This window comes from Camponotus vicinus, unplaced genomic scaffold, assembly GCF_025532165.1.
Source record: "Camponotus vicinus isolate PSW18456_S1 unplaced genomic scaffold, iyCamVici1.0 SCAF_12, whole genome shotgun sequence".
Taxonomy (NCBI): Eukaryota; Metazoa; Arthropoda; class Insecta; order Hymenoptera; family Formicidae; genus Camponotus; species Camponotus vicinus.
This window is the reverse complement of record NW_028141948.1, coordinates 1,088,342-1,319,744: the sequence shown is the minus strand read 5'-3', so window position 1 is coordinate 1,319,744 and position 231,403 is coordinate 1,088,342. Positions and strand designations below refer to the sequence as shown.

General features: G+C 29.7%; 27 protein-coding genes, 1 long non-coding RNA gene and 1 pseudogene across 58 annotated transcripts; 11 read left to right on the top strand and 18 right to left on the bottom strand.

The window, feature by feature from the left end:
• Positions 1 to 629: 629 nt before the first annotated feature.
• On the bottom strand, positions 630 to 3,775 carry LOC145963178 (uncharacterized). The gene is made up of 6 exons (XM_083084866.1): positions 3,482 to 3,775; positions 2,340 to 2,746; positions 1,748 to 1,847; positions 1,346 to 1,447; positions 1,111 to 1,269; positions 630 to 695 (listed from the first exon to the last, which is right to left on the bottom strand). Exons 1-6 carry the CDS (start codon positions 3,773 to 3,775, stop codon positions 630 to 632), a joined length of 1,128 nt encoding a protein of 375 aa, XP_082940992.1.
• Positions 3,776 to 7,378: 3,603 nt separating this feature from the next.
• On the top strand, positions 7,379 to 8,381 carry LOC145963177 (uncharacterized). The gene is made up of 5 exons (XM_083084864.1): positions 7,379 to 7,603; positions 7,708 to 7,830; positions 7,967 to 8,171; positions 8,271 to 8,329; positions 8,373 to 8,381. Exons 1-5 carry the CDS (start codon positions 7,592 to 7,594, stop codon positions 8,379 to 8,381), a joined length of 408 nt encoding a protein of 135 aa, XP_082940990.1. The 5' UTR covers positions 7,379 to 7,591.
• Positions 8,382 to 8,393: 12 nt separating this feature from the next.
• LOC145962817 (putative 4-coumarate--CoA ligase 2) lies at positions 8,394 to 13,878 on the top strand (annotated as a pseudogene). Its single transcript, XR_014435973.1, has 11 exons — positions 8,394 to 8,869; positions 8,952 to 9,141; positions 9,228 to 9,473; positions 10,486 to 10,718; positions 10,846 to 10,930; positions 12,013 to 12,086; positions 12,176 to 12,356; positions 12,458 to 12,680; positions 13,103 to 13,332; positions 13,453 to 13,586; positions 13,751 to 13,878. The product of XR_014435973.1 is annotated as a putative 4-coumarate--CoA ligase 2 (transcript).
• Positions 13,879 to 14,714: 836 nt separating this feature from the next.
• LOC145962815 (uncharacterized) lies at positions 14,715 to 21,722 on the bottom strand. 4 transcript variants are annotated; one of them, XM_083084172.1, is made up of 3 exons: positions 21,390 to 21,722; positions 20,363 to 20,452; positions 14,715 to 18,569 (listed from the first exon to the last, which is right to left on the bottom strand). In XM_083084172.1, the coding sequence occupies exons 1-3, from the start codon at positions 21,486 to 21,488 to the stop codon at positions 18,255 to 18,257; spliced, it is 504 nt and encodes a 167-aa protein (XP_082940298.1). In that variant the 5' UTR covers positions 21,489 to 21,722; the 3' UTR covers positions 14,715 to 18,254. The 4 variants fall into 4 exon arrangements, 3 of the variants coding, with proteins under 3 accessions (XP_082940298.1, XP_082940300.1, XP_082940299.1); XM_083084174.1 differs by lacking the exon at positions 20,363 to 20,452 and having other exon boundaries at positions 21,390 to 21,715; XM_083084173.1 differs by lacking the exons at positions 20,363 to 20,452; positions 21,390 to 21,722 and adding an exon at positions 19,112 to 19,477.
• Positions 20,160 to 23,797, top strand: LOC145962818 (uncharacterized). 3 transcript variants are annotated; one of them, XR_014435975.1, is made up of 5 exons: positions 20,160 to 20,472; positions 21,405 to 21,472; positions 22,822 to 22,929; positions 23,266 to 23,342; positions 23,528 to 23,797. It is a non-coding gene; the product is annotated as an uncharacterized LOC145962818 (long non-coding RNA). The 3 variants fall into 3 exon arrangements; XR_014435974.1 differs by having other exon boundaries at positions 23,510 to 23,797; XR_014435976.1 differs by lacking the exon at positions 20,160 to 20,472 and adding an exon at positions 21,094 to 21,301 and having other exon boundaries at positions 23,510 to 23,797.
• Positions 22,752 to 24,710, bottom strand: LOC145962814 (odorant receptor 22c-like). Its single transcript, XM_083084171.1, has 5 exons — positions 24,317 to 24,710; positions 23,743 to 23,842; positions 23,534 to 23,635; positions 23,264 to 23,422; positions 22,752 to 22,932 (listed from the first exon to the last, which is right to left on the bottom strand). The coding sequence occupies exons 1-5, from the start codon at positions 24,706 to 24,708 to the stop codon at positions 22,864 to 22,866; spliced, it is 822 nt and encodes a 273-aa protein (XP_082940297.1). The 5' UTR covers positions 24,709 to 24,710; the 3' UTR covers positions 22,752 to 22,863.
• Positions 24,711 to 27,668: 2,958 nt separating this feature from the next.
• Positions 27,669 to 30,382, bottom strand: LOC145963176 (uncharacterized). The gene is made up of 5 exons (XM_083084863.1): positions 29,972 to 30,382; positions 29,105 to 29,508; positions 28,800 to 28,899; positions 27,909 to 28,010; positions 27,669 to 27,836 (listed from the first exon to the last, which is right to left on the bottom strand). The coding sequence occupies exons 1-5, from the start codon at positions 30,263 to 30,265 to the stop codon at positions 27,669 to 27,671; spliced, it is 1,068 nt and encodes a 355-aa protein (XP_082940989.1). The 5' UTR covers positions 30,266 to 30,382.
• A 4,840-nt stretch (positions 30,383 to 35,222) lies between these two features.
• Positions 35,223 to 38,455, bottom strand: LOC145962688 (odorant receptor 13a-like). The gene is made up of 6 exons (XM_083083938.1): positions 38,224 to 38,455; positions 37,538 to 37,944; positions 37,177 to 37,276; positions 36,725 to 36,826; positions 36,243 to 36,401; positions 35,223 to 35,319 (listed from the first exon to the last, which is right to left on the bottom strand). Exons 1-6 carry the CDS (start codon positions 38,377 to 38,379, stop codon positions 35,248 to 35,250), a joined length of 996 nt encoding a protein of 331 aa, XP_082940064.1. The 5' UTR covers positions 38,380 to 38,455; the 3' UTR covers positions 35,223 to 35,247.
• A 504-nt stretch (positions 38,456 to 38,959) lies between these two features.
• Positions 38,960 to 52,142, bottom strand: LOC145963175 (uncharacterized). Its single transcript, XM_083084862.1, has 17 exons — positions 51,842 to 52,142; positions 49,261 to 49,303; positions 48,975 to 49,088; positions 48,133 to 48,340; positions 47,421 to 47,896; positions 46,760 to 46,937; positions 46,417 to 46,638; positions 45,925 to 46,154; positions 45,332 to 45,492; positions 43,383 to 43,407; positions 43,071 to 43,184; positions 42,004 to 42,211; positions 41,294 to 41,769; positions 40,486 to 40,663; positions 40,165 to 40,383; positions 39,702 to 39,931; positions 38,960 to 39,347 (listed from the first exon to the last, which is right to left on the bottom strand). Exons 2-17 carry the CDS (start codon positions 49,273 to 49,275, stop codon positions 39,171 to 39,173), a joined length of 3,231 nt encoding a protein of 1,076 aa, XP_082940988.1. The 5' UTR covers positions 49,276 to 49,303; positions 51,842 to 52,142; the 3' UTR covers positions 38,960 to 39,170.
• A 951-nt stretch (positions 52,143 to 53,093) lies between these two features.
• LOC145962686 (uncharacterized) lies at positions 53,094 to 61,979 on the bottom strand. 2 transcript variants are annotated; one of them, XM_083083936.1, is made up of 10 exons: positions 61,878 to 61,979; positions 59,868 to 60,100; positions 59,419 to 59,538; positions 57,344 to 57,551; positions 56,646 to 57,121; positions 55,878 to 56,055; positions 55,533 to 55,754; positions 54,965 to 55,194; positions 54,109 to 54,277; positions 53,094 to 54,014 (listed from the first exon to the last, which is right to left on the bottom strand). In XM_083083936.1, the coding sequence occupies exons 2-9, from the start codon at positions 59,886 to 59,888 to the stop codon at positions 54,116 to 54,118; spliced, it is 1,617 nt and encodes a 538-aa protein (XP_082940062.1). In that variant the 5' UTR covers positions 59,889 to 60,100; positions 61,878 to 61,979; the 3' UTR covers positions 53,094 to 54,014; positions 54,109 to 54,115. The 2 variants fall into 2 exon arrangements, with proteins under 2 accessions (XP_082940062.1, XP_082940061.1); XM_083083935.1 differs by having other exon boundaries at positions 53,094 to 54,277.
• Positions 61,980 to 66,763: 4,784 nt separating this feature from the next.
• LOC145962687 (luciferin 4-monooxygenase-like) lies at positions 66,764 to 69,192 on the bottom strand. Its single transcript, XM_083083937.1, has 5 exons — positions 68,788 to 69,192; positions 68,518 to 68,707; positions 68,173 to 68,424; positions 67,578 to 67,807; positions 66,764 to 67,450 (listed from the first exon to the last, which is right to left on the bottom strand). The coding sequence occupies exons 1-5, from the start codon at positions 69,034 to 69,036 to the stop codon at positions 67,283 to 67,285; spliced, it is 1,089 nt and encodes a 362-aa protein (XP_082940063.1). The 5' UTR covers positions 69,037 to 69,192; the 3' UTR covers positions 66,764 to 67,282.
• Positions 69,090 to 70,114, bottom strand: LOC145963173 (uncharacterized). The gene is made up of 5 exons (XM_083084861.1): positions 70,054 to 70,114; positions 69,827 to 69,949; positions 69,486 to 69,690; positions 69,352 to 69,386; positions 69,090 to 69,095 (listed from the first exon to the last, which is right to left on the bottom strand). The coding sequence occupies exons 1-5, from the start codon at positions 70,063 to 70,065 to the stop codon at positions 69,090 to 69,092; spliced, it is 381 nt and encodes a 126-aa protein (XP_082940987.1). The 5' UTR covers positions 70,066 to 70,114.
• Positions 70,115 to 70,956: 842 nt separating this feature from the next.
• Positions 70,957 to 75,473, bottom strand: LOC145963325 (uncharacterized). The gene is made up of 9 exons (XM_083085127.1): positions 74,380 to 75,473; positions 74,136 to 74,264; positions 73,810 to 73,991; positions 73,397 to 73,639; positions 73,119 to 73,309; positions 72,849 to 73,029; positions 72,526 to 72,747; positions 71,868 to 72,097; positions 70,957 to 71,747 (listed from the first exon to the last, which is right to left on the bottom strand). The coding sequence occupies exons 4-9, from the start codon at positions 73,545 to 73,547 to the stop codon at positions 71,616 to 71,618; spliced, it is 1,107 nt and encodes a 368-aa protein (XP_082941253.1). The 5' UTR covers positions 73,548 to 73,639; positions 73,810 to 73,991; positions 74,136 to 74,264; positions 74,380 to 75,473; the 3' UTR covers positions 70,957 to 71,615.
• A 142-nt stretch (positions 75,474 to 75,615) lies between these two features.
• Positions 75,616 to 89,854, bottom strand: LOC145963323 (proton-coupled amino acid transporter 2). Of its 5 annotated transcripts, XM_083085121.1 has the most exons (11): positions 89,534 to 89,847; positions 83,409 to 83,491; positions 82,055 to 82,174; positions 80,611 to 80,761; positions 80,153 to 80,280; positions 79,803 to 79,887; positions 79,170 to 79,442; positions 78,832 to 79,010; positions 78,565 to 78,594; positions 78,098 to 78,270; positions 75,616 to 77,791 (listed from the first exon to the last, which is right to left on the bottom strand). In XM_083085121.1, the coding sequence occupies exons 2-11, from the start codon at positions 83,489 to 83,491 to the stop codon at positions 77,550 to 77,552; spliced, it is 1,464 nt and encodes a 487-aa protein (XP_082941247.1). In that variant the 5' UTR covers positions 89,534 to 89,847; the 3' UTR covers positions 75,616 to 77,549. The 5 variants fall into 5 exon arrangements, with proteins under 5 accessions (XP_082941247.1, XP_082941248.1, XP_082941249.1 ...); XM_083085122.1 differs by lacking the exon at positions 78,565 to 78,594 and having other exon boundaries at positions 89,534 to 89,846; XM_083085123.1 differs by lacking the exons at positions 83,409 to 83,491; positions 89,534 to 89,847 and adding an exon at positions 81,890 to 81,975 and having other exon boundaries at positions 82,055 to 82,169.
• Positions 89,855 to 93,793: 3,939 nt separating this feature from the next.
• Positions 93,794 to 96,262, bottom strand: Uch (Ubiquitin carboxyl-terminal hydrolase). Its single transcript, XM_083085128.1, has 7 exons — positions 96,075 to 96,262; positions 95,990 to 96,001; positions 95,681 to 95,809; positions 94,749 to 94,897; positions 94,515 to 94,656; positions 94,356 to 94,431; positions 93,794 to 94,109 (listed from the first exon to the last, which is right to left on the bottom strand). Exons 1-7 carry the CDS (start codon positions 96,105 to 96,107, stop codon positions 93,964 to 93,966), a joined length of 687 nt encoding a protein of 228 aa, XP_082941254.1. The 5' UTR covers positions 96,108 to 96,262; the 3' UTR covers positions 93,794 to 93,963.
• Positions 96,263 to 96,672: 410 nt separating this feature from the next.
• Fuca (alpha-L-fucosidase) lies at positions 96,673 to 99,687 on the top strand. The gene is made up of 7 exons (XM_083085119.1): positions 96,673 to 96,851; positions 97,570 to 97,832; positions 97,973 to 98,224; positions 98,331 to 98,693; positions 98,806 to 99,024; positions 99,129 to 99,352; positions 99,422 to 99,687. The coding sequence occupies exons 1-7, from the start codon at positions 96,769 to 96,771 to the stop codon at positions 99,509 to 99,511; spliced, it is 1,494 nt and encodes a 497-aa protein (XP_082941245.1). The 5' UTR covers positions 96,673 to 96,768; the 3' UTR covers positions 99,512 to 99,687.
• Cndp2 (Cytosolic non-specific dipeptidase 2) lies at positions 99,665 to 102,362 on the bottom strand. Its single transcript, XM_083085126.1, has 6 exons — positions 101,987 to 102,362; positions 101,632 to 101,869; positions 101,066 to 101,516; positions 100,530 to 100,958; positions 99,950 to 100,423; positions 99,665 to 99,859 (listed from the first exon to the last, which is right to left on the bottom strand). Exons 2-6 carry the CDS (start codon positions 101,664 to 101,666, stop codon positions 99,815 to 99,817), a joined length of 1,434 nt encoding a protein of 477 aa, XP_082941252.1. The 5' UTR covers positions 101,667 to 101,869; positions 101,987 to 102,362; the 3' UTR covers positions 99,665 to 99,814.
• Positions 102,308 to 107,610, top strand: LOC145963319 (BLOC-2 complex member HPS3). The gene is made up of 3 exons (XM_083085114.1): positions 102,308 to 106,052; positions 106,128 to 106,242; positions 106,307 to 107,610. The coding sequence occupies exons 1-3, from the start codon at positions 102,825 to 102,827 to the stop codon at positions 106,486 to 106,488; spliced, it is 3,525 nt and encodes a 1,174-aa protein (XP_082941240.1). The 5' UTR covers positions 102,308 to 102,824; the 3' UTR covers positions 106,489 to 107,610.
• On the bottom strand, positions 107,600 to 111,392 carry Pex5 (peroxisomal biogenesis factor 5). 5 transcript variants are annotated; one of them, XR_014436126.1, is made up of 9 exons: positions 111,033 to 111,388; positions 110,582 to 110,950; positions 110,045 to 110,489; positions 109,412 to 109,955; positions 109,180 to 109,348; positions 108,911 to 109,068; positions 108,649 to 108,816; positions 108,427 to 108,551; positions 107,600 to 107,905 (listed from the first exon to the last, which is right to left on the bottom strand). XR_014436126.1 is itself a non-coding variant. In XM_083085117.1 (9 exons), the coding sequence occupies exons 2-9, from the start codon at positions 110,921 to 110,923 to the stop codon at positions 108,512 to 108,514; spliced, it is 1,773 nt and encodes a 590-aa protein (XP_082941243.1). In that variant the 5' UTR covers positions 110,924 to 110,950; positions 111,033 to 111,388; the 3' UTR covers positions 107,600 to 108,511. The 5 variants fall into 5 exon arrangements, 4 of the variants coding, with proteins under 4 accessions (XP_082941243.1, XP_082941241.1, XP_082941242.1 ...); XM_083085117.1 differs by having other exon boundaries at positions 107,600 to 108,551; positions 110,045 to 110,258; positions 110,352 to 110,489; XM_083085115.1 differs by having other exon boundaries at positions 107,600 to 108,551.
• Positions 111,393 to 113,865: 2,473 nt separating this feature from the next.
• On the top strand, positions 113,866 to 115,142 carry LOC145963101 (allergen Tha p 1-like). Its single transcript, XM_083084760.1, has 2 exons — positions 113,866 to 114,118; positions 114,745 to 115,142. Exons 1-2 carry the CDS (start codon positions 113,926 to 113,928, stop codon positions 114,909 to 114,911), a joined length of 360 nt encoding a protein of 119 aa, XP_082940886.1. The 5' UTR covers positions 113,866 to 113,925; the 3' UTR covers positions 114,912 to 115,142.
• Positions 115,143 to 118,546: 3,404 nt separating this feature from the next.
• On the top strand, positions 118,547 to 124,558 carry LOC145963172 (uncharacterized). The gene is made up of 4 exons (XM_083084860.1): positions 118,547 to 118,806; positions 119,435 to 119,598; positions 123,292 to 123,529; positions 124,161 to 124,558. The coding sequence occupies exons 1-4, from the start codon at positions 118,614 to 118,616 to the stop codon at positions 124,325 to 124,327; spliced, it is 762 nt and encodes a 253-aa protein (XP_082940986.1). The 5' UTR covers positions 118,547 to 118,613; the 3' UTR covers positions 124,328 to 124,558.
• Positions 124,559 to 127,931: 3,373 nt separating this feature from the next.
• Mgat2 (alpha-1,6-mannosyl-glycoprotein 2-beta-N-acetylglucosaminyltransferase) lies at positions 127,932 to 150,802 on the top strand. Of its 6 annotated transcripts, none has more exons than XM_083084880.1 (10): positions 127,932 to 128,277; positions 138,648 to 138,696; positions 142,052 to 142,081; positions 144,171 to 144,251; positions 144,577 to 144,760; positions 146,484 to 146,903; positions 147,000 to 147,309; positions 147,883 to 148,146; positions 148,905 to 149,155; positions 149,294 to 150,802. In XM_083084880.1, exons 3-10 carry the CDS (start codon positions 142,075 to 142,077, stop codon positions 149,520 to 149,522), a joined length of 1,746 nt encoding a protein of 581 aa, XP_082941006.1. In that variant the 5' UTR covers positions 127,932 to 128,277; positions 138,648 to 138,696; positions 142,052 to 142,074; the 3' UTR covers positions 149,523 to 150,802. The 6 variants fall into 6 exon arrangements, with proteins under 6 accessions (XP_082941006.1, XP_082941001.1, XP_082941004.1 ...); XM_083084875.1 differs by having other exon boundaries at positions 147,805 to 148,146; XM_083084878.1 differs by having other exon boundaries at positions 144,171 to 144,345; positions 147,805 to 148,146.
• Positions 150,803 to 150,972: 170 nt separating this feature from the next.
• LOC145963188 (protein D2) lies at positions 150,973 to 153,647 on the bottom strand. The gene is made up of 5 exons (XM_083084891.1): positions 153,356 to 153,647; positions 153,117 to 153,226; positions 152,731 to 152,851; positions 151,433 to 151,646; positions 150,973 to 151,332 (listed from the first exon to the last, which is right to left on the bottom strand). Exons 1-5 carry the CDS (start codon positions 153,372 to 153,374, stop codon positions 151,194 to 151,196), a joined length of 603 nt encoding a protein of 200 aa, XP_082941017.1. The 5' UTR covers positions 153,375 to 153,647; the 3' UTR covers positions 150,973 to 151,193.
• A 291-nt stretch (positions 153,648 to 153,938) lies between these two features.
• On the bottom strand, positions 153,939 to 155,928 carry LOC145963187 (protein D2). 5 transcript variants are annotated; one of them, XM_083084890.1, is made up of 3 exons: positions 155,791 to 155,928; positions 154,899 to 155,141; positions 153,939 to 154,449 (listed from the first exon to the last, which is right to left on the bottom strand). In XM_083084890.1, exons 2-3 carry the CDS (start codon positions 155,092 to 155,094, stop codon positions 154,097 to 154,099), a joined length of 549 nt encoding a protein of 182 aa, XP_082941016.1. In that variant the 5' UTR covers positions 155,095 to 155,141; positions 155,791 to 155,928; the 3' UTR covers positions 153,939 to 154,096. The 5 variants fall into 5 exon arrangements, with proteins under 5 accessions (XP_082941016.1, XP_082941014.1, XP_082941013.1 ...); XM_083084888.1 differs by having other exon boundaries at positions 155,685 to 155,796; XM_083084887.1 differs by lacking the exon at positions 155,791 to 155,928 and adding an exon at positions 155,630 to 155,784.
• Positions 155,929 to 156,988: 1,060 nt separating this feature from the next.
• Positions 156,989 to 171,030, top strand: Loco (regulator of G protein signaling family member locomotion defects). 3 transcript variants are annotated; one of them, XM_083084870.1, is made up of 15 exons: positions 156,989 to 158,089; positions 158,220 to 158,831; positions 159,126 to 159,246; positions 159,526 to 159,938; positions 164,568 to 164,678; positions 164,927 to 165,151; positions 165,497 to 165,717; positions 165,809 to 166,001; positions 166,888 to 167,097; positions 167,515 to 167,788; positions 168,265 to 168,413; positions 168,511 to 168,594; positions 168,679 to 168,826; positions 169,061 to 169,152; positions 169,299 to 169,415. In XM_083084870.1, exons 1-15 carry the CDS (start codon positions 157,448 to 157,450, stop codon positions 169,302 to 169,304), a joined length of 3,501 nt encoding a protein of 1,166 aa, XP_082940996.1. In that variant the 5' UTR covers positions 156,989 to 157,447; the 3' UTR covers positions 169,305 to 169,415. The 3 variants fall into 3 exon arrangements, with proteins under 3 accessions (XP_082940996.1, XP_082940995.1, XP_082940994.1); XM_083084868.1 differs by having other exon boundaries at positions 156,991 to 158,089; positions 169,318 to 171,030; XM_083084869.1 differs by lacking the exon at positions 166,888 to 167,097 and having other exon boundaries at positions 156,990 to 158,089; positions 169,318 to 171,030.
• Positions 171,031 to 172,036: 1,006 nt separating this feature from the next.
• On the top strand, positions 172,037 to 222,445 carry LOC145963182 (uncharacterized). 4 transcript variants are annotated; one of them, XM_083084872.1, is made up of 5 exons: positions 172,037 to 172,392; positions 174,347 to 174,682; positions 188,131 to 188,176; positions 217,699 to 217,876; positions 219,671 to 222,399. In XM_083084872.1, the coding sequence occupies exons 2-5, from the start codon at positions 174,538 to 174,540 to the stop codon at positions 221,171 to 221,173; spliced, it is 1,872 nt and encodes a 623-aa protein (XP_082940998.1). In that variant the 5' UTR covers positions 172,037 to 172,392; positions 174,347 to 174,537; the 3' UTR covers positions 221,174 to 222,399. The 4 variants fall into 4 exon arrangements, with proteins under 4 accessions (XP_082940998.1, XP_082940997.1, XP_082940999.1 ...); XM_083084871.1 differs by having other exon boundaries at positions 172,037 to 172,520; XM_083084873.1 differs by lacking the exon at positions 172,037 to 172,392 and adding an exon at positions 173,627 to 174,122.
• A 52-nt stretch (positions 222,446 to 222,497) lies between these two features.
• LOC145963186 (uncharacterized) lies at positions 222,498 to 225,130 on the top strand. The gene is made up of 3 exons (XM_083084884.1): positions 222,498 to 223,042; positions 223,520 to 223,734; positions 224,393 to 225,130. Exons 1-3 carry the CDS (start codon positions 222,792 to 222,794, stop codon positions 224,830 to 224,832), a joined length of 906 nt encoding a protein of 301 aa, XP_082941010.1. The 5' UTR covers positions 222,498 to 222,791; the 3' UTR covers positions 224,833 to 225,130.
• A 282-nt stretch (positions 225,131 to 225,412) lies between these two features.
• LOC145963189 (uncharacterized) lies at positions 225,413 to 226,712 on the bottom strand. Its single transcript, XM_083084892.1, has 3 exons — positions 226,452 to 226,712; positions 225,696 to 226,093; positions 225,413 to 225,560 (listed from the first exon to the last, which is right to left on the bottom strand). The coding sequence occupies exons 1-3, from the start codon at positions 226,462 to 226,464 to the stop codon at positions 225,453 to 225,455; spliced, it is 519 nt and encodes a 172-aa protein (XP_082941018.1). The 5' UTR covers positions 226,465 to 226,712; the 3' UTR covers positions 225,413 to 225,452.
• Positions 226,713 to 227,345: 633 nt separating this feature from the next.
• Positions 227,346 to 230,871, bottom strand: Sou (required for meiotic nuclear division 5 protein souji). 2 transcript variants are annotated; one of them, XM_083084882.1, is made up of 7 exons: positions 230,658 to 230,871; positions 229,178 to 229,461; positions 228,773 to 228,907; positions 228,386 to 228,684; positions 228,209 to 228,311; positions 227,654 to 227,808; positions 227,346 to 227,579 (listed from the first exon to the last, which is right to left on the bottom strand). In XM_083084882.1, the coding sequence occupies exons 1-7, from the start codon at positions 230,791 to 230,793 to the stop codon at positions 227,498 to 227,500; spliced, it is 1,194 nt and encodes a 397-aa protein (XP_082941008.1). In that variant the 5' UTR covers positions 230,794 to 230,871; the 3' UTR covers positions 227,346 to 227,497. The 2 variants fall into 2 exon arrangements, with proteins under 2 accessions (XP_082941008.1, XP_082941009.1); XM_083084883.1 differs by having other exon boundaries at positions 227,346 to 227,561.
• Positions 230,872 to 231,403: the final 532 nt, after the last annotated feature.

The following is a 231,403-nucleotide window of genomic DNA, read 5'->3' as shown; positions in this document are numbered from 1 at the left end:
AAATAAAATAAAATAAAATGGAAGGATTGTTTTATGAATATATATATATATATATATATATATATATTTGATGAACAGAATAAAGATCGCGATGAATCGATAAGTCTCTCTTTCTGCTCATCGTCTTCTATATGTTACATTTCTCGTGAGTCGACAAACGACTAACGTTCGACCATCAATTTGCCCTCGGTCAATCCTTTTTGCAAGTAATCGCAAATATAAACATTCGAATATAGACGAGAATATTCTAGAGTCGGAAACCATTACACGACGAGTGACTCGTCAATATAATTTAAGCCCACATATATTATTTTCAAAATAATTTGTTTAATTTATTTTCTAATTTATTTTCTAATTTTTACATAATTTTTCCATTTTTAATATCAAATAAGGTTTGTAAGAATAAAGAGTTTTGCATAAAATTAAATTAAGAATATAAGGTTTCGCTGTATTTATAAAAAAATCTATTAAAATACAAAGCATACTGTAATATATAACAAATGGTATAATATGCAAATCTTACTTTTATTCAGAAATCCACTTTTTAATAATTGACAGATATATTTATATGAAATTTTATATGAGAACTACTCGCACTGCATATAAATAAATATATTCGCATAGTTCAATCAATCGTCATCTTCCTCAAGTATAACTTGAAATGTGGCTAGATAGGAGAAAGCAGTCGAGACGAACTAAAAATGATTTAAAAATTATGAATGTTTGATTTTGATAATTTAGGATTTAGGTAATTAATTGTGTTGTTAATGGCAGTAAAAATGATAAATATGTTATCACAAACAAACTAGTATATAAATATAGACTTATATATTTATATTATATAGATAAATATAGATTTATTTATTTTTATATTATTTTTGTTAAGAAAATAGAATATATTATTTATACAATTAACAAAAATACGTTTGAGAGCTGTCTCTAAACATTTATTTTATCTCTATTTTTAAAATAAAAGCAAATAAAAATATTTGTGCTGGGTAATTTAATACAACAATATCTAAAGCATGTATCTCATCAATAATGCAAAAATAATATATTCATAAGCACAAAAATATGATAACAAAAATTATAATAAAGTCAGTGACTCACTGAGGCATAATAATTTAACGAAACGGTCGGTAGCATGCAGGGTATGTTTACAGTTATAGGTTGTTGGCAACGTAATAAAGTGTGTACAAAATTCTTCTGAAAATCAACTTTCCCGTTATACCATATTGAATCATACGCAGCGTGTGCAATATTAGTGCTCTAAAATATTAAATTATATGCATATTATAATATCATATTTTTTTCGCGTATCTCTACATTTATAAATGTAACTTACTGCACTTAGTAGGTGGTCAGCTGGCCACGCGCATAAGTATACTTTTGCAAGAGATGATATAAAAAAGATTAAAAATGTTGATTTTACCGACATTGGTTGTCGCTAATAAAAGAGAAAATTGTAATAAACAATAGCAATAGTATGTAGCTTCTACATTATTTATGCTTCATCAAACGATATATGTTTTTTAATTTACACGATGCGTACGATACAATACGTATGAGTTATTTTATATAGAATAGTCCAGTTATAAAAGATAAACATTTTGGAATAATGTGAAATGTAATAATGGCATATTATAAGAGTTCTTTGTTTAGTGAATGAGATGAATAAAAGAATACATTTTTATAAAATTGCAACACTTTTATTTACATTTCATTAGACAAGGCTAATTTTACTCACACTAAGAAAAATGCAGCCAGTAAATATGATAATTAGTGTACTAATAGTCACCGACGTTAACATCACATATCGACTAGAAAGAGTTACTTTTTTTCCGTACCTGAAATGATATATCTATTTTAATCAAGATTTTGTAACTATGCCTATAAAAATGTTTTATATTATTAAAGCAATTATTAAAACAAATCAATAATATAATGAAATAAAAACTTAGACAATTAGCATATAGACCTATACATAAAAGTTTATGTATCTTTTTAACAAAAAAAGTATCATGTAAGTAAAATTCCAAAAAAATTTTTTTGAAGATAATCTTATTTAGTAGAAAATAATTAATTCATTAATCAACATCCGTGAAAGTTAGTCATTCGTATAAACATTATAATGTAACTTTTCTCATAAAGTTTTATTATTGTGTGTGTGCATATTATTTTATATATTTATATTCATATATTTATATTCAGTACAAAATACTACCGTATTTTTTTAATACTTGACGTGGCTATTTCTTATATTTTTAATATTAAATGAAACGAGAGATGATAGAAAAAGACAATGTATTTAATATATATTAAAAACAATATTGATTTACCAGAGTAATTTTTGATGTTCTTCTATACATGCACGTAATTCTGCAAATTCTGTGACTGCTCGAAATCTGTTGGATAAGATATCACATCTCGCTGATACGAACCACAGCAGAAGTGCGACGAAAATATTTGCACTTGCTTGCGTACAACTTTGATATACAAATAGTGTATGATGTAAATAAATAATAGTCTTCAAGGGTTGATAGTCCACAGAAAATGGATAATCTACATCGACGGGAAATGGATGCGGTTCTACAATAGGACTAAGGAGAAACAGTAGACCAGTAACAGTGAAGACGGATATTGAACATATATAAATTGATTTACAACTATCAATATATTGATGAAAAACATTCCTCTCTTTTGGTTTTGCATGCTTGCAATAATCCTCCAATTCATAAATCACATACTGCAATTGAATTATGATATTAGATAAACAACAACGTTTATGATATAAGTATGGTTGCGTTCTTTTATAATAATATAATTTAAATTTTATATTAATTAGTTTTTCTTTTGTACAAAAATATATATCTATATATGAATCAGAATTAATAATTTCAAAATGTATAATTTTTACAAAAAAGTAAAACAATGATATAAACAATCGAATAGTAAATAACATATTTTTTTAATTCAAAAGATAGTAATAAACACAGACACACACACATATATATATATATTTATTTATTTATTTATTTACTTATTTATTTACTATTATATGTCTATGATAATAAATAAATAAATAAATAAATAAATATATTGTTGCATTCTCGCCATCAAAATCTTGTCATTCGGTGTCAGCTGACGGGCCGATCGATGATATCGATCGGCCGCTTGAACAGAAGAATGTGCAATCGCGGTGGTGATTGAAAAAAATTAATATCAGCTAGTATTCAGATTTGAATTTGAATTTAATCGCTCGGGTATTTATGAATTGTGTATTCCTGTACATAATAATTGTGTTGTGTATAAAGTTATTTCTGTTCTTAAGAAAATGTACATTTTGCATGTGCACGAGCGTGAAAGAACTGCGAGTAAAAGAGAAACAGCGTCGCGAAAACGCAGCAATATATATATATATAAAATTCTATTTTTATTATTATTGTGTTTGTCAATTAAAATAATATTGTTTATTTCTTACCTGGAGACGATCATGTTGCACCCAGTAGCAAATTATTTGTATTGGAACCTGTAAAGAGGAGCATAACTCGCAGCATAATTTCAATATTAAAAATAAATCTGACCGATTAGTATAAATTGTATACATTATCGTAACTGCCAGGGTCAATCCGTGCAAGATGCAAAAACAACGGAATATTTTGTTACATATTTTTTCCCATTTTGTAGCAGTTGATGGTAATGGCCAGCAACAGGCAAATAACAAACTGGCTTTCAAAAACGCCAAGAGTTTCTCTATTGTCAGTGTATCTGTCATTATAAATGTTAGGATTATTCTCTTATTCTGTTACACGCGTACATATGATTCGAACTGATTTAATCAATAGAGAGTGCTTCGTGCATTTCGTGCAGGATATGCCAGGTTTTAATGTATGTATACCAGTCATAAGCACATAAAATTTATATAATGCACTTATATATCCCTTCTTTCTTTGATGCACATTTCCTGTTATAATTTTACTTTTGATAGAACCATGTGTAAGTTTATAAATTATACAATTAGCAAATGCTGTATCGACGCTGAGTGTAATTGTACAATTATCTTCTTACTTCCCTAGAATCTCAATTAATGTGGGAAGCAGAATGGGAAATATTAGAGGGCAACAAAGGAAAGTACAACGTCGTCACAAATAATACCGTCAGTACACCCACAATATTGGTACAAAGCTAGTATTATATATGTACATAATTTCTTTTGAAAAGATTATCTGATATATGCTTGATGTATTTTATTGTGGATATGTGAGTTTATTAATAATTGTACACAAAAGTTTGAATATTATATTTACTTAAACAAATTTCATACACTAATTATGAGATAAATTAATTAATTATAATATGTTATTATAAAAATTAGAAATAGGGATAAAGAATATCTTTTAGTTCCTTTTTTATTTAAGCTTGAAAGAAACAGAAAAAGTTATCCATATTTAATTATATATAAAATTATATATGATTATGTATAAAGACAAAAATACACTTCGATATTTTCGAGTATCGACAATACATACCATATTTAAGAGTGTTCAACGATATTATATTTTTGTGCTAACTTATTTAATACAATCGTAGAAGGAAATAACAGCGAGAAAACTTATAATTACTTTTATCGATATACGAAACTATATAATTGTTTTCATTAATATACTAAATTTCATTACCATATACAACATTAATGCTTCTCGTTTTATTTCTTGTATAATCAAAAAATCTAAAGAAATTAATTTTTTTCGTATTATCCTGTATTATCAGAAAGAATTATTCGAAATGTTGTCAGAAAAGAGAATGTTGTTGAAATGTACTGCAAAGTTATTAAAGCAACTTCTTTAAATACAAGTAAAATACACATAGCAAAATTATTATACAATACTTATAGAAAGAAAAATAAAATATAAGAAGTTTAATATTCACAGAAGAAATATGTACGAAGAATTAAATAAAATTAAATCATCAAAATCATATTAAACCAAGCTAAAAGATAACTACTGTAATACTGAAATGTTTTCTCTTACAGAAATATAATGTTGAAATGTTAAAGCTGCTAGTAAATCAAGAACTGTTATAATTATAGGTCGTTGACAGCGTAGCAAAATGTATAACATCATTTTCTGGGAATCAATTCCATGTTCATACCATAATGAATCATATGCAGCATCTCCGATATCTGAACTCTGCAAATATTTTTCAAACCTTTGAATATACTACAGTATCTTATTGATTTGTTTTGTCAAAACTTACTATGGTCATTAAATAATCAGCCGGCCAAGCGCATAAAAATACCTTCAGCAATGATGAAACACATAAAGAACTTTGCTTTCACAGACAACGGTAACCGCTATTTAAAAAAGTTAATTATTTAAAATTTAAAACTATTGATAAAACTATTGATAAAACTAATAAAAATATGTCTCCGATATAATATGTTGTTCTTAAAATATATATAGAATAAAATGTTACTATCTGAATATATTATTGTTTGAACATTTTATTGTTTCTTCTATATTTGTTTCGTTTTTACTTTTATTTAGGATTTTTTTATTTCTTTAAACATTTAATTTTCTTCCACATTTTAATTGTTCTTCATTCAAGAATATACATATGTTACAGCGAAGAATGAAATGGGAGATTTTACTACTTAAATTTGTTACTAATTTTGTTATTAAAAAAAATTATATCATAATAAAAAATATACACACACGCTGAGAATGCTAACACCGCCAAATACCAATGAATAGATGCTAATACCAAGAGACAATAATATTACGTACGAAATTGATAAACTTATTTCTTGCGCAAACCTGTAACAATATTGTATGATAGTAAATATATTGTATGATAGTATTTCTGTAAATATATTGTATGATAGTATTTCTCTGTAACTAATTAATCAAATATGACAAGTAAACATATTCTCCAATATTTTTATATAATATAAAGGTGTATAAGCATCATATAATTATATATGGTTTCATATAGCCTACTGCTATTAATTATCCTATGATTTTTCGAATTTGAAATATAATATTAGATATATATCTTTGTAGAAAAGAATTTAATAATTATATAATAACAAATTCAATAATTAATAATAAATATTAAGCATAAAATTCAATAAGCAGAATTTAATAATTATATAATAATAAACATTAAGCAAAAAATTAATAAACGTTAATAAAAAATTTTAATTGATTGGACTAATTGTTTAATTTTGATATGGACTGTCGACATACCTTAAAAGTTCTTGATGCTCACTGATACATCTTTTCCAGTCGGAATATTTCGTAGTCGTACGAAACTTGTTGGATAAGATTTCAAATCGTGCTGATGTGAACCACAGTAAAAAGGCAAGAAAAACATTAGAGCTCACTTGACAATAAATTTGATATATTCCGAACATATGATGGCAATACACAATGCAATGACAAATTGTTTAAGATTGAAGACACTTTTGCACTTTTCCTCATCACTCTTTTCATACCTGTTCTTTCTCTCAAGCAGTGAAGTAATTCTTGATTGAATGTTTTACAAATTTTCTCAATTCTCGATTTTACACGTAACAAGTAAGTAAAAATATTAAGTTACTTCACTTTATAAACTTAAAAATAAGTAAGGTGTATATCAAACTGTCTTCAATATTATCGTAATAAGGAAAAATCGATTGTTTTCGTATCGAGGATTGCCGATATACAATAAAGACATATTTATGTACATAAAATTATTTCAAATAAATATCTCATTTTAATGATAACAGTTTATTTTCTCTTTTCCTTGTTTTACAATGTTTTTAAATCTGCTTAATTTATTTCATTTTGTTCATCGACTTTATTAAAAATTTTTATGAGAATTTACACTAAAATAAATTAAAATGTGTATGCATAATTGTCGAGATTATATTGATTCTATTAAGAATCAATATATTAATCAATTAAAATGTGTATGCATAATTGTCGAGATTATATTGATTCTATCAAGAATCAATATAATCTCCAACAATCCGTTACAGTTGAAGTTAATCAAGCAAAGAGAAAAACTTGAATAAAAAGGAAAGCAACAAATAAAAAAAAAAATTAAAATAAAAGTGATTCACGCAATGCGACTGAGTCAAATCAAAATTACAGTATTATAAAATTTAATGGTCTCTTTGAACACATATGCAGAATATTCTTGGCTGAAATTCGCATGATTGCACGTTCTTTAATTTCGTTTTCAGGAAATAGACTTTTATAATAATACTTGTATACGTGTGTGTATATATCCATATCAGAGAAAGATAGAGATAGATAGATAGGTAGAGAGAGAAATTTAAATAAATATATAAAAGATGTGTGTATATATAGAATTGTAGCATAACTCGGAACAGCTAACATTTTAATCAAAATATTTTCTCTTTACTTTTGGGCTAAAGGACATGTCATATCATAACAATATTATATCGAAATCAAAAGTTAGTCGTGCTATAACCGTTGTAACGTATAAAAGTGATATTCTCTATTAAATCAAAGCACATCCACTTAAATTAAAACACTTATTACTACTACAATAAGATAAAGAGAAACACCGATATATCAGCGTCATGGCATCTAAGGTAAAAAAAAATTATATTTATATGCTATAAGATATTTCATAAAACGTAAAAAAAAATTAAAAGTATTATTCCTTGCACTAATAATATTATCGCGTATATTTTAGCTCCCCTTCAAGATAGAAAATGACATAATGATAGGAGAAGAAGAATTAATCGATGATAGTTGCGTCAATACCGGAGAATTGATTTTGGACGCATTTAAATCCAGACCGGATTTCATTGGCCAAGTATGACACATAATAATAATTAGCATTATTTCTTTAATGTATGAAGAAAAAAGATTTATTAATTATTAATGTAAAATCACATGATTCTATTTAATATAATGCATTATATTATTTCATTTTGATTGATATGTGATAGGTGGATGCAATGACGGGAGAAGAAAATACATTCCAGCAAATGAGGGAACGGAGCGTAAAATGTGCATTATGGCTGAAAAAAATGGGTATTCAACGCAATGACGGTATAGTAGTGTATACTTCTAATCATTTGGATGCTTATATACCATATTTAGCGACTCTATATATCGGCGCTATTTTACATGTATGGAATATAAATGAGCCGAGTAAGTTAATTTTTTTCAGAATTTCTGTATTTTTATTTATTTTTATAATGCATATGTGTATATAGGCCAGTTGATATATTTATTTGTTAATATTTTTAGTAAATGTACTATGTCATTTGAAGGCTCATCCAAAGGTAATTTTTGCTGATGATGACAAAGCTTCTTTTATTTCCACATTCAAAATATGCGAGTTAGATATAGCTTCAATAATTATAGTCTCGATGAAAGAAAAGGACGAAAAGATGAAAGAAAAGGAGAAAGACCAGCAGAAAGAAAGAAAGGGAAACAAGAAAGAAGAAGAGAAAAACAAAAAAGAAAAGAAAATTATTTCCCTAAAATCAATTTTAAACAGTTATTTTAAAATTGAAATTGATGAATTTTCTTGTACAGAATTGAAAAGTAGTAAGGACACCGCAGTGATACTGTTTTTTGCTAGCACAACTCATGAGATGAAACATCATGTGGCACTTCCGCATGCATTCTTCACAGATCCATCGAATCAGCAGATACCCGATATGAAATCTAATGACGTTGGCCTATGGGTCGAATCGTTGCATTGGAATATCAGTTTGCTTCTGACAGTTCGCGCTATTCTTTCATACGTGAAAGCAGTCAAGATTAATATAGTTTTAAAATTTGGCAATATAATGTTAGAGTCAGATGTTAAATACTTTTGTAATGCTATACAAGAGTATAAGGTAACGTAAGAAAAATAGTTTTAATCTTTTGTTGAAAATGTATGAATTATAAAAAGTTTTTATTTTCGCTCTTATTTTTCAGATAAATTGGATATTCTTAAAAAATTTGATGAGTAAATTGTTATTTATTGATAATTACCAAATGTTCAAGAAATGCGATATTTCTTCCTTGAAATACATAATAATTGGTGGTAGACAACTTTCTGACAATAATTATAAACCTTTTATTGACAGAATGGTAGAGAAAGGCGTTTCTGTTAGAAGAGTATACTGTATGTATATTCATAAAAATGTAATTTACGACCAACAATAATGAAGACCGCTCTTAATATTATTGATTGCTCTTGTATTGTTTAAGGTTTGCCTGAAATAGGTGTGATCGCTTATCAACGACCCAAAAAATTAATTAAAGAAGAAAACAAAATTACAAAAATTCTATCTAGCGGTTATGTGAGTAAAAATGTCTCTGTGTCAATACTTGATCCCGAAAAAACTCCGTTGGAAATAACCGAGTTGGGTATAATCTGCTGCAAATCTCCGTCTTTAGCAAACAGCTACTTGCATCCTATTAATGCAAATTTAATGACTGTTACTGATAATTATGGTAAGTTATCCTTATTTAATTGATGAATTTTAATACTATAATATAAAGGGTGTTGAAAAAAAAGGGTCACATATTTTGATAGCAGGTAGTATTGATCAAAACAAGAAGAAAAAGTCTAATTAACATGGGTCCTAAGACTAATATCTTCAAAGATACAAGCTATTTTGTTATTTGAGCTCTTTGTCATTTTCTTATTAGTCGTGTCATCTTTAGAATGTAATGAACAAAGGAGTAGGGGAGAGTGGGGTACAATGGGGATACCTTTTTTCTAGGTGCCTTAAAAAATAAAAAATAAACAAAGAGAGATAAAAAAACAATTTTTATTTTAATATGAAATGTAATCATTTATCTTCCATAAAAAAACTGAAGTATGATAACAAAATAAAAACTCTTTTTTTACAAAAAACAAAAAATTTTAATGCTGACTCAGCATTAGAGGAGGTGCTCTATGTGATTGCCATTCACTCTCACGCATCTTTCAGCCCTACATCTTAGAGAATCACGCACTTGTTCATTACATTCTAAAGATGACACGACTAATAAGAAAATGACAAAGAGCTCAAATAACAAAATAGCTTGTATCTTTGAAGATATTAGTCTTAGGACCCATGTTAATTAGACCTTTTCTTCTTGTTTTGATCAATACTACCTGCTATCAAAATATGTGACCCTTTTTTTTTCAACACCCTGTATAAGACGGTTAAAATAACACAAATAACTAATAAAAAAACCATCGTCATATACATATGAACATATAAAAAATCGCCTACATTAATTATTTACGTTAATCATTATAAAGAGTATTGGAATCATCGGGTTATTTTTTTTCTTGTAGATTATATATATTCTTATGCAATTTTTTATCATCGATAAAATTATAAGTAAAATAAAAACAAATAATTAAATGTTTTCTTCCTGTTTTCAACACATATGAGAATGTTTGTGTAATATGTTAAAACTCTTTTATGCATATTTAAATTACGCTTTTAATAAAATATTACGTATTTTTCAGGATGGTTCCATACTGATGATATAGGTCGCTTTGATTCAAACGGTTGTATCCACATTTTTGAGCGTTGTAGAAATCTTGTAATATACAAGAATCATTTTATTATACCAATGCATATTGAGAATATATTAAAGATGCATCCGGCGATAAAAGACGCTTGTGTAATATCTATAGATAATAAGTCTGATGGTCATCATCCATTTGCAGCTGTTGAACTAAAATGGACAAAATTTCAGGTTCAGAATTGATCATTTTTCGCCAAATTAAATAAATATATTGATTATTAATTGATTTATATTATTTTATTAATTGATTTATATGTAAAAAATTTATGTAAACAAATTCAAATTTGTTGTACTTTAGGTAACGGAGAAGGAATTAATAGAACACGTAGCAAACATTATAGAAGAGGATTATATGCAGCTTCGTGGGGGCGTTATGTTCACAAGTATGCCATATCTTCGCAATAAATATCCGGATCGATCAGTTATTCGTGCAAGGGTACATAATTATTTAACAAGAAATACTTAAGTCTAAAAGAACGTAATCGATTTATATTAGACAAGCTTTTCAGAAATTCAATTGATCTGAATTAGTGCTATAATTATTTTATTGTCGGTAGAAATAGATGTTTATTTAAATAACTTGACGTAAGTCTGTAATGTCGGATTATACAATATGACAAAATTTTAATGCATTTAAAATATAAATGTATGACGCAACAAGAACTTTCAGTAAGAAATATATATATTATATATTTTTTTTATATATACTATAAATATATATACTATATATATATACTAATAAGTACATATATATACTATACATATATATATATATATATATATATATATACACATATATACTATACATACATACATATATATATATATATATATATATATATATATATATATATATATATATACTTACATATTGAGAGGGATATAAATGTAGCGATGAAAGAAACGAACGTGACTGTACGAGAATTAAATTTATATGTCAGCGTTTTCAACAAAATTTATCTAATTATATATGCAATTGTAAAAAATAATTCTAGTTATAAATGAGTATTTAGATGCGAAGTAAACACGCAAAATATACTAGAAAAATCATTAATTGTTTTTTTATGAAATTTTTATTTTTTTTTCCTATTCCTGTCGATATTTCAAACATTCAATTTTATTTCTGTAGACAGTTCTTTTTAAGTAACAAGAAAAGAATATTTGCATTTTTCCTTTTATTATCAAATATATGAAATTAATGTCTCTTAATTACAACAACTTTTGATGTCAAAACTTCAATCAAAGATATTTCGCATAATAGTATTTGATTCCGTAATATCATAGTTTCTTACTAAAATTAATCGTTTTATTTAAAACATTTTGCTTTTTAAATCTCGTTTCTTGCGTCTTACTTCCTCTGCTTAATTAGAATAAATTTTTTTTAATTGTCACTTATTTAATTAATTCCTCGATATAATTTCGTCTATGCTTTTGCATATATTTTTATTTATATTTCTCATTATAGAAGTTGTCAAAATGAGTCAATTTTCAAATCCATCATTTGAACATTGCATTTGTGATACTGTACAAAAGTATAAGGTAATGCAAAAAATTTGTTTTAATTTCTCTTATATTGAAAATGTGTGTATGTAATTATAAAGTATTATATTTACAATCTTACTTATTAGGTAACTTGGGTATTTCTGAAAATTGACGTGTTACTCAACAATTTTTTTCACTACGAAATTTTTAAGAAGTATGATGTCTCTTTCTTGAAACAAATGATATTCGGCTGTAGAATTACTATAAACTTGCTTTATGAAAATTTTGTCGCTGCGCTGTCAAACGTTTCTGTTATTCAAGTATACTGTGTGTATATTCATTACAAGTTTAATTAATAATCAATGATAGTAAAAAAAATGATAGTGATGCAATTTAATATTGTATTGATGACTTTTGTATTGTTTAAGGTTTGCCTGAAACAGATATGATCTTTCATCAAAGACACACGAAGAAACTAAAATCTAGTTACATGAATAAAAATATCCATTTAATTTTTGCTGATTTCAATACTGAGTTTCTCACTGAAAGCAAATAATTATTGTGTTATCTGGTGCAAATCTCCGTCCTTGATAAATGGCTACTTTAGCATTTATAGGCCCGAATCTATAATTCCTGTTATTGATGACAATGGTTAGTTACAACTTTATTGAATTGATTTTGTTATTGTAATAAGATGGCTAAAGTAATACAAATAATTAATAAGAAAATATCGACATACATCATATAGAATCGATATACGTAATGTAAAAAATTTTTGATATTATGTAGTAATGTGTGTAGTTATATAGTTATTATGTAGTTATGTAATTATGTCAGTTTTTATAAAAGTTTTTATAAAAAGTATTGAAATCATCGGGTTATTTATTTCTTGTGTTATAAATGATGTATCCCGCAATTGTTCATTATTTAATAAAGAAGGAATAAAAAAAAATATTTCGTTCCGTTTTCAACACATATTCACAGAAATATATATATATATGTGTGTGTAATATGTCAAGGTTTTGATGATATTCAACTTAAAGATTTCTGATAAAATATTATATGTTTCACAGGATGGTTTCATACCAATGAAGTAGAATATTACCAAGCAAATGGTAATATTCAGATTCAAGATTCAAGTAGACATGTTATTAGATACAAAAATTATCGTTTTTCACCATTGGAAATTGAGAAGGTGTTACTAGATCATCCGGAGGTGAAAGGAGTTGCTGTAATACCTGTAATTAATGCTCGCGATGGCCATCATCCAATGGCGTTGATTATACCAAAGGAGGGATCAAAGGTTGAAAATATATGTATTAAATTTTGTAAAATGAAACAGATATATTAATAATAGATTGATTTATATAAATAATTTGTATTCGTTGTTGTATATAATTTGTTTTCGTTTATTGTACTTTAGGTGTCGAAGCAGGAATTCATACAATTTGTAGCAAAAAATATGGACGATTGTATGCAGCTTCGCGCAGGAGTGCAGTTTGTGAAGTCCCTAAAATTCTCTTCCAATGGATGTCTCGATCGTGATTTTTGCATTTTGTGAGCGATTGAACATAAACATTGAAAAGAAAAGGATTAATTAATTTATAGGATTACATTTATTTTATGATCTGTAAAAATATACATATTTATATAAGTTGATATTAATATGATGTTACGTGCTCATAAATTACATTAAAATGACAAAAACTATGCATTTATAGCATATTACGGGATATCAAGGGATTTCATATTGTTTTAGAGTTTAAAAAGTAAAGTCTGAAAGAATATGTATGACAAAGTAATTCACAATTATTATTTTATTATATAGAAATAATTGACAATATTTTTACCACAATTAGTTCATCATTTTTCAGAGAATCTTACTATTATCTTACATTGAAGAGAAATTTATTAAAATAATAAAATTATTAAATTCGAAATCTAATGCAATGCCAATTGCTCGCAATAGTTGCCGATCAATTGGAAATGGATACTTTATTACGAGCGGAAATGTATCAAATCCACGAAGTAGTGGATCCAAAAATAAACAGCCCTACGGTAATTAAGCCTAAGGTCGTTGCATATAAATATATGTATCTATCAATGTATTTCTGAAATACATTTCTTTCTTCTGCTTTCACCAGGCGATAATAATTTTCCATTTGAAAAATTACTACCTACACAGTTAGGAAGGCGATATTTAATTTAAATTTTACATATGCTTCGTTGAAATTAGATTTTATATAAGAGAAATACAAAAATAATTTTCAATTAATATCTCAGGAATTAATAATACACAATTTTAACGATATTTTTTGATACAACATTGACAGGATTTTTTGATTACAATGATATATGAATAAAATTGATAAACTCGGTTCCGAAATCTCGAAATGTGAAATGTCAAAAATTTTGAAAAATATTTCCATTTCACATACTTATATACATTCATATACGCAAAATGATTGTCATAAGTTGCACGATTAAATAAATTATACAACTGTCGTATACGTTTTTTCATCTCTTGTCAGTTAAACAATGAAAAATAAATCTTCAACTGCATTAAAGCTGTGACACAATATTAGTTGTGATAAATATATGTTATATTAACCATAATTCATAAGCATTATAATAATATTATTATAATATAAAAAGTTAAAATTTAACACAGTAAACATTAAAAATAAAAATACATTAATTATTTTATCTATATTCTTATTAAACTTTCGTATTTGTATTTCTATCGTCATTTGATAATAAATGTTGAATAATAGTAAAATATCATATAAGTAATTATTATTTGGAACATATAGGACATATACAACATATTCTGATGACTTTTTTAAAAATTTGCTTTTTCTTCAATTAAATTTTAATTAAACCTATTGCCATTTTTTACTATATCTCATAATTTCTAACATTAAATATTTTAATGGTAAATCCAAAATTCTTAAATACGAGAAAGACTATTAAGTAGAAAAAATATTGAAATTTGAATATTTAACAGATATATATCGCTTTCCCTATAAATTTAAATAATTATTTAATTACTAGTAACTACTAAATGATTTTCAATTTCTTACTTGCAAACGGTCGTGTTGCAGAGTAAACAACAATATTTGCAGGACTTCATATAGTATGCCCACTGCGCAGGTTGATTGCATAAGCATTTGAATACTTTCAGTCCGATAAATAATCGTATATATTAGCTCGATCATCACCAATATTGCGTGCAAGCTTGAGATTATACGAAATATTCTATCACAAACGATTTGAAATTTGGTTGCGTCTCGCGATACTGGCCAACAACAGGCAAATAATAAATCCACCTTCAGAAATGCAATAACGTTCTCTAATCCTCTTCATATTAACTGAATCTGCCTTTGACGATAGACCATCACGCGTTCCGGTTGAATTGTTTCAAACGGAAGGATATACCCTCGCAATATTCTTACGATTTTATAAAAAACTTCATATTATAGATGAAAAAGATTCAAGAGAAATATAAGAAGCTATCATTAATACACTCCCTCATGTGTATATATCAATAGTATAAAATATCTTAAAGCATATTATGACATTTGGATAATTATACTTACTGATTATTACTTATTCTTATTTTCCTATCTTCGGAGCTCATGCATGAACGTGTGAATTAATAAATTATGCGATGGCAAGAAATATACCAGCAACACGCATGTTTTACACGCAGCAGTTTTCTCTCAATCTTGAATTATTATCACAATAATGTTTCTTACTTTTATACGTTGATTGAAATAGTATAAATGGAAATACACACAAAAGAATTGTATTATGGGTAAATATGCCTTTATTTGATTTTTGACAACATCTATTGAATGATTTTAAGAGATTGAATGATGTTAGAAATATTAGATAACTTAAAATTTATAACAAACAAAAAATGTGTATTTAAAACTTGACAATTATTACATCAACCTTTTTTTTCTTTTATTATCTTTTTTTTAGCTTATTTTTTTCTTTATTTCCATTCTAATCGAAATTTATTTGATATGATATATTTTGTAGTTTTATTACTTGTCTTAATCTACTTATGATGATCATCCGATTTCATAAAACGCGCAAAAACGTGGAAAAATGTACAACAAAATCTATATCCCTAAAAGACTTTTAAAAATAAATTTAAATATTCAAATGATAAAGATAATTGGTATACGAAATAAAAAAAGCCTTTAACGGTTAAATAAAAATTAATATAGATATAAAATCCGTTAAACATATTGTTTTATTTGCTATAAACGCAAAAAAATTAAAATAGAATAATATATGTATAGTATATGTTTTAAGTTTTACAACAAAATTATCAGAATGTGAGCATTATAATTTTTTGTACCGTCAAATTCGTGATCGAAATTCTGAAAATACAGACTATACAGACATCCTTTATAGATTTTCATATTGTTATATATATATATATATATATATATATATATATATATATATATACACACACACACACACACACACACATATGGTACATACATAGACATATACATATTTGGAGTGTGCAATATTTTCTTTTTTCAGCGTAATCGAAAATAAAATCTGAATTATTTGTGGAAGGCACACTTATCGTCTTGATTTGCGTTATATTAATTAAGAATTCTTATTGTAATATTTGTTCGCAAAATTACTGGATTTTAGTCCTTTATTAACAAACAATTTCAGGGAAAAATACAAGTATCAAAAGTCATCAAAAGTAATAGAGAAGCGTGGAAATTCTTTTACTATGATCTTGTAGAACTGTTACAGTTGCTGTGATTTAAAAAATATTAATAGCAAATATTAATATTTTATTTTTCGGGCAATTTTACATATATTTGGCAGGAAAGTTTATATTATTATTAATTTTCAAATTTTTAAATATTTCTGTGTTTAAATCTGTTTACAAATACTTTGCTTATTTATATCTTGACTCAAAATTTGACAGAAATGTTATTAGACATTTTTTAAATAATTAAAATCAAATTGCACTTTTTAACATTTTTAACCACAAATATTTTTTATTATTTTTATATATTAATATAACAAATATATTATATATTAATTTTTATTATTCTTTTCGTTCTACCATAAATGTCTCTTTCAATTTGATATTACTTTCTTCTGTTTTGTTTAAGATCTGTGTTATTGGAGAAGCACGCAAAAAAAAATATATTAAATAAATGTGTTTTTTTTTTAAGAATCGATATCGAATATCGCGATATTGGTAATAAAAACCGAATAATTCGATAAATTCCAATCACAAATTTTATTGAAGTTTAAGAAGAAACGCGCTAAACAATTATCCACGATGCCTGTTGCTAGAATGATGTCGTGAGGCCAATATTCCGTTTATTATGGTCATGTACGGCTTTTTTTGTTTTTATCTTATCATTAAGCATATCAGATAAGATAATAAATAATAAAAGATAATAATTCATATAATCAAAAATATATTTAAAAGATGTAACTTAATTGTGTGTATATTTATTATTTTTATCTTTCTCTTTTTCTCTCAAAAACTATACATAAAAAAATATATAATAATCTATTAAAGTAGCTATCGGAAATATATTCTGAATCTATAGAAAAAGTAATGCGCGCGCGCACGAGCATAATACATGCTTAGTACATACATGAATTTATTAATAATGTGTGTGTGTGTGTATATATATGTATATATAAGTATGCATACGTTAACTGTCAATGAATTAAATTAATAAAAACATCTTTAAGTTTTTTTTGAAAGATGCAGAAAGTATAAGAAGGATAAAAGTATTTAAATTAAATGCTCTCCTACATGCCATCACACGAATACAAAAGTAAGAGATAACATCATAATCTTTTAGTGTATCAATTATGATGTTATAGCAAATGACATACAGTATTAGACAAACAAGTAAAATTCAAGCGTAAAAGCAATGATTGTACAAATTATGATGTTATAGCAAAAATTGGTGAAAACCAGGATTCCACCAAGTAAAATTCATGTTATTTATTTATTACAACTGCAGTATGTAGAAGATGTAAAGAGTCAAATAAGGAAATTAAGGCCCATATTCTGAATCCTTTTTTATCGATAAAAGTGCCTCTAAAAGTGACATATAAGCCTTCTGATTGGCTACAGGCCGCTTTTAGGAGCACTTTTATCGATAAAAGAGGATTCAGAATATGGGCCTAAGTATTTAATATAATGAAATATGTTCAGTCTCTCGCTGCTATGTCGAAAACATCAGCTATTCTAATTGGATGATTTCCCGTATATAATCTATTTTTTTGTACCACCAGCATTATAGAAACAAAACTTATTCCAGTTTGCCCAAATACCTCATTTCGAGATTTCAGATACTGATATATAACTTTCCGAATTTCATCAATATCCATGTTCTTTAGGATGGTTGCACCATCATTGGTAACAGTGATATCTCCATCGGAACTCATCATCAACTTATCTAGCCCCTCATAAGTCAAGGCATCTGTAATAAGACCAGCCACAGCTCTTGCCTCAGCTCGACTTAACTGCAATCAAAATATTTTTCTATTTACATTTATTTCAATTTTCTATATAAAAAAAATCATGTTATTTAATGGAACTTTAACGGAACTTCATAAATTAAAGAAAATTATTATCTTGAGAAATTAAAATATTAATTATAATGAAAATATGAAAAGTTATGTATCATAAAACGCAAATTTGTAATTCTCGCTTTCTGTAATTTCGGTGAAATCTAGATTGCCTTACATGATCACAAATCCGCCAAAGGACGGATATTATTCATGGGACATGTAAAAAATTCATTCGCATTCCCTTTACATGTGTAAATCAAAAGACAAAATCCGAAAAACAAGAAAAAAACTAGAATTTAATCGAAACTCTCTTTTATTCGTCAAGTCTAAATGCCGCCATTAATTATGTCACGTGGCCGATTCTTGAGAAGCCGCAAATCGTCAAGACATCGCGAGGAGAGGTTTAACATATCCCGTCATCCACGAGAGAAACCTCGCGAAATTATAATCGAGACGCGATACGAATCGGGGTTTCCCTCGTCCTGGTTTCTTACCTCCTTGAACTCATCTTGACTGGCGAGCCATTGCTGCTTCTCTTTCTCGTTTCGCAAGACGATATAACGCCGGCCGGATTCTTTGAACGTTATGGCTCCAGGTATCGCCGTCATTTTGACAGTTCAACGCAATTGCAAATGGATTATCGAACAACTCGTCCTCGAAATAACGATTGTCTATCAACCGCTTGTCGATCTTACGCAGCCACCTTCCTCTTTTTCGGCAATTTGAATTGTCTACGACCGGAAACCGGAAGAGCCAGCGCAGACGACGATGAAATTTCGAGATTGATTTAAGCCAGGAGCACAGGCTTTTGCATAGGCGCATAACCATAAGGATAAGGAAATTGATTGGTCCACAAGTATATGCATAAGAAAATGAACCAATCAATTTTCTTATGCTTATCCAACTTTTGTATTGGCTTAGGCTGAGTTTCCACTGAGTGCGTCACGCGTCGCGTCAACCAGCGTGAGCCAATCAAAACATCCCATTGTAATAACATGTTTTCCGTGTTATTATAATGGGATGTTTTGATTGGCTCGCGCTGGATGACGCGACGCGTGACGCGCTCAGTGGAAACTCAGCCTTACGCGTTGCCGCGTCCTGTGTGCAGTAGCCCTTAAGGGTTGTCTACAATGGCCGTAGCATAAGGTTGTAACGCCGTAGTCGTAAGAAATTGACCAATCACAATTGATTATTCTCCTGAGCTTCAACTGGGATTGGTCAATTTCTTACGACTACGGCCTTACAACCTTATGCTACGGCCATTGTAGACGACCCTTTATGGTCGATAGAAATTTACGAAAGCGCCATCTATAATCGTCTTCTCTAGTAAACTATTTAGCAAAGGTATAATTACCATTTCGATGAAACGGAATGGAATGGAACGGAACGGAACGGAACGCAACGGAACGTGGTGCGCATTTCATTCTGCGCATAAACTATCCCTTCGCGTTATTAAGATATCGCTTCGATGATTAACTTAATTTCCATCGTCGGGATCCCGGCTGCTTTATCGGTTTAAGGCGCGTACCCGAGAAACGGGAATCCACCGGCGGGAAACATCGTTAGATTCTCGATAACCGCGATGTGTAATACGCGCGAGAATAATTCGAGGAAGTGACGTGCTCCAGGAATCAAACACTCGTCGCGCGCGCGCGCGCGTTTCTATTGAGGCAGTGGCGGCGAACGCGTCGAAGAGCCGGGCCGACTTCTCGGAGCCAATTTCGCCATTGGAAAAGCGTAATTACCAGTTGGAAGCGTAAACCGTTGTCGAAAACCTGGCAGGCAGGTGAACTTGTCCAATGAACTAAGTCCGTGTATCTCGCATCTCGTTGAAGCTAATCAAGCAAGAAACAAGGTAAGATGTTTTCCGCGAAAATGCGGAATAATAATTACGCTTCGCTTCGTGCAAGTATAATCCTAATTTCAATTATGTAGAGAAAAGGAGAAAATGCTATGCGATTATATAGTTTCAATCTTCTCTCTCTCTCTCTCTCTCTCTCTCGTCTTTCTTTCTCTTTTTTACCACAAAATTTTACAATAAATTTCGCGGAAAGAACCGAAGAGAGAGAAAGGATGATTTCGTTCGTTTGATTATTAATCATGACTCTCACGAGATGATGCTGATGTGCATGATTAATCAATGAAGTGTAATATGTGTCATTATGCATGTAAATATAATATCGAGCATGAATTAATTATAATATCGTAGAATTCTGCTATTTACGTTTAATCAGTCTCGATAGAAATTTTAGAATAATCCGATAGATGGCGACGTTATGATAAAAATTGCATTAAATGTGTATGTATGTGTTATTTATATAATTTTCTAATTTTCATTTTAATTAAATATATATATATATATATATTGTCCATATTTTCTTCGAATAAAACGATTAAAAATAGACCTCCGTGATATTATGAAAATTTCGGCGAAATATAATCAGATAACAATCGTTTCTCCCAATTGTATCTTAATTTTATTACCTTTTATCACATTTTAGTTGAAGATTGTCAACATATTTCTTGGTTAATTAAGTTTCACACACACGTGTATATGCATGTTATTATAAACATGTAATAAATATTAGTTTTATTCAAATTTTTTTCTTTATTATTAAGAAAGAATCTACGAGCAAAATTAAACTTTTGGATAATTTTGGAAAACACCCTATGTATATTATGTTGTAAGAAATATCACTCTTTTAAAAATTTAGCCTTTCATATTATTTAGTAATTAATTGAATAGTAGTTAATCAAGTCTAACAATCGTACCTTTTTCTGTTGCAGAACGTTTTCATTTTCTTCCGAAAACCAGCAATATCCTTCAACACAGAAGCAAGTCCCACTTTGACCAAGTAAGTCACTCCACATCGCTTACTAAAATAGAACTGAGACATGATTAACGAGAAGCATTTAAAACGGTAATCATTGAACCAAACATCAAAAAAATTAGATAGATCAAGCAGAGCGTGAAGTTCTACGACAAAATCACAAAGTCGTGATTAAATGACAGTTTATTATCGTTCGTTCTTCAGATGACTGCAATTTATCTTATGCCAGTGAATCCTTGCTAAAGTCGATGTTTGTGTTTTCGATACTTTGACTACACTCTTATTTTGTTCCTGTTATCTAATTTTATCGAAAAGTAGCAATCCTTGAAACGCGTCTAGTCAGGAAATTTTTATGCAATTTATCGTATACAATTTTGTGCGTCACAAGAGAGCAAATATATAAGTAACATGCTTTAGAATCCAATTATTTCGCTATTTTGCGTCAGTGATTAAGAGAATAGTATTAAATATCTCAAAGCATATTATCACATTTAGATAATTATACTTACTGATTATTACTTACTCTTATTTTCCTATCTTCGGAGCTCATGCATGAATATGTGGATTAATAAAATATGCGATGGCAAGAAATATACCAGCAACATATTATTTTACACGCAGCAGTTTTTCTCTCTATTTTGAATTATTATCATAATAATGTTTCTTATTTTTATACGTTGATTGAAATGGTATAAATGGAAATACACACAAAAGAATTGTATTATGGGTAAATATGCCTTTATTTGATTTTTGACAACATCTATTGATTTTAAGAGATTGAGTGATTTTAGAGATATTAGATAGTTTAAAATTTATGATAAATAAAAAATATGTATTTGAAACTTGACAATTATTGCATCAATCTCTATTTTCTTATCTTTTTTTATTTCTTTTTTAACTTATTTTTTATTTTCTCCATTTCTAATAGAAATTTATTTGATATGATATATCTTGTAGTTTTACACACTACTTGTCTTAATCTACTTATGATGATCATCCGATTAAAACGCGCAAAACGTGGAAAAATGTAAAACAAAATCTATATCCCTAAGACTTTTAAAAATAAATTTAAATATTTAAACGATAAAGATAATTGGAATACGAAATAAAAAAAGCCTTTAACGTTCAAATAAAAATTAATATAGATATAAAATCCGTTAAACATATTGTTTTATTGCTATAAACGTAAAAAAAAATTTAAAGTAGAATATATAAAAGGATACAATAAAGTTAAACTAATGCTGGAATTTGTTATTTTTGTTCGAGATCGCGAATAAAGTTAAGAAAATGATTATCACAGTTTATTTGCATAATTATTTTAATATTTTTCATTTCTGAACGAACAATGCATTCTTTTATATTGTTAACTATAGAGAAAAAGTAGTTCTTCACGAAATCTAATGAACTCCCTTGAATTATGCCTCCTCACCTTCAGAAAGGATTATTCGAAACGTTGTTAAATACGAAAATGCCGTCGAGAGGTACTATAAAATAAATTAATTTGTAAATATATAAGTGGATCATACTTAAAATTATAATACTAATAATACTATATATATAAACTCTGAAATCATAATAAACATATACCCAAAGCAGTAAAATTCAAAAAGAAAGTATAAAATTAAATATAGAATGCAATTCATGATGCTTAATGTTCACACGCACCTTTACAATCCCATAAATAAATAATTATTAAGAAAATATTATAAATTAAATTTTTGTTTGTATGAGTAATCATGATTTTCTTATTTGTATCATGAATTATGACGCACACTCAACATGTAATTAGAATGACGTTAGAATGCATTATCTTACAGAGGCATAATGTTGAAAAGATAAGGCTTTTAACAACCCAGGAACAGATATAATTACAGCTCGTTGACATCGGAGCAAGGTGTATAACATAATCTTCTGTGAATCAATGCTTTGATTATACCATAATGAATCATAGGCTGCCTCAGCAATGTTGGAACTCTGAAATATGATTTAAATATGATTTAAATACACAAATATATATTACAGATATATTATATGTAATATGTATATTTATGTAATTTTTAGATATTTTTATCTATCTAGGCTTACTGTCCTCATTAGATGATCAGCTGGCCAGGCACATAGAAATACTTTTGTCAATGATGTCGAACATACGATTATATATTGAATCTTTATGGATGATGATAATCGCTATTTAAAAAAATAAAATATAAATATATTAGATAAAATATACAATTAAATCTTATTTAAGAGAGATTAATAATTGATTAATAATTGTAATAAAAAAAGATACATACGCTGAGAAATGTAACGCCACCGAATATTAACGCTACAGTACTAACACCGAGTGATGATAACACTATGTATGCGATGGAATCACTCATTTCTTTCGCATATCTAACATTTATTAACAATTTATTATAATATATAAGAATTCTGTGATTAATTAAATCATATTAAAAGAAACAGTAATAAAAAATTGCATTGAAAACATTTTACATTAATATAAAATTTTCATTGGGATGATTCTAAGTAAAAATATTATCAATTAAATTTCTTGATATTATGATTTCTAAGTATTATAATATTATAATATTATAATATTTAATTATTATAAATAATTGAAAAAAATTTCTAAAAATTCCATTAGATTCATTCCTTTGAAACAAGTAGTACTTTTTGCTACATATTTTTATATCATGGAAACAATGAAAATACTTATTGTTAGAATGATTATCGTAAAAAAACCTCTAATATAATTTTAATAGTCAACAGAAATAACAAATTTACAAAATACCAAATTTTTTTCTATGTATAAGATTAATCAATTTTGCACTGAAATGTCATATTTAATCAATTTTTAACATTTACCTTAAAACTTCTTGATGCTCCTGTACATATTCTTGCCATTCAGAATACTTCGTGACACTACGGAATTTGTTGCACAAAATCTCGAAACGTGCCGTCGTAAACCATAATAAAAGAGCGAGGAAAACATTAGAGCTTACTTGACAAGAGACTTGATACATACCGAGTGCTTGATGAAAATAAATCATCGCTGTCATCGGTTGATAGTCAACGCGAAATGGATATTCTATCTCTAACGGAAACATATGGGATTGAATCAATGGTACTAAAAGTGAGCCAACTAAAGATACAGCAGGAAAAGTCAGAGTAATTCCATACAATAATATATATTTATTAATATATTTTTGAAACACATCCTTTTCTTCAGCAGTTGCTCGTTTATAACAGTCTTCCATTTCGCAAATTACGTTCTGTAAATATCGAATGAGAAAGAAAAGGATACACTCATTATTTTTTTATGTGCTGGACATTACCAAAACATTGTTGGTTAGGAAACATTCAATTTATTCAATATAGATAGGATAAGATTCAATAATTTATACCATGTATATCTCATAAATTATTAGCGTAAAAATTATTATATGTATTATTATTATTATTATTATTATATATGAAAATATTCCATATCTATATTCGCATCAATAAGAGAAAATGAATAATATCAATTTTTGTCAGTTAAAATTTCATAATAGTTTTAATAATAAAAAGTATTCCAATTATAAATGTAATATTATATTAATATATAAATATAATATTAATCATTAATCTGTAGAAAATTTAATAGTCTATCATCTTAATATGATAATGTCTATAATAAATACATATGTATGTATACATATATGGAAAAATGTATATAAAGAAAATCATATACTTTGTATATATGATTATTGCACACAGATTATTGCATACACAATATTACATAAGTACATAAAATAAGGATAAAGATTCTCGTCTTAATTACTAAAGCCACTTCAATAACTATAATTTTAACAATACAACTTTGACAATAAATCTTCAAAAGATTGTAGCAGACACATTAAATATTTATTTAAAAGTTAATAACAAATAAAAGTTCAATTTTCAAACATTTCTTAGTGTATAAAAAGAAAATAACTGATAGAGATCTATTGTACAGTATTCCATATGTGGATTTGCAATTATACACGATGCGAAGTCTATTTCGTAACATCTGGTGTGTTTTCATTGCGTGCGAAACGAAAATCTATAATTATATAGTTCGACATATGTTGGTTTACGTGTGCATTTTTATTCTCATTAAATAAAAAGGTTTCTCAAAATAACATATGTCATGCGTTAACACATATCAAAGTAAAAATTAAAATAATTGAGGGTATCTCCTATATAATCTCGAAATATTTATATTTATTTGAGGTATGCAATATGGTTATTTGTGCAATGTAACATATATGCATATGTAATAATACAATGTATATATAATTAATATAATTTTTTTATTTTATTACAATGTGCATATATACAATAAAATTATGTGTGCAATATATATATATATATATATATATATATATATATATGCGCAAAAATCTGTTCTGTACGCTGTTAAAATGTTAATATGGTCCTCTTATTTTCTATACAGTGCACATTATTGATTAATATAATTAATGTAATAGATAAGAAAATTATTATTTTTTTCTTACTTGTAAACGATCATATTGTTGCGTAAATAAATATATCTGCAACGGAACCTCACAAAAGATACCTAATGCACAAGCTAATTGCATAATGAGGAATACATTATCAAGATGATTACTGATCGAATATATCAATTCGATAATTATAAATGCACCGTTTACGCCTGATAAGAATCGAAACATTTTATCACGAATTATTTGAAACTTCGTGGCAGTTGGTGGTAGAGGCCAACAGCAAGCAAACATTAAATCCACCCTAAGAAAAGCAATAATTTTATCTAACGTCGGTGCAACTTTCATATTAACTCTTATTCCATTTTCTCTTGCATGCGCGTTTAAATCGCAACTATCCTTATGCTTTTCTCACGATTTTAAAAAGAATGATATTACTAGACATAGCTTAAGGAAAGAAACTCCAAGATAATATATGTAAGATTGCTCATACATAGCACAGTATTAAATATACCTCAAGTGAGATATTACGGGGTTTATTATTTCTTTCGCATTTTCTACGTTTGCCATGTAGGTCTAAGGATTAATAAATTATAAGAATGGCAAGAGTTCTTTACCGATGTACAATCCTATGCGTTCTAACAGTTATATTTTTTCTTTGAATTATTGTGAGAACTATTATATGTAGTTTGCATTAATTTGAGATAATACTGTATAAAGAGACGCGCGTAATTATTAAAATTCGTGTTCCGAAATTCGCATTAAACGCTGCACTACTAAAAAATGTTTACTACTGTGTAATTTAAAAAGAGAGAGAGTGTTTTAACAGATATCATATCTCTCGAACGTAAAAATGGGATTGGAGGAAAAAAAGGGATTATAAACGTGGAGATATTTACAAATATTCTCCACCTATATCTGTTTATATTTTTAAGCAGAATCGAAAAACAAATAAATACATTTTAGAAATGTTACACTATCTTTTTAATTTCGTTTTTTTAATTTTTAACACGTCGCTTATAGTTGAGATAAAATGTGTGCAGTTTTTATATATGTAATATATGCAATTATTGTATGAATTTTGAAATATATTAACTTTAAAAAAAAAATAAGATCGACAAAAATATCAATCATCAACAAATTAATAAAAGACCAATTGAACAATTTTTAAAACTTTTCACAGAATAAAAAAGAGCTCATAAAAAAAAATACACTGATAGTTATATTAATATATAACGTTTATAAAGATGCAATTTTTCTTATTTTAGATTATTTTAAAATAATTTTTTGTCCAGCACTGCAAAATTTATAGTTTCTGCACATATATTATTATTTTATTAAAATAATAAACTTTATGTAAAATATTTGAATACAAGATATGTAAAGGTCGAAATTTAAATCAAATTTACAAAGTTTTAGAAGATATTTTATATATTTATTTTCTTCTATATGAAAAGTATTAGCATAATTGACGCATTTTTATTGCATAGATATTTATTTTGGAATAAAGAGTGTACATTTATTATTTTCAATTAATCCACATCATTAGAAAGCATTGCTCTAAATGACGTCAGATAAGAAAATGCCATGGATACATACTGTAAAAATATTTAAAGATATTTATAAATCTGCTATTTATTTAAATTAAAATATTTTTAGAAATAAAACTTTTTTTTTTTGTTACATATAACCATATATTATTAACAATAATTAACGTGAGACTGCAAAATGCGCTATCTTACAGATGCGTAATGTTGCAAAGATAAAGCCGTGACCAAACCGGGAACAGATACAATAACAGGCCGTTGAGTTCGAAGTAAAATATACAACATAATTTTTTGTGAAGCAATTTCATGTTCATACCACAATGAATTATATGCAGCATCTCCAGCATAACAACTCTATAATATTTTTTTAATATTTGAATGTTCCATAATATACATTTATATTTAATTTCATTTGTTGAAACTTACCATACTCATTAAATGATCAGCTGGCCAAGTGCATAAAAATACTTTTGCCAATGATGAACAACATATGATGGAATACTGCATTTTGACAAACATTGGAAATCGCTGTTTTCAAAGACAATAGAACTATAGAATATAATGTTGTACATATATATACACACTAGTATAGATATAGCACGAAATTATATATACATATATGGAAAAATCTTCTTAAATCAATATCGATTTGTGTAAAGCAAATAATTTTTTAATTAATTTGTTTTTATAAGTAGCTGTGTTATGCGACAATAACAATAAAAAAATTATAATTTTGCTTTTTAAAATGCATTTTATTATTAATATCAAGGCAAATTAAAAAGTAAATATATGAAATAAATAAATGAACTTTCTTATTTTCCCGAATAAGTTGCTGAAAATCTTAACTTCTCTAATTTATCATAACTTCAAATTTTTATATGTTCAAAGTGGTTTGTTGTTGAGAGTTGTCTAAATCGCTGCCAGATCTACTGGTGGATAGATCATTTTAAAAATAGTTCATTTATAATAATAGTCATTTTAAAAATAGATCATTTTAAAAAATAGTAAGTAAATAGTTTGTCGGATTTTTGTCATATTGTTATGAAGGAAACGTACTGCTCTCATTTTTTCTTTAGTGACAACTTTAGTTGGACAACTATTGGAAAAGTACTCATTTTAAATTGACATAAAATCATAATAAAAAGAGCTGAGTAACCACAACTCTAAACATACTTTGAAATTATGATAAATCATATATATATATATATATACAAGAATTAGTATTTGTCAGTCTGTTTAGGAAAACAGTTCCTCTACTTTTTGACTTGCTCTAGTAATTAATTAAAAAGTAAGTTAATAAAATAAATGGATACACACACCAAGAAAGGTAAGACCGCTGAATACTACCGTTATAGTGCTAACACCTAGCGATGATAACGTTATGTGTGAAATGGAAAAAGTTATTTGTCTCGTAAACCTATAATTATTTATTAAGCTACATAATAAATAATATAATTATATTTAATTATATATATATATATATATATATATATATATACATATATATACATACACATACATATACATATATAATAAGTAATACATATAAGTATACTTGATAATGCAGCATACTTTGAAATTTTGTTGAAACTAATTTATATATAATTACATATTAGATTTACTTTAAAAGCTCTTGATGCTCTTGTATACATGCTTTCCAGTCAGAGTGTTCCGTAGCTATGCGAAATTTATTGGCCAAAATTTCAAATCTAGCTGTTGAGAACCAAAGCAAAAGAGCAAGGAAAACGGTGGCACACACTTGAACATATACTTGGTACAAAGCAAATGACTGATGTAAGTAAATAATTCCCCTCATCGGTTGGTAATCAATGGAAAATGGATACTCTAATTCTAAAACGGGACGAGCCAATAACAATGGCACTAAAATCATAGCAACTAAAGCTACTGTCATCAATATCAGTGTTATGCCATAAATTACTATATGTTTATTTATATATTCCTGTATTACATTCCTTTCCGTTAAATTTGCATGTTTACTGTAATTTTCCATCTTCAAAATTATAGTCTGCAATATTATTAACAATTATTTTAATTCAATTATATTGTTTAACTTTATGCTCATAAAATAATTTTGTTTAACTGAAGAATAAGAATTATAATGAGGTATATTAAAAAATTTTTCGTAACTCTTATACTTCATTTTAAATTCAACTAATTGGATATATCTTGTTATGTCTTTGTACACCTAAAGTTTCAGACCGATTTTTCCAAAAAAGCATAGCGCACACATATCACACGTAGCATATTTTGAAAGCAACATTTTCAAAATATCTCAAATATCTATATTTATATTTTATATATCAATATAAATATTTATATTTATATTATATTGTTAAAATATCCACTTTATAATTACGCCCGTTACATTCATAATGATTACATAATGATTAATATGATTAATATTAATGATTAATACATATATAAAAATATATAGCAATATAAAGATGTATAAAGTTCACTTTTCTTACTTGCAAATTATCGTGCTGTTGCGTAAACAGATATATCTGCAATGGAACTTCACATAAAGTACCTAAGATGCAGCCTAGTTGCATTATCACCAACGTATTGTTGTACTGAGAAATAATCCTATATGCTACCGCACAGATCATCAGCATCGAATGCAAACCATTGAACAAACGAAAAAATTTATCATACGTGATTTGCATTTTAGTTGCTGTGGGTGGTAGCGGCCAACAGCAAGCGAAAGCCAAATGCATTCTTAAGAAAACGATGAGTTTTTCGAATGTTACAGAACATGCCATAATATACTTTCGGTAAGTCTCCCCGATTCATAAAATGCACGTACTATCATATACTTTGAACACAGCTCTCTCGGGATTATTTTCACCCGTACGAATAAAACTTGAGGGGGCGATAAATAAAAAAGAAAATATTACCACATTTTGCTATAGATATAATCTCTCTTTCTCAACATTATCCCAATAAATCGATCATTATATATATAAAGCGATGCACGCAATCCTATACGAATAAATACTACGAGCAGCAAATGTTCTTTCTTGCTGAAAGCACTAAATACATACTTGAATAAATAATAAAGATTCACAGGCAAAGCAGAAACAAGCTCTACAGAGACGCGTCTATAACATTTCTCTCTTATTATTTTTTATAATCTTAGAAATTGTACGGAATAGAGATGCGCAATGAATAAAGCATATTCGATACATTTGCTATTATTACTAGTTATTACTTCCGCTTAAAGATAGTAGTAATTTTGTAGAATGGTACTACATAGATACAATATTTATCTTCTCTCGATATTATCAACATGCTTATATGTAGTTACTAGAAAGAAAATGCGATATTCTACCTCTTCTTGACTATTACATTATTCTTCTTGATTAGTACAGAGAAAAAATTTATAATATATTATAAATATTTATTTTACAACATTTGAATTCGAAAGACATATCGTAATAAAGCGTAGGTATTCGAAAGTGCATGCCATAATTGTTAAAAAATGACGTCAATCTTATTGTTAGAGTAAACTTGCAAATTCTAAGAATACAATTTTAGAAAATAATGAAAAGAATTATTATGCTATGTTCCTATCAACATTATGTTAATATTTATATAATTTTATGTATATTGTTATTTATTTTTCCAATATAAGAATATTCTCTGAATTAAGTTTTAAATATTAATATTTTCAAATCAATATGTAAGCGTTAACATTTTCTAAATTTTTTTAAAAAATTAAATATATGTATACATATTACACCATAAAAATGTGTGTGTACATATGTGTAACAATAAGTAATAATAAAGTAAGAGAAAATTATTAGTTATATAATTATATTTTAAAAATTATGAATTACATAACCTTTGGTTTTGTAACTCGTATTTAATACAAACAAATATATGGTAATAAAATAAATTTAAATATCTAAATTAAATGTTTTTTTATACATAATTTATATTTATTAATTAATTAATGTAATATTTCAATATTTTTGAACTTTTATTCAACTTTTATTTGATACGTACGTATATTTAATAATTATAACTCTTTTAATATAATAAATATTAAATATAATAAATTTAATATAATAAATATTAATATAATAAAAATAAATTTTACAAAAATTTCATCTTTAGCATTGTTTTACACATATGTTAAAGATAATTACGCGCTATCAAGAAACTACGTATATAAAATATTACAAATCTATTATGCATGCAATATAGCTTGTAATGCCATAAAATATGAGAATGTAGCGTAAAGGACCTAAAAGTAAAAAGAGCAATAATTTTTCGAATGTTAATAAGAATTTCACACACTTGTGAATGTGATATTAACACTTACCGAGCCGCAAAATTTTATTGAAACTACGGGTATAAAATTAGTGCCGCTAACCGCAATTGGTTTCTGACACCTTTGAATAATCATAAAGATTGTTCGGCGTACATTTGATGATGCATTTATCCATGAAGAATCATAAATTTGCCAAGAAATATTGTAAGCCTATAAGAAAAATTATAAACATTTATCAATCCCTCAGTTGTGTGTGTGTGTTTTCCAAGTTAAATAAAGCAATATAATTAATGAATATTTGTTTTTATAAGTTAAATAAGACCAAATATATTTTAGCATTTTGGATACATAAATTTGAAAAATTATATCTTTTAAAATATTATATATATATTTAATGTATCATTTAATTAATACATAATACACAATTTATATTATACTACCTTTTTTTAAAACAAACGTCTTATATCTTTATTGTTTTTATCAAAAATATGGAAATATTTGTTTTACTAGCACGATTTATATTACATAAGATTAAAAGATTAACCATATCGGTTATTGCTTGCGCTGACCAGCAGCAGACGAAGAGCCTCCAAATTGCAGTAGAAGTAACCATCAAAAATAGACTTATGTCCACAATAGGTGCATTCTACAATTTATATAAAATTATAATAGTAGAGTTTACGATAACTAAAATTACAATTAAAATTTAAATTACAGAATAAATACAAAAAAGAACTTTAATTAAGGTCTGTATATATTACATTCAAAATTTAAAATGTACTCTTTTACAAATTGACTGGATTTTTCGCATAAATTTTTTGAATAAATTGAAAAATAATAATTTACAACAAGAGTCCTCTTGCCAATAATCTTAAATACTGACTGTTTTAATTCGGGTTTATGATATAAAAAGTCTTGAGATATAACTTTTTAATTTAATGATAAATATTAGTATAGCTTCTCTTCCTGCCCGTTCCATAATAATTTTGATGTTGATATATAGTTAAGGTCACAATTTTTAATAACCTTCAAAAAGTTTTAACCGTTCATTATTTATTAAAAAGTTATTGATAAATAAAAGTTCCGCTGCTTGATTATAAAATAATTTATATTAATTTGAGAGCACATGGAATATATACTCACATTTATAATCAGGAGACCGCAAGTGATTACGTACATAGAAGCAACAATCGTCAATTTGAAAAGTATATAACTAGCAATACAATCGATTTCTCGTATATAACTAAATTAAAAAATTATAAAATATGTATAAATTTATAAATAATAACAATTAAATTAAATGTTATTATTTAATTTAAATTCAAAAATTGTGATTTCGATTAAAAAAATTTATTGACAGTAATATATTTTTTTTCCTTATGATACCAAAAAATATTTTAAAAAATCGTTATGAAATAATCTTACTTGAATATATTTTGATACATTATGATGGAGGCTCGGAGTTTATTAATAGTAAATGGCATAGAACTCATTTGAATACCCAACAAATTAAATTTAAAGGTAGCATGCCACATTGTAGAGATTATCATCAAGTCGAGAATTATTGTAACTGATGCCTGCTTGATTGAAAATATGTGATGAACATAAGCCGCACAATAAATCCAAGGCTTGGATATCGGAAAAGAATACACGACATTGAGCGGTAAAAATCTATCCGAAATCATTGGCGAAAGAATGAGTATACACGCAGAAATAATATATATTATCGCTAAAGAAAAGTATTTCATACGTATGTGATGCATAAATTTTAACCATACAATTTTTTCATATGGCATCCATAATTTATCAGGTTGCTCTATCTCATACAACAATTTCTGCAAAACCACAAATTACAATTCACATCACGTATATTATAAATTAATATAAATTCGAATTAATATTCGGGATGTTAACCTGCAATCGTTTTCTCTGCATTTTACAATAAAGAAAATTAAATATTACTTCTGTGTTATATATCAATTCCACTAGTGTCTTCATTGTATTGATGAAATCTTTTCGATATGCAGGAAATATACTTTTAGTCACTAAATAATATTGAATTATCATATTCAATGTATAAATAAACCACAAAACATTATAAGACAAAATTTTAAATTTTCCAGCTTTAGAGTCTAATGGCCAAACAGTGGTAAACAACCCACATATATGCAACACATGTAATAATTTGTCGTATTTCATGAAGATATTTGGTTCAAGTGTTGCTTCTAATGAAAGCGTGTAGTAAATTATGCACGACACAACATGTAGCAATAATTGCGGAAATATGACAATTTTAATTTAGCAGAATTTACACAAATACTTTTTGCAAAAACAAAAATTTCACGAAGAAATGCACACAATATATGATTCACATAGCGCATTGGCAAAGTATTTGCATGTCATCTGTGTATATAGATAATATAAATCAAATTATCATTAATGCTACTAATGAAACGATTATTTTAACGAGTCTAAAAAGAAAAACGTACATTTATGATAATTACATCTCAAATGACAAAGTCATTTATTTTATGATTCGCATTAATTCTGTTTTATCATAATAGTCCTTAATTGCACATATAAAAGTAACATCATCATTTGAAACGCTTTCCATTGTTTTTTAGAAAAAAGTCAATATAAAGAAAAATAAGCAGTTTATATTATATTTTTATATATGTATATATGTATATATCAAATTATATAAAAAATACCTATAATTATATACTTATATTCATATTCAACTTCAAAGGTGGAATCTAATAAAGTCAGTGCTAGGGCTCTTCGAGTTCTTCTATTTTAATAATGCCGATATGTTTAATCCGTGATTTTAATTGTTTGCGAGAAAGAATTTCCATTATGAAACCAAGATATTAAAATCAAATAAAAAATCAAAAAATTTTCTTTCTGCATCGCGTAAAACTGTCTTTTGCAACATATTACAAGAGTAAAAAAAAAATATTGATATTGATTATATTAATGATAATTATAAGTAATAATGGAAAAAAGAATAATTATTATTATAAAGGAAAGAATAATTATATAGATTAGGTAGGAAAGTTATATTAACAGAGCAAGAGAAAAAAAAGTGTAAGTCTTGATTCATATATATACTATATATATAGTGAAAAATAAAAAATGACATTAATCATGATAAAATCATAAACAATCATAAACAAGTTTATTATCAACTTCTAATGTTGCACGTTTGTTATTTAAAAATCAATACGGATTGCATGACATGACAAAATATTCTTTTATAGCATCTTATATATAAACTTATTCATTTATATAGAATTTTTAACGATACAGAAAAATAAATATGTTTATATCTATAGAAGAATATTTTGTCGTATCATATCACAATTGCATAAGATGAATTCAATAATCCTAACAGTGTTGTACACACTCAATATTTACAGTACATCATATATTTTTTTTACATTGAAAAACCATAATACGTACAATCCATCATATTTCTAGCCCATCATCTTCGAAAATTACTCGGAAAGTTGTTAAATAGGAAAATGTAGTTGATAAATACTGTCAGATACAAATATTTAATTTCGATTATTACATATATGTCTCTCTCTCTTTAAAACTATAATTTATTAACAATTTCAAATTTAAATAAATAAATAAATATATATATATATATATATATATATATATATATATATACATATAAACCATTGATTATTTACTTTAAATGTGCGTGTGCAAATGTATATATTAATATACTCAAGAAAAGCACTAATTGTAAGTAACACTACAGGAGGAACTTTGACAATTTTGGCGATATGATATAATGTTTTCTGAAAATAATTTAAATACTGAGATTGCAATAAAAACAAAAAGTCGTTGAAACTATTTATTTTTCAATTATTAATAAAAGAGAATTATATATATATATATAATTGTCTTTTTTATTCATATTATGTACAATTAACAAAATTAAAAATTTAATGAAAATGAAATTGCGTTAAATTAAATGATGAGGAAATGTGCAGGAAAAGAAACTCACTTTCACCTACACATTTATTTTTGATTGAATATGAATTTAAGAGATACTTATTATAAATATAGATAGAATTTCAATTTGATAAAACAAAAATTCATACATATTATTTCCATAAAATTTATTATAATTAAATTTAGATTTTTATATAGTTTTTGAAAATACATAGATTAACTAATTAATTATTTTCCCCAATATATAAATAATTTTAATTTTATAATTTAAGTAACAAATATTTCTATAATAAACAGAAATTTATTTGTTTTCAAATATATAAATAATAATATTTATAATTCGAAGAGAAACTAGTATTTACTAGAAATTTTTGCATTGCGTTTTGTTGCAAAGAGAAATGGCTAGAAATATTTGTTAAATTATCGCCAAAGTTATCCCAGGATTATGTCACAATAAATTATCCATGAATGTTGTAGGATGCGATATAACTTACAGAAGCATAATAATTAAGTGAAAGAGTCGGTAGCATGCATGGTACAGTTACGGATACAGGCTGCTGACATCGCGATTCAACATATATTAAGTCTTTCTGTAAAGATACGTCTTTCTTATACCATAACGATTCGTATGCAGCATGACCAACATTATTGCTCTGAAATATTAAAATAAAGTTACATTTTAATTATAATGCTATAAGAGTGCTTTTATTTTAAATTTGAGTGAAAATAAGAATCAGTGGCATAACAATATATTTTTCTATAATAGAGCTGATCATTGTAATTTTCATTTCGGATAAAAAAAAATACGCATATTTATATATATATTATTTAAATATATTTATATATATTATTTATATATATTTTGTATGTTTTGCTGTATATTTGATGTCAATTTTATTATATACGACAATTTCTTTAAATATATATATATAAAATTTAAATTTGTATATTTTCTTTTATATTTGTCATATCTTACCGTACTCAAGACATAATCAGCTGGCCACGCGCAAACAAAAACTTCTATAAGTGAAGATGCACCAACAGACAAAAATTGGGCCTTTATAGTTAATGGTTGTCGCTATATAAAATAATATTATAATATCAATAATGCAATTCTGCTAATGCAATATAAAAGAAAATTAAAATTATTAAATTTACAATATAAGAAGGAAAGAGAGAAAATTATTTAGCGTCTATAAACAATTGTAGTCTAAAATGAGCTAATTTTTATATTCATAAATAAATTATATGTACAAATAGTATTTAAGTTGTATGTGTGTTACATGAGCAAATTTTATTATTAATTAATGTATTTATCAAATAAAAAGCTCGCATCTTGAGTTTTATATCTTCAATCAGATTTTTGCGCAATCTGTTCAATATTATGTAAACAGAATACGATAAATAAATGAAATAAACATAACTTACGCTTAAAAAGGTAAGACCGCTAAATACTACTGCTACAGTACTGAATCCTATTGTTGAAAATATTATATATCGGACTGCTTTAGTAACCTCTTTCGCATATCTGTAATCGATTTTTAGTTTCTCTATTGTAGTTATTCGTTTTAAAATTCATAATGAATAATAATGAAATAGAATAGTACGAAATTTTAATAAGATAGTACGACATTTCAAAATAAAGAGAAATTTAATCAGATAATTAATTTTTACTATTATTGACGTCATTTTTTATTTTTAAAACTTTTATTCCCTTTCATTACAATCGTATTAAATTATAACCTTAGAAAGATGATAATTTACTCTACCATGATATTTTATGTCTCACCGTAAGAGCTGTTGATGCAGTTGTATGCAGATTTTAAATTCTGAGAAACTTCTAACTTTCCGAAATTGGTGAGATAAAATTTCAAATCTTGCAGCTATAAACCAAAGTAAAACAGCTACGAAGACATTGCTACATACTTGTATATAACTTTGATATACGACCACCGCATGATGCAGGTAAATGATAGTTTTTAACGGTTGCTGGCTCACATAAAATGGGTATTGTACTTCAATTGGAAAAGGTTGAGGTAGCAAAAGTGGTCCAAAAATAATAGCGATAGCAGTTATAGCTATCCAGCTTATTGTTAATCCGTAAAATAATTTGCATTTATCAATATATTTTTGAAATACATTCTTCTCTTCTGATTTTGCTTGTTGAATATAATTTTCCATTTCGTATATTATAACCTGCATAAATGTATAAGATGAAGGAAAAAGCTAATTCGAATAGAAATTACGTATTCAATAAATTCAATATGTTAAAGTATTTTTCAAATCACTAAAAAATTCATAGAAAATTTAATAATTTAAGAATTAATTTTGAGAAATTTTATTTTGATTAAATTTTTTTTCGAGAAATTTATTTTGAATTGTTTATTTCCTCTGTCGATATAAACTTAGTAAATTAAAAGATATAAATTAAAAATACGATCAATCAAATAAAGGTATATATTTTTTGTTTCTTACTTGCAAACGATCACTCTGAAGCGTAAATAAAGTAATCTGTATCGGAATTTGTAGAAAGGCAGTCAGCGCGCAACCCCCTTTCATAAGAAGAAGCATATTATCATGTTCGAGATATAATGTATATATTAACGATATCGACATTAGCATACCATTCATGCAACAACACCATCGAAATATCTTGTATCGGATTTTTTGAGATTTTGTGGCTCTTACTGGGAGTGGCCAGCAGCAAGCAAACGTTAGATCTACTTTTAGAAAAGCAAGAACTTTTTCTAGTGTCAATATCTCTGTCATAATAAAATCTCGCAGATTATTTTATAGACAGAAAATAATGTATCTTATTACGATATGACTCAAACTCAACTATCTTTACAGTATTTTTCCGAGAATTTATGGAAAGAAAAATCGCGCAAACAGCTGAAGAAACATATATTGAACGCTTAAGTAACACCTGTATTGCATTCATTTATATTTTATAGACGTAAAATGTACAATATTTCCTCTTGTAAGAGGAATGCGCGTAAAACTATAATGTGGAAATTATGAGACGGCACAGGAAGAAATAATAAGTTACACAAGCTATATGTATATACATATGTAGATCTTGCAATTCTCCTTTTCAATATATGATCAAGTACCGAATTAAATGTAAAGAAAAATGTTTCTTTTGCAAGTTGAAATGATTAGATCTATCTAACCAGATAAAAAAAGTACATAAAGAGAAAAAATTTGAACATAGGCGTGCATATATAGATTTTATTAACTTTATTTATATGTGTATATATTTATATATACATATATTCTATTTTTGTCTTTAAATGTGTGTGTAATATTTATTAATAACTTGAAAAAAATTTCTGACAATGTATATTTAAATTTTATAGATGCCCAGTTATATGAAAAAATTAAATTATAATTCATTATTATAATAATTATGAAAAATGTAATTATAATTTATCCTTTTGTTCTGGAACTAATTTCTTAGCCATAGCTCTTATTTCTCTTTTCGCAATTTTTCCTGAATTTGTACGTGGTAATGCATTCAGAAATATCACTCCAGCACGAAGTTTGTATTGATCCATCATGTTATCTGCCACTAAGTCTATTAATTCTTGTTCTGTCACCTATATACACAATTTGATCATTGTAACATAGTACATTTGGTAAAACATTTTATACTCTGCATTAGAAAACAATCTATAAAAGTAATTATCACAGCACGTATATGTAATTAATGTTTAAATTATAATCTGTAATTTATTATTTAAAGGAAATAGAAACTTACAAGTTCAATAATAGTTTAAAGAACCGAGTAATCTTGATAGGAATATTAAAAAATTTTGTCATAAAATTTTTTAAAGTTTCACGCAACATTCTTAAAATTTCGATACAATTGATAAATAATGAATTAAAAAATTTATTATTTTATAAATATACTCGCGCTTTATATCCTTATCATGTCTGTAATAAGATTTTACCTCGGCTTCCGGTATCTTAGTGACGAAAGCAATAGGATGTTCATCGTTTGTTGCATGAGGCACCCCTATTACTGCAACTTCCAGTACTGCTGGATGTGACATTAAAACACCCTCGATTTCTCCAGGTGAAATTTGATGTCCTCTGTATTTTATAAGATCCTTTATCCTGTCTATAATAAAAAGTTCTCCATCTTCATCCATATAACCGATGTCACCTGAATGTAGCCATCCTAAAAAAAGTATGAATTTATTCTCATGATATATATTACACTATTATTATTAGATATTTTATTATTAAATACTTTATTAGATATATTACACTATATTATTATTAAATATTTTATTAGATTACTTTTTGTTAGAAATTACTCTGAATCATAACTTTGATAATATATGTCAAAATCAAAGTCATTTAGGAAAAAGGGAAAGTACACTAATATAAGAATTTAATATCATTTTTTACCTTCTTTATCAATTGTACTTTTTGTGACTTTCGGATTTCTGTAGTAACCATTCATTAAAGTCGGTGTTTTTATCCACAATTCTCCCAAGTTATTTGGACCAAGAGCTTTTCCATTTTCTACATCCACGATTTTTAATTGTACATTCTGAAGTACTATTCCACAAGATCCATTCTTATGATTCGAACACTGCATTGCGCAGTATCCGAATTCTGTCATTCCTAGATACGAAAGATGAATGATTGAATTTTCACTATATATTCTGTTGCTAAATATTGTCTTATTTTTGATATATATATATATAGAATAATTATATTTCTTACCAAACATTTGTAATATTTGAACATGTGATAAAATACATCTTATCTCTTCATGCACCTTCGGCTTAATCACTGCACCACCGAAGACTATGACTTTTAAAGTTGATAATGAAAATTTCTTTATATGACCCATTCTGAGAAGTCGGTTAATCATATTCGTACTTAGAAAAACCATAGTTATCTAAAGAGCAAGGCAAAGATGTTTTACATTATATTATTATCATATGTATATGCAAAAATATAAAATGCATACATTCATTAAATCATTTAATAAGCAATATTAACTATTAACAATGGTAACATAAAAAATATGATATTTTTTTGGTATTATAACTTGAGTTTATTTAAATTATTATAATGTAATATTTTAGTAATAATTAATCATTATAATAGATATATTCCATGAATGTAAGTTTTCAGATGATGTAAAGTTTTAACAGGAAATATGATAATATAGCAAATATTTTCCTAGGAGAGATAAATAAATTTAAATAAATTTATACAATATTGAAAACATTAAATTTTTTACTTAAATAAGAAATACATTATCTTATTAAGAAGTTCTCTCTAATAAGAATAATATCATTATTATTATTTAGAAAACATTCTTTAACAAAAACTCTAGTTATGCTGATATATCTCAATTATCATTTTTTTTTTGTTTTACCGGAAACAAATTTAAAATTATTCGCGCGTATTTATGCATAAAAAAAGTTTTTTATCCTTTATATAAAGAATTGTTCATCTTTTACGTGAAAATTCAATCTTATTGTAAACAGCGTTAATGTAATCTCATCTTCACGACTTTTACCTTATATTTTTCGATTAATGGGCATATCGCTTCTTCGTCGAATTCCGGATAAAGGATTATTTTGGCACCTTGCGCGATCGCCATCAAATTCATCATTACCCCGGTTATCCAATATAGTGATGAAAACCAAATCGCTACTGCATCGATCAAATATATATTTTTATCCTCGCTGATACGCAACAAACAGTAATTGGATAATTCAACGCCTTTCGGCATCCCCGTAGTGCCTGACGAATGCATGATGCACATTGTCTTTCTCATGTCGTTGCACTCGACATATTGAAAAGTCGCCACTTTATCATCACTGTACATGCTCAAAATATCAGAAAACGAAATTGCATTGAAGTGGTCGCCGAAAATTACAATAATAGGATTGCAATTGCTCTCTTTTATCGCGCTCAAGATAACGTTTACGGATTTCTCGCTGCAGAATATTACTTTCGGAGTAGTAAGCTGCATGAAATGCAATGTGTTTCCTAATATAACAAAAAAAATGCACAATTAAGAAAAGTTACATAAAATAAAAAAACATTGAGTAAAATAAATAATATATATAACATAGATATTATTATACAACTGAATGATAAATAAGATCAAATCTAATTAATTCAAGATAGACACTTATATTCGCTGCCATTGGAATTCTCTGATTATTAATCGAATATAATGTAACAACGTTTATTTTTAACTTTTATCGCAGCAGAACTCACGTAAGTCCATGTTTTCGTTCCACGGATTAAAGATTGCATTAACATAAATTGCTGCCAAGCAGGGCACGAAGGTATTAAAATGATTACTCGTGCATACAGTGACAACATCCCTAGATTCGATTCCTTGTTCTTGTAGCCACAACGCACATCTTATGACTTTGTTTTGTAATTCCGCATATGTAACTACTTGTTCAGTGCATACATCCAACTATGACATTATTGTTTTTGTACAAAGTGTCTTTAAATCATCAAATGTGCGTTTTATATTAAATTATTTAATCATTTAATTAAAATGACATTAAACGTATTTCAATTTCTCAAAAATGTTTACTTGTTATAAAATTTATATGTAAATTATATAACTATAATATTCAATAATATTAAAAAAATAAACTAATATTTATTATTAACTATTTTGATACTTGTGAGTTTATATGTTCTGTAAACATATTACAGAATCTCAAACAAAAATGTAAAAATTCTATAAAACCAAAGTTGCAATTATACTAACAAGTAAATTTAATCAAATTTAATAATACAAATAATGATACGTAAAATGATAAATAATACAATATAAATTAAATACAAGTATCAAATTAAAAAGCTAAGTGCAAAAACAGCAAAACATAAGTATTATTTTCAAAAAAGTTTGATTATATATAAATATATATATATAAATAAAATTTTTAAATCTATTGAATCTTTTTTGTGGCGTCATTTTCTGTAATGATCAAAATTAACAAAATAATATATGTCAAAGTAAAAATTAATTGTTTAGGAGAGCATACTTTAGTAAGATACACAATATATATCTATTACACAATATAAATCTATGGTAATAATATCTTATAAACACATTGATAAAAGATCGATTAATGATATAACATATAGATCCCCCTATTACCATAATTATTTATATATCTCTCCCCCAAGAAGTGTAATTGTATTATACTATAATACAATTTTTAAAAACATTTTGTCTGTTTTACTTTATATTAACACACTTAACTATAAAAATTGATTTTTCCTGAAACGTTCGATATTAACAACATAAGTGATTGACTTACATGTACGATTTTATCTCTATGACTTTTAATTTTATTCCACATCATTTCTCCAATACTCTTGCAGTTAGATGTAGTTATTTCTCCCTTATAAACGTTATTTTTCACAGTAAAAGTCTGAAAATAGTAGATAAATTTATATAGAAAATAATAGATAATGAACAAATAGTATAAATCTTTGCATGTCTTTATTGCAAATTTGCATTTCGTATTCTTAATCTATATCTTAACATATTAAAGTAACTTTTTGTTTAAATATTATGTAAAAATATTAATCATAATATATATGCACGATTGTGTGATTTTTGTACTTACCCTTGAGTCATTTGTAGTCATTTTACTGGAGAAATTGGAGAGTTTTAAATTTTAAATATAAAATATTTTTTGAACACAATTAAACGACGATGTAACAACTCCCTTTTTCATACACTAAAATATTCAAAGAATTAAGCTTCACTAATTTTTATTTACACAATACGATATCAATTTATTTCTTAAATTAATCGTATACTACTCACGAAAATTTCTTCATTACCGTAATGCTGTGATAAGAGAACATTAAAAAGGATTTGTACTGATATATCATGACACTGCGTGTATTCTCAATATTCTATCATTCACGGTTTGTTCGGTGTCATATCTCATGACATTATGCACTATTTCAAGTTAACAAGCAACAAAAATTTCTCTACTTTTATAAAGAAACCAGATAAGATTATTTGAACAAATATACATATATTGTGCAAGACATATTGAGCAAAAGAAAATAGTAATATGATAAGATAGTAGTAATATGACAATATGAAAAATATTTTTTAACTAATTATTTTTAATTACTTTTAATTACTTTTTAATTATTTTTATTAATCACATTTTAAATAAACTTTAATTACGCGTTTGTTTGTTGATTTAACAAGATGTCAATGTAGATTTTAACTGAAGCAATTTTTATAATTATAATTATTCTTATATTTATAATTATTCTTTTTTATAATTATTTGTATTTTTCTTTTCGTTCATATTTTATAGAGGAAAATATAATTTAATAGTTAACGATAATTTGATCGTTACTCTAAAAGAGAGAGCGAAAATTATTAAGAATTTGTGATACGTAAAATTCGCTTATCTTTTCGAAAATGATATTTCATAATGTTTTTCATCAAATGATATTCCTGTTAAATAAACAAATAAATGCATTGCAATACAGTACAATTACATATTGTGTTCAAGCATTCGATAATATTAATCGAATTCTTTTGCCCATGAATTACCTTTAGAAAAGATAGAATAAATATTATTATTTCTTTATAAAACTATACAACACAATCTTTTGAACATGATATTAACATATATTTAGATATGACGTATTACATAACTACCTCATTATGCATATATTATTATTTTCTTATAACTTTTGTAATCTTCCTATGCATAATGATTTGTTGTCACCATATTTATCTCTCTTTTAATCAATGTATGTGTGTGTATGTGCGCGTGTATTATTATGTAACGGTTATAAATATACTTCTTATTTTAGTCAAGCAAAACTTTTAAATATATGCGTATGTTGGAAAAAGAATATTGAATCATATTTATGAAACTCATTGCTGATTTATATTGTTGATCATAGCTAAAGCGGAACTTATTAGAAGAAACGCAAGCCGATTTCTCGCGGGAATGTGAATCAATCGAATACCATAGGTCTTTTTTTGAATCTCAATCGAGATTATTGTTTGAGAATGTAAAGTGAGGCAACCATTTATTTCATCTGCCGAAGTAATTATTCTTGATTGCCATTTTTCTGTTTCATTTTCTAATAATTGTTCTCTAATACGATATTGTTACTATATTGCTAAACATGTTTTCTAACTCTAATCGACTTAATGCAATAATTAATTTTACACTAATAGAAAAAGAGACGAAAATATCGTATTCATATCGTTGGAATTAAAAATATTTCACACAATAGTCTTAAATCGAATTATTATTTTATATTTTTCTCAGATGTTTATTTCTGCTTAAATATTTGTAATTTTTTTAATATAAAAATTTTTAAATACTTGTAAATTCTGCACTCCTTTGGCGAAAAAAAAGATAAAACTTTATAATTATTATAATTATATAATTGAAATAAAAATTAATATCTTATAATTACTAATACAAATTAGCAATTTAATGTAATAATTATATTAATGAATATAACAATTTTTAATTAAAAATATAATAATAGTTAAATAATTAAATATAAATATAATTCATTATTTTATTCAAATGCTAGTTTTTTTGCCATTGCTCTCAATTCTTTTCTGGCGATTTTTCCGGAACCTGTATAGGGAAAAGTATTCAAAAATATCACTCCAGCACGAAGCTTATACTGATCCATCATATTATTCGCCACTAAATCTATCAATTCTTGCTCCGTCACCTACGAATATAATAAAAAAATTGTATATTCTATTCAACAATTATTCTATTCAACAATATATATTTAAAAAATCGTCATACATCAAAGATGTAATTTGTATATGCAAATGCAAGTCGAGATGAATCGATTCTCGTTGTTAATTAAGTACGCATAAAAATCAAGTGCGCGCAAAAAATCTTTAAAATTGACTTTTTTCAAACACATGATACTTTGTAAGCAAATTTACACACATGTCTATTTCTAAAATATTTGAAGAATCAAAAGAATCAAAAATAAAAATCTTGGAAATAAGTTTATTAAAAATTATATATATGTGTGCGTAAATTTTGAAAAATTATTCGAATTTCCAAAATTATTCAACTTGCAATTATTAAATTACTATTTCATATAATTTTGTTCTGCAATTTTATTATAATTGCAATAAGATTATACCTCGGCTCCGGGCAATTTAGTGACATAAGCAATAGGGTGTTCATCATCCATTGCATGAGGTACCCCGATTACTGCAGCTTCTAGCACTGCTGGATGTGACATTAAAACAGCTTCAATTTCTCCAGGTGAGATTTGATATCCCCTATATTTTATGAGCTCTTTTATTCTATCGATAATAAAGAGTTCTCCATCGTCGTCGAAGTAACCGATGTCACCCGAATGCAACCATCCTAAAAAAATTCAAACTTACTTTTATATATATATCATATTTAATAAAATTGAAACGTTGCTTAATTTATTGACGTAAATAAAAATATGTTTTTGGCTCTTATGCTATTTTCTTTTTAATTTTTTGATTACTTGAGCCAAATCTCTAATTATTAAAAATATGTTTGTACATAAATAATATTAATTTAATTCAATTTAATTATATATTATATATATTATTAACATTATCAACATGCGTGCGCATAAGAGAAAAAGTTTTTTTACCTTCTTCATCAATGGTGCTTTTTGTCGCATTAGGATTCCTGTAGTAACCATTCGTTAAGGTCTCCGTTTTTATCCACAATTCTCCTGAATTATTCGGGCCGAGGATTTTTCCGTTTTCTGGGTTTACGACCTTTATTTGTATATTTTCGGCTACTGTCCCGCAAGACCCGTTCTTATTATTCCAAAGCTGCAAAGTTCCAATTCCACAGATTTCTGTCATTCCTACATAAAAATACAAAATAAATAATCAAATTTGTATGATAAATTTTATTTATTATATATATTATCTTGTTTCTTATATATTGATATTGTATTTATAATATTTTATTAAGATGATACTTACCGTAACCTTGTAATATTTGAACATGCGGTAAAATACATTTTATTTCTTCCTGTATTTTTGACTTCAATATTGCACCACCACAGATTATAACTTTTAAAGATGATAAGGAATACTTCTTTATGTAACCCGCTTTAAGAAACCGACCAATCATGCTCGTGCTGAAGAGAATCAATGTTATCTGCATAGTAAAATAAAAAAAATTTGTATTGCAATATGCTGGTCACGTGAAAATGTAAAGAAATGTTACATAATTTATCGAAATATATAAATATGTAAAAAAAGATGATATTTCCAATGTTTTAAAAACTCTTGTATGTAACTTAAATTGTCAAGTATTAACACACATATGTGATTTGTTGTGGAAATAGACATTTCATATACTAACACAAATCTCCAGATGATAAATAAGTTTTAACAACAATTAAAAACTTCTTTTAATAAGTTTATCTAATATTAACATTAAAAAGTATAACATTCTAATTCTGATATGTCTCATTTATTGTTCACTTATATGTTTTTAAATCATAAAAAGACAGAGATTTAAAAATATTCATTTTTAAGATTTCAGAGAAAAAAAGAATCTTATAAATGAAATTATTATCAATTTAATATTATCATTTACAAGAAATTTCCACTAATTTATCTTATGCTTAACTTTTACCTTATATTTCTCGATCAGTCGACATGTCATTTCTTCATCGAATTCCGGATATAGAATAACTTTGGCACCCTGCGTGATCGCTTTTAAATTCATTAGTATTCCGCTTAACCAATAAAGCGATGAGAACCAAAGTGACACCGCATTAGTCATATGAATATTTTTATCCTCACTGATGCGTAATAGAGAGTAATTGGACATTTCGACTCCCTTCGGCATCCCCGTGGTGCCTGACGAATGCATGATACATGCCGTTTGCTTGATGTCATCGGGCTCGATATATCGAAAATTCGCCACTTCTGTATCCATATACATATTCAAAATATCAGAAAATGAGATTGCGTCGGGATGATTGCCGAAAATCACAACAGTGGGATTGTAGTCAATTTCTTTTATCGTACTCAAGATAACGTTTACGGATTTCTCGCTGCAGAATATTATTTTCGGAGTAGTTAACCGCATGACATGCAGTGAGGTTTCTAATAATAAATAGCACATAGTTAATAAAGGCTTTCTAAAATAAAGAATACCAAAACACATAAATAATACATAAATATTATTATATAATTAAATAAATGAGACCAGATTTAATTAATTCAAGATAAATAAAATTTAATAATTTGCTTTCATAGAAATTATATAATCTTTGCTTATTAATCGAATATAGTGTAACAATTTTTAAAAAGTTTTATATACTGTCATCGTTAGAACTCACTCAAATCCATATTTTCGTCCCATGGATTAAAGATCACGTTAATATAAACTGACGCCATACAAGGCACGATAGAATTCAGCTGATTATTTGTGCACACGCTGACGACATCGCCAGATTTGATTCCTTGATTTTGAAGCCACAATGCGCATCTCACGATTTTGTCTTGTAGCTCTGCATACGTAACTGCTTTCTCAGTACATGCATCTAACTATGATATTATTGTTATTATAAGGAGTGTCTCAAATGTGTGTTTTATTGTATATTATTTAGTCGTAATTAAAATGGCATTAAATAAATCTGAAGTATCTTGTGCAGATTTTCGAAAATATTTATTTGATATGAAATTAATATACTAATTTTATTTATTCAATAATATTAAAAATAAGCGGTTTTAAATCAATATTATTTAGCTATTTTATTTTGCCTGTTTGTATAACGAAAATTATAAAATTAAACACGGATACAATTTGTATCTTCTATATTCTATCGATATTAAAATAAAATTAAATATAAAAGAATGAAAATTTTATGAAAGTGAACTTTCCAATGAAATTTTAAGCAAACTTAACAAAATTTATATTATGTTTTTTTCAGAATTAATTTTTTTTTAAATGATAAAAAGAAATATGTGATATCTTATAAACAATGATAGAAGCGCGATTAATAGTAAATAGATCCTATTATTCTCGTCATTATTTATATCTCTCAACAAGTATTATACAATCTTGAAAAATATTTTTTGTTTTAAAATTGTTTCCTAACTTCCTTAAATACTATATTCTTAAAAAAATCTTTTTTACTTAATAATTCTATATTAACGTCATGTCTAAAGGTTAACTTACGTGTGCAATTTTATCTGTATTGCTCTTAATTTTAGACCATATTATTTCTCCAAGGTTCTTATAATTAGTATAAGATATTCTGCCTTTATAAACATTATTTTCCACAGTAAAATTCTAAAAATAATAGATGTCTATTTTTTTAATTAATTACAAAATTTTTACAAATTTTTATAGTAAATTTGCATTTCATCTTTAATGCTCTGTGCATATCTCACTTCATATTGACAGTAGTTTTTTATTTAAATATTATTAAAAGATCATATTCTCTCTCTCTCATTTTACATACCTTTGAGACATCCATTTCGCCGGAAATATTTGATTTTTAGATCCTAGGTATGAAGCGTTGAATATAATTAAAAAACGATATTGTAATTCACTGCATCATAAATAATTTTTATTTTGATCGTCTCAATTAATTCAACGAAATTCGATTATTAATGAAATGAGCATAAGATAAATTTTAAATTTTTCATTAAAATGAAAAATGTCTTCTTTTAAATAAATATTGTATAGTTTAATATCAAAGCAAGAATAATTGTGATATACTACATAGATAATAGGTATAACTTTAAGCAATTTAATTACTTCAAAATTATTACGTAGAAAGAACGGTACTGAGATACTATTATATATTTCATGCTATGATAATAATTTTGTTAATAAAATTATAAAACTAAAAAAATTAAAATGTATAATTTTTACAATAGTTGTCCATAATCATACAAATTGCATATTTACCATGTAAATTTATGATCTTTAATAACATTCAAAAATATATTATGTTACTATATTATGTTATTTGAATTGCACATAAGCTCCTAAGCATATGTCCAAGTTAAAATTAAATAGCCGGATTTGTCAAATCTGAGTTACATATTTCATTTGTCTGTTCTTAACGATTTTTTAAATATTTTATATGCGCGATTTTTTATTGATTCTTTTGTAATATTCCGTAAATAAATAATAAAAAATATAGCAATAAAATTTATGTTTTATAGCGTCAAGATATAAAATTTTTTGAGTAAAAAATAGGCCGAGAAGTCTTTCTCAGACGTAATGAGATATTTCAAGCCATCTGTCTATCCCTTTAACTTAAAAAAAAAATTAAAGAAAACATATTAACATAAAAACCTATTTGAAGTTTCTGATAATAGTATTTTCATTTTTTTAATTTCCGGAAATACCGGAAATAGCGTACAATTTTGAATGGTAACATGAGGCAACATGGGTATTGTTGGATAGAACTTTTAAAAAGAAATAATTTTTACTTGAAAAAAAATTTGATATCACTTACCGTAATCCAGAAATAATCAAAAAATGCTTGTAATTGTTATGACGTTCGAACTACACAACCTCTTCTCTCAAAATATCGAGTAAGACTCGTGGTTTACGAGCCAAATATATTAAACACGAGTCAGATTCATACGGATTACAGGCCAAACATAGACACGGATGATTTGTCCCACTGTAACCTTACTCCTTATGGCATACGTATCTATCGCATAGAGTAACTGATATTTTTTTTAAGTTACAGATGATTTGATACGTTTTTGATAAGAACTATGCCTTTTTTAAATGAAGAAATACATTTGAAATGTTAATGATTTCGGGGGAGTGCTATCAAAATTATTTGACTACCGAGCGCCTTGAAAAATTCAAACGTCATAACAATTGCAAGTGTTTTCTTTTAACTTATTTCTCTATAACAATAAGTGATATTAAATCTAAAGTCACGTGAAAGAAAGGAGCGGCGTAAATATATTCATAGACAAACATCCATATACACACATATACACATGCATACACATGTGCATTTATAACATCGCAATAAATGCTTGAATCGATCGTGTGAATAATAGACTTAATCAACTCTTTGATTTATATAACAAGAATACCTTTATTGCTCTATGTGCTTTATGAACAGAGATATTACAATATGCAAAGTCCAAGGCATCTATTTGAAAAAAGTAAAAAAGTAGCTATTAAAAAATAAGAAAAAAGCTTATAATACTAAGGAAACTTGGCTCTTCTATTTATTATGAAACATTAAACGATATATTATTTTTTATTGATATTGCAATATACAATTCTCTTGCAGCAAGCTATTTTAGTTTCAATTATCTTATTACTTTTATACTTATTTTATAATTAAAAATGTAAAAATATAAAAATTGTTGTGCATATTATGCTTTTAAAAATCTATTATTTCAGTATACAGGCTATAATTGAAATATCAATGAGATTTTAACATTAGAAATAATAAAAGAAGATATATAAGCAAGACTCTAGCATCAGAGATATAAGTCCTTAGAGATTTCTTATTAAATACATCTCTCTCTCTCTCTCTCTCTCTCTCTCTCTCTTTTTCTCGTGTTTTAAGCTTTTAATATATCTATTTACAACAATCATGTAAATGTTAAATTATTTCATAAGAAAATTGCTGTTAGAATCGTGGATTATGTTATTCCCGCTCATAGTATGCAAATTATGTGGATCATTACATGCAACAGACTATATAGACGTTTGTATAAACTTTCAAGAAGAATACTCGAAATAATGAAATAAATAATTATTTATGTTACAAGTTTTATAGACAAAAATTAAAATTTTTACTTAAGGCTGTATGAATATAAATATAGATATTTTACTGTCCTACAAGTTAAAATATAATATAGATATAAATATAGAATAAATAAAAATATTTTTTGGCATATAATATAAATATTTTTTGTGCATATATGTATGTGTCAATAATTACTAAAATGGAATTAAACATTTATCTTCGATAAATCGGATTACACAGAATGCAATGATATATTAGTGAATAAGTTTATATTAGTAAAATGTCACAAAGTAGAAAAACATACCAGTCTCTGCAAAACAAAGTTATGAATAATTTTTTAGGAATCTTGAGGCATCTTAAGAAGACCGATCGTTCGTTCCTATTTACATATTAACAACAATAACTTGTTTTTCTTTTTTTATAGTATATTTTATAAGTATTTTATAAGTATTTTATAAGTATAATTTTATAAGTATATAAAATATACTCCCAAAAAAAATTTTTGTAACGAATGAATACGATTAATACGTTAAAAATTATGCTCACTAGTTGTACACTATTATATACACTGAAATGAATATTGGCTATGTCCTACTATCCGCGTCTGGAAGATTATTTATTGCATAGAATAGAAATACATCATCCCCTCTACTTTTGTTGTTGCGTAAGATCGTTAAGAAGATTATTAAAAAGATTTGAATAAATATGTCAGAGAGGGAGACAAAAAAAATTAAACCAATATGTAAATATATGTAAATATATATATGGATATTGTATTTTTTCTGTAAAACTCAAAAAGTTCTTCTCTTTCTTCTCATTTTTGCTATCTTATTTTTTATTTATTTATTATTTTTTTATTATTTTTGCTATCTTATTTTTCACTTGTGCAAAATCACAAAAGAATTAATAAAGATTCGCGAAATATACCAGGAACCGGAGGTCCATCATTACAGGAGGAACCATCAAAATAGACAAATAAAATTTCTGGCTCGATTATTTCATATTATTTAATTTTAAATGCTTCGGCAATGAAGTCTAAGCAATTCTGAAGTCTACAAAATTTTAATTTTAATTTAACACATATATGGTAAATTTTACATTTCTGATCGTTCTTATAATATATACATGTATTTTTATTCACTTGCATGTTTTAATTTTATTTTACTTATCTTATTTTATTATTTATTATAACAACAATCAGAACTAAAAAATTTAAGTATTTCCGCATTGTTCTAATTGATAACCTCCGAACTTCCTCTTACTTAAGCAATATTCGCGATAAATGATTACAAACACACAAACATACACATCACATAATATATACTGAATGTATTAAATATTTGTCTCCATTTTCGTCGCTTATAGATATCATGATTAATATTCAAACAATATCATGATTAATATTCAAACAATATCACATTAAAATTATGACATAAATAAACCGATTATCGATTATCATTATTATCAGCTCAAAAATTGATATAATAAATTACTGTTTTGTACACACAATTATGTTATAATAATAAAAGTTTTATTATTTATAATTAATTTCTCTCTCTCTCTCTCTCTCTCTCTCTCTCTCTCTCTCTCTCTCTCTCTTCCTTTTTTTCTTTCTCCTTCTCTCTCTCTCTCTCTCCTCTCTCTTTTTCTCTCTCTTTTATATTTACCTCTGCTCTATAAACAACACATATAGTCTAAACACGAAATTGATATATTACTTAAAAAGGCAATCAAATAAGAAATATTTTATCTATTAATCAACTATTTACAGTATAAGAAGAAGTTATTTTTCAAACGTGATTATCAAACACAACCTTTCATTATGTATATATGTTGCTTTACGTAAGACGCAAACTCATTCTTAAACTTACATAACTATTGTTTGTTGAACGTAAAATGCGCAGACACTTTTTTTGATATATAACACTTGTATTTTACGATTTATTAAGAATATTATTCCAAATAATTCAATATTAAAAGATACGGTTATTTTGTGACATATGTATCTCTATTAGCAAAACTAAGAGATTGCATATATGTTTTAGTAAATATCTGTTACAAGAACTTTTTGCTTATTTGATTTTTTATTCCATAAAGTATCTACAATTCAAAATTTTATATTATGTATTTTTAATAAAATAAATTTCGATGATAACTATTGAGATTGTAAATTGTATATCTTTGCAAGGATTTATCATTTTAAAAAATATGTTAAAATATTTGTATAATGTTTAAAATATTTTAAACAATATGTTTTTAAATTTTTAAAGATATCGCATAGATCGTATTGTAGATGATTTTTAGCGTAAAATCTGTCTGTTAATTTTTAATAAGGTATTATTTAAAATTTCAAGCACATTCTCTTCACTTTTCTTCGGCAAAGTTTTCAAAATTCAATTATGATACATTTGAAAAGCCTTATAACAAAAAATTAGCCCTCTTCATCATGTATGTTTTTCTAATAATTTCTGAAATGACTATAAATTTATGAATTTTGTGTAATTATCGAGAAAAAATACAATTATATAAATTATTATATATAATTATAAATATATATAAATATATATATACTGTTATTTTATTCGATAGCTAGTTTTTTAGCCATTGCTTTCAATTCTTTCCTCGCGATTTTTCCTGAACCTGTATAGGGAAAAGCGTCCAAAAATACAACACCAGCACGAAGTCTATATTGATCCATCATATTATTTGCCACCAAGTCTATTAATTCTTGCTCCGTCACCTATACATGTTAATTTATAAAGAATATTAATTATAAAAAGAACTATATTTTTTTCTAACAGCCATACATGTATAATCAATATTTAATCCCCATATATATATTAAACTTTCTAAAATTTTGCATATGCGTATTGCATAAGAGAAAGTACAAAAATGATATCACAATGACCCAAATATCAAAATTTAATTTTATGTATTTTATATAAATTAAGTATATTGAACAAATAAAGTCTAACAGAAGAAAAATATGTCTACAGATTAAATAAATCAAGGCATGTAAATTTAAAATTACCTATTTCCGAGTCAGCGCAGTTCCGTCTATTATAATTTAAAGTTCTAATAAAGTTATAAAAACAATAGTGTTTGTTTATTTTTATAATGAAACATTTTGGACATAGGTTTATATAAACCTTTTTTATCTACTTGATCGCATTAACATTTTATATAAATTTAATCTCAACATTTATAGAGATTATACACTCTGTGTATATGACAAGAAAACAATCACATATCTATCTATTGTTTAAAGAGTCACAAAATCTCGAAAGTAAATTTATTAATAATTTTATCACATGATAATATTTAAAAAGAATTTCTCGAATAATTCCCAAAACTTCTTAACTCATAATTAATAAAATATTACATAATGTCCTGTGATTTTATTAAATTTTGCAATAAGATTTTGTACCTTGGATCCGGCCGTTTTAGTGACATAAGCAATAGGGTGTTCATCGTCTGTTGCATGCGGCACTGCTAGTACTGCAACTTCCAATACTGCTGGATGTAATATTAAAACGCCTTCAATTTCTCCAGGTGAGATTTGATATCCTCTATATTTTATAAGCTCTTTTATCCTATCAATAATAAAGAGTTCTCCGTCTTCGTCAAAATAACCGATATCACCCGAATGCAGCCATCCTAAAAAAATTGAAACTTACTTTTATAATATATTTTATCATATTTAATTAAATTTAAATTACCTAATTTATTGATATAATTATTGAAAATATTTGTACATAATTATTTATGCACAAATATTTTCATTTATGTCAATAAATTAAATAATTTAAATTTGATTTAAAGCTTTAATAAAATTATAAAAACAATATTGCTTGTTTATTTTTAAAAACTTATAATTCTTTAATTAAACCTTTTGGGACATAGGTTTATATAAACCTAACATTAGTTTAATTTAATTTAATTTAATTACATATTATTATCAATATTGCATGCATGCGCATAAAAAGTTTGTTTACCTTCTTCATCAACAGTATTTTTTGTCGCTTCAGGATTCCTGTAGTAACCATTCATTATGGTAGCCGTCTTTATCCATAATTCTCCCGAGTTATTCGGGCCAAGGACATTTCCGTTTTCTGGATCTACGACCTTCATTTGCACATTTTTGGCTACTATCCCACAAGACCCATCTTTATGATGCGGAAGTTGCAGTGTCGCGATTCCACCGAGCTCCGTCATTCCTATATAATAATAAGATAAATAATCGAATTTCCGCGATAAAACTTGTTTAATTAAATATATTGTCTTGTTTATTATATATGGATATTTTATTTAATATTTTATTACATTAAAATGATACCTACCGTAACCTTGCAACACTTGAACATGCGGTAAAATAGATCTCATTTCTTTCTGTGCTTTTGGCTTGATTATTGCACCACCACAGACAATGACTTTCAAACATGATAATGAATACTTCTTTATATAACCCGCTCTAAGAAACCGGTTAATCATACTCGTACTTAAGAAAATTACTGTTACCTAGCAAGATAAGAAAAAAGATGTTTTCGTGTTTTTGTATACAATATGCTAATCATGCATAAACGTATAAAACATATCATGCAATTTACTTAATTAACATGCATTATAATAATACATAAGAAGATAAAATATTTTCGACTTTTTTAGAACTTATATGTATAACTTAGTTATTTATTTTATCATCATAAATTTTTTAGCATGTAATAATGTTTTGTCATAATAATAGACATTATTTGTTAAACATGTCTTCGGATAATAAATAATAAATGAATATTAATAGTAAGTTAATGGTATTTTTCTAGGAGTGATAAGTTTATATAATGTTTAATTTTCTTGTAAAAAAAGTACATTCAATTTTATTTTATGGAATTCATAAATATAAGAAGAATCATAGTATATTATTTACTATTTATAAAATGATCTCTAGCAAAAATTAAATTATTTTGATATATATTAATTATTATTTTTTTTTAATCAAGGGCGTAATTTTCAAATTACTATTCTTTAATGAAAGATCTCTTAAAAATAAAGTTGTAGATAAATCTCGCCCCGAACAGTGTCATTGCAATTTTTTAGTTTATGATGCTTACTTTGTATTTCTCGATTAATTGACACGTCATCTCCTCATCGAATTCCGGATATATAATCACTTTGGCGCCTTGCACAATCGATTTTAAGTTCATCAATATCCCGCTGATCCAATAAAGTGATGAGAACCAAATTGACACTGCGTTGGACATATCCAAGTTTTTATCCTCGCTGATGCGTAAGAGACAGTAATTGGACATTTCGACTCCCTTCGGCATCCCCGTGGTGCCTGATGAGTGCATGATGCACGTCGTTTTTTTAATATCACCTACTTCGGCAAATCGAAAATTCGCTACTTCTGCGTTGCTGTACATGTTTAAAATGTCAGAAAATGAGATCGCGTTGGGATGATTGCCGAAAACTACAATCATGGCATTGTAATTACTCTCTTTCATCGCGCTCAAGATAACGTTCACGGGTTTCTCGCTACAGAAGATTACTTTCGGAGTAGTCAATTGCATGACATGCAACGCAGTTTCTAATGACAAATAGCACATAATTAATAAAGGCTACATGAAATAAAAATCGTAAAAAAATAAATAATACATATATGTTATGACGTAATTAATTAATAAATAAAAAATCAAAATTCTAATTAATTCAAAATAGATAAAATTATATTCGCTGTCGTTGAACTTACATTATTTCTTATTATTAATCGAATATAATGTAACAATGTTTTTAACTCAAAGGAACTTACGCAAATCCATATCCTCGTTCCACGGATTGAAGATTGCATTGATGTAAAACACAGCCAAACAGGGTACAATGGAATTTAGATGATTGCATGTACACAGACTGACAACATCGCCAGACTTGATCCCTTGTTTTTGCAACCATAACGCGCATCTCACGACTTTGTCTTGTAACTCCGCATATGTAACCATATTTTCTGTGCGTGCATCCAACTACGATATTATTGATGTTATATACAGAGTGTTATATTTTAAATAATTGTCAAATTCTCATTATTATCAGATCATTATCAATTTTTTAATTAATATTAGAATGATACATTAAACGTTCGATTTCGATATCTATAGTTTTTCCAAAGTGTTTATATTTATTATGAAATCAATTTGCAAATGAATTAATGATTTATTAGCTAATATTAATTTTTAAATATTATGACATCTATTTGTATAATTCTATGTTTATCATATATAATATATAATCTATGTTTTGTTTATTGAGTTTAGTTATTGAGTTTGGAACAAAATTAAATTTAAAAAATTAAAATTTTTTGAAATTTAATTTTTATTTAATTTTAAGGTAATGTATTAAGATTTATTCCAATTTCTCCTCAATATTAATTCTCTTTTTAAGACGCCTATAATATTATGTCATTGCAAGTTACGTAAATGAGTAACAGTCTGAAAGTATTTATTGCTTTTTTTTAATATACTTGTTTCGAAAAATTGAGAACAAGAGATTGACAGTTTTATTATAGATATTTAAGACAAGACATAAGAAAAAAATTGCGTAGTTAGACAATTATATTGAAATTACTTTAAAATCTGTATTTTTCTTTATTTTCATTTATATAATCAGATATCTTCAATTATATAATTTTTGATAAATTTTTTGCTCTTTATGTATTGTAAATAACAAATAATGCAATTATTATATAATAGCATAAAATTTACGCTTGTTTTTCTCTGTATATTATATATGTATGGCGAAAGACACGCATATTGTTACTCTATAATACAGCTCTTATTCAGTATTTATAAGCATTATATAACATTTTCACTATTTTCTCAATAATATTTTTCATTTTTTAGCTCTGTATCAAAATATCTCTCTAAAAGACATGAAATAATAAAAAAAGACATGAATAAAAGACTCATCTTTTCTGAGATATTGATTGGTTATTTCATTTCCAGAAAGATAGAATTGCTATGTTCTATATTGTATACTCTGCGACTTGCTTTGTGTCGTTTACAGCTATCATGCTAAATTCTGATATTTATGCTGTATGCTCTTGCAATTCTTTTGTTTCTTCCAAGTAATCATTTACAATGATTATAAAAAAAGAACAAATTGTAGATGATTATTTAGAAACAGAACATAAACTGTAAACTAAACAATGTTATAGAGATAAATAAGAAACATTTTGATATAAAAAAGTACATGTTTTTATAAAAACAATTAGTTAAAAATAATTATTTAAAAAGAAAATTATATAAGTTTTTTTTAAATCTTAATTGCGCCTAGTTGGTAATAAATAAATTTTTCATTTCACATTCAATTGTATTTTCTACTTAACTGCTTACGAGAATATATGTATTAGTAAAAGATTTATATTGTCTTATTTATTTTGTGTTTATAATCACGCTAATAAAAGAGAGATCATTAATGATACTTGCTCTATTTCTATATATCATTTATATCCCTCATATTATATATATATATATATATATATATATATATATATATATATATATATATATATATATATATATATATATATATATATATATATATATATAATATGTTTTTTACCCAATTATTATTCAGTAAATAAAAAAAATCTTAGAATAAAAAAAGTTTTTTAATATTAATATATATATATATATATATATATATATATATATATATATATATTAATATTAAAAAACTTTTTTTATTCTAAGATTTTTTTTATTTACTGAATAATAATTGGGTAAAAAAAGACTTCCAAAATTTATTTCCAGTTTTATTATTAAGTAAAACTGGAAATAAATTTTGGAAGTCTTTTTTTACCCAACACTCTATATGTAAAAATTGACTTACGTATGCAATTTTATCTCCATGGCTTTTAATTTTAGTCCATATTAATTCATTAAGGCTCTTGTAATTAGAGCTATAAGATGACACTTTTCCTTTGTAAACGTTATTTTCTACAGTAAAATTCTGAAAATAATAGAAATAATAGAAATGTATTATTCTAAATAATTAGATTATGCATAAATATTTATGTTTTAAAAAATATACTTGTAAATCCTTATAGCAAATTTGCGCTCTATACAAATTAATACACCTTATAGCAATTAATACACCTTATAGCAAATTTGCGCTCTAAGTTTAATCTTTAAAATTTTAATTTAATTTGTATCTAGTGCTACATATTAACAATTGTTTCTTGTTTATATATCATATAAATAAATGATTATAATTATAATAATATAAGTTATATATATATATGTGTATATATGCGCGTGTGTGTACGTTTTTAAATTTACCTTTAAATCACTTGCCACCATTTTGCTGAAAATATCCAAATATCCCTTGAGTATAAGACACGAGTCAATAGCAGTATTACGATGATATCATTACATTACAAATAATTGCATTTAATGAAATGCATTTATTCCATGACTTTGGTCGGTTAAATTAAAATGCATGTATGTCAATGCACATAAGAGAGATAAAAGAATTTTCCTCCAATAAAAAAATATTCCAAAGTGAATATTAACTGTAATTAAAAATTAAAGTGGTTAAGAAGGCATAGAGAGCTAAAAGTACAAGGTTAAGAAGGTAACAATAATATATATTAATAGATCATAAATGGTTTACAAAACTTCAATAAGATACATATAAGCGAAAATACAGATTGGGACGCAAAATATCGATAAAACATATACGTGAAATAAGTTGGAGCGGACGTTTCAGCTTATTTTTAAGCCATCTTCAGCGCAAAAACGTATGGGTGAAATAAGGAATTCGATTTAAAAAGTTCGCAGGGAGAGTAACGGAGAGAATAAATAATTTATAATTTATATGATCAGGGGAAAGCGACTGTGAACAATACGGATTAGTTTAGGTCGGCTCACGATTATTCTCCAATTGAAGGGGTTGTCTAACTGTAATGTTAAATGAAGGCGAGATCAATATATTCTAGCAATGACCTAGTAATGACATGTAGTATCACAATTAGAAAAATAAAACAAATCTTTCTAATAGAAAAAAACGTTGAAAAATGTTTTTTCTTTGTTATTTTCTTAATATAATATTTTCTTTGTATTTTTTTGTTAAGTATTATGAGAAATCTTTCAATGCTCTAATGTTATTAATTTAGTTTATTTTAGAAATAATTTTTTAATAGATTGCCGACATGTTGGTTTAATGACGACGTACATTTAGCATTCATTAAACAATTAGCATTCATTAAACATTTAGCATTCATTAAACAATTAGCATTCATTAAACATTTAGCATTCATTAAACATTTTGATATTTCGGTATTAAAGCCAAAAAGAACCAATTTCTGCTGACATATTTATAATATTTTGTCGGAGATTATATGACTAATAAATTAATAAACGTTAATTTCTTATGATAATTGCATATTCTCTTACATATATTTCTTATATATATTTGAATATATATTCAAATCAACATAAGAATCAATCCATGTTTTGAAAATTAAAATATAATGTAAGACAATATTTTGTTTTTTCAATAATATTTAATGTTAAGTGACATTTTTCAAATAATTTTTAATATATGTAATATTTTATACATTATATATACGCGCATATGCAGAAAAATCAATCTCATATGTAAATTAATTTTTATTTTATCTTTTGCGAGCTGAAAATTTTAATGGGTTAATCAGAAAATGTCGTTAAAATAATACTAAATATAAAATAATTCGGATAATTTTCAGTTAATGTACAATAAAAATTTTTGTTACATATCTATAACTGAAAATTATTTGAATCATGTCGTGTTTGATATAGTCTACCGCAAAAATCTCATTTTAATCTATTAAAAAATTATTTCTAAAATAAACTAAATTAATAACATTAGAGCATTGAAAGATTTCTCATAATACTTAACAAAAAAATACAAAGAAAATATTATATTAAGAAAATAACAAAGAAAAAACATTTTTCAACATTTTTTTCTATTAGAAAGATTTGTTTTATTTCTCTAATTGTGATACTACATGTCATTGCTAGGTCATTGCTAGAATTATTCTATAAACGGCAATATACATGGATAGAGTCAATGCACATTAAAGTTTATTGCATTGTATATTAAGTATTATTGCCATGTATGCAGTTTAAATTGTATTTTCATTTGTAAGCGTGCCACTAAATTGTCAAAGTACCTAGTGCCAATTGTTAAAATAAAATTATCTCTTGGGAAAAGTTGCTCGAATTTGAATATAAATCAAAAACACAATTTACATTAACAAAGAACATATGTTTTGTGTTTGAAAGAGATGAGAAAAACTTTTACACTACCTCAAAATCACAACTTTTAACAATAAATGCAAAACAGATAAACGATCAACAGTCTACATCTGACCGTGGACAAATGTGAACTGTCATAATTCTTATAGTCAGTTGTACTTATAGTCGTACTTACAGTCGTACTTATAGTCAGTTGTATGTTACACGAAATATCCCTCTCTCCAATCTACTCTGTTTTCGACTTGTATAAATACACCATATACAGTTCACAAATTCTATTGTTTCATTATTAATCTTATGTTTTTGTATGTACGTGTGATCCTCGCAACAGCTATTATCAGACATTTTTGATTTTTCATATTCAATATTAGCTCTATCATCAGACTTTTGTAAAGTAATTTTGTAAAATTACTGAAGAAGAGATATGTATCCACCTATTTACTTTTACTACACAGAATATGTATCTATTTATCTACTATTATATCATTGCATCTATTTTCCATAGAATTGAAACCTAATTACATGTCATCTTTATATTGGCACGTATATTAGAATATATATATTTTAGTATTTTCTTCATTTTTTTCTTGTTTAATTTCACAAGTATATACAATTGTTCCTTTTGCGACAAAACTTTCGCAAATTCTTCCCCGTCAGACGGAAATCTTATTCAACGAGACAAATTTCTCTTTATCTCTCTCGTATATCTATATTTTGTATTATATTATATTTCATTTTTACGTATCATTGATGATTAAGTGATGTTAGAGCTGTTGTCTGATCGATAAAATTACCTAGATCGACAATCCTTCGATCTTATTTTTGATTAATGAGATTACTCACTTATGACAAGACGCGCAATGGAATCTGTTTAAAAATTGCAAGTGGATAAAGTTCTGCAAAATTATGTTATATCAATGATACTCGTTATGTTTGTTATGCGAGCGATATGGCAATTAATCAAAGATGATAAGGATTCAATTTCGTCTACCTATATTAAATCCCGCTTATCTACGTGCGAAGGTATTGCTTCGCGAATAATCGTAAGAAAATAAGAAAACTGATCATATTGCAATATTTTTTTAAATTTTACGAAAAACTTTCTTTTTCTAACTTTCACGGATAAAAGTCTATCTATACTTACATATACAGGGTGACCCATTTTAACTTAGGCAGCCAAATAACTCGAAAAATAAGCAAGATAGAGAAAAATGTTTTAGACAAAAGTTGTATGGTTTCGAGGGGGCCATAAGATGGTATCATTGGTTTGACCTTGAAGAGTCATTTGAAGGTCACGTGAAGGTCACTTCAATTTTTTTAAATGGAATACCCTATATATTTTTGTACATTCTTGTAGCTTATTTCGAGAGCTTTCCAAAACACTATAATTAAGTACCTTTCCGTTAAGTACTTTTTGAGTTATGATGCTTGAAATAATTTCTTAATTTTACATAAACCGTAAAATATCTTGTAAAATATTCATTTTTCGATTATCTTACCTTAATACTTTTATGTACAAAATAATGAGAGGAATCAATTGGTGTAAAGAAAACACATAGTTGTTTTTAAGAAAAAATATGGAATTGTTAATTGCAAATTACATATTTTTTCTTCGAAACAACTATGTGTTTTCTTTACACCAATTGATTCCTCTCATTATTTTGTACATAAAACTATTAAGGTAAGGTAATCGAAAAATGAATATTTTACAAGATATTTTACGGTTTATGTAAAATTAAGAAATTATTTCAAGCCTCATAACTCAAAAAGTACTTAACGAAAATGTACTTAATTATAGTGTTTTGGAAAGCTCTCGAGATGAGCTACAAGAATGTACAAAAATATATAGGATGTTCCATTTAAAAAAATTGAAGTGACCTTCACGTGACCTTCAAATGACTCTTCAAGGTCAAACCAATGATACCATCTTATGGCCCCCTCGAAACCATACAACTTTTGTCTAAAACATTTTTCTCTATCTTGCTTATTTTTCGAGTTATTTGGCTGCCTAAGTTAAAATGGGTCACCCTGTATATGTATGTTTATATGTACGTTTTAATGTTTGTTCTTAAAAAAGAGTCACAAAATTTGTAAACACGTATTCTATTTTTAAAATAAGTATTTTAAAATTGTATGTACATACATAGTGCCTTATAAAGATTGCTCGTGAGCCGAAAAAGAACTGGCGAATAAACGTACATTTCGCATGGCTAGACTATGAAATGTATATTCTAAGTGTGCCATCGGTGAATGTCACAGCAAAAAATTTGGCTATGAATACCTCAATTCTTTCCGACATTCACCGATGACACATCCCATGGTCCAGCCGCATGAAACATGCGCTTATTTGCTAATACTTTTTCGTTAATATCTTAATAATTATTGCAAAAGTTGCAAAAATAGTAAAAAATTTTTCTGTTCAGTTTATTGCACTCTAGCTGCTCATGAGCATTAGTACAAACTTTATGAGACACTTTATATATTCAAGACAAAATATATATTATTTAAAATCGATTATTTTTCCTGCTTTTCCAAGATTGACAAAATCGAACATTTTGCTTGACATACAAAGATTTTATTTAATAATTTTAACAAAGATTTTAGCTTTTCTTTTAGTTTCGTTTAGTTTCGAACTTTATGTTACAGATCAATTACTCAAGTTTGTGACAAACGATTAATTGCCTAATACTGATTAGTTGTTTAAATTGACACTTACGCAATAATTTACGAAGCAATAAATTTAATAATAACAAATGTTAATAATAATTAAATGTATATAATTTATATTTTATATTAATTTTTTTATTTATTTTACTTTTATTAATTTAAATCAAATTTCCGTGTAATTAAAATCCTAATCATGCATTAGCCCGCGTCCCGAGATTGTACAAGCTTCCGCGTAATAATAAAGTTCAATATAGCAAGAGATAGTGATAATAATAGCAACAGGTATTTTTTTGCATGTTTTTACATGGCAGGATGTTGCACGCACAGAAATATCCATAACATTAAATTGTCAACGTCCGCTTACGTCATGCAATAGCTATCAATTTTCTAGAAATTATTCCTTCACATCACAAACTGATTATCATCGCGTTATATAATGAGTAAATATTTAGTAAATATTAGCTTTATTAAGTAAGTTCTATAATGGGAAATATAAATAAAAATATATGCAAAAATATAAACGAAATTATATCGAGGAATTAATTAAATAAGTGACAATTAAAACAAATTTATTCAAATTAAACAGAGGAAATAAGACGCAAGAAACGAGATTTAAAAAGCAAAATGTTTTAAATAAAACAATTTATTTTAGTAAGAAATTATGATATTACAGAATCAAATACTACAGTATTATGCGAAATATCTTTGATTGAAGTTCTGACATCAAAAGTTGTTGTAATTAAAAAACATTAATTTCATATATATGATAATAAAAGGAAAAATCCAAATATTCTTTTCTTGTTACTTAAAAAAAAACTATTGTCTATAGAAATAAAATTGAATGTTTGAAATATCGACAAAAATAGGAAAAAAAATAAAAATTTCATAAAAAAACAATTAATGAATTTTCTAGTATAGTTTGCGTGTTTACTTCGCACGTAAATACTCATTTGTAACTAGAATTATTTTTTAATTGCATATATAATCAGATAAATTTTGTTGAAAACAGTGACATATAAATTTAATTTTCGTACATTCATGTTCGTTCATCGCTACATTTATATCACTCTCAATATGTAAATATATATATATATATATATATATATATATATATATATATATATATAATTTTGCAAGAGGATAAATCGTCTTAGAATTCATTCAAGAATTTGATATTTTAAAGACAAATGTTTGTTCAGAATCACCCTGTATATATATATATATATATATATATATATATATATATACAGGGTGATTCTGAACAAACATTTGTCTTTAAAATATCAAATTCTTGAATGAATTCTAAGACGATTTATCCTCTTGCAAAATTTTACTCGGAGCTTAATTTTTAAACTACAAAGGAAAATAGTTAACTAATTACGGCGATGAGTGTAGCAATCAGTGTATATGTGAGAATGTGCGCACGCGCACGCACGCACACGCACGCACGCACGCACGCACGCACGCACGCACACACACACACACACACACACACACACACACACACACACACACACGCACGCACTGGTTGTTACACTCATCGCGTATAGCAATCAGCTGATCGCGGCGAGCGCCCCACGATATCGCGCCGTCCCTGCCTACCTCTCGTACTCGTTCCATAATTAGTTAACTATTTTCCTTTATAGTTTAAAAACTAAGTTCCGGGCAAAATTTTGCAAGAGGAAAAATCGTCTTAGAATTCATTCAAGAATTTGATATTTTAAAGACAAATGTTTGTGCAGAATCACCCTGTCTCCGAAACGGTGCGTCAAATAAAGAAATGTTTCAAACAAAAGTTATATGGCTTAAAGGGGCATATTCTTGTAGCTTATCTCGAGGGCTTTCTAAAACACTATAATAAAATAGTTTTCTCTCAAGTACTTTTTGAATTATAAGGCTTGAAATCATTTATTAATTTTACATAAACCGTAAAATATCTTGTAAAATATTCATTTTTCGATTATCTTACCTTAATACTTTTATGTACAAAATAATGAGAGGATCAATTGGTGTAAAGAAAACACATAGTTGTTTCGAAGAAAAAATATGTATTTGCAATTAACTATTACATATTTTTTCTTAAAAATATGTAATAGTTGATTCCTCTCATTATTTTGTACATAAAAGTATTAAGGTAAGATAATCGAAAAATGAATATTTTACAAGATATTTTACGGTTTATGTAAAATTAAGAAATGATTTCAAGCCTTATAACTCAAAAAGTACTTGAGGGAAAACTATTTTATTATAGTGTTTTGGAAAGCCCTCGAGATAAGCTACAAGAATATGCAATAAAAAATAAGGAGTTTTGTTTAAGAAATTGACGGTGATCTTCACGTGACCTACAAATGACTCTCCAAGGTCAAACCATTGCCACCATCTGATAACCCCCTTTAAGCCATACAACTTTTATTTGAAACATTTTTTTATTTAACGCATCGTTTCGGAGATATTTGAGCGTATTATTTAAAATGGGACCCCCTGTATATATATATAGTATATATATGTACTTATTAGTATATATATAGTATATATATTTATAGTATATATAAAATATATATAGTATGTATATTTCTTACTGAAAGCTCTTGTTGGAAAATGCGTCATACATTTATATTTTAAATGCATTAAAATTTTGTCATATTGTATAATCCGATATTACAGACTTACGTCAAGTTATTTAAATAAACATCTATTTCTACCGACAATAAAATATTTATAGCACTAATTCAGATCAATTGAATTTCTGAAAAGCTTTTCTAATATAAATCGATTACGTTTTTTTAGACTTAAGTTTCTCTTGTTATATAATTATGTGCTCTTGCACGAATAACTGATCGATCCGGATATCTATTGCGAAGATATGGCATACTTGTGAACATAACGCCCCCACGAAGCTTCATAAAATCCGTGGGTGCTTCGCGTGCTACATGTTCTATTAATTCCTTCTCCGTTACCTAAAGTACAACAAACTTGAATTAATTTACATACATTTTTTACATATAAATCAATTAATAAAATAATATAAATCAATTAATGATCAATATATTTATTTAATTTGGCGAAAAATGATCAATTCTGAACCTGTAATATTTTCCATAGTTCGACGGCTGCAAATGGATGATGACCATCAGACTCATTATATATAGGTATTACACAAGCGTCTTTTACCGCCGGATGCATCTTTAATATATTCTCAATATGCATTGGTATAATAAAATGATTCTTGTATATTACAAGATTTCTACAACGCTCAAAAATGTGGATACAACCGTTTGAATCAAAGCGACCTATATCATCAGTATGGAACCATCCTGAAAAATACGTAATATTTTATTAAAAGCGTAATTTAAATATGCATAAAAGAGTTTTAACATATTACACAAACATTCTCATATGTGTTGAAAACAGGAAGAAAACATTTAATTATTTGTTTTTATTTTACTTATAATTTTATCGATGATAAAAAATTGCATAAGAATATATATAATCTACAAGAAAAAAAATAACCCGATGATTCCAATACTCTTTATAATGATTAACGTAAATAATTAATGTAGGCGATTTTTTATATGTTCATATGTATATGACGATGGTTCTTTCATTAGTTATTTGTGTTATTTTAACCGTCTTATATATTATAGTATTAAAATTCATCAATTAAATAAGGATAACTTACCATAATTATCAGTAACTGTCATTAAATTTGCATTAATAGGATACAAGTAGCTGTTTGCTAAAGACGGAGATTTGCAGCAGATTATACCCATCTCGGTTATTTTCAACGGAGTTTTTTCAGTAATAGGATCAAGTATTGACACAGAGACATTTTTACTCACATAACCGCTAGATAGCCTTTTTGTAATTAAGTTTTCTTCTTTAGTTAATTTTTTGGGTCGTTGATAAGCGATCACACCTATTTCAGGCAAACCTTAAACAATACAAGAGCAATCAATCATCAATAATATTAAGAGCGTTCTTCGTTATTGTTGGTCGTAAATTACATTTTTATGAATATACATACAGTATACTCTACTAACAGAAACGCCTTTCTTTTCCATTCTATCAAAAAAAGAGGTGACATTGCCATAAAATTGTCTACCACCAATTATTATGTGTTTCAAGGAAGAAATATCGCATTTCTTGAACATTTGGTAATTATCACGGGTAGCTAACAATTTACTCATCAAATTTTTTAAGAATATCCAATTTACCTGAAAAATAAGAGCGAAAATAAAAACTTTTTATAATTCATACATTTTCAACAAAAGATTAAAACTATTTCTTACGTTACCTTATACTCTTGTATAGCATTACAAAAGTATTTAACATCTGACTCTAACATTATATTGCCAAATTTTAAAACTATATTAATCTTGACTGCTTTCACGTATGAAAGAATAGCGCGAACTGTCAGAAGCAAACTGATATTCCAATGCAACGATTCGACCCATAGGCCAACGTCATTAGATTTCATATCGGGTATCTGCTGATTCGATGGATCTGTGAAGAATGCATGCGGAAGTGCCACATGATGTTTCATCTCATGAGTTGTGCTAGCAAAAAACAGTATCACTGCGGTGTCCTTACTACTTTTCAATTCTGTACAAGAAAATTCATCAATTTCAATTTTAAAATAACTGTTTAAAATTGATTTTAGGGAAATAATTTTCTCTTCTTCTTTGTTTTTCTCTTCTTCTTTCTTGTTTCCCTTTCTTTCTTTCTGCTGGTCTTTCTCCTTTTCTTTCATCTTTTCGTCCTTTTCTTTCATCGAGACTATAATTATTGAAGCTATATCTGACTCGCATATTTTGAATGTGGAAATAAAAGAAGCTTTGTCATCATCAGCAAAAATTACCTTTGGATGAGCCTTCAAATGACATAGTACATTTACTAAAAATATTAACAAATAAATATATCAACTGGCCTATATACACATATGCATTATAAAAATAAATAAAAATACAGAAATTCTGGAAAAAATTAACTTACTCGGCTCATTTATATTCCATACATGTAAAATAGCGCCGATATATAGAGTCGCCAAATATGGTATATAAGCATCCAAATGATTAGAAGTATACACTACTATGCCGTCATTGCGTTGAATACCCATTTTTTTCAGCCATAATGCACATTTTACGCTCCGTTCCCTCATTTGCTGGAATGTATTTTCTTCTCCCGTCATTGCATCCACCTATCACATATCAATCAAAATGAAATAATATAATGCATTATATTAAATAGAATCATGTGATTTTACATTAATAATTAATAAATCTTTTTTCTTCATGCATTAAAGAAATAATGCTAATTATTATTATGTGTCATACTTGGCCAATGAAATCCGGTCTGGATTTAAATGCGTCCAAAATCAATTCTCCGGTATTGATGCAACTATCATCGATTAATTCTTCTTCCCCTATCATTATGTCATTTTCTATCTTGAAGGGGAGCTAAAATATACGCGATAATATTATTAGTGCAAGGAATAATACTTTTAATTTTTTTTTATGTTTTATGAAATATCTTATAGCATATAAATATAATTTTCCTTTACCTTAGGTGCCATGACGCTGATATATCGGTGTTTCTCTTTATCTTATTGTAGTAGTAATAAGTGTTTTAATTTAAGTGGATGTGCTTTGATTTAATAGAGAATATCACTTTTATACGTTACAACGGTTATAGCACGACTAACTTTTGATTTCGATATAATATTGTTATGATATGACATGTCCTTTAGCCCAAAAGTAAAGAGAAAATATTTTGATTAAAATGTTAGCTGTTCTGAGTTATGCTACAATTCTATATATACACACATCTTTTATATATTTATTTAAATTTCTCTCTCTACCTATCTATCTATCTCTATCTCTCTCTGATATGGATATATACACACACGTATACAAGTATTATTATAAAAGTCTATTTCCTGAAAACGAAATTAAAGAACGTGCAATCATGCGAATTTCAGCCAAGAATATTTTGCATATGTGTTCAAAGAGACCATTAAATTTTATAATACTGTAATTTTGATTTGACTCAGTCGCATTGCGTGAATCACTTTTATTTTAATTTTTTTTTTTTATTTGTTGCTTTCCTTTTTATTCATGTTTTTCTCTTTGCTTGATTAACTTCAACTGTAACGGATTTTTGGAGATTATATTGATTCTTGATAGAATCAATATAATCTCGACAATTATGCATACACATTTTAATTGATTAATATATTGATTCTTGATAGAATCAATATAATCTCGACAATTATGCATACACATTTTAATTTATTTTAGTGTAAATTCTCATAAAAACTTTTAATAAAGTCGATGAACAAAATGAAATAAATTAAGCAGATTTAAAAACATTGTAAAACAAGAAAAAGAGAAAATAAACTGTTATCATTAAAATGAGATATTTATTTGAAATAATTTTATGTACATAAATATGTCTTTATTGTATATCGGCAATCCTCGATACGAAAACAATCGATTTTTCCTTATTACGATAATATTGAAGACAGTTTGATATACACCTTACTTATTTTTAAGTTTATAAAGTGAAGTAACTTAATATTTTTACTTACTTATTACGTGTAAAATCGAGAATTGAGAAAATTTGTAAAACATTCAACATCAAGAATTACTTCATTGCTTGAGAGAAAGAATAGGTATGAAAAGAGTGATGAGGAAAAGTGCAAAAGTGTCTTCAATCTTAAACAATTTGTCATTGCATTGTTAGATTTCGAATTTAATAATTTTATTATTTTAATAAATTTCTCTTCAATGTAAGATAATAGTAAGATTCTCTGAAAAATGATGAACTAATTGTGGTAAAAATATTGTCAATTATTTCTATATAATAAAATAATAATTGTGAATTACTTTGTCATACATATTCTTTCAGACTTTACTTTTTAAACTCTAAAACAATATGAAATCCCTTGATATCACCGTAATATGCTATAAATGCATAGTTTTTGTCATTTTAATGTAATTTATGAGCGCGTAACATCATATTAATATCAACTTATATAAATATGTATATTTTTACAGATCATAAAATAAATGTAATCCTGTAAATTAATTAATCCTTTTCTTTTCAATGTTTATGTTCAATCGCTCACAAAATACAAAAATCACGATCGAGACATCCATTGGAAGAGAATTTTAGGGACTTCTGCACTCCTGCGTGAAGCTGCATACAATCGTCCATATTTTTCGCTACAAATTGTATGAATTCCTGCTTCGACACCTAAAGTACAATAAACGAAAACAAATTATATACAACAACGAATACAAATTATTTATATAAATCAATCTATTATTAATATATCTGTTTCATTTTACAAAATTTAATACATATATTTTCAACCTTTGATCCCTCCTTTGGTATAATCAACGCCATTGGATGATGGCCATCGCGAGCATTAATTACAGGTATTACAGCAACTCCTTTCACCTCCGGATGATCTAGTAACACCTTCTCAATTTCCAATGGTGAAAAACGAGAGTTTTTGTATCTAATAATATGTCTACTTGAATTTTGAATCTGAATATTATCATTTGCTTGGTAATATCCTACTTCATTGGTATGAAACCATCCTGTGGAACATATAATATTTTATCAGAAATCTTTAAGTTGAATATCATCAAAACCTTGACATATTACACACACATATATATATATATATTTCTGTGTAATATGTGTTGAAAACGAAAACGAAATATTTTTTTCTATTCCTTCTTTATTAAATAATGAACAATTGCGGGATACATGTGATTTATGACACAAAAAGTAAATAACCCGATGATTCCGATATTTTTTATAAAAACTTTTATAAAAACTGACATAATTACATAAGTACATAATAACTATGTAACTACACACATTACTACATAATATCAAAAATTTTCTACATTACATATATCGATTCTATATGATGTATGTCGATATTTTCTTATTAATTATTTGTATTACTTTAGCCATCTTATTACAATAATAAAATCAATTCAATAAAGTTGTAACTAACCATTGTCATCAATAACAGGAATTTTAGATTCGGGCCTATAAATGCTAAAGTAGCCATTTGTCAAGGACGGAGATTTGCACCAGATAACACCATAATTATTTACTTTCAGTGGAGACTCAGTATTGAAATCAGCACACATCAAATGAATATTTTTATTCACGTAACTAGATTTTAGTTTCCCCGTGTGTCTTTGATGAATGATCATACCTGTTTCAGGTAGACCTTAAACAATACAAAAGTCATCAGTACAATATTAAATTGCATCAGCATCATTTTTTTTACTATCATTGATTATTAATTAGACTTGTAATGAATATACACACAGTGTACTGGAATAACAGAAACGTTTGGCAGCGCAGCTACAAAATTTTCATAAAGCAAGTTTACAGTAATTCTACAGCCGAATATCATTTGTTTCAAGGAAAAAACATCGTACTTCTTAAAAATTTCGTAGTGAAAAGAATTGTTGAGTAACACGTCAATTTTCAGAAATACCCAAGTTACCTGAAAAATAAGATTGCAAATATAATATTTTATAATTACATACACACATTTTCAATATAAGAGAGATTAAAATATATTTTTTGAATTACTTTATACTTTTGTATAGTATCACAAATGCACTGTTCAAATGATGGATTTGAAAATTGATTCATTTTGACAACTTTCACGTATGAAAGAATAGCGCGAACTGTTAAAAGCAAACTGATATTCCAATGTAAAGATTCGATCCACAGACCAACACCATCGGATAACATAATGGGTATCTGCTGAATTGACGGAGCTGTGAAAAATGTATGCGGAATTGCTACATGTTTGGGAGTCGCACCAGTTGTACCAGAGGAAAATAATATTACTGCGGTGTTATTACTTTTCAATTTTGTACAAGAAAATTCATTAATGTCAGTTTCATTAAAATAATTATTTATAATTGTTTTCACAGATAAAAATTTGTTTTTTACTTTGTCTGTCTTCTTGTCTTCTTTTTTAAAAACTATGATTACCGTAGGAATGTTCATCATTCTTGCCACATAAGATATTAATAAAGCTTTGTCAACATCAACGAAAATTACTTTTGGTCTACTTTGCAAAAAGTGTTTTAAATGTCTATTCACTAAAAATAATAATACATACACAATTAGTATATAAGTCAATCTACATATAAATCAATATATATATATATATATATATATATATATATATATATATAATCTTAAAAATAAAGATAGAATAAAAATTCAGAGAAAAATCAATTTATCAACTCGATCAACTTTCATGCCATACGGATAAAATAGCGTCGATATATAAAGTCGCCAAGTATGGTATATAAGTATCCAAATGATTGGAAGTGCACACTGTCACAATATCGTTACATCCAACACCTAAGTTTTTCAGCCAAACCACGCATTTTACGCTTCGTCCTCTCATCTGCAGAAATGTATTTTCTTCTCCAGTCGTTGCATCCACTTATCACACATATCAATCATAATGCAATGAAATAATATAATTCATCGTATTAAATAAAATCATATGACTTTACATCGATAATTAATAAAGCTTTTTTTTATATTGATATGCAAAATAATGTTAATTATTATCATGTGTCATACTTAGCCAATGAAATCTGGTCTAGATTTAAATGCATTTAAAATCAATTCTCCGATATTGATGCACTCGTCATCGATTGGATCTTCTTTGCCGAGCAATACATTGTCTTCTATCTTAAAGGGGATTATGTGCTAAAATATATGCATAATAATATTGTCAATGCAAGAATAATATATCCATCTGTTTGAATATTTTATGGAATATTTTATGGATCTTACAAATTATATATATATAAATTTCCTTTACCTCAAATTCCATAGCGCTGATATTACGGTATGTTCTATATTATTGTAATAAGATAAAGAATTGTAGTAATATTTAAAAGTTTTATGTTATTACAGTAAAAATATTGCAATAATAATATTGCAGTAATAATATTTGAAATGTTCTGATTTTAATCAAACGACTATTATTTCAACAGATAAGAACGATTAATATTATTATAACAGACACTTTATTACAAGAGATACTGAGAGACTAACATTTAACTATAACTCGATACAATATATTGTGTTTGTTGTGATGTAAAATGTCCTTTAACTTAAGTTATAAACAAAAATATTTTAAGCAGTAATGCTAGAGAACCTCCCCCCATTTTGAAAAATTGTTTTGTTTATTTTTTGTCTATTGTTATATGAAGATCGAAGCACATAATTTTTATATTAGCATATGTGTATGCATTCTTTTTTGTAAAATTTTTATATAACACGAATAATATTTGTTAAAAATTGAAGAGATACCGAGGATGATTCGGAAATAAACCGAAATATTTAATTAACGAATATTTTAGGAATATTTTAATTTTTTTATTCGCGTTTTGTTTCTCTCGCTATGCTCTTATTAATTAATTCTTCTTTTCGTTTTGTATATTTAACCGCAAATTTCTCAACATTGTCAGAGAGCATTTTAAAAAATGAGATCGTATTTTGAATTAAAAAAACCAGAAAAAATAGTTAATCTTATTTATTTGTATTCAAAAAAATATTAATTTTTGTTTTTTTTACTTCCGTTATTAATAAAAATATTATTAATATAATATTATGTTAATATAAATTAATTATAAATTTGGTTAATACATGTTCTATTGTTTAAAATTGATCAATTTATAACAGATATTGCGTGACTAATCTTTAAGTTTTATCGATATACTGTTATGGCATGAGATGTCTTTAAACTTAAAAATTTAAGCGAAAATATTTGGGCCACAATTCTCTTGAATATCCTGCAATTTCTAAGCAGAAAATTAATGCTTTGTATTAATTTATTCCATTTTTTAGTAATTAAATGCTTTTGTTACAAAAGGATAGCGTAAATAAAAATAAAGTATTAATTTTCTGCTCAGAAATTATAAAATATTTCAACAGTATGTCTGCTAAATATTTTCAATAACATTTCGGTATTATTTTGAGAAATGCTTCTTAATAAATAAATATAACAAAAATATTCAAGTTAAATGGAAACACATGGTACATAACTAGACAATTCGTTGTGCCACATGTTTATTATATATCTTTTTATCTTCCATCATCTGTAAATATCTCATTGACAATAAGAAAGAGAGGAATATTATATATATGCATAATATACTGCATTATATATAAATATATTTGAGAAAAAATATACCTACTTCACTATAAGCATCCCTGAGTGCATTTGTACTCCAATAATACGATACCTCATACATCATACATCAAATCGATAATCTCAATTTATTGAATTAACGAGTATTTCTTTTCTTTCAATTTTAATTAATATTACATGTATGTACACTTACATCGAGATCGGAAATCAATCACGAATAAAAGATATAAATTTTTTCGATAGGAAATATTTTTTAATATTGATAATTAAAAACGAGCAATTGTGAAAGCGCATTTGTTCGCATATTTGACGAATGTATAATAATTTAACTGTGTATTTTAATAATGGGAATTATTTATATGATCAATTTTTGTTTAATTTGTAAATTAATTTAACAATTCTTACTGATTTTCCAAGTATAAGAAATTAAAGTACAACAATTGATATTAGGGTATGAAAACTGTAGATAATCGATAATTCATTTTTAAAATGTCATTTGCTGTTCATTATGTTTCGTATCATAAACGTATGTATGTATGTGTGTATATACATATACATATAAATATACATATACATATATATATATATATATATATATATATATATATATATATATATACATATATATATATACACATATACATATATATATAAAATTTAACAATAAAGAGAACATATTATTCTATAGTACGATATACATGAAACATTGACTTTTTCTCATCTGCATTTGTCTCTCATATATAAATATTGATTAAACTGAGATTAGTTTCACCTACATTAATTTAATCAATTTATTTTCTTTCTCTTTAAAATCTGACCATGCCATAGAGAGAAAAAAAGAGCATAAGAATTTAAGTAATAATATATGATCAATGTTTGTGAAACTAGCCTCCTGAGGCACATAAATAAATACATCATACAATTACATTATTAAAATAATCGATTACAATTAAAATAAAGCACCACATAGACAAAATATTTTTGTCATAAATAATTTCGTTTCGCAAATACTTCACGAATAAGATAATACAAATTTTTATCTTTAAATCATGGAATTTGCTTTACAATAATATGCAAAATTGAAAATACAATCTTATTCGTTAATACATGTACTTCTGTAAGAAAAAGCCTTTCATTTTAACGTAAAATTTAGTATTAATTGACATAAATACTCCTAACTCATATAATTATCACTTTATTGAATATTTAATTATCTAATACTATTGAATTGACTAATTTCTCACTAGTTAACTCGCTAGTTAATTTATATCTTCCTTTATTATTAAAACAGGAACAATTTGCTAAAATCTGATGTAATATAACAAGCACTAGAGAATATGTTTCTATTTTTTCAGTTACTGCAAAATTTGCGTATATAATCGTGAGAAAAGAAATCAATGCACTTTTATTCATCTATTTTTTTATGTCATGCAAACTACGTATTGTATTAATTCATTATTACGAGTGGAAGCCCAAACATGGAAACGTTCATTGAACACATAAAGTACCATATCCAAGCAATATGAAAATTGAAAAGTTTGTGTTGTCTAAGTGATTATTATTAATAATAACTATTATTAATAACGATCATTATATACAATCATTATATTTTATCAACTACGTCTATCAATATCACACATGAGTTATTATAAAATGACTAATATCAACTGTGTTTAAAACACTGTGTCTACAAACATGTCAAATCTGAAAAAATGTATGTGTATAAATTTAAATCAAGTTACGCACGCGGAAATATCGTAGGTGTCATGGTCCGCGTTTCACGAGAAGGAAATTAAGAATAATTTATACAAAGCGCATTTATAGACTGTTCGAGTTCATTCGCTGAACGACTTGATGATCGCTGTCAGACTCTCATATGTTCCAGTGGCGAAACCCAACACACCGATCAGCACTATCGTCATATCCTTCGTGATTGTAAAGAAACCGAGATTAGTGTTATGCCAGCGGACGATCATCTCAATAATAGGAGGAAAGATGAGAGCAAGCGCGGTGCTACTGACTGCGCCAACCAAGGATATAAAGAGACCCAGTTTCGGCACTGCCTCCGCCAAGATAACTGAAATAATTGCTCTTGAATCGAAACATCTACATGCATATATATATATATATATATATATCAACAATTTGAAATAATAAAAAATTGTTAATAGTGATTCAAGAATATCTAAATATGTAAGTGATATGAAGGGGTTTAATCATATTTCTTACGTCTGAAGATAGAAAATATTCTGAAAATTTATAATTTGACAGATAGATTTATAATAAAATAAATTTTATAAGAGTCACATAAAAATTTATAATAGTACGAATAATATAATTTAGTAAATCTCTCCTCCTCTCTCTCTCTTTCTTAGATACTTACATGTGATTAAACATATGACGGAACGGAAGATAATCTCCGCAAGAAGCGGCCATTTGAAGGGACCGTATCGATTAACAATGCTAGGCCACATTATTGCGATCGGGACGTAAAATTGCAAGGCATACGTAAGCAATATGCTTAATGAAATGGCAGTCTTGATGCATTGCGGCAAGCTACAAAAAAAATTCAATTTAAAAAAGAATTAGCTTAATGGAAATTAGATTAAAATTAAAGGAAATTTGCTCGTTATATTCTTTTCTATAAAAAAAGAAAGCTGTATGTATATGTATATATATGTGTGATGGGTGTGGCTGCGGGTATGGATATAAATAAGTTTGTCATTTATAATAAAAACATGCACGCGAGTAAAAACATGCACAAAACACATTCCTCTATCATAAGTTTTCGTATAAAGCTATCTTAGTTAATATTTATCAAACACGTCAAATAATATATCAGGTAAAGACCTTAATTGACTGATAGCTGCCCCGTCCATCCTTTTGGATTACATAAAGAGAAATAAATTATAAAATATTTTTTAACCGTAATCACACATTAATTCAATAATATCATGTATAGTTTATTACTACGAGCTTTACTAACATATGTGACTTGGCCTAAGATAATTATTTATCGAATCGATATAGTATAATCCATCTTGACAAAACAGTGAATCTCGATATAAAATTTGTATTCACAAAATGTAATTACATTTAGATAGATTCAATACTTACACCTCCCCTGACGTGAGATTGAGCGTGACTGAACCGGCAACATTGTCACCGTACTTTAAATAAGACAGGAAACCCATTGCGACGAACATAAAGCAGACTATCACCATACCAACGTTGAGAACACCCAGCGGTTTGTTAAAATTATTAGGATTCTTCATTTCATTCTTCAATGGCAGTACCTGTACATTAATGCCTATTAGAAACACACCGTCAGATAGCATCGGTATCGAGAGAACATCGGTTTATTTTATCCGAATCGAGGCCAAAGGCCTCGTATATTAAGATAAAATATTAAAATAAAAGAAGTAATAGTATTATGATAAAATACCTATACTCACTAGAGTAATACCCTCAAAGGAATATATCACAGTGCCGAAAAACAGAGGTAAATTGTTCCAATCCGCAACGTATCTCCTCTCGTTTATAGATGGTACGTCATGGCTCATGATATACATGGTGGCGATGTAACCCGAAATCACTAGAAAATTCGCTATCGAAGATACCGGCACTAGGTACTTGAGATTTCTAATCCAAGTGCTAAGCATTATAGGTATCAATACCACAGCCATGTGCTGATGAACGTCCATCTCGATTCCGTGCGCGTCCAGCACCTATCGTAGAAGACAAGAAAATTATAATTACTATTAATTAATTATACACAATTCGCAATATTAATAAAAGTCTTTCTTTTTTTAAGAAAACGTCTCTCTCGTTGAAAGTTTTTTTTTAAATTTATTACTGAATATATAAATATGTCGAAACAAGACCTACAATTTTCTGTAATCTTATTTTTTTATTAATAAATTATTATTAATTATAAATAAAAAAGATATACAACTGTGTTATTTACTCAAGCAATTTTTAGCAATTCTCATACATTTTTGCGATCAAAAATAAGCATGTGATGAATGGATCAAAAATTATTAAAACATTACGATTCAAAAAGATATATATTTAAAGAGATACCTCACCTGCTTCATATTTGTGGAAATAAAAACGAAATACACAGAGCAGAATCCGAGTTGCGTGATACACAAAAATATATTAACCATTTTTCTGCAACAAAATCACGAGAGCAACATAAATGACATGCATATTCATAGCGCACTAATGTGCAAAATCATAAAAATAATAATTAAAAGACATGTGTAAGGAAAATGAAAATGTGTGGATAAATTGAAAAAAATTTGCGCGAATACATACAAATGAATTGAAAAATATATATATAAGTGAGAATTATAAAATGGCTGTGTAATATTTGCTGATGTTTCGTGTTATTTAGCTTTCTAGTTTTTCATTCCTTTCCTCTTTAATTACGCACCTCATGACAGTCGAATATTTACGAAGTCCAAGAGGTCCAGTAGCAAAACACATCTCCACGGTTCCGGCGAATCCGTATGTGTTTGTGTCATTGCCAACACGGCGTGTCACCTCTTTGTTACATTTAATCTAAAAAAAAAAATTAATATAATTATCAAGAGCGATTTTATATACATATATCGCTCTAATATTTTTATTACGATATTATTTATACATATTTAATACACACTTAAAATATTGCAATTATTATGACTGTGATATTTTTTCATATAAGAAAAGAATGCCCAATTATTATACATATATCTTGTATATATATTTTTTTTTATTTATATAAGATATCGCAAAACAATCAGTCTTCAAATTATAGTCTCCAAACTATTTAAAAAATCTATATTAAAAAGACATTCGATAGTTATGGGACATATATAATGTGTGATTATTATAATTAAATATACGTACAAGAATATGTTGAGCATGTACGCAGATGACGCCGAGAAAAATCGTTAACGGTGGTGCCAACATCAGTCCGGCATTTTTAAAAGCGTCTCCCAACGCAAAGATGCCCGAGCCGACGTTACCCTTGAACAGATGCATCATGGTTTCCAGGTACCTGCAGTTGTCCATTCGTCCATTAGTATATTTATTACAGTAGACTTTCTTTTCTCGACTCGAGACGAAATTCCGACACGTCGAAAAACAATTAACGCAAATTTTTAAGCATAAGCAGAATTCTTTAATCATCACAAAATTGTAGTTGTCACAAAAAGCCGAAATGTATAGCTGTACAGCTATAAACTTTAACATACGTTTCAAATGTGCCAAGTAAGAATCGTTTAAAATGACCGAAATTTTGGGATTCTGCCAGAGTCATCGATTTTATTTATTTTCGCTCGGGGTTGTTATAAACTTGTCTATATTTTGGTTCATTTATTCTGTATTTATCATCTAACTATATTAAATTGATTTAGATGCGTACCCTTTGATTTAAATAATATATGAAGTGGAAGATTATTCGCCATTTTTTTCATGATAAAGATTACAAATTAAACTATGATGATATATTAATAAACATGAACAAATATATATCTCTGATTATAAAATATTAAAATATAATAGAGTCTTAAGTTATCAATAATTAAATACTAATTATTTAAATTGATAATATTTTAGAATGTATTTTTATCGTGGTTGTTGCAAGATTCTCTATTTTTTGAAAAAATGTGGACTGTCGATTATTTTATTAGTTTAAATTTAAAAAATTACATTTTTTGAAACGTGTAAGAATATATTTATCTTAAACATTTAGCGTTTAAGTCGTTTGCGATTTCCAATGACAAATGGTGAGTTAAATGTAGATATTACGCGAATCGATCGCACTCATGCCAAAATATCTGTTTCGGGTGTCTATATATCTTTCTCTTTTATTTTTACAGTATAGCTAAAAGGTGAATTTTTGCAACTCGGTCCTACTTGTGCACCTATATATATCTTTACATCGCGTTGTTAAAAAAAAACTGAGAGTCTGCAATGTCAAAACAACGTAACATTAATGACAAAATATGATTCTTCCCGGAAAGAAGTAGTTATGTTTCGCACGGAAATATAGTAAATTATAAATATTTGATCAAAATGTCATAGCGATATTATCACTTCCGTCTCTCAAACGTTCATTTGTCATGCTTATTACGTGTCTGTTATTATATTTGTTTAAGACAGGAATTTGTGTTTTTCTACTTACTTGCTTTTAGTGTGCGATATCATTCTTGTTGCTTGTATGCAATGTGTGCCAAATATGCTTTATTTTCTATTGATACGATATCTTTGCTAATATTTTAATGAATGTTTTATTTTATAAATTATTTCTTATGAAAAATTTTTTCCTTTTTATTAACGTTAAACTTACGAAGTAGGATGATGTACGGTGATGCCATGCTCGTTATTTCCACCCTTGATAGCATCACTACCCTTTTCCATCGCTAGGATGGGATCTTTCGATTGAAAAGCTCCGTAGGTTCCGCCATTTCTGTATAAAAAAAAAGTCAATAGAAAGAATTAAAGATATATGTCGTTACATAATTAATTTTACTGCGAAATGATGCAGATGCATTCCATATTGTAAAGTCCTATTTAACCGCCAAGAATAAGAAAATTATAGTTTAAACTAACATGTGACAATCCTAATACTTTAAGTAGTTTTTCACATATAATGATGTTAATTATCGGATGTGCGTATGCGCGATTTTCAGGCGAGATAATTGAATTTCGACAATTAACGTTTATGTGAGAATAATGTGTACGAGAAATATAATATTTAAAATGATGAAATATTTTCCAAATTCAATAAGCATGATAAATAGGCACGATAAATAGGCATGATAAATAGGCATGATAATTATATCAATACATCATTCTTGGCAATGATATGATACTTGAAATAATGTGAGCATATAATGAGATGATACTTGAAATAACGTGATCATATAATGATATAATACTTGAAATAACGTGAGCATATAATAATATGATACTTGAAATAATAACGTCCGCAGTGATTTATCTCACATTTTTCTAATCTTAATCTAACAATTTATTCTGATAATCTGATTTACGCTATATATAATGATTCACAGCGCAAGCTTGTAGTTGGCTTTTCAATACGTATTAGCGAAGCAATATTTACAGATAAAATCTAATTAAATGTAATTAATAAAAAGAAATTGATAATATGATTGATCGTTCGTGTATGGCAAAATGTTATAAACTCGCTTACCATAAATCATATAATGCTATATCGTAATGTTGTTTGACAAACATTTGCAATAATTATACAACTGAATGAATTGATATCCCAACGAGGTAAATAAATGATGTGACATAATTAATAATGTAGCATACTTAGTGATTATACTAATTTGCAGTCAGTTATTAGTATTATCTATAATTACTCATAGTCGTTTTACATTAATTAATTTCAATATGATTACGTAATAAACTTTTTCCTTTTCACTCATTATTTAATGTCATTCAAAAATATTTTTATTTAAAAAAATGAAGACTAATCAAAAGAATGACATACGCAAAATGAATAGTGAAATCAGATGAAATTACATTTAAGAAATAATTATAATATCTTATTAATTAAAAAGTATTAATGGAAACATTATTTACTTTTATTATTATTACTTCATTTACTATTATATTTATTATTATAGGTGTTGATTATTTACTATTTTATATGTTTTTATAAATATATATACCCAAGTGATTGCTTAAATGTTGTCTCGTCGTCATGAATGGAGTTGTTCTTTGCAGAAATCGCAGGATTGCTGTTCAATTCCATCTAAAACATTAAAAAATGACAGTGAAAACACGTTTAAAAATTAATGTGAACATGCCATAACTGAAATATAATAAGTATTATGTAATTATATATGTAGTATATGTAATTATATATGTAGTATATGTTTGTATTACATATATATGTAATACATACTGTACGCGTATAAATTTCAAATGCATATTTTTCTGTAATGACAATGTGCGTTACAAATAGATGTCATGACGAAAATCCTTTATCCAACCGTCTAGACAAAATTACGACACATGATGAATGAAACACGTGGTCAAGAGACGCGGTAATGTCTCGCCAAGTATGTATATGAAACAATAAAATGATCTTGCAAAAGAAATACTATGTAGCGATATTTCTTACTTCACAATGATAAGCTTTTCTAAACATAATTTTTAGATGCAATTTATTATTTTCATTTAAGTAAAATTATTTTTACACGAAAATTGCTCGATAGCAAAAAAATCGAATTTTTTGGATTTTCGAAATTGCCTTAATACATGGAGATTTACCCATGTATATTCGATTTGCATGCTTTGTTTTTAAATACTGACATATTGTGACAGTTGAATTATTCGAGAAACTCTATATATATATTTAATACTTATTTCAAAGCAAAATAAAATTACTATTTTATTATAATTAATTTCTTATTAACTATATATATTAATTAATATTATTTTTATTTATATTAATTAAAAATGTTATTTATATATATATATTTATCGAGTAACCAACACTCATGATGCGCGAATATTAAGGAAAAATTATACTGAATATATAAAAATAATAAGCATAGATCGAAGACTATCTCAACTTCTTCAGTATTATTCCATTATTAACAACGTATTGTCGTTCGCCAATTAAACGCACGAACTGTCCTTCTGTAAGTCTCTTTATTAATTGATTTCTTAATTAACCATAGCGTGCGCAATATTTTTCCGTGACAGAGATCGATACACATGTTGAAATATCGATTGAAAAGAGAAGAAAACATGTGTATAAGATGTGAAATGTAACAATCTGTCTTAACTAACAGAATCATGACTAAGAGTAATATATAAGTATAAAAATTGTCACATTAATTTCCTCAATAAGTTCCTATCTTTCTTTAAATGATCGCTTGATATTTTATTAGAGTGTTTAGTTTCTGGAAAACCTGAAATTCTCAGGAATTTCTTTTGTACCTGGAAAAATCAGAAAATAATTCTCATAAAATTATTTTTTTTCAGATTTTTCAGAAAACTTTTAAAGAAATTCGCTCTGATAATCTTGCTCTTATATTGTAAATAGTTGGGATTACTATCTGCTGATATGTCAAATTGTAAATTATATATATATTATATTTATTTATTATTATAAAAAGTATTACATCTCTGTTTATATATTCAATATCTTAACAAACATCGAGTATGCAATATTCTTTATTATAATTTTTAGTGATAGAAAAGTAAAAATGTTTATCTGACGAAAATTATTTACATTTTGATCGGTTCATTTGCATATCTATCTTGAAACTTAAATATTAACTTTATTCTTTTTCGCATTAGTGAAAAATATTATAAAATGCATACAAAAAATTTACTTTAGAAAATTGCATCAAAACATTTTTTAAATTTAATTTTTTTCTTTATTTAGAATTTTAAACAAAAATATCCTAGAAAATGAGAGAATTTTCTGAAAACTTTTTAACAAGATTTTTTACAAGATTTGAATATATACCTTGCATGTAATATAAATCAATCAAACTTCTAATTATTTATTTGAGATAGTATTACTCCTGAATTTTTTGCACTATTTTGCACTGTATTACATAAATTACACAAAAATAAAACATGCGATTTATTCTTGTAACGCGTGTTTCAATCAATCTGCACGAGTAAACAGTCTGTTCATTATCAATTTCTGTTCTTTTTTTTTTAAGATAGCAGAGGCGAATGGGAAATTATCCTATATATCTCTAATATAGGAAACTTTTTAGGCAGATAAAGTGACGAAGACGGGAATAATTGTATGCTATCTAATCTTACTCACATTCATATTTTTACGTTGTTAAACGGACACGAGGCTTCCACATATTTTAAACTTGTTTGAAAGAGATTCGTAAATGCGGAAGACGTTTTTTCTTCAAGAAATAAAAAAGAATGACCTTATATATTAATCGTCATGTAAAATGACGATAATCATTTCCTGAGCCATTTACTTTTAATGGTGTAAACGAGTCTAATCGAGATAATCCTCCAAGGACACACAACTCAGCTTAATGTAAATTATTATATAGTATATGCGCGTTGGGGTTGACATCGACGCAAATGAAACAACATACTAATTATTTACGGTTTACAGCACATATATATAACACCTTGCGACGCGCAGTACTTAATCGATCATTATCTACGAAATACACCTTATCTGTAAAACAGTAATTAAGCGCTATTTATGGAAGATAATAACAGCAAAATATTGTACAAAACGCAATTAACATAGGATGATTGACATAGGAAAACAGCGAGTAATTACAAAATTGTTCGCCAGGTTATTTCAATACTGCTCTCTTACATTAATATACAGTGCATAAAGAATTGCAATTAAACATCTCTCTTTCTCTCAGTGCTACTTATTATATCATAACTTACATAACAAACTCGTTATTCAATACCGATGTCGTATTAAAAGAGTTATTGATCACACTACAATGAAACAGTCTATAAAATGTCCGGAATAATTCTATACTTATCTCTCCCTGTTTGAATAAACATAAAAACACAATTACACACAAATACGCAAAAACGCGCATCGCAAATATTTTCAAGATTCGTTTGACCAAAATATTTATATTATACATTAAAATTCAGGGAAAGATTTGTATAAAGATTCCGAATTTTAGACTATTTCACTATAAGTTATTGTCAATAATTTTTGCCATGGCATCGATATAGAATAATGAATTTAAAATTGTAATTTATATATCTGCACGTTGTAATCGCGCTCAATAAAGTACACATAACAGTCAAATAAGTCGCATATATGAATATGCTAATATCGATAATTTCGTACAGTGTATTTTTTTCTAGGATATACATATAATATCAAAGGTGTATATATATGAGATGAATGAAATTATATATATATTATTTCATTCATCTCATATATACATATTTGATGCCGCCGACGTACTTATTCAGTTAGTAAACTTAATGCAATCGTCGTAATTGGTCTCGTAATTCGTCAGAAGTTTTTCGACATGCCGATTACTTGATTATGTCGATCAAAGTGGAACAAAATAACGTTATTAAGACAAGTAAAATATCAATTCAATCAATTGGCTCTCTTAAATCATAATAATAAAGACAATTGCAAATTAAAAATTATTGTAATATGATTATCGAGTTTTAATCAAATATAATTATCAATCAAATTAAATTCACGATTGTCGTTTGCGAATTCATGATCCTACGATATAATATATCAGACAGTCGAAAACTGAGATAACTGTCACATGTTTTCACTTGAGGAAGCGAAGCACCTTTGACAAATGTAAGTTCATTTTTTTGGCAATGTTATCGTTAGCTACATTATCAAAATAGAAGTTCACCTTTAAATGTATAGAGGTTCTCCTTTAAATGTATTAGTAGTTACATGTGCTTTTATTAGACGCGAATCAAGATTCCTTTGAAGCGACAATAATGTTCAACGTTTCTGTTTTTGCAAAAAGATGGATGGGGGAAAAACTTCGGAAAGAGCAACAAAGATTTAGAAAAGATTCCTTATAAAAATTCTTTCTCACGAATAATAGCAGCATTTTTTAAAATTTATCAGATATCGTAAAGTTACGACATTTAATCGGTGATTAGTGAATGTAATCGCATTTCTATTAAGCTTGTGAAAAATAACGTGATTAGATAATTATTTATAACGACAAATAAAAAATAAGAAAAATAATGCATTCCGAGTATATAAGTATTTTCGAAAATGTTTTCAAGATTTTAAAATTTTATTAAAAGCTAAACGCATTCGAAAATAAATATGACAAATATAGTAATACATCTAATTTGAGAGAATCGTAAAGATAATTTATGAGACAAAAGCTGACGAGAGGAAGAGGAAGGTGATAAAGAGGATGCGTAAAAAATAAATATTATCTTTATAAAAGATATAATACACTTATAAAACGTTAAGCGATTCATACCGATTGCACAGCAATTTTTTTGCATTTTAATATCTAATCTTTTCATAGAAGCAACTTCAAAACATTCGGCATTATATTATGTATAAATATGATACATGATAAGTCAGTGATAAGTCTATATCATTACACGATAAGCCAATGGCCGACCTATTTTTATCAAAAATCAGATGTATAATCAAATGCAAATAGAAAATAAAACTTTCCATCTCACATAAAGACAAATAAATGTTTCACAAACTAATCCTCAATAATGCAAACGATGAAATGATATCTCTATTCAATGGAAATTTTTTTCCCATTATACGTGTTGTCATATGTTGATTTCATTATTTCCTGCCTCGATGCGCGATCGCAATCGCCAATCTAAATTATTGCACTTGCTATCCTTGAAATATGTTTCCACGAAAAAAGGCACTTTTTTCCGTGTGTCAACATTTATAAAGGTGTACTGGCGTAATTCGTAATAATCGTATCATGTGATATGCACGTGATATGTATTCCAAGATATGCAGGTGCATTGCCTAAGAGACGTTCGAACACAGAATCCTATTTGCGCTTTAAAACGATGGCAAATATCCTTGTTCAATCGCATTCAATGGTAAAAGCGTAATAAATCTTATCGAGTGGATCGAGTGGTATTTGTAATCAAATCTTATTTCGGTGCTAAACTTAACAACTCATTACGTATAATGGATACTTGCCAGAAAATCGTATTACGCCGAACAAAATTGCAAATAATACGATCTTGGTGAAAAGAACTTTGAAAATAAAATTCGATACGAACATTTATTTGCGGAAAAATATTAACCGCTCAAAAGAAGTTTATCTTTGCATGACAAATATTGTCATAAAAAATGATGTCTCTTGCTCAATGCTGGCAAAATGCTCCGAAAAATTATGCGTACTTGTGGTTAACAAAGTCTGAGACAAAAAGCGTCCTTCGCTAAGCTACACGGTTATCTTGTGATAAAAACTTGAAGGATGAATAATAAAAATTGAGGACAATAATCGCGTACAATCAGAATACAATAATTATTATATTTGCAAATGATCATTAATAATAAGATTCATATTTCCACATAAGATAGAATAGATGTAATTTTAACATAAAGAAATTATAATTTAGTTTCTTGCAAATTCTTTCAAAATGAAATATATAATTAATAAAATATAAAAATATAGTACAATAAAAAAATATAAGTATATAATTAAAATTTAAAATTATTGCTGATGCAATAACAAAACTGCAGAATCGATTGTTTGAATGTCATCGAAAACTTTTAATTCTCATTATATTATTTATGAAAATATTTGCATGCAACGATACAGTTCGATGAACTCGTACATTAAGTTTAGTCATCAAGATAGTATATACTTTACAATATTTGCAAAAATTATATCAACAATTCCAATTTCGCTTTGAAAGCGAACAACCTAAAGCTATACGAATCCTGTCAAAACAACTAATGAACTAATGAACTAATGTCACTGCTAAATTATCGCATTTACTCTTATCAGTTATGACAAGTAAATATGAAAATATTTACTTACATAATGTATCGATATAATTGAAGCGCCAAGATTGATATATGTCAAAATTTGATTTTAATCTTTATGCACATCACGCATTGAATTCTTGGAAGTGCACTGTCCCCGTGCATATACATGTCAAATTGATTTCAAGGAAATTTACTCATTCATTATTCATAGTTACAAACTATGAATCGTTCGCGATAATAATAAATCTGAGGCCTAACACGCGCCGAAGAAAGGTCAACACAACTGACGGTTTAATGTAGACGTCAAATACATATCGAAAGCCAACGAAAACAGATATAACGTACCTTCTCGGAATCGCGTTAGTCAGTTTATTAGTCGTAACCAGAGAATGGGACGCGGATAACCCATGGATGGTGTCCGTCGCCGTTTCCTACAGATACGTGCAACGGTCGGCTGCTTACACGCGACTGAAACGGTGTCAGCGAAATCAAGTAGTACTATTCGCGCCGCAACACTCTCCGAAGGCTGTCTACTTCCTTCTGGCTTCCTTCACTCACCGCCCGGTGCTAAAATGCCTCGTTCCGTGTATGTCCCTTTATTCTTGGCACCAGAGCAGAGACTGTGTCGGTTTCGTCACGGACCGAAAATTGACCTCAATCCCACTAGTCCGAATAGCTCTCCCCTAATAGGAATACCCCGAGCCATTTCTCAGCTACTAACTGTGTAAATTTTCCCGATAAGTTATCAGTTATCAGAGTTGATGCAAAAAGGTGTTATTGAAAAAGTATGCATGGAAGAAACAATGAAAGATTCATTCAAGTATTCCTCAAATTGAATAAGACAAAATTGTAATTAAAAACGATAAAAAATCGTCAAAATGAAAAATGAAAAAAATAATGAATGATTCAATCGTAAACAATAATTCCACATTTTATACAATTAAATTTTGAAAAAATTAATAAAAAATATTAAAAAAGGAATGTGCAAATTTATTAGCGTGTAATAGACGGACAAATGAATGAAGAAAGTCTTATAGTGAGCTAAAGAAAGATTATAAGCGAGCAAATTAGACATTGCTTGAAAGCATATATGAATAGTCCTATACTTTCTCGTGAATGCAATCACTTAAAGATTAACGAGTCGGAACAAAGCAAGAATATTGTCATTTATTTTGAGTCTGAGACAAGTATAAAAAGATCTTCAATAGTCTGCAATCTGCAAAGATTGATATATAACAGCATCTTATATACGTTCGCTTCAATGATAAAAAAAAATTTGAACTTCGCGAATGTAATCGATCAGAAAAACGAATTTTGTTTTCAACCTTTGAAAGGTTCACTACTCGCAATGAAAGATGTTGAATTTAACGATTCGATCGAGCGACACACGTAATTAATTCAAGATGTAACATTAGGTGCTTTCCATTTACATCAAAACTCAGATAAATCTCACTTCTGTCTTTCTTCAACATTCATGTTAAAGAAAGACAGAAGTGAGATTTATCTGAGTTTTGATGTAAATGGAAAGCACCTATTAAAAACGTTTAAAGTAATATTTAAAAAATGAGAAAATTCGGCCTCACTATTGATGCGTATCTCCGATACGAAGATTTTTCCCCTTAGTCCACTAAAAGTAAGAGTACATTCGAGTCACAAGGCACGTGTATGAACCGCAACTAAAACCGAAAGAACACAAAACTGATGTGAAAGAAATGCAATATGAAAGATAAGAAGTGCATATAGTGTTGTAACATTCAAACTAGCGATATCAAATTTGCGAATTCAAGCAATGAGTAACTTGCCTCTAATCTAACAATACAGATACAAAAATGAGGTCATACATACAATTTTATGCGTGGGTTGACCTTAAACACATTCCGCCGTAAATGAATGCATGTGATGTTGATCTGTATGCACGAATATATACTTGACTTTTTGAAAGGATTTTCTTATAAACATAATTGCGTTAAATCTTACGTCGCAAAATTTACAAAATCTCTTACGAAATACAAATATCGCGTTACAGTTAATCGGAAAGCTTTATTAAATTGCCATAATAAATGATTTCATTACTAAGCATAATACCATCGCACGATTAATAAATCTGCTCTCTCATGGCTTATCAGTTTATCAGCCACTGAGACAACTATTCTACGCAGAATCCGCACAAAAACTATTTCGCAATCGTAGATTTCACCTTGAAATGTTGATATGCGAATGCACAAGTTACTCAATAAGTAACACGTGGATAAGTCTGTTATCTAATTCGAAATGACTCAAATATTTTTCTGAATTATCATAAACTATAATATAAAATAATGTGCTACTTTCTATGAAACTTAAAAATATTATAAATATATTTTTCCTTCTTTTCGCTCTATAAATTTCTTGCGAAGATCGTTATTAATTTAAAAAAGAATATCGAACATTTAATGTATATTTTACTAAATAATAAGATATTTTTCGTTGCAATATTTTTTCTACAGAAATCGAATTTTCAAAATCATTATTCATTAAATATTCATTATTCAAAATATTCATTATTCAAAATCATTATTTATTAATTGTATTTCAACGATTCGAGCGATTTTTTTTTATCTCACTAAGATTTTAACCGTTATTTTAACCGTCTTTATAGATTATAACACAATCAAATTTGAAATTTATGAAATGGGCTTATACGCTTGTTGAGCATTATCTTCATCAAGATCAAAGAACTCCGAAAAATAAAATACATAATGATTTTACTATTAATGCAGTAAACGTTATGGTTTCTACAACATAGTAATTTATAATATTTCGCATAACTTATTTGTTAGAATATAACCGGTCCTCAATGCTAACCGGTCCAGTCCACATAGTCGATGGTGAAATTTTCCACTAGAATGACGCATAATATCTCGAGAGAGATATGTATATCTTTGACACAATACTTCCAAATAATACGTAATAAATAATTCTAAAGATTGTACCATTTGGTTTATCAGAGGATTGGCTCGAAATAATTATTTTAGTTTTTTCTACGAAAAGATCCCAGTAAAAAATAAAATTTGGAATTATTTTTTGTCCGTGCACGTTAAATTGCATAGCACACATTTATAATATATTATTATAAAAAGTAAAAAATATATATAAATAATATAAATAAAGAATTCTAAATTTTTATGAAGAATATCTTTATCATTATTGTGCGTCTTTATAGACAAGTTTACAAATAGCATTCTCTATTTTGGAATAATATTACGGTATGCGTTACTGGAGAGGGAATAATTTAATTTTATATTTTAAAGTCACTATTTTGAAAGTCGTGCCAAGATGTATAATCTCTTGGAAGAGGATTCAAAATAACTTTCGCTGGCTGGTCAGTGACCGTTTGTGTTTTTGCAATGATAGTGCAATATAATATATTATATAATACAATAACACAATTTTTGCATATAATAAAAATTTAATATACTCTCTTGAAAAATAATGGAATGCTGTAAAAATTAATTATAAACGAACATTTATGCAAAACAGATGTGTTAATTTATTATATTCTCCTAGTTATTTCCAATTAAGGAAAATAAATATTTTTAAATTTTTCGATAAACGTAATTTTAATTAAATTTGTTTTTAAAAAATATAAGTATATTAAATAATTAAATATTCAAAAATTATTTTTATTTATTAGAAACGCGAATTATCCTCAATCAACAAATATTTGAATTAATCATAATGAAAAGTGCACATATCGCTATATTTATGAAATTGCAACATGAATAATTCCAATCAACTATACTATCTTTTATAAATAAATATTATGCAAAAGATATATTATTCCATCAAAATAATTAATATCACCAAAGAGAAACAATTTCTCAGATTGTTTCTGTTTATGTTAAACGATATATATTTATTATTAATTAAATAATAATATATATAAACGGTAAAATAAAAAAGTAAAATTTTTTTTAGAATTTTAAAACAGAAATTCGATTATTTTAAGCCGTTTCCGTAGTAATTTACGAGTATTTTTCTCTTATAAATTAAATATTTGAAATTATTTGTTGTAATATTAATTAACTTGTCTCGACTGATAATCTTTACTTTATGTTAATCTATATCTTTATGTTAATCTTTATCTTTACCAACTGCATAATTCAATTATTTCAACGTGGTAAATACGTGATTTGTGAAATATTATTTGTCGAAATTTTATTAATGAAAACAAAAATGTATGCGAGATATATAAAGTGATAATAATAAGATGCAAATGCTAATAAATATTAGCATATTAAATCCATGCCAAATGAGATGTATGCTAATTTATAATCAATTCCAACTTGCACATTGAAACTCGTTTTGGCAGTCGTTCAGTTTGTTATGCAAAGCTCAGTGACCTTGACCAACAGTATTTGAAGTTTGTTTTAAATGAGATCTTTGTGTACACATATATAGCATCTCGTACACATGTCACTTTGTATTTTCTGATTTTTTTCCGGTCAAAAATTATACATGTTACTTTCTATATTATTAATTCTGATATAAAAATTACATATGGGAGAAAATATATTAAAAGTTTCAATTGTAGGATTCTTTCAATAAAAACGGTGCAATAAACAATTGCATATATAAATTTCTTTCATTGACGTGCTACATGTTGTCGAGAAAGCTGGCAAAACTGAAAATAAATGCGTTGCCGAAGCGAAATATGTATAACATTGTAACATGTAAATAAATTATTTGAATTTTTCTTAAGTTAGCTTAAAGGCGAATGCATTTAGAGATGGCATTTATTCACTGGCAGTAAGGGCGATCGCTGTGAAACGCACCTCGGTCGGATCGCGTTCCATGTATTCCTTACATACACGAGCAGCATCGTCCAACAGTGTTTCGGGCGTAGTCGGACCGTGATTGATAGGAATAGGTTTCCGACCATCTAAAAAATTTTTGTTATTATAACACATTTTAAGTAAGGTGACGGTTAGCTCCATGCTGAAATTGTTGCTCAATAATTGGTAATATCAAGTTTCATTTTATATATTTCTGATTAAAAGGACTGATGGAATTTATCTATTTGTGACCAAATCAGTTTAAATGCCGCAGGCGAATAAAATCGCTCTCCAATATTATTATTATTAAAATTTTAACCAAAACATAAAGTCAATATAGATCATATATATACCTAGTTCATACAGAGAACCGTCTTTATGTACAAATGCAACAAAATGGTGATACACTTCCATATCTTCAGTTGGCGCCTAAAGAGAAAAACAAATATGTATACTTATAATTCACGACTTAAGAGGCAATAATTACTTTCAACTACAAAGTGGCAAAGTACCTCAGTTTGTCCTTCCTGGGCAGATTCCATGTGAGTATCAATAATTTCTTGTGCATTTTCTAGACGTTCCCCACGTTCAGCGTACGAGAGTCCTTTCGTTTGTTCCAAAAATGTCTTGAGAAACCCATCCTCCAATTGTATCCTATAAAAAAAAAAGAATATATACACATTTCCATTTACGTATATATGTGACTTGTGAATTTGATTATATATAATTGATGAATAAGTGCTCACACATCCAAATTATTGGCCACACTATGAAGTAACGCAATTGTTCCACATGCATTTGAAATACATTGCTTCATATGGTAAATAGAATCTGGAGCATCACTTTTGCTGTCCTTAACTTCTTCTTCTTCCTTTCCTTCCTCGGTCTTTTCAGTCTAAGAACAAGACAAAATTAATTTTATCAAAGTCAGTGTTTTAGTATATGTATTAAAATATGTCCAAAAATGATATTCCCTATTTTATTATGACGTTTATTTACCACTTATGCATAAAATGGACTTATTGTGTTAAAATATAAGCTAATAATTACTTTTTAATATAATTTTCCAAAAGATTAATACACTTGTCTTACACTCCAGAAGATTAATACACTTGTAGCATGAGTTTTAAAATTTCTTCTCGATAAAACTCTAGCTCTTGATGTTTAAATCATTTTTATAATAATATCTAGTCTGTTTATTGTAGTTTGTTTATTTATATATATATATAATAGTCTGTTTATTTATATACTATTATTTGGAATTATTTGGAATACTATTATTATTATCATCTTCCTCCAAAATATTTCTTCAACAGCCCAAACAAATCAAAATTGAAAAGAATTAAATACAAACTGTAGAGATCCATAATTTTTAAATCGAATGATTACAAAAGTTTCTGAATTTGATGTTTAAATTAAAATCTGACATTATCATGAGAAAAATTTACAAGAATTGTTTCCTTGATAATACAGTACAGAATGCTATTCAAAAATGACTTAAATATCAAGAGTCAGATTTTCACCAAGAGGGAATCTTTAAACTTATGCCAAGAGGGCAATCCATGAATCTTCTCAAAGATTATATTACATATTATTTTAACACGATAAGTCCAAATTGTAAATAAAAGTTGTAACAAAGTAGAGACTCTTATTTTTTGATCTATTCTAGCGTATATACCTTTGCGGGAACTGGATAAAGCAGCATAACAGCAAGAACAGGCCTAGGGATAATCGCCAACAAGTCAGAGTCGAAACTATATACATCCACGATCGCCCATTTCTTTGGAACACCCAACTTGTAGAGGAACTACAAAAATAGATGTTTTATATATACATATACTAAATTTTACAAATTTTAGAATTGCATCGAAAAAAGAAATCGAATCGACCTTCTTCCACCATTAATTGAGAAACATGAATCATCGTACGCAAAACTGGAGATGTCGAGGAAATAACAAGATTAATCGATTGAACGTGATGCGCTTACCTTCGTCATAACCTAAAACAGAAAACACGTTCGTATAAAATCCGAAGAGGAACATTCGTTACAATTTGACAAAAAGATCGCTCACCTCTGAATTCGATTCTAAGGGTACCCAAGCCATATTAAATTATGATACTTCGAAAGAGCGAGACAGAAGGAAGTTCTGCTTCGAAACGCCGGTAAAAATATCTATTTATTAACGAGTTTCCCCTGCCGAGAAAGACTTTTTGATTTAAATTCATGCGATCCTATTTTCATGACAAACAAAACGTCAAGTCACGTCAAATCTCGTTCTCGAATCGCGCGATACATCGTCACGAAATAGGATTGTTGCGCGAATATTTCGCACGATACGATTGGTCATGAAAAATGTTATAATACACGGTGTTCGGAAAGTAACTGTACGCTTATATTTCACAAATATTAGAAGATACATTTATCAAGCACTATTTCTTTAATTCTCTTTCTTCTAAGCAGAAGCATATCGCCAAGAGAATTGACAATAAGAATAGTTTTTGATAACAAGATTAAGACGAGTTAAAGCTCGTTTGCATATTCATGAAGACCATATCTTTTGTAAAAAGAAGACTAATTTGTGCTAAAATAATGTTTGATGTTTTTTCTTTTTTAATATATAAAATAAATGTATAGTTATTTTTCAGACACCCACAATATACATATGCATGTATCTATTTCTCCTTCTGTCATTTCTCGCCTACGTGTAATTGTTGGACATTTACAGATATGTCTCCAAATATAAAAGAATATAATGTGATACATATATGGAATTAGAAAGAATGCTAAAAAATGTGTCGCAACACAAGATAGATATTTATCTGAAGAGGAGAAAAAAATTCTATAGAATGTAATAATATATCATACTCTTTTAGCATAAATAATAGATATAGCAAACAACTTTATAAACAACTTTATTTTATCTATATCTCTATACTAGATTACATCTCAAGTGATTTTTTAATTATATGTATATAAATGCATGCATTAGATATACAGATAAATACCAAAAATAGAGTGAAATGAGAATGAAAAAGTAGGGAGCCTTGAACATGTGATCATCTGTCAGACTGATAAAAGATAATGTAATTGATATAGAGATAATATTTGCATTATATGCAATATTATGAAATAAAAATGTTAGCTTATTTTTTTTTTAATTATATGAGAATAAAACTTATTGATTATAAGATTTGCACAATTATCAATTTGAAATATATAAATTTTTCAAAATTGGAGAGAAAGTTTTATTTATATTATATACTACTGTAAATTTTTATATTTTTCATAATTCAAATATCAAAGATCGAAAACTGATATATTTGCATAAATATGTTCTAAAATTAATAATAAAAAAACATTCTAATCTTCAACGATTATATAAAATAACATATCTTAGTAAAAGTGTACATATAAGTTATATATATAAATTACAAACAGTTTATGTGATCTTTGTCTACAAAAATATATCGTTGATCTAATCTAATCTCAAAATAATATACCAATGATATAAAAGACACATGATACATTGATGTCCACTATTTTCATTACAAGTCTTTTGTTGATAGGATGATGCTGTTTGTACATATTTTGTGCGCTTTGCTGATTCTTTGTATATCAGTGGAGGCATACTTTAATGTGATAGCGGAAAAAGATGAGATCAATTTTGTGCTTTTGACAAAAGCATCCAAATATGCTCCAACTTGGTCTAGTCTAGATAGTCGACCACTTCCACCTTGGTATGATGAAGCAAAATTTGGAATATTTATTCATTGGGGTGTATTCAGTGTACCTAGTTTTGGCTCTGAATGGTTTTGGAACAATTGGAAAGGTTGAATGCGTTTATAATTTTTATATATTCAATATTATATATATATATATATATATATATATATATATATATGATATTAATACTTATATATTATATTATACTATATTTCTTATGCATATTTATTGTATAATATTGCACAGAGGAGACTACAAGTACGAAATATCATGATTTTATGAGACAAAGATATCCTCCAAATTTTACCTATCAAGATTTTGCACGTGATTTTACTGCTGAATTCTTCAATGCATCTGAGTGGGCTGAATTATTTAAAGCATCTGGTGCAAAATATGTTGTACTGACAAGCAAGCATCATGAAGGATATACACTATGGCCATCAAGATATTCATTTAGTTGGAATTCTATGGATGTGGGACCTAGAAAGGATCTTATTGGTAATATAGATGTAAAATAAAAGATAATAGATATTTACAAAAAATATAATCAAATTTGTTATATTAAATATATAAAAATCTTATATATTTTTTCTGATGAAAACAGGTGAACTAGCAGAAGCTATTCGACATGACACAAATATAAAATTTGGCTTGTACCATTCTATGTATGAATGGTATAATCCTCTTTATTTAACAGATAAAAAAAATAATTTTACAACAGATACATTTGTAACTCAAAAAATAATACCAGAGTTACAAGAGTTAATAGAAACTTACAAACCAGAAGTAGTTTGGTCCGATGGAGATTGGGAAGCATCAGATTCTTATTGGAAATCAAAGGAATTTTTAGCATGGTTATACAATGAAAGTCCTGTGAAGGACACAGTTGTGGTGAATGACAGGTGGGGCAGCAATATGCCATGCCATCATGGTGGTTTCTTTACATGTACTGATCGTTTTAACCCTGGTAAGTAAAATTTAAAATTATATAGTACCAAAAAAAAAATATTAAAAGATATTATTAAATTAAAGTTAATTAAATATATTTTTTTTAATTAATAAGATTTTGCTCTTTTTAGGTGTACTTCTTCCACACAAATGGGAAAACTGTATGACTATTGATAAAAAATCTTGGGGATTTCGTAGAAACGCTGTTTTATCCGAATATTTAACATTGGCAGAATTAGTGAAAGAATTAATAATCACTGTAAGCTGTGGTGGAAACTTATTGATGAACGTTGGACCAACAAAAGATGGGATCATCTCACCAATATTTGAAGAAAGACTGCATGGAATGGGTAAATATGCATCTGCTGTATCTTATCATATTTTTCATTATTAATTACATACATCATATTGATCTTTAGATAATCTTATGATATATAAACTTTTTTTTTGCTAGGTGCTTGGCTAGCAGTTAATGGAGAAGCTATTTACAATACTAAGCCTTGGACTGTACAGAATGACACCTTAACAGAAAGCACTTGGTACACACAAAGTAAAGATGAAAAACAACTATATGCCTCAATTTTAGAATGGCCAGAAAATGATATTTTATTGTTAGGTTCGCTTAAAACTTCAAAGAATTTCCAAATACAATTACTTGGCCATTCATCGATTATTTCTGTAAGTATGTTTTTGCTTTTGTCCAGTTTTTATAAAGAATGTAATAAAATAATTTTATGTAAATTTTAGTGGAAACAATCCGATGATAAATTAGAAATATATTTACCTGCTAATGCACATAGAGGACAACCAGCTTGGGTATTAAAGATTAAGAAGTGATATATAAAATATTTTATATAAGAGAACAATTTGTTTTAGAAATATATATATGTATATTTTTTTTGCTAAGAATATCTTGTTAGCTTTAAACATTTTTTATGTAAAACCTTTACAAAATAATATCTTTAAGAAAAAATTTCTATAAAGAAAAAAGGTCATTAAAAAATTCATTATAATTCAGTGTTTTGCACTTATAATTAAAAATTTACAGACATCTGAACGTCAGACTGTCTGAATATATATTTGTAATATGAAATGCCATATAACTTATATCGTTGACAAATAAACTTCAACAACAAAGTATTACACTTGAGCAACCTCATATAAGTAAGCTCCAAGTAGTTTTGTCTGCAAATAAAGACATTAATTATAATTTTAAAATGAAAATATTCAGAACTAGTAGATTTTTAAAAATTGCGCTAATTCAATTATACTTACTCCTTGGATGTAGTTATGTACGTTCAATTTTTCGTTTTGAGAATGCGCACCATCATCGCCTTGTCCAACTGGTAGGAGCAATACATTTTTACCAGTAACTTCCTGGAATGTGAGAGTAACTGGAATTGATCCACCTTCACGAGAGAGATCGGGCTCTACTTTGTAAACATGTTGAGTAGCTCTTCGACCGGCCATGTAATTCGGGTGTTCAGGATTCTCGGTCCATGGTTTCCCACCGTGATACATGTTTACATTTATGATGTTTGGACTACCCCTGGCTTGCCATTTTTTATTGATATATGCGATTATTTTCTCGGTTGTTTTATCTGGAGTCATATGAGGTACTATCCTGATTGAAAATTTGCCAATAACTTTGCTCGGAATAACAGTTTTCGCTCCTGATTCACTGAAAGCACCCTGTATTCCATGAAGGGATAAACTGGGTTGCCTCCAACGATGCATCAAAAGCTGAATCTGCAGGAATAGATACAAATTGAAATACCAATATGTTTCTAAATATATATATATATATATATATATATATATATATATATATATATGTATATAAATATATATATACCTTGTCTTCTTTATGTAACAGTTGCTTAGCTCCAACTGTTTCCTTAAATTCACCCACATCAAAATCTATATCTTTATAACTGGCCAATTCAGCTTCAGTTATTTTAGCTACATCATCATAAATACCATCTACCAAAATATGGCCATTAACATCAACCAAAGTATTCATTAAGTAAATCAGATCTGCCATAGCTTCATGTACACATCCACCAAAAGTACCACTATGCAAATCCTTGGCAGCACAAGTAACTTCTATGAAGAAATAGCAGATACCTCGCAGACCATAAGTAATACATGGCTTTTTAGTACCCAGCCAATAGTTATCAGATATGCAGACATAATCTATATTCTTTAGGAAACTGTCTTTCTTTGCCCAAAGGAGCTCATCTAAACCTTCACTTCCACTTTCTTCCATTCCTTCAAAAACAAACTATACAAAAATTTTAAAGGCTTAGTATATATATGCAAAGATAATAACAAAAGAACTATTAATTGATATTGAAGTTGAATATTTTTAAATATCTTATTAAGAAATACCTTGAGGTTAACAGGAATATCAATTCCACTTGCTTTGTAAGCTTGCAATGCATGTATCCAACAGAGAACTGGCCCTTTGTCATCGGTACTACCTCGTCCAAAAAGCTTTCCATCTTTTTCAATAAGAATAAAAGGTTCGGTATCCCAGCCATCTTCTTTTAGTGCCGGTTGTACATCCAAATGTCCGTACAAAAGTACAGTTTTCTTTTTTGGATCAGATCCAAGATCTCCAAGTAGTACAGGAGGAAGCGGAATTTTGCTATCATCAGAAAGAGTCTGTTGGCCTATGTCAACTAATTCTGTAGTTGCTCCAAGATTTTTCAATTTGGCTTCTGCCCATTTCATCATTTTTATTATTTCATCTCTATGATCTGGCCATGCTGATACAGATTTAATAGCTACTGCTTCTTTCAAATTATTTATATATTCTTGCTTATGTTCATCTATATATCTATAAAAATGTGAAAAAAAATAACAGTTAAGGGCAAAAATTAAATCTATCCAAAAATCTCTCTTAGCAAATATATGCATTCATATAAAATTAAAATATAAGGCACAAAACATACTTAAATAATGTTTCCAATGTCGATGGTAATGCCATGATTGTTAAACAATGGTAATATGCTCAGAAACACAACAGTGCAAGTGTCAGCTGGGTAGATGCAATGAACACTCACTTCAAACTTCTCAACAATGCTGATAGCTGATATCAGTAATAGCGTGATATCTAATCTCTCACACCTTTTTTCACAGTCACTTGAACATTGATCAGTGTATTCCACCTGAAAGCTTGCAGATAAATATCTGCGAAGTTTGTATTTATTCCTTTTTTTATGCAAATTCAAAATTATAAACAATGTTAATTTTTATAATTTTTTTTCTTATATATTTATAAAATAAGTTCGATATTTTCGTAGTTACCTTTGTTATCATATGACTGCGGACATTCTACAGTTATTCGATTGGCGTAGCATGCATGTTTGTTGCCCATTCATTGGCGTAGCATATTTCTTTTCAGATGTATATTTAACGAATTCTGTTCTTTCTTTGTCTTTCATATATAACTCTTGATTATATACATTTCATTTTAAATATAATATATATTAATTTTATTTTTCAACATTTAATTATATTCGAGTGCGCATTTACCCGGAATTATGTCAACGATATACGTATTACTCGAAGGATAATTTGACGTTTGACTCATCGCGCGCGGACCAGCTTAACCTGACACCTGACTTGTCAAGCCCGTTCCGCGCAAGTGCATTATGCCGTGCAATGTCAAACGAACTGCATCTCAAGTCTCTCTTCTTTCTAATATTTGTTCAAATTACACCTTACGAATCCTAAAAACGAGACAAATTTCGAGCATGATGCCGATTGCTGGAAACGCGTCGTGCGAGCGACGTAGTCGTGCTCATTGATGCGATTCACTTATTCTCCTAGTGTCGTATTTACGCTGATTTGCAGTGACATGCACGCTTGCGGGAATGTCAGTGAATGACGCACCTGCGGCTTCGCTAGTCCGAGGCTTTACGGAAGAGCATCCAAAGAATTGTCGCTTTCTCGTGGAGCCTGCGGGCATTAAGTCATTTTATTAATATTTATGTGCATGCGATACTCTCGGTAATCAATAATCAGTAATGACGCTTACATGTAATTGTCAACGAAGCGAAAACACTCTAATGAAAGTATAAAAATATAGTTATAATAATGTTGTGTTACGCTACATAAATATAGCATAAAAAGTATAGCAAATATGGTGCGTGTGATAACAGTGCACAATTTCCTGGGGCAAAATGTCACCCAGATCGAGGAGCCCACAGCAACGTGCACGGCCACCAGCCAGAGGCGAGAGATGCTTCTGCTGGCATTATCTACGCATTGTGTGGAAGTGTGGGAACTGATGAATTCGGATGTCAAATTGCGCACTGTTTTCCCCACAGTAGACATGATCAATCAAATGGTACATTGCGCTAAGGGAGATTACATCGTGACACTGGAATCAAAATATCTCAGAGACACTGTGAGCAATAATCATGCGAATAAAATCACTTCTAATTTTGTAAGAATTTACGTGAACTGGGCTACGGTGAAGGACCAGAGTCAGCCGATGCGAGCCAGAATCGCCGGACGCGTTACTCCGAGTTTGAATCGACCCTTGAATAGCTTGGAGATGATAGAATTACCTCTAAATATACAACCTACATTGATCGCCTGCTGTCAGAGCACCGGTAACTTATTAGTAGCCTCAGGAAACACTGCTGTTTTACACGAGTTCAAGATTGAAACGCAACAAGTATCAAAAATGAAATTTATAGATTTTGAATCTAGACCATGGTCCTTGGGATTTTCGTTCGCACCGACACACATGGAAATTGTAGAAGATTTTATAGCAATTATGGATAATGTAAATTTGTCCGTTTTTCGTCTCACAAATTCAATGTACGAAGATATTGACCAACTTAGCTCTTTAGCTTCTACAAATTCCTCTTCCGTCGATAAGACATCCATATCCACAGATTCATCTCTAGTAGAAAATAGTAATAGCCTTGGGAATGAAGATATGTCGCAAGGAACAAATACAAAACACAAATCTATAGATCAAGATTACCAACACACGACATATGAAAATAATGAGACAGTGATAACTAATCTAAAATCCAAAGATAAAAAGCACAAGGGCACAAAAGGAAGTGCATGGTATAAATTGGAAATCGCTGACTTCAACAAAACAAAATCAAGTAACGATAGAAATTATATAGACTGGGAGCACTTAATATGCAACGAAAAAGATGAAATGCATAGACTAATTACGCATGGAATAATTGATCCCACTTCGCAACCACTTACAGTGAATTTACCATTAATAAGTTCAGAAAGAGCTGGACCAGGTCATGCTCTCAGTCCCTTTATCCTAAATTCAGCAGACATAAGAATCTTCATCAAGACAACTTCGCCTGACATAGGTTGGTCTGAAAATTATATAATAAAAAATTTGTTATGTCTGAAAATCAATGCTGGCAATAATAATGTCAAGATAGATGGAATTTTAGATATCTTTAGATGCCTGGTATTGAAACCATTATACATGAAGAGAGAATGTAACGTTACTGGCGTGAAGAAATCTATGCTGAAATCTGACAAGTACAGATATTTGCAGGGTGTAAGTTGCTTCGTTTGCACTACACAGGAGGGATACTTGTATCACTTTTCAGCAACAAGCAATAATTCCCTGGACGCGACGTGTTTGACTACTTATCCATTCACTGCACCTGTTCATCATGTAGCATTGGAACATACAATACTTCATGTATTGACCGAGGCTGGTCTGGAGTCCTATACATTACGTCTTTCTCATCATATTGCAAAACTTTCAAACTGCATGGACGGCGTTAGAGTAACTTGCCCCAGTATTACTGAACCGGTAAGTCTAATCGGTTTGAGGCCGTTTCTAGGAATACAAAAACTATTGCATACAAAAACTTACATAGTGTTGTTGGCTAAAGCTGATAATTCTTGGACCATGTACTCTCTAAATCTACCTAAACTCGAGAACATATATTTCGACATCTTGAATGCGGCAAAAAATCATAAATCCTCCAGTCCAAGTACTTATCGACATTTGCTGGGAGAAGCACATACCTTGATACGCTTGGCGAAAGATATATCTAACGATCCGGATAATGAAGAACTCGATGACACAATGCATAAAAATGATCTTAAATTGAAAAATCTCTATAATCAATCTTGTGCGTTGCTCGCAGATTACTACATACGATCGGAGATTGAATCGGATTGGGATTTGTGTATTCCTTACTACAAGATGTCTGGATTGAAGCCTTCGGAAGTATTATCTAGAAAGTGTAGTCAGGACGCGCCAGGACTCTTAACGTTCTTGACGGATGCGCTTTTTACGATGAAGAACGGACCCGAGGCGGATGCGCTCTTCCAAGGGTATAATATTATAGAGATCATTTGTAAGCTGGAGAAGGAAGATTTGTTGAAACTGATTTTCAGCAGTCCTGTACTGAGGGAATACGCTACTGAGAAATTAATCAATCTTCTGCTAACACACGAGACCGATGACACTGTCAAACTTGCCCTGGCACTCTTATACATCCAAGCGGACAAGCAGGAACAAGCGGAGAAGGTGCTGGAACCAGTTTCTGTGCAATGTATTAAGCAGATCATCCTGGCACGTTGGGAATTGCTGTTCGATATAACTGCAATGAAAAAAAGAAGTCCTATGATCCCCACTTTCTCGGACTTTGCTGGTACATTGATGCTTATAAAAAATACCACTTTCGCGGATATCCTCATACAGATAATAGAAGATGAAGGTGCGTTATCGTTGCATCAAATCATACAAGTATTCCTGGAATATTTACCGTCACGAGTTGGAAGAGACGGACACAATGCGGCTGCTACATTGCAAGTTTTTCTCGAAAAATATCTACATGATTATTTCAGCTCGAAGTCTATGATTGAGTGGCCATCAGTTGTAAATAAAAATCAGATACGCTCAGACTTTGCTCTCGTCGAAGCATTCAAATTGTTAGTGCGATCATATCTAGGTAAATTAACTCAAACAAAAGTATATAAAACTGATTTCCAAGATGATGAGGAGAAGAACGATAAGGAGTACTTTATGTTCGCCAAGTATCGACCCAGCTATTTGAATAAAATGCCACCATATGCTAAAGATTATCAGAAAATTTTAAACATGAACGACTTTAAAGATTTGACAAATCTTAATAATGCATCCGAAAGCGAAAAGATTATACCTAAAGAATTGTTTAAGCTGCAATCTGTATTGTCGTGTGAATTTTTACCAGTTGAATGTTTGCACGAAGTCAAGCAATTCCTTGAAACGCAAAACATTGATGGAAGCTTATCTCTCAAGACTTTATGCATTCAGAATACAGAAGAAGTAACGACAATTCTGATGGATAATTGTCCACAGGCTATAGTACAATATGCAAAGGTATTTATGATATACATAATACTCTAGATTCAAATGTGAATCTTGCCCGAATATTTAATTGTTTTTCTATTTCAGGATAAATATACAAAAGATACTGAATGGAAATATCTTATCGAATTAACACAGGATAAAATTGCTGCTTCAATGATGCAACAAGAATTACAGCTCTTGTATACACAGATTATGAAGGGTAAGTTAATATATGTAAATAATATATATGTATAATAAAATAATCTTTTTTCTCAAATTTATAGAGATCTTGAATTATTTGCCGCATACGTTACCTATGAAAAGTCTTCATCGCGTCTTGCCTCGAGATGACATGGCAACGTTTCAACGATGCACCGAAATGTGCAATCAAATAATGCACGCGGATCACGTAAAATCGTTGATAATGGAAACTGGGCAACAACTTTTAACAACTCTAAAGTTGTGAAGATAGGAATATTCATTAAATATTTATTAGCTAATTTCTAGTCAAAAAAATGATTGAGGAATTACAAATATAAATTCCAATATCACGTTTTAACAATTATATTACGAAAGACTACTTTATGTGCACTTATAATCGCAAATTAACTATTTCTACAAATGTTTCAGACATATGTTCCTGATCAATGTAGCCACATAAGCTAATGTTCGTTAGTTAATAGTTGTGCTAACGCACTCATTTTTAATAATGAATAATTGTCATTAATTATAAAAAGAAAAGCTCGGAAACAAATACTAGAAAAAGAATTTGTCTATAATTAATTGTTGAATCGTGTTTTATATAGATATATTGTGACTAAAGATATAAAAAGAATCTGTTCCAGAGGTGCAATAATTTCAATATACAAATTTGACAAATATTAATGTAAACTAATAATATTTGAAACATATTACTTCTACAAAAAGTAAAATTTACGGAATATATTAATTATATCTTGTTGATTTTAATTTTATGAGGAAGAGAATAAAAAAAGTCTAGCAAAAGGAAAATTACCTTCATTATCATAGCAAAGTGTGTTGAGCACCAAAGGCACTCAAACACACTATGCTTGAGTAAACATAGATGCGCGCACAAAGTTGTTAAGTTATATATAAATGTGTGCGTTATTATCTATTACCTATAATCTATTATGATATGAAAACAGTGCGATATTAATGCTTATAAAAATACATGTGGATGAAAACCAAAATTAAAAAGATTACTGTAATTATATTATAATTAATTGCATGTAGAAGTAATTATATAAATGTTTGAACTATACTATGCACACAGAACTATTATAGCATTGTATCAAGATTTTTCATAATTATCAAATTTGTTCTGCTTCTGGGACAGATATGTCTTTAGCAAGATGAATTTTATTAAAATAGTTTTTATCAATCTGTTGATCCTAATGAATAGTTTTATGTAATCAATTTTTAAGTGTTACAGAATATGTAACTTTGATGTGCCTTTAGGAATGATTTCTTCTTTATTGTAAATCTAATTATGTTAGAATTGATCAATAATATTTATAATTCATTATAAAATTTAAAAAATACATAATATTCAGCAATTGTTCTTTTATATTTTATTTATATCTTTTGCAATCCTTAACAAGATAATCAATAGTTATTAATAATCATTAATAGATCTGTTAATATAAAAAAAATTATATTTTAAAATTTATATTTTTTGTTAATATTACGGTAATCTGATATATAAATAAATAACAATAACAATAAGCATAAAAATACACACACATATAACTTTTGATAAAAACGTTTCCCAAATCAATGTTGTGGGTAAAATTTTTTTTCCTCTTGAATCCAAATATGTAATTATAGAATGTTCCATTTGAAATTTTAAAGTTACTTTCCATCTGTTTTAAAGAAACCTGAACTTAACATAATTAAAAAGATTTTTTGAAAACATATTTTTGGATTTTTAATTGTGGATTTATAAGCTTATAACATTGTGGTTCACTTTGTGTGTGTGTGTGTGTATATATAATTGTCCCCTAATATTATCAAATGTGTTCATAATTATATTGTTAAAATAATAAATAGTTTCTATATTATTTCAATTATTAGTTTTCTTAATTTTTTATATTTTATACACATGATATCAAAAAAAGCTATTATTTCAATTATATTGAATTATTTCAATTATATTGAATAAACTAAAAATAATTAAAATGGATATTTATTTGAACTGGTCAAAAAATCAATATGTGAGACAAAGTTCAATAATATCATTTATATTTGCATATTTTTGAATATATCTTTTATATTTGCATATTTTTTGTTCTTAATTATTTAAAATATTTCAGATTTTATTTTTGCTAATTATATGTATATTTTACTAAAGTATATTGGAAAAAACATTTTTTTCATTTCTCACCTCTACAAAATAATTTATATAAAAATGAATCATATTGTGTAATTCATTTTCAGATTGTTTGATTTGATAAATCATTTGCATTCATTTATATGATTTCAAATTCCTTATTTAACTTAGACAGATCTCTGAAAAAAAGAGAATAACATATTTTGAATTATTGTTGTAAATCCCTTCTAATAGGTTATTATCTAATTGTAAAAAATAAAATGACTGCAAAATTACCTGTTTTCTACAGCTTCCATCAATTCATATTTATGCATCAATGATATAACTAATCTTAATGTAGACCATATTGTGTTTGACATTGCTTTAGGAGATACAGTGTTGGCCTGTGGACCTCTTCCTGCAGCTTGTTGATTTAAGGCTGTCAAAAGATGTTCACCTGCTTCTCTATATCATATAATTTTATTGATATGAGGCAATTTCCTTCATATTTTAAAATTATAAAAAAAACAAAAAACAATTAAAAAAAAATTATATTTACTTATACACTCCCAGATTAACACAAGATATGCCGAGATTGTAACGTGCTCGAATAAATCCAGGCGATAGCTCTAAGGCACGATGGTATGCATTTACAGCTTCTGCTGATCGCTGACCGTTAGCCAGAGTGGCACCTAATCTATTCCATAATCTGGAGTCCTTTTGGAAATGTATAGTTAAATATACTGATATAGTCGAGTAGTATCAAAATATACTGGTTAGCCCAATATAATAGAAATAGAAATCAAAATAGAAGTAGGTTACACTTACATCAGGACGTACTTGTAATGCTGCTTGGAAACAATCTACAGCTTTATTATAATCACTTGACAAATTAAACAATATACCTAGTCCACACTGTACATCCGCATCAATTTCATCTCGAGGATTCATTCTCGCTGCTTGAATATATAAATCTTTGACTTCATCATATACTTTACTACAACAAAGTATTATGTTGAAAATAATATTTTTTCAGCATTAAAACTTATTTTTAACTTACTCATATAATAAGGTAGACACACTGAAATTCTGTTGTTCTTCTTTTGTAAGATTAGACTCTGGAATTGATAGATGCTTATATTTTTGATTTTTTAGTAACCACTCTTTCAATGTTAGACAGGCTTGTTTTTGATAGGATTCATTTGCATAAGAAGCTGCTAATGCCATGAGAGCAACACTGTTAGATGGTTCCAAGCACAAACAACGATTCAAAGCAGAGATAGCTAAAGGATCCTGCTCGTTCTCAGCTTGTGTTTTACCAAGAAGTAGCCAAGCTTCAACATTATTTTCATCCTGCTGAACAGCTGCTTCAAAACAGAGTACAGCACTTGGTAAATCTCCCGCTTCTAACCGTTTCTTGCCTTCTGCCAGTGCATTTGGTAAATCCTTCATAGGATTTGTTTCACAAAATTCATATTCCTTGTTAAATGGATCATAATATGTGTCAAATTCTGATACCCATGGATGTGTGGAAGAGAGCCCGTCTGCAGATACTTTGTCCCATTCATCTTGAAACCGCTTCCATAATGAATCTAATTTATATTCTAAGATGTATCATATTTTTATATTTATCACAATATATTACACACATACATATACAAAATATATATTTCCAAAGAAAGGCTAAGAATACCTGAGGATGGATTTTCCTTTACAAATTCGTCTATCCATGTACCCGCAACTTCTAGTTCTTCTTCTACCTTGTTTAAGACTGTATCGTCATAATTAATATTATCAATTGAACTATCTTCTGGTTTTTGTTTATGTACAAAATATTGCTCTAATTCTTCAATTCCATCATCCAAGTTGGCTATTTCTCTTTGCGCTTCTATTGGAATATCACCTTCCTGTTTCATAAATTTCATAAATCTTGAATATGCATAATTTGGATCTTCATCTTTTATAATTTGTGCATTATTTTTGTTAATATTATCTTGTACACTGTTTATGTTATGTTCCAAATAATCTTCCACCCATTTTGAATCTAGACCAAGTTTGCTAGTTTCAAGAAACTGTGTGTTTTCTTCCTGAGTGGATTGCGTTAAAGGTGTATTCCATATATTATCCACATGATGTTCCTATATTTTATTATAATAATTAAATATTTTAAATGCTAGAAAGATATAGAGAGAGAAACTGTATGTAGCAAATGAATATTTTATGAAATTACTTCAAATTGCTTAGCAGACTTAAAACATAGATTTTCCCAAGCTGTATCTAAATCACTTAATTCTTCGACGACTCCAGGTGCTGCTATCGGAGGATGGATATTTTGATCGATATCTCTCATTTCTTGTAGTAAATTGTCCATCCGAAATGTCTGTGGGCAGGCAGGCTCTTCTAAAAATTGTTGAACTAACTGATCCGCATCCTGTGCTTGAAAAGTCTCGGATGGCCTAAAAGGCTGAATTCCTTCCTCCTTGAAACCATGATCTTGTACATAATGTGATGCAAGGCGCATTAAAGAGCTGGGACCTCCACAGTCTCCTTCCACTAATTCACGAAATGCCATTTTTTTGTATATTGTTATTAGAATTTCCTGCAAAAGGATAAAAATTTGCTAATTTTTTTATATGTCAAACTATCTTATGTGCGTAGATTATATCTTATATATATATTACCCAATATTCGTATATCAAATCCAATATTTATATTTCGATAAGATGCGCACAGTGGTCAGCCAAATAATAGCTATCGACTTCAATCTCTCGTAAAAATAAATAATTAACGATCACCTGACAATGATTATTTCGTCGTACTCACTTATTTTGCGCTAATAATATCGTTACGTTATCGTCATATGTGTTTATCAGGCATGAATAGCAAGAATTATGTTAATTCTATGATTGAGACTTTGGACCAGAATGGCTGGAAAAGGGAGGGGAAAAGCTGGACGAGGAATGTGTATGATAGATCAGCGAGTAAAGCGAGAGTAAAAAAAGAGCTCAATGGATAAAGTCTGTATCAAACTACGTTGAATACGAAGATTAAAGATTGAAGTTCGACCAATCACAATAAAAGAAGTTAAAATTTCTTCGTTTTAATTGGTCAAATTGCAATCTTCAATCTTTAATGCGTAGTCTGATACAGGCTTAAGGGCAATATAAAAGTTTGAAGTTTTTATAATTATTTGATAATATATACATTAATTTATACAAAAAAGTTATTTTAACGAAGAAAAATCTCCTATAAATAAAATATGATATTGTAGATATATATTTTAAGTAGAATATGTGTTATATTCTTCAATTTTCACGTTTCTCGCTAGTAGTCTTCGAACCGTATTTTACTTTATATAGCTGTTCCGAAATAAACCTACGGGAGGTTCTCTGGGTTAACACCGCGGAGCTACAATCGAGTTCCTAGTAACTCTTATAGCTCTGAGGAAGGTCCCTGGACACGTGGCAGAAAGTGCCGTGGCTTAAACACCATCAGCCTCCGCCATCTCACGAAAAGAAGGGAAGCTACGGCTGATCTTACGTGTTGCAGGTGTGAGAGTATTGGTCAAAGCTAAAGTAATGTGTGTAAAAATGGCCATTACCCGACATTGAACCAAACAGGGCCTATCAAACCAGGAAACTTCATCTTTTTTTTTTTGCCTCAAGATTTAGAGATATCTACTTCGAAAAATAAAATATTTTTTTAATCGAAAATAATATATTTTAATAACTAATTTCTAAAATTATTACAATAAATAATAAGACAATATGTATGTTCGACTTTCAAATGCCTCAAATGTTATAGTAAAATAAAATTTATTTAAAAAAAATCGTAAAACAATAACATTTATTGAAATTTATGTTATTTATATTATTATTACTTATATTTCATTCTCTATAGCAATATACATAAGGTCTATACATATGTATATTTTATATATATGTATAATTTTCAAATGAGAATATTTCGAGTAAAATCGACATATTTTATATAACTTATTTCTAGGAAATTATTATAACTTAATCAATATGAATTACGTGTGACGTTTTAAGATGATCATATATCTTGAGATGATTATGTCTTCCTCTCTTATTATCGATATTATCTTATTATCGCACTACCTTATTATTGCATAATATATAATTAAATATAATATTGTAAGTTCACGATAGATATCGTGTTGATATAACATAATAAACAATATTTTTATATATTATTTGATCTATAATTAATAAAATAATCTGTAATTCTCTCTCTCTCTCTCTCTCTCTGTAAAAAAAAAAACGAATAAATCTTGTTACAGCATATATCTACATATATAACTTATGTAATCCTATGTATATCTGATTAAGAAATTATAACTTGGAATTTCATCGTCTCGCAATAAGATATTGAATTATTATTTTTCAATATTCTATACCTTTATTTACTGCAATGCAAAATATAGAATTAAAATTTCAATCGCGAGAACAAGACGAATAATCACAATATATTTTTCTATCATATTATCACAATATATTTTTCTGAAGCAATTTAATAGTATTTATCGGATTATAAAACAAATATAGATAAAAATGATAATGATGTGTAACATGATTAATAATCTAAAAATCTAGAGAAATATTTTTAGTAGTGTAGTACATATTTATATATATATATATATATATATATATATATATATATATATAATCTTTAATAAGATTCATATTTTACTTGAAATTGAAAAAAAGTCAGATACAAATCCAGATTTTTAAACTGTTTCAACTGGAGATGTTCGAGTTTTAGATTTGTACAATTCCTACAGTTTGAATAAAGTCGGCATTCAATTGAATTATTTGAGCGATTACCAATTGTTTTGAATGTACCAATGTATAAAATTTGAACGAAAATATAGAGAAATATGATAAATATCAATTTTAAAAATATCTATTTTCGATATTATACAATTTTTATTGTTCACAGAAAAAATCTACGTGAAATTATAAAAATAAAAATAAAAAATAATTAAGATATTATTATTTATTTATAAATTTAATATTAAATTTGAAAAGTATTTTATTTTTAATAATTTATAAGAATTGTTGATTGTCTCTATTTGCGTAAAAATTTTAACCGATTATACGGAAACAATCTGCAGATATGTAATACATAATATTAGTAAGTTATAATGCAGATATAAAAAACATAATATTAGTAAGTTATAATGCAGAAGGAATTATAATGCAGATATAAAAAACGTGTCTTTTATATCTGCAACATTATTAAAAACGTGTTTTTTATATCTGCATTATAATTCCTTCAGTAATCTATCATTTTAATGAAAATTTGTATATCACTTATCTGTTCGAAGAGTAGTAATTATAACTGCTAAGTTTTTTTTAAATATTAACGTTGCAAACAGGCAATCATTATATTGATGTATTCATGTACCACTGTTATTATTTTGCACATAATGTTAGCAACTTTTTATTTCCATCAAAACATATATAAATGGACTGTGCATTCGATTCGATTATTCTTTCCTCGAGAGTGAAGTATCTTCAGTACCTTTTCCACGAGATAGTGGAATCGAAAATGGCTCGGTTAAATTGCATCATAATACTTATTAGTATTGCGTCGTGTGTTCTCGCAGAAGAACTTTATAGCGATCAGTACGATCATATCGATGTAAATAGTATTCTCAGTAACGACAAACTACGGAATCAATATATTAATTGTTATATGGAAACTGAACCATGTCTAACAGCAGATGCAAAATTTTTTAAAGGTATGTCTTTATTTATATACAAAATATTTTCATGTATTTCTTCTCCTTACAATAAATTCTTTGGTCAATTTGTAGAAACAATTTTTCTTTAATGAATATATAATATCTTTATAATGTATTTTAATAATATAGTTAACACTAGTGTGTAGAAAGTTTCTGGTAAAGTAAATATAAGGAAAGAATGTTGACAAAATCATGTTTTCCTCTCTCTCTCTTGTTTACAATTAATCTTAAATATATAAATTTTCTTTCATTAAATTTTAATTTCTCCCTTAATTATAAAGATATATTAAAAATAAGAAAATTCTAAATATTGCAATAATGATATGTTTCAAATTTTCTTAAAAAGAGAATTCTATAATTTATTTAAAAAATCTATCATTCAAAAAAATAGTACAAGTAGGAAATATACAATATTCTGTATAGATATGTGTATATGTGTGTGTAGGAAATATTTCGTACTATATATATATATCTGTCAATTAAATATACTAAATATTTTTACTTCTACAAATGTCATAATAATTTTTATAAGCTCCGTTCATAGTTGTTAATCAAACAAGAGCTATAAATCTTGTATTCATTATAATATTAAAATAAATTTTACACATTTTTTTTGGCTTCAGATATTGCTAGCGAAGCTATTGTGCAAAGATGCAAAAGATGTACTGAAAAGCAAAAGGAAATGATGGATACAGTAGTTGATTGGTATACACAAAATAAACCTGACGAATGGCAGAAGATCGTTGAAAAAAGTTTAGAGAATATGAAAAAGAAGAATGCTGGTCAATAATTACTGAGAAATGCTGTAAAAGATGGCAAAGATAACGACAGAATCCGAAATAATAATTATCTATAAAATTATCAAATTATTAAATTCCTTGTATTTAGAAACCTTTATATTTAAAGCAAAGAAAACTTCCAAATGTTATAATTTATTGTTATAACATATTGTTGTTATATAACCTCTCAATGATTGTATTGTAGTGTTATATTATTGACATAAAGTGCAAAATAATTCTAACTTTTTATATATATATATTTTATTACGACCCTCTCATTTTTCTAATATAAATTGTATTCTCTATTTTCTCTGTTATCTGTTAATTTTATTAATTATATATTTATTATCTGTTAATTTGTTTGATTATATATTTTTCTTATTTGTAATATTTTTATTTTAAAAGAATGCGCGCACAGGCCAAAAATCGATTTTGTAAGATATTTCCAAATATTTCTTCCTTTATAAATATAAAAAATGTAAATGTTCCATTTTAATATAGTAAACTTTTTTACATTATCTTATTACAATTTTTAAGACGGTATGATATTTTGATGATTAAAATCTGTGCGCTCTATGTAATATATTAAATTATATAAAGTATAACATATATAATTACAAAATAAATACAAAATTATTAAAGTAAGTATTAAAATTATTATTAGCAGGTTTTGTACAACTGCGAGCTGTTTTCTTGTTTCTAATCATCACTCCTGTTCAATATATTCTCTTCTTTTAGTTCTTGGATTGTTATAATTTAGATTGTTATAGTCATGTTTCCTAGTAGAACAATTTATAATTTAAATTCCTCTTTCTCTCTCTCTCTTTCACACACACACATATACAAACGAAATGTTTCGCACTATTATTTCACTGTTCGAGTGTTACAATAATAACAAGTTGTGTTACATAGCATGCTTTCCTCTAGCGTTTGTTTATACTGTCAAGGCTATACCATGTTATTAAATTCTACAGATAATATTTTACGTACTCTATAACGTACATGTATGTACACGGAATATTAAATTGTAAAAGTATTTTGAGTTAAAATAATTATTTGTTAAACAATCGTGGAGAATTTTTTGTTATGCTAATTATTCGAATCTTCATTTCGATGCATTCCATATTTTAATCATCGAAAAGTAGATTATGTCATTACGATGTACATGAACAATAATTACTTCTTTAATAATACAAATGTAGTCAAATATATTTCGTGATAAAGCATAATCTATTATTTTAGATTCGTATATTCGTGATTTTAAGAAAGAGAAACAGAGATTCAATAGATAAATTACGCAAAATCTATCGCATTATATACAGTTACATATTATTTATAAAAATTAATCATTAATTATATGTTGAAAACGTGACGATATATCAATCGGGTAACCATAATTTTGCTAATTTCACGATTATATTTTTTCTTAATTAAAGGATATTATGAATGATAAATAAAAAATGTATATAAATCACTTACCGCGTAATTTCGTTACTCCGTATGTCGCCTGATGCTTTTCTCCTTTTTCTCCCTTGTTCGTCCTTCGCTTTCTTCATAGCACTCACACTCACTCACGAAAATATGACTAATAATAATTAGTCATATATAGAACGATTGCGAGACACTTTGCACGGCACTCCCGATCGCGAAATAATTATAGGAGAAACGTACTTTATTGTATTGTAAGGGATAGAGAACAGGGATACAATTTGCTCGATATTTATACGAGGTCAAATTCAATATTATTCGTTATAAATTCTATCTTCATTGTTAACATATATATTAACACGAATTATAAAATCGAAAAATTAATATGATTGAAAATCATGATATAGTAATCATTGAATTAATTCGACACATGCGTAGTATTTCGCGCCACTACTTTATTGCTCAAGTGTCGTCGTACGAATAATATTGAGGCCGTGGTATGTAAACACTATAGCGCGCTATTGTTTATGTACGCCGCCAAGGCCAAACACTGTTATTGTCTAATTTGTCATCGAAATATTTTATATACTTTAACAAATATGTACGCGGAATAATATTAGTATAGAAGTATAATATTATAATATAAGATCTATAATACATATGTACATTTTATATATATGTATAATTTTCAAATGAGAATATTTTGATTAAAATCGACATATTTTATATAACTTATTTCTAGGAAACTATTATAACTTAATCAATATGAACTATGTGCGATGTTTTAAGATGATCATATATCTTGTGATGATTATGTCTTCCTCTCTTATTATCGCACTACCTTATTATTGCATAATATATAATTAAATATAATATTGTAAGTTCACGATAGAGATCGTGTTGATATAACATAATAAACAATATTATAATATATTATTTGATCTATAATTAGTAAAATAATCTATAATTCTCTCTCTCTCTCTCTCTCTCTTTTTAAAAAAAAATTTTGAATAAATTTTGTTACAGCATATATCTATATACATATATATATATATATATATATATATATATATATATAACTTATATAATCCATGTATCTATAATCTATATAAATAACTTATGTAATCCATATATCTATAATCTATATAAATAACTTATGTAATCCAATGTATATCTGATTAAGAAATTATAACTTGGAATTTCATCGTCTCGCAATAAGATATTGAATTATTATTTTTCAATATTCTATACCTTTATTTATGCAATGCAAAATATAGAATCAAAATTTCAATCGCGAGAACAAGGCGAATAATTACAATATATTTTTCTATCATATTATCACAATATATTTTTCCGAATCAATTTAATAGTATTTATCGGATTATAAAACAAATATAGATAAAAATAATAATGATGTGTAACATGATTAATAGTCTAAAAATCTAGAGAAATATTTTTAGTAGTAGTACATATTTATATATATATAATCTTTAATAAGATTCATATTTTACTTGAAATTGAAAAAAAGTCAGATACAAATCCAGATTTTTAAACTGTTTCAACTGGAGATGTTCGAGTTTTAGATGTGTACAATTCCTAGTTTGAATAAAGTCGGCATTCAATTGAATTATTTGAGCGATTACCAATTGTTTTGAATGTACCAATGTATAAAATTTGAACGAAAATATAGAGAAATATGATAAATATCAATTTTAAAAATATCTATTTTCGATATTATACAATTTTTATTGTTCACAGAAAAAATCTACGTGAAATTATAAAAATAAAAATAAAAAATAATTAAGATATTATTATTTATTTATAAATTTAATATTAAATTTGAAAAGTATTTTATTTTTAATAATTTATAAGAATTGTTGATTGTCTCTATTTGCGTAAAAATTTTAACCGATTATACGGAAACAATCTGCAGATATGTAATACATAATATTAGTAAGTTATAATGCAGATATGAAAAACGTGTTTTTTATATCTGCATTATAATTCCTTCAGTAATCTATCATTTTAATGAAAATTTGTATATCACTTATCTGTTCGAAGAGTAGTAATTATAACTGCTAAGTTTTTTTTAAATATTGACTTTGCAAACAGGCAATCATTATATTGATGTATTCATGTACTACTGTTATTATTTTGCACATAATGTTAGCAACTTTTTATTTCCATCAAAACATATATAAATAGACTGTGCATTCGATTCGATTATTCTTTCCTCGAGAGTGAAGTATCTTCAGTACCTTTTTCACGAGATAGTGGAAACGAAAATGGCTCGGTTAAATTGCATCATAATACTTATTAGTATTGCGTCGTGTGTTCTCGCAGAAGAACTTTATAGCGATCAGTACGATCATATCGATGTAAATAGTATTCTCAGTAACGACAAACTACGGAACCAATATATTAATTGTTATATGGAAACTGAACCATGTCTAACAGCAGATGCAAAATTTTTTAAAGGTATGTCTTTATTTATATACAAAATATTTTCATGTGTTTCTTCTCCTTACAATAAATTCTTTGGTCAATTTGTAGAAACAATTTTTCTTTAATGAATATATAATATCTTTAAAATGTATTTTAATAATATAGTTAACACTAGTGTGTAGAAAGTTTCTGGTAAAGTAAATATAAGGAAAGAATGTTGACAAAATCATGTTTTCCTCTCTCTCTCTTGTTTACAATTAATCTTAAATATATAAATTTTCTTTCATTAAATTTTAATTTCTCCCTTAATTATAAAGATATATTAAAAATAAGAAAATTCTAAATATTGCAATAATGATATGTTTCAAATTTTCTTAAAAAGAGAATTCTATAATTTATTCAAAAAATCTATCATTCAAAAAAATAGTACAAGTAGGAAATATACAATATTCTGTATAAATATGTATATATATGTGTGTAGGAAATATTTCGTACTATATTTATATATATCTGTCAATTAAATATACTAAATATTTTTGCTTCTACAAATGTCATAATAATTTTTATAAGCTCCGTTCATAGTTGTTAATCAAACAAGAGCTATAAATCTTGTATTCATTATAATATTAAAATAAATTTTACACATTTTTTTTGGCTTCAGATGTTGCTAGCGAAGCTTTTCAAACAAAATGCAAAAAATGTACTGAAAAGCAAAAGGAAATGATGGATACAGTAGTTGATTGGTATACACAAAATAAACCTGACGAATGGCAGAAGATCGTTGAAAAAAGTTTAGAGGATATGAAAAAGAAGAATGCTGGTCAATAATTGCTGACAAATGCTGTAAAAGATGGCAAGAATAACGACGGAATCCGAAATAATAATTATCTATAAAATTATCAAATTATTAAATTCCTTGTATTTAGAGACCTTTCTATTTAAAGCAAAGAAAACTTCCTAATGTTATAATTTATTGTTATAACATATTGTTGTTATATAACCTCTTAGTGATTGTATTGTAGTATTATATTATTGACATAAAGTGCAAAATAATTCTAACTTTTTATATATATATTTTATTACGACCTTCTCATTTTTCTAATATAAATTGTATTCTCTAATATAAATTGTATTCTCTATTTTATCTGTTAATTTTATTAATTATATATTTATTATCTGTTAATTTGTTTGATTATATATTTTTCTTATTTGTAATATTTTTATTTTAAAAGAATGCGCGCACAGGCCAAAAATCGATTTTGTAAGATATTTCCAAATATTTCTTCCTTTATAAATATAAAAAATGTAAATGTTCCACTTTAATATAGTAAACTTTTTTACATTATCTTATTACAATTTTTAAGACGGTATGATATTTTGATGATTAAAATCTGTGCGCTCTATGTAATATATTAAATTATATAAAGTATAACATATATAATTACAAAATAAATACAAAATTATTAAAGTAAGTATTAAAATTATTATTAGCAGGTTTTGTACAACTGCGAGCTGTTTTCTTGTTTCTAATCATCACTCCTGTTCAATATATTCTCTTCTTTTAGTTCTTGGATTGTTATAATTTAGATTGTTATAGTCATGTTTCCTAGTAGAACAATTTATAATTTAAATTCCTCTTTCTCTCTCTCTCTTTCACACACACACATATACAAACGAAATGTTTCGCACTATTATTTCACTGTTCGAGTGTTACAATAATAACAAGTTGTGTTACATAAACAATAGCATGCTTTCCTCTAGCGCTTGTTTATACTGTCAAGGCCATACCATGTTATTAAATTCTACGGATGATATTTTACGTACTCTATAACGTACATGTACACGGAATATTAAATTGTAAAAGTATTTTGAGTTAAAATAATTATTTGTTAAACAATCGTGGAGAATTTTTTGTTATGCTAATTATTCGAATCTTCATTTCGATGCATTCCATATTTTAATCATCGAAAAGTAGATTATGTCATTACGATGTACATGAACAATAATTACTTCTTTAATAATACAAATGTAGTCAAATATATTTCGTGATAAAGCATAATCTATTATTTTAGATTCGTATATTCGTGATTTTTAGAAAGAGAAAGAGAGATTCGATAGATAAATTACGCGAAATCTATCGCATTACAGTTACATATTATTTATAAAAATTAATCATTAATTATATGTTGAAAACGTGACGATATATCAATCGGATAACCATAATTTTACTAATTTCACGATTATATTTTTTCTTAATTAAAGGATATTATGAATGATAAATAAAAAATGTATATAAATCACTTACCGCGTAATTTCGTTACTCCGTATGTCGCCTGATGCTTTTCCCAATCTCCTTTTTCTCCCTTGTTCGTCCTTCGCTTTCTTCATAGCACTCACACTCACTCACGAAAATATGACTAATAATAATTAGTCATATATAGAACGATTGCAAGACACTTTGCACGGCACTCCCGATCGCGAAATAATTATACGAGAAACGTACTTTATTGTATTGTAAGGGATAGAGAACAGGGATACAATTTGTGCGACATTTATACGAGGTCAAATTCAATATTATTCGTTATAAATTCTATCTTCATTGTTGACATATATATTAACACGAATTATAAAATCGAAAAATTAATGTGATTGAAAATCATGATATAGTAATCATTGAATTAATTCGACACATGCGTAGTATTTCGCGCCACTACTTTATTGCTCAAGTGTCGTCGTACGAATAATATTGAGGCCGTGGTATGTAAACACTAGCGCGCTATTGTTTATGTACGCCGCCAAGGCCAAACACTGTTATTGTCTAATTCGTCATCGAAATATTTTATATACTTTAACAAATATGTACGCGGAATAATATTAGTATAGAAGTATAATATTATAATATAAGGTCTATAATACATATGTACATTTTATATATATGTATAATTTTCAAATGAGAATATTTTGATTAAAATCGACATATTTTATATAACTTATTTCTAGGAAACTATTATAACTTAATCAATATGAACTATGTACGATGTTTTAAGATGATCATATATCTTGTGATGATTATGTCTTCCTCTCTTATTATCGCACTACCTTATTATTGCATAATATATAATTAAATATAATATTGTAAGTTCATGATAGATATCGTGTTGATATAACATAATAAACAATATTATAATATATTATTTGATCTATAATTAGTAAAATAATCTATAATTCTCTCTCTCTCTCTCTCTCTCTCTCTCTCTCTCTCTCTCTCTCTCTCTTTTTAAAAAAAAATTTTGAATAAATTTTGTTACAGCATATATCTATATACATATATATATATATATATATATATATATATATATATATATATAACTTATATAATCCATGTATCTATAATCTATATAAATAACTTATGTAATCCATATATCTATAATCTATATAAATAACTTATGTAATCCAATGTATATCTGATTAAGAAATTATAACTTGGAATTTCATCGTCTCGCAATAAGATATTGAATTATTATTTTTCAATATTCTATACCTTTATTTATGCAATGCAAAATATAGAATCAAAATTTCAATCGCGAGAACAAGGCGAATAATCACAATATATTTTTCTATCATATTATCACAATATATTTTTCCGAATCAATTTAATAGTATTTATCGGATTATAAAACAAATATAGATAAAAATAATAATGATGTGTAACATGATTAATAGTCTAAAAATCTAGAGAAATATTTTTAGTAGTAATACATATTTATATATATATAATCTTTAATAAGATTCATATTTTACTCGAAATTGAAAAAAAGTCAGATACAGATCCAAATTTTTAAACTGTTTCAACTGGAGATGTTCGAGTTTTAGATGTGTACAATTCCTAGTTTGAATAAAGTCGGCATTCAATTGAATTATTTGAGCGATTACCAATTGTTTTGAATGTACCAATGTATAAAATTTAAACGAAAATATAGAGAAATATGATAAATGTCAATTTTAAGAATATCTATTTTCGATATTATACAATTTTTATTGTTCACAGAAAAAGTCTATGTGAAATTATAAAAATAAAAATAAAAAATAATTAAGATATTATTTATTTATAAATTTAACATTAAATTTGAAAAGTATTTTATTTTTAATAATTTGTAAGAATTGTTGATTGTCTATTTGCGTAAAAATTTTAACCGATTATACGGAAACAATCTGCAGATATGTAATACATAATATTAGTAAATTATAATGCAAATATAGAAAAAACGTGTTTTCTTCACTCAGTTTCCATAAGTAATCTATCATTTTAATAAAAATTGATATATTATTTATCTGTTCGATGAGTAGTAATTATAACTGCTAAGTTTTTTTAAATATTGACGTTACAAACAAGTAATCATTCAATTGATTTATTCATGCACTACTGTTATTATCCTGCACATAATGCAACAACTTTTTATTTCCATCAAAACATATATAAATGGACTGTGCATTCGATTCTATTATTCTTTCCTCGAGAGTGAAGTATCTTCAGTACCGTTTTCACAGATAGTGGAAACGAAAATGGCTCGGTTAAATTGCATCATAATACTTATTAGTATTGCGTCGTGTGTTCTCGCAGAAGAACTTTATAGCGATCAGTACGATCATATCGATGTAAATAATATTCTCAATAACGACAAACTACGGGACCAATATTTTAATTGTTATATGGAAACTGAACCATGTCTAACAGCAGATGCAAAATTTTATAGAGGTATATCTTTTTATTTATATACAAAATATTTTCATGTGTTTCTTCTCCTTACAATAAATTCTTTGGTCAATTTGTAGAAACAATTTTTCTTTAATGAATATATAATATCTTTATAATGTATTTTAATAATATAGTCAACACTAGTGTGTAGAAAGTTTCTGGTAAAGTAAATATAAGGAAAGAATATTCGTGACGAAATCATGTTTTCCTCTTTCTCTTTTTTACAATTATTCTTAAATATACAAATTTTCTTTCATTAAATTTTAATTTCTCCCTTAATTATAAAGATATATAATATTAAAAATAAGAAAATTCTAAATATTACAATAATGAAATGTTTTAAATTTTTTTAAAAAGAGAATTCTATAATTTATTCAAAAAATCTATCATTCAAAAAAATAGTACAAGTAGGAAATATACAATATTCTGTATAGATATGTGTATATGTGTGTGTAGGAAATATTGCGTACTCTATATATATCTGTCAATTAAATATACTAAATATTTTTACTTCTACAACCATGTTATAATTTTTATAAGCTCCGTTGATAGTTGTTAATCAAACAAGAGCTATAAATCTTGTATTCATTATAATATTAAAATAAATTTTACACATTTTTTTTGGTTTCAGATATTGCTAGCGAAGCTATTCAAACAAAATGCAAAAGTTGTACTGAAAAGCAAAAGGAAATAATAGATGCAGTAGTTGATTGGTATACACAAAATAAACCTGACAAATGGCAGAAGATCGTTGAAAAAAGTTTAGAGGATATGAAAAAGAAGAATGCTCGTCAATAATTGCTGACAAATGCTGTAAAAGATGGCAAGAATAACGACGGAATCCGAAATAATAATTATCTATAAAATTATCAAATTATTAAATTCCTTGTATTTAGAGACCTTTCTATTTAAAGCAAAGAAAACTTCCTAATGTTATAATTTATTGTTATAACATATTGTTGTTATATAACCTCTTAGTGATTGTATTGTAGTATTATATTATTGACATAAAGTGCAAAATAATTCTAACTTTTTATATATATATTTTATTACGACCTTCTCATTTTTCTAATATAAATTGTATTCTCTAATATAAATTGTATTCTCTATTTTATCTGTTAATTTTATTAATTATATATTTATTATCTGTTAATTTGTTTGATTATATATTTTTCTTATTTGTAATATTTTTATTTTAAAAGAATGCGCGCACAGGCCAAAAATCGATTTTGTAAGATATTTCCAAATATTTCTTCCTTTATAAATATAAAAAATGTAAATGTTCCACTTTAATATAGTAAACTTTTTTACATTATCTTATTACAATTTTTAAGACGGTATGATATTTTGATGATTAAAATCTGTGCGCTCTATGTAATATATTAAATTATATAAAGTATAACATATATAATTACAAAATAAATACAAAATTATTAAAGTAAGTATTAAAATTATTATTAGCAGGTTTTGTACAACTGCGAGCTGTTTTCTTGTTTCTAATCATCACTCCTGTTCAATATATTCTCTTCTTTTAGTTCTTGGATTGTTATAATTTAGATTGTTATAGTCATGTTTCCTAGTAGAACAATTTATAATTTAAATTCCTCTTTCTCTCTCTCTCTTTCACACACACACATATACAAACGAAATGTTTCGCACTATTATTTCACTGTTCGAGTGTTACAATAATAACAAGTTGTGTTACATAAACAATAGCATGCTTTCCTCTAGCGCTTGTTTATACTGTCAAGGCCATACCATGTTATTAAATTCTACGGATGATATTTTACGTACTCTATAACGTACATGTACACGGAATATTAAATTGTAAAAGTATTTTGAGTTAAAATAATTATTTGTTAAACAATCGTGGAGAATTTTTTGTTATGCTAATTATTCGAATCTTCATTTCGATGCATTCCATATTTTAATCATCGAAAAGTAGATTATGTCATTACGATGTACATGAACAATAATTACTTCTTTAATAATACAAATGTAGTCAAATATATTTCGTGATAAAGCATAATCTATTATTTTAGATTCGTATATTCGTGATTTTTAGAAAGAGAAAGAGAGATTCGATAGATAAATTACGCGAAATCTATCGCATTACAGTTACATATTATTTATAAAAATTAATCATTAATTATATGTTGAAAACGTGACGATATATCAATCGGATAACCATAATTTTACTAATTTCACGATTATATTTTTTCTTAATTAAAGGATATTATGAATGATAAATAAAAAATGTATATAAATCACTTACCGCGTAATTTCGTTACTCCGTATGTCGCCTGATGCTTTTCCCAATCTCCTTTTTCTCCCTTGTTCGTCCTTCGCTTTCTTTATAGCACTCACACTCACTCACGAAAATATGACTAATAATAATTAGTCATATATAGAACGATTGCAAGACACTTTGCACGGCACTCCCGATCGCGAAATAATTATACGAGAAACGTACTTTATTGTATTGTAAGGGATAGAGAACAGGGATACAATTTGCTCGACATTTATACGAGGCCAAATTCAATATTATTCGTTATAAATTCTATCTTCATTGTTGACATATATATTAACACGAATTATAAAATCGAAAAATTAATGTGATTGAAAATTATGATATAGTAATCATTGAATTAATTCGACACATGCGTAGTATTTCGCGCCACTACTTTATTGTTCAAGTGTCGTCGTACGAATAATATTGAGGCCGTGGTATGTAAGCACTAGCGCGCTATTGTTTATGTACGCCGCCAAGGCCAAACACTGTTATTGTCTAATTCGTCATCGAAATATTTTATATACTTTAACAAATATGTACGCGGAATAATATTAGTATAGAAGTATAATATTATATATATATATATATATATATATATATATATATATATTTTAAATTATATAGATTTTAATTATTGTATTACGAAGCCATTTATTATGCTAATTATTAAAATCTATGATTCCATTGTTTTATTACTACGCGTTTTTAATCCGAATTATATATTTAAATGTGGTCGAAAAATAAAATGATAAAGTGACTAAATTATATAACTCGAAATATCATTTAGGAAATAATATTTTGATCATAACAATTGATTTTCTATATAAAAAAAATGATAATTTATTATTTTGGATATTTTAACAAATAATATTACGCGGAATATTAAAGTATAAAAGTATTGTTTAGATTGTGTAGATTAATTATTACGATTATTTATTAAAGGATTAATGTATCACATGCAGCTTTTCATTTTGTTAATTATTTAAATTTACGATTCTATTGTTTTACTGCGCGTTCGCAATCTGAATGTATATTTAAATGATCGAAAAATAGAACGATAAAGCAGATGAATTATATATATTCGACTCTATAAATTAAAGAAATAATTTCTGCTTGTAAAAATCGATTTCATATCGAAATAAAAATTTATTATTTTAGATTTCTGTTACTATGATTCTTAGTTGATTAAATGAATAAATTACGCGAAATATACGCAGTTCGAGAATTTTTACCGCGATTTATTATATAGGTATTTAAATGCGTTATTTGTAAAATTTAATTATCATTGTCATATTGTATTTATAGTAAATAATTTTCCGATGTTGATTGCGACTTAGAAAAAAATTTAACAGAATGTCATTACATTACGCGTTAGAAAATATTAGACAATAACATATGGAATTATAAAAATCATTTCATAATCAATATGCAGATATTACAATGCTATATTTCGCAGTAATTAATTTGTGCGAAAAAAGCGCAAAATCTGATAAGCCATTTTCTCCTATTATTTAAAATATTAAAATTTGATTTCTGCAATAACTTAATATTATAATTTTTCAATTAATTTTCAATTATTATTATTTGAGGCAATTTTTTATTTTAATTTTAATATTTATATTACTTAACATTTAGAAATAAACTAAAATATTTTTTGTGCTACACTTTATTTTCAATGATTAATCGTTGTGATATAATATGAACCATTACGTGATGATGGCGATGGCGGTGGACGATGTGTGATTAATATACGTAATATGAGGTAATATGTTAATAATAGAGAGAGAAAAAGAAAGGAAAAAAAAGGGAGACTACACAAGACTTATATATATTAGAAACTTATTTAAATATACATAAGCGTTTTGCATTACGACACGTGTTACCGACATTTCATGTACATAGCACGGAACACAACCCGAAATCGCCCATTCTGTATTACCGACTGTAAACATCGTGAATATGGCATCGTAGTTCATATCCACGCGTTATGTCCAGAGGGCGCGTCGCTTTCGAGGATCTAGAGACCCCAGCGCCCAGCGGAACGAGCGCCCCCCACCAAAATCCCCCACCTCCCCACCATCCCCACTCCGCGCGAATACATGAGACGAGCGTTAGTCGTTGAAGGTAGATTTACGGGAGTGTTTCGTGCGACTCGCGTGCCGCGAGTGACGGCCGGTAACGGCCGAAGCGGGTGTTCTCGTGTTGTTCACCGAGAGTAAATCTTGACGAGTAACAGTGGTGGTGGTGACGAGTGGTGGGTGGTGGACGGTGGGTAGCGGGTGGTGGTGGTGATGCTAATGCTGCATGTGGCGGATACGACGTTCCCTGTCATCGGCACCTTCTTGCCGCGCGCTGGACGACGACAATCCGTCGATCCGCCCCACCGGAAACAGAGCCTCCCCGGAAGCTGCGCCCGGAACGGAGCTCGTCGTGCCGGGCGAGCCGAGCGCGCTATGTAAGTAACGCACGCATAATTATGAAACGCGCAAGAAATAACGCCGCGTGCGATCGATTCGTCGACCATTCGCACGCTTCGCTCGTCCTCCCTATTCCGCTCTCATTCTTGCATTTTCGTCCCGCTGCGTCTTGTCCTCCCTCGATTTTTCTCTTGAATAATCGGAGGGGCGGAATGAACCCTTTCGGCATCTATAGATTTAATTAAATAAATAAATGGAAAAAATTAAAATTTAAAACCAAATAAAATGTGCTTAGAAACAAATGCGAGAAAGAGAGAGAGAGAGTTCGTTTTAAATTGGATTAAAATAAATAGATAATTGTAAATAAATTCCAAGTGCATAATTCTTAGTCGATAATAATCATAAGCACGAATGTCGGGATCGAGGGGACGAGTCGAGCGTTTGACGCAAAGTGTGTTTTATGAATAAAGATTTTTTAAATGTTGACTGTGCAGATCTTTGAATGATGACATTGAACACGGGGGACACGTATTGCATATCGCGAATAAAATCTCACGACCCGACAGTTGAATTGCAGACTGTGATTAAGTCTATAATTGGCCTAATTATGTGATTTTCAAGTGATAATAATATCGAATGCAATCACGTCTGATAGTATCGCGAGTAACATCTGATAGTTTCACGGCGCGTTTGACGTTTAAATTCGCGGGTACAGATGTTTCAATATTCATTCCTAAGCGATAATTGGAGCTGAATTCGCGATTGTCACACATTATATGTTAAAAGCCGGTTTCGCACAATCATGATGTATTAAAAAATCGCCAAGTACGACATGTTTAAATGTAACTTCGTCGAGTTTCAACCGACACTAAACGCGATGACGAGTGTGTTATATTTGAATCTCGGGATTCTCAAAAGTTAAATCCGAAATTTAATATGGAGCAGACTCGAATTTCTCTAGACATGATTTTTTTTTAACTCATAGTCGATGATAGGCATCGAATGCAATTGCATTTCAAACATAGATATATACGTCTAATACCAATAAATATAGAGAACATGTCTGAGTGGGTCTTTTAAATATTTTACACATAGAATTATTTTATTATATAATTATATAATTATGTAATATATATATTATATAATTATTATATATATTTTATATAATTATTATAATTATTATATATATTTTATATAATTATTATACATATAATAATTACATTATATATAATTATTATATTATACACATATAATCAATTGAGAGAAACGAGATAGTCGGCATGCGCCGGTGACCGTAATTTTGACAGCGATATGTCGGCTTGTTCGATCCCGGCCTGGTCTACAGGTCAATATAGGAAAATGGAAGAGTCGATCTCTCGGTATAGGAAAACGGAAGTACCATTTTATCGCGCCTGTATACGAGGAGAAATATATACTAGAGAGTAGATCGCGGAACGCGTCCATGCCGCATTGTGTATAGTGTCTCACGGATGTTACAGTCCGGTACGAGACAGCGAACGATCGATATATTGCCCTAACACTGATAAAGGTGTTCGTAACATACGGAGAATTGAAATCGGTTGTGCCAAATTCAGACTTCTATTATACACGAGAGTAATCTCATTTTAATCTCATTTTCGTTGTGATTCCGCTTATAAATGTGACAAAAACGACAACTGGCTTGAGTTCTTCATTCGTATAATTTATAATTTTATTATAAATATATTTTTTTACTTATAATTTTTGTAATCGTGGAATATCACATGTAAAAAAAAATCACCATATTTTTATTCAATAATTATATACATATATTTTGCAAAGAAATATTGCAATTATTGAAATATTTTTATGCATAAATAAATACATAATTGTTAGCAAATAACAGAATAAATTCATAATTTACAATTTTAATGAAATGAAATATCATATAATTTTCTGCTTTATAATAAATATTATGAAAAGATTTTTTTTATGTAACTTGTATCGTAAAATTTCTTTGTAAAGAGTTTATCACGAATAATGAAATCGAATAATAAAAAATAATAATAAAATCGAATAATAAAAAAAAAATCACGATATTCTTATTCAATAATTATATACATATTATATTTTGCAAAGAAATATTGCAATTATTGAAATAATTTTATGCATAAATAAATGCATAATTGTTAGCAAATAATAGAATAAATTCATAATTTACAAGTTTAATAAAATGAAATATCATATAATTTTCTGCTTTATAATAAATATTATGAAAAGATTTTTTTTATGTAACTTGTATCGTAAAATTTCTTTATAAAGAGTTTGTCACGAATAATAAAGTCATTGAAATATAGCATTTTAATTCTGTAGATAGGATTCGTATTTATGTTACATCCAGACGTTACGATTCGCAAATTGACTCTTAATTTCGTTTGATCAACGTCGATTAATCTTAATGTTGATTTGTCATTGATCTTGTTGAAAACAGAACTGGAAAAAGTCAAGTAAGCATTTAGAATCTATCAAGAGTCGTTAAGATTAATATTACTGAATGATTCAGGATATTAGTATCGATCTCTTAATATGCATGATCTCTCATATCTCGTATTCGCTTGTCGCATTTTTTATATATTTTTATATTTTTATATATTTTTTTATATTTTTATATATTTTTATTTTTATATATTTTTTATATATTTTTATATTATTATAGACATTTTTTTTAAACGAGAAATATACAGGTATATAAAAATCTTAAATTATCGTAATGTTAAACATTTCTTAAATATTAATTTAAAAAATGATGTAATTTATGAGATATCAACTATAAAATAATTTCAAGGATATATAGATAATAAAATCTTATATAAATTTAAATTGAGATCTAATTTCGAATGAAATTTAATTTTGTCAGAATTTCATTTAATATACATTATATATAGTTTTATTTATATATATATATATATATATATATATATATATACACATATATATATAGTTGATTAACTTTGTTTATAGAATATTTAAAATATAAAAAGAGTTTACCTTGTCTTATATAATTATATTTATACCTGAATTTATGTATGAAAGTATTCTTTTTCTTTAGACTCTTTTATTCCTAAGAAAAAAGATGAAAAGAAGATACAAGGTTTATCATGTCAGCCTTGTTTGGTTCCTACTTGAAGGTAGAAGACAGGGTGTAATCACATGTAAAGGGAAGATATCGATTTTTTTGAATATAACTTTCAAACTTGATTAAACTTTGAAATTCTAATCTTGGGGAGAAAAGAAGGATTTTTTATTAAAAGATTTTTTTATTTAAAGTGTACGTGCACGTATAATAATGAATTATATCCTTAATTTAAATTTATTAGAAGAAAGTCAATTTCTATATAAGAAGTATTATTAGATTCTATATGAAAAATTTGCAATTTTTAGCGTTACTCTGCTAATTAATGATAATTAACGATATCGAACTAAAAAAAAACAGTTAAAGATTTTATGTAGGAAGAAAATGATGAACAGAAAAGAAAATGTGATAATTGTATAACATTTATTTCTAGTTTAATAAGCAATAACTCATAAAATATTTTTAAATAGTTTAATAAGCAATAACTCATAAAATATTTTTAATGAAACATTTTTGTCCTTAAGACGAACAAAAATTATTTTAACGAGGAAATTATAAAAAAAAAAACGGAATAGGAAATTGCGTAAGAATTGTTTCACGCAACAGGACTAAAGTTAACGAGTAAGAACCAGTTAGACATTCATCCAATCGAGATCGAGCAAGATGCGCGCGTGTTAATATTTTTAGATTTATATTTGATAAGTAAGAGTGAAGAAATCGAGACAGTGAGAGACTAGATATTTATTGCGCAACTCTTCGCATAATACAAGCGATCGATTAATGGCAATTTATACCGTTGAAAATCGAACGGGGCGAATTCATGAATCACTATTCGTAGAAACAAATCCATAATACATAAGAGCATTTATTTTGTCGAATGTCAAAGTCATGTCTGTTTTATACAATAAATTTCTTGGATCATTTTTGTGGCCGACCACAATGCTTTTATTGTACATAAATAAAGTAGGTGTTTGATAAAATGTTAATTTAAGTGGGATTTAGGTGAGAATTGTTTTGTTAACATTCATTAACGCTTTACGATATACGGCTATTTTTAGTGACACTTCTTTCAACATTGCATTTAAATTAGCATCTTGTTAGAGAATGTAGACTATGTTCATTTATACGTCATATTTATAGTATTACACTTACGTTAAAAATGTGACTTGATGAGTAAAGCACTTGTTATGGAAATTAAAATATTATTTATTAATGCGAACATAAAGTTTATTATTAACGAAAGATTATAGAAATATGAATGATTAATGATACAAAGTTTTGAGAAATTGAGCTTTAAGAGAAAACTCAGCAATTTTACATATTATATTTGAATTTATTTTTTAATAAAATTCATTCAAATCTAGAGAATCACAACTAAAAATATAACTAAAAATTTAGTTTGACAAAAAATAAGTATTTAAAAATTAAATAAGTATTTAATGGAGCTTTGACAGATTATTATTTTAGTTTCCGAAAAAGAAAAACTGTTCACAGGTCATTCTGTTAGCGAACATTTTATACGTAGTTCCGCATTGTATGTCGCATTGTTATCCAACATCCTGACACTGCTGCATTAAATAAACTCACTTAAATAAAGTCACATACTAATAAATGCTAAAAAAATATTGCCCCATGTTATTCCGTATTTAACAGTACAATTTTAATATCTGCAAACATTGCCATAAAAATGATATAAAATAAATTTTATATTTTTTTTCCTTCCTCCTTCTCTCTCTCTCCCCCCTCCTTTCATTTTTTTGTGAAGAAATGAATTTTTGCGATATTATACATAATCATGATTACTGCGTTACCTAATAATTATTTTTTTTTACATTATATATAATGATATTATTATGGAAAATTGATATTACAAGATACTGCGCGTAAATCTCTGGTTATATCACTGCACAATTATAATTATAATGCATTAGAGCATGCTTCCCTTATTATGAATCTTGTTATTCCTTTTTTGCGATTGATGCATCCGGCCGCTTTTTGATTTACGTGCTCTCAGGATACAGACACATAGGTATGCAAACAGCTGTTTCTGAAAACTATATAATATGCGAAAAACCAGAAAAAAAATGTATACACCTGACAAGGACGGAGCGGACGGATATGTATTTTGTTCGTTTTCGCGCACATGGACCGTTCTCTCACCCGGTATCGCTAATATACCGCAATCTCATTGCGCCGTTAACCGCAGCGCGTTATGCAGTTTCCGGTCCCATGAGATTGGAGTTAATTATTTATTTGCGTCGATCTCTGCGTGCCGCGTGAGGCCAGCTGAAAAATGCGATACTGGTTTTGTATGACGCTGCCGTTATAGCCGATCGACGATTTCCTACGAGATTTTTGCAACGAAATAGCTTCGTAATTTACTCAATACACAGTAGTTTTAGTGACATTTTTTACGCTTCGATTTTAAACTTTAATAAAATTAATTTGCTTCAGTTGCATCGATTGTTGCTTTTATCTAATGATTCATTTTTTTCGAATAAAATGTTATCCAGACTTGATTTAATAATATAATATTTTTTATATTTTTTATATATATTTAATATTTTTTAATATATTTATAATATTTTTAATATATTTAATATTTTTTAATTTAATATTTTTAATATTTTTTATAAATGTTACATATGCAGGATGTTTTATTTTAATCGATGCGTATTTTTATATTTTTTTATTGTTTTTGTTAAATAATGAATTATAAAATTAAATAATTAATCGTAAAATTTATATAAACTAAAAATAATTAAATTTTGACCAATAAGTAAACACATTTAATCGCTCTAATTATCGTTCCAAAGATTCATACTACCGTATTATATAGAATTTTTTTGTATTGTTAATAATAATCATTTTTAATGAATAAATATTTTATTTTAATTTTTAAATATTGTAATTTGTTTTTTCAAGATATAATGATATAAAATTAAATATTTTTATATCAAATAAAAAGATCCAGACTCAAATAGTTTTATGGAAAAAGCCCATCAATAATTATCGAATTTTTAAAAATTTAGAAAAAGAAAGGCTTTTCACAGATTAAAATTTGCGAAATTAAATAATTAATAAAACTACATTTTGCAATTAATTTTAAAATTTATTTTAAAGCATTCTAATTTGGCAGTTAATTACAATAAAAAAAATTGAAAATTTACAAAAGAATTTCGATTTTTCTTGATATTTTTCCTAAGGAGAAATTTCAAATCGATCAAAAAATATGAAATGGATTTTTAGGGCATTATATGAGCACTTTATGTATAACTGCCATATATATGTGTAATGTCATACATGATCCAAGAAATTTTAGTGATTCATTATCTGACGATCGCATGTCAATATTAATGATAAACGAGTCGCGTCCGGTTGTAGAGAAGAAAATGTCAGGAATCCCATTAAGTCGAGACTTTCAGTATATTCATAATGTAACGAGCGAACGATAGCGTGTGATAAAAGATAATGAGAGAAAGAAAAAGATAGAGATCGTTAGGTAAAAATAATTAGAGAGAGAAAAAGATAGAGATCGTTAGGTAAAAATATCGACCGCGAATGTCATTTTGATAGCGAACAATATTTCATGGTACAACACATCAGAGATTAAAATATGTTAGAAATTGCGTTTCGTTAAAAGCGGATTTGAATGCATCCTCTATGCGAATCGCGTGTGCAATTTCGTCTATTCCGGTGCACATGTACGCGATGCGTAACAACTTGAAAATATCTTGAACCGAAACGTGTAGCGATTTTTCACAATAGCACGTTTTGGATATGGTAGATGATTGTAAAAACTTCTATTAAGTATGTGTGCGTTGTTAAATTAAAATTGTTCAATTAAATTTCTTCATGTGAAAAGAAAAGGAATTAATTTAATAATTAAATAGCAATAATAATAATAATTTAATAGCAATTAATTTTTTATCGCGCGCTAGTCATATGATAGAAAACTTATAAATTTATAAAAATATCCATTTCTATCTCTTTTTAAAAAATATATTTATTCTCAAATATTAATAAATATTTTTTTCTTTGTGATCGATAATATTTATCAATCTTTTTTGAACGTACAATAAATGGAAAATCAGATAATTAAAGCTTACTCTTACAATCCTAAAATCTTAAAATGTGTACATATTTCTAATTTATTTTTTTTCTTATATTATTACGATTATTTTATTATATGTATAAGTATATGTAATAAATAAATCATATTTTTGAGTGTCTAGTCAAATGAAATATTTTGTCGCGTTTAATTTCTTGAAGTTTTTGCTCATATATATTTTTTGCTTGATATACAGATTCTAATAATATTATATTGGAGTAAGTTAATAATATTATATCGGAGTAAGTTAAGTGTAATTGAAATTTACTAAACGTTTAAAGTGTATGGCTATATCCGAAAAACGCTATTCTATTACGCAAACTCTCTTGAATTTCATGATTACGAACAAGACTAGAAGAAAAGGGGAAATTTTTTTGATAGACTCGAGAACCAGAGAAATGAAAGGTAAAAAAATTCTCGACAGACCACAAGATCGATATCTCTCTGAAATAAATTGTCAAATATTGTGAAAATTTTTCGTGCTCTCGGTTTCCAGAGCTTATCAAATTCTTTCTATCTAATAATTAATTCTACATAATATTATCAAATTTACAGAAGATTTAATATAATTACGCATATAATTTGAACGAGAAAATAATTGAAATAATCATGAGATGCGTATAGTCGATCGTGACACAATTCTGTCAAATGGAAACGATAAAGCGAATCTGTTATCTGTTTCACGCCAAATGTTCGATATGTAATAATCGCATATTTGTGCAGTTTTATCGAAATAAATGTCTTTATACAAGATGCTTTTCAAGCTTCTAGCGTGTCTCGTTGGTGTTATTTGTCATAATATGTAATTTCCAACGAGGAAATGGCTAGAGCGATTATGAGGGAACGTCAGATTGTAAAAAAAAAAAATTATTGCACATGCTTATGCATACTAGTAAATCGATATTCAGGGACACTGCAGTAATATCCGTGAGCTATGACATGTACATACGCATACGGATATTTTGCATAATAGAAACAGCGACATATCGATGAACATCCACCTATTCCCTCCCCGTTCGTGTGTGTACGCGGATACATATGTATCTCCGATATGCACGCATATATGACGATTCGATGCATTATTCAACGGCGACCAATGGTAGCAACGCCATGCGCGACGCGATAACAAGTATAGCATCTTCTCTCCGAGAAACACAGAAATAGACGGTGCACTCGTCAAAAGCGCTAGAGTGAGGCATGCACCCGCGAATAAAGGTGTCCAAATTTCCAGTGGCCGCTTTCAACGTTTTGTTTCGACGTTAACGCGCAGTGGTACGTTCACCATATTTTTTGCATACCGCGTATTTGTAAATAAATATATATAATAAATAGATAATAATAATTAAATATATATCATATATAGCCGGAAATGAGAATTGATGATGACTGGTACATAATGAGAAAATTATTGTTTATTATTATTATTATTATTATTCTCTTTTTTTTCAAATTTAAAGTATCTATTTTTTTCATGAAATTATATTTTTCTTAAGTAAAAATTGTTTTTCACTTTCATAATCAATTTTTAATTTCTCATCACATTGTATATGTTGTATAATTAAACTTCGTAGTATAATTAAAATATTTTTTAAAATAAAATCCACTTAAAATTAAACTTCGTAGTATAATTGAAATATTTTTTTAAATAAAGTCCACTTGAAATTAAATGAAAGAATTGCCCGATTAAACTTGTTAGTGGTCTATGAATATCGAGTTCGATGTACCGTATGTCTCGATAATTATAAGGAAATGGAAGCTTGTATCAATATTATATTTTCCAATTCGATTATGTCCATGGTTTTATGCACGCTAATGAGCACTGACAACGAGTTACTGCATCTTGCAGAATATTTTACATCATGTAATTTTATAATTGTACATATAAAAGAAAACACTAGAAATTTCATGCATTTTATTTCTATACAAATATTTTATAGAAATATTCTTGTAGGAAGAAAAATAGTAAAACAATAATAAAAAAATTAAAATTCTATGTTTTTTGGAAAATTACTTCGCATTACACGTGATAAGAATGAGTAAGAGAAGATAACAGAGACATATCGCTTAAAAGTAGTTAAGTATAAATAAACGTATATGCGTAATAAGACGATTTTTAATGGAAAATATAATAAAAATTTTTTAGTAAAATTATTTTGTATGTGTTGCAATATACGAAAAGTAATTTCAAATAATTAATTACGTCATTTATAAAGGATTCATTTAAAATATTTATATAAAAGGATTCATATAAAAGAATCATTTATATATATGTGTTATATTGTATATGTTAAAGTTTTCAATCATTCGTGTATTTTCTTTTATATATCCACAATGAGCAAAATATCACAAGATAAAAGTTCATTTTTTCGAGCACTTTCACGGTCGCGATTAAAATATGACATAATCAGATCACTTAGAAATGTAGTAATATACATGTTATACACGGACACGGTCGCATTTATAAAGACTGTTATCTAAAGGCTCATTTAAGCGGAACGGTATTGAATCGATATCGTGTAAGAGCAGTTTGTACTGTTTGCATAACGTAGTCTTAATTTCACCTCCGGGGTTGTATCGTATGACATATTATTCATACCTACTGTTTTCAAGTGTAATGTATGACATTGATATATATTTTTACGCAATTTCTTGACAGACATCGTATAAACTTTAATTGCAACAATAAAGCCAGTAATTAATCTTTCCATATTTATATATTTATATAGCATTCTTCATATATTTATTTAATTTTTGAAATGAATTAAATATTTGTGTAATTATTTTATTATATATTATGTATATAAAAAATAATCTTTTCTCATTCTTTTTTATTTTACTTGCTTCTAATTTTCATAAATAAGTGTATAATAATCACAAGAGACATAATAAACATTTGATAAATTTTAAACACATAAAATATTCAAGATTCTAAAAGTTAATAAAATATAATGAAATTTTTATCTCGTAAAAATCGAGTAAAAAAGATTAATAAACTATCAAAAACATATTGTGTATACATATAAATATACATATAAAAAATTTTATTTCTTTATTATTTCTTGAAAAATATATGTTATTCTGCAACTTTTCTGGAAATAAATAGTTTTAAAAATACGTGCCTTTTTTATTATGAATATCTTATTTGCTACATTTCTCGCTTACTATTATATATCCGTATGTTTCAGATTTCGTGAAAATGAAGGACCAGACGGTGCGTCATTCTTCTTCATTGAGGTAATGATAATTGATAATATTATTTGCAATAAATACAAATCATCTTAAGATTCCGTTCAACCAATGAAATGACCATATAACATTTTCGGATTGTATATAAAGTGATTTCAAATATAAGAATGGATTATATGAATACTGTTTTGTCATCTTATCGATAGCGCTATCCATTGATAATGCTTGCGATAGCAATAGATAAATACCAAGATTTGCAATAAAACAATTTTTTTTTTTAATTGGATTTTGATTTTTTAAAACACAATTTTTATTTCCGAATGGAAAGAAACGGGAAAGATGTGTAAAAAAAATATGGAAAGTGTAACTAAAAGTTGTGAATTTAATAGAACTAATAATCATGACCTGAAGTAACTTGATTATTTCGCGATTCGACTTCATCGTGAGATTACGATGTAGCAGTAGTCTTTAAATTGAGCAAAAACGACACGTCAGACATGTGATTTTATAGGTTCGTAAAAATTTATTGTTGTTTAAAAGTATCACTTTTACATCCATAGAAGCTAAGAGGTGACTTGGTAAGTGTAGATTATATTGCGTAAATATTAACGTTTAATGTCATATTCAGTTAACGCGGTTGTATCGATCCTAGCAGAATTTTCTAGCGGAAGCCGGGCTTTTAAATTTAAAGCAATTGAAATGTCAAACCGTATTTGATAGAATCGTGAGAAGTTTTTCGAGAATATAGGACGGGCAGATTGAAGGAGAGTTCGTTGAACATCTGCCAAAGAAGTGAAGCGGATCAAAGATAGGCGAATGGAATTCGAGACTCGTGCACACGTAAGCACAGCAATCGATATCTTGCACAATCGGTAGCTGCGAGCTTTTTATTGTCGTCGCGATAAATATAACGATTAAATCGGAGGGAAGTAGCACACGAAATTTGCACGCGAAAGCCCAAATCTATCATATCTAATAACATATCTCTGTGTCATTCTGTTCTTCCCACCAAGTTCTCTTCCCACGCAAGATCTCAAATCTCTTTGTCAATCATATCACTCGTCAGATTCGTCAGACGTTCATTTTCATACATGTACATATAAGCAAATGGAAATTAATTTTAATGTCGTTCGATGAATTTTAATATCGTTCCTGTAGATGAGAGACTTGATATTTTCTCGGTATTGATAAATCAATCGATCGAAAAGAGACTTATTTTGAGATATCGAAGAAATAATCAGCAAATTGTTAAAATTAATTCAACGAAGAAGCTTTCATTTGAAATGTGATAATTTTCTTCAGCTCGATCTTACAATTGTATCATGTTTTTTTAACTTTATTTTACATGCGTAGACACATTGTTGCTCTTAGAATGAACATCCTATGGTAAAATTTATTAATTATATTTATATAAATATTATATAAATATTATATAAATATATATAATATAAATATGTATATTTATTTTTTACATAAATTTTATTAGTAGAACTTATGCTATTCTTTCAAAGAAAAACAATACACTTTCGATATCTTAATATAATAATTTTTAGAAATTTCTTTTTTTTACAGCCTGGATTTTCTGCAAAGACTTTAAAACGCAATTGTTTCTGTAAAGAATCGAATATTTTTCTTCTAAAAGAAATAATTCACATGTAATGTGCGAAAACATAACTGCTGTAACGAGGTTCCAGTAATGGTTATGGATTATCATGATTCTGTTGTCGCCTTGAAAGTAACGACCTTGAATTATACTTGCATCAGCACATTATCATAAATATCCCGACATGCGGAAGCTGCGTATTTATCTTCGATTTGTAATCTCAAGCGAAACTATTATCGTACCTAAAAACTCTTTATATTTATTACACGTGTGATTTCACATTCCATGACAAATCACAGTACACAGGATGATTCATTTTAAATTTAAATGAAGCACTGTACCTCTATATCAAAAGATGTATACTTGATAAGATATCACACGTCTTTTATTAATAGTATCTCTGCGTTATCGTAGCATTAATCAACGATGAACAATATTTGCGGTGTATATTAATTGCGCGATATTCGTGCATATTTATTTTTAAATAATAATTAATCAAATAACAAACAGTATTATTGCTATAGTAACAATTTGATATAGTAACAATCATACCACGATACTCAAAATAGAATCGAATTTCCTCCTTCATTTAAATACGTTTTAATAAGCAAGAACACATCACGTAATTAATTGTATCGAAAACATTTTTATCGATAACGTTTAATTTTCAACAAAACTGTTTAAGATATTTCGAAGATTTTATCGAAAGATATGCATTAAACAATTTTGAGAAAATTTGAGTATGCAAAAAATATATGTACATGTGCCACCATCTACTAGTAATCAATATCTTCTCGAGCAAATATGTGGGCCATAAAAGAAAAGCTGTCTTTAGACAGAATATATCGAAAAGAGAGACCAATTAATGAAGAAAAAATTTCGTTTGCAGTTTTTTTGCATTACAACTGTAATTTTGTAGATAAAACATCGCAAATATTGTGGTAAATATATACATATATACATATTGAGTACAAAATACAATACAGAAATTAAGATGGAAAGATTTTCCACGATAAATTATGTAATTGCAGTAAAGATATATAAGCACGATTGTGTGAGAACGTGCAGTTTATTATAATACAACGTGGAAATACATTTTTATGAGAGAGAGAGAGAGAGGAAAATGTTTTGAATATACATGTATGTTATTACATTGAAATAACAGGAAAAGATCGTCCAACAATTCATGCAATTATTATTATCTTAACACGAATAAAAAGTTATATATAGAATGTTTTTATCTGTGTTAAAATAATAATAGTTACATAAATAATAATAATTATCAAATCTTTTCTTGTTATATTCAAAACATATTTTCTTCTCTCTCACAAAAACACAGTATTCCACACTGTATTATAATAAACTGCACGTTCTCACACAACCTGTGCTTATATGTATATTTTTATTACAACTGCACAGAGTTTTGTCGCAGAAAATCTTTCTATCTTCAATCTCTGCATTGTACTTTGTACTCAATTTTACTGCACGTACTCTGAGTTTTTTTCCGTACAATATACATGCATATGCTAATAAGAAATTATTACGTCGCAATGAAATTGAATAAATTGAAATAAACTTTATTTTCATTGCAATTATAAATAAATAATTAATATGTATCACTTCCTTGCTGATTGATTTTGCGACTTAATATACTTGTGTTAGTTGAATTCAAAAATATGTTTACGATTTCATTGAATATATATTATATATATATTTAATTTACATATATGTGAATATATCCATTTTAACTTTCGCAAATTTTCGATATAATTGCTAAAATTTATATGAATTTTGTTTCAGGACAATTTCCTAGGAATGACACTATGAAAGGTGAGTGAAAAAATAAGTCAGTAACATCAGTTTAACCGAAACGATTTCTAAACTGTTAAATAAGATATGATCCACGTAAAGTGCTGTTTTTTTTCTCGGAAAATGAACATAGCGATAAAATTTGTCTGGACTTTACGGGATGAATGGGATAATTGAGTTTAACTCGCAATCTCCGGGTTTAAAAAAGAATTTCCAGATCTTTGATTCAAATAGATAATCTCCGATCCTATCGCATCATGGATTATTTTTTCTCCGTAAAAAGTACTCCGTACTTTTTTATTTTGTAATAATATTGTTAACGTAATACTTAATGAAATTTTTTTATGATTATGTTATAAAAAAATGTAAACAAGACAAAATTACTTTGGAATTTTTAAAAAAGTATATTTTTAAGAAAAAAGTATTTATATAGTATTTATATTAAAGCAATTATAGTAATATATTTTATATTGCAATTATTATGTTATATATTGTATTTATTTTATAATAATGCATACAATCTTAAAGTGGGATATTTTTCATTAAATACATTTACTCTTTGAAAAAATATTTGGGATATATAATATAACCTTTCTTTTTTTTGTAGAGATGGTCTATTGTTATTAAAATTCTATATCTAAACGCTGTCAGACCCTCTACTGACAGCGTAAATCCGGCATTTTCTTGAAAGTCATAGGTAAATGAAATGTCACGTGAATTATTTATCTCGTCTTTCAATGATTTCGCCTTGATATTTTTGTGTGCGGAATAATGCGAACAATTATTCTATGTAAAATGAAAAAATGCATGACTTTATTTAAAGAATTTAAATCAATTGCCTCGTATTCCCCCTGGAGACTTCGACGACTGTATTTCATAAAGATCTCCCAATTTAATCTAACTAATCTTGAAATACAAAAAAAAAAGGTTATCATTCTTTTTTTAAAAAAGATAATTTATAATATCTTTCAACATGAATCATCCTACATAAGAGCGACTCGAAATAACGATTTCGATCCAATTCAGTCGTCGAATGTCCATTGAACCGATTCAACGCGCGTGTCTCATCATGCAGAATGAAGTGATAACGTTATTATAACGCGCATCATAATTTGTTACATAAGATTCGTTATATAAATGCCACATTTTGACGTTTGTCGAATATTTCGCGGCGCGAATTTATTTCTCGTTTATTCAGTGCAATCCCATTACCATTCGTTATATATATTGTTTTAATTTTATACGATATGTGTCGCCGGCTCCAGGCGATGTGACCGTTTGCCAGTCAAATATTCAATGAATGCAAATACGCGTTTGCGTGGCAAATTTTACGCCTGGCGTTTTTGTCGCATACGAACGTTATTATCACGTCGATTCTATTGTCGTTCTATTGTTGTGTCTCTCTCGTGGCTTACATTAGCGAAATTGTAAGCGGATACACCCAAGCATCGATCGCGAACAACTTTTGCGTAATTATATACGTATATTACGACTGTACATTCGCTAATTAATTCAAATGACTTATGGCCTTTAAAAGAGACATGATTTTAATGTTAAACGGAAAACTATTTAATTTATTTTTCTATTAAAGAAAAATCTTTATTTAAAAAAATAATAAGTTTTTTCCTTTTTTTTTTTTTAGAAATAAATATGTAAAGAGAAATGTTTCTCGCTTGTGCAAAAGTTTTAATTTCTTACATTTCTTCCAAGCATATTTTTGATACTAGAGATTTTATTTTTAATACTAGAGATAAAACAAGTATAAAATTTGAAAACATTTTCAATTATATATATTTAAATTAAATATTTTTTAAAAATATACTTAAGACTTTCTTCGATTTTTTTATAATAATAAAAGTAGCTTATAAATTTTTAAAGAACAACGACTTCTTTTCATTTAATTTATAACATAAATGTTGGATAATGTATCTTTATTAAAAATTTAAATAAAAGTTTTCCGTCTGTTCGTTTTCATGCTACTATTTGTGAAAATTTTCCTTCTAATTGTGTAAAATAAAGATACGATCTAAGAGAAAAAAACTAAGCGATACAGGAAACTAGTTCACTATCGTACATACATTTATTTAACATTAATTATTTCTATGCGCAGGAAAAGGTCACGACTCGACCATACAAGGTTTTCCGAAGCAGTACCCTGGCTGTATATTATATAGCAGGAAAAAGTCGGGAGGTAAATTTAGTGATAGCGCATCATCGCACATCATAAAATATAAGGAACAGAGCCAAAGATATGAGGTGCCAGCTTAATACTAGAGAAAAAATTGGTAAAAATTCTTTTTTTTTTTAGAATTAATTTTTTTTATTAGAATCAAGAAAAAAATTGCAATATTTTTCAATAAAATTCTCATGCCTATAAAAAAAAATTCATTTTTCATTATATTAGGAAAAAAATGCTTTAAATTTACATATTTTCAAGATAAAGAATTCTCTATCATTTGAAAGAATATCGAAATCGCATGGTGCGTTTATATATATTATATGATTGATATATTTAGGGACGACGGTGGTCGGGGGATCGAGATCAGGTCGCGGGATTCTATTGAGGACTCTCGTGTTCGTCTTCCTTGCTACGTTTCTCTGGCTTCAGCTTCATGTGATCAGTTTGACGGGTCGAGATGATTCCGGGCAATCATCATCGAATGAAACGCTTTATTCCCTCGTACCTCAAGAATTGCACAGGTAATATCAAAAATTTTGTAGAATTGTCAATGATTATGATTGCAAACGTCGTTATTGTGTGATTCATAATATAATATTCTAAATATTATTACTATTAAAATATTCTTTAATAAGCTTAATTGAAAAATATTTCTTAATATACTTAATTGATACACAGAATATACTAATTGTATGTATATATATGTATATAATTCCTCAACATTTTTTTTTAATACTAGAATAACCAGCATTGTATGTATACCTGGTTTAGCACATCTGTCAATTTGACCGGTATTAAAAACCGATATAAAAAACATTTTATTTATTATTACTTTTAATTTTTTTAATATAGCCCTCAGTTACAAAGATTTTTAATATATTTCACGCTTATTTTTTCCTAATTAAAATAAAACTACTCAGAGTATTCATATATTAGGTATATTATTTGTATGAATATTAACATCCAATAATATTAACGTTTCTCGAAATTCTTTCTATAATTATCCAATTCTATCATATAGGAAATAAAAAAGCACAAATATATTTTGCAATGGAAATATTTTCATTTATCGTTATATTTTCTTCGGTTTCTTTTTTTTATTCACCTTTTAAAATAAAATTCAAATTAAATATCAAATCAATAAAATTATACTAAAGAAAAAATATGTCTTTCATTAACATAACAGGCATTTATTGCATGAGTTTTAGCAGATTGACAACAATTATACTAAAGAAAAAATATATCTTTCATTAACATAACAGGCATTTATCGCATGAGTTTTAGCGAATTGACAACAAAAATATGATTTTTCTAAATTCAATTTGTATCAAAATATCATATCACCGATACCCATCAATATTTATCGCAAGCAAGCAGCGCGATATGATATTGAGTTAATTAACTTATAAGATATAGTGTTTCTTTGAAAAATTCTTTTAAAAAATAATTTTTGCTTGTCATGTTTCATTTTCATACTAACGATCGCACGTTATCAAGTTTCTGAATAAATTGCAGTGAAATATGAAGTTATTAAATTCATTTTAACAGGTTTTGAAATATTTAGCTATACTATGAACTTTAAAATTTTAGAATGGTTAGGCTGCAGAAAATAAACTAAAATATATGAGTGGCTTAATCAAATGGTACACAAATCCATCCAAACTCGATTTTAAATTATTATTAAATTTGAGGTACAGACAATGCGATCTATCATCTATCAGTATCAATATATGTATCAGTAATTATACTGAATTCATTTAAATCATTTTTATCAAATTTCAGTTTTATGTGTATCATTTTATTATTTCAGTTTTATGTGTATGATATATTATTTTTATGTGATGTATGTATATCTATGGTAAAAGTCAACGCAAAATCTTTATTTTTCAAACTCATTTGACATCTGACAATGAGTCACTGATATAAACATTATATATTCCGACAAAAGCGCTTTAATAATTTTTGTAATTTAAAAATAATAAATCTGAAATCTGTCACATTTTGATGGGTTTAATTGTTTTAATGTTAAATGTTTTAGTGTTAAATTCTATATATTTGAAGTGTTTCTTTTGAATATATTTAAAGTTGAAAATTCTTAAAAATCTATTTCTTTTCAAAATGATACACTATTATATTTATAAACCTCTACCATTTAAGGGAAACTCTTCAATTGATGAGGAATAATCATGTCTGTAATAATTTTATATTCTCCGAGTTATACGAGACAATATTTTGAAATTTCAGATTTTTGAAGGAGGGACGTAATTCCTCCACAAATTTGAACGCTAGTTCAGGAGCGCTTACGGAACTAGAGATTGCGGAAATCCGGCGGAAGATTGAACGGGCAAATACGGAGCAAAAAGTGTACAATGAGGAGGCGTTCGGACCGTTGGCCAATGACGCACCGATTATAGTCATCCAAGTGCATAAGCGAATCACTTATCTGCGACACCTTATCGTTTCGCTTGCGCAGGCCAAGGATATCGAGCAGGCTCTTCTTGTATTTAGCCACGATATCTGGCATCCGGATATTAATTACCTCGTACAGAGCGTCGATTTTTGCCGAGTAATGCAGATCTTCTATCCGCATAGTATACAGACTCATCCTCACACGTTTCCCGGCGAAGGACCAAACGATTGTCAACGAAATATTCGCAAAGAACAGTGAGTCCAAATATTTATATCGCTTCGTTATTCATAATGCGTCGCTAGCGCATCTCTCTTGATCGAAATTAATTGAATTTTATGCTCTTCTTACAGGGCCTTAAATTTAAAATGCACCAACGCCAAACATCCGGACTTGTACGGCCACTATAGGGAAGCTAAATTTACGCAGACGAAGCATCATTGGTGGTGGAAAGCGAACTGGGTGTTCAATCAATTATCGGTAACGAGAAATCATACGGGGATGGTCCTCTTCCTCGAGGAGGATCATTATGTCGCCGAAGATTTCTTACACGTGCTCAGACTCATGGAACGCACGTGCAAGCTCAATTGCGAGAGATGCAATGTTCTGTCGTTGGGTACATATTTAAAGACGTACAACTATTTTACGGATCTTAGTCGTAAGGTGAGAGCTTCTTTTTTACGTCTTGGTACAGTCTTAATTTTGCTTTACGCGATGTTCCATGCACAAGAGATAAGGATTACGAATACGGGCGGGTTACCGGAGTTCACGTTACCGGGAGACGCATTTTTTAGGCAGTCACATCGGCAATGCGTTTATTTAGCAATTCACGTATTTATGTCCTCAATCATATAAGTAAGCAGATAAGAATAATGATTTTTTTCACCGGCACGACAACATATTATTGCTAACGCTTGGTAACATAACAATATCTGGCAAAATTAGCACGCGTGTTATCGATAAAACGCGCTTCCTCGCTTTTAAGCGATACGCATATCTCTCTCTTTGATTAATCCACGACATGCAGAGTTCTCGAGGCAGAAATATCGAGTCGTACGTCGCACCGTTGCACGTTTACAAAGTTAAACGTATCGGACGTATCATATGTTCACTATTAGTGTGTCTGTGTCGATGTTTCACGCACATCCGATCCGTTAGTACCTCGGCGTCAATAGCGCTCTGCAGAAGGAGTTGCTTCGTGGATTAAAGCGACAGGAGATATCGGCATTGATGCAGAGACAGCAAATTGGCAACGGGATCGGCGGCGGCATCGGCACTACCGTCAATGGCGGTGGTAGCGACGGCGTTAATAATGCTGGTGGTAACACGGTCGGTACCGGAAGTAACGGAAGTACCGGAAGTGGCGGCCGAGGCGGCGGCAGCTTCAACGGCGGCGGTAGCGGCGTGTCCTCCACCTACTATCAGAACGCGAATGCGGTGCAAGCAGCGTCCGCGTGGGCCTTCCAACTTCTGCCTAGCCTCTACAATCATTATCAGAAGGTTCTCGAGAATCCCGCCCGAATAGCAGCAACAAATCGCCTGCCGCCTTAGATACTTTGATTCCTCCTACTCGCACAGCTCCTTTTGTTTTTTTTCGCTTTGCCCCTTTCGTCTTATCGTGTTATCTCTGAAAACACGATTAGTATCTTGCTCGTTACCTCGATATTTTATACATTGCCAAATTTTGCACGGCTTCTGTCATAGCATCGATCCAAAAACATACTGTGATCGATTGTGTTAGCTCCGACTGCTTGACGTTGAGTTAAGGGATGAAAGCTCTCCTTGTCTTGTAGAAAATAATACTCAAATTCTTTATAGACAAATATCGATTCAATGTTCCATGTTGTACAACATGTTATCTTACATCCATGCTAAATACACAATACATAGGTGAGACTCCTTTGTAGACGAATTTTCATTTTCTTGAGACATAGTAATGCATGTTTCGAATGATGATACAAACATAATAAAATGGCAAAGTCACAGTAATTGATCGGATGTCACCATAAGCGTACAAATTGATATGCTAAAATCCTAAGGTACAATAACTTTGGCAAAAATAAATAGCAAACTTGAATTGTGAATACTGGAATTATATCGAGAAATATTGTAACTGAAATTGTGACTTTGTCTCAATTGATCGCTTTAGTTGTAGACACAATACAGTATTGATCCTTCAGTAGAGTTGTATGTTATATAAGAAGATACAAAATGTGCGAAATCACTATCATCTAATTTCCTTTATTCTGTCGAGATAGGCGGAAGTGACGCCGTGGATATCCAGCAAACATAACATGGGCATGGCATTCAATCGCATCACGTGGAATAAACTGCGGAAATGCGCCGCGCAGTTTTGCTCATATGACGATTACAATTGGGACTGGAGTCTGCAGTATATCGCGCAAACATGTCTACCACCTAGTCGAGGCGCCGGAATAGCGCCTCGTGCTGAATCCGGATTGATCACGATGACGATGAGAGCTCCCAGAGTCTTCCATATCGGAGAATGGCAAGTATAGCGGCATATTGTTTCGTATCAAATATAAATTCAATCTTAATTCTCGCCTCCATAACATTTTTCTGTTATCATTATTGGATATGATTTAATTTAACGATATTAAAATATATATTTAATGTACCTTTACAGTGGAGTGCATCATAAGAAGAACAATTGCGAATCAACAACAGTGATAGCAAAGGTCCAAAACGTTTTAAAGGCGGCGCGCAATCATCTGTTCCCTTCGCAATTAACGTTGACGATCGCTGGAACAGCGAAGAAGACGAAACTCCGCAAAGGTAATGGCGGTTGGGGAGACATACGAGATCATCAACTTTGCTGGAATATATCTGTATACCCAGATCTAGTTCTGCCTTGAAGATCTAGAATTGCAAGTTTTGGTTCTGTTAACGTATTGAGCAAATTTGTAACACGAACCGCTATAATTATTGAACGATTATTGGAGTAAATCTATCACGGTAATTTAGCAATACATTCGACGGGATACCGTTCTTACGGGATATTTAAGGATATTTGGTAAGATGGTACAATAAGAGGGACTAAAGAATTTCCATCGTTCTATGAATCGATTTCGAGTTGCGCTGAATTAATGAATATTATCGTCACTGTCAATCATGATCGTAAGACCGCTGTCACTGCCAGGAATAGAAGGTTTCTTTTACAAGTATTTGTGAACGTTTTGTCGTGGTGAAACGTAATATTGAAGCGGACGAAAGAGAATTCGACAGTGAGTTCAAATTGGTGCTATCCTGAGAGAAAATGCGATTTTTTACAGTATATATTTAATTCGCTAATTAATCTGTTAAGTCGTACCGTTAGATGCAAAACAATAAAGACACTAAAAACTATATCGCTGCAGATGAATTGGCGAAAAATAGCGAAGAAAATTTCGCATAAATCAGAAAAGGAAAGATTTTCGAAACATATTGATAAATGTTATCAATAGGTAAAAAAGGAGTTTACTTTCTCAGCATTGCGCTTTCCGTAAAAATAGTGTGATAAAAGCGTTAATAATAAGACGCCACATTTCCTCAATTGACCGTGTTTTGGACTGCTGCTCATGGAACATATGTACTCGCTCGAAAGAGTAATTTTTCATAGTCTTAAAGAACGAAAACATGATAGACAAGTGTGTTTGATTAAGCTTAAATATGTATTATCACAATATTCTAAAGGCCTATATGACAAGACATTGGAAACAATAATTTAATTTCCATGTCGCCAATAATTTCCATGATGCAAGTGCAAGCAGTCATATAAAATTGTAAACTCAAGGATATATAGAGATAAAGATGACTATACTCTATATTAACATCATGACGAAATTAGTCTCTGCTTTCCAACTAGCTTCTATCTATTCTTTTTTGAGATGCTGGACATTGGTGTTAATCAGCATCGTAATGTCGATCACGAAATGCGCTCATCATATTCTAGTCAATGTGTATAACGTAATGCTAAAGCTGCAGGTATTTAATAATTAATCGTAGAGAATAAGCTCGTAAAATTTAAGAATTCATACCTACTACTAGTGATACGCCCGTAAAGGCGCTCTAACGTCTTGTAACGACCTCGGGGATACGAACGTAATGAATGTCATGTACCTTTTATATTTATAACAATAAAACGACATGCAACGAACATAGATAGAATTTGTAAGAAATGGCTTTTCTGCTGATAAATGTTAAATTTCTGTTTGTTTCTGCAACATTTATAATGCTTTTATAGAAGTGCACTTGTACTTTGAAAAAGATACACTATTGTATTTGTTTAAAAGACGCAATTCATCTTTCATGAAAATTAAGTATCAATAACTATTAATTTCATTTATGTTCTTTTCATTTTAAACAACAAATAGATTTGTAGTACACCATTCTTATAATATAATTTTAAAAAATAGTAAAATATTTTATATTTTCCAAAAGATTTCCTAAAAGTATCAATAGCAAGATTTAAGATAATGTATAAAATTCATATTTTTATATACTAGTATTTATCTAAAGCTTAATATATTATCATATATATTGAATGATTAAAGATTCAGACGCTTATGATAGAGAGGCACATTGTCATCGTATTCTGCTAGCATAAAGTTACCAGCAATTGGACCTTCCAAGTTATACTTTTCTGCAAACTTTTTTATAGAAAATCTCTTTCGTTGACTTCCGTCCCTAAAATCAAAGAAAATAAAAAATATCGAATATTCAGTTGTATGAATACACAAGAAGGTTGTGCAATATACTAAAACGATTAATTATAAGATATATTCACCAAGTACTCAATCTTCTTTCATCAAAAGTAATAGCGCCCTGATTTTGTTTATAAATGAGAAACACGTAGCGATGTTTCCCAGTATTTTTCGGCGGAGCAGGGCCGACGTATTCTGCTAAAATTTCGCCTTTTGCTATATTTTCCTCCGGTATATTTCCCACGAGCCAGTGTCGGAATTCTCGGTTGTATCCTCCTCTTCTCGGCGCATCAGGATCTATAGTATAAAATATATTTATTTAGACACGAAAATTTTACAAAAAAATATCTCTATATAGTAAAAAGTATTGCATTTATAGAAATAGGGAAATCATTAATGAATACAAATATAAATATTAATATTAATATAAATATATTATTATCAATTTGTATCTTTTTACTATTATTTTATGCTCTAATATTAAAAATTAAATAAAATTAATAGTAAAAAATTATAACAGAAATCATATTAGAATTAATTTCGATTTAATTAGTCCTAATATTACTACAGTACAATATTTAAATTTTTAATTCTTTAAAGCCTTCTCAATCATTGGATCTTAATTTAACACAACAATTATGGTATAAACTTGATAGAAATGTCCGAAAAATGAGGCTTATTAATCAAAAACAATTATGAAGTGTTCACAAAATGCTAGAATTAAATATCAGAACCAACTTTTAAAAACTGTTAAGAACCAAGAGTATGTGTGACAGTATTGAAAGCAAAACATAAGAGAGAGATAACACAGTATGTATTATATAATAAAATATTGAATTAAATTATAATTTAGAATATTAAATTATAATATATTTTAGAATATTGGATTATAATATAGAATTGATAATATTAATATATATTTCTTCCCCAGTAAAATAACGATTTCTGTTTCTACAAGTAATGTAATACTTTTGACCGATATTATATAAGAAATAGTGTAATTATATTAAAACTAATTAAATCGGAATTCTAATATTATTCTACTATTATAAGATACTAGATATATTTGCACATTGTCATTAAATTTACATGAGCCTCAACTTGACAATTGAAATGCCAGTGGATTCTCGCGTCGTCAAACGATGACGATCGAGAGAAAACTGGTTTCCGAGACGGTGAAAGTTGAACTGATCAAGGATAACACATTTGACTATCCCGTTATTTATATAGTGGAGAACACACATCACAAATAACGAAAATAAATAATCTTACTTGGATTCTTTTAAATTTCTGATTCTAAGATAAGAATCTATGCTTATGAGCGTTCGGAGTATTTTTAGAGAGTCAATTATATAATTCAAGTGATTCACACAAACCGCACCTGTCATAACGAGTGTGTACAAAACTCCGCCTTCATGTTTATAATGTATCTCAGGTATCTCATGAGTTTCAGTTGGCGTTAGTTCGGTTCCCAAGTCGACCACCTTATCACCATATTTTACCTGAATAATAATAATCACTTGAATAAATAATCCCGGGATACAATCATCTTTGACAATTTCTTTTTCTTTGTCAAATGTCAATGATTTTATCTAAATTTTAATCTGAAAATCTCATCTTTCGGATAAATATGAAAATGCTTTATTTAAATTTAGCAATAACTACATAATTAGAAATTTCGGAAAACTGTAGAATAAAATTAAAAATCTGTCTAAAATTGAATTCTCATTTTATACGAATATCTGTACATTTTCAACAAATACATACCTCGATCTTCTCGATTGGTGCCTTATCTATAATGTCAGGCTCAATTTTCGCCTTTTTAAATTCCGACTCCACATCGCCTAATGAGAGGCCAATAGCACAAAGAAGGATTCCTAAATTATCATGTTAAAAAAGTGAAATCAAAGAAGTAATCATTTTTGCATTGAAACAGAAATGACATTCATGATTTTCTTTACACAATTAATATAAAATAACATAAACAACACCGAGACATAACGAACCTGATATTAAATACTTCATACTCGATGACACTGCTTCAGGAAACTGCAACGATTATTAATGAAAGATTTATAAGAGATAGGTTTTACAGATGTATCCCCACCAGTTTGCTCAGAAAGCCGATCCTGCCGGCCTTTCTTCAACATATATATGTATACAGTTATACACATACAATTGAAATGAACACACACATAATTGAACTAACAGTTGCACAGGCAAACAATTGCCTACAAAATTATATAGCTTGTTACAAAGAATGCGGAAGTTTCTCTTCTCTATTCTCAGTAAAATAAAAACTAATTTTTATAATATTATTAACATCAAGATATATAATTATTCAATTTTCAATTATCAAAATTTTTTATATCTTGTTTTGTTATATTGAATATAAAAGAAGGTATCTCTCAAGAAACATCGAAAATATTAGAAATATTTAAATTTTTCACGGCAATAAGAATAAATTTATTATCAACTCTGAAAAATTTGTAAAAATTGCAACTTTCAATTCTAAATTTAAAGTATATATTTATAAAAAATCTGCATCTATTATTTTCCTGATTAAAAAAAAGGCAACATACTGAAAAGAACGCTTAATATGCATTTATTCAACAAACAGTGTGATATACATTATGTATATTTCTAGTTAATAGTTTATTAATAAATTGATAAATGTATATTAATAGTTTGATATATATCATACATGTATGTTTCACTGAAATTATAATTGTATAAACTGTATAAATTTAACCCTCGAGTTGCTTATAAAGGATTGGTACGTAATCATCAAACTCTGCCTGATACATATTTCCGGCAATCGGATCCCCGAGTTTGTATTTCGCGGCGAAGTTTTTAATAGAGAATTTGCCGCGGTTGTCACCACTTCGATTGGTTAGGCGTTTTTCGTCGAAGGTGAGCTTGCCAGGTTGTTTGTATAACAGAAATACATATCGATGAAGGCCTGTACCTTGCGGAGGTCCGGAACCGATATACTGGGACAGAACATCTCCTTTGGAGACATTTGATCCAGGAATATTGCCTACCAACCAATGATGCCATTCGCGAAATTTGGGATTCTGTCTGCTCGGAGCATCAGGATCTGTTTAAATGTTGAAACAGAGAGAATATAAAGTATAAATATTTATATATGTATAACAATTTGTCAAATTGGATTATTAAAATATCCAAGATATAAATGAAATAAGCTTGCAATTTACTGCTAGATACAATTGCATATTTAATTCCAGAAAAATGTATTAAAGTTATTTCTGTCAAAATGACTTTTAACATTCTTTTTAAAGCAATAGAATTATTATAAATATATTTATTATCTATAATTATTATAATTTATATAAAAGAAATCAAAATTAAAATATTTGTATTTAAACACTATAAAAAAAGATAAGTTACAAGTAATTTGAATGTACAGCTTACATTATGACTTGATAGCATATAATTGTAGCATCGAAATAAATCCTACATATTATAGATTGCATTCTTGTTCTGAAATATTTAATTACAAATCTATATAATAATATTTCTACACACCAGTCATGCACAAGGTATAAAATGCATTAGTCTCTCCATCCCACTGAACAGTAGGTTGATCCTTGACCTGAGTCGGAGTGAGCACCTTGCCGATTTCGACAGAGAGATTATTGGGATAGGTGACATTCAGCACATTTGCCGGCACCTTATCCACCACATCTGGTATAACTCCGTGTGTCTGCAAAGCCTGAGCCATGGATGACAGTAAGCGTGTTCCTGTTTGCGATACCACTGCTGAAGCTCCTGGAAGCAAGATATTGAATCCATTACTTTGCTAGTTTTTAAAAAAAAGATAAGAAAGCAGTGAGAGGTCAACATAAAACACACATAATACACGTAATACATAATACTTGTCAATTTTTCGAAACGATTCTTATAATTGTCAAGTATGTCATGAGTGTTAGAAAACGAAATTAGGTCGATTCGCCGGTAAAACAAGACAATGAACGAAATTAAAGGAACATTCCCGTCTTATTTAGTACCCAGACAGTAGATCGCAACGAACAGCGCGATTCTGTGACGCAGCAACATTTCGCGAGAAACGAGCAGCTCGACGATGCACGAGCGAATAACAGGATCTTACGCGACCCGGATCAATCTGAGCGCAAAACCGATGTTCGCGTGTGCGTAACGTGGTGTCGCAACCACGAGAAATTATATAGTCTCCGAGAAATTGCTATTACTTGCGACGAGAAGGGACATGACAGAGCGTGCACTTGCCGGGTACCTACACGAATGCGAGAATCAAGAGCGAATAAGAGGACGAGGAGAGGCACCGGAACGCACTGGATCTCGTTTACCCCTTCCGTCGTCGAGACGACCGATAATAATGATAATCGGTATAGCCCGTTATCAGCCTATTCGTTGTGTAACTGGAGTGTATTAGACCCACCGGTGATTTTCCGATCGAGTTTACGTGACTCCCGCGACGAATGATATGTGCATGCAAGTCGAATAATGGCTTCTACGCACGCAATAAATAGAAGTAAACAACGGAATAACAAAAGAAGTCCTTTCCGGCAATGTGCGAATTTTCATCCGCGAATGAAAACGCGGTCCAGATAAATCTGTAGTTTGAAATAAAAGTTTGAAATAAAATTTTACAACGTAAAGAAAATTATAGAAAAGAAAAAATGTATGTATTAATTAAGATACGAATTACTACGCGTAAGAAATATTCGTAAATAATAAATAATTATCTTTATGGAAGTGCGCCATTTGACATTTGAAAGATTTTCGAAAAATTCGTGATTAAAAGGGAGAACATTTCTGGCAAAGATTCAAAAATATAAGCCAAGCTTATTTTATACCAATCGTTTGATACGTAATATCAAATAGTAAATAACTACAAATCGGTTCAGTCATTGGCTTATCAACTCAAATATACCATTTGATACGAATGTCAAACGATATCGGTTTAAACTTGGCCATAAATTTACGTTCACATTCTTCTAGTTATATCATTTCTAGTAAATGTACAATTTTTCGAGTAGTTCAATAGAGTCTAAATTTGAAACGCAGTTTCCAAGATAATGTCATATAAAAATTAAAGTTAAGTGCTTTTACGATAAGTAATAATTTTGAGAGATTTATGAGAAAAAATATTTTTTAAATATAGATATACTGTAGAGAATTTTCTAAAAATTATAATAACGTGGCAGGTATGAATCATCTTTATATTATAATAAAATTGAATTAGTAAGTTTATTAAATTATAATAATTAATTATTCTATGAAAAAAAGTATGAATAATAAATTATAAATTATAATATAAGTTATAAATTATAACACAAACTAAAAAATAAATTATAAATTATAATATAATAAATTATGATAAAATAAAATATATAACAAAAATAATAATAAATTAATAATAATAAATATATAATAAAAATAATAATACATAATAAACTGTCACATTTTGAAAAGAAATGCGCGACTAAAATAATGCGAGTAGATCCTAAGTTTGACAAGAATATCGATTAGTTACCGATAGACGGTAATGTCCGAAACTTCTTTACCGACAGTCGATCATTGTCGATCCCCGATGACAGCGCGCTCTATAATATGATTATTCGAACAGCCTTGAGCCACCTCGAGCTAAGCATACCTGCCATACGGAAGGTCGATCACCTTCTCTAGCCTCGCCGATCGAAGCATTCCAAAACATTCGTCTCAGAGTTTGCTAATTGCAAGGTTCGCGGGACGAGTGAGGCAACGTTCCTAGATGTTTGGAAAGCCCGATCTGTCCACGACGCCTCCATCAAGCTTCACGTACATCAGACTCGACATAATCTACGAATGATCGGGAACGGTGGGTGTACCTGTTGGAGGACACTGTTGGAGGAGGTTCCGAGTGACAGTCGTCTGGCAGTGGCGAGATTCGCATGATCGCGGAGAGGATGCACGCTGCAGGGTAACCCTTAGATAAACAAAGTATGGAGTCGGGGAATCGCCGGACGCTCCTCGGCAAAGGCGGTGAACGCGCGCGCTTCCCCGGGGATCCCTCCTGACGCAACACCCGAGTCCACGAGCGCCCAGAAATCGAGATGCACCAGAACAGACGTAAGAAGAAGCGAGTGAACTACGGTGTCAGGGCGGTCGAGGTGATCCGCGGCGCGAAGGGCTTCGGCTTCACGATCTCGGGTCAGCAGCCATGCATCCTGAGCTGCATCGTGCAGGGCAGCCCGGCCGAGAGCGCCGGTCTGCGGGCCGGCGACTACCTGGTGGCCGTGAACGGCCACAACGTCAGCAAGGTGCCACACGACGACGTGGTGCAGCTGATCGGGAACTCCAAGGGAGTGCTGCGGCTGCAGATCGCCGAGAACTATTACTCTGACTCGGATGAGGAAGGTCTGGCCACCGTAAGATCCAAGCCCAAGTACGCCCACAAGCCACGGGTTGCTAACGCAAGTGCCTTACAGCTGCAATGTAGAGCGGCGAAAGTAGTTAGGGATCTGCAGAGCGGAGCTATGTTTCACGCGTCGCTCGGCAATCTGGCATCTGATAGTAAAGATCAGTACAATTATTCCGTCCTGCATTATCGTTGGAACATGACGAGTCCGCTTCCACCGCCTCCGCCTCCAGTGTCTCATAAGCGTGACACTGAAAAGATTGTGCATAGAACAGTTGTGGGTTATCTTGGGACTATCGATATACCAAATCAGTTGCATCCGTCTTGTATGATGCAGGTATGTTCTTTAAATATATATTTTATAGCCTTTAATTTATAATTTATCAATTTATATTTGTATTTAATTATTTATCAATTTAATTGAATAATCCAATGCTATAATATACTATATTTTATTATCGTTGCAGGTTTTGAGAAAATGCATCAAAAGGCTGAAAGCAGAGAAGCGGAATCCAACCACTGTTCTTCTCACTATTCACGTTGCCAATATTAAACTCACCAATTCGGAAAATCGCGTCATTGCCGAATATCCCTCGTATCGAATAATATTTTGTAATTCCTTTTCCGAGCAAGACAAGCAATATTTTGGAATACTAACAAAATCCATGAAGAACACGGACGACATTGTTTCAAACTCGTGTCACGTTTTCACTATTTATTATAAATTGATTGATCATGAAGTGCATTCCAGTGCGTGTAACGTGTTTGGATTTACGTGTACAAAATCATCAGAGCTAAATGTTTGTCAAGAATTTCCTGACAGTTGTACAGGTCTTATCGGTGCCATACAGACATTGTATATATCTGATTGCACGAATGGAGAGAATCCATACAATGAAGCACGCATACGATTGGACGCCGCTTCTCCTCAACCGAGTAACGTTAGCACGTCGACTGCTCATTCAAGCAATAGTGATTCCGGAATTGGTTTTAAAGACGATTATGGCAGTTGTTCGGGTCAAAACACGGCAAACGACTGCGAACGAAGAAGGCAGCATCCTTCCAATGTGCAATATAAGGTATACTTTGTGTTGATTACATTCTTTTACATGAGAAAGAGGCAAATATAGAAATAGCATAAATCTATCGAGACAAACCATTTTGAAATTTTTCAAATACTTGTGTTAAAAACTCTTTCAATAATTTATAGAAATATAATTATACTTTGTTTTTTCATATTTCTTAATTTATTTAGCATTATTTGAAATAAACAATATTTTAAATACACAAGCTATTAAGACTGATCACTTTACTCTACAACACATGATATTCTATGATTTATATTTTAACTCACAGACAACTCTCATTTCCAGAATATAAATGCGCAATCGTCTAGAGAATCTGCCAGTGAGGTTGCTGAGCACCGATTGACAGTTCGTGCGATTTCGGAAACCAAATGGAATAAGGAACCAAAATTCATCGATTTTTCTAAAGGTAACTTGATATTGTACTTTAAAACTGTTGCAATATATCTCTCTCTTATTTTGAGTTGTTTTTCTTTTTCACTTTTTTTCTTTTAAGGTTTTCCTAGATAATATATTTATTTATTTATTTATTTATTTGATTTATGAATGAGATAAAATATTGAGAATAGAACCTAGATCTTTTATTGAACGATTGCTCTAAATTACTCAGGCTTTATTTTTAGGCCGTTAAATAAATGCGAACTGCAAAAGAAATGGTGGGGAAACTTACGAAATGTGCTTTTCACAGGGATGCGACACGTGACGGGGAGTGGGGAGGGCACGACCACCACCTGCGCCGGAACATCTGCCCCTGTTATGGCAGCCCATAACGCATTGGCCAGTACGTCCGTTGGATCCCTCGCGTCCGTTTGTACCACGGCGTTGCTCGATGGTATCGAGGACGCTGCGGAATCGTCTAAAACGGCATCGACGGCAAAATTAAAACGTCTCATGGATACTACGAACAAACTCAGCCCGAAAGTGTATTGCGGCCAGGTCACCAAATCGCTAGTGCACAGCTTGGAAGACATCAATTCTAGCATGGAGTACGCGCGACCGCCCTTTTGTCATTCATATTCCGGCAAATCTGACAAACCTCGTCCATGGGGAAGCCTGCAGGAGATACGAAATTTCGGGAACAGCGTCTCGGACAATTGCATAGTGAGTTCTTTTTTTAATTAATTTTTTTTTAGATCTTAAGAGAGTCTCTTATTTACTTTTGTCAGTTCACGTAAATTTGATATAGGGTAATATATGATAATTTTGATAGATTTGCAAATTTTTGGCATAATTATTCAGGCCTTTTATGGCTGCAATTAATGAATCTGCATTATTTAAAATATTTTCGCAAATAACATAATACAGATTTTTCACAGAATTTTTCAATTCAGTTTTCACGTGTGTCGGATAAATAAAAAACAAGAAATATTTTCATGATTAAATACTTGGGCACTTTTGAAAAAAAACGAAAGAATTTATTTATTCATGTTTTACTTTTAAATCTTACAATTTATTATAAAATTTATTATAATTATTTATATTGTTTTTTCGCCCAAGAACAAAGTCTTCGATGTTGTAGTTTTATTGCCAAATATTCTTGCTTTTAGAAAAGGGAATTTTTTTTTAAATGATACATATCTCTATAGTTATTTTAATATATCGTTACACGTTTTATGTAAATTATCAAAACGATGTTGTATTTTTTCATCGATTAGCGAAACGCAAGCGATTGGCCAATCGTATATTTTTTCTCTCTGGTTTTTACAAATTTCAATTCTTACACTATCAAAATCTGTGCATCAGAAACGATTAATGTTTCGGATGTCGGATTTGTCGTCGCTTCTGAATGATTTCCGGTTCCTCTCGTATACTCGTTATTCAAGCTGCGTCATCGCATTTCCTGCTTCTGATTTGCGCTCGTAGCCTGACACACAGGCAAGGAAGGGTTAAGCGAAAACAAAACAATCAGAAAATCAGGTCTGCGCGAACCAGATTCCCGCGTTTTAATTACGACACAAACGCGCTCGCAAACTTTACTTTATTTGGTATCTATTACTTTTCTAGGAGAATGTACATACAGGGATTATAACAGACATGTGGTGCAATCGATTCTGTCATCGAATCATCAGATTCGTGCAATGAAAAAATTCAAGAATTGTATGGAATATTTATCGATGATGCTGCACTTTTCTTCTCGTCTGCGAGCTTTTCAACAACAAATTTCAAGCAAACATATGTCGTAGGAAAAATTAATTGAAATTAATGAGAAGTTAACCGATCTGTTTGAACATTACATTGAATTTTTATTGCGGTTTAAAGTTACATTTTTTTCATATTTAATTTATAATTGGAAAATAAAATCAGAAACTAAAAATTTGCGATAATTTGTTCTAATGTTTGATGATTTCGAAAAATTAGCTTTAATTAAGATTATCTGGAAAGCACGCAGCAACGAGCTACAAAACATTATCATTCTTAGATTTGTAATGATACAATTTAATGTAATTTGATTAAATTAGAGTGAAACTCTCGCTTAAATCTTTCGCTGGCACAGAGTTGAAAATAGCTTCCAACAATTACGTTGCGAACGTTGTACCTAAAGTAACATTAAAAAGAATGCTCGTGAGGTTGATGCACCACGTATACGTTTAGGTGCATGAATAGATTTTATGATAATAGGCGCAGGGTCGGTTACATAAAGCATAATTATACCTTGTTGTTAAAATTTGCCATCTTTTTTCTATTATATCCATCACAGGCAATTCTTTTTAAATGTGTTGTATTAATATAATACAACAGAAGGATTGAAATTATTTGTCATTATTTTATTGAATTACTTAATTTTTACGTAACCGAATTTCTCATGAATGGCTCATATAAAATTAATTATGCTAATTTATAACATCACACATCAACATTCATTTATTAATACATCATAAAAGTATATTGCTTTGTTATACACATATTACTCAAAAAGATGTTTTGCTGATAGACTTTTAGCAATCAAAACAATTTAATTTTTGTAAATTTTGTTAAAACATGTAGAATTTATAGCAGCAAATTTGAGTAATATCTTGGTAAATTTAAGTCTCATTGTCAAATATTATTTATTATATTAGATAAAAAAGATGAGTTTTCATAGTACAACGAACAATTTTTGTGAGAAACAATTTTTCTGTGCACAAGTAAATTTTATAACAAGTATGATTAACATAGATGCCACTTTTTTTTAATTTCACTAACAGTTCAGATATAAATTATATCTTTGTCATTTAAATTGATTAAGTGCAAAACATATGCAATATCATAGTATTTGCTAATCATTTATTTATCTCATTAATCTTTCACACCTAGAAAATTATTGCTACAATTGCAAGACTATTTTTTTTATCGATTCTCAACCTTTAATTTATATTCCTTAAGTCTACAATTCGCTTAAAACCACCCAACACTCCACTTTTACATCAACGAATCCTTGCATCCGACCCTGCATAGATGTTAAAAGGAGGTTGAGAGAAGAACTCTGGGGAGACAGAGAGGGAAAGGCCCTGTGGTAGTGGTAGCGGTGAGAGCGGAAGAGACGAGGGGGACGAGAGGGGGGTCGGGACGATGAGAATGAATCAGTCGAGAGCGACGGCGAGGGAGGGGGAGGGAGGGAAGTCGGGCCTTGTTCGAGCATCCATAAAGTAGTTGCGTAGCATCGTCGGGACGAACACGGTAGCAGTAACCGTGCGACGTGCGGTGCGTGTGGTTGCTACCATGTCCCCGATGATCGCGTCGCTTGAGACTCGTCGTCGTCGTCGCCGTCCTCGTCACTGTCATCAGCAGCAACAACAGCTCGCAGTCGCGTCACGTCACGTCGTCTGTCACGTCGCGTTGGGCGGAGCCCTCGTTATTGCACAAGCGAATTGCCCGTTTTAGCTCTCTCGTTTAGCGTCTCGCTCTCTTTATCTATTCGCCAAGATCGTTATCGTCACCCGGACCGAGTCTTGATTCGGGTTGATAAATGTCATCGCCGCTGCAGGCTTCCGCGAAGACGCGCGACCTGCGAGCGTGACATGGAAGCGCAGGCGAAATCGGTACGTAAAAAAAATAAAGGAGAAAAAGACGGGGATGTTCGCGTCGCCTCTGATGCCGCCGATATTTTCAATGACTCATTGTTCGAGTTTTGGGGCAGATTCGTACTCGGGGAAAGCGTCATCTGCTCGCAGTGTTAATTATCTTAAATTGACTCTGGAAGAGAAGGGTGCACGAGTAAAAATTGCATTTGAGATAAATGCATTCTGTTTTTACCAAGATACTTGAAGCAATTTTTACGCACGTTAACAAAAAAAAAATGAGCTCCATCGTGCGCAGGATGTCCTTCTATCACATTAAATTTGATATCCTGTATCAGATGATTAAGGTAATAAAGTGAGCAGAGGAGAGATCGATGTAAATCAACATCGAGCCTGCATCTCGATTTATATTTAAATAACGGGATAAAATTCCGCGGGATAAAATCATCGACTGTAGAGAGTGCGATGATTGCTCCCCTCTAATTAAGCCTTGATTAAGAGCTGGTTTGCCAATCATTTACTATAACGCTCTTTTTTTCCAACGATGAATGAATGCGCTGACGCGAGACGTTTCCTTAATTATTGGCAATGACGAGGTTTCGGCTCGTGAGCTCATAATACGACGAATCATGTTTGCCTTCGTTTAAGTCGCATTCTTCAGATGCGCGAACCTCTTTACTTTTCTCTCGTCGAGTTGACGGAAATACTGCTCTCTCACGCACAATTATTACTATCTAGTCTAAAAATCAATATGTATCTCGATGTTATTTAATTAGTCTTGCAGTTACGTGATAATATCAATTGAAAGAAAAATCGTACGTGGGAAGTGGAGAATGCACATTAGTCTTGGATATGAGAAGATATGGGGATGGGAAAACGGAACATACGAAGCAAGAAAGCGTTTTCTCATAACGCGCACCTGTTGCTTGCTGCTCGGCAGGTGTTGAATTGTGTTTGCAGATTCCAATTCGGAATGCGCGAGAAATAGAAAAAAATATCGAGATTGTTTCTTTTGTTCAAATTCGTCGACAAAATGCGGAATTGCATTATAACAGAGATCAATGTTGCATAATAATGTAATTGATTAGGATAAGAAATACAAAAGTTTCCCAATACGTTATTTATTTTGTAGCGATTTGTACGTTTATCTTATTTCATTATCTCTTCCTGTAATTTGATAATATTTTATGAGAGATTAATTTTTTAGAAATGTGTAATTTTTTTTTTACTAGCAATAAGCTGAAAAAATAATAAAAATTTTACTTAATTCATTGAATTTATTAAATTTTTTATTAATTAAGTTATAGATTAAATTTTTATTAGTAAGATTAAGGTTTAAGATAAAATCATACAAAATTTCAATTTGTCTATAATAAATTTGTACATTGATCTGGCTATATTATCTCAAAGAAACTTTTCCATTATTTGATAGTATTTTGGAAAAAATTTAATTTATTTTATTTTGGAGAAGAATTTAATATTAAACTTATATTAAGCTGAAAAAATGATAGAAATCGTATGTAATTTATTGAATTTTTAGTATTAAGTATTTTATTAGTTTAGTTACAGATTAAATTTTTATTAATATGACTAAATTTAAAGATATATAAAATGATATAAAATTTTATAACTCTATAAAAATATATTTATAGAAACAGTATTTTTATACGATTAAATTTATTTCTGAGAATTTCATTTCATTAATTAAATTTATTGCATTGATTTGTTCCAGTACGGTAGTACAGAATCCTGTGACAAGAATAATGACTGCAAAGGAGTACACACGTGGGCAAATGGATTTGAAAAGTTGCTGGAAGATCCAAAAGGCTTGCAAACATTTGCTGTAAGTGCCCAATTATCTCCAGTGAATATTTTATGTGTATTATATATATATATATATATATATATATATATATATATAATACACATAAAATATTCACTGGAGATAATTTATATATATATTTATGTGTGTATTTTAATCTAAATATATTTATCTTTATACTAAATTATTATTACTAAATAATCTATTTCTAAATTAACTATTACTAAATTATCTGTATACTAATGAAATTGTTTTTGGTTTTATTCAAGGAGTTTCTCAAGAAGGAGTTTAGTCATGAAAACATATATTTTTGGGCTGCTTGTGAGAGATATAAAGATACTAAAGACACTGGTATGCGCCGTCGATTAGCCTGTCAGATATATCAGCGTCATTTATCGAATACAGCTGCCGAGCCAGTAAATGTTGATAGTCATGCATCAGGACAAATTACCCAAGAATTGCTCGATGAAGCACCCGCGGATTTATTTCTGCAGGTATATATTCCAATCACCCATTCAGTTATTTTACATCTTTTATAAAAGGAGAACGGAAAATGTAAAACATAATCATTGCTATTTCTGTTAAAAACGTATTAAATATTATAACTTTCTCTCTTTTTTGCTACAATGATTACACGTATATATTAGCTTTGGAGCATTTAATTATTCTAACAAAAAGTTAATTATTAAGTATTATATCGCCACATCTCACATGCAATTACTTCTTTATATTTATCTCTCAATTATATGCAATGATATGTGAATGTATATTTTATTATTGTATATAATTGAATTTATAAATATAATAACTATATCTTAATTAACATATTATTGTCTCAGGCTCAGAAACAAGTATTCAACCTAATGAAGTTCGACAGTTACCCAAGATTCTTGCGATCAGAACTTTATCGTGCCTGTTTGGAAGCAGGGAATACGATAGTTGACACAGAAGACTGTGATCTACATCTTACAAATTCACCCAGTGTAAAATTGAAAAAGAGTCACTCCGATGCAGAGGATCGTTGTCGGAAATCGATTCTTCCTTGGAGTAGAAAAAACAGGTGAATTATTTGAAATAGAATATCTGTATTGAACAAAAAACCACATACTTTACCTGCACAACACATTTAATTTATTTTACTATATTTTTAGGTCTAAATCGAAAGACCGTGGTGAAACCGAGTACAACAAAGTCCCTAGTCGAAATGAGACTATATATAAAAGTTTTACAACCATCAAGAGAGACACGGAAGGTAACAATAATGAAGATAGTGTATCGATCTCCAGCAGTCGGTCATCATTAGCATCTTGGGATTTGGCATTACGGCAGTCGTTTAACAAACATGTAAGTATTCCATTGTAACTAATGAACTAATGTAGCATCCCAATAATTATATTTTTAATGAATATGAAATGATTTGCATATGTTGATGAAATTGTTACTTTATATATATAACTACTCTGATTGTAAAAATTCAAATTATTAATTCGGATTGTAGATGCTAATATTTGAAGGAAATTTAAGTACTCAAACATAACTGTTTTGGTGAATTCTCTTAGTTGTTGTACAAGTTATATGGTAAATTCCTTATACAAGTTATCTGGTACATTAGTTTTATTAGTATTTTAGTTGTATTATGAGTTATTAAAATGAGTGTTGTGTGTAAATTTATTTTTAGTAGAGAATGTGCATTTAATAATTTATGTTTTGTGATTATTATTATCGTTATATAATAATGAGATGGAAGAGAATATATATAGTATGTTATGCATTAATTTCTCCACCAATCAAGATATATAACTATTATAGATTTATGTTGCTATAATTTTTTTTATTATATACTTTCATTTAGATTATTCTAGATGTACTGCATAAGCATTTAATAACAAGTTTGTTAAGAAGATTAAATAAAAAAGGTCTAACATCAAAATGTGAAAGTTATAATAAGTAACTCTTAAAATTTCATAGTATATAATGTTCTAAACAATAATCCTATATTTCTATAAATTCTGATGTACAAGTTGAGAGTGCTTTCCATTCAAAATAGTTTTCACTTTAGATATTTTGGATTTTTTAACGCGACAAAATAAATTGGACGTTGAAAGATTGCGTGATATAGATCATGTATTGCGAAACAATATTGGGCTTTTTTTGTATCAAATTCGCGTAGATTTTGAGATGCATGTGCGTAAATGCACATGCGTAAGCAAATATGTGTGTTCACTTGTAGTCTCTATCCTCTTGCGATGGTCAAACAAACGAAAAAAGAGATGCTCGCAGCAAATGTACGGGGTTGTGTCGAGTAATATTGCCTGATGGTTCCACTACGGTAGTGACAACTAGCCAAACCGAGAGCATTAAAGACGTGGTTACTCGCCTCCTTGATAAGCGAGCCCTACGATATTCTAATTATGACGTTCTGATATTAGCAACAGATGAGGTTTGTGTTGCCTTCTATTTAATCGCAAGTTTCGAAAAATGCACTTACCTAATGCATATATTCTTATTTTTTATATTTGCAATGTTTATAATGCACATATGTAGTTTGTTTGTGCTTTTTAATGTTAGTTTGCACAAGTTAAATATCGAATGCGTAATGCATGTATCTTTCTTATTTCGTTCATATCATGTAATTTGGTGGGGGAAGAAACAAAAATTTTATATATATAGTTTTGTATCACGTTGCATGCGCATTTAAATCAAGAAAAAATATAATACTTGATATATTTACATACATCACAATTCACATACATCAGAATTCACATTTTTAATTCACATTTTTAGTCATCATTTTTTTAATCGTTGCATTATTGATGAATTATTTGCAATGAATATATTATATTTCTCTTGTTTGCAGATGGTAGACACGAAATGTTTTTCATCAGTATTAGCAGGCCAAGAGGTAGAGGTTGTTCTTACAAAAGTTCTGAAGGTAGAATTGCCCTCGCGAAGAATAATAAGTGTTATCGCTCACAAGGGTAAAACTCTAAAAGAAGTGTTGAGGCCTCTTCTAAATAAATATGGCTTCAATCTAGATTTAATTAGTATTTGGAGTGAAGGTCATTGCGTTCCTATGGATATTATGGCTATCAATGCCCCTACGCGCCTTATTGTAGTGGCAAATGAAGAAGGTTAGTATATTTAATAAAGACTAATTATTACATATTAATAATTATTATTTAATAATTAATAAACATATTAATTTATATACATATATATAAAATTTCCCTTTGAAAACAACTTTTGTGTCAGCAAATATTACACATATTATTAAATAATACACATATTAAATATACTTATTAAATATATTAAGTAATAAGGAGAATGATTTAAATTACAATAACGTACGTTTTTTGTTATTATAATGTGTTTTTTAATAAACTAATACTGAAAAAAGAAAGAAGTGTTGTTGCTTCTCTGCGCTCCAACTACCGCGCGTTGGCTCTTATGCCATTTTCTTTTTAATTTTTTAATTTTTTAAATTACAATATATACTTTAAATTATAATTTGTTGCAATAACAAATGAAATAATAAAATAAATAAATGAAATAATGAAATAATAAAATGATAATTTAAGTATTAATTTAAATATTGTTATTCTTACAGATTTTCAACGGGAGTTACATACTGCAAAGTATTTGGATGAAGTACCACACGTACAACCAACTCTGGATGAAATCACTAATAAAGTGTTTGAAGAGTTATTAGTTGGGAAAAGTAGAAATAAATATCAGTATAGCGAAGGGTCGTGTAAGGTAAGTAAAACAGTGTCTGAAGTAAAAAATATGCGATTTTCTGTTATGTAACAGTTTATTTTCAATGTCACTTGATATTCTTTATATTTCATTATAGTCTGATGACCAACGCTCCGAAGGATCTTCCATATTGTCTAGTAAATTCTTTCTTCGAGATTCGACAATACACGGAAAAAAGAAGGTAAATTTATATTTTCAAAATAAAAATTTAAATATAAGGTGTACACAAGTGTAACTTATATATTCCTGGTTTTTCATGACTAAGGCAAAATCTAAATACTGCAATACAACTGACAAAGGTAATACAAATGATTGTGTACATGAAGGAGCACCTGTTAAATCCCATCCTCCGCTTATCGCAAAGTGGCGTAATGGCGTAAAATTGCAACTTCCAGGCAGATTCGACGGAGACGGTGAGATAATAATCTTACTTTTATATATCTCTTATAGAAGAAAAATGATTATATAATTTCAAAGATTTTAACAAATAAATATACATAATTATAAAAAGAAAAATATTTATAGTATCAAAAATTACACTACTTATATAAATGAAATATCAAAATGTCGAAAGATAAAATTTTTTGTTTATTAAAAAAGTTAAGGTGACAGTTTTACTTTAATTGTAACTGTTTTTCTCATTACAGATTTATATGAAGGATTAAAAAGAGCGCAACGATCGAGATTAGAAGACCAGAGAGGAACGGAAATTAATTTCGAACTACCGGATTTTTTAAAGGTACAGTTATATGTGCATTTTATATATATGTATGATATTTAATATATACTCTAACTCATTGGAATTTAATAGAGCAGTACAGAAGTTATGTGTGTACATAAGCTCTTACAATCTCTATATCATTATATGCGTTTCGACTCTTAAAGCTATGAAATTACTGATCAGAATAAGGAGAATGGGAAACCGTCGGATTCTAACAAGATGCGAAGGACTCGAGTGGTGTCGGCCAATTGCGAGGGCACTACAAAGTTTTACGATTCTAGCGAGGATAAGCAAAGTAGTTGTAGTGGATACGACTACCCAGCGCACGTAACGAACGGAGTTTTGAACGAACGATTCTCAGCCTTGGTTACGGAACCTTTGAATAAGTGCCTCGACAGTTCATTCACTCTAGATGGCGATAGAACATTGGTGGATGCAGATCAGACAATCATTGAAAATTGTACCAATTCTCAATCGAAAACTTCGTGCTCGGAGAGCTACGGTACCGACATGTCTCGCACAAAACTATCGAAACCTCCACCCTTACCGCCGAAACCTAAAAATCTCGTCGTGAATGTGAAAAGCGGATATGTTATGTCTCCTAAAACTCTGCAAAGGCCTAATCATGTGATCGAATGAAGCAATCTGAATCCTGTAAAGAGAAGAATATTTTTTAATTAACGTAATGTTTAGTGTACATCGTTTTTTATGTGATGCCACGATTTCGAATACGACATGGTAAGAGACCTGAATAATATCTCTATTATGTTTATGAATTATTAGAAAAGTTGATTCTCCACATCAAAGTTTACTAGTGTGGGGATCAAAAATGTAGGGCTATTATTAAGTAATCGCATTCTTCTATTTTATACATTTTCCTATCATACATTCGCATTCCACGATTTAAATTTTATCGCGAAAACTTTCTGCCCTATATACCTTGATCCTACTAGAACGCTACCATACATAAATTTTATATGTATTATTTGTAATAACATGTGTTGATCTTTTAAAGACTTTTTATCCTTTTATTTTATATATTCTTATATATCGTATTCATTTTATTCATATTGCGTTCAGTATCCGATTTTGCATTTCATATTTCATTAATTTTGATTTTGATAAAAATAAATGATTATATTTTTGTTGTACATAACATTTATATATTGATAGTAATGATATACTGTGTTAAATGAATACGATATAGCGTTCTAGAGTAATAAATTAGATAGTAAAACATACACGATATATATTTTATATTCCAAGAATTTTTACCATGAAATTGTTTCTCTTGATCAAAAAAAAAAACAAGGAAAGTCCAAGTGATGATAATTTATGCGCTTATTAGATAAATATATAAGAACAAATAATAAAAAGAAATACATTCCAGAGGAGCGTAGTAGAATAGAAAAAAGAAAACGATCTGTTTTATATTTCGAGTAATTTTATTAATTAGATGTGTTTTTGAAAACATTTACGCCCTGTAGAATACAGTGAAGCATTTTGAATAATATTGAAATTTATTGTATAAATTATTAGGGACTCTATATTTATTTGAGCATTGATGTGCGCTGGGAAGAGCTTTTAAAGCTTTAGCGATATAAAAATGTTTGAAAAGTTAAAAATTGATGTGATGTCAACTTCTTGAAATAGTTCTGCTGTATCCTACAGTAATTTTGACAATTGTATTTTACGCATTTGGACAAAAATGTGCGTATATTATTTTACAACAATGAAAATATTCATTGTCGAGGGAATTATGTAAAGCAAATTTATTATATGTATCGTACTGATGGGACATGAGACTCGTGACACGTACTAATATATTGAATGTATTATTTGACTACCTGAGAGAATTTTAGACAAACTAATAAATTTTCTAAATTTTATAGAAAAGTCTCCTTTTCTTGTATTTTGACTGTAAGTAATTGCGTCGTCCTTAATCCATTTACTATTCAATGTAGCAAAAAGCAATCTTCCTTATATCATCCTTTACATTTTCCTCTGAGAATGAATATAATAGATTTTAGTTTTTATACACGATTTATTGAAGAATATAAAATTATATAAAAATGTTTTAGAGCAAGAGCAATACCAATATAAATTATAATAAACATTTTTGGCCAAATTGCATCAGAATAAAAGTTTTCAATCTTTTGCATTTAATTATTATTAATTAAATTATATATAGAATTTTTCTAGAAACAAGAATTAATTCTGGATTATTCCTAGATGAAAAGTACTCAGGTAAATGCAAACACTATTACATAACTACATATGTTGATTATATGATATTTCAATTATGAAAATTTTTAGTAGGTATTTAAAAAATGTATAAAATATTTTATTTTATCTTTTTATTTCGGATATTTTATTTTATTTATTTCTTTATAATCGTGGATTCCTTAGGATATCATTTAATATATATGCTAAAAATTTATATATATTTTAAATATAAAAAGATTTGAATATGTATTTTAAAAAACATAATGCAAAATATTTTTTTTATTTCATATCTTTATAATCACAGATTTATTTATAATACATAATAATTTATACATATGTACGAAAGGGTCATTTAAAAATAAGCATGATACAAAAAATAATACAATAGTTATATATGCCGCATACAGTATACAACTATTATATTATTTTTCGTATCATTCTTATTTTTAAATGACACTTTCATACATATATATAAATTATTATGTATTAAATAACACTATTAAATAAATCTGATTCTAAAGATATGAAATAAAAAAAATATTTTGTATTATGTTTTTTAAAATACATATTCAAATTTTTTTATATTTAAAATATATATAAATTTTTATTATATATATTAAATGATTCTCATTTTTAAATAACACTTTCGTACATATGTAAATATGGCAAGTATAATAGTTATGTATGTTGATTTTTAAAAACAGGAAGAGAAGCAAAATAGCCGAACATTACATTTTCCCCCTCCACCTCCCTCCCACGTTGGCGCCCCCTGTTTCGCGCCTTTTCTCAGCGGTCCACCCGCGCGCGCATTTCAATTCGCGCTTTCTATCGTTGGCGCGGCAGTAGCGGCTTATCACACTTGACTAAATTAAACGAACGGCCAGTTGTCTCGTATCACGAAGCCCAAGTGTGCTCCGTGCGTCCGGAGATGCGTCACATGGACCCGTTGATCATCGGAGTGTTGCTGGTTATTTCGCTCGCGCGATCGCCGAGTCTCGCGCGGGAAATAATCGCCGTTGCCGCGACACTCGAGTAAGTGTGTGAACCGCCAAATCAATTATTTCATTATCCTTTATCAATTGGCGTGAAGTGGTGTGCAGAAGCTCCGACGTCGCCGATCTCGAGCGTTTTTAAAAAATTCTGTTACATTTTATAGACACGTAAGTTTGTCCGCTTCACTTTATTAATTATCGTTTCTTCTTTTTCCCGCGTTTTGAAGGTTATAAGGTGTATCGAAAAAAAATTGCATGTTTTCGCACTTTAAGGGACCGATGGTTGACGGTTTCTCGACGAAAATTTATTATTAAAAGGTATAATGATGGCGTTATTTTTCTCGAATTATAGTATTTTGAATCACTCGTAATCATGTTTTAATAGTGACACGTAATCAGTCACAATAATTTGATTATCAATGTCAAGGTCACATCTAAATAACACGTAATAATTCTTTGAGTATAGATTTTTTTTTATATCAATTGAATGTTATTTTGACAAGATATTTAATTTATGTTGAAAGTGAAAATTCTTGTATATAATATATATAGACAATTTTTCAATTAGTAATCTTCAAGAAACGTTCGATTTTGCAATTAAAAAATTTTTTTTATTCATTAGAGAAAATTATCAATATATTTACATATATTATATTTTTCACATTAGTGAAGTTTTTAGTTTTAAATCCTTTTTACTTCTAATTCAAAAAATGTGTATACGTTGTTATTTTCACGTTAAAATGATAATTTTAATTTTCTCGCAAAATCTGTTAAAACTAAGGTTGCAAATTGTGGCACACGCTGTATATTTTCGAGGTCGTATAGAAGTCCTACGAGAGTCCGTTTCCGGGAAACGTTGCTCACATAGATCGATTTCAACGGCTTCGACAAAACGCGCGTGTATTTTTATCTTACAGGATATCCCGCCGATGCCGCATTATTTAAACAATTAAATTAACAACAGCAAAAGTAAATATACGATAAATTATTGTGACAATCGTTACGATAAATCGTTTAAATTATTCTTACTGAATGTATAATTTTCGAGAGAAAGAATTTATTACAATTATTATTAATAATAATAAATATATATTAATAAAAGAATTATATATAATAAGAATTATAATATAATTATATTATAATTTCGAATATAAAAGTATTGTGCGCATTTATTTAATTGTATTATTTTGATTGTCTATTTGATGCTTGTGTGATGATTAGAATACAATTAGTAATTTTAACTTTTTAATTCCAGGGAAGTATGTATATTACGAGAATTCGTCATTTTCAGTGATCAGTTGAGATCAAAACAATATTAAATATCATCACAAGAGCGCCGTATAAACAAGTTCGAAGGTCGCACAAGGCAAATACCTTACTATTCAATAGACGCACACAAGCATTGATGTAGATCAGACATATACACACGTTGCTCTACATCTAAAATCATCTTTCTTAAAAACTACGCAATCAATTAGAAATATCCATTCCATATTTTATTATTTGCTCTTTTACAACATTGTCACCTTAATTATCATTTTTTCAATATAAAAATATTAAGTAAAATGCAAAAAAAATCACTAAGCTCAACAATAATATTGTAAGCGTATTTTTATCTTATGTGTCAATATTCTCAAAAAAACTTCACGGCTAAAAAGATTGAGCATTGATGCGACAATGGCTGGACACCCTGTATATATGACCAATGTAGTTGAGACCGCATAACAACGATGGGTCCTGTTCCTGAAAAGACGCCAATAGAAAGCTATTGTATATTTTTATTTCGATCATAATTTATTTCGCTCGTAAAATTGAGATAGCACTAGTAGAGAATACTAACATAAAGATATATATACATGTATAAACTTTTACAATAATAAATTTCATGAAAATTTCATTTATTCTCATACCTCGCGTAATTTATTTTTTTCCGGCGATTGATAAATGCCTGTTGTATAATAATCAAATAACCGAGATGTTAATTATATTTTCAGTGGCATATCTCCTTCGGTTTCTCTGGATATTACAAGAGATTAAAGGCCTATCTTGACTTTCTTGCAAGAAGTCAATAACATCGCCTAACACATCGATTCGAGACATCGCATTTCATTTGCCTGAATTCGCCGATTTTCAAGAGAGCAATTCGTGCTGTCAGATATCCACGCAAAGTAACATCATCGTTGAGATGGAGGAAAGATTCTCTCCCGCAAGGTTCAACAAGGGATCAGTCGGAATGGACGTATCGCCGATGTCGAACATCACCAATGATCTGTCCAGGTCGATATTGGATTCTGGTGGTCCAGAGAAGCGTTATCTTCAGCATTCGAAAGGTAAGTGACAATTGTGAATGCATGTTATGAGGTTGATGTGCGAGAAAGACTTGTAAGATAAATTTTAAGAAATAAAATTGCAATTAAAGCAATTGCTACTTTGGTTTCCATATAGTTTTTTCATTCAACAAAATGATCTAATATGATTCCAATTTTTATCAAAAATTCAAATTAGTATTATATATAAAATAAATAAACGCGTGTGCGAAAAAAGTCTTTCACATCAACTTGATATATATTATTCAGGGTTGCACAAGACTCAAGACAATATTCATAAAAATATTGTATTGGTATTGAACATTTTCGAAAACTTATAAATCGTGATTTTGAGTGAATCTTGCTAACAAAATTCTCGTCTTGTATTGTCATCTCGATCTTATTAATAATTTTTTCATCTAATACCGTTTAAAATAATATTTAACACAAAATATTTATAATAATTTAAGATAATTATTACTATATATTTACTTTTCAAAATATTATATATATTTATAGCGTAAAGATAATGAATATATACATATAAATATATAAAACACAGGCAATAATATCAGAATTCAGACGCAATTCACACACACACACACAATCATAAAACTATGTGTATGTGCTGCACATAAAGTTTTGTAGCTAAACAATTATAAAATTAATATTGTTTATTGTTTCTTAATTATTCCTTAATTTATTAATATAAATGTTTTTATTTATTAAATAAAAATTTTCAAGTTCGTATAATATAATGCAATTTTTTGTCATCTAATTTATAAATATACATGTTGTAGCTTTTTTAAAAATCAATAATCTTGATAAGATCAATAATTTCTCTCTTAATCTTGGTTCTGTCTTGATAATTAATTAAAAATCTTGTCTTGATCTTGTTTCAAAATTCGAGACAATACAAAATAATTATAAGATAACTAATTATAAGATTAGTCTTGATATCTTGTGCAACTCTAATATATGTAATTGTTAATAATGTAGATATGATTGTTATATAAGAATAAGTAAAAAATAAACACACAAAAATGCGCGTACATGAGATAATTAAAATATAATATAAAATATATTGAAATAATTATGATAAAAAATCGAATAATTATAAATAGATAAAATGTCTTTAAACAACACATGTTACTCGGAAACAGATTAATTAACATTTAAACAATGTTCATAATTGACAACTCTGATAATACTAGTAATTTGCAATCTTAACGATTTTTTTTTTCGTAATGGGCGGAGGATGTCGAGTTAATTATGGATAAAATGGATATTGACAAGGCAGGACGTGAGAGCCCGGTGCCGCGTTCAGGAAGGAATTAGGCGGGTTACTGGCTAGGGATTTCCCCGTCCTTCAACGATCTGTAAACGTCTGCCGTCGGTCTGAACCCTGCGAACTCGGTTCGCAGGCTCAAATGTCAGTGTTTCTCATTCGTATCGATCTCGCACGTTTCGTGCGCGAATTTTTTTATATTTAATTTCGTCGTGCATATATTACCTATATTATTATTGTTATATTATTGCATAGATCATGTGACATTATATTACTAATTTATTCAATTTAAAAAAGCACCTTATTAATTGCGCAAAAAATACGAATCGCATTTGATTGAATATTAGCAATATCTTTTTTTCTGTAATAATATTTAATTTCTTTTTTTTAAATAATATCGATATCGAATTAATTGATACGCGTGATGTCATTCATTGAGCACCCTCTTGCGAAGCAAGTAGCTCGTGCCAGGGTTACGAGGACCAGGTGCTCACCTGCTCCTTGTTGGGTGGCTGGTTAGACTTGGCGCCCCCTTTTATTCATGCCTTCGGTAAAGTCCCATGGAGGTTCGCAACGCAAACGAACGGCTGCCTCTGACGAGATACGAGAGAGCCGGAACCCCGAGGATGCTTACGGTACTTTAGGCGCGTTATATTGAGATATTGATAGTTGGACTTTTCCCTTTAATGAGCATCGATGTATATATGATCCAAATATAAACGATATCTTTAAAGCATTATTTTAGAGATATGTTTAAAGTTTCTTTTTAGTTGGTATTTTTTTATTTATTTATTTTTTTATTTATAAAGTCATAACAAATTATATTTGCCAATATTTGCGTAATCAAATCAATTCCTTAATTCAAAAGTCCTTCATTTTGGGAAATATTAATTTTAATTATTATATATATATTAATATTAATTATTATATATATTAACTAAAACATTTAATTATTGTCGTCATTATTTTATTAGTTTTATAGGTCACTAAAACTTTGTTTAAAATTAAAAGAAATATAATAATCGATTATTCATGTAAACATCAATCTCTCTCTTTCTCTCTCTCTCTCTCTCTTATTTTTATATATATCATGATATTAATACTATTAAATCATGACAAAATATTAATATACTATTTAATCATTAATACTATAAAATTTATTATATTTATGTTTTCAATAATTTCGATTTTCTTTATCATCATGATAGTGCTCCAATTTAATTCGCGCTTACAATTAGAAAAATATTACTAAAAAATATTATTAATTATTTTCATTTAATGAATAAATTTCATTTATGAATAAATCATACTTATATTTAATCAAATTTGAGTACATATTTAAACGCATTCTGCATACACCGATACTGACCTACCCTCGTTAGACGTCAACACATTGAGAGACCGTTAAGAATACAGCTGTCTCGCGCGAAAGACTAGGGTCCTTATTTCCGTCTCCCTTTAACATCGCGTTTAACTCTAAAGGTGACTGACCGATCCTTGTGTCTTATTTGCTTAATTAGTACGACGATCGCACGTTTCGTATTCCGATGAGGTGATAAATGGGTCTTTATAAATTGCATGACGCGAATTTAATTATTTAAATTTTTACTTTGTCGAAAAGATATAAAAAAAGATATACAATAACGGCTGTGATTTATTATTATTGCTACATGATTTTTTATTTTTTATTACTGTTTTTTTTTAACGGCAAGAAATAGTGAGAAAGAAAGAAAGAGAGGAATTTAATACTAAATTTAATTAAATACTTGGAAATTTAATTTTCAAGATTTTATTCAAATAGTATATTTAAAATTTTTAATAAACTTATAATATTTTTATATCACTATATGTATATATACATATAACAGTATAAATATAAAAATATTTATATAACATATAAAATTATATATAAAATTAAATATAACAAATATTAAATATATAATAAAAATATATAAATAATAATTATGTATACAACGAATAACTTTTATGGTTTTAATATATAAATATATATACATATATAGAGTATTCCGGATATCACAGCCTCTAACTTCTTCATATGCAAATAAGGGGAAAAATAGAAGTATATATTCCATAAAAAGCATGTACGTCTACGAGAGAGAAATTTATATACAATATATAAAAATAATACATACTCTTATTTTTCTCTTCATTTACATATGAAGAAGCTATAGGCTGTGCGTGATAACCGGAATAATCGATACGACATTTACATCTTAAATAGGGGTTCAGCCGGAATAAAGCCACATTATACGCGTTATATAGTCGGATTAAGAGAGAGAGACGACCGGCGTCGAAGTGATCGCAACGGAAAACGTGGAGCATTTCGCGACAAACGTCGACGATCCTTCGCGATGATCATTCTCGTTACCTACGAATCGAGACGTTATCGTTGCCGTTGCGAATATAATCGCGCAACGAAGTGTTTCGCCGCCACATGGCGTGCTTCGTTCTCGTCCGTTGCCTTGAAAGTCCGTTGTACGAGGGGTACAACGATGGGGCCCAACGCAGGGCACCCTTATATATGTACATATATGTACGTACACGCCGTTCTAATATCGAGACGTCTGTGTGCCCCCGATAGTCAGACACCGTAGATAGATACGGTCGATGCCATACGCCATAAGCGTGCCGCTCGCGTGCAAATTAGGTAAATTACCTGTAGACGCGAATCGTCCTAAGGCGATGAGCACGTTATTTACGCGACGTTCATTTCTTAACTTGCGAATAATACGAGCTGCTGTCGGCTAAGTCAGTAATAAGCTGTATATATTACGGGAGATGCTTAATTACATCAACGTATGTTTCGGTATAGTACTAGGCTCATTTCGATCAAACTCCGATTAGCTTTATTCAGCAGAATTGCCTATGGTAAAATTTCTAATTATATAACATATCTATTCTCCTAATTTAACGAGGTAAATTAATAATTCCATTCATGTTAATAAAATACTGCAAATGTTACTCTTAATAAGTTAATTGGAGTTGCTCGAAGATGTATGATTCGCGATTAAATTCTCTACTAATATAGCGATATTTTTCCCTCTCGAATGTCGTAAAAGATTGTATTTCTTATCAATAAAATAAGCAAATGCAGTTGATGCAATGCAATTAATATTTGAAGTGCAGGTTTTAATTAATAAAAAGTTTTAATACAAAAGTTTTAATTAATAAAAAAATATATCGATGATTTGATATATTATTATTTTCAAAATTTTCTCTGTATTTTAATATAATAGAATTAGCTGTGTAAATCATAGTTTACAGCATTATTACACAATTAAACAATACACTAATCTGTGTATCTTAATTATTAACGCGTGTACAAAATCCGAATTCCGGAGAAGTGGGTCCACTTTTCACGTGAAAAGCGATCAATGCTATAATTGTATATTAATGATAAGAGACAAAGAGAAAAAAAAACATTGATGTCAACCGTCAAAGTACAAATTGAACAGTGCGAGCTGCTTTTTTGACCAATAGCTTTTCAAAATTCAACATTTAAATGCCTTAAAGTTTTATGCCATATACGACAAAGCTGAAGAAGAGGATAAGGCCGACGAAGGAAAGGGGAGGAGGAGAATGAAAGAAAGAGAGGTTTGGGGGTTCTTCGGGATCCTCGGGGTCCCAGGCCATTAACATATCCTGTAAGGCTGGTAAAGCAGGTCTCGCAATATTTCGGAAGACGAAAGGTTGCGAAAGCGCAACCTTTAACGGTCGCAGGCACGAAATACAAATCGTCACAAAGAGAATCGACGCGATACATGTACTGTTATATTTTATATACATTGAGGAATAAAAGAGGTCAACAAGGATGCATTCGCACAATCCGCGAATTATATTGTCGAATATTTATATCGAATCCTTTATTGATACCTATGATGTTGATATGGTATATTTTGATTTTTCAAGGAGTCAACTCATAGAAACTAATTATCAGAGATACACGTTCGCTGAATAGTGATTGCGTAGGATAGGATTCACGTCGCGGTGGGATGGTTGCCATCCGAGGATTCCAGTTTTTCCTCTAGAGAGAGATTGCCTCGCAGAAGCACCTTGGCAGATCCGTTGGATGAAAAATTCGTTGAGCGCGTGCCGGCTGCACGACTCGACTACCCCTCGTCTTACTACCCTCCTCGTTGCTTACCCTCGCTAAATGTCGAAAGACGGAAGAAGCAAGTGAGATAGAAGGAAGGGCGAGCACAGAGAAGAGAGCCCGGTTATCGAACAGACCGTCCAATCGGTTGGCCAACCCCCTGTTAGGTGCTCTCTCGTTTCCTTACCTCATCCTAATGTCTGGTAGTCCTGTCCCATCTCGCAATTCAGTGTAATCGCGAGGGTTTCAACTTTTTTCCCACCGATGACGTGTCTCCTCATTTACCATTCAATGTTTATTTCGCGACATATTTGCTTTCCTGTACATTTTACGTTCGAAAGCGACGATAAGGATGATATTCAAAGATGAAGATAGGAAAATGCATCTTGTGCGCGAATTTCCAATGGTAAACATACAAATTGTATCTCAATATGTTTTCTTGGCATGGGAATCTGAACCTCTCGCATATGTTATACCGGTTTCAATGTCTGGCAATTTAAATAGCACGAATCCATACAATTGAATATAATTAACCCGTACTTGTTCAAGTTTTTATTGAGAAAAAGAACTCGTATATTTATGCAAGTCACTTTTGTACTTTCTAACAATAATGCTTAACGTTCCCGTTTCTAGTACGAATCAATTCGCACATTATTGATACGAAGAAACTATCTAATTTGATTAGTTTTTATTCATTATTAATTTTTTATTATTTATTTCATTATATGTTTTATAATTTTTTTATTGTTATTATTAATTTTATTTTATGTTGTAATTTTAATTATATTTAATTTAAATTATTACAATTTTTATTATATTTATTATATTTTTTATATATTTATATTTATTATATTTTTATTATATTAATTTTTATTTATTATTATAATATATATTTATCATTATATTAATTTGTTTATTTGCTCTTGATGTTACCGCAAAATTAAAGAAACCATATTTAGTTTTTCAATATTCAACGGCCGAGTATCCCTTATCACTTATCACCATTAAAAAAAAAATCGAGACGGTTGCATAGAGTCGGCCACCCTTTAGGACCCTTAGAAATCACACGCCTGGGGGTACGATGGGATATAACGGGATGATGCACGCACATTAACCACAAGACACTAACAACGAAGTATGAATCCGGCTAACGAATCATTTTTAAACGGCCTACATATTTTTTACGAACGCTAGTCAGAGCTCATTGCCGTTTAGTCCATCCTCCAGCAAGGGGAGGACGCGCGCAGGTAAATTCGACTGCATTAACAGTGCGTTAGATAATGCGCAGGTAAATTTGACGATATTAACAGCGAGATAGAAGGAACGAATGACCGATGCCCCAGCTGATGTTCAGAAAGACCGATTATACCTGTGTCTGTAACGAAATAATTTTTAACGTTTCAATTGGACGATATGACGGGCGATAAACTATATTTATTTATAAAATATATCAAATCTTTTATTACCATCGAATCAAATTTTAATAACGGAAAAAAATTTCAAGTAAATTTTTAATCATGAAAAATAAGATGCGATCTTATAACTTCTCATAACTTTTTTAATGTTTTTAAAAAATATAATCGATACGAAAAAATAAATATATCTCTAGGTACGCATGACTCCAAAATTATTCGAGTTAAAAATATATATATTTTTATACAGAATGTCTACTCTCTCCCGGAGAAAAAAATATGAAGAACCTGAAACTCTCCGGGATTTCTTTTGTACCTTGAAAAATTAATACTTTTTATAGAATTTTATTGAGAGTGTTAACCATCAAGTTATGAATTATATATTTTATTATAATTTTTATTATAATTTTTAATATTTTTTATTTTGATTTTTAGTGATAAACAAAATTAAAATCTTATGCAAGTAATATATGTTTATCTTACGAAAGCTATTCATCAATTTCTTTTCAGTACATTTGCAATTAATACTTGAAACTTAAATAACTGTATTTTTCTTTTGTATAAATGAAAAGTATAAAAAATGCATGCAATAAAAAATTATATTTTAAAAAATTGCACCAAAAAATCTTTAGAATATTCTCTTCATCTGAGATTTTGAATAAAAATATCTGGAAGAGATCAGGAAATTTTTTTATAAGATTTGAATAGATATCCTGTTATATACAATACAAGGATATATTCCATCGATGTAGCATAAATTACTTTCGTTTTATTGATTTTATTTTCATACGTGTACGAGTTACTTCGTTTCCTTTTTTACGAGTTTTAAGATGATTATATACGAACGAGTTCGCATTTTCTGACGCAAATAAGGGCCGCCGCCCTCGACGGACACGGTGGGGTAGGTAGGTTACACCTGTGCGGGCATGTTGAAAATAAATAGCACATGGTGCACGCGTTCTATCTCGTTGCACCGCGCTGCACCGCGACGTCTGGCGAGTCGCTGATGCCGATGTCGATGGCCTCGCAATAGTTGCCCTATCCGTCTCTCCATCCGAGCTCTCTCTAGGTATGCATATTAGCGCTAGCTCTCTCGAGATTTCCCGATCTTCTGTCTCGATGTGCGTCCCCTCTAAATGCAATTACACGCGTGCACGCACGCGTATCGCTCGAAATTCGTAGCGTCTGCAATCGTGGCACGCGCCGGTTGGACCGGTCGGTTCTCGCTAATCGATATCGGGGATAGGCGAGTGTCCCTCGAGGTTACACGTACACATGTGACACATGTCTCACGCGATATTCCTTGCGAGATATCCTTCAATTACGAGAGATATCTTACCAACATTTAATTTCTGTAAATTTTAATTTTAATACACTTTTTGTCAAACGAGACGAGGAAGTTTCTTTTCACCCCTTCGGTCTCAATAAAAAAGGACAGTTTGAGATCTCGAGTCTACGCGCTTCTTACTTTCTACCCGATTATCCCTGTGTGAATGGAACCATCAAAGATAAAAATACGGCAGGATGAAGGATCACGCCCCATCAGGGCGGTTAACCGAGGAATCGGCAAAGACGCGAACGCGTTTATACATATTCTTTGCATACACGAATACATGTATGCACGTATATTGCATCGCCGACAGCGAAAGTAACGCCACTTGGGGTGGGGAAGGGGGGCAGACATATGAGCACACATGGGGCGGCAGTCACCACCTGGCGCGCATAGCGAAGTTGAATGCCGATCCACCCCTATACGTACACGTAACTACGTACCCCGAAACGGTGCGCGACCCCAACCCCTCGACTTGGCTCGTGTCGACGTACATTGTCGTAGGATGGCCCGATAGACGACGACGATGTTCGAAAGGAGAAACGCGAAGGAAGCTGAAGGAGAAAAGATCGGCAAAATAGCGCAAGTGAAAAAAAATGGGGTTTCTCAACCTTTCTTACCCTTTTCCCGTGTTTCCCCTTCTCGTATGTCTTTCATCTCCCTATTTTTCTCATATTCGTTTAAACTGTAGGCACATCGTACGCCGCTGATTCTGATGTCTCGTGACACGTCATAATGCAACGATGTACACCAGTGACAAGACAAGAGTCAACGAACCTAGCGGACCCAGTTCGATACGCTGATTGTAATATCGATTACTACGAGCCGTTGTATCGTGATCACATACACATGATTGAATGTATTGTGATCAACGACGATGTGTATTCGCTTGGTGGCGAGCCTCGGGTGAGAGCTAGTGAATATTTGCCCTTCCTCGTGTCCACCAATAGAGATTCTGCATTGTGAGGGTCGATAGGCTATCGGTTAACCAGCTCGCGAATGCCACGTGCGGGTACATTATGTGCGAATGTACGGTTTTTATCGCAGATAATAACGTTATAACCATTCTGTATAGATATAATCGAACCGTTTTTACTTGTTAAATGATACAGAAACAAATACATATTGAAAGAAATTAATTTATTCCTATACATCTGGAGAGTAATTTCATGTGTCAAGATTAAATAACAGCATTTTTTTATATAAAATATTTTTTAATATTTTTCTTATGTAGAAAACATCTCTTACGAATAATTTATAAATGTTTTTTAAGAATATGATTACAATGAAGTAGACATTATCTGTATTAGTCAGATAATTATTAATCGTATGATATATTTAAATACATTTGGAAATTTAAAATCTAATCATCTTTATGAAATAGGAGGAAGGGAGGGAGAGAGAAAGAGAGAAATGTATCAATGTTATATATCTTATCAGCTGTTGTGTATCTATCCACGGTACAGTTTTGACGTATTAATTAAAGTTTAATTGTCTTATATTAATATAGTCTTATATTAATATAATTAATTATATTAATATATATAATTATCTTATATTAATCTATTAATAAAGGTTGATTATTGTTTTTCCAGAGACAGAACTAGAAAGGCTAAAAATTTTTTTAGAGCAATTTTTCAATTTATGCTTCAATGAAAAAACATTCTCTCATTTTTTTAATCGCCACAGAACTGTTCTCACAAATTAATTTAAAAAAAGAATTATATTCACAATTCTCTCTCTCGTTTAAAATAAAATATCTATTAACACGAGAGAAAGGTATCAAAATTGATCTCTAAACAATTTAATTATATAATTGTTATGTAATAATTATATAATTGTATAATTTAATAATTGTATAATTTATCAATCCGTTATAATTAATATTTACGAGAAGGATTTATACGATCATTTGCAATAAATAATCAATCTCGCCTTCATATTTCTCTACAGAACTGCTGAAATATACATATGTCGGCTATATCCAGCACCCGAGATCTCGGAGGGGTAACGAAATTTGTCCCGAAATGGATTTCGACGCGGAACGCGATACACGCTTAGCTTTATTTTTAACATCCCGCACTCGCGGGATTTGTACCCTTATGATCGTACGAGTGTCTCCTCCCGCTGGCGGGAAACGGCTGGCGTAAGTAGGTACGTGGTGTTCTGGTGTTTCTGCTTGCGTAGGAAACGGATGTCGCGTGTGAGGCAATCTAAAATTAGAAATGTTCCCGATACGCCACTCTTTCTCTTTCTTTTTCCTCCTCTCCCTTTCCCTCGCGCGATGTATTAGTATTATGATTTGGTGCCTGCTTGCCATGCACACACGTTTTGCTCTGTGGCTTTGCTCTAAACTGGAGTCACGACCGTTGAAGCGTACTTGCACATGTTGCACAGCCGCAGCGGCTGCCCGGGGAATGTCGCGTTAATTAATAGGGGCACTGATGGGGGGGTCGATGTCGTTCGCAGTTGACTTTACGAATTGATATAAAGCTACGTTTGCAATATTATTATTAATTATGACATTCTGACACATGTCGGCAGATCGAATGGATCGATGGGCGATTTTACCCTGTAATGATTTTCCATGTGTTGCACTGTCAACATTTGTCAGTCTTCGATTAATCAAAAGTCGATGCTATAATCGATGTACATTTTGCATTTGACACATGATTTTAAGAAAATAGAGATAATATATGAGCTGTTCTATTTTAATTTAGACACTTATCTTGATAACGATATATCGAATAATATTGAAAGATCACATTATCTTGTCACTATCGTTATTAAGTGTCATTTTTTAAGATGTTGACAAATGTGATTAAGCAAGAGTTCGTAAAAATGACAATCAAAATATACAATAAATGATAGATCAGAAAAAGATAAAATAAAATAAAAAATCTTGGAAAGAGATATACAATTTTGATTTAATTTTCAAAGTTTGAATTGAAATTCGAGGAGGAAAATTTATAATCAAATTTAATTAAACGATAAAACTTTCGCGTTGATTCCACGTCATAAATTCAATTTGCATTTCATATAATATGTAAGCGATACTTTATCAATTATTCGTGGCTTATAATAGATTCACGCGATACTTTTGACGTTGGGATACTTTTGCGTGACGGGCTCAGGAAATTCGCTACCTCGCTTAGGTAAAAGGGCAACGTAACGAGCGAGTATTGATGTGAGGGAAACGGACCGAGAAGGAACGTTGAAAACAACGCTACGTTGAACCGAGGCCAAGGTTGTCGATTTCAGGCGTTTGCCTGGAAATTCGCGTCTATCCTCGCGTTACGTTCGCCTCGACGCGAGGCAAAACTAACCGGGGAGTGCGTACTGCGAGGGTGCGTGTCACGGCGAGTGCCTCGACTTCCTGCGGAAGTGCGCTACGTCACGTAAGTAAGCAGGTACACGAGAGATGTGACTCGCGATTCGTCTAGTCTTGCACCTCTTACGAGCCATTCGGTAGGGTTTGCATCCTTCAACTTTACTTATACGTTTTGCATTCAATCTCGTCTTCGAACGCTCTTTCATGCGACTCGTGCTTGGCTCAGCTCAATTCAGTCTCGATGATCAGTCTTGAAAGGTGATGCGCTTCATTCATCCTCTGAAATCGGGGGCGTAAAGCATCGACCAACGGTCGATTTCCGAGGAAGAAAATTCCTGCAGCGAAATCTGCCATCTTTTGTCCAGTATGATCCTTCGTTTCGGCGCGAGTTGTCCTAAATTTAGGAGCAACGCGGGAGATGCCCTTGCATCCTAAACGCGGTAGGGGCCCTTGCATTCGAGGTAAAATGATTAATTTTGTAAGTGTTAAGTTTAAAGTAATTTTTCAATTTACACTGTTTTTAGTAATTAAATAAATATTCGCACATATCTCAAGTGATACTGTTCTCATCACTTGTTATAAGAAGAGAATAACTCACGATATTCTTGCATTATTTTAAATAAAATCATATAAATGAAATAAATGAATTAAATAAATAACCTCTTAAATAAATAAATTAAATAAATAAATGAATTAAATAAATAACGTCTTAAATAAATTAATTAATGAATTTAATTAATGAATTTAATTAATTAAATTAATAAATAAATAATTTCTTAAATAAAATAAATTGAATAAATAATCTCTTAAATTAATTAATTAATCTCTTTACCTAACACGGAAAAGATATCTAAATGAATACTTTAATAGTTTATAATTGCATAATTTATCATATTTCTCGAAATTACACAATGCGGGATAGAAGATACAGAGCACACATGCTACATGGTAACGTTGTTGAGGATGTTTAACGCTTCGTATCCCTCGTCTTTTTATTGGCGCGACATGAAACGATTAAACTGGGGTCCCTCTACGTCTCGCATTCTTCCGGTCTAACTGCAGACTGGTCTTATAATATGTGTAGGAGATTGGGGATGACTTTTGTGCGACGAGTGAAAGCAAATAAAAGTCAACGTGAAGAAAATCACGTATCTTGCTAAATATTATAAGGTATATTTTATCTATGATAAATATTTAGTTATCTGAGAGGTGTCGCAAAATGTTATAAAAATGTTATAAACTAAATCAAACACGTTTGATTCGAAAAATTGATTTTTTTTCAACAATCAAACCGGGAAAAATAATGGAGATTATTTTATAGCCAGGAGAAATCTTTTTTTTTTCGCCTCACATGGCACGCACATGCGAGCTAAATTTCTCGAGTTTCAAAATACCCGAGGGAGCACTTGCCGCGCAAGGAATCATTCGAATGGAATTCCACTAATTGAAATATGAACGAGTAACAGATATATGTGATGATAGTTGATTTCATAGAAGAATATGACGACAATAATACCGCCGGTGTGATAATTTTTGGATGAGAAAATTGATCATTATCAGCCTCCGCGGTTTCATCTATGCATTGGTTACACTCGAACCGATTATTATCGCGAAACAAGAATGAAAACCAAATAAACGAATGAAGGAGACCGCGAGACACGCATGATTTCATAGCGACGTCTTCAAGATGACATCCGCGCGCGTCTAAGTCTGCCTCTTGCATGCGGTTAAGGAATTGGCGAGAATAGAGAAATAGGACATGAGAGCTCCATGTGCGGCTCTGTGAAAGAGAACATGTGTTTCTCTCCCTGGTAATCACGGACCGGTCCTTTGTTCGCAGACAATCCACACATCGTCTTTCGAATACGACTTTTATATTTATTGTGATTTTTCGGCCAATTGTCATTTTAATTCTTTCGAGACCATACGTTCTTCCAGTAATATTGATTTTGAAGATCTCTTGAGCGTTAATAACCTTCTCCTTTCTCTGCTTTCAGGTACTTTTGGCACCTCGCAGCACACGAACGATCAGAGGAGCGAAGGGTGAGTCCATCATCTTAATTATCTGTATTATATTGTTGTATTCGTCAGCATTTTTCGTTATCAACTGCAATGTTTATCGCAATATTGCTTTAATTTTAATCAAAATTCGCAATTTTTAATCAAAATATGTAATATTAAAAAAAAATTAAAAAGTAACGTCACGTAATTGATCAAAAAATGTATTGCAAGAAACGTTATTTTATTATTAACGTTATTTATTTATCAAACTTGCAATTTTCTTAGAAAAAATATGAAAATTATCATATAATAATATTGCGATAATTAAAAAAAAAATAATAAAAAAAGCACACTTGACGTGACAAAGGCCATAACTTGCGCTATTATTCGAGCTGCTAAGGCCCTTTAAGACGCTGGATTTTTGAATCGACACTCCTTCCGACATCGCGCATTCACCGATGTTTCTTGAACGTGCCGCGACGTGTCTGATCTGATTTCGAAATAAAAGGCATCGCGGGCGATCAAAGGCGTCGTACGATTATTAATTCGTAGGAACGCGTTCTGTTCGCCAGTTACGTGAGAATTGACCCTTCGCTTTTCCACTCGTTACACTACCACTACCGGCTCCATTCATGCTTCTGGCTCATTCATTGAATCTTGCTGAGGATCCTTTCTCTCCTTAGATTTGCTCCTACGTCGTAGTAGACGATATATACTCAAAAACCCGGGCTTAAATCCAAGCTCAGACGCAGAACCAAGTCTCGGCTCATAGCTTCTCGACTTCCCTCTCGTTTCTTTTTTCGCTCCCTCCCCCACCCCTTTCTCTCTGTTTCTCCCTCTTTTTCTGTTAGTATTTTTTTAATCCAAGACTGGCAGGAAATGACAACGTTCTAAGCCTTTACGCCTCTCGCGCTCCTTCCTGTGATGCCTTCTACGTTTCCTTAGTATACTAGAAGAAGAAATGTTCCGCCTTAATCTATGATCTAAACGCATTACGCATATTTATCCTTTTACGAGATAAAAAGAAATATATTATAATATTATATCGATTCATGATTAAATGTAAGACATTAGAATGCTGGTGATCTTTTTATATTTTTAAGATTTGCGCTCTGTTTATTAATAATATGATGTTATATAAGTCACATTCTTCAAGTATAAATTACAGTGAAATTCCATAAGAGCAGCAATTCTATAAGAGAGTTTCTTTTGATTACATAATTAATAAATTTGAAGAGGGAATTAGAATCTGAGCGCAGTTGTAGATGAAAATATTTATAATAATTACAAGCAAAAATATACATGATTTATATCTTTTGTTTTACTCCAAAGTAATATAGCAAACATGTACAAGTAGTATAGTAAACATGTGATCGACATATGTATTACTAGACAGTGAAAATTATTTATTCGGATTATTGGATCTTTTATAAATTGCCTTCTTGCTCTCGAAAATTCTTTTCTTGCGATTAGGTCCATGTCTGTCTGCGTCACAATTTTGGGTGGTCTTGCAGATTTAATTACGTGTCTTAGATATTCGATAAGAACGAAGAGTGTAAAATAACGTGGGTTATCCGAAACGTTGATGGGTAAAAAGAACTGGGTATACATCTTCGAAAACCACACCTACTTCCTTTGTTCTTTGTGGACGAACGTGGTTCATGAAACGATAATATAAAGTATATATTTGAAATAAATAAAATATAAAATATTTTATAAAAGAGACGCAAAATGTAGAAAAAAATTGATTCATATATAACGATTTTTATTATTTGGAAATCATAAATTATTTTGTAGATGCAATGCAAGTCTTGAAGGTTTTCTTTTTATATTTTTGTTAATTGATTAAAGAATATTCACAGGAAGGTAAAAAAATATTATAATAAAAAAAAAACATGGAAAAATATCCGTTTTCTTTGTTCCACAGTAAGGAATTTATTTTCTCTTGGTATGCCGCCTTCTTTTAAGGGCCTCTCTTGATTCGACTCCAAGCATCTACTTTCTCATCTACTAACCTCCTCTACCCCCGCAACTTGTTCTACGTCCCTTCTACGTTCCTCATCGCTTCTATTTATCTTGGTATGAAGAGAATATATACGAACCAAAAGTCTACTTTCGTAGAACGTGTTCTCGTAGTAGTCGAACGTGTTCGTAGTATTTCGAATAGATGCAGTCTAACGGTCAAAATCTTTATGGTCAGGTATTAGAATCTGAGATAAGTATAAAATTTATCTCTTCTTAGTCAGTATTTGATATATAGGTGCATGCGTTTGATCTTTTCATTATTAATTCATGATTTATTTTTATTTTTCGCTTAATTTATTAATTTTATTTAATGAATCGTAATAATTATATAAGAGAGAAAGACAGGAGAACAATCTCATAAAAATATATTCAGTTGTATGTGCAATTGTTTTAAATCAATTTCTACTCCAAAATTTTACTCGCTCCAAAAATAATTTTTAAAATCCTAATTTTTTAAATAAGATAGACACTGCAACCAATTATTCTCTAGAAGGACAATTTTGCCCAAATTTATTGTTGAAAAAGGACTTTTAAAGGACTTTTTAAATCAATAAATTTGCGATTGATAACAGGAATTATTATACACGGCTTCTTTATCGGAAATAGTAAACATTGATTATTCAATACCATGAAAAGAATAACAACGAAGAATTTTCGTTAACGCTTTTTTTTATCGAACAATACTGTTTATTGTGCCGTTTCCAGCTGAATGCGAGGAAGCAGCTGATTCTACTTGCGCCATTTTTGTCATCCGTATTAAAGAAGATGCCGCACACGCTTTAAACCTTATCTTGGTATTACGATAATCGAGATATTTGAACTGCGCCCTTACCGAGAAGTTCTATCATAAAAACATATGATGTAGACCGCCGATAACGATATTTATACATGCGAGCTAATCAGGAAATAAAAGGAGATGTGCAGGCGCCATGAAAACAATTCGCATAGGAAATTTAGAAAGAGATACAAGTAGATTCAAGTCATTACAAATAAATTTGTAAGGAGAATGAGGAGAAAATTTATAAAATAATATCAAACAGTTTGTGTATTTTTAATTTAATATTTTTATTTTCTTATTAAAGGTCCTATAAAAGTTTAGTATTTTTATTTAGTATTATAATTTAGTATTTTTATTATTAAACGCCCTATAAAAACTTTGAAAAGAGAAAAGAAATAATATTTTACATATAATTTTTGAAATTTATTATTGAATCTATAAAAATTCTCTATAAATATAATAAAATAAAATATTTTCATTAATATAATAAATATTTTCATATTATAAAAATGGACATTTTTTTACAAAAATAATAGAACTGCATATTATTGAAATAAATATTTAAGTAACTTTATATTAAACCAGAATTTTCATAAGTATCTAAAAGAATTTTGAAATCTTCGCAAAGAAAACTTCCTTTTTCCTTTTTTCCGTAATATTGTTTTCTTTTATAGAAAGAAATAGATAAACATAGATAAAAATAGATTATACTTGCAGGAAAGGCTTTGAAAAAATTACAAGAAATTTGTCGAAAATCTCCAGACTTTCAGTCTTTATTATCTTACGCTTTGTTTACCTCATTTTCTATAAGAAATAATTATCGAAAAAGAAAATATATTTATGAAAAATATGGAAAAAGAAAACATATATTTATCAAGTTCTAGGTTCTCGTAGAAACGATATGTTTATAACTCAGGATGTCTGTTTCCTGGAAAATCTGAAATTCGGGGAATTTGCGAGAAGATTTTTTTTATAAAATTTTAGCAGACACCTTGTAACCCCCGAAAGAGGAGACGAAAAATCGAGGGCGAGGAACCGCGACAATCTCTCCGTGAGTCGAGACCGCATATAATTCTCCGATGTATTTGACTGTACGTGCGATAACACGAGAGAGAGAGAGAGAGATACTCGAGCACGCATCTCTCGCGGTGAATGCAAATGCTCTCTTCTCTCTGGCTCTCTGGTTCCCAGAAGCGTTGTCGAAGCTTCGCCGAACGGCATTCCAAACGGCGACCGACGACGACGTACCATTGGCCGGCGTTTCCCGCCAAGAACGGGAACCAGTTTCGTCGCGTAGCTTTGTGAAAGAGGGAAGAGGAGGAAGAAGAGGGGGGGGGAGAGGGAGATTCTTCTCAGCTGATCGCCGGTCGATGCGACGCGACGCGCGTCCGTTCTTCTTCCCACGTCTTTCTTCTTCTGCCTCTCTCTTGCTCCTCTATCCTTCTCGAGCCCGCCCTCTTCGATGCTCGTCGAATTTCTCGTCGTTTTATGGACACCGCATTTTTTTTATTGCCATCTTTTTTTTTTTTTTTTCAAAAACTGTTATGGGAGTGAGAACTGGCAGTGAGAAAAACAGCATGTTCATTCATAGCTCTTTTTCCTCCGGAAGTAATATTATAATATTTCAAAAATTAGTGACAAAAATTATAATAAAAAAGAAGAGAAAAAATAATCTAAATAGTGAGAGGATGATATAATAGCTATTTTGAAGAGGAAGTGTAAAGTGCATTTTAGACGATTTATAATTAACGGCAAAATTTAATATAAAATTCAACCCATATATTTCTATACTTTTATTTTACTTTTTCAAATTTTTTCTATTTTATGACACATAGATTTCCTCCCCGAATTTTCGCGAGTTATAGGTCATCTAAGCAGACTTACTTTTCGTAAATCGTTCATCAATTAAATACAACTTCATACTTCTATTGAAGAGAATTCAAGCGCCTTTTACGACAACTCAGGCTATAGGAAACATATATACACAAACGATCGATAACGGATGTTGTAGATCCGCGTGTCAGATTCCGGAGCCGAATTTTATTGTGCTTCTCTACGAGACCGTATTAGGATCACCTCTTTATCAACAGCAATTCCCTAAGATACCCAAACAGAAATTCTTGAGGGGAGCATTTTTCTCAGCACGTTCCTCGCGAGCCGCTATTCTGAATGAACTAAGGCGGTATTGTTGCAACACGATACACCGTAGATCGCAAAAGTTGCCGCGCGTTTTTCCGCGCCTCTCACCCGCCCCTTTTTAATCATCCGTCTTTCTCTCCCGCCGGCCTTTTCTCGACAGGATGACCGCGATCTCGAGTCGGTTCCCAGGTAGATTGGGTAGGTGTGGGAAGAAGACGGCCACTTTGTGTGGTACCTGCCCCAATATTGCGCTACGATAGATCTCACCCTGGCTGGCTTGGCGCAGAATCCGCTCGAGAGAGGAACCTGCCTGTTCGTGTACCTTTTATCTACAGTCCTTCCTCGTTCTCTGTGTGGTACCTGTTAGTGTTGGTTTTGCACTTCTATCGATTGTGCGCGCCTATTGATCGTTTACATCGATAACCGATTTATCGTGTCCATGTGTCTCTATAAAATAAAGATACTTGTATATTTATTAGAAATTAGTTCGATTAATCATGGACTGAAGCATTTCATGTTTCGATCATTTATAAAAATTATTCAGGTTTTTATATTTCGACAAATGGAAAAATTTGTGTTACCTGATTTTATAGAAAATAATAATTAATAAAAAACACAGCTTGTTTTCATTCTTAAACAGTAACCGATTTATTTTAGTTTTTTTTATATCATTACTTTATATCTTTCTATTCCTTGAGGCTTAAAAAAACAGTAGAAATTTTAAAAAGTGAATTTATTAATGATTATTATTTGATATAAAATCAGGATTTAGCTTGATTATATATTTTATTGACTATCTTTATTAATTTCGGATCGTTTCGTCGTGGCTTTTTAAAATTTAAGAATAATGTTATATAAATAATGCCAAACCTCGTGCAAAATTTGTAGAGGCTGGTGCATTGGTAAAAAAAAAAGTGTTTGTTCTTGAAATTATAACTTTTTTTACTGTAGCCGAGTGGTGGCCTGCAAAGAAAGGAAACTTTCTAGACATTTCCCGCGCGAAAGAGAAAAATGGGAGGAAACCTTTAGTTGTGGAAAACATTATGCCAGCCTCCGAACACAAGTCCTTTTAGTCGGAGTCTTGTTACGCGCGAGCAAACAGGTTGACATCCGTCTACAATATTTAATAAAAGACGTTTGAGAAACGATCATTTCCTCCAAGACTGATTTTTTTACAAAACTATATATTTTTTTCATATATGTGTATTTTACTCACATGAGTTTCTTTATTGTCTTTATATAAGACTTATTGTTCACATCAGAAATGGATAAAATTTTCTTCGAGTGATAGAAATGAAAGAAACAATTCATAATCTTTTAATTCGCAATTAATAGATATATTTTTATGAATAACAATTTTTACTCGATTAAACAATCATTTAAATAATTTCCTATTTGAATAATATTTTTTATGTTGATTTTATTTCTAGAAATATATAAAAATTATGAAAAATAAAAAAGTTTTTTATGTCTTAAATTAGATAAAAAATCGAAGTAAATTAAAAGAAAAATAAATTATATATATTAATGTTTGTTTAAGTTAATATTCGCATTTAAAAATTGAATAGAGTCTATCAGAATAATTAATATAATATAGTACGAATAAGAAATATAAATATATATAATTTTAATAAAAAATACTGAAAAGTAAATCGAATCGCTAATGTCTGCTACAAGTAATTTAATAAATTTAATTTAATTTAATAATTTAATTTAATAAAATTCTTATAAAAGCTTACATGTGCAATTTAAATGAATGGCTAGAAACAAAATACATACTTGGACACTTTTAATTCGAAAATATCGAAAAAAGATATATGTAGAATATATTTAAATCTTTCTACTTTAAAGATTCGATCGATTCTCGCGTGTTTCCGTTTGCGAAATAATACTTTGATCATCTAGGAGATTGAAACTATATCGTGACAGGATTGACACTTTCGGCCACGATTTTGACAATATACCGAATATATCCGCCGATCTCTTCCAAAAGCGCCTAGAATTGAATATTCCAATTTTGGGCCTCCTTATATTTCCTATTATACCGAACGGCCACGTTCTTTTTGCTGTGCCATTTATATTATAGAATGGAATGAGGTTTTTACGACAGAGATTCTTCAGAGTCTCTTAACTATGGAGCGCGTTTCGTTCTTCTTCTTCTGCTGCTTAAACGAGCCGCGGTTGAGGGGGCACTCAACGGAGGATGAACCGTGAGACGACGAGTTCGCCAAAGATCGTGGCATCTATGGTGTGCGTGTGTGTATAGGTTTCACGTGCGAGACCCTTCGGCCGCTCGTCTAGACGTCGTGCATGCGTGTGCGTTTATATGTGATTCCCCAAGGGAGAAACTGACGAAAGAAAAAAAAGAAGGACAAAGGGTGGGACCGCCGTCGCCGGTTTACTTGGTAGTAGTGTGGGCTTTTAAATCGGTCCGTATAGGAGAGTTTTAAAAATGGCCGAGTTTGCCCGGCCTTGTCGGGTCTCCGTCAGCTGTGCGCAAGGAATGTCAGCTGATTAGGTTTTGGCGGGAAAACGGCACGCCAGGGGAGCACGGCCCGTGCGTCAAATAAATTGTACGATGACTGCTGCCTTAGCCAAGAAAAGTTTTTTCAATGCCAGGGCATGTATACCTACGATTCGCCGAAGCCTCTGATTCTCTTTCACGGTGGTCAGGTAGTTAATTGACGGTTATTACGGCGTTAAAACGTATTCCGAGATATTTGTAACTTCATCGGCTTTTCGAGAATCGTCGCAATTTGTGCTTTTTTGTTTTAAATCAGTATGAATTGTAATTAAATTAAAATTAAAGATAAAGATAAAAAAGCAAATACAATAAATACTATAAATTTGAAGAATTTCGAGAATTAATAAATGGTTCAAAAGTCATACTTTGCAAAAGTTTTAATTAGATTTTAATTACAAAGTTAATCTACTTAAAAAATTGTAGAAAAAGTAAAAAGGAATGTTTATTCAAAATTAAATCCGAAGGAAACAGAATTAAGTAAGGAAGGATGCATCAAAAATATTTGTTTTACTCTAAGATAAAAAAAGATTAAAAAAATATTTTCACGCTTAATACGGACCACGTCAAGATTTTCAACGTTTAGTATCGTGCCAACGATCGAGCCTGTTTGCCGCAAGGGCCCTTTGTCCTACCCAGTATCGTTTGTATCCATGTACTCTCTTTTTCTCTTTCTCTTTATAAATGTGTAGAGAAAAGATCACATGTCGATACAAATATCCGTTTGTCAAATATTTCTCATACTAAAAGAAACATTTACGTAACAATGCAATAATTAAATGTAATAATTTAATATAAATTTGTTCTACAACTGAAGCGTATTTATAAAAACACCGATTTTAGACTGATTCTTTTTTAAAAATCCGGATCACCTGTATATTCCCTCAAAGCTATCGCTGTTATTGTGATACATGAAGAAAGAACGAATCAACGGTGTGGCGATCTCACGGTGTATAGGTAACTGATATTTCAAGTTTCGAAGTGAATCCTTTACCTTCGGAAATATTTCGGGCGGGAATGGCACAAGCAAGAGAAAAGGAGAGAGAGAGAGAGGAAAGTAACCGAAATTCGCTTGGGCGCAGGGAGAACACGGTTTATAAAGGACTGTCGACTTTCTGTATGTGTGAGAACCAATTGAAGGTCTCTTGCCTCTCAGAACCTTCGAGCCAAATCTTCTCAGCTGATGGTTTCACAACGTGAGGCCTCATGAGAAGGATCAAGGAAAGAGGCGCCGACGTTGGCATGTCCGGTGCTCTCCCCCTCACCCCCTTTTTTCTTTCCTTTTGGCCACCCAATGTTAAGATAATTTCGATGGCGGTATGGAATACACGGGCGGATTTACTCTCGTACTGTATAATTCTTGGTACCTTCGTTTACGCACGCACGGTAGTATTAACTTATTTACATACTTTGCAATTTTTTTTGGTAGCCGCACGGCAAAGGATTGAAATTACCTAAAAGGAAAAAAGGATGAAAATCTTCTTGGTTATATTAACAATTACAAAAAAATTATATTATAATTTTAATATTTTCCAATATTACAAAAAGTTATTCTCCTGCTCTTAAATTTAATGACAGTGTCTTTAACCCATTAGAAATTCGATTCTTCTTTAAATAAAAATAATTAAAATGAAAAAGATTTTTTCAAGAATTAAGTATTTTTTATAAGTTAACATTTAAAGCAAAAAATTAATTTAAATTTATTTAAAAATTTTGTGTTCGAAAAGATGCATTTTAAATTCATTGAAGACTCTGTCATCAAATTTAAAGTTTAACTTCTGCGATATCTAGCTTATTTTGAAAATATATATCGGGAACAGGGTAGGGACAATATATTTATGGTTACCATCAAAAGAGAAGAAAAATAAAAACCAGATTATCTCTCCGAGATTTTAAAATAAAATTTACATTTCTATAAAGATTCTATAGAAGATATCCTATTATTTAACAATAAAAAATTGAGTTTATTATAAAAACAATACACATCTTGGTCATGATAGCGGATTAAACGGACAGTTCGCTCGAAGAAAACGAGAGAATCCGCGTGCTCAAGAGGGAATTAAAAAAGAAAAAGACCTTCCGCCAGCGGATGTTCCGAATACATTGAATACACAAGCGCTATTCCGCCGACGTAGTCGAAATAATGGAACCTGCCATGCGCACTTTTGCGCAGTGCGTATTTCGCTTTATGAATCGGAACGCAAACGTGCGTATATGAGAGCGAAGCCACCCCCTGCGCGCACTTCCGGTGGGGCAGGTCCACGTGTGTATCCGTGCCTGTATGTCCTGCACATTACGACCAACTCTCGGTTTCCGTTTGGCAGGTTAAAGGAAACACAAACACACGTGTATCCCTTCACGAAAATGAAACCGAGGAGTGTTCTTGCTCAATCCTTGAATGTCATCTATTGTTTCCGGCAAGATTGAAATCGCATGTGAATTATAATTATTTCATGCATAAATTGAATAGATAGATAAATAAATAGATAGATAGAGACAAAATTAGGATTTTTTTCGCGGAGAAATTTCCTTCATCTTCGTTCATCTAATTTCTTTTGTTTTGGGAAAAGTGGATAAAAATCTTTGCTTTTTTAAAGAACTAGACAAAATGGCTCATTCGCTGTCATAAACTAGAGTATTGATCGTTAATTTATGAAAATTAATGAAGAAATTATCAAGTTTTGAAGACACAGATAATCTAGACAAACCGGTTCTTCGCATATAAATTTTTCGATTGTAAGAAGATATATATAAATATTAATTTGTAATACATATTTATTCGAAAAAAATTGTTTTACATAAAAAGTAACGTTATAAATGTAGATTCTTCTTTTTTTATGAAAAAATTTTATTTCTTGAATAATATCTATGAATTAACGATTAATAATTCATGTGTTTTTATATCAATGTATATATGTGGATAAGAATAAGAATCTTTGAAGATGCGGATTCTCCAGATAATGTATAAAAAAAGATTTAAAACAAAATTAATTACTAAAATTAAATCGTCTTACTAGAAATCTGATGATATTTTTATGTTTCTCTTATAGAGATATGCGATTAGAAAAAAGAAAAAATATAAAAATTAAAACGACAAACATTTCATTATCTTAATGCTTTCATCTTTTACAAATCGTCAACGAATTTTTATGAAACAATTTAAAAGATGTCTGATGAGATTATTCAAATTTTATTATCTGTAAAATGAAATAAAATACGTGAAACAAAATGATTTAATGCAATGTTTCGAAGCTAACTTTTCACGAAAAATTAACGAGACAATTTTTGTGAAGATTAATGATATAATGATATAATTTATCAAGTGATCAATACTTCTATTCAACAATATCAATCATCAAAATTGCATACATCTTAAGAGTTTTTTTTTCTCTTTCGAGAATGATTTTTTTATAATAAATCTAATTAGAAACAGTTTTCGGTTCTTATCGAAGAAAATTTTTATCACGAGTCAAAAGTAATTCGAGCCTAATTAGTTTCATTTTTATCTACATATTACAAATCTTGTTGGATTTCCCATGATAAAAATTAAGAAAATTTAAAATTTTAAAGTTTTTCGTGTCCGTGGAAATATCCTTTATTAAAATTAACTTTTCGTAATATTAATCGATATATCCTATGCTATATTAATATATTTTAGAGTTTTAATATCGAGAGATCACAATATTCAGACACACTTTTTCTGTAGAGTTAGTTTTTTTATGAAAAATTCAATGTATTACTCTAATTATATGATTTAATGTTAAATAAGCATAAATTTTTAGTAATGTTGAAATGTGAAAGAACTTTTTTAGACTTACTATTTCTCTTTAAAATAATTAGTAAGTATACTTGCTCCGAATGTTTTTTATTGGATCGCATAAGACTGCATGTTCCAGCTGAATCTCAGAAAAAATTTAATTTATTATAAGAAATTGCATATTTCCTATAGTAAATTCAAGTCCCCTAATCGGGTATGTTTAATAGTAAACAAATTTTCTGATTACGTAATTTTCTTTCATACGTCTCTTAGCTCTTTAAACATTCATCATCTCTCATCTATCCTCGTTAGATTTTTCTTTGCTGATGTAAGTAATTTTTAATCAATTATTTACACTAAAAAGATTTCTTTTTTTTTTCATTTATAAAATAATAATAATATTGCATTTCAAATATTTTGTCGATGGATTCTAAATCGACAGAGTATGAAGCTGAGCACGCGTTGCATCATGTGGACAAACATAATAAATATACGGAGCATGCAAAGCGCCCGGCGTCTAAAGGAGCTAATTAGTAGGCTCTCTTGGATCTTACAATATGCACGCTGACGTTTCGTTCTGCATTCCTCGCTACCCGGTGACGGTTAAAAATTACGCAACATTATTCCTCTCGCTCCATCTCGCATTCCTTCGCTCTTCTCGTTTCCTTCGCGTCTCTTTCTGCCGCCTTGGTACGTTGTCAGAGGAGAGGAGCCGCGCTCTCTCTCTCTCTCTCTCTCTCTCTCTCTCTCTCTCTCTCTCTCTCTCTCTCTTTCCTTTTCTCTCGATTCGACCAGCAACGTGGCAGGCTCTCGGGCCCCAGCAACAGCGACGGCCAAGCCTCTCGAACAGACACGAGGAGTTTCTGGGAGCGCGGGAAACTGCCGAGAAGTAGCGGTCATCCGTCTCGCTCGCTCGGCGCCGTCGAGCTGGCGGAGGTGATCGTTAAATAATCGCTAAGCGCTAAATCCTATCTCGTCTAGAGGAACGAGAGTTCCCTGTCTCGCCCTCGCCGACTCGCGATACCGAGCTTCGCTTCACGGTTTATGTTATCCGACCACCATGCGAGCCCGTACGTTACGGTTCAAGTTACTCGTCTCTCTGTCCTCCTCCAACGCGATGCGCTATGCATAGAATGTGCCTTTATACCAAATTCTCGTCTCGTTGAAGAGCTATAAAATGTGTGAAAATAAACGGAGATAAGAAAAATGAAATATTGCTAACGGACAATGAAAGAGATCAATTCCGAGATTCGTGAAGGAGATGGGACCGAGGGATAAAATGCATGGTGAACTTGTTGAAGGGCATGAAGAAATATCCTGGCGTTGATTGATTAAAAGCGAAATATAAGAATCATTTATTTATTTCTAACATCGATATTACGATTATCATTGGTCACATTTATTTCTCGTTGTATAAAATATCAAGCAATCAAATTTTGTGAAAAATATTGAATGTATATCCAGATAATCTATTGTAAATTCGTGTTTCCAAATGATTCAGGTTTGAGTACTTTGAGAGCAATTAAATCCATATTCGATAAAAAATAAATTTTGTCTGATTAATAATAAATATAATAATAATATAATATTAATATAATATAATAATAATAATATAATATAAATATAATATAAATAATGCAAAGTATATTTCGTTTATTCCGACCCTATTTTGACTTTAAAATACAAAATTTTTTATTCCAATTAATCAATCAAATACTTACTCGAAGTACCTCATTAATTAATCTAATAATTCAAGTATCCCTGGTTTACGACGTCATTAATCGCCTCAAAGCGATCAAACTTGCTTCTCGAAAATTGGAGCAAAATATTTTGATATTCTTTTTACAATTTGAGCGCCTTAATCCTTACGAATGCGTAATCTGACGATATTCGGTGTCGAGAGCCATATGATAATCGGAGCAACTCGATCTTCCATAGGCGGCTATCGGAGCGTGAATTTCCGTAGGTTTTCCAAACGATTACACCTGTAGCGTACGAGGAAGCCCAACACACCCCTATCCTCGTTCCACGCATATGCTGACGCGTACCAAGTTTCCTACACTTCCTCCACTTGTTACTTCAACCGCGATTCCTTCTTCCGCGAGCACCTTTCATATATACCTTTGCCGTTTCTTTATGTTTTATCGCATCAAAGTGAGGTCAAAGTTGTATCCCGAATATTTAGGAGAATTTATTTTTTTCGCGAACGTCGAGTCTCATTCGTGAAATTTTTACTAATAAAATTTTATATTTTATTAATAAAATTTTTATTAATAAAATTTTAATTAATTTTCCTCAATTATTTTTCTTCATTTTAATCATTAATATCATATCTCTGCCGAAGATTTCCATAGGTGGATATTTTTCCGATTCATAGATTCGTCAAATATCGTGCAAATATTTTTTGAAATGATCGAAATACCTGCTCGATTTTCACATGGTATTTGTTTTGCTGTTTGACATCTCTATGAAAATCCCTTTGTTCCAAACGTACTTAAAATGCGACCTGCGTCTTTCTAGGATTCCGAAGCCATTGCCATAATCCATCGCGAAAGGAACAGCGGTAGCGGTACATTAACCGTCTTTGCTTTCCACCCCTTTCTCGCCCATCCCCCCCTTCTTTGCCCCCAACGGCCTCCGCGCGTTCTCCTTCTTCTTCGCCTACATCTTTCTTTTTCTTCTTCTTCTTCTTCCTCTTCCTCCTTCATATCATACCCTTCTACCTCCCAGACACGTAGAGAAAGGAATGCAATTCTGAAGAGACGCAACATCGCCATTTCGATGATGATGGAGCAACGGCCCTTTCGGGATGACGCTCGCTTTACGGTCGATTGACATCGACTCGATTTTATGCGCATTTATATCGTGCGTGTCTTCGATTTTTCTCCAACTACACGAAAAAGATTAAGATTACATTGAGAGACTAATCCGCGCACGATTTTGTCTCTTCTTTTTCATTCCCTGAGAGAATGCGAGGAGGCCTCATTAAATTCTACAACGCTCTGTATGTGTGTGTGGGTCTGATGCATTTTAATCTTTAAAATATCTCGTCGCTGGCGTTACATCGATTCCTAAATAGCCTTTCCAATTATATACAACATTGTTAACACCTGTAATTTTTACATTCAAAAAAATAATCTTGCAACTATCATAATAATTTTTTAGATTAATAAATTAATAAATTAACTGATAAATGATTGGTAAATACTATGATATCGTATATATTTTGCACTTAATCAATTTAAATGACAAAGGCAGAATATATATCTCAATTGTTAATGAAATTTAGAAAAAATGATTTTGTGAATCCATGTTAAGATTAATCATACTTGTTATAAAGCTTGAGTGAGATACACAAAAAAATCATTTCTCATAAAAATCATTTTGACTGTGAAAACTTATATTTATGCAATGATTAATATTTGCACAAATGGAATTTAAATTTTCCAGAAGGTATTACTAGACTTTACTGCTATAAATTCTATTATTTCATTATAAATAATTCTAGCAGAAAAAATAGCAGTAAATTTTTGTTGTGACATCTAGAAATTTACCTACATCAGCAAAACATTTTTTGGAATATTGTTTTTTCCCAGTTTTACCTTTTCCATCAATTTTTGAACAATTTCGAACTAAGCAGCAAAAACAAAATAAAGTAGACATCAGATTAAATCTAAATCAATAAAAAAAAAAGATTAAAAATGAAACATAATTGAAGTTTACAAATAAAAGATAATTACAGTTTAAAGATTACAAATGGAAGATAATTTAAGTTTACAAGTGAAAGATAATTCGAGCTTAAACACGATAGCTTAGATTTATTTAATATTAAACCAAGTGTGATAAGATAAAATTATAATTCAACATATCTAATATGCTGGTTATCATCAAATATGTGCGATAATGCAGTTCGCATCGACGTCATATCAATCGAAAATAAAGAGTATCGAATTCGATCTATAAGAACGATACCAGCAACGATCTTTCGGGTCCGTTTCGGCAGAGTGGGTGGAACCCTTTGTCGAACTTTTGCCGAACTTATTATACATCAGGGCGGTTCCGACAGAGACTCTTTGCGAAGTGCGTGTAACGTCGAGACCGACCGCGACCATCCGGTTTCGCGCCTTTCTCGACCGCTTTGTTAGCGAAAGGAGCGATAATTTGCAAGAAAAGGAAGCGTTCTGCGGGTTAACGTTCCTTCGAGCAAGGGCGTATTCGCGAAAACACACAACACAATTATAACTCGGATTTGCAAAATTCATTAGCAAGTTGTAATTCGTTGGTCATGACGACTATATCTGAATGACGCAATATTTATTTTGCCAATAATATACAAAAAAACTCTTGTATAATATACAAATAAAAAGCTCGTTTAAGCATGTAATTTTATAGAATATAATTGAAAAATATACTCGATACGTTTGGCCAAAATTATACAATAAAAATATACAAATTATAAATATCGATTAAAAGCTTGACATTAAGTTTGAGCTTTCGTATTAATCTTCTTCTCCATATATAAATTAAAATAATTTATCAATCGGAATTAACGATGAACGATAGGTAGCTCCAAGTATTCCAAGATACAAATGTTTTCATTCAATTTTTACGTCCATTGGCGACTCTGGAAATACAACACGAGATTTATAGAATATAATAAATAAATATAATAAATAAAATAACGTAAATGGTGAACGGTTTAAAGATTTATATTAAAAGCTCAAAATTGTCCATAATGGATTTTCCATTTTCTGTCTCTCTTTAATTTCTATCTTCCATAAATGTTTTGGATTTTTGAATAGTGTATATTTTTCGACGACGAATTTTATAAAATTGAATTTGGTCATGGATTTTACAGCGTAATCGAAAAAGACGCTCAATTGAAACAAAGTAATAAATAATGTGAACAATCTGGGTAGCATGCTGGTCGACTTTATGGAGGTTCGTGAGAGAATGAAAGATAACTAGATAGGCAATTTAGCACTCTTACAATAGCGCGCTGGAGATCTTCCAACTTTCTACTAGTGATCTATGAGGCAGCTGAGAGAGTAAATATATTTTTAACGTCCCTAAAGAAAATAAGATAAATTATTAACAAATTATTTTGCACTCATATATGCATCTTTACGTCATAGGATAGAGCAGACCAGCGCTAACATTCGCGTAACTGTAAACGATCGTGTCTCCGTAACCATGGGAGTTGAGAGAAACGAGGAGGAACGAGATGGGAGCAAGCACCGAGGAAAGAGCCAGGAACGTTTATACGTTTCTACTTGAGCATTTTCCTCGCGGTTCGTTGACGGTCCGGTGTTGCTAGGCGCCGTTGGTCCAAGGGCAAAGCGAAGGAGGTAGATGCCGGGATTATGCGGAGGGTAAAGGACGCGCGAGGAGGACGAGGGAGTTCACCGTAGAAGCGTCGTCATCGGCGGCGTCGACGCCGCGCGATGTCGATGGCGGTTGAAGCACCGTTGAAGGATAGAAGAGGAAGAGGAGATTTTTTTGGGAGGCGGGTGGAGCGGGAAGGGAGAGAAGCTCTGGACCTGCAGAGAGCGGAGAGAGGAGGAGGAGAGGCGGAATGAGAGGGAAACGGGCGCGGGTGCCGTTAACGCGGCGGGGGAGCGAGAAGAAACGAAGAAACGCATCGGGATCATCGTCTACGGAGAAGAAAGGCTCACTGCGCGCGTTTTTTACGGCGAGACGTATCCACCAACGCCATCGAGTGCGAGTGATTGCTAAGGGAAGAAGACATAAGCGAGACGGAGGGTGGAATAATTTCAGACCAGGTCCTCTCCTCGGTTTCTCTCTCTCGTTCAGGGAAATTATTATTAATTCTAAATACGTGCAATGTTTCGACTTACATCACTGAAACACGGATAATGTTTAAAATATAAGTATAATTTGCGTTAAATGTTTATGTGTGTGTCAAAAACATATGGTAAATGTCACTTTTTCAAGATTCATCTTCTGCTTCGTGTATTTAATTTTATGTATGACGAAAAAAGATTTCGGGAAGAACGAAGAAGGTAGAATCGACGACGCGAGATTCAAGACCAATAAAAAAGAAGAAATGAAAATGCTAATAGATAGAACCGGAAACTGGCTGACGGGAATTCATGATTCGTTCGGTTCTAGGTACGGTTGACCGTACATTCCAAATTTCTCGAGAGAGGCCAAATTTAAGCCGCTTCGTGACTCTTTGTCCCGCGGCGATCACGCAACAGGTATCGATCCACTCCAATTATCGCAGCTTCCCGTTCGCGTATCCGGGAACCTGCAGACGTCGCGATTCTGTAGACGATGCGGTGCGTTTTTCTCTTCCCGGTGACAGATTCGAAGTCGATCGACGCGGAAAAATTTATTGTGGAAATTATAAAATGATAAAATGAATTTTACTATTTTACAACTGTTATTATTTCCAATCGATTTCTTATTTCTTAGTTTATTATGGAAAATTCCACGAAGGTCATTTCGCACCAACGCTTGTCTGTTTACAAACACAAGAGGTCTCCTTCTCTCTTTCTCTTCCTCGTCTCCGCGGTTTCCACTTCCCTTCGCATTCCCTTTGATCTGCCCTCCTGTCCCTCTTCCCACTTCTCTCCGATGTTTCTTTCCTCTCCGATCTCTCGCTCTTCCTCTTTCTCTCTGTCCTTCTCTCACTCACTCCTTCTCTTTCTCTCTGTGCGTTTCTCGTTTCTCTCCGCACGCCCTCGCCTCCCCGCCGAGCGAAAAAGAGGCCGCGAGTCTCACCATGTCGTTTCTCCCCACTATCGCCCACTACCGACGCGACCGTTGAGATTTAAATCCCCCTTTGGTGGTGGTGGAGAGAGGACGTGAACTTTACATGGCATGGGAACGCGAGCGCGACGATACCCAACCGCGAAATGGAAAGAAGGTCCGGTATCGGCGAGGTCTGTTCGAGAGTCTCTCAAAGGTTCCGAGAGGATCTGAAGAGAGACTCGATCTTAATCTCCCATTCATCTTGTTCAGTCGATTGATATCTCGCATTTCTGATTTTTACGTAATTAATATTAACGTTCGCCTGATTTTATCTATTGTTATCCATCATCTTTTACGGATAAACGTAGAGCTGATTAAAAAGAAGTTGTAGGACGATTATTGAAATGCAATTAAGCGATTTTTCAATACACGAGAATTCAATCATCTCTCACTTTTGTCTTATAAAGATGGAACAATGAATAGAAAAGTATGCACGACACGTTCCTTCTCTCTCTTTCTCTCCTCTATCTTCTTTGCGAGATACTTTGAACTTTACTTTGGCTCTTCGCTCTTCTGTTCCACCTTTGTACGCCTTTTTTTATCCTTTCCTGCTCAATTCATGTATCGTCATTCATAACTCAAGCCTTTCTTTTAGCCAAAGAAAAATTATCTTGGACATCCTCGCGAAGATTTACATATCGTAATTTGTTTATCTAATACAAACTCGAAACATATGATACATTATATAATTAATTTGTTAACATATAATTTTAACGTGCACATTATATGCATAATATACTAACAAGATTTTCAATTTTACATCCTTAAAACTTTATAATGCAATCGTGAAAGAATGCAATTATTTAACAATTTTATATTTCGAACAATTCTTTTTTTTTCGACACAAAATGGTATTCTTAAGTAGTGAAATTAATAAAAAGATAGAAATAATTAATAGAAAGATAGAAATAAAAGTCGAAAGGAAAATCCCCATGGAAATGGAGCAGAAACATATGTTGGCTAAAGCGAAAATTCTAATATGACATGGTTATCGTTATCCTGATTTGATGACGTGTAAACTCATGCTCGATAATAATTTCAGTTTACATCTCTCTCTCTCTCTCTCTTTTTCTAAATCTTTCTAATACAATTGTGAATGAACGCAACTATCAATTTTATTTCGAACAATTATTAATAATTTTTTTTTCGACACAATGTTATTCTTAGTGAAATACAAGATAAAGATAAAAACGAACAGAAAATCTCTGTGAAAATCGAGCGAGAGAATATGTTGATTAAAGCGTAAAAATTCGCAATTCCCAACATATGCGAATGACGCTAGTTATCGTTATCACACATCGATTTGACGTGTAAACTCACGCTCGATCGATCGACAGACCATTCATGTCTCTCTCATCGAACTTCTATTCTTGCAGTATGTACTTTGGTACCCCGTTCTCTGTCATGTACCCACGTACGCCCCCATGAACTTTGTTTTCTCCCTACTCATACAAGAGCCCTGCGGTATTCTTCGGTGCTCATGAGCATGACAGAACATACGGGTGCAGCTGTTACAGGACCGAGTTTCGCAGTTAATCAATAACGGAGTACGGAGCCATCACCAGTGAATAGTAATGATTCACCAAAGTTCACAGACTTATCATCGATATAATGAACATCTGGCCGTTCATACTAGACGGATACGAACGATGCTTAATATTATCTAAAGTAGCGCCCGAGAACGCGCGATATAATCCAAAATCGATATTATTATTGTAATAATAAATAACATAATAATAAATAATAAAAATAATAATATAATAATAAAATAATTATAATAATAAATAATAAAAATAATAATAATATAATAATTATAATAATAATAAAAATAATAATAAATTATTAATTATTTCTCGTATATGATAGATTTGCGAATCTCACGGCATTTACATTCGTACAATATTTTGGGATGACCATTTCCCAAATAATGGAATCCTTTTTTTTGTAGCTAGAAATTTCTGAAATGATTCTGATTTTCAAAAAATGACATGAGCAGTATTCGAGGCATTGGAATTCGTCCTACCTAAGTAAGCATATAATATCTAGGATGCCGGTTGGTGTCTGATTTTCTACCTTTGTAAAGTTGTAGAAAAATCTGTGTGAGAGAAGCTTTACCTTACACCATCTCTTATGCTATTGTGCGAAGGAGTGCAAAGTGTGCGCGGTGTATAAGTTTGTGAAAGTGATTTAAGGTTTTGCAAAGGGCAAAAACTGTATTTGGGCATTTCGGAAGCATTTTTCAACAGTCAAATTCTTTGAGTGCGACGAGTCATTGAATGCACCTGATATTTTTGACTTGTATAATTATGAATTTCAAGTTGGCTTCAAATGTTTGTCAAATAAGAACAAATTAAAAAAAAATTATATTTTAATTTAACAAACATATTAATTGAATATTTATAAGAATTGCATCTTTTTCAATTTCTTTCAAAAAAACATTGAAAATTTGTAGTACCTTAACACTTTCACCACTGCTTCTAGCAATGCCTCTTCGCTTCATTTTGCCCTTGCAGTTTTTCTTTTATATATTTTGCTCATAGTCTGTTTTAGATAAAAATTTAAAAAAAATTTTATAATAGAGTTGAGACATATTATTTCCAAATAGGATATTTTTGCATTTTTAATGAAAAGTACATCCTCATACATGTTGAATAAAACATACACTTGTATACGTCTGTTACCGGTTATATTTTACAAGTTATACCTATAGAAATATAGTGAGCACATATTTAAACATAATGACAATTACTTATGAATAGGAATGATAAATAATTAAAAATATTTATTAACAAATTTTACAATCTTTTTCTTTAAAAATTGGAGATTTTCTAATTTTTCGATATAAATTTGTATTCAGAGCAATTCTGTGCGGTTCTTCCCGGTGATTGTACATTATAATGTACTGTTAACTCTCAGTTTTTATTTCACTAATAACACTTATTGATAAGATCATTATATCTGAATAACGAAGACTTTTATCCTATATATTTTATTTAAAATAAGTTTTTTTTATAAAGACTCTCTTTACCTCGCATTTATATCGTACCAAGAGTCTTTCTCGATCTCAAAAGCGGTGTCAATAAGTTGTTTATATCGAACATATAGGGCACGAAATCAAACTCTCTTTTGCATATACGTACAGTACACGTACACACAATGCTTACTCAACTGTCGCGCATACCTGCTATCCTTTCGTCCCGAATAATAATATTTTACCTAAGTTAAATGTATGTGTGTGTCTGATTTGCCCGGATGATACATAGTTGCACCACGTGCGTGCATCGCATACGCACGCAACGAACAATGGGCAATCAGAGCTTTTTCAGAGCCGACCACGTTTCGAGAGAGAAAGAGAGAGAGAGAAAGAGAGATGCTTTATCGCTCAAAGTCAACGAATCTATGACAGACGGAGCTCGTCTCCTCCCGAATTTGCAACTCTTGTCGCCCTTAGTCCACCGCATCGGACGCGAAACGCATAAAATATTCTTGATTCCAGTCGAGAAGCAGAGAAGGTCAGCAGCGAGCCGAGCAAAATGAGTCGAGAGAGGAATATCTTCTTATATCTCAATTATTAGACTTCGATCGAATACAGCATCTGCCGAAAAGAATTGCGCTCGAGACTTCTCACAGGACTCGGTCGAACTGCGGTGACCTCTCTCCCTCCCCCCCCTTCGCTTTCGCCTGCTTCTCTCGCATCCCCCGTAGGGGTTGAGACTTTTTCCTCCCCGAATGTGTCTTCCCCATCGTCTCTCCTCGCCGTCTCGCTCTTTGACGTGTACCGTACGAATTGCGAATTCCGCTTACTTATGCGTTACATCTGCAACGCGGCGGCTGCGTATGTCGGAAGAATAGTGTAATCGGCCGGGGTACCCTCCATAAGGGTGAGAGACACGCGGAGGAACAGATGATGATCCCGTTTAGGAAGTTGCAGAAACGTCCCGTCTGTAAACTTACGGTTACCGGGTCATCGTCACCAGTGGTTCTTCTGTTGCACCTCGATAACCGTTTTCGGGCAATCTCTCGCGATTTTGAGAACGGAATCGATCAAGTTTTCACGCATAAACCATTCGCTAATTCGTGATCTTCACGAAGATGATTTATCGTGTTATAAATAGTAGAAATATTACGAAATTCAATTTAGTGAAAATACGAGCATTAAATTAACTTATTAATTCAATTGTATAATATTTATTTTTCATTTAATTTATTTACTTCGTATTCTTTTATATTTGTCTTTTAAAACTATGAAATATTTAAATTATACTTTAAATGATTTAATAGGTTTTTTTTTATTTTTGACATTTATTTTGACATCTTAATATTATTGTATTCGATTAATAGATTTGTACAAGTATCTGCTTATACATTATATTTCAAATACGTAACGCAAATGATGATAATAGATAGATAAGTATTTATTTATTTCTTGCCTTTCGGTTTTTTTTAAAAAGAGTTTTCCAAAAAACTGTACAATATATAATAATGTCGTGCATATAAAATATAAATTTTACATAACGTTTTAATATCTCTAAATCTAATTAATCTTCATCAATAATTTGATAGATAAATTTCTAATAATTGCACAAGATTTCTAAATTATTTATAGCTTTCTTTGAACTTATTTTATTTCTTCTCTAAATATTTTATAAATTTTTCGGGATCTTATTCTCTTTCTTTGCTCTTACAATTCTTCTTTATCCCTTTTCTCCCAAAACTTGATTTCATTCTTGTACTATTATATTTCTTATTTTTCTACAAAATTTGTTGCTAAATGCTCCAACATTTCGACTTTACTCTGACGTATCCTACAAATTTTTTTCACGTCAAAAAATTAGATGGAAATATATATCGTTAGTAAATTTTTCAATTTACAAATTTCACAATATATCTTGAAATTAATTTATTTTGCAATAGATAAATTTGTTCCCATTACATCGAATCTTATCCTCCGAATTTCACTTCCGGGCGCTTACGTAGGTATTTCCTCCGTTTGAGAACCTCGTGACAGGTATTACGTAAGTGGCTTGCCGCCGGCAGACCGCGCATCGATCGGAAGCAACGCGGGTACATGTGCCCCGTGATACACACGTGAACCTTACCTGTCGGCGGTGGCACGGCAGTATCACCGTGCACGTACACACGTGCGTGCACACGTGTGCGTGCACGCGGGAACGCGACGACCGAATGCACTTAACACGGTTCTCTCGCACACACAAGGGTAGGGAGATATGGCGGGAGAGAGAGAGAGAGAGAGAGATCCCGTGTCTCGTGCGGTACACCGTCGACACCCTTGGCACGCGCCAACCCTCACAATGGATACAGCCATCTGCACTCTTTCTCACAGAAAAATCAAAGTCGATGGCCAGCATTGCCGCCTCGCCTCGTCTCGCCTCGCGACCGACATATTTGGCCGGTACTTGGACCCCACGTGCACGTATTCGCACGCACACGCGTGAATGTGAATTAACGAGATATGCATTCCTGCTCTATAAACGAGTTACGCGAACCAATGGGACGAATACGGATCATTGCTCGGGATACAGCTGGGTATAAGGGTGATAAGGATAACGACGCGTTGATAACGTTGAAAAGACTTTAACATCAAATGTTTCTTCAATTTCAATTCTTGTTTGCTGATACACAGAAATTAACATTAAGAAGAAAAGAGAAAGCGAAAGAGTTGTATTTTATTATTTTCTCTCTTCAAGATTTTTTTTTTTTTTTTTTATAAAAATCTGAAAGGAACATGAAAAACACGATTAATTAAGACTATGAAAGATGGAATATGAAAATAAACTTGTACTTAATTACACAAAATGTTTAATCTGAAAGGGTTTCACGAGATTTTTTTAAATAAAAATCTGAAAGAAATATAAAGAACACGATTAATTAAGACTATGAAAGATGAAATATAAAAATAAAATTATACTTAATTACAAAAAGTGTTTAATAATCTGAAAGGGTTTGACGAGATTTTTTTTTATAAAAATCTGAAAGAAATATAAAGAACACGATTAATTAAGACTATGAAAGATGAAATATAAAAATAAAATTATACTTAATTACAAAAAGTGTTTAATAATCTGAAAGGGTTTCACGAGATTTTTTTTTTATAAAAATCTGAAAGAAATATAAAGAACACGATTAATTAAGACTATGAAAGATGGAATATGAAAATAAAATTATACTTAATTATAGAAAGTGTTTAATAATCTGAAAAGGTTTCACGAGATCGGACAATTTCATTTAACAAATGTAGCTAGGAACTTGACGAGGGCAACGCATCGATACGCGAGGAATCGATCGCTAGAAAGCAGTTACTCCGTACGTCATGCAATAAATTGCGCAAAGGGTGGGTTATCCCGCGACGGGGTAACGACTGGGAGAGGCACATGTGGGGCGGGCGAGGCGGGGGGGAACGTCGAGCGAGCGAAACGTCGAAGGTGCACGATCTGGCAGCTGTCCGCAAGGGGGTCTGCGACCCTCGATTCGCTGGTTTTACGACAGAAAGCAGCTGAGCTACCCCATGCGGCCGCCACCGGCATGCATCGTTTTTAGCGCATGTTCCTCGCTTTTGGCGAATCCCGCGTAATCGCATGTCGTATGTATAACATTATGGATCGTACGATCGTATGTCCACCATCCCGGTCCAAAGCAGAAGAAAGGGGAGGGGGTGCAATTTCGGTTCCTTGTGGCGTGGAACTGTGGGAGTAGGAGTCGAATGCTTTCCTTCTCTCTCTCTTTCGCGATTGGAACAATCGTACGTGCGAAGAAACCACCCCTCATGCGTTGCCTCAAAAGGAATTCACGTAGGGGTACGATAAAGTCAAACGACAGCTGATCCTGTGTCCCAAGAATATAAGTCAATAAGTACGTTGAATTCACCGACGCTAATATCGAATCTGAAACAGAGAACGCGACTCGAGAAACGATCGAGGTTTGTGCTTTCACAGAATTTTTTTGTAGTCGTATTCTTATATATATATATCTCTCTTATCTATCTATTATTATATCTTGGAATGTTTACGGAAAATAATCAGGAGGGACTTTTTTTTCTCCGTCTCCTCTCTTTCCACCCTCTCAAAAATCTCGAAGAGATGGGGGCTTCAATAACTAAATAAAACAATATTATAATAATGTAATAAAATAACTAATTATTTAATAAACAATTATTTCTAATCCTTAGCGATAAATGATAACCAGGAACAAAAAAACTACTAATTCTTTTAGGAAATAGAATAGATGATTCCTTTTCAAATTCCTTTTTCGCTTCACAGAAAGACATCGATCTTATTAATATATTTTCATTAAAATTCTTTTACGTAATGTGTAAAAATTCTTTTATACGTAACATGTAATGTATACTTATAGGGAATTTCCATTATTCCAATTATATATTTAATGATTCTATTCTCGCATCTTGTGAGGCGACCAGGGAATGTCCTAATGCTATAAATCCGCGACAAATAGTATCGAACAGCTATAATTTGAATAGAAAGCGCTTCTCTTTTCCTATTGATGTCTCGAAAATCCCTGACATATACTTATACCCATTTTCCACCTCGAGAAAAATCTAGACCTCATGTAGTCGTATAGAAAACACGATGAAAGACGATGTGAACATGCACGCGCGCCCGCGAGGCATCTGCGATATACCTGTGAAAATCCCCCAAGAAAGCGAGGGTGGTTTGACGATCAGGTGAAGCATTGTCATTCGAAAGAATGAAAAAAAGAGCGGACCCAACATTTTTCAAATTTCTACCTGCCTCTTCTAAGTTTTGACCGCAAGAAACGCGTGTATGTGTTAGAAACGGAAGACCATCCCTTTAACAATGCGTGAGATAAGCTGGAAGCCTGTGTGAATCTTGAAGATGAATCTTCAGTTAGGACATCTAAGGTTATGCCAGGTCCCAGAACTTTATTAGTTTAAACTTCAAAAGTAACAATAATACACTGAAGGTCAAGCAGTTAATTGTAAAAAATTGCCTGTGAAATTTGGACATATTTTTGAGAAGTTATTTTTGAGATCCCCTGGATGTCCGAAAATAATTTTTATCCTTTATCAGAATTGTTTTTCGGAAGATTCAAAAGAGTCACGTGTCTGTCTTTAATTTTGACAGCAGTGTCAAAATTAATAAAACAAATATTAACAAAATTAATAAAACAAATATTAACAAACATCTAATTATGAAATTAGAGATTATATTGAATAAATTGTGAAGTCTTTCGACAAAAGAACTTCTATAAAAAGATGTATGACAATTTTTTTATCTCATACATTGTTTCGCTGGAAATAATCAGAACTTAAATTTTCTTCGTAAAATTTTATTGCTCAGTTTTCATGCATCATTGTTACATTGATTGATTTTCATTGATGTGCATTACCGCTACACTTTGTTCGTGCTATCTATATAATTTCTATTTTGCATGATTACATTTTAACTGAGTTATTACTGTAAAGGCAGCATCTGTGTTTATGTATTTATGCTTAATATATCTTATGTTTCAAATCGTCTACGATGCATTAATTTTTAATATCGAGCATGAGATTTAATGCAGTATTTTTCTTAAGATTGTGATAGCTGCATAGAAATTTAAGCTGAAATATCTGAATATTTCGACATGAAAACAAATCTATTCAGTCTATTGATTAGAAATTCAGACGAAAGTAATTGAATATGAATTGGCTAGAAATTCAGACAGATGTTTGAATGTTTGGGCTCTGAAATAAAAAATATTCAAACAATTGACTAGGAATTTTTATAATGTATCTGAATATTAAGCACTGAGATCAGAAATAATCAGATTACTAGCAACAAATTTAGACAATTATGTGTCTGTAATAAAACTGCAGATATTTTTAGCTGAATCTTCAGTCAGTTATTTTCTTGAAATGTCTTTGTTCCTAAAATATCTCTTCTTTAATCGGTTTATTGTAATTTAAGCTCTATTGATTAATAATAATTATATTGTATTAATAATATTGATTCGATTTATGCAGATTACTCGAGTATTTTCTTATATTTTCTTCAAAAATAATTGAATTATTTGTTTTATGTATGTAAACGAAAAGTACTTCAGTCACGCATAAGATAGCCATTTCTGGGGTACCGTTTTCCCTTTTATCGGCATAACGAAGGATTTCTCCAACGAAGGTCTCCAAGTTCCAAGATGGATCTCATTTTTCATGAACCTTTCATTCTTTTCTCTCTTTTATTAAAAAAAGTAAAAATTAACATATGTTCTCTTATAAAACATACCGTCATCTTTGTTGATTTCTTACGACTGTACATAATCGAAATAACGTTTTCACAAAAATTCTTCAAAAATACATGCTAAATTTTATTTCTACAAATATTTTCTATATTAGATGACGTGTAAAATTATAAATGAAAAATTCCTGCAGATTTTAATTATAGATCGTTAATTACAGATCGTTAATTATAGATCATCTAAAGGGCTTATCTTTACATATATTATCCGAACAAATCAAGTTTCGATCTTGAAGACGTTCAATCTTACTTGAAAATCCCGAGCAATAATGCGCGATGTCAATAAACTCAATATCAAAGTGTCGACGCCCCCCTTTCGCACGAGAAAATAAGACCTATGCGAGAGCCCTCGGGGAACGAGGGCGAGCGATCAACGAGGATCAAATCCAACGTATACACGTGGACGACGTACGTGCACATATGTGCACTTGCGCGTAGAAATTCATACATACGAGAAAAGCATGCAAAGGCCCCCCCACAGCGGTCGATCGCCCTAAGTTGCCGCTCTCGCCCTTCTCACCCTTAAGTTTTTCTTTTACGCGGGCCCTTTCACGGCCTGTCATTGGTCACCTCCCTACCATTGCCTCGTATCCGCCGTATATAACTCGTGTTTTGGCGCGCGGGACTCCAGTCCGAATCCCGCATTCGGAAGATGTGGTGATCCTAGGACCTTTGCCGGTCACAGGGAGCTCGTCTCTGGGCGACAAAATATAGTTCGATAACTGTTAAGGTCTTATCGCGTCATGGACATCCTGCATACGGTTAAACATCCTGCCACGGGTGCACTGATTAGGAGCGCTGGCAGTGACGATACAAATATATGTAATATAGGTGCTCTGGAAAGGTATGCAGATATGGACCGACGCGTTTTGCATAGTGCAGTGTCCTCGCAATATATTGTGAAAGAATAATGTATCCCGATGGCCTGTGACCGTTTGCTAGCGTAGATCTGATTCTGTGTATCTGATTTATAATTAAATTCATTCACAAGTCACGTTTTTGCTGGAAAGTGCCTGTTACAAATTTGTGCCGCCAAGTGAATGTTGTAATCGTCACGATAAATGAACGATCCAATGATAAACTTAAAAATACTTGATGATAAATTAGCGATATTGATATTGCATCCGCGATTTTTTTATTAAAAGTATATGTATACAGGATGTTTCAGTGTAAATGTAGGTAATCTCTCGTGAACATGTAAAAGGACAGAGTAAAAATAATCCCAAAAGTTCCTATAAATTTTTTCTACAATCAAGATATTTGTCTTTAAAGTTAAAATTTGAGAAAAATTTTTTAAATAACTTTTGTACCACTCTGTAGTTTTAATAACTTATAATAATTATTTTTATATTAAGTGAAGATTAAAATAACGTGATAAATTTCTTGATACCGGGAAGCTACCTTTTTTAATTTACAAAACTTTGAAGCCGATAGGTTTCTTTTATATTTTTAAATTTTTTATTTTTTTTCTTCACATCTTTTTCTAAAAAAAGAATATTCTTGTTTCATTTCAAATTAAATATATTTTCGGGAAACACATTTTATCGATAGAAAATAAATTATGATAAATAATGATAATAAAATGATAAAAGATGCGTTGTAAAAAAAAATTTATAGGAACTTATGAAGTTATTTTTTACCTGCTTTACATGTTCACGAAATTTATTTATCGGAAGACCCTGTATAATGAGTATGCTGTGAATCATTATTAAGTTATTTATCTAAAAATATGTTAAATATGTGATTTCAAGTGCAATCGATCCACGGGTATAATTATAATTATATTATGGTTATAATATTCTTAGAGATTGCTGACGATTTAATTGGTACATATTTAATTGAAGCGTTATAACAAGAAAAGTCACGTGTTTAAAGAGCGGTTACCCGGTTCAGGTCGTATGGCATGTTTTCGCGCCGAACGCGTGTTCGTGGGCCACATGGGCCACAGCCTTACATTTTAATACACAGATCAGATGTGTTTTATCTGGAAAAAATAAAAAAGTGGAACAATGATTGAATTTTTTAACGATGGAAAATTAAAGGAATTATTATAATCTCTTATTATCGCGATTAGATGTTATAACTATTGTTATTATGGAATTTATTAATGTTACAAGTTTCTCAAAAAGGAAAAAAAAATATATTTTCATTTCGTAGAAAACATTTTGAAGAGGTAATATTTTTTTTTATTTGTGTAGCATTCATTGTTTAAAAAATATCATACGACAAGACTGACTTTATGGTTTCATTTACACATGATTCTAATTAAATTGCCTTGCACTTGTTTACTTGCAGATTTATAGATGCTCTAACGAAAACGGCATGTCGTTCCGATATGACAAACGCAGACATATTGGACTTTTGCAAGAACCAACTAAGCCCACGTGAACAGCGTAAACACGAGTACGAGTGTGAAAACGAAAATAAAGAGAACGACGCCACCAACAGCTTGTACAACCCTACTCCGCAGAAGGTAATAGGGTTTTTCTAGAAGGAGTTTTCTAGGGGGATTTTTGCATGACGCTTTGTGTTAGTATATTTATTTTATCAAGCAATGAATTTTTAAAGAGCATTTTGTAAACTTTTTAAAAATTTAATAATGATTAATAAAAACTCCTTTAACAAAGTAGACAATTACATTAGAATTTATAACAAAGTATTTAATAAAATGACTATTATATGTTGGATAAAGCTTAAAAATAGAAATAAATTAATTTTAAATGTATATATATTAGAAAAATAGAAATAAATTAATAGAAATAAAAATAGAAATAAATTAATTTTAAATATATATATATATATTAGAGATGTACGAAGATTTGTTAATCGAATCGAATTAAATCAAATTAAATTATAAAAATATGGCTTATAATTATTGTGGGATAAAATTATTTAATTATACATAATTAATATATTAACATATACATATAATTAATATTATATATTAATATATATAATATTGACAATAAAATATTATTAACTATTTATTATTTAATTTATTATTAACTATTTATTATTTAATTCAATTATACATAAAGATAATGAGAGAAAAGACTTTATATGAAAAAGATGACATTTTCATCGTGTGATAATTTTGTTTGATGATTAATTTTGTTATTAATTAATTTCGAGTTAAGATATGTGTATCTATATGTACTTAATATAACTTTGTGTGTATGTATGTTAATATGTAAAATATAATTTATCTATGGTCACAATAATCAAAGCAGTCAGATAAGAAATCATATAAATCGATTTTAAAGCATACTTATGATAGTGATATATGATAGTTAATAGATAGGTAGTTCTCTGGTTTAAACTATACACATTACTTATCGATAAATTGATAAGATATGATATATCTGATTTAAATTATTTATTACTCACCGAAATATCAATGTGATTACTCACCGATTTCTATAACGATATCTAAATTTGAAATAGTTGTACTATAACCATATGATGTGTGTGTGTGGAAACAGAGAGAAAGAGAAAGAGAGAGAGAGGAAGGGAGGGAGAAGGAAGCGCAAGATCGGGCAAGATTTCCACGCACAATTTATACATATTCAATTCAATTCCGGATATTATACGCATTCCGAGATAGATAAAGTCTTTTCCGCGATAAGTCAAATATATAACAAATCCAACTCGCCAACTCCGAGAAGGCACCTGCAGCTGTCTCTTATCATAGAGTGAAGTACATTGATTTTTAATGTCTACGATTTACATGGGTCGATCGCAGATAGCGGTAGCGGGGTTCGCGGCTAATTTTTGTTACAAAAATATTATCTCCCCTCGATATTCTTCCGCTTATTGGTCTCTGATTTATCCATAACACATACAACACCTTGCGCATATCCGGCTATGACCGCCAGTGATTCGATTGGCTACCTGCTGAGCGATCTCTCTCTCTCCCCCCTCCCTCCCTCCCTCCCTCCCTCCCTCTCCTGTTTTTCCTTAATGATCAAAGTCTACGACTTGCGCTACGTTTCCTCCTTTCCACTTTCGTCCGATCGATATCACCGGAAACATCGATTTTTCTGTGAAGAGAGTGCATTACTAACTCGCTTTTAAGTCAGTTATACACGTGTATATAGAAATACCTTGCGTTTTTCGAGAATTTTTTCTTTGAAGTATCTCTGCGAATGTTTTCTCTCTTTTACAATTAAAGTAATTTTATTATTATTTTATTATTAATTATATTCATAAAATTTTTGAAATTGCAATAATCTTGTTATTTATCGTCATAATTTTTTCTCTGTTTTAGGCGTGTAAGAAAATAGTACGCTGTCCTTTGGAGAAGCGCAAGCTCTACAAACACAGTAGCGGTAATCATAGCGGAAGCTCTATCAATAATAAAGACGATGAGCGATACAGATTTCGTATCGCTAGCGATACCTCAGCAGCGCGACGAATGCTATGCAGTCCGCTGCAATCACCACCAGTGCTTCCTAATTCTCGAACTTCTCTGCTGCGTGATCTAAAGACATCGGAGCCAAATTTTCTACGTAGCTTGTCGTCGGGATACGAAAGCATGGATGAGGGACTCGTGAATGAGCTCGTCGACATGGAGACGATGGACGATGAGACGCAATTACCAAGCGATCTCTCCAAGTTATTATCCGGCGACATAGTTGCGGCTGAGACATCGATGGATTGCGACGTCTCGACGACTCCCGAATGGTCCCGGGCCAATCGATCATCTAAAAAATCATCGACCAAAGATTGGTCGATACAGAGGGAAATATACAAACGGGAGATCAATACGAGATCGTCACCGTTACCGAAGTCGCCGTCACTATCGAAGATTCGCACCTGTTTATTTCGCTCGCCGAAGGAAGCTTGCTCGAGGAGACTAATGCGAACGTTCAGTTACGACGAGAATTCCCCGACACGTTTCTGCGTCGAGACTTCGGAGATTTCGCCGCATACCATTAGGTCATCCTATAAGCGACCGCCGGACGAATTGCCGGAGGACGAGATGTCGATGCTGAAGAAGACGCGCAGGTCTAGCTTCCACCTTCATACGACGCCGAGATCGGCGTTCGCGAGTCCCACGATGCGCCCGAAACTCGGCCCGAAACTGCAAAGAAGCCTGTCCGAGACCGAGACGCATACGAACATCAAGTGGGCGGTTCATCGCAGCGTCACCGACACCGATCTCATCGGCGACTTCAGTAAACCATGCATACTGCCAATCACGATGGGCCATCATCCGGATCTCAAGACCATAACGTCCGATACGTTGGCGGCGCTCTTGCGCGGCGAGTTCACCGATCGTATCGGTTCCTACAAGATCATCGATTGCCGGTATCCATACGAGTACGAAGGTGGCCACATCGCGGGATCGCTAAATCTTTACGACAAGGGGCTCATCGCGCAGGTCCTGTTCGATCCATTAACGTCCACTGTTCCCAAAATCCAGACCGATGTCGAGAAGCGCGACATCCTTGTATTCCACTGCGAATTCTCCTGGGAACGCGGACCGAATCTCTCGAGGCTCTTGCGTAGAATGGATCGCGAGTTTAACGAGGAACGCTATCCAGCACTGTTTTATCCGGAGATCTATCTATTGCAAGGGGGTTACGAGAAATTTTATGGCGAGCAGAAGGAGTTCTGTTTGCCGCAGGATTACAAACCGATGAGGCATCCTAATCACGACAGAGAGTTCAGATTCTTTCGCAACAAGAGCAAGAGTTGGCAAGGAGATGGCAAGCCCAAAGGGCCCAATCCGACAACACGAACGCATCTTAAACGTTTAGGCTTTTAGACGGACATTTCTTTATCTAAAGTTTAGGCTAATCTAAAATTTATTATCTTCCATATTCAAAAAAATATCAAGTCGAATCTCACGTTAGACGTTGAACGTTCAAAGATGGTCGGGATGTGTGAAATGCGCGCATCATGCGCGTTGACGAAGTGCAAACAGCGTAAAGAGACTACTCGTCCTCCTGTTATCTTATCTTCGGTCGCTCTTTGCGCTATTAATATGACTAATTCGTGAAGCTCTCTGCGAGTATTTTGTACATAATGTAAATGTCATTCGAGCGTAGATTCTAATCGATCTCGACACTGAGATACATAGTAATTTAGTATTGGTATAGACACTGAGATCGATTTGAATTTATGTATCTATATCGTATTTCTTTGATGCCGACAACGATAGGCTACGATGTTATTTCGTCGCGGCCTGATAGCGCATCGCATCGAGGATTTTGTACATAAAAATTACAAATTTTAGTCAGATCAATATAATTCAGGCCATTCTGTAATTAAGTATGATGGATAATCAAACATTGCAATATATCTTTGCGTATCGACCGGAAGATTAGCAGGGTAATCAAATGGGCGTAATGTCGTGAACATGTTATAAATTTTTTTTTCAAATGTTTATAATAACTTGGAGCGGTCATTTTATTGTGTATATATATGTATATGACATACCACCGCGAGACGTCAACGAGGCTTACTATATATATATCGATCTCTTTCTTTCAGTATTGCTTTGCCAATTTCTTTAAAGCAAGCACTCACGATCGATGCTGTGAATAGCATAAAATACTGCCAATTCATCGTTGCAATTCACGATTATAAAATGTCTTATTAATATACAAGGATTAATTCTTAAATGCTTGCGCATCGGTTTAATATGATTTAATCGATTTTTCTTTCACGAGTGATTTTTTTTTTAAAAGAAAGAAAAGAATGAAGGAGCTAGTCTCAGTACGCTTCAACAAGAGGATTCTTGAATTTTTGTAGGAAATTTAATTTTCTCTTTCTAAAAGAGAAAGAACTACCCGTTACGCAGGTATTTGAGGATTAATCTACATCTACAACATTATTAGCCATTTCAAGTTCTATCGAGTAGAAGTGATTATAAATATTACTAAATGTGCAAATTTTTTGTTGTTACATATTGTAAAAATTATTTTTACGTTACTACATTGATGAATATATAACGCCATGCAATATAAGTACGATGCATTTTCTTATTTTTCCTTGCTTTTTTCATGCTTCTCTTTCATTTCTCGTCTACTTGATTCATCAAACACATAGTGCATCTTTCTTATATATATTCTTTCATTTTGAATATTTCATGATTACATTATGCATATTAGAAAATCCATTTCAATGCGTAAGTTTAAAAATTTATCTGTGATTATATAAAATTTTTACGATTAAAAATTTATTTACGATATCTCAGCCATATATTTGCGTTAGAGATGTAAAAGAAACCGATCGGTGCCACTACGATCGCATTTGCGAATGTTATTTCTCAAAAACAAAACGAAAGCACATGTAATTTATCTTCGAGATCGATTTTTAAGATTCTTAATAAATATAAAATTTCTCGATTGTCAACGATATTGTCAAATACTCAACAAAACATGATGAACGATAAATGCGTTGTCTCGACGAAGACTGACGCGCTTCAAGATTCAAAGTTGCAAAACTGCGAAATTTCCAAATCTTACTCGGAGAAATGTCCACAAAACGAAGAAAATATACAGATTGAGAATGTAGCCGCGATTTACACCGAAATATCGGATGAAGATAACACATCTGAACGAACGTCGTCAGTCGATCTCGAAAATCCCCTCGCGACAGAATCATCCGTTGACTGCGGAAAGAAATTCGCGTATATAGTTGCATTCTTATATAAATTATATTCTCAAAATAATAATCGAGAAAAACATCTGGAAAAGATATCACGAAATAAAAGTATCTTCGAAATAAATTCTTGAATTTTTTTGTGACCAAAATTACAAAGATGGTTTTACCTAAGAAAATATTTAATCGTGATAAAAGATTTTTTGCAAGTGATATAAAGAAATAAAAAATACTTTTTTACCTTTCTTATAAGTAATCTTGGATTAATATTAAAGAGAAAGATTTTATTTAAAATGTATATTTGTTTTTATAAATTTAATAATGCGGCGACACTAAAAAAAACGATTATTTCTCTACATATTTTTGTTATGTAACAATATAAATGTATATAAAAAATATAATCTATTTATTATATTTAATAGTACAAAAAAAAATAATTTTTAATTAATTAGGAGTTAAAATTATTATTCATATACTAGAGAGAAAATATTACAATTTGTGACAGATCTGTTCTTCATGAGCGCGCTCAAAAGCTCTGGTCAGAGATGACGAGTCTTCGGGAAAAACTGAACAAAGAGGTGGCTCTCTGGAAAAAAGAGAGGGAAGAATTTCAGCTTTTACGTGAGAGAAGCGATGCCCTCGCATTCGAAGAGGCAACTGCAGCCGCACGAGCTGCAGCCGCAGCTTATGCCATCGAATCGCCACTTTCGAGTGATTTAAGTAATGAGTGATCGAATGATTTAAGTATAATAATATTGTTGAATTTCGATATATATTTCTGTAGTATTCTGTACTTTTTGTACATTTTTTTTTCTAACAGGAGCGATCAAAAGCATTGCATCCTTTATAGAAACAGACAATTGTTATTTTAATAAACAAAAACATATATTAATATTACCAAATTATATGTTATTACTATTATTTTATTGCTTTAACAACGTAAATATTGAAAATTATAACAATGACAAAAATATTAAATTTTTTATTCTTTAAAATGGCCTCTCTTTGCTTTCAATTTCTATTTCACATATTCTTGGCATTCTTGACAATAGTTTTTTTCGAAGTTGTTACTGATGTTTGATTGCAGCATATTTGTAAATACTCCCACTGATGAATACCATCAAGTTCATCCCACAATAGTTCTACTAGATAATTGAGAAGGCTACTTTAAAGAGTAAAAATTTAATATTTCTGTTATTATTTATTATATCATTTTTCATTTTTATATGAAAGCATAAAAAAACAATAATGAAGTATAAGTTAATAATATTTATACATATATGTTTTTGTTCAAGTAACAACTTTTCTATTTCTATAAATGATGGAATATTTTTACTCGGTACCGCATATTTATTCTAACTTTTGATTGAACTTGTAGATATCGTAGACATCATGTCGGAGCAGGGTATTAGAGAGCTCGCAATACTCGAGTACGAGAAAAATCTCGCCAAGTATCAAAACTCATATTCCTTTGAGCAAGTCGAGCAACGTTACAACTCGTACAGACGGGCGCTTGTCGACGCGTATAAACAGCGGCTATTGGAGGTTGAGCGCCTCTGCGACAAAGAATTGGAGAGCATACGCCAAAATGCGAGTTGCTTGCAACCGTTTAAGGAGATTGCATCGCAATGGTCCATTGACAAGAACGATTGCGGTGACTCGCAGGACATTTGTAACGATCAATCCGACATAGAGCAATCCAAGATTGTCGACGCAGGTGTCAACAATGATCGCCGCGTGTACGGCAAGATTGACAACGAAGTCAATATGGTTCCAGAAATTTTATGCACTCGATTCCACCGAGAAGAAACGACATAATATTCTTGATTAAACGCATTGATTGTCCGTACCTTTGAATTAATCGTTCTTTATATTGACAGATTTATTTTATATTCTTCATATGAGAGAATAAGTTAATCTAGTACTCTTCTTTCTGGAATAAACTGTGGTGACATCATCAGATATCATATTTAATTGACACAATTTAGTTCACGCTTTGGGAGAGCAATTAAATCCTATTCATATATATAACTCAATTTTCATACATTTATATATTGACTAAAATTGTATATTATATATGTATAAGTAGTAAATCATGTGTAGTTTTGAAATTTTTTATTTTATGTTTATTTTTATTGTGAATAACATATTTCATGATTTTTTTTATTTATAATGACATAACATTTAAATTTCATAACACAACGAATAAAAAATAATCTTTTAAAGATCTCTGACCAAAAGATTTCATATTCTTTGCAAATTTACGGAATCAAAACGGTTTAAAAATTTAAGAGAATTGTTCTTCTTTCTCTATCTTAATTTTATCATCGTGATCTGTAAAAATATTTTAATGAAATGTACAAGCAAAAAATTATTATCTAATTAGAAATTAGTAGATTTTCGATATATTACTTACAGCCATTTCTTTCCAACGATGGTTAAATATTTTGTTTAGCGCGAAGACGTATATCTTCTACATAAGATTTAGTTTTGTCCAATAAAATTTTACTCGATTCGATACGTTTTGCTACAGCAGCTAATTGTATCTAATTTAACAATCAGTTTCAATATTTATCAAATAAATTGATAAATCAATTAATTAGTTTCGAAATGAACGAATAAAATATGAAGGATGATTGAAAATAATTCTTATAAGAAAATAAACTCAAAATCTCTCTTACGTCAATTTCTGTAGATTTCTCCGTCTTTATTGACGATTGATTGTCAGCAATTTCGTTGGAGATATTTGCTAAAAATGAAAACGGCTGTTGTGGATTTTCTGTAATTTTACGCAAAGAAGCGTACAGTTCTTCAGGAGACATTCTGTCAATGTCATATGAAAATGTTATCATTCTTTTTAAATTGTGTTCCGTGATATCTTCTTGAGCTGTAGCTTTTTGAATTAATTTACTCGTGATATCTCGTTTTGTACTTTCACTGATAGATAATTTATTGACCATGCTTGGCAGTATTTCAACGGGATCAATTTTTTCATCACGAATAAGCTCGTCTTTTCCGTCAAACGTTTGACAGTTTGCCGATTGTAGAGACGGGAAGAACGTTGACGAGCTAGATCTCGCTTATAATGGACAGAATTTATTCAAAAATTCTTACATATTTTCAAGTGATAAAATTAGCAAGGAACGTAATTGGAACGTAAAAAAAAAAGACACCTTGTTTTCTTCTTTATTTATTGATATATTCCAAAATATTTACTTTCGTTATAATATATGCATCAAATACGAACGTTTTGGATCATTTCTCGATCAATTTTCATCTTACTTGCTAATTTTGCCACTTTATAATCGTTATATTTTGAGCCAATATTTTTATCTTAATTTTATACATTTTTGTTTTATTAATAATTATTCCATATTATTTTCTATTTTGTTTTGCTATTTTTACTATTAAATTTGAATCAATGTATATCAGTTTACCTTTAGAATTCATGTTGTCCAAAAGGGAGATTTCTTAATAAAGATAATGAAATTATGCTCATGTAAAGTTTACAGAAAAAATCAGGAATTGAAAATATCTTCTCTTCAATATATCCTAAATAAATTCTATCAATTTTCCAAACGAATTATGATAGTCGTCACCACTTCAATGTACGTTTTCCTACTTTTGTTTGATCGATTTTATCGTACGCCGAATATAGCATGTTACGCGGTATCAAAGAATTAATTCAAAATACTCTTTCAAATCTGAATCTTAGTATTGATAGAGAGAATTTCAGTATCAATTTTTATTTTTATTTATTATTATAACATGTTCTGCTCTTTATATAACTGTCAAAATCATCAAGTGATGCGGAAAATATGTCAAATGAATGTAAAAACGTATTTACAAAATGATCTTCATTAACTTCATTTAAGCCAAGCCAGTATACATACATTTGAAATGAGAAATGGATAAGCTTATGGAGATCTAGTAACAAACTCGTTAGGCGTCTTAAACATGTATATGTGTGGCTTTTAAGTTATCACTCGCATCATAAGCTGAAGTCACTTATATAAACTTAGAATAGTACACATGTATATAATATATATATATAGTCTACCAACACAATATTTATATAATTGCATAATTACAATTATTTCACAAATATTAAAATTATCATAATTCCTTCGTTTTTCTTTTCTTTCAATATTTTAGAACTAATCTTCTTGAAAAAATTACAAGGATTGATGCAATTAACAACCTTGCATTTTGAAGAACAAAAAGTAAGATTAATCTCGATAATAACAAAAATAAAATTTGAAACAATAAAATTCATCGATAATGAATTATGTAGAATATGGAATTTTACAATTTTTTAGTTATTGCATGTATACTGTGTTATAAACTCTCCTGTATTCGATATAATCCATTACAAAGAAATTGTAAAACTAACTTTCTTACATGTGTATATATAACTCCTATACACACATATTATATATATATATATTTATATATTACTATATATAGTATTATATCACAGAATTTAAAAGTAAATAAGTCTCGCATCTTCGGGATTCTGCTCCGCCGGACAGTATGGGCATTTCAATCTGGAAATAAATTGATTTCTTTTAAAAAGTGACTTTAAATCAGCACTTAAAACACTCCGATGTATTCTAGCCTTGCCGCATATGAAACTTACTTATTCGTATTAGCGAGTTTATTTAACGCGTCTCGGGAAATAACGTGGCCGCAAACCAATTTCATTGGCGGATTATTTTCTGTACTTTGTTGCCTAAGAATGGGACAGGCAAAGACTGAATGATAGCGACTCTGCTTCCCCAAATCTATTTCAATCTATAAACATAGAGAGATCATATAATATATATACACAAAATATCTCTAGTACAATCTTAATTTTAATAATGGATTCTCCGATAAATTTTGAATCTATTTTTCTTTAATATAAATCCTTTATAAATTTATTGACTTAAATCTTTTGCTATCAATGTAACACATATACATATATCATATAGAAAAATAAAATTACTAGTGATAGAGTTAAATATTATTTTATATTTTATGATTTATCAGTTTATTCTGTTAAAAATACTAAAATATAAAAATTATTTATAATCATTAAAAACCACCAGAATACAGTAAAATAAACTTCAAATTAATCAAAGAAATTATCATTAAAATTATGATTGTAAATTGAAGGATGACAATATGTTACGTATGGTACATTATAACGTACAGGCAATTCATCTTTACCACTCCAAATGCCAGTTACTTGTCTTTGCTGCATGACTTGTTTGATGTTTAATAATGCAGGTAATGCAGTGGATCCTGCGTTGATACTGCAATAATTGCACAAATTGCAATGTTTTAAACAGCTCTACAATTTCCTCTTAAGTAAATAAAATATATGTACCAGACAGAAAGTGGGCTCTCAACACTTAAACCTAATAATGTGCATGCTTCCTTGGTGAAAACGTCGTGTATTTCGAGCCATAAAGTCGGATCTAATAAATGACTGTAGGGAGACGATTGGATTCCATGTGGCAAATAAAGTAATGTTCCCATTAAAGACTGTACTTCTTTCTCATAACGTCCAACAAATTGAGTGAGATTTTGACGGGCGTAAAGTATCGCCTCTCTCTGTTTGCTAGGTCCTTGTTGAACTAATCTTATAAAATGTAGTCTGTGTAACTTAAACTCGAGAGAAGAATTCTAAAACAAAATGTACAAAACAAGATTTACATTATTCATATATTAAGAATGTGCAAATAATATGAAATATTTACAAGTCAAAAAATACCTGTTCCAAAAGTGCTTCTCTATGTTTTTTAGCCCAATCTAATGCAGGTTCCAGATCTTTTTGTTTTAAGCAATCTAATATATAATTTAATTCTGTAAATGCTTCCTTTCGACCTTCAGTTTTAATGCCTGCTTCCTGAAAATATCGTCACATTTATAGTCTTGTAGAATTACATAATAAGAATACATAAATATTGAAACTAAGAGAATAATGGAATAGCAATATTGAAAAAGTAAAACCATTATTATTCTAAAAATATAACAAGATACTATATACTACATATTAATTTGTATTATTATAACATATAAATTTATTGTTATATTATAGATAATACATAATATATCAATATTTTTGGATTATAAATATATATTAAACATACATATAAATTTGAACAAAGAAACTTACTGCTGCCAATTCATCTGCAATGTTTAACATCCCTTCGCGATAGAAGTGTTGACAAATTACTTGATTTAGAAGATGAGATTTTTCAGGTCCAGAAAACACATCCTCTCTGCTTGTACTTGCAAAATCAGCAATGAAATTTCTATCTATCGCTTTACCCACTTTTGATACGGTACTATGCAAATCGCGATGATCTGTTGCCAATCTTTGTACAGTGTCGCGTACTTTTGTCATTGCTTGTTTTAACATTTGTACTTGGCCAGCTGTCAATTCTTGATTAGGTGGTGCTAATGAAAAAGAGTCAAACTGTTAGTTTATAATCACACTAAAAAGATATATATATATATACAGAGTGTCCGAAAAATCGCCCACAGTACTTCGGGAAGTGATTCGGGACTTAAAATGAAGGAAAAAAAGATATAAAAGATATAAACATAGGTCCAGATATAAGTCGTTTCTGAGTTGTAGCCATTTTTATGTTAAACAAATCGTAATTTATAGTCTGCTTGGCATCCCTTTTTTAAATTTAATGACATATATATATGTATATCTCAGATACCAAGTGGTATCAGTCCATCCAAACTCGATTTTAGAGTTATTAGTACATTTTGAGGTAGAGACAGTGCATGATCTATCATAAACTAATATAATTACACTAAAGTTATCAAGGTTAATCAGCTCTATGTAGTTAAATCATTTATATATGTATTTATGTAATTGCAAATATAAAAGTCTTTGTTTCTTAAAATTTTGTTTTTTGATTTGTACCATTTTGCATCTGAGTCATTCATATATATATCGATGTATGTGCATGTATATATACATATATAACAAAAATTTATATATAATTTTGATATAATCATTGATATAACATATATTATATTTTATACATAACACAAATATGCATCAATTTTTAAGTAAAATATAAATTCTACAATATTTTCTTTCCTTTGTTTCATAAGAGAGAGAGAGAGACAGATTAAATTTAGTTTAGCTTTATATACCATTTTTTTCAACGATAGAATATATGTTTATACATTTAACATATTTGATATCTTAATACATTTAAAATATTAACATTGTATGTGACATATTAATATTGACAGGAAATAATAACAAAAATAAATATAAAAATAAATACTCTACTTTATACTTGAATCTCATTGGATTGCCTTATGATGTAGACTATATGATAATTTATGTGAAGACATTCAGTAAATAAAGTATGCCATCTCCATCACAGAATTCTGTTTAAGAAGGTTAGCAAACTTCAAAATAAACCCACATACATTAATAAATACATACATACAGCCACATACATTAATAAACAACGATCCATTTATGAAAAAATCAATTTAATCCATCGAGAATTGAAGGATACACGCTGCCCAAGAGTTTCGATCATCAACTCTTTGAAAATTAAGGTAAGTAGCTGGGGAGAGGAAAGAACATCACACAGCGAATCTTTCGACTCCATATTTACCTTCCTCTAGATCTTTTTTCAGGGTTTGAATGTGATTGATCAGGTCGCGTAACACCGCTTCAGCATGTTCATTTATAGCACCGAACTTCGACAAAACCTTGTCCACTTCGCGCTCGACAGCATTGCACGCCTCCATTATTATTGTGTTGTCGCGATTGACATTTGCATCGCATTTGCACAGAGGAGACCGATGTACGGTATATGTCAAAGCTAATATAAATTACGCGAAACGAGTTTCTGTCCGACGTACCGATTGGCTGCACATCCTTCGGAAGAATAGCTGTGATTGGTCCATAGGTGTTTGATTGAACAGAGAGAAGAACGAGAAATATCATGGTCCGCTTTTAGGTTATTCCTGAAAGCGATGCGTCCTCTATAAACATAAAAACGTGAACATGAACTACGAAGCCAGTATCTACGAATGTTTTCAGTGGGTAACATACAATTTCGGGTTGTGTTCATGCTACGTGCACGAAATGTCGACAGCACAAATGTTTTAACGCAAAATGTTTGTATATATTAAATAAACTTCTAATATAAATAAGTTTTGGGTGGTCTCTCTCTCTCCATCTATTAAGTATAATTAGTTATTAAAATATATTACCCGATTTTATTATATATTAATCACACATCATCCATCATCACCATCGACATTAGTACGTAATTTAGTATAATTTTTATCACACTTTTATTACAATTCACGATTTATCATTGAAAATAAATTATAACACAAAAAATATTCTAGT

Excerpts from the sequence above, each read along its gene's own strand:
- LOC145963323 (XM_083085121.1), bottom strand. The coding sequence starts at position 83,491 with ATGGAATTGAACAGCAATCCTGCGATTTCTGCAAAGAACAACTCCATT. Across the intron at positions 80,281-80,610 it reads TACATGCTCAACATATTCTT|ATTAAATGTAACAAAGAGGT; the intron begins GTACGTATATTT and ends TTTTTTTTTTAG. Across the intron at positions 79,011-79,169 it reads CCTTTGAGGGTATTACTCTA|GTACTGCCATTGAAGAATGA; the intron begins GTGAGTATAGGT and ends ATTAATGTACAG.
- LOC145963173 (XM_083084861.1), bottom strand. Across the intron at positions 69,691-69,826 it reads GACCGGATTTCATTGGCCAA|GTGGATGCAATGACGGGAGA; the intron begins GTATGACACATA and ends GATATGTGATAG. Across the intron at positions 69,387-69,485 it reads ATGGAATATAAATGAGCCGA|TAAATGTACTATGTCATTTG; the intron begins GTAAGTTAATTT and ends TAATATTTTTAG.
- LOC145963186 (XM_083084884.1), top strand. The coding sequence starts at position 222,792 with ATGATGAACGATAAATGCGTTGTCTCGACGAAGACTGACGCGCTTCAA. Across the intron at positions 223,043-223,519 it reads GACTGCGGAAAGAAATTCGC|ATCTGTTCTTCATGAGCGCG; the intron begins GTATATAGTTGC and ends AATTTGTGACAG. Across the intron at positions 223,735-224,392 it reads GCCACTTTCGAGTGATTTAA|ATATCGTAGACATCATGTCG; the intron begins GTAATGAGTGAT and ends TTGAACTTGTAG.
- LOC145962814 (XM_083084171.1), bottom strand. The coding sequence starts at position 24,708 with ATGGAAGACTGTTATAAACGAGCAACTGCTGAAGAAAAGGATGTGTTT. Across the intron at positions 23,843-24,316 it reads GAGCATCAAGAAGTTTTAAG|ATATGCGAAAGAAATGAGTG; the intron begins GTAAATGTTAAA and ends AATAAATGTTAG. Across the intron at positions 23,423-23,533 it reads CTGATCATCTAATGAGGACA|AGTTCCAACATTGCTGAGGC; the intron begins GTAAGCCTAGAT and ends ATCATATTTCAG.
- LOC145962688 (XM_083083938.1), bottom strand. The coding sequence starts at position 38,379 with ATGAATGGTATGCTAATGTCGATATCGTTAATATATACATTATATCTC. Across the intron at positions 36,827-37,176 it reads GCGGTCTTACCTTTTTAAGC|CGACAACCATTAACTATAAA; the intron begins GTAAGTTATGTT and ends TATTTTATATAG. Across the intron at positions 36,402-36,724 it reads CTGATTATGTCTTGAGTACG|AGCAATAATGTTGGTCATGC; the intron begins GTAAGATATGAC and ends TTAATATTTCAG.
- Pex5 (XM_083085115.1), bottom strand. The coding sequence starts at position 110,923 with ATGGCATTTCGTGAATTAGTGGAAGGAGACTGTGGAGGTCCCAGCTCT. Across the intron at positions 109,349-109,411 it reads GTGTCTACCTTATTATATGA|TAAAGTATATGATGAAGTCA; the intron begins GTAAGTTAAAAA and ends ACTTTGTTGTAG. Across the intron at positions 109,069-109,179 it reads CATTACAAGTACGTCCTGAT|GACTCCAGATTATGGAATAG; the intron begins GTAAGTGTAACC and ends CATTTCCAAAAG.
- Mgat2 (XM_083084875.1), top strand. Across the intron at positions 146,904-146,999 it reads CGAAATATTCGCAAAGAACA|GGCCTTAAATTTAAAATGCA; the intron begins GTGAGTCCAAAT and ends CTCTTCTTACAG. Across the intron at positions 148,147-148,904 it reads TCTACAATCATTATCAGAAG|GCGGAAGTGACGCCGTGGAT; the intron begins GTTCTCGAGAAT and ends CTGTCGAGATAG.
- LOC145963188 (XM_083084891.1), bottom strand. Across the intron at positions 152,852-153,116 it reads CACCAATCGAGAAGATCGAG|GTAAAATATGGTGATAAGGT; the intron begins GTATGTATTTGT and ends ATTATTATTCAG. Across the intron at positions 151,333-151,432 it reads GAAAGAAGATTGAGTACTTG|GGACGGAAGTCAACGAAAGA; the intron begins GTGAATATATCT and ends CTTTGATTTTAG.
- LOC145963178 (XM_083084866.1), bottom strand. The coding sequence starts at position 3,775 with ATGACAGATACACTGACAATAGAGAAACTCTTGGCGTTTTTGAAAGCC. Across the intron at positions 1,448-1,747 it reads CTGGCTGCATTTTTCTTAGT|CGACAACCAATGTCGGTAAA; the intron begins GTGAGTAAAATT and ends CTCTTTTATTAG. Across the intron at positions 1,270-1,345 it reads CTGACCACCTACTAAGTGCA|AGCACTAATATTGCACACGC; the intron begins GTAAGTTACATT and ends TTAATATTTTAG.
- LOC145963189 (XM_083084892.1), bottom strand. Across the intron at positions 225,561-225,695 it reads AGAAATCTACAGAAATTGAC|ATACAATTAGCTGCTGTAGC; the intron begins GTAAGAGAGATT and ends TTGTTAAATTAG.
- Cndp2 (XM_083085126.1), bottom strand. The coding sequence starts at position 101,666 with ATGGCATTACCATCGACATTGGAAACATTATTTAA. Across the intron at positions 101,517-101,631 it reads ACATTGGAAACATTATTTAA|ATATATAGATGAACATAAGC; the intron begins GTATGTTTTGTG and ends ACATTTTTATAG. Across the intron at positions 100,424-100,529 it reads TGTTACATAAAGAAGACAAG|ATTCAGCTTTTGATGCATCG; the intron begins GTATATATATAT and ends CTATTCCTGCAG.
- LOC145963182 (XM_083084872.1), top strand. The coding sequence starts at position 174,538 with ATGGAGGAAAGATTCTCTCCCGCAAGGTTCAACAAGGGATCAGTCGGA. Across the intron at positions 174,683-188,130 it reads TTATCTTCAGCATTCGAAAG|GTACTTTTGGCACCTCGCAG; the intron begins GTAAGTGACAAT and ends CTCTGCTTTCAG. Across the intron at positions 188,177-217,698 it reads AACGATCAGAGGAGCGAAGG|ATTTATAGATGCTCTAACGA; the intron begins GTGAGTCCATCA and ends GTTTACTTGCAG.
- LOC145963177 (XM_083084864.1), top strand. Across the intron at positions 7,831-7,966 it reads GACCGGATTTCATTGGCCAA|GTGGATGCAATGACGGGAGA; the intron begins GTATGACACATA and ends GATATGTGATAG. Across the intron at positions 8,172-8,270 it reads ATGGAATATAAATGAGCCGA|TAAATGTACTATGTCATTTG; the intron begins GTAAGTTAATTT and ends TAATATTTTTAG.
- LOC145963172 (XM_083084860.1), top strand. The coding sequence starts at position 118,614 with ATGGCTCGGTTAAATTGCATCATAATACTTATTAGTATTGCGTCGTGT. Across the intron at positions 118,807-119,434 it reads AGATGCAAAATTTTTTAAAG|ATGTTGCTAGCGAAGCTTTT; the intron begins GTATGTCTTTAT and ends TTTTGGCTTCAG. Across the intron at positions 123,530-124,160 it reads AGATGCAAAATTTTATAGAG|ATATTGCTAGCGAAGCTATT; the intron begins GTATATCTTTTT and ends TTTTGGTTTCAG.
- Loco (XM_083084868.1), top strand. The coding sequence starts at position 157,448 with ATGCACCAGAACAGACGTAAGAAGAAGCGAGTGAACTACGGTGTCAGG. Across the intron at positions 159,247-159,525 it reads ATTCATCGATTTTTCTAAAG|GGATGCGACACGTGACGGGG; the intron begins GTAACTTGATAT and ends TGCTTTTCACAG. Across the intron at positions 166,002-166,887 it reads GGCAGTCGTTTAACAAACAT|TCTCTATCCTCTTGCGATGG; the intron begins GTAAGTATTCCA and ends GTTCACTTGTAG.
- LOC145962687 (XM_083083937.1), bottom strand. The coding sequence starts at position 69,036 with ATGAAACATCATGTGGCACTTCCGCATGCATTCTTCACAGATCCATCG. Across the intron at positions 68,708-68,787 it reads ATGCTATACAAGAGTATAAG|GTAAATTGGATATTCTTAAA; the intron begins GTAACGTAAGAA and ends CTTATTTTTCAG. Across the intron at positions 68,425-68,517 it reads TTCTGTTAGTAGAGTATACT|GTTTGCCTGAAATAGGTGTG; the intron begins GTATGTATATTC and ends GTATTGTTTAAG.
- Uch (XM_083085128.1), bottom strand. The coding sequence starts at position 96,107 with ATGGCTTGGGTACCCTTAGAATCGAATTCAGAG. Across the intron at positions 94,432-94,514 it reads CCCAGGAAGGACAAACTGAG|GCGCCAACTGAAGATATGGA; the intron begins GTACTTTGCCAC and ends TTTTCTCTTTAG. Across the intron at positions 94,110-94,355 it reads CGGTTCTCTGTATGAACTAG|ATGGTCGGAAACCTATTCCT; the intron begins GTATATATATGA and ends AAAATTTTTTAG.
- LOC145963175 (XM_083084862.1), bottom strand. Across the intron at positions 48,341-48,974 it reads ATACAGATAAAATTGCACAC|TTAGATGCATGTACTGAGAA; the intron begins GTAAGTTAACCT and ends ATAATATCATAG. Across the intron at positions 41,770-42,003 it reads GAACGAAAACATGGACTTAC|GAAACACATTGCATTTCATG; the intron begins GTGAGTTCTGCT and ends TTGTTATATTAG.
- LOC145963176 (XM_083084863.1), bottom strand. The coding sequence starts at position 30,265 with ATGGCATGTTCTGTAACATTCGAAAAACTCATCGTTTTCTTAAGAATG. Across the intron at positions 28,011-28,799 it reads GCGGTCTTACCTTTCTTGGT|CGATTTCCAATGTTTGTCAA; the intron begins GTGTGTATCCAT and ends CTTTGAAAACAG. Across the intron at positions 27,837-27,908 it reads CTGATCATTTAATGAGTATG|AGTTGTTATGCTGGAGATGC; the intron begins GTAAGTTTCAAC and ends AAAATATTATAG.
- LOC145962815 (XM_083084172.1), bottom strand. The coding sequence starts at position 21,488 with ATGTGGAGTGACTTACTTGGTCAAAGTGGGACTTGCTTCTGTGTTGAA. Across the intron at positions 20,453-21,389 it reads ACGTTCTGCAACAGAAAAAG|CTTCAACGAGATGCGAGATA; the intron begins GTACGATTGTTA and ends TTGCTTGATTAG. Across the intron at positions 18,570-20,362 it reads ACGGTTTACGCTTCCAACTG|TTAAGTCGAGCTGAGGCAAG; the intron begins GTAATTACGCTT and ends TTTTGATTGCAG.
- LOC145963187 (XM_083084885.1), bottom strand. The coding sequence starts at position 155,429 with ATGTTGCTGCGTCACAGAATCGCGCTGTTCGTTGCGATCTACTGTCTG. Across the intron at positions 155,142-155,380 it reads CGTTGCGATCTACTGTCTGG|GAGCTTCAGCAGTGGTATCG; the intron begins GTACTAAATAAG and ends TCTTGCTTCCAG. Across the intron at positions 154,450-154,898 it reads TTATACCTTGTGCATGACTG|ATCCTGATGCTCCGAGCAGA; the intron begins GTGTGTAGAAAT and ends ACATTTAAACAG.
- LOC145963319 (XM_083085114.1), top strand. The coding sequence starts at position 102,825 with ATGGTGCGTGTGATAACAGTGCACAATTTCCTGGGGCAAAATGTCACC. Across the intron at positions 106,053-106,127 it reads CTATAGTACAATATGCAAAG|GATAAATATACAAAAGATAC; the intron begins GTATTTATGATA and ends TTTCTATTTCAG. Across the intron at positions 106,243-106,306 it reads GTATACACAGATTATGAAGG|AGATCTTGAATTATTTGCCG; the intron begins GTAAGTTAATAT and ends TCAAATTTATAG.
- Sou (XM_083084882.1), bottom strand. The coding sequence starts at position 230,793 with ATGGAGGCGTGCAATGCTGTCGAGCGCGAAGTGGACAAGGTTTTGTCG. Across the intron at positions 228,685-228,772 it reads GAGAAGCACTTTTGGAACAG|AATTCTTCTCTCGAGTTTAA; the intron begins GTATTTTTTGAC and ends ATTTTGTTTTAG. Across the intron at positions 227,809-228,208 it reads GTGGTAAAGATGAATTGCCT|ATTGAAATAGATTTGGGGAA; the intron begins GTACGTTATAAT and ends CTATGTTTATAG.
- LOC145962686 (XM_083083935.1), bottom strand. The coding sequence starts at position 59,888 with ATGGTGGCAAGTGATTTAAAG. Across the intron at positions 59,539-59,867 it reads TGGTGGCAAGTGATTTAAAG|AATTTTACTGTAGAAAATAA; the intron begins GTAAATTTAAAA and ends TATTATTTTCAG. Across the intron at positions 57,122-57,343 it reads GAACGAGGATATGGATTTGC|AAACTGCGTTGCATGTCATG; the intron begins GTAAGTTCCTTT and ends ATTTGTCATTAG.
- Fuca (XM_083085119.1), top strand. The coding sequence starts at position 96,769 with ATGGAATTAGAAAGAATGCTAAAAAATGTGTCGCAACACAAGATAGAT. Across the intron at positions 96,852-97,569 it reads AGAAAAAAATTCTATAGAAT|GATGATGCTGTTTGTACATA; the intron begins GTAATAATATAT and ends TTTTGTTGATAG. Across the intron at positions 99,025-99,128 it reads AGAAAGACTGCATGGAATGG|GTGCTTGGCTAGCAGTTAAT; the intron begins GTAAATATGCAT and ends TTTTTTTGCTAG.
- LOC145963325 (XM_083085127.1), bottom strand. The coding sequence starts at position 73,547 with ATGATGAACATTCCTACGGTAATCATAGTTTTTAAAAAAGAAGACAAG. Across the intron at positions 72,098-72,525 it reads TCCTGTTATTGATGACAATG|GATGGTTTCATACCAATGAA; the intron begins GTTAGTTACAAC and ends TATGTTCCACAG. Across the intron at positions 71,748-71,867 it reads TACCAAAGGAGGGATCAAAG|GTGTCGAAGCAGGAATTCAT; the intron begins GTTGAAAATATA and ends ATTGTACTTTAG.
- LOC145963101 (XM_083084760.1), top strand. The coding sequence starts at position 113,926 with ATGGCTCGGTTAAATTGCATCATAATACTTATTAGTATTGCGTCGTGT. Across the intron at positions 114,119-114,744 it reads AGATGCAAAATTTTTTAAAG|ATATTGCTAGCGAAGCTATT; the intron begins GTATGTCTTTAT and ends TTTTGGCTTCAG.